The following is a 266,496-nucleotide window of genomic DNA, read 5'->3' as shown; positions in this document are numbered from 1 at the left end:
TTTCCAGTTTGGGGGCAATTATGAACAATGGTGTTACGAACATTATTGTACACGTCTCTCAGTGTAACTGTGCCTGAGTTTGTTAGGTATATAGTGAAGGCTGGAGTTTCGGGATCATGGGGAATGTATGGATTCACTTTTAGTAGATAATATCATATCTTTTCCAAAGTGTTTTTTACCAATTTTCATTCCCAACGACAGTGTGTAAATTATTCATTTTGCTCCACATCTTACCAACACTCGATATTGTTAGTCTTTTAAACATGATGCCGCATCATTCTGGCCTGTGTATAGTAGATCTTTTGTGGTTTACAGTTCTCTGATGATTAACAATATTGAACATCTTTTCTTACAGTTACTGGCCATCTGGATATTTTTCCTTGTGAAGTGCTCGTTCAAGTCTGTAAAAATCACATGATGGGGGCATCTGACCTCCTCTGACTACACAAGGAGGAGAGATAATCACCATCAACATTGGCCAAAAGCTGATTCCTATGAACCGGAGGTCAGACATATCTCCTCTCTCCAACCTTATTACCGATTCTGACACCAGCCGACCCTCCCACAGAACCCGCCACTTTTCTGCTGGGTTTCATATTTTGTTGCAATGGCTACACAGAACTCACAATCTGATTATGGGGTTTATTAGGGAAGTAAAAAGTTACAATTCAGGATCAGGAACAACTCAGAATACAGTTCTTTGTTCTGACTCAGAACAGCTTCTAGCCATGCCCACAGGCAGCCCTCTCTCTGGCCCGTGAGCCTCTTGGGCTGGCCCAGCCTCTACCTTGCTCCAGCAAGTGCTACAAGCTCTTTACTTCCACCAATAAGTGCCCAGGGGTACCTCACTCTGTCAGAAAGCCTCGGCCTGAAGGTGGTCAGCTCTCTAGCTCTGTTGGTCGGCGAGCCTAGTTCCACCAAGTGCCTGGAGATATTCCAGTCAGTCAGCAAGCCTCCTGTCTGAAAGTGTTCAGCTTTCTCGCTCCGTAAGCCAGGAAGCCCACTGCACCATCTCCTGCTGGTCTCTTGGTTCTGCTGCTGCCGGTTCTCTGCTGTGCTTGTTGCCACTTCTTGACATCTTGAGCTGTCGCCAGTGTTAAAACTCTCTGTCTCCTGGATCTAGGAGGTTCTCAGCACAGTGGCCCTGAATCCAAAGGGCATAGTCCACCACTCTCGGCTCTACTTGCTTGGTGGTAGTGAAGTCCCTGCTTTTCGCTACTGGGATGGATCATTTTAAGCCTAGTGGGGGATGGCAAAACTAACCAATCCCCTTGTTACGGTTCCATATACCTTATCTGCATGGTCCCACCCCCATAACATGGGTGGCATGCACCTTGTTTGCATTACTAGCAAGGTGTCAAACCCCCTTGATGCGCCACAAGCACCTTATTTATATAGCCCCACCCAATCATTTGGTGGGAGTTAAAAGACCATACCTTGATGGACTTGAACATGCCAGTGATGGAGGTAGCATATGATAAGGAATCGATGGCAGTGAAGGAAGAAATCCAAGCTGCACTGAAGGCACTGGTGAAAAACAAGGTTCCAGGAATCGACGGAACACAAATAGAGATGTTTCAACAAATGGATGCAACACTGGGAGCACTAATTCATCTATGCCAAAAAATCTGTGAGAAAGCTATCTGGCCAACTGACTGGAAGAAATCCATATTTGTGCACATTCCAAAGAAGAGTGTGAAGATTATCAAACAATACCATTAATATCACATGCAAGTAAAATTTTGCTGAAGATAATTCAAAAATGGTTGCAGCAGTACATCAACAGGGAACTGCCAGAAATTCAAGCCAGATTCAGAAGAGGATGCAGAATGAGGGATATCACTGCTGATGTCAGGTGGATCTTGGCTGAAAGCAGAGAATACCAGAAAGATGTTTACCTGTGTTTTGTTCACTATGCAAAGGCATTCAACTGTGTAGATCATAACAAATTATGACCAACATTTCAAAGAATGGGAATTTCAGAACACTTAATTGTGCTCATGTAGAACCTGTACATAGACCAAGAGGTAGTTGTTCGAACAGAACAAGGGGATACTGCATAGTTTAAAATCAGGGAAGGTGTGCGTTAGGGTTGTTTCCTTTCACCATATTTATTAAATCTGTATGCTGAGCAAATCATCTGAGAAGCTGGACTATATGAAGAAGAACGTGGCATCAAGGACTGGAGGAAGCCTCATTAACAACCTGTGATATGCAGCTGACACAACCTTGCTTGCCTCAAGTAAAGAGGACTTAAAGCCCTTCTGATGAAGATCAAATACTGCATCCTTCAGCATAGATTACACTTCAAGAAAACAAAATCATCACATGTGGACCAACAAGTAAATCATGGTAAGTGGAGAAAATACAGATATTGTCAAGGATTTCATTTTTCTTGGATCCACAATTAACGCCTACGGAAGCAGCAGTCAAGAAATTAAACGACATATTGCGTTGAGCAAATCTGCTGCAAAAGGACTCTTAAAAGTATTAAAAAGCGAAGATGTCACTTTGAGGACTAAGGTGCACCTGACTGAAGCCATGGTATTTTCAATCACCTCATATGCATGCAAAAGCTGGAAAATGAATACGGAAGACTGAAGAAGATATGATACATTTCAATTATGGTGTTGGTGAAGAATACTGAATATACCACGGGCTGCCAAAAGGACAAACAAATGTGTTTTGAAAGAAGTACAACCAGAATGCTCCTTAGAAGGGAGGATTACATACTTTGGAGATGTTAACAAGAGGGACCAGTCCCTGGAGAAGGACATCATGCTTGGTAAAGCAGACGGTGAGCGAAAAAGGAGGCCCTCAATGAGACTGATTGATACAGTGGCTACAACAATGGGCTCAAACATAGCAACGATTGTGAGGATGGTGCAAGACCCAGGCAGTGTTTCGTTCTGTTATACCCATCTGGGTACAAGGGACCAACTCGAGGGCATCTGACAACAACAACAAGACCATAGCAATAAAGGCCATATAAAAGGGATCCATCATACCGCAAAGTCTCTTGCTCATTTTTCCAGCTCACTGTTTTTTTAAATAGTGCTTTTTTAGGTGAAAGCTTACAGCTCAAGTTAATTTCTCATACAAAAATTTATACACATATTGTTATGTGACCCTAGTTACAATCCCTATAATGTGACAGCACACTCCCCCTTTCCACCTTGGGTTTCCTGCGTCCATTCACCTAGCTCCTATGCCTTTCTGACTTCTTATCTCCCCTCTGGGCAGAAGCTGCCTATTTAGTCTTGTGCATCTACTTGAACTAAGCAACACTCTTCACGAGTATTATTTCATGTCATACAGTCCCGTCTAATCTTTGTCTGAAAAGCTGGCTTCAGGAATGGTTTTAGTTCTGGGTTAACAAGAGAGTCCTGAGGCCATGTCTTCTGGGGTTTCTCAAGTCTCAGTGAGACCATTAAGTCTGGTCTTTTTACGTGGATTTGAGTTCTGCACCACACTTTTCTCCTGTTCCATCAGGGACTTTCTGCTGTGTTCCCTGTCAGGGTGGTTGTCTTAGTCATCTAGTGCTGCTGTAACAGAAATATCACAAGTGGATGGCTTTAACAAAAAGAAGTTTATCCTCTCACAGTCCAGTAGGTTAGAAGTCTAAATTCAGGGCTCCAGCTCCAGGGTAAGGCTTTCTCTCTTTGTCAGCTTTGGAGAAAGGTCTTTGTCATCAGTCTTTGCTTGGTCTGGGAGCACCTCAGAGCAGGAACCTCGGCTCCAAAGGACATGCTCTGCTCCCGGTGCTACTTTCATAGTGGTACGAGGTTCCCATGTCTCTCTGCTCACTGCTCTCTTTTATATCTCAAAAGAAATTGGCTTAAGATGCTACCTAATCTTGTAGACCTCATCAGTATAATTGCCAGTAATCCATCTTATTACATTATAGTGATAGGATTTACAACATATAGGGAAATCACATCAGAAGATAAAATGGTAGACAATCATACAAGGGAATCATGACCTAGCCAAGTTGACACAGGTATTTTTGAAGGACACAATTCAATCCATGACAGTGGTCACTGGTGGTAGCTGGGCACCATCTAGTTCTTCTGGTCTCTGGCTGATGGGGTCTCTGGTTTATGTGGCCCTTTTGTCTCTTGGCCTAATATTTTCCTCGTGCCTTTGGTGCTCTTCATTCTCCTTTGCTCCAAGTGGGTGGGGACTAATCAATCATCTTAGATGGCCACTTGCAAGCTTTCAAGACCCCAGACACCACTCACCAAAGTGGGATGCAGAACATTTTCTTAATAAACTTTGTTATGCCAGTTGACCTAGATGTCCCCTGAGACCATGGTCCCCAAACCCCTGCCCCTGCTATTTTGTCCCTTGAAGTGTTTGACTGTGTTCGAGAAACTTCTCAGCTTTTCATTTAGTCCAGTTGTGCTGACTGCCCCTGTATTGTGTGTTGTCCTCCCCTTTACCTAATGCTTGCCTACTATCTAGTTAGTGAATTCCCCTCTCCCTCCCTCCTCACCCTTGTAACCATCAAAGAATGTTTTCTCCTATGTTTAATCCTTTTCTTGAATTTTTATAATAGTGTTCTCATGCAATCTTTGTCTTTTTGTGACTAATTTTACTCCGCATAACGCATTCCAGATTCATCCATGTTGTGAGATATTTCGCAGATTCATCATTGTTCTTTATTGTTGCGTAGCATTCCACTGTGTGAATATACCGTAATTTGTTTATCCATTTGTCTGTTGATGGGCACCGAGGTTGTTTCCATCTTTTTGCTATCGTTAACAGTGCTGCAATGAACATGGGTGTGCATGTATGTATTCCTGCAATGGACTGCTGGATCACATGGTACTTCTACTTCTAGCTTTTTAAGGAAGTGTCAAATCAATTTCCAAAGTGACTGTACCATTTTACATTCCCAGCACCAGTATGTAAGTGCTCCAGTGTCTCTACAACCTCTCCAGCATTTATTTGTGTTTTTTGGACTAATGCAAGCCTTGCTGGGGTAAGATGGTATCTCACCGTAGTTTTGATCTCCATTTCTATGGGGAAAATACTAAATGACACAGGAAGCATCAAAAGATGGGAAGAATACACAGAGTCATTATACCAAAAAGAATTAGTCGACATTCAACCATTTCAAGAGGTAGCATATGATCAGGAACCAATGGTACTGAAAGAAGAAGTCCAAGCTGCTCTGAAGGCATTGGCGAAAAACAGGCTCCAGGAATTGATGGAATATCAATTGACATGTTTCAACAAACAGATGCAGCACTGGAGGTGTTCACTCGTCTATGCCAAGAAATATGGAAGACAGCTTCCTGGCCATCTGACTGGAAGAGATCCATATTTATGCCTATTTCCAAGAAAGGCGATCCAACCAAATGTGAAAATTATAGGACAATATCATTGATATCACATACAAGCAAAATTTTGCTAAAGATCATTCAAAAACAGCTGCAGCAGTATATCAACAGGAAACTGCCAGAAACTCAGGCCAGTTTCAGAAGAGGACGTGGAACCAGGAATATCATTGCTGATGTCAGATGGATCCTGGCTGAAAGCAGAGAATACCAGAAGGATGTTTACCTGTGTTTTATTGACTATGCAAAGGCATTTGACTGTGTGGATCATAACAAATTATGGATAACATTTCCAAGAATGGGAATTCCAGAACACTTAATTGTGCTCATGAGGAACCTTTACATAGATCAAGAGGCAGCTGTTTGGACAGAACAAGGGGATACTGATTGGTTTAAAGTCAGGAAAGGTGTGCGTCAGGGTTGTATCCTATCACCATACCTATTCAATCTGGATGCTGAGCAAATAATCTGAGAAGCTGGACTATGTGAAGAAGGACAGGGCATCAGCATTGGTAGAAGACTCATTAACAACCTGTGTTACGCAGATGACACAACCTTGCTTCCTGAAAGTGAAGAGGACTTGAAGCACTTACTAATGAAGATCAAAGACCACAGTCTTCAGTATGGATTGCACCTCAACATAAAGGAAACAAAAATCCTCACAACTGGACCAAAGGGCAATATGATAAATGAAGAAAAGACTGAAGTTGTCAAGGATTTCATTTTACTTGGATCCATAACCAACACCCATGGAGGCAGCTGTCAAGAAGTCAAATGACACATTGCATTGGGCAAATGCACTGCAAAGGACCTCTTTAAAGTGCTGAACAGTAAAGATGTCACCTTGAAGACTAAGGTGTGCCTGACTCAAGCCACGTTATTTTCAATTGCATCATATACGTATGAAAGCTGTACAATGAATAAAGAAGACCGAAGAAGAACTGACGCCTTTGAATTATGGTGTTGGCGAAGAAGATTGAATATACCATGGACTGCCAAAAGAGTGAACAAATCTGTCTTGGAAGAAGTACAACCAGAATGCTCCTTAGAAGCAAGGATGGTGAGACTGCATTTAAATACTTTGGACATATTGTCAGGAAGGATCAGTACCTGTATAAGGACATCATGCTTGGCAAAGTATAGGGTCAGTGGAAAAGAGGAAGACCCTCAATGAGGTAGACTGACACAGTGGCCTCAACAATGAACTCAAGCATAACAAAGACTGTAAGGATGGTGCAGGACCAGGCACTGTTTCATTCTGTTGTGCATAGGGTCGCTATGAGTTGGAACTGCGTTGACAGCACCTAACAACAACCACAATGGCTAATGATCGTGAGCATTTCCTCATGTATCTGTTAGCTGCCTGAGTGTCTTCATTGATGAAGTGCCTGTTCATATCCTTTGACCATTTTTTAACTGGATTATTGGTCTTTTTGTTGCTGAGGTTTTGCAGTATCTTGTAGATTTTGGAGATTAGACCCTGATCGGATATGTTGTTGCCAATTTTTTTTTCCCCGTCTAAGTTGTCTTTTTGCTCTTTTGCTGAAGTCTTTTGATGAGCATAAGTGTTTGATTTTTAGAAGCTCTCAGTTACCTAGTTTCTCTTCTGGTGTTTGTGCATTTTTAGTTATGCTTTGTATTCTGTTTATGCCATGTATCAGGGCTGCTAGCTTTATTCCTATTTTTTCTTCCATGATCTTTATAATTTTAGATTATGTATTTAGGTCTTTGACCCATTTTGAGTTAGTTTTTGTAAATGGTGTGAGGTATGTGTCTTGTTTCATTTTTTTGCAAATGGATATCCAGTTATGCCAGCACCATTTGTTAAAGAGACTGTCTTTTCCCCATATAATGGACTTCGGGCCTTGGTCAAATATCAGCTGCTCACAGGTGGATGAACTTATGTCTAGATTCTCAACTCTGTTCCATTTGTCTATGTATCTTTTGCTCTACCGGTACCAGATTGTTTTGACTACCGTGTTGGTATAATAGTTTCTAAAATCAGGTAGTGTGAGGCCTCCTGCTTTGTTCTCCTTCTCCAATAATGCTTTACTTAACCAGGGCCTCTTTCCTTTCCATATGAAGTTGGTGATTTGTTTCTCCATCTCGTTAAAAAACGTTGTTGCAATTTGAATTGGGATTACATTGTATCTGTAGATCACTTTGGGTAGAAGTGACATCTTCACAACCTTGAGTCTTCTATCCATGAGCAAGGTATGTTTTTCCACTTCTGTAGGTCTCTTTTGGTTTCTTGCAGTAGTGTCTTGTAGTTTTCTTTGTATAGGTCTCTTAGTCATCTAGTGCTGCTATAACAGAAATACCACAAGTGGATGGCTTTAACCAGGAGAAGTTTATTCTCTCATAGTCCAGTAGGCTAGAAGTCTGAATTCAGGGCACCGGCTCTAGGGAAAAGCTGTTTGTCGGCTCTGGAGGAAGGTCCTTGTCATCAGTATTCCCTTGGTCTGGGAGCATCTCAGTACAGGAACCTTAGGTCTAAAGGATGTGCTCTGCTCCTGGCACTGCTTTCTAGGTGGTATGAAGTTCCCAACTCTGCTCTCTTGAGAGATAAAAGGTGGTACAGGCCACACCCCAGGGAAACTCCCTTTACATTGGATCAGGGATGTGACCTGGGTAAGGGTGGTGTTACAATCCCACCCTAATAGTCTTGAATATAAAATTACAATCACAAAATGGAGTACAACTGCATAATACTGGGAATCATGGCCTAACCAAGTTGATACATTTTTGGGAGGATATAATTCAGTCCATGACAATAGGTCATCTACATCTCAGGGTCGAGTTATTCCTAAGTATTTTATCTTCCTGGGGGCTACAGTAATGGCATTGATTTGGTGATTTCCTCTTCCAAGTTCTCTTTGTTGGTGCAGAATTCTTCCGCTTGTACAGATCAATATTTAGAAGATTTCCTATCCATTTCACTCCTAGGCACACCATGATAAAGCAGCCAACAACTGGTTTTTGTATGTTTATCTTGTATCCTGATATTTTCTTGAAATCTTCTATTAGTTCCAGTAGTTTTCCTGTGAATTCTTTGGGGTTTTCTGTGTATATGATCATATCATCTGCAAATAGGGATACTTTTACTTCTTCCTTACCAATTTGGTTGCCCTTTATTTCTTTTTTCTTGCCTTATTGCTCTGGCTATGACCTCCAGCACAATGTTGAATAAGAGTGGTGATAAAGGGCATCCTTGTCTGGTTCCCATTCTCAAGGGGAATGCTTTCAGACTCGCTCCATTTAGGATGATGCTGACTGTTGGCTTTGTATAAATGCCTTTTATTATGCTGGGGAGTTTCCTACTCACTTTTTTATACTTAAGTGAATTTATTTGAAAAGGAAACTTTATGTCATTACCATAAATGGAAAATGAGTATCACACACCGAAAATAGAGGGTGACCATTAAATAAATGAAATTCTGGCATAATTCTCATGCTTTGAAGTAGAACAGTTTTTGATGTTTGTTGTTTTCTTTTTCACTTTGCCAACAAGGAAAAAACAGAAAACTGATGCTGGTGAGTCAATTCCAACTTGTAGTGACTCTATAGGGCAGAGCAGAAGTGCCCCATGGGGTTTCCGAGGAGTGGCTGGTGGATTGAAACTGCCAACATCTTGGTTATCAGCCAGGCTCTTAACCACTGCACCACCAGGGCTCCAACAGGGAAACCACTGAATGTTACTGGACATAGTCAAAGGACCCACTGAGGTGGATGGGTTCACCAACCTTGGTGTATGGCTGTTATCCTTGATGGCTGGAGCTCCAACCATTGCATCTACGTTCCAGACAAGAAGAAGGAGAAAAGGGGAGAGAGCAAAAAGGCATACCTCCAAGCTGAATCATTCCTCTTTCTACAGCTTTCACTAAAGTTGCACCACTTCTGCTTACATATTTTTGGTTTTCCTTATCAGCAAGGGAGCTCTCTTGGTTGGGCACTTGGCTGTCTTTTATTTACCTTAGGAAGAAAGAAAGGAAGAATGGTTATTGAATGGGTAACGGGAAGTTGATGGTGGCAGTAATCTGTTTAATCCCTCCAGGAATGTGGTATTGCTTTTGGTTTACTATTTTCCTAGGTAGGGGCAGTTCCAATGGCTTCCACTTGGCTTTTCCTAACATAATAGCTTACTTGTCAGGGACCCAATGTAGGAGTTTTGCCAGTTGCTGAGTATATCTATTCAAATTATGCATTCTGGAACTGTGGAAATGACTACAGGATGGGTTTGGGACCCACTGGACCCACTGTGCGATAAGCCTGAGCTAAGATGACCCCACTCTGACTAGTGGGCCACAGTGATGTTTTGGGTCTCCTGGACTTAGTTCAGAGCCAGTAACCAGTAATCCCTAAAGTGATTATTTCCTTTTCCCCAATGAACAATCATTCTCATAAAAGGCTGTAGATCCCTTTGGGGAAGGCTGGGAGAAAGATTAACTTTATAAATATTCAGCAGTATCATGGAGTCTCTCCTCAAGGGGACCTGGCCTCTGCTTCATTCAAGGGGTTGTGGGTCTGTAAACTGGCTTACGTCTGGGAACTGATTGAGAGGCCACTACTATTCTGGTGATTTGAGTTAGAATGCCATTCACTTGACCTAGAATTCTTCCACTTGTACAGATCAAGTAAATACTTGGTAAATTTCCCATCCATTTCACTCCTAGGGACACCATGACAAAGGAGCCAACAGCGTAAGTCAAAATATGAGTCAGGCTATTCTGATTACCGCTTTGACTCTGCTGTCCATTATCTTAACTATGTACACTTCATCTTTGTTGATTCACTGCTACCATTTGGCCTCTACCATCATGGGATTCAATCAGCTCCACTGTAGTTAGGTATCTTAATTCAGTTAGGGCAATTCCCACTGACAAATCGGACTTAAATAAAGTAGCAGTCACAGCAGTCTTCAAGGACGCTGAGGCTACCTTCACAAATTTATTCCTCACCATTGTAGTAAAGGGTGTGTCCTCCTGATACTCCATGTGAGGATCTGTGGGTCTAACCTGATAAATCCACTCTAACATGCCAATTTCCCTAAGCCTTTGGAGACCTTCTTCTACAGTATACCAGGGCAGATCTTGTACTTCAACTTGATTTGGTGTAGGCCACCGCATAACCCAAACTTCCGCAGCCCAACCAAATAAACTATTAGAACTTTCCCAAGCCTCTCAAGCTGAAACACTGAATGAAGAATCTGTGCTTGGTGGGCCCACATCAATAAACTCAGACTCATCCATCGTTATGTTCCTTGCACCATTATCCCACACTCTTAATAGCCATTCCCACACATATTCCCCAGGTTTCTGTTTGTACATGTTAGAGAAATCAAACTGGTCTTTTGGAGTCCAGCATACCTCCTTGTGGGTCACACTTTGTACTTTAATGTTTTTTGGGCTCACTGAGTCTTAAGTCTAGTTACAGGTCTAGAAGCCAAAATGGGTGGTGGGAATGTGTTTTGAGAACATTCAGCATTGTCTTGTAAGACATCTGTCCAGGCAATGACTCAGACAAAGACTCTTCAGACACAGCTGCATTAATGTCATCAGATGGGGGTGGAAGGGCTAAAGGTTTTACTGGAGAGGGTGGCTTAGCAGACAGTCATGGAGTAAGTAGTGTCTTCAGATGGGAGTGAGAGGACCAGTTCTGTTGGCAGGAGTGATTCAACAGGATTTAGGGGCTCCGTGTCCCCAACTTCTTGATTATCTGCCCATATGTCCCATCCCAAGATTCAGAATCCCATTTCTTCCCCATCAATGCCTTCACTCTAACTTCAGACACTATTCAAATGCAGCTGGTATTGTAATTCTGCCACTCTTACAACAAGAATACAGGTTTGATTTTCAGCAGTATCAGCTCTGTTACTTCAAGAAATAAGGGTTTCTTAAAGAATGTATTCTACATTCAACTTTGGTGAGTAGCGTCTGGGGTCTTAAAAGCCCGTGAGCAGCCATCTAGGATACTCCACTGGTCTCACCCCTTCAGGAGCAAGGAAGAATGAAGAAAACTAAAGATACAAGGGAAAGATTAGTTCAAAGGACTAAATGACCACATCTACCATGGCCGCCACCAGACTGACTCCAGAACAACAAGATGGTGCCCAGCTACCACCACTGACTGCTCTGAGAGGGATCACAATAGGTCCCAGACAGAGCTGGAGAAAAATGTAGAACAAAATTCTAACTCAAAAAGAAAGACCAGGCTTGCTGGCCTGAGGGAAGCTGGAGAAACCCTGAGAGTATGGCCCCGGACACCCTTTCAGCTCAGCAATGAGGTCACTCCTGAGGTTCACCCTTCAGCCAAAGATTGAACAGGCCCATGGAACAAAACAAGACTAAAGGAGCACTCCAGCCCTGGGGAAGGAACTGGAAGGCAGAAGGGAATAGGAAAGCTGGTAATGGGAAACCCAGAGTTGAGAGGGGAGAGTATTGACATGTCGTGGGGTTATTAACCAATGTCACGGAACAACGTGTGTACTGTTTGATGAGAAACTAGTTTGTTCTGTAAACCTTCATCTAAAGTACAATAATAATAAAAAAAAAGGCTTTCTTTCAAGGCACAAGTGGCAATTTTGAGGTTGTTTATGCAGCACTTGAGCTGTGACTCTGAAGCCCTGAGCTCATCTCTTCCTTCCACCACTTTGTCTAGGGAAAGTAGGACCGACCAACCAACTTCCTTATACTTCTCATTATGACAAAATTGTAAAAAGGTATTAAAGATGTGATTACCTGGAGCCTCTCCTCTCACCAATACCTTATCTACTGGTGGTGTTATCTTGTTTACTTCCGTTGCCACCTCAAGTGATGGATTAGCAATGTCTTCGTTACTACTGGAAGCATAGTCATTAACATCTTTAAGACTAACCAGACTTGAGAACCAATTTAGAAAACTCATCCTTACAATTTTGTTTCTCTGGAACCACTCTCAGTACCAAATATCTTAGGCTGGGTTCTCTAGAGAAGCAAAACCAGTGCAGCATAAAAATGTATAAATAGGACAGAGCAGAACTGCCCCATAGGGCTTCTAAGAAGCAGCTGGTAGATTCACACTGCCAACCTTTTGGTTAGCAGCCGAACTCTTTACCACTGTACCACTAGGGCTCCAAATATATAGAGAGAGATTTATATAAAGGAAATGGCTCACGCAGTTGTAGAGGCAGGAAAGTCCCAATTTCGTGGGTCAGGCTGTAGTTTTCTCCTGACTCACACAGCCACAGGTGTTGGCAAGTCCCAGACTGAAAGGTCAGATTAGCAAGCCTCCGGATCACAGGCTGTCGAGTCCGATGAATCTCAAGACTGGCAGGTAAAGCTAGCAAGTAAATTGCTAGTTCAAGTCCCAAGAACTGGAGGTCAGATAAACAGGAGCCAGCTGCAGGATCCAGGGTGAGCAAAAGCCAGTGAGCTTTGCCAGAAAGTCCACCTATATTGGATGCAGTCCACATCCCCAAGGAAACTCCCTTTCAACTGACTGGCTGCTCACAACAGACCTCATTTCGGAAGTGACCACATTATATCAAATCTCATTATGGAGGTGATTACATCACCACGAAGCTGCCAAATGATATCGTAACTGCCAAACCATTGAGGATCATGGCCCCAGCTAAGTTGACACACAACCTTAATCATCACAGAGTGGGAGCAGAGTGAAGGAGCCGACCCACGGCCTCCTCACTCCAGGCTCCTTCAGTAATAGGCCTGGCTGGTGCTGGAGGCCGGGAAGGAAATAAGGTTTAAATAGGACCGAGATCACAGCTTTAGACTGCAGAAACTGGGTTTTGGATTATCAAAGTGACTGGAAGATTATGGGCATCTGCCCAAAATGTCATTAAGGGATGAACCAGGAATGTTTGAACACACCAACAGGAAAAAAATTGTAGACAAATATTGTTCACATGTTTAAACCTACTGAGTTAAGATGGATCGATAAACGCTTATAATAAAAATGTTATTTTTTTAAGGACTTGCAAATTGCTATTTTTTTGAGCACTAAACCTTTCATGGATCATCTCTTTTTATCCTCAGAGCAACCCATTTTACAGATGAGAAAACAAACAAAGGCTTATGGAGACTGAATAATTTACTTGATCACACATCTGGTAGGTGTTGGTGCCAAGATTTGAATTTATGTTTCTCTGGTTCCAAAATCTACACTTTAAACCATAACACTCTACTATTTTATAAAATAATTTGCGTGTACCATGTCTAGTGCTGTGATAAGTATTGAAGGTACTTTATTTGGATTAGCCTCCCAGCTACCATATTGAGAGGCGTTATTCTCATCAGATATTGCTGAGAGCTTCAGTAACTTGCTGAGATACAGCAGACAACCAAGAGAGCTGGGAGTCTCGCCCAGGTCACTCTGTCTTTAGAGATGAATGCAACCTACATCCTGCCTACCCTCAGAGTGCTGACAAATGGGGAAGATAAACAACTATACTGCAAGGGAAAAAGTGTAGGGTACCACCAACAAAGTATGAGGAGAATCCCCAGGAAGACAGCGGAATGAAGGGAGGGAGGGAGGGAGGAAGGAAAGGAGGGAGGGAGGGAGGGATGGACGGATGGATGGATGGAAGGAGGAATGGATGGATGGAAGCATGGATGGATGGAAGGAAGGATGGATGGGTGGATGGAAGGAATGAAGGGAGGGAGGGAGGGAGGATGGAAGGGAAGAAGGATGGAAGAAAGGGAGGGAGGGAGGGAGGGAGGGAGGACGGAAGGAGGGAAGAAGGATGGACGGAAGGACGGACGGACGGATGGAAGGAAGGATGGATGGAAGAATGGATGGGTGGATGGAAGGAAGGATGGATGGGTGGAAGGAAGGATGGATGGGTGGAAGGAAGGAAGGAAGGATGGATGGAAGGAAGGCAGGATGGATGGAAGGCAGGATGGATGGATGGAAGGATGTATGGATGGATAGAAGGAAGGACAGAAGGATGGATGGACAGATGGCTGGATGGTATGGGATGGCATGGGATGGCATGAGATGGTATGGGATGGATGAGATGGATAAGTGGATGCTGCTGAGTTGACTCTGACTCATGGTGACCTTACATACGAGAGAACAAAATGTTGCCATGTCCTGCATCATCCTCACCATCAGCGGCACGTTCAAGTCCATCATTGCAGCTATTGTACCAATCCACTTCTCCCAGGGTCTCTTTTCCCCTCATTGGCCCTTTACTTCACCAAATATGATGTCCTCTTCCAGGAACTGATTGCTCCTGATGACGTGTCCAAGTGAGTCAGACAATATTCTGTTGTGATCCATAAGGTATTCACTGGCTAATTTTCAGAAGTAGATCACTAGGCCTTTCTTCCTAGTCTATCATAGACTGGAAACTGCTCAAACCTGTCCACCAAGAGTGACCCTGCTGGTATTTGAAATACCAGTAGCATTGTTCCCAGCATCACAGAAACACAAAAATTGCCACAGTACGACAAACTGACAGAGAGTGGTGGAGGGGAAGGATAGGCCCTAAGTTTCTTGGAAACGCACAGAACTGCTTTGTACAAATTCTGAATACAACAGGTACTTGTGACCTGAATGGGCACGGACTTCTATTTTTTTTTTTTTTAGTTTCTATTACTTAGAACACTTGCTCACTAGAGGCTGACAGAAGGAAAAATAATTACCTTTGGTATGGAAGTCATATTTCAGGCTGTCTTTCCCAGTGCTGACTCATTTCATTTGCTCTAAGAGCTACATTATGTAAATGAAATTGAAGGTGGAGAGGGGTAAGGAATAATTTGTCTCTAAAATATCCTTCCCTCTTCCGAACCACTCTAATCTAATTTCTGGCTGGAACTAATGTATATGCTTCCAGGAATTGGCTGCCGAGTTATGCCATGACTCTGAGGAAGACAGAAGCATTAGGACATACAAGGGTATGAAATTTAGAATTATTATTCTAAAATAAATTAATGATTGTGAGGCTTTGAAATTGCTTTATCTGTTTTCCACTACTGAGATGTTGCTTGCATAGGCCAGAGTGAGTAGATTTTAAATAGCCATTAATTGTGTGTCCTTAAATGGACACATTTAGTCAGTCACCCATTTTCTCTACTTCGCAGAGGTTCTAGAAATAGTGGGGATGTGGTCCCTGGAGGTCTTAAAAGATGTCAGAAGATGTCTTGGTTATCTAGTGCTGCTACAACAGAAATATCCTAAGTGGATGGCTTTAACAAACAGAAGTTTATTCTGTCACAGTCTAGGAGTTTACATGTTCAAATTCAGGGCACCAGCTCCAGGAAAAGGCTTTCTCTGTTGGCCTGTCATTGGTCTTCCCCTGCTCTAGGAGCTTCTCAGTGCAGGGACCTCGGGTCCAAACGGCGAGCTCTGCTCCTGGCACTACTTTTTTTTTTTTTTTTTTTTAATTGTACTTTAGATAAAGGTTTACAGAGCAAACTTGTTTCTCATTAGACAATTAATACACATATTGTTTTGTGACATTGGTTGCCACCCCCATGACATGTCAATACTCTCCCCTTCTCAACCCTGGGTTCTCCATTACCAGCTTTTTCTGTCCCTTCCTGCCTTTTCGTCCTTGCCCCTAGCTCGTGTTCCCATTTAGTCTCATTTTGTTTTCCGGGCCTGTCTAATCTTTGGCTGAAGGGTGAACCTCGGGAGTGACTTTAGTACTGAGTTAAAAGGGTATCCGGGGGCCATAATCTCAGGGTTTCTCCAGACTCTGTCAGACCAGTAAATCTGGTCTTTTTTTGTGTGTGTGTGAGTTAGAATTTTGTTCTACATTTTCCTCCATCTCTGTCCAGGACCCTCTATCGGGATCCTTGTCAGAGGAGTTGGTGGTGGTAGCTGGGTACCATCTAACTGTGCTGGACTCAGTCTGGTGGAGGCTGTGGTAGTTGTGGTTCATTAATCCTTTGGACTAATTTTTTCTTTGTGTCTTTGGTATTCTTCATTCTCCCTTGTTCCAGATGGGGTGAGACCAGCAGAGTACCTGAGATGTCTGCTCATAAGCTTTTAAGACTCCAGATGTTACTCACCAAAGTAGAATGTGGAACATTTTCTTTATAAACTATGTTATGCCAATTGAGCTAGATGTTCCCTGAGACCATGGTCCCAAGCCCTCAGTGCAGTAATTTGATCCTTCAGGGAGTTTTGATGTGTCTATGGAATGTCCATTACCTTGTCTTGGTCAAGTTATTCTGGCACTACTTTCTTGGTGCTATGTGGTTCTTCTCCTGTCTGACTGATTCTTTTATATCTCAAAAGAGATTGACTCAAAATACAACCTAATCCTGTAGATTGAGTCCTACCTCATTAACATAACTGCCTCTAATCCTGCCTCATCGATATCATAGAGGTTAGGATTTACAATACATAGGATAATCACATCAGATTACAAAATAGCGGACAACCATACAATACAGGGAATCATGGCCTCAGCCAAGTTGATACACATTTTTGGGGGACACAATTCAGTCTATAACAGAAGACCAGAAAGGGTAAGTCAGATGGATACTTCCTAGTCCACTTGACCTTGTTTTATTTAATCCCATGAATTTGTTCATTCATTTAACAAATATTTCTTACATTCCTACTATGTGCCATGGACCATGGGACACAGCAACAAACAGATGTGGTACCTGCCAATGGAGTTCATTGTCAGTCTGACAAGGCAATTTCATAAGTATTTGTTTGGTTACAACTGTATTAAGTGCTGTGAAGTAAACTGGTATCCCTGCCCTGATTTGGAGGCTGGGAGTGGTCCATAAAGTTTTCTCTGAGGAAGCAGTATTAAATTGAGACCTGAATGTTGAGGTCAAAAGACAGCCTGCTTCATTGGGTCCTGGAATCTTTGAATTTTAATGCTGAAAGAACATTTTGGCAAAATATTTTGCTTGTATAAAAAAAGCTCACTGCCATCAAGTTGATTCCGACTCATAGCTACACTAGAGGACAGTGTAGAACTGCCCTGTAGGGTTTCTAAGGAGCGGGAACTCATTGGATTGGAACTGCCAACCTTTTGGTTAGCAGCTGACCTCTTAACCACTGTACCACCAGGGATCCTTTGTTCATACAGGATTTTGAAAAAGTACCAAGAGTAATGAGTTTTCGAATTATGGGGCAGTCAATTAAAAAACACCTATTAAGGATGGTGTGGAACATGGTCTTACACCAGGGCAAAGGCTTGGTAAATACGAGCCAGGCTGGATTTCAGCCCCTGCCTGTCCTCTTTGTAGTGAACAACCTGCACAAGTGTTTGTGGCAGCCTTACCAGTAACGGAGGCCTGGCCAAGTCAGGTTCAGAGATGCACACCAGACCCAAGCCAGTTCAGTGAGATAGCCTGGAACTCTGCTAGAGTGGCTGGCAAAGAGAGGCTCTCTTCCTATTAGCATTGCTGCATGTGGCCACAATGCCTTTAAGAGAGAAGAGCCCACCCAAGAATTAGGCCTACACAAAGGTAAGAAAATCTGAGATGGAGAAAAATCCTGCTGACATTGTTTGATCACCATGCCTGGACCAACACTATCCCTGAACTCCAGAGTTCACAAAGGGCAGGAACTTTCCCTCATCTTTTTCACCATTGCATCTCAGTGCCTAGAACAAGGCCTGGCACATGGGAGGTAATCAATATTTATTGAAAGATTGAGCTAATCAATTCCTTTTTGTGTGTGTGCATGTAACAGTTTTTTTAGGAGTCTCAATTTATTGAAGTATAAATGAAAAGTAACTTTATTTCTGCTGCGTCATCTTTTCGTTTCTTGCTGGTTAGTAATTCCCATAAAAAATCTTAGCCAGGTGCCATAACTTCCTATTAATAAAATGTTATAATGTTAATATTCAAGATGGACCAAATCTGCACTCTCCCCAGCACAGGCAACCTTCTCCTTCTCATTCCAATTCCTGTTATCAACCCAGGGTGGGAACCATCGGGTTCTGGCTTCTTTCAGCAAGCTCTTCAAGGAGGTTAGCTGGCCCCCAAATGCTTGGGGCTTATTAAGGGCTCTTTGAACTTAGAAGTGGCCTACTTCTTCTTATCTTGTATTCATGCTTTGGGCCTTTAGTATATAATTTCAGAACAACAGAAAAAATCCCACATCCTGTTTATCAGGTTTGAGTTGGACCAAAAGCGATTGTTATAGATGGATATGAACTTGGAGGAGGATAAGATGTCATTCCAGATAAATTCAGGGGTGTGAATAATATGCGCAAGGTAGATCGAGGGACCGCAGAAAGCGGAAAAGAAAAGTACAGAGTAGGAGAGTCCTAAGAGACAAGGTCAGGCTTGAGGATATTAATATTAAATACAAGCTAAGGATTTTGGCCTTGATCTTGCTAACAGGATTTGAGGAAGATTAATCTGGCTGTGGAGTGAAGGGTAAATGGGAGTGAAGAAAACCTGGAGGCAGCTAGGCCAACTGAGAATCTATTTCAATATTTCAGACATGCAGTACTGATTAAAAGGAAAAGATGGATGAATAAAAAGTATTTGGTGTCCACAGAATATTTTCAGGCACTGGCCTTTTTCTGGGTGGGTATACCAAAAGAGTTTAATCCTTTTTAGAAAGAGCAAGGCATAAAGACATCTTGAAATAATATAATAGTACTATTATTGATACAGAGGCAGAGTCATGTTCAACTGTAAATCCTGCCACATAACGTTGTAGGGCTGCAAATTGAGCATCCCATAATTTGGCCCTGAATGGGCTATAAGTTGGTAGCAAGATCGATACAGGCAGACACATTTCAATTTAATTTTTCCCAGTGGTTGGGTTGGTTTATTGAATAAAAGAATTCGAAATGTCTGTCTGTCTAAAGTGGTATCTGGAATGTGAATTGACTTTCTATTTGGCTCATACTGTTTCTCAATCCCAAGCGATGGAAATTAAAGGGGGAAGAAATATAATAAGTAATTTGCTTGAAAAGAATGATTTTATAATCTGAGTTCAATGTGATCTCTTGTATTTTGGCAATAAGAAGAAAGTGTATAACAAATACTACTACCCATGTTTGGTTTTCATTCCTTGTCTGGTTAACTGGGGGAACAAAGTGGTTCCTTGAACACTAAAATACACAGAATTTTGCCTCTAAATGTTTCTGGCATAGTTTTACTCTGTTGCATAGTGGTCTGCGAAGAAATGTTAAAATGGGAAGAGAATCTAAGGGATTGAAGAGATTCAGCCACAACGCACGACTGACACTGCATGCATTTATATCATTTAAGGACATCTTTTTTATCCTTGATATTTTGTCTTTGAAGATCACTACTTGAGAATACATTCTTAGGCAAAATCTCAGCAACTCATGCTCCCTTGTATCTGACTCATCATCGAAACAAACTGAAAACTTATCATCCTCGTTATGTTACCGTATCTGTGAAATACAATTCTGTAATTACAGAATTTCAGGATGAGTAACTGCAATATAAATCAGAACCTCTGTGGAGTAACTTCATCTATATAAATATAACCAAAGTATCTTTACTTTCAAACTGTATCTAGTCTTTTTTTTGCACATGTCTAGAGAGGAACATCATCTTTTCTGTTTCCACACTGAATTTTGGTCAGATTTAGCTTCGTCTTCCCGGTCATCCAGCCTTGAAAACTTGGAATCATCACTGGCTCTTTTCCATCCTTCTCCAGTAATAACGGCCAATATACTGAATGCTTATTAGGTGCCAATTTTTTTTTTGTTGAGCCCTTAATGTAGATTATTTAATATCCTCATGACAGTTCTTTGATGCACGTACTGCTACTATCCGCATTTTACAGCTGAGGAAATAGCCTTATAGAGATTAAGTAACTCATCTAAGGTCACATAAGTAGTAAGTTTCGGAGCGAGATTTGGAAGCCAGGGATCAAATGTCAGAGCTTATGCTCTTAACCACTTTTTCTATACTGCCTCCAACAGCATCATCATGTTGAGCTTACGGATTCATTCATTCATGCCACAGATAGCTCTTAAGTAACTATTCTAAATAAGATACTGGAGCAGGCACGAAGGATTAAGAAAAGGTCCCTACCCTACCAATTCTGTCAGGGGGACGAACATGTTAACAAAAAGCTAAAGCATGTTATAAGTGTTTAACAAATGTTATTTTGTCCCCCTTTCTATCAATTTGGATGTTTCTGGCTGCAAGGAACTGAGATGCTAACTAACTAAAGCTTAAACAATATGGGCATTTACTTACATCGCACAGATAAGTCTGGAGGTTGGCAGTCCTATGGACCATTCAGTGGCTCAATGATGTTACCAAGGATGAAGACACTTAATTTTTCTGCCTCACTATCCACAGCATATCAGAAGATCTCTCCTCATGTTCACAAGATGGCTGCCACGGTACCAGACATCATGTTCCACACTATAGCAGTAAGAAAGGAAATGAACAGAAAAGAGCTTTATCTTTATACTTGCTCTCTCTTTTATTAAGGAAAACTGATTTTCCCAGAAGCCTCCACCAGACTGTTCCTTATGTCTCAGTAGACAGAACTTGTGTCATATGCCCACTTCTACACTAATCTCTGACAAAGGGAAACAGTACTTGTCACAGTGCCGTCTCAACAAAAATCAGGGTTTTGTTAGTAAGGAATAAGGAGTAATGGCTAAAGAGTAGGCAACTGATAGTGTTTGCCACAACCATCTTCCAACATGGGTGCCAAAACAGAGATACACAGAAAGTGCTGCAATGCCAACGATGGAGGAATGTTTTAGTCTAAGAGAGACAGAGATGGCTTTTTAGAAAAAAAAAAAAGAATGGGACATTGGAGATGGGTCTTCAAAGATAGTGTAACGGATTGAATTGTGTCCCCAAAAATGTGTGTTAACTTGTCTGGGCCATCATTTCCAGTATTATGTTATTGTCCACCATTTTGTCATCTGATGGGATTTTCCTATGTGCTGTAAATCCTACCTCTATGATGTTAATGAGGCAGGATTAGAGGCAGTTATGTAAATGAGACAGGACTCAATCTCCAAGGCTGGGTTGTGTCTTGGGTCAATCTCTTTTGAGATATAAAAGAGAGAATCAAGCAGAGAGACATGGGAACCTAATACCACCAAGAAACAAGAGCCAGGAGAACAGTGTGACCTTTGGACCTGGAGTCTCTGCACTGAGAAGCTCCTCATCTGGGTAAGACTGATGACAAGGACTTTCCCCCAGAGCCACAGAGAAAGTCTTCGTCTGGAGCTGGCGCCCTGAATTTGGACTTCTAGCCACCTAGGCTGTGAGAGAATAAATGGCTCTTTGTTAAAGTCACCCACTTATGGTATTTCTGTTATAACAGCACTAGATGGCTATGACAGATAGGTAGGAGTTTACCAGGCAAAGGAAGAACATCTCCGAACATGAAGGATAAAAAGATCTGAAAGATTATTCACTACAAATGTCACCGAACATATTCAACACTCTCCTTCATAGTATTTTTAAAATATGTCTCATTCCTTTCTCTGATTCTTGTCTCCAGCCAAGTCAGGGCCATAGCATGCCAAGCCTCTTGCTTTGGCCATCAGGGATTAAATGTGGTAGGAGGTCCAAGATAATGTAAATGAAAGAACCCCATGTTTGCTGGCTAGTCAAATGCACTTTTGTTAAGATAACAAAGGACATAGTAGGCATACTGTTGTTGTTGTTAAAAAAAATAAAGTTGTTGTTAGGTGCCATCAAATCAGTTCCAACTCATAGCAACCCTATGCACAACAAAACGAACACTGCCCAGTCCTGCGCCATTCTGATTGTTGTTATGCTTGAGCCCACCGTTGCAGCCACCGTGTCAATCTATTTCATTGAGGGTCTTCCTCTTTTTTGATGACCCTCTACTTTTTTTTTTTTTCCTACTTTACCAAGCATGACGTACTTCTCCAGAGACTGATCCCTCCTGATGACATGACCAGAGTATGTGAGACGTAGTCTTGCCATCCTTACTTCTAATGAGCATTCTGGCTATATTTCTTCCAAGACAGATTTGTTCGTTCTTTTGACAGTTAACAGTACATTCAATATTCTTTGCCAACACCATAATTCAAAGGTGGCAATTCTTCTTTGGTCTTTCTTATTCACTGTTCAGCTTTCGCATGTATACGAGGCGATTAAAAACACCATGGTTTGGGTCAGGCGCACCTTAGTCTTCAAGGCGACATCTTTGCTTTTTGACACTTGAAAGAGGCCTTTTGCAACAGATTTGCCCAGTGCAATGTGTCTTTTGATTTCTTGACTGCTGCTTTCATGGGTGTTGATTGTGGATCCAAGTAAAATGAAATCCTTGACAACTTTACACTTGTCTCCATTTATCGTGACGTTGCTTACTGGTCCAATTTTAAGGATTTTTGTTATCCTTATGTTGCGGTGTAATCAATACTGAAGGCTATAGTCTTTGTTCTTTATCAGTTAGAGCTTCAAGTCCTCTTCACATTCAGCTAGCAAGGTTGTGTCATCAGCATAATGCAGGTCATTAATGAGTCTTCCTTCAATCCTGATGCCCTGTTCTTCTTCATATAGTCCAGCTTCTTGGATTAGTTGCTCAGCATACAGATTAAATAAGTATGGTGAAATGATACAACCCTGACATACATCTTTCCTGACTTTAAACACTGTGAGGGGCCTCAAATGTTTCTGCCTTTCCCATTTTCCCTTCCCTCTCTTCCCATCTCACCCCTTAATAAAATATCTCACTCTCTTCTTGTTTTTCCCATTGAATCCCATTGCCATACTTGATTCTGACTCATAGTGACCCTATACAACAGAGCAGAACTGCCCTACAGTTTCCAAAGAGTGCCTGGTGGATTTGAACTGCTGACCTTTTGGTTAGCAGCTATAGCACTTAGCCACTACACCACTAGGATTTCCTCTTCTTTTAGGGAGTATCAAAATTGAAGAACTAGTGCTTACTGAAATAAAAATTGCAGGATACCACGTGCTAGAGACCAATGAGTTCCACTTGCTCTTTATTCAGTATTTAAGCTGCATTAGTTAATTTTTGCTGTGTGACAAATTACCCTCAAATTTGGTGGCTTACAACAACAGTAAACCTTTATTTTCTCACAGTTTCTGTATGTCTGGAATGCCAGGGCAGCTTACATAGGTAGTCTTGGCTCAGGTCTCTCATGAGGCTGCAGCTAAGCTGTCAGCCAAGGCTGCAACCATCAGAAAGCAAGACTGAATTAGAAGATCAGCTTCCAAGATGATTCACTTACACAGCTGTTGGCAAGAAGCCTCAGTTCCTCTCCATGTGACCTCTTAGAGGGCTACTCAACTGTCCTCACAACATGGTGCCTGGCTTCACTCAGAGTGAGTGATCCATGGAGAGCAAGGCAGAAGCCACAGTGAGTTTTATGACCCTAGCCCTCTTGGCTTTGAGGGTGGACAGGAGAGTTTTGACTTTAGCTTTCAACCCAGCTCCTCCAGGGACAATCAGCAACTGTTTCAAAGGGGGCTCAAGGGACACATACATAAGAAAGAATTTAAGAGCCCACAGCTTCCAATTATAAGATTATTTTTACCTTACTTGAGACACCAAAGTACAAATGATCACTAATTGTTTTTGGAAACATAAAGGCAAAGAAAACAGGATGTATAAACAAAGAGGGATTTTCAAAAGAGGATTTGCAAAAGTCTTGTGTTCCCTCTAATTGCAGATAGGGATGTTACTTCTTGGAAAGATGAGATAGATCAGAATTATCCGATAAAAATATAATGCAAACCACATATGTAATTAAAAATTTTTCTAGTAGCCATATTAAAAAAAGTAAAAGAAATAGGTAAAATTAATTCCAATAATATATAATATTTTAAAAATAAAAGCTCCAACAATGGGCTGAAGCATAACAACGATCATGAGCATGGTGTAGGACTGAGCAGTATTTTCTTCTGTTGTACCCAGGGCCGCTATGAGTCAGAACCAACTTGATGGCACCTAAAAGAACAACATTAATAGTTATATCCAAAATGTTATAATTTAAACATACCATCAATATAAAAAACGAGCAATGAGATATTTTAAAAGTTTTTGTTATTGTTGTGCCATGTCTTTGAAAATCCGTGTATTTTACACTTCCAGCACACATCACATTTCAAATGCTCAACAGTCTCATGATGCTAGTGGCTACTGTACTGGATAGTGCAGATGCAGAACTTGCATAACAACAGGAGGCTGTAGACACCTCTTCTGCTGCCCATGGGAAGGAAAAGTCCCTACATGAAGATGTTAGGGGGTCTTAGGTCCCTAGGTGGTGCAAATGGTTTACGTTCAACTGCTAACCTGCAGGTTGGAGGTTCAAATCCACCCAGTGGTACCTTGGAAAAAAAGGCCTTGTGATTTGTTTTCATTAAGATTACAGCCAAGACTTCATGGGTCTATTGGTCAATTGGCCTAACATTGTTTTTAGAGTTTCTGTTCTACCTTCTAGTTCGGTAAATACCGCCTAGGGTCTTAAAAGCTTGCAAATAACCACCCCAGATATGACACTTGGTCTCTATTTACCTGGAATATAAAGGGAAGAAGGTGGCCCAGGAATCAGAGAAGGGAATGGACTGCAGGTTTGTTTCCACGAACTACTATCTAACAAGATAGCCCCAAGTTATGTGAAACAAAACCTAACAGAATCAAACAGAGAAATACGCTATTCAATAATTATAGTTGGATATTCCAATACTCCTCTCTCAGTAATTTATTACAGGGCTAGATAGAAAATCAGTAAGAACACAGAATACCTGAACAACACCACGAAACAACCAGAACGCTTCACCCAACAATAGCAGAATATATTCTTATTGAGTGCACAACATTCCCCAGAACAGACCATATGCTAGGCTATATAAAACAAATCATAAAACAAATCATAATAGAGTTATAAGGATCGAAATCATACAAAGTAACTTCTCTAACCACAATGGAATTAAATTAGAAATCAATAATGGAAGGAGCCTGGGATGGCCGTGTGTGTACACATATACATACATACACACAGACATGGAAAAGAAACAACACTCTCCTACATAACTCACTGGTCAAAGAGGAAATCACTACGGAAATGGGAAAATATCTTGAACTGAATGAACATACAATCACAACGTATCAAAATTAATGTAATGCAGGTAAAGCAGTGCCGAGAAGGAAATTTATACCTTTAAATATTTATATTGGAAAGGAAGTTTTTATATCAATAATCTAAAAAAGCTAATAAAATAAGCTTTCATCTCAAGATGGGAGAGCAAATCAAACCCAGAATAAGTAGAAGGAAAAAATTAATAAAGATCAGAGGAGACATAAATAAAATAGAAAGTGGTAAAATGGAGGAAATCCATGAAACTGATCATTGCCTCTTTTAAAAGATTTATGAAATGAGCAAAATGACCAAGAAAAAAAGAGAAAAGACACAAATTACCAAAATTAAGAAAACAAAAAAAATTAAGAAAGGGAGAATGTAATTATGAACCCTAGAGGAATTAAAAAAAGATTACACTGCTGTTGGTGTTAGTTGCTGTTGAGTCGATTTCGACTCATGGAGACCCCACGAGCGCACAGCACAACTGCTCCACAGTGTTCTCAGGGCTGTGGCTTTTCAGAAGCAGATCCCCGGGCACCTCTAGGTGGGTTTGCACTGCCATTCCTTTAGCTAGTAGTTGAGTATTTAACCGTTTGCACCACCCAAGGACTCCAAAGGATTATAAAGTAATATTATGACGAACTTTATGCCAAAAATTTGACAACTAGGTAAAATGGACAAATTTCTTAAAAAAGCAAAAATTACCAAAATTGACTCAAGAAGAACTATAAACCTAAATAGGCCTATATCAAGTTATGAAATAAAATTATTAATAAATCTTCCCACAAAGGAAAGTCCAGGCCCTGATAGCTTTACTGGACAATTCAATCAACACAAGAATTAATAATTAATGATCCAACACAAATCCCATCAGAAAATAGAAGAATAGGAAACACTTTGCAGCTTATTTTACCCTGATACCAAAGCCACAAAGATATCAGAAGAAAACTACAGACTAATAAGCCTCATAAATTTAGATGCAAAAATTCTTAATAAAATAATAGGCTCCAGTAGTATATGCAAAGAATTATATACTACAACCAAGTGGGGTTTATTATAGGAATTCAGGTTGTTTAAAATTGGAATATCAATTAATGCAATACACCATTTTAATTGTGGTAAAAATTGTTCCTTTATGTGGCCTTTTGCCTTGGCTCTTTGGAAAAACAGCTTGAGAGACTTTTTTCCTGTAAGTCCTGAGTAGTTACATTTGCTGTAGTTTTCTACCCAGAGGATCTGTTACATTTGTCCAGGTTGACTGACATTTCCTGAGTAACCTGTAAACAATTTGGTTTGATACTTTTTGTTTAGACCTGGGCTGCAGCCTGCTCTGTGACTGGTATGTGCCTTGCACAGATTGGTCAACAGACTATGCAAATGAGGTTAGTCGTACTATGTAAACTGTCTGTGGTGTACCAAGAAGGGATTGGTCATGGCCACTTTATGGCCCTGGCGGGAGTGTTATGCCTTGAAATTTACAAGGAGTTTGTGTATTTAAGCAGCCAGCTCCACAGAGGTTTTTCAGACAGAAAGAAGCAGGAAGAGAAGCAGCAGGAAGCAGCAGAAGGAAAAAAAAAAAAGAGAGAAGCGGAAGAGAGAGAGGAGGCAAGCAACCTCCTAAAAGAGCTGTAACACTGTAAAGGGCTGTTAACGGTGAAGACAGTGCGAGGCCCAGAAGGGGCCCTGCTTCAGAGCTAGCAACAACAGGCCAAAAGGGGCCCAGCGGCAAAGCTGAAGGTGACAGGCCTGGAAGGGGTCCGGCTGTAGAGCCAGCAGTAACAGATGCCAGGGCCAAGAGGTACCTGTCCTGAGGGAGCCAAGGGGAACCTGTCCTCAGGGGGCTGAGAGGAGGACTGCAAGGCCAAGAGGAGCTGAGAGTGCTGTCCTGCACTGAAGAAGGGAGATTTTGCCTCCATGCTTCTTGATCTAGATCCTGAGTTATAGTTTGTTGATCCCGATCCTGAGTTGTACCCTGTTTCTTAATAAACTACTTAACTGTAAGTATGGTCTGGGAGTTCTGTGTGGCCACTGCAACAGATTATTGAACCTAGAAGTAAAGAGTGCCACGGGGAGGTTGGCTGATACCAGAACTGGTAAAAAGATTGGAGAGTGAAGGTATGTCTGACCTCCATCTCATGGGAATCAGCTTTGGGCTGATCCTGGTCATTATTCCCCCTGAAGATGGATAGGTTCAGGTGATGCTACTACTAGTAGTTCCATTTTACATTAACAGGATAAAGTAGGAGTCAGCAAACCACGGCCCATAGGCTAAATCTGGCATGCCTTCCTTCTGTTTCTGTTAAGTTTTATCGGAACACATCCTTACCCATTCATTTACATAGTACCTATGACTGCTTTCATGCTACGTTGTTAGAACCGATTAGTTGCTACAGAGACCCTATGGCTCCCAATGCCAAAAAATGTTTACTATCTGGTCCTTTCTGGAAATTTTTGATGATCCATAAACAAAAGACAAAGCCCAAATTCAACAACCATTCTTGATAAAACTCTCAACAAACTAGGATCAAAAGAAAACTCGTTTAGTTTAAAAAACCTATAACTAACACCATGCTTAAAAACTAAAGATTGAATACTTTCTCCCTAAGATTAAGTTACAAGGCAAGGATGTCCACTTTTCATCACTTCTATTTAACACTGGACTGAAGGAGGGCAGAGCAAGATGGTGAAGTGAGTGGATGCTCCACTTACTCCCCCAGCAACTAACCCACTGAACAATGAATAAAAACAAGCACAGACTGAGATCTCAGAACTCTGGACAGTAGGTGAGGTGTTTGAGAATTCGAGTGAGCTCAGAAGCGGGCGAGAGGAATAGTAATGACAGCATGGAAACTGGGAGAACCTACTAGCTAACATCTGGAGTACTCGCTCATCACAGTCGTTTTGGACGGGGCTGAGCAACACCCCAAACAGGGAACACAGAAAGGGAACTAATCTGAGGAAACTGTAGCCCAATTTTTAATGTGGCACATATTGGATGTGGGTGTTCATGGGCTGCGCAATTGGGAAGGGGCAAAGTGAGACTGTGGCACTGTGAGAGAGCACTGTTGTATCACACTAACGGCCATGATGGATGGGCACTAGGACCAGGAGGAACTACAAGGGCAGCAGAGCAAGGGGAATATTTCAGACAGATGGGCAACAGTGAGGGAAATGGCTGGCTCCCTGCCTACAGCGGGACACCATGGGAGAGCCTGTGCAGGGTCACCCATGAAGGAAAGACATAGAGAACCCCCCACCTTCACCACAGGACAGTCAAGCTCCACCACTTATGTCAGCACCTGTGACCAGCTAATCCTGCTCCCCCTGCCCCACACACATGCATTTTGAATCTCACAGATCAACCATGCAGAATTCCCAAAACAGCACTGGAAAAAATTAAGGATAAGAGTGCCCTCTAGTGGCTCCCAGGAGAAGATACCAAGCCCACTGCTGCTCGGTTGATTCTGTGGGATGGAGTGGAGCTGCCCCGTGGGGTTCCTAGGGCTGTGGGTCCTAGCAGAGGCAGGATGCTATATCTTTCTCCCACTGATTGGCTGATGGGTGCAGGCCCTGGCCTTTTGGTTGGCAACTGGGTGGCTGGAACCTGCGCCAATAAGGAGCCCAATCAGAAAATTTTCCCACAAAAAGTAGAATACAAAATTTAAAGTAAAAAAAAAAAATAAAAGGTAACAAAATGGCCCAAGTTCAACAAAAAAATAATAAAACACACAAAATCATGAGAAGGACCAATCTAAACCAAAACATTAAGAGGAGGAAAACTCTCCTACGAGGCCAGACTAATGGAAAGAATTGATAATTTTCAGACTATGGTGCTAAATATGTTTAAAGAAACCAAAAAGCATACAGAAAACAACTAGCAGAGATCAGGAAACAAATGGAGGAAGGAGAGATTCAACAAGTAATTTGAAAACATAAAAAACAAAGAAACCAAAAAAACAAAGTGAACTACTAGAACTGAAGGATAAAGCAACTAAATTAGAAAAAGCAAGAGAAACACTCAACAACAGAATTAACTGACAGAAGATAGAATAAATGAACGCGAACACAACAGTTTATCAAGTCTCAAGAGAAAGGAACAAAGAAAAGCAAACAAACTCAAATGGAAACATGGGATTCAATTAAGAAATCTAACATTAGAATTATTGGAATCCCAGCGCACCATGACAACAATAAAGGCATAGCAACAATTTTCCAAGAGATAAGCTGAGAAATTTTCCAAGACCTGAACAGAGGACCAAGCCTGCAAATACAGGAAGCTACATGAACCCCTATTAGAAGAAACACAAAAAGATCAACTCTACGCCATATCCTAATAAAATTCTTGAAAACCAAAGACAGAGAGAATTCTGAAAGTAGCAAGAGAAAAATGTAATATAACATACCAAGGGTCTTCCATAAGAATCAGTGTGGATTTCTCCCCTGAAAATCTAGAGGCCAGAAGACAATAGAGTGATATATATAAAATACTGAACACAAACAATCTCCAATCAAGAATTCTTTACCCAGCAAAGCTGTCATTCAAAAACGAGGGGGAAATCAAGACATTCCCAAGCAAACAAAAGCTCTGGTAATTTGCCACTACCAGACCAGCTTTGCAAGTATTACTCAAGGGAGCACTCCGAATGGAAAGGCAACAGGATTAAATAAATACTTGTATCTATACACAGGGAAAAAAAGTAAATAAAAAATAAGAGAGAAAGAGAGAGATCTCCAAAAACCAATAATACAGGCAATCACAAGGACCAAGTATATGATATTTTCAAGAATAAATTCAACAATTAAGTCCCAGAAATACAACATCAAGTTTATAAGTACAAAGTAAACTTATCAAATATAGGTTGTATATTGATGTTAATGGAGACGAACCAACAGAAATAGGGGCAGGAGGAGCGTATCAGGAATAGATTATGGTAAGGTTGTATGTTAACTGTTGTTTATATGTTAAATGTTGTTGCAATTGCAAGCTATGTAATGTAACATATATAGTAACCATTAAGAAATCATGGAGAAAAAACATTTAGAAGAAAAGAAGGAAGAAAGCAAATAGGCTCATCACAAGAAAGCAGCCAAATACAAACAAAACCCAAAAGCTCAGAATAAAAAAAAACAAACAAACTTGATGGGGGCTGCCACCACCGACTGCTCTTACAGGGATCATAATACAGGGTCCCGGACAGAGCTGGGGAAAAATGTAGAACAAAATTTTAACTCACAAAGGAAGGCCAGGCTTAACGGTCTGACAAACAAAAAAAAACAAAACCACTGCTGTCAAGTCAATTCCAACTCAAAGCGACCCTACAGTTCAGAGTAGGGCTGCCCCATAGAGCTTCCAAGGAGCGCCTGGTGGATTTGAACTGCTGATCCTTTGGTCAGCAGCTGTAGCACTTAACCGCTGTGCCACCAAGGTTTCCACTGGTCTGACACAGACTGGAGAAACCCTGACAGTATGGCCCTTGACATCCTTTTAACTCAGCACTGAAGTCACTCCTGAGGTTCACCCTTCAGCTAAAGATTAGACAGGCCCATTTTAAAAAAAAAAAAAGACACTAAATGGGCTCACCAGCCCAGGGGCAAGGAGAAAAGGCAGGAGGGGACAGGAAAGCTGGTAAAGGGAAACTCAAGGTTGAGAAGGGGCAAGTGTTGACATGTCCTGGAGTTGGCAACCAATGTCACAAAACAATATGTATATTAACTGTTTAATAAGAAACTAATTTGCTCTGCAAAACTTCATCTAAAGTACAATAAAAATAAAATAAAATAAAAAACAAAGAATATAGAAAACACTCAAAAAACAAACAGCAAAATGGGTGAGGCAGGCACTTTATTTTCAGTAATAACCTTTAAATGTAAATTGTCTCAATACCCATGCAAAAGGCAGAGGGTGGCAGATTGGATACAAAACCATGATCCATCCTTTTGCTGTTTACAAGAAACACACCTTAGACATAAGGACACAAACAGGCTGATAATAAAAGAATGGAGAAAAATATTCCATGCAACCAGTAAACAAAAAAGAGAGAGGTAGCCATAACGATATAAGATAAAATAGACTTTAATCAAAATCTATTACAAGAGATAAGGAACATTACATAATAATAAAAGGGTCAATCCAGAAGAAGACATAACAATTATAAATATATATTCACCTAACAGCAATGTTTCAGAATACATGAAAAAAATACTAATATGAAAGAACAAATAGATAACGCCACAATAATAGTAGGCAACTTCATACACCACTTTCAATTATAGACAGAACATCTAAAAAGATCACTAAGAACATTTGACAACTTAAATAAAACCATAAGCTAACTGGACCCAGACATACATAGAATACTCCACCCAGCATCAGAACAATACACATTCTTTTCCAGTGCACATGGATCATTTATCAGAACATACCATATGCTAGGACACAAAACAAGTTTCAGTAAATTTAAGAAGACTGAAATCATACAAAGCATTTTCTCTGACCACGACAGTATGAAGCTAGAAATCAACAACAGGGAAAATGAATAAATAAATGCAAACTAAAAAATACACTACTAAAAAACCATTGGCTCATAAAAGAAATCAAAAGTGAAATAAAATTCCTAGACCAAATGAAAATGAAAACACAACATATCAAAAACTTTGACACAGCAAAAGCAATCCTCAGAGGGAAGTTCATAGCAATAAACACGTATTAACATAAACTGACAGCTTGAACAAATAGAAAAGGAAAAATAAAAGAAGTCAAAAGCTGCCAGAAGAAGGGTATGATAAAGATCAGGGCAGGAATCAACAAAATAGAAAAGCAATAGAAAGACTCAATAAAACCAGAAGCTAGTTCTTTGAAAGGATCAATAAAATAGACAAACCACTAGCTGGACTGACAAAAGAAAAAAACAGAAGAGGTAAATAGCTAAAGTACGAAATGAAATTTGTGACATTAAAACTGACTCAACAGAGATAAGGAAGATCGTAACTGATTACTATGAAAAAGTGTGCTTCAACAAACTTGAAAAACTCGATGAAATGGACAAATTCCCAGAAACATACTACTTACCCAAAATAACACAAACAGAGGTAGAAAACTTAAACAGAAGAAATTGAATGTCATTAAAAAAATAAACTGTCAACAACAACAAACCCAGGACAAGAGGGCTACACTGGAGAATGCTAGCAAACATTCAGAGAAGAGTTGACACTAATCCTACTCAATCTCTTCAAAAATGCAGAAGAGGAAGGAACACTACTGAATAACCAGACAAAGGTATCACAAAAAAAGACAATTATAGACCAATATCCCTTCCGAACATAGATGCAAAAATTTTCAACAAAATTTCTAGCCAACAGACTTCAGCAGCATATAAAAAAATCATACACCATGACCAAGTGGGATTCATACCAGGATCACAAGGGTGGTTCAACATTAGAAAATCAATGTACGTAATCCACCAGATAAATAAAACAAATGAAAAGAACCATATTATCATATCAATTGATGCAGAAAAAACATTTGATAAAATCTAACACCATTTCCTGAAAAAAAAACTCACAGCAAAATAGGGATAGAAGGGAAATTTCTCAACATAAATAAGGGCATACGTGCAAAACCAACAGCCAACGTTATACTCAACAGAGAAAGACTGAGAGCCTTCCCTTTGAGAATGAGAACAATACAAAGATGCCTTTTATTACCAGTCTTATTCAACATTGTACTGTAAGTCCTAGCCAGAGTAATAAGACAAAAAAGATAAATTAAAATTATCCAAATTGGAAGGGAAGAAGTAAAACTAACTCTATTTGATGACATGATTCTATACATAGAAGACCCTAAAGATTCCACAAGAAAACTGCTGGAACTAATAGAAGAATTTAGCAATGTTGCAGGGTACAAGATCAATACACAGAAATCAGTACTGGGTTCCTCTACACTAACAAAGACTACTCTGAAAAAGTAATCAAGAAAATAATACTATATATAATAGCTCCCATGCCCTTCCCCCCACAAAAAAACCTAGGAATTAACCTAAGCAGGGACATAGAAGATTTTAAGAGTGAAAAATTATAAAACACAACTAAAAGAGACTTACCAAAATGGAAAGATATCCCATGCTCACAGACTGTAAGATTTAATATAGCGAAAATGTCAATGCTACCTAAAGTGATCTACAGATACAATGCAATCCTGATACAAATTTCAACACCATTCTTTACTGCAATGGAAAAACTCATGACCCACTTCACGTGAAAAAGAAAGAAACCCTGAAGAACCAACCAAAGCAATGTTGAAGGAAAAGAACAAAGCAAGAGGCTTCACACTCCCTGATATCAAAACACACTATACAGCCACTGTAATCAAAACAGCCTGGTATTGATCTAACGATAGACACATAGACCGGTGGAATAGAATTGAGAACTCAAAATAAAACCAGCCATCTATAGACATCTATAGACAACTGATTGTTGACAAGGAGTCAAAGTCCCTTCAATGAGACAGAAATAGTCTTTTTAATAAAGACTGGCAAAACTGGATATCCATCTACATAAAAATGAAATAGGACCCATACCTCACACCATACACAAAAACAAACAGAAAATGCATCAAGATCTAAATGTTAAACCTAAAACCATAAAATTTCTGGGAGAATTCGTAGGGATAAAACTATGGGACATAATCTTTTGTAAAAATGGGATAACAAATGGAACAACAAATGTACAAATAGAAGAAGACAAAATAGATAAATAAGACTTCATAAAAATTAAAAACTTAATGCTCATCCAAAAACTTTATTAGAAGAGTAAACAGACAACCTAGAGACCAGGAAAAAATCTTTGGAAATGACTTAACTGTAAGGTTCTAATCTCTAAAACATATAGAAGACTGCAACAACTCAACAACAAAAAGACAGCCCTACCATGAAATAGGCAAAGGACATGAACAGAATCTTCACCAAAGAGGACATCCAACCAGCCAACAAACGTATGAAAAGATGTACACTATCATTATCTATTAACCAAAAAACAACAACAAAAACTAAACCCATTGCCATCAAGTTGATTCTGATTCATAATGACCCTATAGGGCAGAGGAGAACTGCCCCACAGGGTTTCCAAGAAGTGGCTGGTGGATTCAAAGTGCTGACTTTTGGTTAGCAGCTAAGTTCTTAACCACTGTGCTACCAGGGCTCCTCGTTAGCCATTAGAGAGATGCAAATCAAAACTACACTGAGAATACTATCTTATCCCAGCTAAAATGGCAAGGATAAAAACAAACAGATAACAACAAATGCTGGTGAGGATGTAGGAAGACTGGAACCCTTATCCATTGCTGGTGGGACTGTAAAATGGTACAATTACTATGGAAAACGGTATGGTGCTTTCTTAAAAAACTAGAACTAGAACTACTCTATGATCCAGCGATCCCACTCCTCGGTATATACCATAAAAAAAAAAAATAATAATGACATGAACAGACATATGCACACCTACGTTCACTGCTGCTTTATTCACAAAAGCAGATAAATGGAAACAAGTGGAAAGAGGACGGATGAAATATAAAGAATCGTTATATCAAAAATAATTGGTTGATGTTCAACCATTTCAGGAAGTAGCACATGATCAAGAACTGATGGTAATGAAGGAAGAAGTCCAAGTTGAACTGAAGGCACTGGTAAAAAACAAGGTTCCAGAAACTGACAGAATATCAACGGAGATGTTTCAACAAACGAATACAATGCCGGAAGCACTCACTTGTCTTTTCCAAGAAAATTTGGAAGACAGCTACCTAGCCAACCAACTGGAAGAGATCCATATTCGTGCCCATTCCAGAGAAAGGTGGTCCAATGGAATTTGGTAATTATCGAACAATATCATTAATATCACAATCAAGCAAAATTCTGTACATAGACAGGAACTGCCAGAAGTTCAAGCTGGATTCAGAAGAGAATGTGGAATGAGGGATATCACTGCTTATGTCATATGGATCCTGGCTGAAAGCAGAGAATACTAGAGAGATGTTTACCTGTGTTTTATTGACTATGCAAAGGCATTTGTGTGGATCATAACAAATTATGAGTAACATTGTGAAGAACTGGAATTCCAGGACACTTAATTGTGCTCATGTGGAACTTGTACATGACCAAGAGGCAGTTGTTTAAACAGGACAAGCGGATATTGCATGGTTTAAAATCAGGAAACTGTGTGTCACCATACTTATTCAATCTGTGTGCTGAGCAAATAATCCGAGAAGCTGGACTAACTATATGAAAAAGAATTAGGCATCAGGATTGGAGGAAGACTCATTAACAACCTGCGTTATGCAGATGACACAACTTGCTTCCTGAAAGCGAAGAGGGCTTGAAACACTTACTGATGAAGGTCAAAGACTACAGCCTTCAGTATGGATTACACCTCAACATAAAACAAAAATCCTCACAGCTGGACCAATAAGCAACATAATGATAAATGGAGAAAATATCGAAGTTTCAAAGGTTTCATTTTACTTGGATCCACAATCATCACCCATAGAAGCAGCATTCAAGAAATCAAACCACATACTGCATTGGGTAAATCTGCTGCAAAAGACCTCTTTAAAGTATTAAAAAGCAAAGATGTCACTTTGAGGACTAAGGTTCACTTGACTCAAGCCATGGTATTTTCTATCCCTTCATATGCTGTATAATGAATAAGGAAGACTGAAGAAGAATTGATGATTTTGAATTATGGTATTCGCAAAGAGATGGAATATACCATGGACTGCCAGAAGAATGAACATACCTGTTTCAAAGGACCACCAGAAGCAGTTTGCTTTCAGATGGCACAGCTGGCAATACACTTTTACTGTCCTACCTCAGAGGTATATAAACTCTCCAGCCGTATGTCATAATTTAGTCCACAGGGGCCTTGATTGTCTTTCCCCTCCACAAGATATCACACTGGTCCATTATGTTGATGACATTATACTGATTAGGCCTAACAAGGAAGTAGTGTCAATGACTCTGCACATACTGGTAAAATATTTGCGTGCTAAACCCCAACCTAAACCCATTGCTGTCGAGTTGACGCCAATTCACGGCAACCCTATAGGACAGAGTAGAACTGTCTCATAGGGTTTCCAAGGAGTGGCTAGTGGATTTGAACTGTCGATCTTTTGGTTAGCAGCCTAACTTTTAACTACTGACCACCAGGGCTCCATTTGTGTGCTACAGGGTGGAAAATTAACTCAACCAAAATTCATGCGCCTTCCACCTCAGTGAAATTTCAAGTGGTCCAGTGGTGTGGGGCATGTCAAGATATTCCTTCTTAAATGAAGGATATATTATTGCATCCGGCCCCTCCCACAACAGGAGGACTCTTTGGATTTTGGAAGCAAAATATCCCTTATTTGGGTGTGCTACTCCATGTGACTCGAAAAGATGCTAGTTTTTAGTGTGGCCCAGACCAAAAGCAAGCTCTGCAACAGGTTCAGGCTGCTATTCAAGCCACTCTGCCACTTGGCCCATATGATCTGGCTGATCCAACAGTGCTTAAACAGTTAGTGGAAGATAGAGATGCTATGTGGAGTCTTTGGAAGGACCCTATTTGTGAATCACAGCACAGACTCTTAAGATTTTGGAGCAAAGCCTCTGTGGGTAACTACTTTCCTTTTGGGCCTTAGTAGAGACTGAACACTTAACCATGGGCCACCAAGTCCCCATGCAGCTTGAGCTGCCCATCACGACCTGAGTCATAAAGTTGGTTGCATAGCAGCACTCCACCATTAAATGGAAGTGGTATATATAAGGTTGGGCTCAAGCAGGACCTGAAGGCAAAGTAAGTTGATTGAGGAGGTGGCCCAAATGTCCACGGGTCTCCACTCCTGTCACGTTATCTTTCCTCTCCCAGTCTGCACCTATATCCTCTGTGGGGTTCCTTATAATCAGTTTAGCTTTTCTACATCAGTTTGTGTTAGTTTAGGTAGGTAGAGTGTTTCTAGAAATTTGTCCATTCCTCTAAGTTTTCAAATTTGTTGGAGTACCAATTTTTCATAGTATTCTATTATGATCCTTATTAATTTCAATTGTGTCTGTTGTGACACCACCTGTCTCATTTCTTATTCAGGTTATTTGCTTCCTCTCCTGTTTCTCTTTTGTCTGTCTGGCCAGTGGTTTGTCGATTTTGTTGATCTTTTCAAAGAACTAACTTTTGGTCTTGATGATTCTTTAAATTGTTTTTCTACTTTCTATTTCATTTATTTCTGCTCTAATCTTTATTATTTCCTTTCTTCTGGTACCTGAGGGCTTCTTTTGCTGTTCTCTATTTGTCCAACTTGTAGGGTTATGTTTTGATTTGGGCCCTTTCTTCTTTTTTGATGTATTTACTGCTATAAATTCACCTTTAAGTACTGCTTTTACTGTGTCCCAGAAGTTTGGTAAGATGTGTTTTCATTCTCATTTGACACTTGGAATTTTTTTTTTTTATCCCATCTTTGATTTCTTTTATTAACCAGTAGTTTTTAAGCAAGGTGTTGTTTCCATATATCTCATCTTCTTTCCTTGCTGTTTCTGTTATTGATTCCTAGTTTTATAGCATTATGATTAGCGAAGATGCTTTGTATTATTTCAACGTTCTGGATTTTGTCAAGGCTTGCCTTGTGGCGTAAAGTGTGATCTATTCTGGAGAATGTTTCATGTACGTTGGAAAAGAATGTGTACTTTGGTGATGTTGGGTGGAGTGTTCTGTATATGTCTATGAAACTGAGTTGATTGATTGTGGCATTTAGATCTTCTGTATCTTTATTGAGTTTCTTCATCAATGTTCTGTCCTTCCTGAAAGTCGTGTGTTGAAGTCTCCTACTATTATTGTGGGACTGTCTATTTCTTTTCAATGCTATTAGAGTTTGTTTCATGTATCTTGGGGCACTGCCATTGGGCGTGTATATATTTATTATGGTTATGTCCTCCTGGTGTATTGACCCTTTAATCATTATATAGTGTCCTTCCTTATCCTTTATGGTAGATATTGTCTTAAAAGTCTATTTTTCATAGATTAATGTTGCCACTTCTACTTCTTTTTAGTTAATGTTTGCTTCATATTTTTCCATTCTTTGAGTTTTAGTTTATGTCTTTGTGTCTAATGTGTGTCTCTCATTGACAGCATATAGATGGATCATGTTTTTTTTTATCCATTCTACCACTCTATTTATTGCTGCATTTAGGCCATTTACATTCAGTATAATTACTGATAGGTGAGAGTTTACTACTGTCATTTTGATGAGTTTTTTGTTGTTTTGCTGACAGTTTCTTTGTTCTGCTTTATTTTCTGCACTGAGTTCTTTTTGGTTTATGTATTTTCTTTCCATCTCTTTTACTATTGTTGATTTTGTGTCTGGTGAGTCTTTTTCATTTTTAACGTAAATTTGCTACCTTCCTTGGTGGTTACCTTGAAATTTACTTTTATTTTACTAAATTTAAGCCAGTCTGTTATTTCTTGGTATCACCTTGACTTCCTCTCCATCTGGAAGTTCTATGACTACACCACTTATTCCCTCTTTTTTGTTTTGACGTTGTCATCGTTTACATATTGAAGTCTCCGGTTCTCTATTTTCAGTCTTTTAGCTTTATTTTTTTGAATTCCCTACCTAGGTTGCTAACTGGTTGATCTGTGTCCTAGTCTTGGATTGTTGTCTGATATTGTTGGTTCTCTAACCAGGTGACTCCCTTTAATATTTCTTGTAATTTTGGTCTGGTTTTTACAAATTCCTTTAATTTCTTTTTATCTGGAAATGACCTAGTTTTACCATCATATTTGAGAGACAATTTTGCTGGATATATAATTCTTGGCTGGGAATTTCTTTCCTTCAAGGCTTTATATACATCATTCCATCGCCTTCTTGCCTGCATGGTTTCTGCTAAGTAATGTGAGCTTAGTTGTACTAGTTATCTTTTCTAGGTGCCTTTTCAGTATTCTTTCTTTGTCTTCGGTTTTAGCAAATTTGATTATGAAATGTTTTGGGGGCTTTCTTTTGGGGTATATCCTGGATGGGGTTCGCTGAGCTTCCTAAATAGATATCTTCTCATCTTTCATGACATTAGGGAATTTTTCTGCCAGCAAATTTTCAGTAATTCTCTCCGTGATTTGTGCTATCCCCGCCTGTCTAGCACTCCTGTCACTCACAGATTTTTCCTCTTGATAGCATCCCACATAATTCTTAGGCTTTCTTCATTTTTTTTTTTTCCATTCTTTTTCCTCAAACAAATTGGTGTCAAGGGATTTACCTTCAATCTTACTAATTCTGACTTCCATTGTCTTAATTCTGCTCCTATGACCTTCTATTGAGTTGCCTAATTGTGAAATTTTATTATCAATCTTTTGGATTTCTAGTTGCTGTCTCCTTATGGTTCTAGTAGCTGTTTATTCTGTCATTTTGTTCTTGTATTGTTTCCCTGAATTCCTCAACTGTTTTTCCTATGTGTTCCTTGGTTTGGTCTGAGTTTTGCCTGATCTCCTTCCTGATCTCTTGGAGAGCTCTATATATCAGTCTTTTGAATTCTTTATTGGGTAGTTCCATTACCTTATATTCCTTCAGAAGGTTTTCTTTTTCTGATTATTTTGGTTGCTTGCTGGAGCCATCTTGTCCTGCTTCTTTATGTTATTTGATATTTACTGTTGTCTCTGAGGCATCAGTAAGTTATTATACTTATTTTTCATTGTATTTTTGTTTTGTTTTGTTTTGATATGGCCAAGTATGCTGGACATTGTGCTATTTTGGCTGTAGGTGTCGTTGAAGCTCTCATGTCCTGTCTCCAGGTGGTCAGAGCAGCTAATAGGTGTATGAACCCTGAACTCTGTTCTTGCAGACATGTATTTGTTCAGGCTGCAAGTGTCTGGGTCATCTGTCATCGAGTGTGTGGTGTGCAGACTCTCACCTACAGTCCTAGCCAGGCAAGGCTATGTGGTGTTTGGAGTAGGCACAGGTTTCTGGTTGCGGGGGGGGGGGGGGGGGGTGATGTGTGGAGCAAGGCAGGGGGCTGTTGGCTGTCCCCTGGGTGCCTGGAGATACAGTGTGTCCCTGTCCATTGGAGCATATAGTGTGGTGGGGTAGTGCAGCCATCCTTGGGCACCCAATGCCATTGGCTGGAAAGGTTGTGAGGCACTACTAATTCTCAGGCCTCTGTCGTGGGTATCTAGATGGAGTGGGTTGTGCCACCAGGCCTCAGGCCCCCAGTGTGCATGGGTGAGGCCCCTTCATAGGAGGTGGGGTGGTATAGAATGTCACAAATCTGCAGCTCCCCCTTCGCTGCTGCAGGTGAAAATGGGCTTCAGGTGGGTGCCCTGCCTGTTTTATGCTAATGATGGGGTGTGGTGTTGAATTGGCTCACAAGGCATTTGGGTGGGGGTGAAGGGCGCTGCAAGTCTGTGAACCCCCTACGCCAGTGGCTGGGCGAAGGGGCAGGGCCTCCAGAACTTCCATGAGTTCCAGGCTTAGGGGGTGTGGTGTTGTTGAATGCCTCAGGACTGGTGTTGGAGTGGGGTGAGGGGTGGGTTTGGGTAGGGAGTGCTTCTCAGCTGTGGCTCTCTAGTACGGGGAGGGGTTATGTTGCCAGCACACACGGTGGGTTGGGAGATTGCATTTAACTTTCACAGGTCTGGTGTCACTCCTGTTTAGTTCTGGAGGTGTGTGCAGATTTGCTGCTGCTTGGCTGCACCAGATGAGGTGGGTTTCAGCTTGGCATATTGCTGCTTGCCTCAGCTTGTGTGCACCGTGCAGATTCAGTGGGCAGGACACTGGTGATCTCGCAATCTGTAGTTCCCCATTTCTGCTGTTTTTGAATTGTCTCTCCTTCTACCTCTCACTCAGTCCAATTCTTCAGTTTTGTCTTTGATGATGAGGGTTCCTAGATTGTCATATATATTCAATTCACTTGTTTTTTCAGGTCTTTGTTGTAAGAGTGATGACAAGAAGCATCTCACTATTTTGCCATCTTGGCCTTGCCTCCATAGGGTTCTCCATGGCTGATTTTTCAGAAGTAGATCATCAGGCTTTTCTTCTGAGGTACCTCTGGGTAGACTCAAACCAACAACCTTTCTGTTAGCAGCTGGCACATTAACCATCTGTACCACCTGAGGATTCCAGCATAAGAGCAAGTCCTTGATGTTGCTGTTGTTATTTGCCATCCAATTGGCTCCAATTCATGCTGGCTTTGTGTATAACAGAACAAAATGTTGCCTGGTCTTGAGCCATCTTCATGATACTCAGTACATGTGACGTCCATTATTGTGGCTATTGTGTCAATCTATCTCATTGAGGGTTTCCTTCCTTTTTGCTGACCATCTACTTTACCAAACACGATGTCTGTTTCTAAAACTTGGTCTTTCCTGATGCCCTTGATATGATATCAAAACCAAACCCGTTGCTGACAAGTTGATTCTGACTCTTAGTGACCCTATAAATAGTGATTATCACCACTATTAGGCCATGACGGTCTTTATCCATTTGTTCATTTAACAAGTTATTTATTGAATGTCTATCATATGCCAGGTTCAATTCTTGACATTAGAGATTCAACAATGAGCTAAACACAAACACTTCTGCATTCAAGGAGTTTATAGTCAAGTGGGGGTGGCAGCAGAATTATCATACAAAGAAGTACATAATTACAAATTTTGGAAAGTGCTTTAAAAGAAGTTGGGGAAGTATATAAACTGGATTTGACATGATTTGCAGAGTTAGGAAAGGGTGTCGAGCTGCAGTTTTAAAAACAGCAGTACTGAAGTGGACACAAAGGGAGAACAGCATTCTGGGCATGTTCCAAAGTCCCTGCGGTAGGAGAGGAAATGATGAGAGGCCTGTGTGGCTGAAACCAACAGAGCCATGGGCAGAGTGGTTGAGGAGGAGTAGTAGGCAGGGCACAGGCCACTTGGGACTTTATAAGCTTTGCTAAGGATTTTAGACCTTTATCATGTGGCCAGTGGGAAGCCATGGGAAGATTTAGGAGAGCAGGTGTGACACCACTCGATTTGTATTTTTGAAACATCACTGGCAGCTAGAATGTAGGAGGACAATGTTAAAAAGGAGACTATTTATAGGGCTACAGAAGTATCCAGGTGAAAGATAATGGAGGCTTGGAAAAGGGTGGTGGCGGTAAAGACCCAAATAAGGAATGAATTTGGGATGTATTCTGGATGTAGGACCTACGGGATCTGGTGATTAACTGAATGTTTAATTAGCACAGTAATGGCACAAGGTCAACCACTCTTCCCATCAAGATCAACTAATGGCTTTATTAAGAAGTTTAAGAAAGTTCCCCGTCTTCATTGGCAAAGACCCAAAAGCCGCGGTGGTGTGCACTACAAATAGCGCATTCTCGCCGGGCAGAGCGCATGCACAACGTCTAGTTCCCAGAGTAATGGACTGCGCAACTTTATCCCCCAGGAGGGCAGTGGTGTGGAATCATAGCGTTTCCTGGGCAACGTCATTGTCCAGCGCTGCGGGCGGGGGAGGGGTAACTAAAGACAACTGCCTAAGAGAACTCCGGAAGGGAGGAACTGTCACAGGCGAAAATGGGCAACACGTGCTCCGTCCCTGGCCACCGTGGGTGATTCAAGGCCCAGCGCGTGTCTACAGCCCACGGCGGGTGGGAGGGGGGCAGAGAGCGCGCCTGTGATTGGAGGGCTGGGGATACCAGGACGCTTGTGATTGGGTGCGGTCAAGAACGAGGGCAGCATTTTGAACCGCGTAGGGTTCTGGGTAGCAAAAGCCTTGGAAGTGTCTTAACCGAAAGGGGGAGGGGGAAGGTAGCCAACAAACGGCTGAGCTCACAATCCCGGCAGGGAGCAGGCTGGGCGTCCCCCTCCCCCCATGGAGAGAGCCAAGCCAGAGCCACCGCCTCAGCCACGCCAACTGCCGCGGGCGACCCCGCCGCGCCCGTTGCGCCCCGCTCCGCCCCCGCTGCCGGTCGAGGGTACCTCCTTTCGTACAGCGGCCATCGAGGCCCCTTCGTCGCCGCCGGCCTCGAGCGCCGCTGCCATTGCCACTGTGGCCTCGTCGTGCCGGGAGGCCCCGGCGTCGGGCGTACAACCTGCGGCACATCGCCTGCTGGAGGTGAAGCCGGAGCAGGTGCTGCTGCTGCCTCAGACTCGGGACGAAGCCACCGCTTCGCCTGCGCAGGCGCGATTGCTGCAGCTGAGGCCCGAGCTTCTGCTGCTGCAGCAGCCGCCAGCGTCCGAGAGCGCCCCCTGCAGGCCCGAAATGCACCCGGTGCAGCCCCGAGCGGTGCACGTCAAGGCCGAGAAGCAGGAGCCCGGATCCGGCTTGGAACCGTCGTTGGGGCCTCGGAGGGTCGTCGAGGTGGGACCCAGGCCTTCCAGAGTGGCCAAATTGGAAGGCCCCGGGTCGGTTGTCGACAGCCACCGAGGGGACGAGAAGAAGGGCAAGTCGGAGGCGGAGGAGGTCATGAGGGACGCGGGGAAAGGCGGTGAAGGCAAAAGTCTGGCGACCGTCAGAGAAGGAGTCATCAAAACCGAGGAGAGACTCCGCGAGGGCTGCAGGCTCGGCTCAGAGCCCGCGTCCAATGGCTTGATCCATGGCAGCAAGGAGGTCATCCTGGCCCAGCCGGCCGGTGGTTTTGGGTCGCACCAGCAAGACCTTAGGCTCCCTTTGACTCTCCACACCGTCCTTCCTGGGGCCCGGATCCAGTTTCAGGGACCTCCACCTTCAGAACTGATACGATTGACCAAGGTCCCCCTGACACCAGTGCCTATTAAAATGCAGTCCTTACTGGAGCCTTCTGTAAAAATTGAAACCAAAGATGTCCCACTCACCGTGCTTCCCTCAGATGCAGGTATTAGACGGCAGGGGAATCTGGTTTTCAAAACTTCGTCTGTGTTGCCCCGTAGTTGACATGTCAGCAGTTCAGAAGTCTAAACTAGAAAAATAAAATCATGAAATTGAGTCTTTTCAGGGCAAAGGCTGCACAGGTATCACTTCTGATTGAACTGTACATAAAACACAATAACAAGTTCACGATTCCCAAACAATAAAAAGATATATATATATATATTTAAGGCCCCGGAAACATATTGAAGTCATAAACTAATAGGTTATTGTCAAGCAAACTAGTGAATTAAAGTCAGCCAGAGGCAGGGTGCCTGTTTCAATATGAGATTTAGACCTAACTAATGTTTTTTTTTAATGTTTATGTACAAAAATAGAAATATTCTTTTTTAAACACAAAACCCTAGATATATGCTACAAATAATCTACATTAAGAATACTGTCTTAGAGTAGCTTAATACTTGTATCAAGAGACAGGAACGTTTATACCAATTACAGCGGTTATTTATCTTCTTTAAAACGAACAGTAAACATTTTTCTAAAAGGAAATAGCATGTGATTAAATTTAACACTTTACTATTTATTCTTTTAAAAGCCAGAGTTAGAGATACATTGAAAATGAAAATACTATAGAATAAGCTAGAAAATTTTGTTTTCAAAGAAGTGACTATAGTGATAGCAATGACTACAAATAGATGGCAAATTCTTATTTTATGATTTAGTTCAGGTAGAACACAGTGCCAATGAAGGTCTTGGAAAGTCATATTAACCTTCAGTTTATATTTCATTAACTACTGTATTCATCGTTTTTGTTCATATTTTCTTTTAAGATTCTTCCCACTCCCTTGCTTTTGTCTTTGGTAGTTTTTAAACTTCATTTTCTAAGGAAAAGGGAATGCTTTCTTCGTATAACTTATTTCATCTTTTGCATATTTTTAAAAATTTTATATATCCAGTAACTCTAAACTACAGTAAGTTTATAGACAGGTTTTTTTTTTTTTTTATGAACTACATATTGGATGTGAATTTAGCTAACTTCCTTATTGTAATTTCAGCTGGCCCTGTGACTATCAAGTCACTTTTATTATTTTTGTCTTACTTTTCTCCCAGCACGAGAGACTAGTCATGACAATTTACTTTAACAGGAGCCTCACCTTTATACTGAAATACAACTAAGAGAGTATAATATTACAAATATTTTTGCTTGAATGGACACCTCCATGGCATGGAAATGAGTTCCTTTAGGCATTTAGGGAGCCCCTACCTAATGCTTAGGAGCCCTGGTGTTGAAGTGGTTAAGTGCTTGGCTGCTAACTGAAAGGTCGGTGGTTTGAACTCACCAACCTCTCCTCAGGAGAAAGATGTGGCAGTCTGCTTCCGTAAAGATTTACAGCCTTGGAAACCCTATGGAACAGTTCTACTCTGACCTATAGGGTCGCTATGAGTCGGAATTGACCCAGCAGCAACGGGCTTAGTTTGATTTACCTAATTCTAGGACCATAGTCATGGGGTTGTTTTTTTTTTTAGTCATGGATAAGGAACCTTGGTGGCGGAGTGGTTAAGAGCTACAGCTACTAACCAAAAGGTTGGCAGTTTGAATCCACCAGCCGTTCCTTGGGAACCCTGTGGGGCAGTTCTCCTCTACCCTGTAGGGTTGCTACGAGTCGAAATTGACTTGAAGGCAATGGGTTTAGTCATGGATAAGTTGTAGTTCCTGCCAGCTAGTGATAGAATATTTTTAAAGGGAAATAAAGAATATGTTAATTATTTTTAGAGGTATTAATAAAACTCAAAGAAGTAATAAGCCAGTAGTTTACTGTGTCTCCAACTAGCATATTATTGTCCTTGAAGAAGAGTCATTCTAAGCAACAGTTCAGAATGCTGAGTTCAGGGGTTATGAGGAATTCTGGAAAACTGGCAATTCTCTGGCTATATTGAAGTGTATGTTTTCTCCAGATACTTTAAAATAAACATAGATGGAGGTGCACTTCACTTTAAAATTGTGTGTGTGTGTGTGTGTGTGTGTGGCACATTAATTTAGTCTTAATTTTTGTCACGTAGGAATACCAGATACTCCCTTCAGTAAGGACAGAAATGGTCACGTGAAGCGACCCATGAATGCATTTATGGTTTGGGCAAGGATCCACCGGCCAGCACTAGCCAAAGCTAACCCAGCAGCCAACAATGCAGAAATCAGTGTCCAGCTTGGGTTAGAGTGGAACAAACTTAGTGAAGAACAAAAGAAGCCCTATTATGATGAAGCACAAAAGATTAAAGAAAAGCACAGAGAGGAATTTCCTGGTAATCAAATGAAATGAACAAAATCTTTTTCTGATTATTTTAATTTATTTAGGTAAAGATTAGGCTAGGTTGTGATTGAAAAGCAAAAATGGATTTTTTTTTCCTACTCTGATATGTGCAATAAATATTATAGTAATGACTGAATTGGTGCTGGGTATCAGTTTCCTTCAACTGAACCAAGCAGTGGGCTACGTGGTCTCATATTTATTAACTAATACAAACCAGTGGACATACAGTCTTACTGTGGTTTTGATTAAATATATACAGATATAAACGTAATGAAGATAGATAAAGCTTCAGAGTTCTTGCTCAGCTCTACTTTGAGTCGTTTTCACTTTCAGAGAATTATAGGAACATATCAGGATCTTGGAAACCCTGGTGGTGTAGTGGTTAAGTGCTATGGCTGCTAGCCTAAAGGTCAGCAGTTCAAATCCGCCAGGCATTCCTTGGAACCTCTATGGGGCAGTTCTAGTCCGTCCTATAGGGTCGCTATGAGTCGGAATCAACTAGACGGCAACGGGTTTGGTTTGGTATATCAGGATCTTACAAATTTTTATTTGGATGGCTGAGGAAAGTTGAAATTTATTTCTATGCCATAATTTTGCAAACATAGTAGAAAATGAGATGTTAAAATCAATGCAATGGGAAAATATGCAGTGAACACTTAAAGATATTAAGAATGCAGTGCTTAGCATCATGCAATATTTTAATGTTATATGGTTATCCGAACATAGTCCTGTCTTCTGATTCATGTATTTATCCCCATCATAATGTAATTTTGAATGAGTCTGACTCCTACCCACCAATGAGGCCGTTGAGGTTCAGCTTAGGGAAACGCACAGTGTATGGCCAACATGACTGTGCATGGTGGGAAAAGAATAATTTTTTTTTTCTGAAATACGTGCAGAGAGGTGCTGGGGCAAGATCAGAGGCAGTGACTACAGGGAACCAGTGACTCTTCTGGTTATACAGTGGCTTCAACTTCCATAACCCTATTCTTCTGACCTTGAAAGGAAATTGGGTTACTTGTGAACTTGAAAACTGCCAACTCTAAAAAAAAAGACTTCTTGAGCCAGGCATAAAAGTAGTGGTGACTGGTCATTAGTGACCATTACATTGTAAGATACAGACAGTTACCTTATAGAAAGCGAAGAAACAGAGGATGAGTAGTGTCTTACGGGGCATTGTTTTATAGGTGGAGTAAAGGCTTTTAGATTCAATGGCTTTAATGTTGATTTTACTGCAGATTCAATCTGTGTCTTTGAATATAAGAAATTTGACCTTGCTTTTCTTTTAAATTATGGATTACAACATTGACCACTAGTTCAGAGCTATATGGATATGGATGTTAAAATGCACAGTGAAGGAGTCATTTACAGAAATATTATGATAGAGCTGGAAAATATACCTTAGACAATAACTTTTTTTTAAAACTTTGAAGTGCTTCGGATTTTAATGTGAAAAAATTATTTGAAGGAGTCTACACATTTTAATTAAAAACAGTTTATCTTCTTCTATATAGGTTGGGTTTATCAGCCTCGTCCAGGGAAGCGAAAACGCTTCCCTCTAAGTGTTTCCAATGTATTTTCTGGTACCACACAGAGTATCATCTCTACAAATCCCACAACAATTTATCCTTATCGCTCACCTACCTACTCTGTGGTTATTCCCAGCCTACAGAACACCATCACTCATCCAGTTGGTGAGTTGGTTTTATTTTAGATTACTGTTTTTTTAATAGCTGTGTGAAAAATTTACCTCTTAGGCTGAAATTTTGCTTGTGTTAGGTGTAAGAATTTAAAACAACAACATTAATTAAGGAAAAAAATCAAGAATAGAGAAAGTGAGAAAATTAAATCAGAGATGGAAAATTTTCAGTAAACATCAAATCACTTGGTTTGGGAGAGTGGAAAATATTCCATGTATAAAGCCTCAGGCTTTTAAGCAAATCAGGATGAGTCCATTGATTAGGCAGATAATACAGGAAATGACTGAGGTAATTCAATAGGAAATGGGAGTGTCTTCTTACTATCAGCATAAAAGAATGCCTTGCTAATGGGGTCATGAAGCATTGTGTCCTGGAACTTAGTAATGATGACTGATCTGTTAAGACCATTCCCCTGCTGCTCTAGAAAAACAATGGAAGTAATCTATTTTCTTCCAAATATTTGTTTGGTTCATTATATCATCTTTCTCTAAATTGCTTCTCTACTATTAGTTCTTTACAATATTCTTGTCTCTTTTAAGAGCCCCAAATTGAGAACCTAATATCTTAATAACTTGTTATAGTGCTACCCATCATTGGTCTGTTCTTTCTGAACTTAACCATCTCCTGAAAACAAAAAACCCATTGCTGTCAATTCTGACTCACGGTGACCTTATGTGTTACAGAGAACTGCTCCATAGGATTTTCTTGGCTGGAATCTTTACGGAAGCAGATTGCCATGTGTTTCTTCCTTGGCACCGCTGGGTGGGTTCAAACACCAACCTTTAGGTTAGTAGTCAAATGCAAACCATTTGCACAACCAAGGACTTTAACCATCTCTTAAAGCCAAAACCAAACCCAGCACATTGTCGTTGTGAGTTGATTCCAACTTATAGCGACCCTATAGGAGAGAGTAGAAATGTCCCATCGGGTATCCAAGGAGCGGCTGGTGGATTCAAACTGCCCACCTTTCAGTTAGCAGCCAAGCTCTTAACCACTGCACTATCTCTTAGGGAGAGCTTTATATAGTCACTACTTACTACCACCTGACCTTAAACTACTGTCCTTTCCATGTTCCACCTGCTCAGACCTTTCCGATAATAAGGCCATCACTATATGCTGAGAGGTTTAGATATCTTGGAAATTGACTTATTAGACACTTATGCATTTTCAATGCTTTTTTCCATGTGTTAGCAATCAATAACAACAAAGCCACACTCAAGATGCCTAGGTTCAAGAGAAAGATGCAGAAAGCAGACCCTGTAACAGTCTAGTTCTCTCCCAGCACAGTCAGGACTCTCATCCCTCGCTATTTGCTAGTTGTTGTTGTTAGGTGCTGTTGATGCAGTTCTGACTCGTAGCAACCCTGTGCACAATGGAATGAAACACTGCCTGGTCCTGCGCCATCCTTACAATCATTGCTATGCTTGAGCCCATTGCTGAAGTCACTGTGTCAGTCCACCTCGTTGAGGGTCTTCCTCTTCTCTACTGACCCTGTACATTACCAAACATGATGTCCTTCTCCAGGTACTGATCCCTCCTGACAACGTGTCCAAAGTATGTAATATGCAGTTTCGCCATCCTTGCTTCTAAGGAACATTCTGGTTGTACTTCTTCCAAGACACATTTGTTCGTTCTTTTGGCAGCCCATGGTATATTCAATATTCTTCATGAACACCACAATTCAAAGACATCAGTTCTTCTGTCCTCCCTATTCATTGTCCAGCCTTCACCTGCATATGATGCGATTGAAAATACCATGGCTTGGGTCAGGTGCACCTTAGTCTTCAAGGTGACATCTTTGCTTTTCAACACTTTAAAGAGGTCCATTGCAGCAGATTTGTCCATTGCAATGAGTCTTTTGATTTCTTGACTGTTCCTTCCGTGGGTGTTGATTGTGGATCCAAGTAAAATGAAACCCTTGACAACTTCAATCTTTTCTCCATTTATCATGATGTTGCTTATTGGCCCAGTTGTGAGGATATTTGTTTTCTTTATGTTGAGGTGTAATCCATACTGAAGGCTATGGTCTTTGATTTGTCAGTTTGTCGTACTGTTGGGGCTTGCATGTTGCTGTGATGCTGGAAACTATGCCACCAGTATTCAGATGCCAGCAGGGTCACCCATGGAGGACAGGTTTCAGCTGAGCTTCCAGACTAAGGCAGACTAGGAAGAAGGACCTGGCAGTCTACTTCTGAAAAGAATTAGCCAGTGAAAACCTTATGAATAACAGCAGAAGATCAAAGACTATTCGCTAGTATCTCCTCTAATTCCATATTTCAACACAGGCTTAATTTTGTCTTCATTCACTGATTGTTTTCTGCAGTTATTTATGATTTCTGCTTTTATTTTATATGTTTCTTCTCTTTATCCCTTTTTCCAAGACCTGCCTTCCATCTGCTTCTTGCCACCATTAAATGCTGTATATTTTCTCTTCCCAGAATCAGATTTATCAGTGTTTTTATTTGAGGTCACTGACAGTTTTATACAATAATATTAATTTTATGTGATTCTGAGCAAAGATACTGGCAGGGTAGAAACTGGAAGATTTTCTTCTGATGTCAGCGGGGTTCTTGGATCCATGATGTTGTGTTTAAGCATGGCAGACAAAATTATAGGAAGCATTTCAGAGCTATACACAAAAGGAATCAGATCTAAGGCAAGATAATGATCTTTTGTTTATTTGCATGTCTCTTATTTTTGGTGCTATCAAGGTTCTTTCTTGGATCTCAAATGGTAAACAGAGCTCATTATCTTATAAGATTAATTTGGGAATGAGTTTTCCCAGATGTATACCTAATAATTAATGATGAGATTGATCTGCTGCTGTGTTGCCCAGTCATACAACTTTGAACAAACATGGTTTGTTCTCATCAGCTTGGCCCTATATCTCATCCAAATTTGGAAATGCCACTGTATATTCCATATTCTAACTCATTTATAAAACTGTTAAGAACAAATTATAGCACAAAATCTTAAAAATTTATACTTTTCATCTTTTATCATCTGTAGACGTCAATTTTAATACCTTCCCTTTTCTGTTTCAACTAATTTTAAGTTATATTCTAAATATCAACTCATGGTAATTTTGTTTTTCAAACATACTTGCTTTCTTTCCATGGAAGAAAGATACCAAATTAGTGAGATATAATTTTTCTCTTACAGAAACAATTTACTCTCTTTTTTTCTAGCAAGCTTTGTTCACTAATATGATATTGTATATATTTCACCAGCTTTTAAGGTGTAGAAAATAAACTGACCAAGTTATAGTTCCCAAAGTCACCATTTTCAACAGCTGGGTGTTAAGTTGCTTTCTAAAAGTGCCTTGCCTGTACCTACTTTATCTGATGGTTTCTCAGTTCTGCCTTTGAGTTTCTCTGCAATTCTTAGGTGAATGCCACCTAGCCTAGTGATCTGTTTATTATTATTCATTTTGTCAATTTGGATTAGAACATTCTATGAACTTGCCATTACCATAGTTCATCTAATATTCTTAGCCTATCTGACATGAAATTAATTAGGGTTCAGAAATCTTAAGATCTTCTTTAGTAAGAAGGGGTTTATTGAGTCTTTTCTGTTGTCTTTTCAGTTGCCTATGATACTTTAATGACTAAATAACTCCACTGATTTTTCTTTTGCTTTAAAAGTAGTTAAAGAGTCAGTATTGACTTTGCGGTCTCTCAGATGTGTTTCCTTTAGTTTTCCTTTGGACTGCCTAATTTTTGTTTGCCATTTGACTTACCACACTTGGGCTTCTTTGTTCTACACATTTGGACAAGCTTTTTATTCTAAAAAAGATGCCTTCCCTTTTGGGCTGTCTTTGATTTGGCCAGTTAAGCATAGCAACTTTCTGATTTTGAGGCACATTGCTTTCTCCTAGGTTTTTAGTATTATATAAACAATCTTCATTTTTCTATCAGCTTTTTCTTCCTAGACAATATGTATATTTTTAAAAATTGAATAACCACAGGGTGAATTTTTTGCCTTCTTGCATTAGTCAGAATCTTAAATTTAAAGGCGTTGGGATCACTATTGCATAATATTTCACAAACAGATACATGAATTTTCTAGTCTTTTTCCATTGACTCTCAAGCAAGCTTATTTTATTTTACTTTGTGTTCTGCTAGACCTATTTGTTCTAATAAGCAATCATTTGTCTTGTTCCAGATCATGCCATCATATTTTTTTTTGTTTTTTCAGATTAGACTTGAATCATGGCTTTACTTCTTTCACATATTTGCTCAAAGAATTTCATCTATATGTAAATCATCACTTAACATTTTTCCATCAATACCAAAACAAACATGCAATGATTTTCTTTAGAATTTTTTTAACTTCAAAAACTTGAGTATGCCTAAATTCTCAATGAGTGATTACTGTGAAAAGACTAACTTTAAATCATAATTTTAGGCTTTAAAAATAATCAACTTTATGTCCATTTACTAATACATTACATAAGCTGTTTTTTAAAAGCTAAAGTATATTTCTTTGGAATGTGAATTTAGTTATTCAGTTGTAAATATAGAGACTGACAACCATAATGACATTGGATAAGATTAAAAAATTAAGTTGTAACAAACAAACTACTAGAAGTCAAATTCCTAATCCTGACTCTTCCCTTAGTCTTTTCTTAAAAGTTAGGTATAAATAAAGAAAAATAAAACTAAAGTGTTAGAGATCACACAGACACACACAAAACCTTTAAATTTTTGAGAACAGTAGAGATGCCATCATATTTTTATTGCATGAAGATATTCAGTCAATGCATTTGAACCCTGGCAATGTAATTTGGTAATCTTCATTTCGGAGAAAGTTTCCATCTTAGATGTCTTCTTAGTCTACAATAAATTTCAGTGCCATATTTGCCCTCCACTACCTAATGTTTAAAGTGTTAAAAAAGCAAAGATGTCACCTTGAAGACTAAGGTGCACCTAACCCAAGCCATGGTGTTTTCAATTGCCTTACGTGCATGCGAAAGCTGGACAATGAATAAGGAAGACTGAAGAAGAATTGATGCCTTTAAATTATGGTGTTGGTGAAGAATACTGGATATACCCTGGGCTGTCAAAAGGATGAACAAATCTGTCTTGGAAGAAGTACAGCCAGAATGCTCCTTAGAAGCGAGGATGGCAAGACTACGTCTCACACACTTTGGACATGTTATCAGGAGGGATCAGTCCCTGGAGAAGGACATCATGTTAGTAAAGTAGAGGGTCAGCAAAAAAGAGAAAGACCCTCAACAAGGTGGATGACACAGTGGCTGCAACAGTGGGCTCAAGCATAACCATGACTGGGAGGATGGCACAGGACCAGGCAATATTTCGTTCTGTTGTATGTAAGATCACTATGAGTCGGAACTGACTGGACACCTGACAGCCTAATGTTTATTAACTGCCTGTTAGGGGTCAAACTGTGTTCTAGGGGCAGAATACACAGAAGTTTTTATGGCCTCTGCCATCAAAGAGCTTATAAAGTGGTTATAGAAAGGATAGATACAAATACAACTAATTTTACTGTTTCTTCAATAGAATCTGTAGCACCTTTCTTGTCTGGTATTATTTTTATGTCCAGTGTATTATGTTTACTCTGTCTCTCACATATAATGGCGCATACCTAGTTCTTCTCCTGTTTCTAGTTTCTGAAAGAGCTTATTGCACAGCAGATAACCTCATTAGATATCTTTGTCTTATCAAGCATCTTTGATGCCAGTTATGTTAGCACCATCATTTTATGTTAATTGTTCAAATACATTTCTTCTATATTAAAGGCTTCTGGAACCTTGTAGAAGATATATTTATTTTAGCTTGGCTTTTAAGTGTTAATTTGAACATCTGTGAATTTTCTTGTTATATTATTTTCTTGTCTACCTTTTATTTCTCAAATCTGAAAGTAGTTTTCCTTATTACATCTCAAATCAGTTGGCATCTTTTACTCTTCTGAATTCATACATTTGCTCTAAAACTTCAGCTTAATACTATTCTAATTTTTTGGTACCTGACATATGGTGCCATTTTTGTTTGTCTATCTGTTTTTGCTTAAAACAAAACAAAAACTTCCATGACTCTGATATAATCTCAAATCTTGGCTCTGATATAAGGTCTATTCCAGCACAGTGTTATGTCCATAAGAAATACAAATCTGTCTTGAAAATTCCTTGAAAAGTGATATAGCTCGCTATTGTAGATTTCCTTAAGGAGTTAGGGAAGGAAGAATCACATGGTTCAACACATAGTAAGTCTTCTTGGGACTCCTCACTACCTTTATTCCTCCCCAAAGTCCCACTTTTCTTAGCAGTTGCCTAAGTATTCTTCCCAATTCTCCATTCCCATCTGTCTCTATGTTTCTGTAAGGAAGGCTTTGTCTTGCTCTTTTTCTCTTTCTCTGCCTCTGTTTCTCTTTCCCCAGATGCATACTGGTCCTCCTCTCTTTCTTACTACTTCTACACAGCTTTTCATTTTAGAGAAATTTGGTCTGTTCTCAGTTTCTGCTATTCTTCATGCCTTCATTGGTGATCCTAGTCACACAACAAAAGCCTGGCTATACCCTTCGTCCACTCAGTACATGTGATGGATTCTTCCTCTTCGGAAGTGTCAGGAGATTTACAGAAATTGTTTTAAACTATTTATAATTTTTCTTTTGTCCCAGTCATACTGTACTAAAAAACACTATAGATCTAAAATTGCAATAACTAGATAATGCTAGCTGCTTTAATAAGCTCTAAAACATAATGGTTTAAACACAACTTAAGTTCAGTTTTTAACTCATGTAAAGTCTAAAATGAGTGTTTCTGGTTGGTAGATGGGTCTCTCCACAGAGGTGAATCATGGACCTAGGCTACTTCTACCCTATGGCTTTGCCATCATCAATGTGTGGCATCCAAGTCCGCTTTACTAGTGTGCATGAACCTACAGAACAGGAAACACTGTATGTAACAGTTTTCTGTGGGTTGGTCCTGTAAGTGGTGCACATCATTTCTACTTACATTCTATTGGGTAGCCACATGGCCACTCCTAACTGCAAGGGAGACTGGAAAATGTAATCTCTCTATGTGCTAGAAGAAGAGGAAACAAGTAATTGGCTAGTCTCTACCGTATCTTATGTATGGCTTGATATATTAGAGATCTTCCTTTTTTTACAAGCCTTCCCTATTCAGTGTATCAGAGATGACTAGATGATGTGGACTTTAACCTCCTATTTAGCAACCTGAATTTTGATATTTACAACACCTTCTGTATACTTCCATATAACATCTATGTTTCTGATGTTTGTCCTCAGACAAAAACAGTGCCTGGTACATGTTAGTTGCTTAATGAATATTTGTTAAATTAATATGTGATTATCACCCCATGTCTCATTGGCACCCCTTATTTTATGGGACTATCTTTGGTATAAAAGGGTGTTTGGTATCAGCTAAAAGATGAGTCCTTTCCTTCTTTAGTTACTGAAACTACCAAGAGCTGTGTATGGCTCCTGGATTTTATGTTTCCTTTACCCAGAAAGAACCATACTTGTTTACTGAGAACTAAGAGCTTCTTGTACTGACTATAGGATAAAGAAACCTGCCTCAGAGCTAGATTTTAGGAGTAGATGTCTTGAGTATTAATTGAATTACCAAAGGTAATTCAATTAATAAAACTTTGAGAGTTTTTACAAGTCAGTCTGGCTTCATAGTTGTTTAAAGGAGGCTTAGAGCTCCTTATACTAGATTAGTGGTCAAAGTACTATCAGCTATAGGTGCATTCATTAGATCTTTCTTTCATCTCTTCATACCTTTCTTAACTATCTATCATTAACTAGTTTTTGTTCTAGATCCTGGGGATACAAACATGAATAAAACAGTTTCCCTGCTCTCAAGCTGCCTGTTTGGTGATTGTGGTGGGGGTACTAGACATGCAAATAATTACAAAGATTTTTTTACACCATCATGATAAGTGATGGACTTACAAGGTACTGAGGGAACATGGAGAGAGAAATTACCTTGTGCCTGATAAATCAGGAAAGACCAGATTAGTGTTCATGCCTCATGGATGGGAGGGCCAGTCCGTGTAACTGGGAATCAAGACAGCTTCGTTTAGACTGGACTTCCGTGTTGCCTTGACTCCACTGGGTCAGAGAGCACCTGGAAGCAGATGAGTATGTCCCTTAATGCCCTACTTCCCAGTTAAAGGGGAGCATTATGTGCCTTATCTGAAGAGAGGGAAGGAGGAGAAAGTCTAACCTGGGTAAGGCTGAGAGAAGAACCCATTCTTTTCAGCTTCTAACAGAGAGATTTCTGACTACAGAGTCTGTTCTTCGACTGTATCTTCTTTATTAAAAGAAACTTAACTGCACTGGAATAAACTGGGTTATGGCTCTAATGTTATAACTTCCATCTGTACTTTTTCAGAAGAGTTTAATTAAATTTAGGCTAGGTGTGTCATTTGGATAACTCAATCAGCAGTCCTCTCTCCTTCAAGAACAGAAAGATCAAACACAATTTTTTCACCAACCTTTAAAAATCATGTCACACCCATCATGTCCTGCTGTAGTAGTAGTCCCTTCATATCTGTCACAAATTGTTGACATGTGACAAGTCCCATTCTCACTTGGGGCTCCTTATGTGTTCACATTGAATGTAATACAGTGAAGTAATATCGTTGACTGTTTCTTCATTTTTTTTAATTAAAAAATTAAATGTTATTTGTAATTTAGTTCAATACAAAGGACTGTATAAAAGAAAAATGACCAGAAACCCAGAAACCCCTATTAATATTACAAATAAAATTAATATCTTTAGATAATAGAATATAATCTATAAGTGTAAGATGAAAATCTAGCTTTTCTTACTGCTCCATTACCCTGTCCCTCCTCCCAGATGACTGCTCCTTAAAAGTAACCACTGCCAATAGTTTCATATTACTGTATTTCATTTAGAAATATATATACACACACACATTAGCATTCTAACATTAGTATATTTGTTTTTTTAGTCAATCAGCCAATCAATAGTTTTATTCATATATTTATTCATCCGAAGAATATTTATTGAAGGCCTATTTTGTACAATCTGCTTACATAAAGATTTGCAGCCTTGGAAACCCTATAGGGCAGTTCCACTCTGCCTTATAGGGTCACCGTGAGTCATAATCAACTTGGCAGCAATGGGGGTTTTGTGGTAGGCAGAATTTTGTGCCCTGGGAATGTATTAGTGAACAAAACACGGTACTCATGACACTTGGAGTCTAGTTAGGAAAGAGAGGCAAAAAATGTAAATAAATATGTAATTTTTGTTGTTGAAAATGCTGTAAGGGAAATAGAGTAATCGAATGTAGTGATGCTATTAGGTAAGGTGGTTAGCAGAGACCTCTGGTTGTACAGTTTATTAAATCCTACTGAAAAAAGAAAAACATGAGGTGACTCAATTAATGCCTGACTGTGCTATCTTTATTTCTAAAGGTGAAGCCCCACCTGCCATCCAGCTGCCCACACCTGCAGTCCAGCGCCCAAGCCCCATCACACTCTTCCAGCCCAGTGTCTCTAGTACTGCCCAGGTGGCCGCCCAGCCTCCAAGTATGCCCCTCCATCCAACACTTCCACCCCAACACTTTGCTGGGGCCTCCCAAACGGACGCTCATCGGCTGCATTCTGGAGCCAGTCGTTCTGTGAAGAGACCCACCCCTGTCTCTCTGGAGAGTACCAGCAGGATTCCAACTAGTGCAAGTACTGCCCATGCCAGATTTGCAACTTCGACCATCCAACCTCCCAAGGAGTATCCTAGTGTTTCCACTTGTCCCAGAAGTGCTCCGATCCCCCAGGCTCCTCCCATTCCACACTCACATGTCTACCAGCCCCCTCCCTTGGGTCATCCAGCCACACTGTTTGGGACACCACCGCGGTTCTCTTTTCATCACCCCTACTTCTTACCTGGACCTCACTACTTCCCATCAAGGTAAATGAACATTGTTTTTTTTCTTTTCACCTAGAAACACTGGTATGAATTTATATCTCTGAAGGCATCTCTTTTTTACTGAAAAGGGGGCTTTTCAGTAAAATTTAGATCAGAGGCTGAATGGGAGCCAAGCAATTAACGTAAATAGATGAAGTGGGTCAGATGAGGAGCTAGAGAGAGCGCATGCCCCATCTAATGGGGGCAACTGCTACTCAGCTCCAGGCAACTGTTGCCTTGTAACAATATAGGCTCAAAAGTTGTCATATCTGATTTTTCACGAGAATCAGCCATATAGGACCTTGAGATCATTTACTCAAATCCCCTTACTGTATGGAGCTGTGGTTCTCAAGCTTTAATGTGTATATGAATCACCTAGGATCTTGTTAAAATGCAGATTCTGATTCAGGAGGTCAGTACTAGGGTATAGTAGACCCGACAGTCTGCGTTTCTAACAAGCTCCCAAGTGATGTCAATTCTGCTGGTTTGTGGACCACACTTTGAATCTCAAGAGTATAGAGGAGGGCAATTAGTCTAAGAGAGGTTAAACAACTTGGCCAAAATTAAACTCCACTTGGTACCCTTTTTACCAGACCAGAAAGTTTCCCATATAAGTTATCAATAAAGGAATTGATGTACACAGGGAAATACCTAGGGAAAACAAATTTGCCACTTTTCATTTTACAGGGATAGCATTTAACTTGCAAGTGTTCTGATAGAGTGGTATTGATCTCAATTTTTCAATTGCTGTTAAATATGTAAAGAGATGGTCTCTGTTGAGGTTGGAGTATTAAGTGTACAAAACAGATCTTCTATTGTTGCTTATTTGTGAAGTAAAACTACTCCCCACATGGGTATACCCACTACTCAAAAGAGAACTTTTGAGGTATATATTATGTTACTTCAATTCATAGTGGGATGTCAAGTCCTAAGCTCAGAATTAGAAGAAAGTAGAACCTAGGGGATCAGGTTAGGAGAAAAGGAGCTTCTGCTCTCCAGGGTTTGTTTTGTTTTCCCTATTGGCTCTTATCTTTAACAGATTTTGAAAGTCTTTAGTTCAAGGGATGAAACCTCAAAGACTCCTAAAGTCAGGGATTGATAATCTACCCTCACTACTATCTGCTAGGATCTTGAATTTTACAGGAATTTTCAGAAAATTTACAAAGTGTTTTCTAGATATAAGAAGTGTGCTAAGAACACACATGGAATTTAATAAATGAGTAGGCTTAAGAAGACTTGACCTTAGCTAGAACCTTGAAGTCTACAAACTAAAATTGCTCAAATTTTGTTACCTGTGTTACATAATTCATTTTGCAATACTGGGAAGGCTTAGACAGTATTTACTCTCAGGAAAGGAGAAAAAGAAGCAGCTAGAATGAGTTGTGTCCTACAATTTCACTCTAGCTGTCATTTTGTTTATTATTGTTATTTTTTTAGCATTTCGAGAGATAGACATTTTTACATGTAATTCTCGTAACAATCCTGTGATCTAGGTATAATACCCCCAGTTTTTCAGATAAAGAAATTGAGACTGAGATGTAAATAGCTTTGCCAAGCCCACACAACTAGTCAATGGCAGAGCTGGTAGATAAATTTAGGTTTGTCTGTTTGATTTTGAATTCCATGTTTGTTTGTTTTTTCACAACATCAGTAAGTCTTCTCAATATAATGGCTCTTCTTGATTGGCAGCTGTTAGTTGCCAGCAGAGAAACATATGGAAAATATGTACTTTTGAATGGAAAACTGGTGTAGTCAAGTAGACTTTGGGGCAGGTAATATCTCCTTACATATTACGTAGATTAAATCATGACAGGCTTATAGGATATGGCTGTTAAGGTACAAATCATCTGACACTTTAAAGAACATTTTAAAAGGAAACACTTGAAAGTAAGCCCTTAAGAGGCGGAGATTATATCTTTTTCTTTAATACCATTATCGTTGTTGTTGAGTGCTATCGAGTCAGTTCCAACTCATAACAACCCTATGCATGACAAAAGGAAACACTGCCTGATCCTGCACCATTTTCATAATCGTTGTTATCCCTGAACCCATTGTTGTGACCACTGTGTCAATCCATCTCATTGAGGGTCTTCCTCTTTTTCACTGACCCTCTGCTTTACCAATCATGATGTCCTTCTCTGGGGACTGATCCCTCCTGATAACATGTCCAAAATGTGTGAGATGACGTCTTGCCATCCTTGCTTCTAAGAAGCATTCTGGCTGTACTTATTCCAAGACAGATTTGTTCGTTCTTCTGGCAGTCCATAGTATATTCAATATTCTTCACCAACACCACAACTCAAAAGCATCAATTCTTCTTCGGTCTTCCTTATTCATTGTCCAGCTTTCACATATACATGAGGCGACTGAAAACACCATGGCTTGGGTCAGGTGTACCTTAGTCCTTAAAGTGACATCTTTGCTTTTTAACACTTTAAAGAGGTCTTTTGCAGCAGATTTTGCTCAATGCAATGTGTCTTTTGATTTCCTGACTGCTGCTTCCACGAATGTTTATTGTGGATCCAAGTAAAATGAAGTCCTTGACAACTTCAGTATTTTCTTCATACCATTATTGCTCATAAATAATAATGCTGTTGGCGGAACCAAATCAAGTGAAAAGAATAGCTTATTGAATAAAAAGTATTATGCTGAATTTTACTTTATTTAAGAATTTCAATCGAAAAACTCCCAACAAAAAAAAGCCCTGGCCCGGACGGCTTCACTGCAGAGTTCTACCAAACTTTCAGAGAAGAGTTAACACCACTACTTCTGAAGGTATTCCAAAGCACAGAAGATGATGGAATACTACCCAACTCATTCTATGAAGCCACCATCTCCCTGATACCAAAACCAGGTAAAGACATTACAAAAAAAGAAAATTACAGACCTATATCCCTCATGAACATAGATGCAAAAATCCTCAACAAAATTCTAGCCAATAGAATTCAACAACATATCAAAAAAATAATCCACCACGACCAAGTGGGATTTATACCAGGTATGCAAGGCTGGTTTAATATTAGAAAAACCATTAATGTAATCCACCATATAAATAAAACAAAAGACAAAAACCACATGATCTTATCAATTGATGCAGAAAAGGCATTTGACAAAGTCCAACACCCATTTATGATAAAAACTCTCACCAAAATAGGAATTGAAGGAAAATTCCTCAACATAATAAAGGGCATCTATGCAAAGCCAACAGCCAATATCACTCTAAATGGAGAGAACCTGAAAGCATTTCCCTTGAGAATGGGAACCAGACAAGGATGCCCTTTATCACCGCTCTTATTCAACATCATGCTAGAAGTCCTAACCAGGGCAATTAGGCTAGACAAAGAAATAAAAGGCATCTGGATTGTCAAGGAGGAAGTAAAATTATCTCTATTTGCAGATGACATGATCTTATACACAGAAAACCCTAAGAAATCCTGCAGAAAACTACTGAAACTAATAGAAGAGTTTGGCAGAGTCTCAGGTTATAAAATAAACATACAAAAATCACTTGGATTCCTCTACATCAACAAAAAGAACATCGAAGAGGAAATAATCAAATCAATACCATTCACAGTAGCCCCCAAGAAGATAAGATACTTAGGAATAAATCTTACCAAGGATGTAAAAGACCTATACAAAGAAAACTACAAAGCTCTACTACAAGAAATTCAAAAGGACATACTTAAGTGGAAAAACATACCTTGCTCATGGATGGGAAGACTTAACATAGTAAAAATGTCTATTCTACCAAAAGCCATCTATACATACAATGCACTTCCGATCCAAATTCCAATGTCATTTTTTAAGGTGTTAGAGAAACAAATCACCAATTTCATATGAAAGGGAAAGAAGCCTCGGATAAGCAAAGCATTACTGAAAAAGAAGAAGAAAGTGGGAGGCCTCACTCTACCTGATTTCAGAAGCTATTATACAGCCACAGTAGTCAAAACATCCTGGTACTGGTACAACAACAGGCATGTAGACCAATGGAACAGAATTGAGAACCCAGATATAAATCCATCCACGTATGAGCAGCTGATATTTGACAAAGGCCCAGTGTCAGTTAATTGGGGAAAAGATAGTCTTTTTAACAAATGGTGCTGGCATAACTGGATATCCATTTGCAAAAAAATGAAACAGGACCCATACCTCACACCATGCACAAAAACTAACTCCAAGTGGATCAAAGACCTAAACATAAAGGCTAAAACGATAAAGATCATGGAAGGAAAAATAGGGACAATGTTAGGAGCCCTAATACAAGGCATAAACAGAATACAAAACATTACCAAAAATGACGAAGAGAAACCCGATAATTGGGAGCTCCTAAAAATCGAACACCTATGCTCATCTAAAGACTTCACCAAAAGAGTTAAAAGACCACCTACAGACTGGGAAAGAATTTTCAGCTATGACATCTCCGACCAGCACCTGATCTCTAAAATCTACATGATTCTGTCAAAACTCAACCACAAAAAGACAAACAACCCAATCAAGAAGTGGGCAAAGGATATGAACACACATTTCACTAAAGAAGATATTCAGGCAGCCAACAGATACATGAGAAAATGCTCTCGATCATTAGCCATTAGAGAAATGCAGATTAAAACTATGATGAGATTCCATCTCACTCCAACAAGGCTGGCATTAATCCAAAAAACACAAAATAATAAATGTTGGAGAGGCTGCGGAGAGATTGGAACTCTTATACACTGCTGGTAGGAATGTAAAATGGTACAACCACTTTGGAAATCTATCTGGCGTTATCTTAAACAGTTAGAAATAGAACTACCATACAACCCAGAAATCCCACTCCTTGGAATATACCCTAGAGAAACAAGAGCCTTCACACAAACAGATATATGCACACCCATGTTTATTGCAGCTCTGTTTACAATAGCAAAAAGCTGGAAGCAACCAAGGTGTCCATCTACGGATGAATGGGTAAATAAATTGTGGTATATTCACACAATGGAATACTACGCATCGATAAAGAACAGTGACGAATCTGTGAAACATTTCATAACATGGAGGAACCTGGAAGGCATTATGCTGAGCGAAATCAGTCAGAGGCAAAAGGACAAATATTGTATAAGACCACTATTATAAGATCTTGAGAAATAGTATAAACTGAGAAGAACACATGGGGAGAAAGGGAGGGAGGGAGGGTTTTTTACTGATTAATTAGCAGATAAGAACTGCTTTAGGTGAAGGGAAGGACAACACTCAACACATGGAAGGTCAACTCAACTGGACTGGACTGGACCAAAAGCAAAGAAGTTTGCGGGATAAACTGAATACTTCAAAGGTCAGCGGAGCAAGGGCGGGGGTTTGGGAACCATGGTTTAAGGGGACTTCTAAGTCAATTGGCAAAATAATTCTATTATGAAAACATTCTGCATCCCACTTTGAAATGTGGCGTCTGGGGTCTTAAGAGCTAACAAGCGGCCATCTAAGATGCATCAATTGGTCTCAACCCACCTGGAGCAAAGGAGAATGAAGAACACCAAGGTCACATGACAACTAAGAGCCCAAGAGACAGAAAGGGCCACATGAACCAGAGACCTATGTTATCCTGAGACCAGAAGAACTAGTTGGTGCCCGGCCACAATCGATGACTGCCCTCACAGGGAGCACAATAGAGAACCCCTGAGGGAGCAGGAGATCAGTGGGATGCAGACCCCAAATTCTCATAAAAAGACCATACTTAATGGTTTGGATGTGACTAGAGGAATCCCGGCGGTCATGGTCCCCAAACCTTCTGTTGGCACAGGACGGGAGCCATCCCCGAAGACAATTCATCAGACATGAAAGGGACTGGACAGTGGATGGGAGAGAGACGCTGATGAAGAGTGAGCTAATTATATCAGGTGGACACTTGAGACTGTGTTGGCATCTCCTGTCTGGAGGGGGGATGGGAGGATAGAGAGAGTTGGAGGCTGCCAAAGTTTTCACGAAAGGAGAGACTGGAAGGGCTGACTCATTAGGGGGAGAGCAAGTGGGAGTAAGGAGTAAGATGTATATTAACTTATATGTGACAGATAGACTTGATTTGTAAACGTTCACTTGAAGCTCAATAAAAGTTAATAAAAAAAAAGAATGTCAAAGTAGTATGTCAGCTATAAATATTATAAACATTAAGCTACATGGAGTTTCTCAAAACAGAAGGCTAGTCTTATAAATAATACTATTGTCCCGTTGCTTCTGCCTGTCTTGTCTTGGTCATCTAGTGTTGCTATAACAGAAATACCACAAGTGGATGGCTTTAACAAACAGATATTTATTTTCTCACAGTCTTATAGGTTAGAAGTCCAAATTCTGGGCGTCAGCTCCAGGTGAAGGATTTCTCTGTCAGCTGTGGAGGAAGGTCCTTGTCATCAGCCTTCTCTGTGCAGGAACCCCAGGTCCAAAGGACGTGCTTTGCTCCCGGCACTGCTTTCTTGGCGGTATGAGGTCCCCCCTCTCTGCTAGCTTCCCTTTCCTTTTATCTCTTGTAAAATAAAAGATGGTTCAGGCCACACCCCAGGGAAACTCCCTTTACATTGGATCATGGATGTGACCAGGGTGAGGGTGTTACAATCCCATCCTAATTCTCTAATGTTGTCTCATTAACCACAGGCAGAGGGTTAGGATTTATAACACATAAAATAAACAAACAAACAAAAACCAAACCCAGTGCCGTCGAGTCCATTCTGACTCATAGCGACCCTATAGGACAGAGTAGAAGTGCCCCATAGAGTTTCCAAGGAGCATCTGGTGGATTCGAACTGCCGACCCTTTGGTTAGCAGCCATAGCCACCAGGGTTTCATTATAATACACAGGAAAATTATAATCACAAAATGGAGGACAATCACACAATACTGGGAATCATAGCCTAACCAAGTTGACACGTTTTGGGGGGACACAATTCAATCCATGACATGTCTGATGATCATTCCCCCAAGGAACGGATAATGACTATTTAGACATACTTCAGTAAAATCCAGCCTGGCTAAATGGCAAAATTAATTAAATGAATCCTTCTCAATTTTTCTATTGCCTCTTCTCCCAACTGATAATGGACTCTTCTGTAAAGAATATTTATTACCCAATCTAATCCATTTGTGTATGGTATTATTTAACCATTTCAATACCATAATTGTAATGGACATTTGATATAATTTTTTTTTCCTTTTTGCCAAACAGTCCATTTTCCCCCTGTGTATCTAGAGTAAAAATTAAGGAGGTTAGGTGGTTTAATCAAGGAGTTATAAAATAGATGAACACTCAGAAGTGCTGATCCCTAGCTCTGAGGACTAACATCTTCTTGCATTCACATCTTAAGCATCTTCATACTGTGCTTATTAAAATTCTTTCTGTGTACATTAATTTATTAAATTCATTCTTCTTCCCCCCTCTTCATCCTCCTTGTCCTGGATTGAATTGTGTCCCCTCAAAATATGTGTCAACTTGGTTAGGCCATGATTTCCAGTATTGTGTGGTTGTCTTCCATTTTGTGATCGTAATTTTACATTAAAGAGGGTTAGGGTGGAATTTTGACACCCTTACTAAGGTCATATCCCTGATCAAGTGTAGAGGGAGTTTCCCTAGGGTGTGGCCTGCACCACCTCTTATCTTACAAGAGATAAAAGGAAAGGGAAACGAGCAGAGAGTTGGGGACCTCATACCACCAAGAAAGAAGCAGAGTGCATTCTTTGGACTAAGGATTCATGCACGGAGAAGCTCCTAGTCCAGAGGAAGATTGACAAGAAGGACCTTCCTCCAGAGCCAACGGAGAGTGAAAGCCTTCCCCTGAAGTTGACGCCCTGAATTTAGATTTCCAGCCTACTAGACTGTGAGAAAATAAATTTCTGTTTGTTAAAGCCAACCACTTGTGGTATTTCTGTTATAGCAACACTAGATAATTAAGATACTCCTCTTTCTTCTTCTTGCAGTATAATTATACTTTCACATTCAAAGGAGATCTCTAGAGTCTTCATTCTGTTAACTATTTAGTGAAAAAAAAAGTATTTAAAAAATCTGTTGTAATTAGGGATATAGAAAGGCTATGAAAGACAAAATGGCTATACATTAGTTGAAAATACCTAGAAAACATAACACACACACACACACATATATATATGGTAGGGAAGGTAAGGTCAAATAATTCCTGGATTTGTTGAAATATAGTGTTTAATTGTAAAATTTTAGGTAAGGAGATCAAAAGTTAAAAGTAATTATCCTTAAACTTTGTTTGGGTCATTTCTTAATGAAGTTATAGACTCTATTCCCATAGTAATGCACATCTACATACATGTATAAACTTTAGACTAAACTTTTAAAAAGAGAGGAGGAAACTTATAGTCCCGAAACATTATAAACTTAGCTAATATGGAGTACATCTTCTGCTGTAACTACCTAGAAACATTGAATTTTTAAATATGAACATGGCTGAACTAACCAGAAAGGAAAATAAATCGCCATGTACAAATGACCAATAAGCTGAAAGCTAGTTGCAGTGGCCCTAGAGGTGGTTTTCAGATTCAGAAATATACTCAGTGGTTATAAACTTGGGTTTTAATGCCTATGTAAGGCTAGGAGATGAAGTCTTGACCTTCTCAAGGTTGGAAGTTAGAACGAAAACCTTTCCATAAAGCCAGAACCCTGGAAGGGCTTTTCAACCACGATGAAAGGAATGGAAACCACAGACCCAGGGAAACGGCAAAGAAAAACTTGTTTTAACCTGGGACTCTAGGTGGAAAATAATTTCTCCCATTAGAAATCAAAACCCAAAGTTGTGCCACATGCTGGTTCAGAATCTAAAATCATCTTATGCACTTGATGCAGAAATGTATAAGCTGAGAGATTAATACATAAATTGGTCCTGGGCTGACAGTTACATTAGAGTACCTGTTCTAGGGGAACACTGTCACCATCCAGGCTACTTAGGATTTCCAAAGGGGTAAAATTGACAATAAAAATGAGCTTAAAAAATTATAGAACATGAGGAGAGGATCCACTAAGAACAAGAGTCAGCAGACTCTACAAATAGGAGTATTAACATCCCAAGAATTTGAGATAATTGAAAATCAAAAAGAGACTGAAATTAATATTTAAAATCATGAAAGAGGACTTCTGTTCCAGCTAAGATGCAGTAATAGGGGCTGGATTTACCCTCCCACTTGAAATGATTTAAAAAAAAAAAAAAACACAATATTTATGAAGCAAAGCCTTCCAAGACGCTGGACATTGGGCATTGGGCAGTGAAGGACAGTGATCTCTGAAAGACGGGAAATGAATGAGGTGAGCCCTACAATTTTCCTGATTACTGCTTTGAGAGAGTTTACGGGACACAGAGCGGGGAGAAGGAACTCAAATAGTGTGACAGACTCCTTGAGTTGAGGAGACAGAGCTGAGAGAGCCCAGTGAGCCCAAGGCAGCTAGAGTTCGCAGGAGAGGGTACCAGAGAGAATAGACCCGCACACAGAGAGCGCTCTAGAGATCTGCATAGGGTCCACTTGACTATTCAACCGAGTATTGATCAGTGCATGACTGTGAGGAAACTACCCAGTGCTGGTGAAAGAGCTGCTTGAAAGGATTAGAGGTGACAGTGTCCAGCATAAACACAGGTCTTTTCCCTTTGCCTGGTCTCATCAACCAGATTAAAAAACCTTCATGGGGGTATTAAGCAGAGTACTCAGGAAGGTCTTGCCTCAGATAACCCTAGACTACCTGCTACGGTTCCATCTAAAAAATCTTAAAAGCAAGACCTGAAAGGATCAAATAACTGCATTCCATAACAAAGCTCAAGAATATTAATAAGAATTAAACAATTAAAAAGATAAATGAAAAGGAATTCCATTCCAGGATGGTGACATAAGGAGCTCCATGGACCCACTCCTCAGCAAAATAATCTAAACTGGTGAAAACTACTTAAATAAACCAACCATTTAAAGTCTTTGGAAACTGTCCTAAGGGCTTACAGCTAATGAAACATTTATTTCAGAAAATCTACTGAAACTTGTTAAAAACAGCAAGAGTTTGTGCCACTTGAACCATGATCCACTCCCTCCCTCTCCCCACCCTTAACCAGCTAAGCTTGATAGATGTTCTGCACTGGGTTGATGTGGCCAAGAAGATGGGAACCCCTGTCCCCTCAGCTTTTAATCAAGGGATCCAGTATTTCACAGGTAGGGGCAGCATTTCTCATTCCCTCAGACTCTAAGCTGAAGAAGCTAAATTCATAGCAAGTACATTCAAGAGGTGCAGTCAAGAGTGGCTTCCTCTTTCACCCCGCCCCCATTCATAGGACAGCAGTTCATCCCCAAGCATGGCAGGCAGAGAACACTGCAGCCTTGATCACCCTCAACCCAGCTTGCTTGTGGTACACAGATTCCATTACAGGAGAGGCAAGCCAAGAAGACCGAAGGCTACCACTCTGCTCAGTGCCCAGAGTAGTGACTCAGAGATTTTGTGCAGGGGGAGACTCAGTCCGTAAGAGAACTCTAAAGCACTCCCCAAAGGAACTGACTTTATTTGAAACAAAGTGTGGGGAAGTTTAAACATAAGGGTACATGAAAAAAATAATGAAGATTTTGGTGGTAAGCAAATAAGAGGAGACTGATAAAGAGCAACAAGATAACCATAGGCAAGCTAGCTCATCAGCTAGAACTATAGAAAGAAACAGCTAAGAAGAACCCTAAGAACAAACCTCAAAGGCTACTACTCCTACTTGAATTTAATTGGATCAGACTGTGGAACAAATTATACCCCCAGGCATCGTTGAAAACAACAGAGCAATCAGCAACTAATGGAACCTAACAGCTAGGTATGATACCAAATGAGGTAGACAGCTTAACAGAGATCAGGGAAAGAGACAAAGAGAGCTCTGCCAGGTAAAACTGACTTCATCCCAAGGTGACTATGCTTATGCACAAGACTATGCCCTCTAAGGAGCAACACTTAAGGTTTCACATTGCAGGGGAAATGTTGTTGTTGTTAGGTGCCGTCAAGTCGGTTCCGACTCATAGCGACCCTACGCACAACAGAACGAAACAATTCCCGGTCCTGCACCATCCTTACAATCGTTGTTATGCTTGACCTTATTGTTGCAGCCACTGTGTCAATCCACCTCTTTGAGGGTCTTCCTCTTTTCCGCTGACCCTGTACTCTGCCAAGCATGATGTCCTTCTCCAGGGACTGATCCTTCCTGACAACATTTCCAAAGTATGTAAGACGCAGTCTCGCCATCCTTGCCTCTAAGGAGCATTCTGGCCTCACTTCTTCCAAGACAGATTTGTTTGTTCTTTTGGCAGTCCGTGATATATTCAATATTCTTCGCCAACACCACAATTCAAAGGCGTCAACTCTTCTACGGTCTTCCTTATTCACTGTCCAGCTTTCACATGCATATGATGCAATTGAAAATACCATGGCTTGGGTCAGGCGCACCTTAGTCTTCAGGGCGACATCTTTGCTCTTCAACACTCTAAAGAGGTCCTTTGCAGCAGATTTACCGAATGCAATGTGTCTTTTCATTTCTTGACTGGTGCTTCCATGGCTGTTGATTGTGAATCCAAGCAAAATGAAATCCTTGACAACTTCAATCTTTTCTCCATTTGTCATGATGTTGCTCATTGGTCCAGTTGTGAGGATTTTTGTTTTCTTTATGTTGAGGTGTAATCCATCCTGAAGGCTGTGGTCTTTGATCTTCATTAGTAAGTGGTTCAAGTCCTCTTCACTTTCAGCAAGCAAGGTTGTGTCTTCTGCATAATGCAGGTTGTTAATGAGTCTTCCTCCAATCCTGATGCCCCGTTCTTCTTCATATAGTCCAGCTTCTCAGATTATTTGTTCAGCATACAGATTAAATAGGCATGGTGAAAGAATACAACCCTGACACACACCTTTCCTGACTTTAAACCAATCAGTATCCCCTTGTTCTGTCCGAACAACTGCCTCTTGATCTACGTAAAGGTTCCTCATGAGCACAATTAGGTGTTTTGGAATTCCCATTCTTCGCCGTGTTATCCATAGTTTGTTATGATCCACACACTCGAATGCCTTTGCATAGTCAATAAAACACAGGTAAACATCCTTCTGGTATTCTCTGCTTTCAGCCAGGATCCATCTGACATCAGCAATGATAACCCTGCTTCCATGTCCTCTTCTGAATCCAGCCTGAATTTCTGGCAGTTCCCTGTCGATACACTGCTGCAGCCATATTTGAATGATCTTCAGCAAAATTTTGCTTGCGTGTGATATTAACGATATTGTTCTATAATTTCCACATTCAGTTGGATTACCCTTCTTGGGAATAGGCACAAATATGGATCTCTTCCAGTCAGTTGGCCAGGAAGCTGTCTTCCATATTTCTTGGCATAGACATGTGAGCACCTCCAGCACTGCATCTGTTTGTTGAAACATCTCAATTGATATTCCATCATTTCCTAGAGCCTTGTTTTTCGCCAGTGCCTTCAGAGCAGCTTGGAATTCTTCCCTCAGTACCATCGGTTCCCGACCATACGTCACCTCTTGAAATGGTTGAATATCGACTAATTCTTTTTGGCATAATGACTCTGTGCATTCCTTCCGTCTTCTTTTGATGCTTCCTGTGTCATTTAATATTTTCCCCATGGAATCCTTCACTATTGCAACTCGAGGCTTGAATTTTTTCTTCAGTTCGTTCAGCTTGAGAAACGCCGAGCATGTTCTTCCCTTTTGGTTTTCCATCTGCAGCTCTTTGCACATGTCATTATAATACTTGACTTTGTCTTCTCAAGAGGCCCTTTGAAATCTTCTGTTCAATTCTTTTACTTCATGAATTCTTGCTTTTGCTTTAGCTGCTCAACGCTCAAGAGCAAGTTTCAGAGTCTTCTCTGATATCCATCTTGGTCTTTTCTTTCTTTCCTGTCTTTTCAATGACCTCTTGCTTTCTTCATGGATGATGTCCTTGATGTCATTCCACAACTCGTCTGGTCTGCGGTCACTAGTGTTCAATGTGTCAAATCTATTCTTGAGATGGTCTCTAAATTCAGGTGGGATATACTCAAGGTCATATTTTGGCTTTCATGGACTTGCTCTGATTTTCTTCAGTTTCAGCTTGAACTTGCATATGAGCAATTGATGATCTGTTCCACAGTCGGCCCCTGGCCTTGTTCTGACTGATGATATTGAGCTTTTCCATCATCTCTTTCCACAGATGTAGTCAATTTGATTTCTGTGTGTTCCGTCTGGCGAGGTCCATGTGTATAGTTGCCGTTTATGTTGGTGAAAGAAAGTATTTGCAATGAAGAAGTTGTTGGTCTTGCAAAATTCTATCATTCGATCTCTGGCATTGTTTCTATCACCAAGGCCACATTTTCCAACTGGTCCTTCTTCTTTGTTTCCAACTTTTGCATTCCAAACGCCAGTAATTATCAATGCATCTTCGATCAATTTCAGACTGCAGCAGCTGATAAAAATCTTCTATTTCTTCATCCTTGGCCCTAGTGGTTGGTGTGTAAACTTGAATAATAGTCGTATTAGTTGGTCTTCCTTGTAGGCATATGGATAGTATCCTATCACTGACAGCGTTGTACTTCAGAATAGATCTTGAAACCTTTTTGACGATGAATACAACACCATTCCTCTTTGAGTTGTCATTCCCAGCATAGTAGACTATATGATTGTCCAATTCAAAATGGCCAATACCAGTCCATTTCAGCTCACTAATGCCTAGGATATCGATGTTTATGCGTTCCATTTCATTTTTGATGATTTCCAATTTTCCTAGATTCATACTTCGTACATTCCAGGTTCCAATTATTAATGGATGTTTGCAGCTGTTTCTTCTCATTTTGAGTCGTGCCACATCAGCAAATGAAGGTCCTGAAAGGTTTACTCCATCCACGTCATTAAGGTCAACTCTACTTTGAGGAGGCAGCTCTTCCCCAGTTATCTTTTGAGTGCCTTCCACCCTGGGGGGTTCATCTTCCAGCACTATATCAGACAGTGTTCCACTGTGCTGTTCATAAGGTTTTCACTGGCTAATGCTTTTCAGAAGTAGACTGCCGGGTCCTTCTTCCTAGTCTGTCTTAGTCTGGAAGCTCAGCTGAAACCTGTCCTCCATGGGTGACCCTGCTGGTATCTGAATACTGGTGGCATACCTTCCAGCATCACAGCAACACACAAGCCCCCACAGTACTACAAACTGACAGACACAGGAAATAGGTGTCACTAAAATAGTCTTGTCTTGGAACAAGTACAACCAGAATGTTCCTTAGAAGCAAGGATGGTGAGACCACAGCTCACATACTTTGGACATGTTATTAGGAAGAATCAATCCCTGGAGAAGGACATCATGCTTGGTAAAATAGAGGGTCAGCAAAAAAAAAAAAGGAAGACCCTCAACGAGATGGATTGATACACTGGCTGCAACAATGGGCTCAAGTATAGCAACAATTGTGAGGATGGCACAGGACTGGAAATTGTTTCATTCTGTTGTGCATAGGGTCACTATGAGTCAGAATCAACTTGACAGCACCTAACAACAACAACAACAAAATAGTCTAGCCAAATCCCTAAATAATAAGCATGCAAATAGCAACAAAACAAACCTCTAAGAGGGGGAAGAAAATCAGCATCTAGAGTTGCTACAATATATTACCTAAAATGTCCATTTTTCAACAAAAAGTTATGAGATATGCAAAGAAACAAAAAAGTGTGATCTACACACAGGGAGTGGGGGTAGAAGGATGGGGGTAGAAACTGCCTGTGAGAGGGCCCAGATATTGGAATTGACTTCAAAGTCATTATAAATATGTTTAAAGAGCTAAAGGAAACAATTATTGAAGCAGTAAATGAAATTATGATGACAATAACTTGTCAGATTGGGAATATCAATAAGGATATAAATATTATAAAAAGAAACAAGTAGAAATTTTGAAAATGAAAAGTACAATAACCAAAATGAAAAATTCATTAGAAGGGGTCAACAGTAGAATTGAACTGGCAGAAGAGTCAGCATACTTGAAGATAGACTGACAGAGCTTATGCAATCTGAAGAACAGAAATAGAAAAAAGAATGAAGAAAAATGAACAGACCATCTGAGATATGTGGAACACCATTATGTGTACCAACATTTGTGTAATGGGAGTACCAGAAGGCAAGAAGAGAGAGAAAGAAGAAAAAATATTAGAAAAAAGAATGAATCAATGCTTTCCAAATTTGATAAAAATCATTAATCTTCACATTTAGGAAGGAACAAACCCCAAGTAGGATAAATGCAAAGAAACCTATAGCCAGACATATCATAGTAAAAATGCTTACTGCCAAAGATAAGGAGAAAACCTTGAAACCAGTGGGAGACAAACAACTTGTTACTTAAAAGGGAACTCCAGTGAGATTAACAACTGACTTCTCACTAGAAACAATGGAGACCAGAAAGCCAGAAGACAGTCAAAATGCTGAAGGAAAAAAAAAAAAAAAACAACTTTCAACAAAGAATCGTATATCTTAGTGAAGGTATCTATCAAAAATGAAGGCAAAATACATTCCTAGATAATCAAAAACTGAGAGAGTTTGATGCTAGCAGACCCCCATTACAAGAAATACTAAAGGGAGTTCTTCAGACTGAGAGCAAGTGATCCTTGACAGTAATTGGAATATACACACACGCATACAAAGAACACCAAAAAACAAACAAACCCATTGCTGTTGAGTCGATTCCAACTCATAGAGACCCTATAGGACAGAGTAAAACTGCCCCATAGAATAAAGAGCACCAGTAAAGGTAAATAGGTAATTATAAAAGACTGGGTAAATACATATGTCTTCCCTTTCTCTTAACTCATTTAAAAAGCCATTGTATAAAACAATATGTATATAATTGTATTGGTTTTCCTATAACATATAGAAATGTAACATATTTGATAATAACAGCACAAAGGAAGTGGGTGGAAGCAAAGTTGTTTTAGAGTAGGGAAATGACATCATAAGGTAATTTGAATCCATAGTAACAAATGAAGAGAACCAGTGTCTTGGTTATCTATAGCAGTTATCTATCTGCTATAACAGAGAGGAGCCCTGGTGGCACAGTGGTTAAGCACTTGACTGCTAACCAAAAAACTGGTTGGTGGTTTGAACCCACCAATTGCACCACGGGAGAAAGATATGGCAGTCTGCTTCTGTAAAGATTACAGTCTTGGAAACCCTCTAGGGCAGTTCTACACTGTCCTTGTAGGGTTGCTGTGAGTTGGAATTGACTCAAGGGCAACAAGTTTGCTGTAACAGCAACCACCACAAGTGAGCAGCTTTAACGAACAGAAATTCAGGGCACTGGATCTAGGGCGAGGCTTTCTGTCTCTGTTGGCTCTGGGGGAATGTTCTTGTCTCTTTTCAGCTTCTGTTTGCTGTTTTGTTCACTGATACATCCCCAGGGCACATGTAAAAATGCCCTGGTGGAGGTGTCTGACCTTCTCTAATTTTACAAGGGGAGAAGAAGAATCAAGGCTGATTTCTATGAGGCAAAGATCAGACATACCTCCTCTCTCTGCCACCTTTACCAATTTGACACTGATCATCTCTCCCACTCTCTACTTCTCTGTTGAGTTTGATAATTCATTGTGATGGCCACACAGAACTCACAGACCATACTCACAGTTATGTGGTTTATCAGGGAAGTAACAAGTTACAATTCAGGTTCAGGAATGCTCAGGATACAGTTCTTTGATCAGCACACCCCCTTATGAGCCCTGCCTGCAGGCAAGCCTCTCTCTCTGGCCCCTCAGCCTCTGCCCTGCTCAGGCGAGTGTTACAAAGCTCTTTTAGCTTTGCCAATAACTACCAGGGACACTCGACTCCGGTAGTAAGCCTCAGCCCAAAGGTGCTCAGTTCTAGCTCCGTGGGTTAGCAAAGTCCTAGCTCAACCAAATGCCTGGACCCACCCAACTCCTGCAGCAAATCTGCTGGCCAAAAGCACTCAGCTTTCTTGCTCCATGGGCCGGGAATCCCACTGCTCCATCTCTTGCTTGTCTCTCTTGCCATTGTTTCTCTACCACTGCTTCTTGCTGTCATCAGTGTTACAGCTCTCGCTCTCTCTGTCTTCTGGTCTCAGGAGCTTCTCTAGGTGCAGGGATCCCAGCTCTAAAGGACACACTACACTCCTGGCTCTTCTTTCTTGTGATAGTGAGGTCCTCTCCTCCTGCATCTGACATGGCTCATTTTAAGCCTAGCTGAAAGGAAACCCTGGTGGTGTAGTGGTTAAGTGCTACGGCTGCTAACCAAGAGGTCAGCAGTTCAAAGCTGCCAGGCACTCCTTGGGAACTCTATGGGGCAGTTCTACTCTGTCCTCTAGGGTCGCTATGAGTCGGAATCAGCTCGACGGCACTGGGCTTGGTTTTTATTTTTGGATGGCAAAACTGACCAATCTCTTCATTAGGGTTTCATTTACCTTATTTGTATAGTCTCGCTCAGTCGTTGTGTGTGAGTCACAAAGACTGTGATTAGAAGAGCCATATTAAGTAATTCATTGCATGGCAGCACAAAATTCTGCTGGCATAGAATAGGTTCTCGATAAATATTCTTTGCATGAATAGATAAATGAATAAACTTATCAAATGGTTGACTGATTAAAAGATATACAAATGCTAGAATGCTAATATGTGTGTATATATGTGTGTATGTATACATATATTTATGTATATATTTCTAAAGACATAATATGAAACTACTGATGGTGGTTACTTTTAAGGTTAAGCAGTGTTCACTTGGGAGAGAAGATAGGGCAGCTGGGCAGTAGAAAAAGCTAGACTTTCCTTTTATACCTATCAATATTGTTTGGGGGCCATGACCACCAGGGTCCCTCCAGTCTCAGTCAGACCATTAAGTCTGGTCTTTTTATGAGAATTTGGGGTCTGCATCCCACTGCTCTCCTGCTCCCTCACGGGTTCTCCTTGTGTTCCCTGTCAGGGCGGTCATCAGGTGTAGCTGGGCACCATCTAGCTCTTCTGGTCTCAGGATGATATAGTCTCTGGTTTATGTGGCCCTTTCTGTCTTTTGGGCTCATAATTACCTTGTGTCCTTGGTGTTCTTCATTCTCCTTTGATCCAGGTGGGTTGAGACCAATTGATGCATCTTAGATGGCTGCTTGTTAGCATTTAAGACCCCATATGCCTCTCCAAGGTGAGATGCAGAATGTTTTCTTAATAGATTTTATTACGCCAATTGACTTAGATGTCCCCTGAAACCATGGTCCCCAAACCCCCGCCCCTGCTACGCTGGCCTTTGAAGCATTCAGTTTATTCAGGAAACTTCTTTGCTTTTGGTTTAGTTCAGTTGTGCTGACGTCGCCTGTATTTGTGTTGTGTTTCCTGTCACCTAAAGTAGTTCCTATCTATTATATAATTAATGAATATCTCCCTCCCTCCCCCCCTCATAACCATTAAAGAATATTTTCTTCTCTGTTTAAACTATTTCTCCAGTTCTTATAATAGTGGTCTTATACAATATTTGTCCTTTTGCAACTGACTAATTTCACTCAGCATAATGCCTTCCAGATTCCTCCGTGTTATGAAATGTTTCACAGATTCCGCACTGTTCTTTATCAATTTGTAATATTCCATTGTGTGAATATACCATACTTTATTTATTCATTCATCCATTGATGGGCACCTTGGTTGCTTCCATCTTTTTGCTATTGTAAACAGTGCTGCAATGAACATGGGTGTTCACGTAAAGGCTCTTATTTCTCTAGGATATATTCCAAGGAATGGGATTGCTGGATTGTATGGTAGTTCTATTTCTAGCTTTTGAAAGAAGCACCAAATCGATTTCCAAAGGAGTTGTACCATTTGACATTCCCACCAGCAGTATATAAGTGTTCCAATCTCTCCACAGCCTCTCCAACATTTATTGTTTTGTGTTTTTTGGATTAATGCCAGCCTTGTTGGAATAAGATGGTATCTCATTGTAGTTTTGATTTGCATTTCTCTAATGGCTAATGATCGTGAGCATTTCCTCATGTATCTGTTAGCTAACTGAATATCTTCTTTAGTGAAGTGCGTGTTCATATCTTTTGCCCATTTTTTAATTGGGTTATTTGTCTTTTTGCAGTTGAGTTTTTGCAGTATCATGTAGATTTTAGAGGTCAGGTGCTGATCAGAAATGACGTTTAATTTTAATTAAAAAAAAACTAAAGAAACAATTAAATAAAATTATTTCACTCTATTGCATTCTGTTTTTGGCTCCATATGTTTAAGGAAATATATGTTAAATCACTAGCTGACTATTAAACTAACCAGAGACTTCAGTGACTTCATACAACAAAAAATACAGTCCTTACAAAATTACTTTGGAAAAGTCACTAACCAAAAAGCCACAACCCAAAACAAACAAAGAAAAAATGCTGGGGGGTGGGAGGAAGATTTGGTTTCTAGAGGTACCACATGATAGTATTTAAAATGCTCAGTTTTCATTAAGAAATTATGACCCATAAAAAGAAGCAAGAAAATATGGTGAATCTACAGGAAAAAAAGAAATGAACAGAAATAGTCCCTCAGAAAGCCAAGACATTGGACTTACTTGACTAAGTCTTTAAATCAAGTATTTTAAATATCCACCACTCATCTGTCAGTTTGTCATAGTGTGATGTCTGGTGGGTTACTGTGATGCTGGAAGTTATGCCACTGGTATTTCAAATACCAGCAGGGTCACCCATGGTGGATGGCTTTCAGCAGAGCTTCCAGGCTAAGACTAGGAAGAAAGACTTGGCAATCTACTTCTAAAAAATAAAACAACTGGCCAGTGAAAACTTTATGAATAGCAGCAGAACATTGTCTGATGTAATGCTAGAAGATGAGCACCTTGGGTTGGAAAGCACCCAAAATACAACCGGGGAAGAGCTGTCTCCTCAAAACAGAGTTGACCTTAATGACGTGGGTGGAGTAGAGTTTTGGGGACCTTCAGTTGCTGATGTGGTATGACTCAAAATGGGAAGAAACAACTGCAGACATCCATTAATAATTGGAAAGTGAAATATATGAAGTATGAATCTAGGAAAATTGGAAGTCATCAAAAATGAAATGGAAGAAAAAATAGGATCAACCCTAGGAGCCCTAATACAGGGCATAAACAGAATACAAAACATTACCAAAAATGATGAAGAGAAACCCGATAACTGGGAGCTCCTAAAAATCAAACACCTATGCTCATCTAAAGACTTCACCAAAAGAGTTAAAAGACCACCTACAGACTGGGAAAGAATATTCAGCTATGACATCTCAGACCAGCGCCTGATCTCTAAAATCTACATGATTCTGTCAAAACTCAACCACAAAAAGACAAACAACCCAATCAAGAAGTGGGCAAAGGATATGAACACACATTTCACTAAAGAAGATATTCAGGCAGCCAACAGATACATGAGAAAATGCTCCCGATCATTAGCCATTAGAGAAATGCAAATTAAAACTACGATGAGATTCCATCTCACATCAACTAGACTGGCATTAATCCAAAAAACACAAAATAATAAATGTTGGAGAGGCTGTGGAGAAATTGGAACACTCATACACTGCTGGTGGGATTGTAAAATGGTACAACCACTTTGGAAATCTATCTGGCGTTATCTTAAACAGTTAGAAATAGAACTACCATACAACCCAGAAATCCCACTCCTCGGAATATACCCTAGAGATACAAGAGCCTTCACACGAACAGATATATGCACGCCCATGTTTATTGCAGCTCTGTTTACAATAGCAAAAAGCTGGAAGCAACCAAGATGTCCGTCAACGGATGAATGGGTAAATAAATTGTGGTATATTCACACAATGGAATACTACGCATCGATAAAGAACAGTGACGAATCTCTGAAACATTTCATAACATGGAGGAATCTGGAAGGCATTATGCTGAGCGAAATGAGTCAGTTGCAAAAGGACAAATATTGTATAAGGCCACTATTATAAGATCTTGAGAAATAGAAAAAACGGAGAAGAACACATACTTTTGTGGTTACAAAGGGGGGAGGGAGGGAGGGAGGGAGAGGGCTTTTTATTGATGAATCTGTAGATAAGAACTGCTTCGGGTGAAGGGAAAGACAACACTCAATACAAGGAAGGTCAGCCTAATTGGACTGGACTAAAAGCAAAGAGGTTTCCGGGATAAAATGAAAGCTTCAAAGGTCAGCGGAGCAGGGGCTGGGGTCTGGGGAACATGGTTTGAGGGGACTTCTAAGTCAATGGGCAAAATAATTCTATTATGAAAACATTCTGCATACCACTTTGAATTGTGGCGCCTGGGGTCCTAAATGCCAACAAGCGGCCATCTAAGATACATCAATTGGTCTCAACCCACCTGGAGCAAAGGCAAAGGAAGAACACCAAGGTCACACGACAACTAAGAACCCAAGAGACAGAAAGGGCCACATGAACCAGAGACCTACATTATCCTGAGACCAGAAGAACTAGTTGGTGCCCGGCCACAATCGATGTCTGCCCTGTCAGGGAGCACAACAGACAACTCCTGAGGGAGCAGGAGACCAATGGGATATAGACCCCAAATTCTCATGAAAAGACCATACCTAATGGTATGATTGTGACTAGAGGATTCCCAGAGACAATGCTCCCCAGAACTTCTGATGGCACAGGACAGGAACCATCCCTGAAGACAAATCATCAGGCATGAAAAGGACTGGTCAGTGGTGGGGAGAGAGATGCTGATGAAGAGTGAGCTAATTAAATCAGGTGGACACTGGAGAGTGTGTTGGCAGCTCTTGACTGGAGGGGGGATGGGAAGATAGAGAGAGAGGGAAGATGGCAAAATTGGCACGAAATGAGAGACTGTAAGGGCTGACTCAATAGGGGGAGAGCAAGTGGGAAAAGGGAGTAAGATGTATGTAAACCTACATGTGACAGACTGATCGGAATTGTAAATGTTCACTTGAAGCTTAATAAAAATTAATTATAAAAAAAAAATGAAATGGAACATATAAAGATTGATATCCTAGGCATTAGTGAGCTGAAATGGACCTGTATTGGCATTTTGAATCAGATAATCATATGGTCTGTTATGCCAAGAATGACAAATTGAAGAGGAATGGAATCACATTCATGATCAAAAAGAACATTTCAAGATCTACCCTGAAGTACAGTGATAGGATAATATCCATATGCCTATAAGGAAGACTATTTAATATGACTGTTATTCAAATTTACATACCAAACATGAATGCCAAAGATAAAGAAATTGAATATTTTTACCCACTTCTTCAGTCTGAAATTGGTAAAACATGCAGTCAAGATGCACAGATAATTATTGGTGATTGGAATGCAAAAGTTGGAAATGAAGTATTGGTAGTTGGAAAATATGGCCTTGGTAATAGAAACGACGCCAGAGATCGCATGATAGAATTTTTTCCCCAAAACCAACGACTTATTCCTTGTAAATACCTTTTTTCAATGACATAAACAGTGACTCTACACATGAAACTCAGCAGATGAAATACACAGGAGTCAAATCGACTACATGATGGAGAAGCTCGATATCATCAATTAGAACAAGACCAAGGGCTGACTACAGAACAAGTACCAATTTCTCATGTGCAAGTTCAAGTTGAAGCTGAAAAAAATTAAAACAAGCCCATGAAAGCCAAATTATGACCTTGAGTATATACCACCTGAATTTGGAGACCATCTCAAGAATAGATTTGATGCACCGAACACTAATGACAGACCAGATGAGCTGTGGAATGATATTAAGGACACGTTGCTGTGTCTGAGCCCATTGTTGCAGCCACCGTGTCAGCCCATTCCATTGAGGGCTTTCCTCTTTTTCATTGACCCTCCACTTTACCAAGCATGTTGTTCTTCTCCAGGGACTGGTCCTTCCTGATAACATGTCCAAAGTACATGAGACGAAGTCTCGCCATACTCACTTCTAAAGAGCATTCTGGCTATATTTCTTCCAAGATATATTTGTTCATTTCTTCTGGCAGTCCATGGTATATTCAATATTCTTCACCAACACCATAATTTAAAAGCATCAATTCTTCTTTGGTCTTCCTTATTCATTGTCCAACTTTCTCATGCATATAAAAGAATTGAAAATGTCATGGCTTGGGTCAGGTGCACCTTAGTCGTCAAAGTGACATTTGCTTTTTAAAAATTTAAAGAGGTCTTTTGCAGCAGATTTGCCCATTGCAGTATGTCATTTGATTTTTTGACTGCTGCTTCCATGGGCAATGATTGTGGATCCAAGTAAAATGACATCTTTGACAACTTCAATCTTTTCTCTCTTTATCGTGATGTTGCTTATTGATCCAGTTGTCAGGATTTTCTTTCTGTTGAGATGTAATTCATACTGAAGGCTGTAGTCTTTGATCTTCATCATAAGTGCTTCAAGACCTCTCACTTTCAGCATGCAAGGTTGTGTTATCTGCTTATCGTTATGTCATTAATGAGTCTACCTCCAATCCTGATGCCATATTCTTCTTCATATAGTTCAGCTTCTTGGATTATTTACTCATGGTGGAAGGATACAACCCTGACACATACCTTTTCCAATTTTAAACCACACAGTATCCTCTTGTTCTGTTCATAGGACTGACTCTTGGTCTATGTAGAGGTTCCACATGAGCATAATTAAGTTTTCTGGAATTCCCATTCCTCACAATGTTATCCATAATTTGCTATGGTCCACGCAGTTGTATGCCTTTGCAGTCAATAAAAGACTGGTAAACATCTTTCTGGTATTCTCTGCTTTCAGCCAAGATCCATCTGACATGAGCAATGATATCACTTGTTCCACCCACCTCTTCTGAACCTGGCTTGAATTTCTAGCAGCTCCCTGTTGATGTAATGCTGCAACCTTTTTTGAATTACCTTCAGCAAAATTCTACTTGCATATGATATTAGTGATATTGTTCTTTAATTTCCACACTTTGTTGAATCGCCTTTCTTTAGAATGGGTGCAAATATGGATCTCTTCCAATCTGTTGGCTCGGTAGCTGTCTTCTATATCTCTTTGCCTAGTTGAGTGAGCATTTCCAGCATTGCATCTGTTTGCTGAAGTATCTCAATTGGTATTCTGTCAATTCCTGGAGTCTTGTTTTTTTGCCAATGCCTTCTGTGCAGCTTGGGCTTCTTCCTTCAGTGCCATCGGTTCTTGATCATATGCTACCTGCTGAAATGGTTGAACATTGACGAATTCATTTTGGTACATTTGCTCTGTGTATTCCTTACATGTTCTTTTGATGCTTCCTGTGCCGTTCCATTTTTTTGCCCAAAGAATCCTTCAGTATTGCAACCTGAGGCTTGAATTTTTCCTTCAGTTCTTTCAACTTGAGAAATGTCTAGTGTATTCTACCCTTTTGGTTTTATAACTCCAGGTCTTTGCACATGTCATTATACTATTTTACTTTGTCTTCTTGAGCCACCGTTTGAAATCTTCGGTTCAGCTCTTTTACTTCCTCATTTCTTCTCTTCACTTTAGCTACTCTGTGTTCAAGAGCAAGTTTCAGAGTCTCTTCTAATATCCATTTTTGTCTTTTCTTTCTTCTTGTCTTTTTAATGATCTTTTCATTTCTTCATGTATTAATGTCCTTGATGTCATCCCACATAACTCTTCTGGTCTTCAGTCATTAGTGCTCAGTACATCAAATTTATTCTTGAGGTGGTCCCTAACTTCAGATGGGATATACTCAAGATTGTAATTTGGCTCTCATGGATTTGATTTTACTTTTATTCAGCTTCAGCTTGAATTTTCATATGAGAAAGTGATAATCTATTCTGCATTTGGCTCCTGGCCTTGTTCTGACTGATGATATTAGGCTTCTCCATTGTGTCTTTCCACAAATGTGGTCAATTTGATTCCTGTGTATTCCATCCAGGGAAGTCCTTGTGTATAGTAACTGTTTATGTTGTTTAAAAAAGGTATTTCCAATGAATAGGTCTTTGGTCTTGCAAAATTCTATCATGTGATGTCTAGTGTCATTTTGGTCACCAAGGCCATAGTTTCCAACTACTGGATCCTTCTTCACTTCTAACTTTTCAATTCCAATCACCAGTACTTATCAATTAATCTTGATAGCATGTTTTATCAATTTCAAACTGGAGAAGTTGGTAAAAATCTTTAATTTCTTCATCTTTGACATTAGTGGTTGGTGTGTAAATTTGAATAACAGTCTTATTAAAATGGTCTTCCTTATAGGTCTATGGATATTATCTTATCACTGACAGCACTGTACTTCAAGACAGATCTCAAAATTTATTTTTTGACAACAAATGTGATACTGTTTCTCTTTAGTTGGTCATTGCTGGCATAGTAGACCACATGATTGTCCTATTCAAAATGGCCAGTCCTTTTCAGCTCCCAAATGCCTAGGATATCTCTTTCAAGTGTTCCTTTTCATTTTTAAGAGATTCCAGTGTTCTCTGATTAATACTTTGTACATTCCACGTTCCAATTATTAATGGATGTTTGCTGCTGTTTCTTCTCACTTTGAGTCTCTGACAGCAGCAAATGAAGATTCCAAAAGCTTTACTCCTTCTACATCATTAAGGTTGACTCCACTTTGAGGAGGCAGCTCTTCCCAGTCATATTTTGAGTGTCTTTCTACCTGAGGGCCTCATTTCCCAGAACTAAATCAGACAATGTTGTGCTGCTCTCCACAAAATTTTCACTGGCTTTTTTTTCCCCCCAGAAGAGGATTGTCAGGTATTTCTTCCTAGTCTGTCTTAATCTGGAGGCTCCACTGAAATGCTCCCCTCTGTGGGTTACCCTGTTGTTACTTATGGTATCAGTGGCGTAGTTTTCAGCATCACAGCAACACACAAGATACCACAGTATGACAAACTGACAGACAAATGGTGGGATATTCCCATACTCCACTTTAAATAATGGATAGATCAACATTCATCCTGTAATGGATAAAGATCAATAAGAAAATAGAAGATGTGAACAACATTAGACCTAACGGACATATATAGAACACTCTACCCAACAGCAGCAGAATACATTTTCTTCTCAAGTGCACATGGAACATTTTCTAAGATAGACCATATGTTAGGTCACAAAGTAAGCATCAATAAATTTTAAAAGACTGAACTCATAAAAGGGGTCCTCTCCAACAGCAGTGGAATGAAATTAGAAATCAATAATAGAAAAACAGAAAATGCACAAATACGTATAAATTAGCACACTCTTAATAACCAATGAGTCAAAAAGAAATCACAATGGAAACAAGAAAATACCTTGAGATGCATAAAAATAAAATACAACATAGCAGAACTTGGAAGTAGGGAAAACAGTGCTCAGAGGAAAATTTATAGCTATCAATGCATACATTAAAAAGAAAGATCTCAAATCAACAACTTAACTTTATACCTTAAACCCCAAAAACATATTGCTGCCAAGTCGATTCTGATTCATAGCGACCCTATAGGGCAGAGTAGAACTGCCCCATAGGGTTTCCAAGAAGTGGATCCGAACTGCCAACCTTATGGTTAGCAGCTGAGCTCTTAACCACTGCACCACCAGGGCTTAGGAGCTAGAAAAAAAGAAGAGTATGAAAAAACCTCCAAGGTAGCTGAAGGAAGGAAATAATAAAAATTAAAGCAGAGATAAATGAAATAAAGAATAGAAAAAGAGAATCAACAAGACCAAAAGTAGATTCCTTGAAATGATCAAAAAAATCACAAACGTTTAGCTAGAATGACAAAAAAAAGAAGATTCACTTACTAAAATCAGAAGTGAAAGTGGGGACATTATTACTGACCTTGCAGAAATGAAAAAAAGGATTAAAAGAGAATACTATGAACAACTGTCTGCCAACAAGCTAGATAACCTAGATGAAATGGACAAATCCCTATAAACATACAAATTACCAATATTGACCCAAGAAAAAAATAGAAGATCTTAACATACATTTTAACAAGTGAAGATACTGAATCAGTAATCAAAAGTCTCCCAACAAAGAAAAGCCCAGAGCCAGATGGCTTTAGTGGTGAGCTTTTCCATATATTTAAAGAATATACACCAATTCTTTTTTAATTATTTTGAAAAATAGAAATGGAGGGAACACTTCCTATCACATTCTTTGAGCCAGATAAAGACACCAAAAGAAAAGATTAGAGCAATATAACTTGTGAATATAGATGCAAGATACTAGCAAACCAAATTTAGCAGCATATTAAAAAGATTATATACCATGACCAACCGTGATTTATTCTAGGGCAGAAAGGGTGGTTTAACACTTGAAAATTAATTGATATAACGTATGATATTAATAGAATGAAGGGGAAAACACACATGCATAATCATCTCAGTTGATGTAGAAAAAACATTTGACAAAATCCAACATTCTTTCATTGTAAAACACTCAAACTGGGAATAGAAGGGAACTTCCTTAACATGATAAAGGACCTTTATGAAAATCCAGAGCTAACATGATACTCAATGGTAAAAGACTGAAAGCCTTCCCCCAAAAGTCAGGAACAAGACAAGGATGCCCACTTTTATCACTTCTGTTCAACATGTACTATAAATTCTAGCCAGAGAAATGAGGCGAGAAAAAGAAATAAAAGGTAACCAAATAGGAAAGAAAGAAGTAAAACTATTTCTGTTAACAGATGACACAATCCTATATATGGAAAATCCGAAAGAATCCACAAAAATTATTAGACCCAACAACTGAATTCAGCAAAGTACAAGATCAATACACAAAAATCAGTACATTTCTATACACTTGCAATGAAAAATCCAAAAGGGAAATTAAGAAAACAATTCTATTTACAAATCCATCAAAAAGAATTAAGTACCTAGCAATAAATTCAACCAAGGAGATATGAGACTTGTATGCTGAAAACCACAAAACATCCTTGAAAGATATTAAAGAAGATCTAAATTAGTGGAAAAACAACTGTATTTATGGATTGGAAGAGCTAATATTGATAAGATCACAGTACTTCCCAAAGTGTTCAACAGATTCAATGTAATCCCTCTTGAAAGTTCCAATGCACTGTTTTACTCCAGAGATTGAAAAGCTGTTCCTAAAATTCATATGGAATTGCAGGGGACCTTAAATAGCCAAATAATCTTGAAAAAGAACAAAGTCAAAGGACTTGCTTGTTTTGATTTCAACACTTACTACAAAGGTACAGTATCAAAACAGTGTGGTACTGGCATAAGGGTAGACATATAGATCAATGGAATAGAATCGAGAGTCCAGAAATAAACCCATAAATCTATGGCCAATTGATTTTCAACAGATGTGCCAAGACCATTCAATGGGGAAAGAATGTTTTTTTAATGAATGATGCTGGGACAACTGGATATCCACCTGTAAAAGAAGTTGAACCCTTACTTCACACTATATACAAAAATCAACTCAAAATGGATCAAAGAGCTAAAACCATAAAACTCTTAAAAGAAGACAGGGGTAAATCTTTAGAACCTTGAATTTGTCAGTGAGTTCTTAGATATAACACAAAAAGCACAAGCAACAAAAGAGATAAATTGGACTTCATCAAAATGAAAGTGAAAAGAAAACTTGCAGAATGGGAGATAATATTTTCAAATCATATATCTGATAAGGGACTCGTATCTAGAACATACAAAGAACTCTCAGAACTCAACCATAAAAAGACATGTAACCCAATTTTAAGATGCTCAGAGACTCCAAACAGACAATTCTTCAAAAAAGATATGGCCAGTATCTTACATGGCCAGTAACCACATGAAAAAGTGCTCAACATTATTTAAAAAAAAAAAAAAAAAAGCTGCCATCAAGTTGATTGCAACACATGGTGACCCCCTATGTGTCAGAGTAGAACTGTGCTCCATTGAGTTTTCAATAGCCAATTTTCCAGAACTGGATCATGAGGACTTTCTTCCAAGGTGCCTTTAGGTGGACTAGCATGTTAACCATTTGCACCGCGCAGGGACTCCTTGTTAATCATTAAAAAAAAAAAAAAAACTTTTAGGGAAATTAAAATCAAAACCACAGTGAGATACTATTCCACACCCATTAGTATGGCTATAATAAAAAAGACAGATAGTAACAAGTTGGCGAGGATGTGGAGATATCTGAACTCTCATACATTGCTGGTGGGAATGAAAAATGGTGCAGCCACTTCAGAAAAAGTTTGGCATTTTCTGAAACTTTTAAACACAGTATTACCATATGACCCAGCAATTCCAAATTCCACTTCTGGATATATACTAAAGAGAATCGAAAACATATGATTAAACAAAAACTTGTAAATAAAGGTTCATATCAGCATTGTTCATAACATTCAAAACACGAAAACAACCCAAATGCCCACCAACTGATGAATATATGAACCCACACACTCACACACCACAGTAAAATTGTATATTTTAGGGAATTTATAGACTTTCTTGGAGCTTTTCAAAAAGGGATGTTGCCCTAGATCAAACCTCATAGTCTAAACAATAAAAAGAACGACCTAAGTCTCAAAAATTTAAAGGGAATGGAATTCAAAGGAAGGAGCTACATTCAGCACCTTACTGGCAAATGTTAAGATAGAGCAATTGGTCTGTCGGATGCTGGTTTTGGGGGGAGTGGATCTTTGCTGGAGACTTGTCAGATGATGATACAGAATACAGCAAGCATTTCAACTACATTCTTCCACATCTGTACTGTTGCCCACTCCATGCAGCCTTCTAATTTTGGTTTGTAAGCTGCAAACCCTGGTGGCATAGTGGTTAAGTGCTATGGCTGCCAACCAAAAGATCGGCAGTTCAAATCCACCAGGCGGTGCTTGGAAAACCTATGGGGCAGTACTACTCTGTCCTATAGGGTCGCTATGAGTTGGAATCCACTCAGTGGCAGTGGGTTTTTAAGCTGCAAATGAGGACAAGAATACATGTGGCAAGTTCTTCTAGAAGTAGGCTAAGACCTCAGAGAACAAGAAAGCTACCTCTGATCCTAACTGCCAGAAAGTGAAAAGGAGAAGTAAAGCCATCCATATAAACAGAAGAAGTACACAAGCTCCTGTTTGGAGTCTGCAGGATGGACTTTATCGTTTTAAGCAGTTGCATATATGCAATTTATCATTTTAAGCAATTCAGATTCTAAATTATGTACGGTTTCTTTTAGGATTGATACAAAACTAAAATTTAAATTGAACCTGAGTTAGTTTCCTACTACTATTGTAACACATTACCACAAACTTAGTGGCTTAAACAATATAAATTTATTATCCTACAGTTGTGGAAGTCAGAAGTCTGAAATGTGCTTCTGGGTTGTATTAGTTTCCTACAGCTGCTATAACAAATTACCACAAACTTGGTGAGTTAAAGCACAGAAATTTATTCTCTCACGTTTCTGGAGGCTAGAAGTTCTAAATCGAGGAGTCAGCAGGCCCATGCTCCCTCTGAAGGCTCTAGGGAAGAATCCTTCCTTGTCTTTTCTTAGCACCTGGTGGCTCCCAGCAATCCTTGATGTCCTTTAGTTTATGGCTACATCACTCCAGTCTCTGCCTGTCATCACATGGCCTTCTTCCTTCTTCCTTGTGTGTGTGTCTCCTCTTATAAGGACAACAGTCATTGGATTCAGGGTCCAATTTAATACAGTATTTCCTCATCTTAACTAGTTACATCTGCAAAGATCCTATTTCCAAGTAAGATCACATTCTGAGATTTGGGATAGACGTCAGTTTTGGGAGGACATTGTTCAACATACCGTTGTTAGCTGCCATCAAGTTGGTTCCGACTCATAGTGACCCTATGTACAGCAGAATGAAGCACTGCCCAGTGCTGTGCCATCGTCACAATCATTGTTATGCTTGAATCCATTGTTGCAGCCCCTATGTCCATCCATCTCGTTGAGGGTCTTCCTTTTTTTCACTGACCCTGTACTTTACCAAGCATGACGTCCTTCTACAGGGACTGGTCCCTCCTGATAACGTGTCCAAAGTATGTGAGATAAAGTCTCACCATTCTTGCTTCTAAGGAGCGTCTGGCTGTACTTCTTCCAAGAAAAATTTGTTCATTTTTCTGACAGTCCATGGTATATTCAATATTCTTCACCAACACCGTAATTCAAAGGCATCAATTCTTCTTCGGTCTTCCTTATTCATTGTCCAGCTTTTGCATGCATATGACACAATTGAAAACACCATGGCTTGGGACAGGCATGTCTTAGTCCTTAAAGTGACATCTTTGCTTTTTAACACTTCAAAGAGGGCTTTTGCAACAGATTCGCCTAATACAATGCATCTTTTGATTTCTTGACTGCAGCTTCCTTAGGCATTGATTGTGGATTCAAGTAAAATGAAATCCTTGACAACTTCAGTCTTTTCTCCGTTTATCATGATGTTGCTTATTGGTCCAGTTGTGAGGATTTTTGCTTTCTTTATGTTGAGATATGGTCCATACTGAATGCTGTAGTGTTTGATCTTCATCAGTAAGTGCTTCAAGTCCTCAGACCCACTACATGGGCTAAAATCAAGTTGTGGGTAGGACTGTGTTTTTTCTGGAAGCTATAGATGAGAATCTGGTTTTTTTTTTTTTTTTTTTTGCCTTTTCCAGGTTCTAGAGACCACCTGCATTCCTTGGCTTGTGGTTCTACCCCCAAATCGATCTTACCTCTGTTTCTATTGTCGCATCTCCTTCTCTGCCTCTGACACTCCTGCCTCCCTCTTATAAGGACCCTGGTGATTGCATTTGGGCCCACCCCAATAATCCGGGATAATCTTTCCGTTTCAAGATCTTTAGTTTATTCACATCTGCAAAATCTCCTTTAGAAATCATAGTTTGCCAGGTAAAATAACATAGTCATACGTTCAGGGATTAGGATATTTTGGGGAGCCATTATTCTATTTACCATAGAACCCTGGTTGTATTTCAAGTCCATTGAACTAGGCATGCTTAATTTTGTGCATTTCTATTTATAGGAATGTTTAAAGATAGTATTAAAAGCATAGATCTTTAAAGAGGTCGTAATACTGTACTTTGTGATTTTCACATTCCGAGATACATTCAGCACTTGTCCATGGCACCTATTTGCTGGACTGTGTACGATACTCAGAGTTCCTGGGTGGCGCAAAAGGTTAACATCCTCTACTGCTAACCAAAAGATTGGAGGTTCAAGTCCAGCCAGAGGTGCCTTAGAAGAAAGCCATGGCGATCTAATTCCAAAAAATCAGCCATAAAAAACCCTACGGATAACAGTTCTACTGTGACACACATGGAGCTTAACACACAAGTTGGAGACAACTTGATGGCAACTGGTTTTGTGGCATAACAACTCACCAGCTTTCGAAAGTTATCGATTGCCTTTCCCTGAGCTCTTTACTAACCCAATAGCTACAGGCCCATGGTTCAGGATACATTTCGTTTTGGAACAAAATAAGACAACACAAACTCTTAACTCTGTAGGTCAGAGCACTTCAGGTTAATGCAAGGGGAAGAAGGAATGCCCAGATCCATGTGTGGTCATTTTGTACCTGCATATCCCAGGATGCTGGGCATTCTCAGAGAAGGGAAATGGAGTCCCTGACACACTTAGGCAGCCCCTTCTGGGGCTGAAGGTGACCATGCTGCCAACTGCAGTAGAGCAATTATATCAAGAGCAACAAGCAAAGGACTGAATCCTGAAGAGAATATAGGGAAAGAATAGAGGGGAAGCTTGCTGATTATCATCCAATAACCAGTTGGTGTTTAATTTTCCTTGGTTGTCTCAAAATTGTCGTTTTACAATTGGTTGTATAAATCAGGACCAAGCAAGGTATACATCATAGAAGGGAAGCTTGCTTTTTTATCTCTCATGAATATTTTATTTTGGTTTTATTTACCATTTTGTTATGGAATTTTTTATATACAAAAGCAAGGGAACAGTATAATGAATCCCCACGCACTCATCACCCAGCTTCAACAATTATCAACATTTTTGCTATCCTTGGTTCATCTGTTTCCCCCTACTTTTTAGGGGGGAGGGTTTTGAGGATTTTAAAGTGAATCACTGACAATGAATTTCACCTGTAAACATATCACTATGTATATTTACTAGTTAAGGACTTGAAAAAATGATCACCTACCATTCATTAAAAATGAATAATTCCTGATTATCACCCGATAACCAGTTTGTGTTTAATTTTCCTTGGTTGTCTTGAACTGTCTTTACAATTCAGGACCAAGCAAGGCACACACATTGGCTTTAATTATGTATCTTAAGCCTCTTTTACTCTACAACAGTTCCTTATCTTTTATTATTATTATTTTTTAATGTCATGTATTTATTGAAGAAATGAGGAATTATCCACATCCTGGATTTGGCTTAGTATATCCTTGTAGTATTATGTGATATATTCCCCTATCACCCATTTTTCCTGTGAGAAGTGGTAGTTAGATCTGGAAGCTCAATTAGATTCAGATCCAATTTCTTTTATTTTTTGGCAATTATACCTCAAAGATGGTGCTGTGTACTTTGTATTATATTACAACAGGGGTACATAAAATCTGTTTTTCTATATTATAGTAATTTTTAAGAATGATTGTGGGTTCAGGTGTTATCAGCCTGATTATAAGTTTCCCATCAACCTTTTACTTAAAGCAATATTTCTCAATTCTTGACTGCACAGTAGCATCACTTGAAGGGCTTAAAAAAAAAAATAATGCCCAGCCCTACCCCAGGTTAAGTAAATCAGAATCTTTGGGGTAGGGCCTGGGCAACAGCATTCATTAAAATTTTTCCCAATCAAAGTTCTGATTCATGCTACAACATGAATGAACCTTGAATACATTACAGTGAGTGAAATAAGATCATCACAAAAGGACAAATACTGTATGATCTTGCTAATATGAAGTATACTGAAAAGGTAAATATATAGAAGTTAGAGTTTAATAGTAGTTACCAGGGGAGGAAGGAAGAGGGGGTGGGGCTAGGGGAGGAGATACTGTTTAGGAAGCACTGAGTTTTTTTTTTTTTCTTGTGGGGATGAAAAATTTGGCAAAGGACGTTGGTGATGATTGCACAATGATTGATGTAATTGATCTCACTGAATTGTATACATGAAAAATGTTGAATTGGCAAATGTGGTGCTATCTATCTATATAAATTTATTTTTTGTTGATGTTGTTGAAAATGTACACAACAAAACATACCCTAATTCAACCCAACCCCAGTGCCGTCGAGTTGATTCCGACTCATAGCGACCCTATAGGACAGAGTAGAACTGCCCCATAGGGTTTCCAAGGAGCACCTGGTGGATTTGAACTGCCCTAATTCAAAAATTTCGAAAATACAGTTCAGTGACATTGATCACATTCTTTGAGTTGTGCAACTATCCTTACCCTCCTTTTCTGAGTTATTCCTTTACCATTAACATGAGCTGTTTATATTGTTACAAGAATTAAAAAAAAAAAAAAGTTTTCCCAGGTGATTCTAATAATCATCTAAGGTTGAGAAATACCAACCTAATGATTTTAGTAGCTTAGTCTAAATCCATGGAATTGTAAAATGATGATTTTCTGATTTGATATTTCGTCTTAATTTATTAGCTAGAATTCTTTTATGAAGAAAAACACTCCCTTGTCAATTATTTGTTATTCTGAAGTACAGGAAGGGCAGGATAAATACTTGAATCTTTCCCCTTATCAATGAGTTCAATGAGCTTTATTTTGTTTTGGGAGTATCATTATGAACAAGTGGATTTTTATAGGTTTGATGTGTTTTAGTACATTGCAGTCATTATTTATTTACTATTTTTTAGATGCTCAAATTATCCCTTTTTTGACCAGGTGGCTATCTATTGGTTCATGTGTCCTTAATCTTTGATAACGTTTTTGCTTTCTGGCACAATATGTCCCAGGCTCATCTTGTTCATTATCTATCTGAGACTCGGTTAGATATCCCAGACCTGGACCATTTTACCCAGAAGCCCTATTTCCTGTTGGTGGAGGTGGTATTTAGAAACCACATTTTGGGAAATAGGGATGCTTATTGCTTATGAATTAACATAGTGTCTAGTCATTTCAGTGGAATATGTTAGAAAATATGTATTTTCTTAAAAACAGGAAAAGAAATTAAGTTTATATTGATATTTCCGAAATAATTTTAATAATGCAGAATTTTAAATTAAGTTGTTTGATTTTATATTATATACTTGTATCTTTTCCCTCAAGCTAAACTCTTGGTTCCTAATGATAACAGCATAATTACTTATTTATTTTATCCTACTCTACATTTTTTTTCTATATTTATATGTATATTTGTATATATGTATGTATGTATGTGTAGAGAGAGAATAGTTCCAGGACAACAATATCAATAGTTTCAAAGCAGCGATATCACTAGCAATAATACTACTTAAGTTTAAGATTTGTTTATGATCCTTTTCTCTTTAGGATATATCTTACCAGGAAGATACAATAAAAATACTAGATATAAATTATCTTGAAATAATTCTCTGTGTAGTTAACTTACTACAACTTGATATAAACTTAGGTTCATTTGTTTCTATTTGCTTTCAATTATTGTTGTTATAGTTGTTAGGTGCCATTGAGTCGGTTCCAACTCAGAGTGGCCCTACACCATCCTCATGATCATTGTTATGCTTGAGCCTATTGTTGCAGACACAGTGTCAATCCATCTTGCTGAGCGTCTTCCTCTTTTTCGCTGACCCTCCACTTTACCAAACATGATGTCCTTCTTTAGGGACTGGTCCCTCCTGATAACCTGTCCAAAGTACATGAGACCAAGTCTCTCCATGCTTGCTTCTAAAGAACATTCTGGCTGTACTGCTTCCAAGACAGACTTGTTCATTCTTCTGACAGTCCATGGTATATTCAGCATTCTTTGCCAACACCATGACTCAAAGGCGTCAATTCTTCGGTCTTCCTTATTCACTGTCTAGCTTTTACATGTATGTGAGGTGATTGAAAACACCATGGCTTGGGTCAGGCATTTCTTTATCCTTAAAGTGACATCTTTGGTTTTTAACACTTTAAAGAGGCCTTTTGCAAAAGATTTGCCCAATGCAGTGTGTTGCTTGACTGTTGCTTCCATGGGTGTTGATAGTGGATCCAAGTAAAATGAAATCTGTGACAACTTCGGTCTTTTCTCATTTATCATGATGTTGCTTATTGGTCCAGTTGTGAGGATATTTGTTTTCTTTCAATTATTAAGCATTTTTTAAATTAAATTTGTTTTAAAATTGTGTACAGTATTTACATGATTTCAAAGTAAAAACCATAATACAAGATACGTTCAGAAAGCTAGCTTCTATCCCTGTCTCTTTCGTACTTCGTTACCATCCCATATAGGTAGCCATTTTTATTAGAATTTATTCTACCTTTGCATTCTTTAGAAAATAAAAGCAAAATGTACAAATATGTGTGCTGTTATGAATAAATCATTTAATATGGAATTTCTTGTAAGACTTACATTGAAATGGTGCTTTTAGCTGTCAGAGTACTCTTACATATCCTTTCCTGAGCTCTTCATGACAGACCTGTGAAGTTGGTAAAACAGGCAATATTATTCTGGTTTTAAATAAGAAGGACCCAAGGCTCAGATAAATTATGATTTACTTAAAGTTACCAGGTTTGTACATGGTGCAACTGGAACTAGTGCCCAGTTAGTGTGGCCTGATGGTTAGAAGAACAAGTTCTGGAGTTGGAGTGCCTGATCCTGTTTTACGATTTACTTACTTAACCTCTTTAAGGCTCTGTTCCCTATCTGTAAAGTGGAGCTATTTATAGTGTCTATCTCATAGGGTTGTTCAGAGGAGCAATCGAGACAACATATAAACTCCTTAGCCCAATGTCTAGAAAACATAGTAAATGATTATTACATGTTGGCTGATATTATTATTCTGATAATTCTAATTGATGCTTTTCTCACTACACCATGATGCTTCTATAGTTTCATCCGTGTGACCTTCTAGGATCACCCTTGTCTTAATTGGTCCTTTTGTTCTCTGGACATAACACTAACTTGTCTTTACCACATCTGTATGGTGATATGATGCTGGCCTTATAGATTTTAGCACGTTTAGTACATACCTAGATTTCTTTTTTTTTTTTTAATTCTTCACCAAACCTTGCATAGTATCTTGCATGCATTGAGTCCTAAAAAATTGTTTACTGAGGGAATTACTTCTAGCTGACGTGAGGGCCTTATGGATGAAATAAGTGTGAGTATCCTCCTTAAAAAATCTGTGGAATTCAAAGGATAAGGAGGCCTACAGGTGGGGGAGGTTGTATGAGCAAAGTCATAGGAGCTGGAAGCACAACATATTCAGGACACACGTATTGAATTAAAAGTGCCTGAATTTGGCAAAGGATATCGGATGGTTGCACAACATGATTGAGCTCAATGAATTGTATACATGAAAAATGTTAAATTGGCAAATGCCATATTATATATAGGAGCCCTGGTTGCACAGCGGTTAAGCACTTAGCTGCTAACCAAAAGGTCAGCGGCTCAAACCCACCAGCTGCTCTGCAAGAGAAAGATGTGGAAGTCTGCATTACTACCCAGCAAACCCTATGGGGAAAGTTTTACTCTGTCATATCAGGTCACTGTGGAGAGCTGGGGGCGCAGTGGTTAAGAGCTTGGCTGCTTACCAAAAGGTTGGCAGTTCGAATCCATCAGCTGCTACTTGGAAATTCTATCTGGCAGCTATGCTGTGTCCTATAGGGTTGCTATGAGTCAGAATAGACTCCAAGGCAATAGGTTTGGGTTTTGGTATGCTATCTATATATTTTTACAACAATAGAAAAATGCCTGAATTAGGATGTATCATAGGAAGGAAAACCTAAAAAATTTTAGAAACTTTGACTTTGGGAAGGTACCTAGCGCTTAAAGATTTGGGTGTGGGACACCAAACCATTGAAGACACCTCATGTTATCAGACAGTTTGAGATAATAGTCTAATATTCAATCATACTTATGTTTTTAAAGGTCAGGAAACACAGTTGACTTTTTTTTTTTTTAAATGGGAGTATGAATATTCAACTTGGCATGGTCTTTTATAATGAACATGACCATTATGTTTATATTATCTGTCACTAGGTGGAGTCTCTGAGCCCAGGGAGCTTTTGACTGAACTTTTCTATACCTCCTTTTGGGATTCCTGTTTCGTGCCTTTGAAGGGGAGGATAATATTGTTTTGTTTTGTTAAACCATTGATGAATGGGTTTGAATGTCAGCATTTTGGGATTTGTTTTTTTTTTTTTTAATCACCAATTTATAAAACAGCAAAGTAATCTTTTTCTTTCTTCAAATTCTTGGCCTCCAAAATGAAATTTGGAAATGACCCTTAAAACCACAGTTTAATATCGATCAGTTTTGCTCTTTCTGCTGGTAAGAGTGTTTTCAACTCTATTATTGAATGGCAGTTGAAAAATTAAGTTGTCATCTTCTGTCCAGTAACGCCCTACCCCAATATTCAGAAACCCTTGATTTCAACCTATGCATTTTACCCCATGAGCTTCTTTTCAGATGCCAGCAAGAACAAATATTGCACTCCCCCCAAGTGTCTACTCTTGGCCTAGTAGAACACATGCCTGCATTTCCAAAACCTGTGAGGCATCATCATAGAAAGGCCGAGATTAGCAATTTTTCTTTATCGAGGCTGTCAAAAAGTAAGAAGCCTGAGGCTGATACTAGATAAGAGTCCTGGTGAGTATTTAAGTCACAAGCTTACTCTGCCACTTTAGTGTAGGTGGGGAAAAAGAGCAGATGAATGCATGAAGTGGTTGCAGAAAGAATCTTGGGAACTTTCCAGGCCCCAAAGAGGATGCAGTTAACTTGCTCAGGTAGTCTGTATGCAGCGTTATGTGGGCAAGGTCTGATCTAATTCCTTTTTTTATTTCTTTCTGCTGCAGCACGTGCCCTTATAGTCGGCCTCCTTTTGGCTATGGAAATTTTCCAAGTTCAATGCCAGAATGCCTTGGTTATTATGAAGACAGGTACCAAAAACATGAGGCTATCTTTTCAGCTTTAAATAGAGACTATCCTTTTAGAGACTACCCAGATGAACGCACACACAGTGAAGGTTCTCGGAGTTGTGAGAGCCTGGATGGGACCGCTTACTATAATAGTCATAGCCACAGTGGGGAAGAATACTTAAATCCCGTGCCTCAGCTGGACATTGGAGTCTTGGAGAATGTCTTCACAGCCCCAACGTCAACTCCCTCTAGCATCCAGCAAGTCAATGTCACTGACAGTGATGAGGAGGAAGAAGAAAAAGTGCTCAGGAATTTATAATTTTAAGACAAATATGCACAGAAAATAAACATTTCTTAAAATATATTTTGGGTCAGTTGGTGTGAGAAAAAAAGCCTAGAATGCTTTGCTAAGAGTTTTCAGCTGTGATTCAAGGAGTCAAAACCAAATGCAATTTTTATCTTCATAAAGTTTTGATTAGTGAAACGGGAGCCCTAATGTTTCATCATAAGAATATTTAAGATATGAGGTAATTTATTTTTATGACTGAAATTTGCATTCACGTGTATTATCATTACTTTATTTTGAAACGTGCAAAATACCAAATCCTCACAAGTTTATGTGAGGGGAAAGGGCATAGATTTGGTAAGACAAGTGTGATTTACATTTTATCTCAGGATACATTTATTGATTTTTCTTATATAATTTTTGTTTGGTGTTTCTGTAATACTTATGGATGTTGTCAGTTTTTATGTAATGTTTTGAAACTATTTTGATAACCTTTAGTAGTGCACAGAGACTCAGTTACTAAATTTAATTTACACTAATAACCAATTACAAGGTGCAAATGTGTTTTAGTGGCACCTGGGTAATTCCTTCTGCTAAATTTAGTAATTTCTGTTCAGAAACCTTTTCATTATCTTTTCGGGGTATCTTTTTCCATTTGGTATACATTGTTCTATTTTTGTTATAATTAAATAAACAGATAAAATTGTCCTTGTTGGATGTTTTCTGTTGGGGGTAGAAATAAGCAAAAGAGTATTTGTTCATCTACGATTGGTTTCCATACCACGTGCAGATACTCATTTTGACCTAATAACCTCCAGAATTGCACAGGTCCTATTAGCTTGCAGGAGACTTAAAACTGTATCAACGAAGATGTGGTGCACGTAATCTGGTTCCATTTCCAAACTCTTTACCCATGTGTACATGTGACTTAAACACTCCCCAAAAGTAGAACTCTTCCAGATTTGGCTCAAGCAGCTGTCTTTATAACTATGGAGTTTATTTAAGGGCACATGGAATTTATTTACTTCACAGTGACAGAAAAAACAGACCCTATTTGTGATGTAACCTCTTGATAAGTGCCCACTTGTGGATGGAGAGGACCTTTTTAGAACAGGATCAGGACCAGGACCATCAGAGTTCAGATCATGATAAAAGACAGATTTACAAGGTACAAAGTCAATTAATGATGGGAAATAGCCACAAACCAGTAGATTTTGCCTCAATGATCTGTATAGTTAACGAAGATTGAGATCTTGTTACTTAAAACTGCTTGGAAAATTGTATATGGAAATCTGTTCTAAACTTCCAGCTTCTTCCTTTGTTAAACTTGTACTTTTCTCTTAAACAATTGTTGTTAATGTAATATACTTCATCGGCCCTGCACTTGTTGTACGTAACATTTCCTCTTCTCAATAAAAATTTATTTTCATATTTTATATTCTTTATTGCTCTGTGCAATGTTATTTCAATGTGGCTAAAGAACAAAGTGAATTTCTTGATTGATAGTTGTTAGATGCTGTCAAATCAGTTCCAACTCATAGCAACCCTATGTACAACAGAACAAAACACTGCTTGGTCTTGCACCATCCTCATAATCATTGTTATGTTTCAGCCCATTGTTGCAGCCATTATGTCAATCCACCTCTTTGAGGATCTTCCTCTTTTTTGCTGACCCTGTACTTTACCAAGCATGATGTCTTTCTCCAGGGACTGTTCCTTCCTGACAACATCTCCAAATTACCTGAGACAAAGTCTTGCTATCCCTGCCTTGAAGCAGCATTCTGGCTGTACTTCTTCCAAGACAGATTTGTTCATTCTTCTGGCAGTCCATGGTGTAGTCAATGTTCTTTGCCAACACCATAATTCAAAGGCGTCAATTCTTCTTCAGTCTTCCTCATTCATTGTCCAGCTTTCACATGCATATGAGATTGAAAATGCTACGGCTTGGGTCAGGCACACCATAGTCCTCAAAGTGACATCTTTGGTTTTTAGTACTTTAAAGAGGTCTTTTGCAGCAGATTCGCCCAATGCAACGCGTAGTTTGATTTCTTGACTGCTGCTTCCATGGGTGTTGATTGTAAATCCCAATAAAATGAAATCCTTGACAACTTCAGTATTTTCTTTGTAACCATATCTGAACTAAAGCAACATTTGGTTGTCTACATGTTTGATATCTACACCATGAAGGAGAAATGTATAGAAAAATTCCACCCATTTACCTCATCTCATTTTAATACCGCTTCGGTGACTGAAATGGATTTTTATACAGACCTTATTGTTATAGATGAGCCGATAGTGCAAATTCCTGTATAAGGCACTGGAATGGTAAATAGCATAGTCCAGTGTTTCCTAACTACCTGTCTTCAGGCTGACCTTGCAACCCTGATTCCTTCTGCACTGTACTTTTTAATGCCTGTTAAGGCTGGACAACTCTTTTAATCTTCTTCCTGCTCTTCCTCAGTGCTAGAATCAGAAGCCAGTTTAGATTGTTTTCAGATCCCCAGTTAATATGGGTTGGGAAATATGGACAGCTCTCATTTAAGAGAATATGCAATTGCAGATAAGCCTGCCTAGCTACAAATGCCCATACCTGCTCGTTTATAGCTCTTCAAAAAAAGCCCTGCTCCATTGGCACTAACTAATCTCTCTCCAGGTCATCAAGGTGAAATTCTATAAGTTTGAAGCTACAAGTACTTTCTAAGAGGTCTCATTGCTTTGTTTGGTCTTCTATAACCTAAAAAAACCTAGAGGTAGTGATATTTGTTATAAGAATACCCCAGTGCCATCAAGTCGATTCTGACTCACAGTGACCTTATAGGACAGAATGGAACTGCCCCATAGAGTTTCCAGGAATGCCTGGCGGATTCGAACTGCCGACCCGTTGGTTACCAGCCGTAGCACTTAACCACTACGCAACCAGGGTTACCTGTTATAAGAATAGCCTCCTTTTAAAGAGTATGGAGGTCCATTTCAGGAGGTGCAGCCAAGATGGCGGAACAGACAGCCGCTTTTGGTGAGCCCTCTTTACAACAAAGACCCGAAAAAACAAGTGAAACGAGTATATTTGTGACAAGTTGGGAGCCCTGAACTTCAAAGGCAAGCTTAGAAAATCAACTGAGGGGCAGGGAGAGGAAGAGACCACTCAGAAGCGGAGAGGAGTTACCGGACCTGAATCGCCAGGAGCCCTTAGGCACCATTCCCGGAGCTGCTGCGGTGGGCTGGTACTAGTGTTTGGCCACAGTTTCCTCAGGGAGAAGCAGCCAGCCACACAGCGTACTCACACCTCTGGAACCTGAGGAGAAGGGCGCTCTCGGCAAAAGCTAAGTACTTGCGTATGTTTTAACGGCCCACCATCCTCCGCCCAAACCAGCTTCCGCAGCTAAATTCCCTGGGCCTGAGATAAGCACTGTTGAGCACCTAGAGCCATCCTCCCGCCCTTGGGGAAGGAAAGAATTTGTGTTTGGGGGAAAAGATAGTTTGTTAGCTCCACTAACCGGAGGAGCTCAGGATAGAAGCAGCTCCTGTCCAGGCATAAACCATCTGTGGACTTTGAGCACCTTTCCCTTCTGCATGGACCTGTGTGGGCCTATTTCAGGAGAATAGGCCCTTGTTGGCAGACTCCAACCATTTCAGCTGTGCGGTGGAGAAGTGGGTGTTTGATGTTTGACATTGCTTTGCCTATTAAACAAGGTCCTCACCTACCCACAGCAGGGACCTAAGGACTGGTAGCTCCACTCAGGTCACCCAGTCACCCACAACAGGAGTCCAAAGATAACTGGTACCTCCCATTCCTTACAGCCAAAAACTTTGGGTGCCCATGGTTCGTCTGCAGAACCCACCCACCTGCACACTCTAGGGAACAGGGACATGCTTTCCTCAGAGAAACCTGGAGGTTGGTTCTCAGACCCCTGCCTTGTTCAAAGCATGACCCCCTGCTGCAATCAGATACCGGTATATATGCCAATCACCCTGACCCTCTAAGACTGTAAGACAGAGCCTGTACCACATACTTGATGATCAGCTACCTGGAAACCTGAGCTGAATTCATACAAGAAAACTGAATGGACTCCTAGACTGATATACCTGATAACAGCTCTAGCCATCTGGGAACAGGACGTCAGAGCTCCAAAGGTGAAAACAATCAAGCTAGCTCACTCAAGCAACCCATGGGGTATACCAAAACAAAACAAATCAAGCAGCTATGACACAGTAAGCAAGCATAAACCAATACAATAACTTATAGATGGCTCAGAGACAACAGTCAATATCAAGTCACATAAAGAAACAGACCATGATCACCTCAACAGGCTCTCAGAACAAAGAATCCAGGGATCTTCTAGATGAAAGTGCATTCCTGGAATTACTAGATGCAGAATACAAAAGTTTAATATACAGAACCCTTCAAGACATCAGGAAGGAAATGAGACAATATGCAGAACAAGCCAAAGAACACACAGATAAAACAACTGAAGAAATCAGAAAGATTATTCAGGAACATAATGAAAAGCTTAATAAGCTGGAAAAATCCATAGGCAGCAATCAGAAATTCAGAAGATTAACAATAAAATTACAGAAGTAGACAACTCAATAGAAAGTCAGAGGAGCAGAATTGAGCAAGGAGAAGCTAGAATTTCTGAACTCGAAGATAAACCACTGGACACTAATATATTTGAAGAAAAATTAGATAAAAGAATTAAAAAAAAATGGAGAAACCTTAAGAATCATGTGGGACTCTATCAAGAGAAATAACCTACGAGTGACTGGAGTACCAGAACAGGGAGGGATAACAGAAAATACACACAGAATTGTTGAAGATTTGTTGGGAAAAAACTTCCCCGATATTGTGAAAGATGAGAAGATACCTACCCAAGATGCTCATCGAACTCCACATGAGGTAGATCTTAAAAGAAAGTCACCAAGACATATTACAATCAAACTTGCCAAAACCAAAGATAAAGAGGGAATTATAAGAGCAGCGAGAGATAAACAAAAAAAGTCACCTACAAAGGAGAGCCAAGAAGAATAATCTCGGACTCCTCGGCAGAAACCATGCAGGCAAGAAGATAATAGGATGACATATTTAAAAAATTGAAGGAAAAAAATTGCCTGCCAAGAATCATATATCCATCAAAACTGTCTCTTAAATATGAAGGTGAAATTAAGGCATTTACAGATAAAAACAAGTTTACGGAATTCATAAAAACCGAATCAAAACTACAAGAAATACTAAAGGGAGTTCTTTGGTTAGAAAATCAATAATATCAAGTATCAACCCAAGACGAGAACACTGGGCAGAGCAACCAGAAGTCAACCCAGACATGAAAATAAAAAAAAAAACAAAGTAAGATTGTCTAAAAAAAAAAAAAAAAGCTCAAAACAGAGTAACCGCAATGTTATTATATAAAAGAACACAATATTAGAATAATAAAGAGGGACTAAGAAATGTAATCACACACCTTGGAGAGGAAGATACGGTGATACAAAGAAATAAAAGTCAGGTTTAATTTTAGAAAAATAGGGGTAAATAAAAAGGTAAACAGAAAGGAGACAAACTATCCTACTCATCAAAATGAAATACAAGAAAAAAATAGAGACTCAGCAGAAACAAAATCAACAACAAATATGAGGAAAGGACAATATATAAAGATAATCTACTCAACACATAAAATTAAGTGGGAAAAAGAAACTGTCAACAACACACAAAAAAAGACATCAAAATAATAGCACTAAATTTATACCTATCCATAATTACCCTGAATGTAAATGGACTAAATGGACCAATAAAGAGACAGAGAGTGGCAGAATGGATTAAAAACAAGATTCGTCTATATGCTGCCTACAAGAGACACACCTTAGACTTAGAGACACAAATAAACTAAAACTCAAAGGATGGAAAAAAATATATCAAGCAAACAACAACCAAAAAAGAGCAAGAGTGGCAATATTAATTTCTGACAAAATAGACTTTAAAGTTAAATCCATCAGAAAGGATAAGGAAGGACACCATATAATGATTAAAGGGACAATACACCAAGAAGATATAACCATATTAAATATTTATGCACCCAATGACAGGGCTGCAAGATACATAAAACAAACTCTATCAGCATTGAAAAGTGAGATAGACAGCTCCACAATAACAGTAGAAGACTTCAACACACCACTTTCGGTGAAGGACAGGACATCCAGAAAGAAGCTCAATAAAGACACGGAAGATCTAAATGCCACAATCAACCAACCTGACCTCGTAGACGTATACAGAACACTCCACCAACAGCAACCAAGTATACTTTCCTTTCTAGTGCACATGGAACATTCTCTAGAATAGACTACATATTAAGTCATAAAGCAAGCCTCAGCAGAATCCAAAACATGGAAATATTACAAAGCATCTTCTCTGATCATAAGACCATAAAAGTGGAAATCAATAGCAGGAAAAGCAGGGAAAAGAAATCAAACACTTGGAAACTGAACAATACCCTTCTCAAAAATGAGTGGATTATAGAAGACATTAAGGACGGAATAAAGAAATTCATAGAATCCAATGAGAATGAAAACACTTCCTATCAGAACCTTTGGGACACAGCAAAAGTGGTGCTCAGAGGCCAATTTATACAAATAAATGCATACATCCAAAAAGAAGGGCCAAAATCAAAGAATTATCCCTACAACTTGAACAAATAGAAAGAGAGCAACAAAAGAAACCCACAGGCACCAGAAGAAAACAAATAATAAAAATTAGAGCTGAACTAAATGAAATAGAAAACAGATAAACAATTGAAAGAATTAACAAGACCAAAAGCTGGTTTTTTGAAAAAATCAACAAAATTGATAAACCATTGGCCAAACTGACAAAAGAAAAAACAGGAGAGGAAGCAAATAACCCAAATAAGAAATGAAAGGGGCGATATTACAACAGACCCAACTGAAATTAAAAGAATCATATCAGATTACTATGAAAAATTGTACTCTAACAAGTATGAAAACCTAGAAGAAATGGATGAATTCCTAGAAACACACCACCTACCTAAACTAACACAAACAGAGGTAAAACAACTAAATAGACCCATAACAAAAGAAGAGTTTGAAAAGGTCTTCAAAAAACTCCCAACAAAAAAAAGCCCTGGTCCAGTCAGCTTCACTGCAGAGTTCCACCAAACTTTCAGAGAAGAGTTAACACCACTACTACCAAGGTATTTCAGAGCATAGAAAAGGACGGAATACTACCAAACTCATTCTATGAAGCCACCATATCCCTGATACCAAAACCAGGTAAAGACACCACAAGAAAAGAAAATTATAGACCTATATCCCTCATGAATGTAGATGCAAAAATCCTCAACAAAATTCTAGCCAGTAGAATTCAACAACATATCAAAAAAATAATTCACCATGACCAAGTGGGATTCATAACCAGGTGTGCAGGGATGGTTCAACACTAGAAAAACAATTAATGTAATCCACCACATAAATAAAACAAAAGACAAGAATCACATGATTTTATCAATTGATGCAGAAAAGGCATTTGACAAAGTTCAACACTCATTCATGATAAAAACTCTCAGGAAAATAGGAATAGAAGGAAAATTCCTCAACATAATAAAGGGCATTTATTAAAAGCCAACAGCCAACATCACCCTAAATGGAGAGAGCCTGAAAGCACTCCGACTGAGATCGGGAACCAGACAAGGATACCCTTTATCACCGCCCTTATTCAACATTGTGTTGGAGGTCCTAGCCAGAGCAGTTAGCTAGATAAAGAAATAAAGGGCATCCAGATTGGCAAGGAAGAAGTAAAAGTATCTCTATTTGCAGATGACATGATCTTATACACTGAAAACCCTAAGGAATCCTCCAGAAAACTGCTGAAACTAATAGAAGAGTTCAGCAGAGTATCGGGATACAAGATAAACATACAAAAATCAGTTGGATTCCTCTACACCAACAGAAAGAACATTGAAGAGGAAATCACCAAATAATGCCATTTACAGTAGCCCCCAAGAAGATAAAATATGTACAAATAAATCTTATCAGAGATGTAAAAGACTTATACAAAGAAAACAAAAAACACTTCTGCAAGAAACCAAAAGAGACTTACATAAGTGGAAGAACATACCTTGCGCATGGATAGGAAGACTTAATATTATAAAAATGTCTATTTTACCAAAAGCGATCTATACATTTAATGCAATTCCAATCCAAATCTCAATGACATTCTTTACTGAGATGGAGAAACAAATCACCAACTACATATGGAAGGGAAAGAGCCCTGGATAAATACGGCATTACTGAAAAAGAAGAACAAAGTGGGAAGCCTTACTTTACCTGATTTTAGAACCTATTATACCACCACAGTAGTCAAACCAGCCTGGTACTGGTACAACAACAGATACATGGACCAATGGAACAGAATTGAGAATCCAGACATAAATCCATCCACATATGAGCAGTTGATATTTGACAAAGGCCCCAAAACAGTTAAATTGGGAAAAGACAGTCTTTTGAACAAATGGTGCGGGCATAATTGGATATCCATCTGCAAATAATGAAACAAGACCCATACCTCACTCCATGCACAAAAACTAACTCAAAATGGAACAAAGACCTAGGTATAAAATCTAGAACGATAAAGATCATGGAAGAAAAAATAGGGACAACGTTAGGAGCCCTAATACATGGCATAAACAGTATACAAAACATTATTAAGAATGCAGAAGAAAAACTAGATAACTGGGAGCTCCTAAAAATCAAACACCTATGCCCATCCAAAGACTTCACCAAAAGAGTAAAAAGACTACCTACAGACTGGGAAAAAGTTTTTAGCTATGACATTTCTGATCAGCATCTGATCTCTGAAATCTACATAATAACTGCAAAAACTCAACTACAAAAACACAAATAACCCTATTAAAAATGGGCAAAAGGTATGAATAGACACTTCACTAAAGAAGACATTCAGGTAGCTAACAGATACATGAGGAAATGCTCACGATCATTAGCCATTAGAGAAATGCAGATCAAAACTACAATGAGATTCCATCTCACTCCAACAAGGCTGGCATTAATCCAAAAAACACAAAATAATAAATGTTGGTGAGGCTGTGGAGAGATTGGAACACTTCTACACTGCTGGTGGGAATGTCAAATGGCACAACTCCTTTGGAAATCGATTTGGTGCTTCCTTAATAAGCTAGAAATAGAACTACCATACAATCCAGCAATCCCACTCCTTGGAATATATCCTAGAGAAGTAAGAGCCTTTACACAAACAGATGTATGCACACCCATGTTTATTTGCAGCACTGTTTGCAATAGCAAAAAGATGGAAGCAACCAAGGTGCCCATCAACGGATGAATGGATAAATAAATTATGGTATATTCACACAATGGGATAGTATGCATTGATAAAGAACAGTGAGGAATCTGTGAAAGATTTCATAACGTGGAGGAACCTGGAAGGCATTATGCTGAGTGAAATTAGTTCCAAAAGGACAATTATTGTATAAGACCACTATTAGAAGAATTGGAGAAATAGTTTAAAGTAAGAACAAAACATTCTTTTGCGGTTATGAGAGGGGGCAGGGAGGAAGGGTGGGAGAGAGGTATTCACTAATTAGGTGGTAGATAAGAGCTACTTTAGGTGAAGGGAAAGACAATACACAATACAGGGGAGGTCCGCAGAACTGGACTAAACCAAAAGCAAAGACGTTTCCTGAATAAACTGAATGCTTCTAAGGCCAGTGTAGCAGGGGCATGGGTTTGGGGACCATGATTTCAGGGGACATCTAAGTCAATTGGCATAATAAAATCTATTAAGAAAACATTCTGCACCCCACGTTGGAGAGCGGCATCTGGGGTCTTAAACGCTAGCAAGCAGCCATCTAAGATGCATCAATTGGTCTCAACCCACCTGGATCAAAGGAGAATGAAGAACACCAAGGACAAAAGGTAATTATGAGCCCAAGAGACAGAAAGGGCCACATGAACCAGAGACTACATCATCCTGAGACCAGAAGAACTAGATGGTGCCCGGCTACAACTGATGACTGCCCAGACAGTGAACACAACAGAGAACCCCTGAGGGAGCAGGAGAGCAGTGGAATGCAGACCCCAAATTCTCATAAAAAGACCAGACTTAAGGGTCTGACTGAGACTGGAAGGACCCTGGTGGTCATGGCCTCCAGACCTTCTGTTGGCCCAGGACAGGAACCATTCCTGAAGCCAACTCTTCGGACATGGATTGGACTGGACAATGGGTTGGAGAGGGATGCTGGTGAGGAGTGAGCTTCTTGGACCAGATGGACACTTGAGACTATGTTGGCATCTCCTGCCTGGAGGGTAGAGGGGGTTAGAAGGTGGCGAAATGGACAGGAAAAGAGAGAGTGGAGGGAGAGAGAGGGGTGTCTCATTAGGGGGGGAGTATTTGGGAGTATGTAGCAAGGTGTATATAAGTCTTTATGTGAGAGACTGACTTGAGTTGTAAACTTTCACTTAAAGCACAATAAAAATTATAAAACAACGATAACAACAATACATCAAAATAGAAATGCATGGTAGGTTTTTTTAAATAAAGAAAACGTTATTTAAAAAAAAAAAAGAGTATTGAAATGTCAATATGTTTAGAATGCCACTCAAGCCCATACTATGACTTGGACAAAGCTACTCTGGCTATTTGCAAATAAAAAAATTTTCACTGAAAATAGATTTAGTCCCAGTTTTCAAGTATCTGAATTGTCAGATTTAAAAAGGCAAGAGCTCCAAGAGACAGAAATGGCTACATGAACTAGAGACTACAACTACATCATCCTGAGACCAGAAGAACTAGATGGTGCCCGGCCACAACCGATAACTGCCCTGACAGGGAACACAACAGAGAACCCCTGAGGGAGCAGGAAAACAGTGGGATGCAGATCCCAAATTCTCATAAAAAGACCAGACTTAATGGTCTGACTAAGACTAGAAGAACCCCAGTGGTCATGGTCCCCAAACCTTCTGTTGGCCCAGGACTGGAACCATTCCTGAAGCCAACTCATCAGACATGGATTGGTCTGGACAATGGGTTGGAGAGAGATGCTAATGAGGAGTGAGCTACTTGCATCAGGTGGACACTTGAGACTATGTTGGCATCTCCTGTCTGCAGGGGAGATGGGAGGGTAGAGGGGGTTAGCAACTGGCAAAAGGGTCACAAAAGGAGAGACTGGAAGGAGGGAGCAGGCTGAGTCATTAGGGGGAGAGTAAGTGGGAATATGTAGCAAGGTGTATATAAGTTTATATGTGAGAGTGACTTGATTTGTAAAGTTTCACTTAAAGCACAATAAAAATTATTTAAAAAAAAATGCAAGAGCAGTGTTTCTCTAAGTGTGTTAGTTGGAACCTAAGCCTGTTAGATATCCTGAGAAAATTTTGTCAAATAAGCTTAGGTAATACATGCCATATCCCCCACATTGAAGAGCGTCAGTGCCCATTATCTTTGCAAATCTTCCCAAAAGTCTTGCAGTGAAGAAGCATATGTTAATCTCTGTTTATCCCAGTATTCCCTGAACTTATTTGGCTTGAGACCCCTTTTTTTGTTTTGTTTTAACATAATGGCTATTAACATTGCACAGAACACACTTTGGAAAAATGCTAATACAGTTATAATTGGTGGCTTTAGTTTTTAAATTGTTGGTTTCCCTTACAGTTTTCTCCACTGATCACCTTATTAAATCCTTTACTGAATGAAGGCACGGGCTGAATAATTTTTTGGGGTTTTTTTTGCATTAAATATTTGATGTTCTAAAAAGATTGAGGAACCGCCGAAAATTATAATTGTTCTAAATTGCCGTTGGCTGCTCAACTGGCTTTTTAAGGAAAGTTGATATTGCACCCAAGAATTCAAGTGGGCAAATGTACTAAATTTCTATCCAAGTATATTTTTCACAGTATAAATCGGTTGTCAGTAGGGTTATTCCTGAGCTAAGAGTATAGCTGCTTTTGAAAGCTGTAGTTTGGAATTGATTTTGAAATGAAATGTTGGGGATCTTAAGAACCACTTCCAATATTTAGTTTTAAAGTGGTATAATTTCTATGTGGGTGGGGTAGTTCTGAAAATGTGTTATTCTACATTTTGAAACAAACTGTGCTGAGAGTTACACGCTTTTTTAGTTTTCTGAATCACCTTAGTAAGTTTGAGGATTTAAGAGGATTTCCAAAAGCATCACAATAAAACTACTTTCTAAAATCAAGTGTAGAAGAAGTCCCTTGGTGGTGTAGATATTAAGTGTTGGACTACTACCCGATAGGTTGGGAGTTCAAACCTACCCAGAGGTGCCTTTGAAGTAAGACCTGGCAATCTGCTTCCAGAAGGTCACAGCCTTGAAAACCCTATGGTGCAGTTCTATTCTGCACACTTGGGGTCACCATGGGTCAGAATTGACTGGATAGCAACTAACAACAACAAAATCAAGTGTAGAAGGAGTTACCTTCTATTTAATTCTACCTGATGAAAATTCCACATCCTTTTAGCAGATTTACCATTAGTCTCTACGTTCTGCATTCTGATTGCCTGTTTCACCCTTGTAGCTCTCCTCTCTAAGGAGTTCTAACACACAAATCTTAGCAAAATTTTCCCTAAGTAACGAATGCTTGGTAGAAAAGTGGCGAGATAAAGGAGAACTACACTCAACATTCAGTTCGGGAAAGTATCTTATTTCTAAAAAAAGTATAGCATCTTATATGTATTCTTTTTCAAAGGAAGTTCTTCAAAAAGCTAAGTTTTGCCTGTGTTATCATCCCACAGAACACATTTTGGAAAATGCTACTACAGTTATAGTTGATGGCTTCTGTTTTAACATCGTTGACTCTTGTTCTGTGGATGCTGACAAGCCCTCCTGGAGAATGCTTTATTTATTCATTCATTTATTTTAAGCTGAACATAATTACACAGGTCACAAGCAATGGAAAGGTGTAGGGTGAAACAACCATTCTGTTTTGTCAGGACTGAGGGTTCCCGAGACATGAGACTTTTCAGTGCTAAAACTGTGCTAGTCCTGGGCAAACCAGGACAAGTTGATCACCCTAATGAGTAAAATGAGTATTGAATCATCCAGAGGACTGGTCTGTGCAGATCATGCTGTCCAGGTGTAGAATTTGAAATTGCCATGCCTCACTCATGAAAGCAGATTATAGGCAAATTTGTGTCCAGTCTTCCAGAAAGGCATGACGTAAGTTGTAGCAAGTAGCGGGAGGTAAGAGAACTGGAGCTATGTAACCGTTAGTACCTGGGGTGTTTTAATCAGCCAGCTTCAAGTTTACTTGGAAGACTAAGAAAAGTGATCAGATCTGTACGTTTTAATGATATTTCCCTTTAAAAACCAGGGAGAGAAAGCATTTTTGTTAACATGGAGCCTTCGTTTTAAACCTTCTTACTGTTTCCCCAACAATGAAAGGAATATTGGCTGAGAGTCTTCTTCATAGCACAAAGCTGGGCTGCCTTGGCACAGATAATATCCCAGCTCTATACTTTCTAGGTATTCTCAGAGATACTGCCTATGGCAGTGTTTTTCAAATGTTGTCAGTGTACCACTTCCAACACAATGATCTGGGTGCTTGTTAAAGATGCAAACATCAGATTACCTGGGTGGCGCAAATGGTTTGCACTCTACTACTAGCCTAAAGGTTGGTGGTTCAAACCCAACCAATGGTGACACAGAAGAAAGGCATGGTGATCTGCGGCTATAACAAATCATCACAAACTACGTGGCTTAAAAGCTCAACCATTCCTCAGACCTGTAGAATCAGAATCTCTCTGTCTGGGGCCTAGGAATCTGCATTTTTAACAAGACCTCAGATGATTCTTATGCACACCTACTTAAAGTTTGGAAGACTTATCTTCAAGCTTTATTTGTTGTGAAAATGCCATAAGCACACTAAAGGGAATTTTCAGAGGAGAAGCCATCATCTAAAACATAGTTATTTTAATTTTAGGATGTTCTTTCTAATGTTTGTCCATATAGGCACATATTTTTCATGTGATTATCATCACAATTCATGTATAATTTTGCAGAAACACAGTTTTGCACTTCCTCAATTTTTTATCAGGAGCTGTTTTTCATACTTTACAGCTTCATAAGTGATCACCTTCATGTTTACACAATACTGCTTCAGGCTGATGTGGAATAATTAATCAGATGAAGAGGATTTTAATTTCTTCCAAGTTGGTTTCAGTAAACTTCAAAAGGAAAAGGTATCTCTAAACAGCCATTATTCAGCGATGTAATAGGGGTTTTTTTTAGTAATATTTATTGTGCTTTAAGTGAAAGTTTACAAATCAAGTCAGTCTCTCACACAAAAACCCATACACACCTTGCTACACACTCCCAATTACTCTCCCCCTAATGACACAGCCTGCTCTCTCCCTCCACTCTCTCTTTTTGTGTCCTTTTCATCAGCTTCTAATCCCCTCCACCCTCTCACTTCCCCTCCAGGCAGGAGATGCCAACCTGGTCTCAAGTGTCCACCTGATCCAAGAAGCTCACTCGTCACCAGCATCCCTCTCCAACCCATTGTCCAGTCCAATCCATGTCTGATGAGTTGGCTTTGGGAATGGTTCCTGTCCTGGGCCAACAGAAGGTCTGGGGGCCATGACTACCGGGGTCCTTCCAGTCTCGGTCAGACCATTAAAAGTCTGGTCTTTTTATGAGAATTTGGGGTCTGCATCCCACTGCTCTCCTGCTCCCTCAGGGGTTCTCTGTTGTGCTCCCAGTCTGGGCAGTCATCAGTTGTAGCCGGGCACCATCTAGTTCTTCTGGTCTCAGGATGCTGTAGTCTCTGGTTCATGTGGCCCTTTCTGTCTCTTGGGCTCGTAAGCACCTTGTGTTCTTGGTGCTCTTCATTCTCCTTTGATCCAGGTGAGTTGAGACCAATTGATGCATCTTAGATGGCTGCTTGCTAGCGTTTAAGACCTCAGACGCCACACTTCAAAGTGGGATGCAGAATGTTTTCTTAATAAATTTTATTATGCCAGTTGACTTAGATGTCCCCTGAAACCATGGTCCCCAGAGCCCTGCCCCTGCTACACTGCCCTTTGAAGCATTCAGTTTATTCAGGAAACTTCTTTCTACTCGACGGCACTGGCTCCTCTTTGCTTTTGGTTTAGTCCAATTGTTTTGACCTCCCCTGTGTTGTGTGCTGTCTTTCCCTTCACCTAAGTAGTTCTTATCTACTATCTAATTAGTGACTACCCCTCTCCCACCCTTCCTCCCTCCCCCCTCTTGTAACCACAAAAGAATGTTTCCTCCTCAGTTTAAACTATTCCTCAAGTTCTTATAATAGTGCTCTTATACAATATTTGTCCTTTTGCAACTGACTAGTTTCACTCAGCATAATGACTTCCAGATTCCTCCACGTTATGAAATGTTTCACAGATTCCTCACTGTTCTTTATCAATGCATACTATTCCATTGTGTGAATATACCATAATTTATTTATCCATTCATCCGTTGATGGGCACCTTGGTTGCTTCCATCTTTTTGCCATTGTAAACAGTGCTGCAAATAAACATGGGTGTGCATATATCTGTTCATGTAAAGGCTCTTATTTCTCTAGGATATATTCCGAGGAGTGGGATTGCTGGATTGTATGGTAGTTCTATTTCTAGCTTATTAAAAAAAAAAAAAAAACTTATTAAGGAAGCACCAAATCGATTTCCAAAGGGGTTGTGCCATTTGACATTCCCACCAGCAGTGTAGAAGCATTCCAATCTCTCCACAGCCTCTCCAACATTTATTATTTTGTGTTTTTTGGATTAATGCCAGCCTTGTTGGAGTGAGATGGAATCTCATTGTAGTTTTGATCTGCATTTCTCTAATGGCTAATGATCGTGAGCATTTCCTCATGTATCTGTTAGCTACCTGAATGTCTTCTTTAGTGAAGTGTCTATTCATATCTTTTGCCCATTTTTAATAGGGTTATTTGTGTTTTTGTAGTTGAGTTTTTGCAGTTATTATGTAGATTTCAGAGATCAGATGCTGATCAGAAATGTCATAGCTAAAAACTTTTTCCCAGTCTGTAGGTAGTCTTTTTACTCTTTTGGTGAAGTCTTTGGATGGGCATAGGTGTTTGATTTTTAGGAGCTCCCAGTTATCTAGTTTTTCTTCTACGTTCTTTACAGTGTTTTCTATACTGGTTATGCCATGTATTAGAGCTCCTAACATTGTCCCTATTTTTTCTTCCATGATCTTTATCATTTTAGATTTTATATTTAGGTCTTTGTTCCATTTTGAGTTAGTTTTTGTGCATGCAGTGAGGTATGGATCTTGTTTCATTTTTTTGCAGATGGATATCCAGTTATGCCGGCACCATTTGTTCAAAAGACTGTCTTTTCCCAATTTAACTCTTTCAAGGCTTTTGTCAAATATCAACTGCTCATATGTGGATGGATTTATGTCTGGATTCTCAATTCTGTTCCATTGGTCCATGTATATGTTGTTGTACCAGTACCAGGCTGTTTTGACTACTGTGGTGGTATAATAGGTTCTAAAATCAGGTAAAGTAAGGCTTCCCACTTTGTTCTTCTTTTTCAGTAATGCCTTATTTATCCGGGGCTCTTTCCCTTCCATATGTAGTTGGTGATTTGTTTCTCCATCTCAGTAAAGAATGTCATTGAGATTTGGATTGGAATTGCATTAAATGTATAGATCGCTTTTGGTAAAATAGACATTTTTATAATATTAAGTCTTCCTATCCATGCGCAAGGTATGTTCTTCCACTTATGTAAGTCTCTTTTGGTTTCTTGCAGAAGTGTTTTTTGTTTTCTTTGTATAAGTCTTTTACATCTCTGATAAGATTTATTTGTACATATTTTATCTTCTTGGGGGCTACTGTAAATGGCATTATTTGGTGATTTCCTCTTCAATGTTCTTTTTGTTGGTGTAGAGGAATCCAACTGATTTTTGTATGTTTATCTTGTATCCCGATACTCTGCTGAACTCTTCTATTAGTTTCAGTAGTTTTCTGGAGGATTCCTTAGGGTTTTCTGTATATAACATCATGTCATCTGCAAATAGAGATGCTCTTACTTCTTCCTTGCCAATCTGGATGCCCTTTATTTCTTTATCTACCCTAATTGCTCTGGCTAGGACTTCCAGCACAATTTGAATAAGAGTGGTGATAAAGGGCATCCTTGTCTGGTTCCCGATCTCAATGAGAATGCTTTCAGGCTCTCTCCGTTTAGGGTGATGTTGGCTGTTGGCTTTGTATAAACGCCCTTTATTATGTTGAGAAATTTTCCTTCTATTCCTATTTTGCTGAGAGTTTTTATCATGAATGAGTGTTGAACTTTGTCAAATGCCTTTTCTGCATCAATTGATAAAATCATGTGATTCTTGTCTTTTATTTTATTTATGTGGCAGATTACATAAATTGTTTTTCTAGTGTTGAACCATCCCTGCACACCTGGTATGAATCCCACTTGGTCATGGTGAATTATTTTTTTGATATGTTGTTGAATTCTACTGGCTAGAATTTTGTTGAGGATTTTTGCATCTACGTTCATGAGGGATATAGGTTTATAACTTTCTTTTCTTGTGGTGTCTTTACCTGGTTTTGGTATCAGGGATATGGTGGCTTCATAGAATGAGTTTGGTAGTATTCCGTCCTTTTCTATGCTCTGAAATACATTTAGTAGTAGTGGTGTTAACTCTTCTCTAAAAGTTTGGTAGCACTCAGCAGTGAAGCCGTCCAGACCAGGGCTTTTTTTTGTTGGGAGATTTTTGATGACCTTTTCAATCTCTTGTTATGGGTCTATTTAGTTGTTCTACCTCTGTTTGTGTTAGTTTGGGTAGGTAGTGTGTTTCTAGGAATTCATCCATTTCTTCTAGGTTTTCAAATTTGTTTGAGTATAGCTTTTCATAGTAATCTGATATGATTCTTTTAATTTCAGTTGGGTCTGTTGTAATATCGCCCCTTTCATTTCTTATTTGGGTTATTTGCTTCCTCTCCTGTTTTTTCTTTTGTCAGTTTGGCCAATGGTTTATCAATTTTGTTGATTTTTTCAAAAAACCAGCTTTTGGTCTTGTTAATTCTTTCAATTGTTTATCTGTTTTCTATTTCATTTAGTTCAGCTCTAATTTTTATTATTTGTTTTCTTCTGGTGCCTGTGGGTTTCTTTTGTTGCTCTCTTTCTATTTGTTCAAGTTGTAGGGATAATTCTTTGATTTTGGCCCTTCTTTTTGGATGTGTGCATTTATTGCTATAAATGGACCTCTGAGCACTGCTTTAGCTGTGTCCCAAAGGTTCTGATAGGAAGTGTTTTCATTCTCATTGGATTCTATGAATTTCTTTATTCTATCCTTTATTTCTTCTGTAATCCAGTCATTTTTGAGCAGGGTGTTGTTCAGTTTCCAAGTGTTTGATTTCTTTTCCCTGCTTTTCCTGTTATTGATTTCCACTCTTATGGCCTTATGATCAGAGAAGATGCTTTGAAATATTTCAATGTTCTGGATTCTGCTGAGGCTTGCTTTATGACCTAACATGTGGTCTATTCTAGAGAATGTTCCATGTGCACTAGAAAAGAAAGTGTACTTGGCTGCTGTTGGGTGGAGTGTTCTGTGTACATCAATGAGATCAAGTTGGTCGATTGTGGCATTTAGATCTTCCATGTCTTTATTGAGCTTCTTTCTGGATGTCCTGTCCTTCACTGAAAGTGGTGTGTTGAAGTCTCCTACTATTACTGTGGAGCTGTCTATCTCACTGTTCAATGCTATTGGAGTTTGTTTTATGTATCTTGAAGCCCTGTAATTGGGTGCGTACATATTTAATATGGTTATGTCCTCCTGTTATAAAAAAAAAAAGTCCCTTTAATCATTATACAGTGTTCTTCCTTATTCTTTGTGGTGGATTTAACTTTAAAATTTTGTTTTATTTTGATTTTCGTGTGCTTGATATATTTTTTCCATTCTTTGAGTTTTAGTTTGTTTGTGTCTCTAAGTCTAAGGTGTGTCTCTTTTAGGCAGCATATAGACAGATCATGTTTTTTTAATCCATTCTGCCACTCTTTGTCTCTTTATTGGTGCATTTAGTCCATTTACATTCAGCGTAATTGTGGAGAGAGATGAGTTTAGTGCTGTCATTTTCATGTCTTTTTTTGTGTATTGTTGACAGTTTCTTTTTTCCCCTGAATCTTTTGTGCTGAGTAGTTTATATATTGTCTTTTCCTCTTATTTGTTGTTGTTGATTTTGTTTTTGCTGAGTCATGTTTTTCTTGTATTTTATTTTAATGTGTAGGATTGTTAGTCTTCTTTGAGGTTACCTTAAAATTTACCCCCATTTTTCTAAGTTTAAACCTAACTTTTGTTTCTTTATATCACCTTGACTTCCTCTCCATATGAAAAATCTGTGACTGCACTTTTTAGTCCCTCTTTATTGTTTTAATGCTGTCATCTTTTACATAATGACATCACTCTTTCCCTGTTTTGAGTGCTTTTTGATCTTGATTTACTTATGTGATTTCCCTATCTGGGTTGATATCTGGTTGCTCTGTTCTGTGTTCTAGTCTTGGGCTGACATGTGATATTATTGATTTTCTAACCAGAGAACTGCCTTTAGTATTTCTTGTAGTTTTGGCTTGGTTTTTACAAATTCGCTAAACTTCTGTTTATCTGGAAGTGTCCTAATTTCACCTTCATATTTGAGAGACAGTTTTGCTGGATATACGATTCTTGGCTGGCAATTTTTTTTTTCTTCAGTGCTTTATATAAGTCATCCCATTGCCTTCTTGGCTGCATGGTTTCAGCCGAGTTGTCTGAGCTTATTCTTATTGACTCTCCTTTGTAGGTGACTTTTTGTTTATCCCTAGGCACTCTTAAGATTCTCTCTTTATCTTTGGTTTTGGCAAGTTTGATTATAATATGTCTTGGTGACCTTCTTTTGAGGGCTACCTTATGTGGGGTTCGATGAGCATCTTGGATAGATATCTTCTCATCTTTCATGATATCAGGGAAGTTTTCTGCCAACAAATCTTCAATAATTCTCTCTGTATTTTCTGTTCTGTCTCCCTGTTCTGATACTCCAATCACTCGTAGGTTATTTTTCTTGATAGAGTCCCACATGATTCTTAGAGTTTCTTCATTTTTCAAACTTCTTTTGTCTGATTTTTCTTCAAATATATTGGTGTCAAGTATTTTATCTTCAACCGCACTAATTCTGCCTTCCATTTCCTCAGTTCTGCTCTTTGACTTTCTATTGAGTTGTCTAATTCTGTAATATTACTATTAATATTCTGAATTTCTTATTGCTTTCTCTAAAGATCCTTGCAGCCTATTAAATTTTTCTTTATGTTCTTGAATAACCTTTTTAATGTCTTCCGTTGCTTTATCTGTGTGTTCCTTGGCTTGTTCTGTGTTTTGCCTGATCTCCTTCCTGATCTCTTGAGGAGTTCTGTATGTTAATCTTTTGTATTCTGCTTCTGGTAATTCCAGGAAGGAACTTTCATCTAAAAGATCCCTTGATTCTTTGTTTTGAGAGCTTGTTGAAGCGATCATGGTCTGTTTCTTTGTGTGATTTGTTATTGACTGTTGTCTCTGAGCCTTCTATACATTACTGTATTAGTTTATTTTATGTTTGTTTATTTCATTGTAGCTTCTTGGTTTGTTTTGTTTTGATGTGCCCAGATAGGTTGCTTGAGTGAGCTAGCTTGATTATTTTCGCCTTTGAAGCTCTGACATCCTGTTACCAGATGTTAGAGCTGTTATCAGGTATATCAGTGTAGGAATCCATTCACATTTCTTGTATGGATTCAGCTCAGGTGTCCAGGTAGCTGGTCATCAAGTGTGTGGTACAGGCTCTGTCCTACAGTCTTAGAGGGGCAGGAGTGATTGGTGTAGGCATAGGTTTCTGGTTGCAGCAGGGGGTCATGCTTTGAACAAAGGCAGGGGGCTGACAACCATCCCCTGAGTGTCTGTGAGGAAAGTGCATCCCTGTTCCCCAGAGCACACAGGTGGGTGGGTTCTGTGGTCGGACCGTGGGCACCCAATGCTTTTGTTTGTGAGGACTGGGAGGTACCACTTATTCTTGGATCCCTGTTGCAGGTGGCTGATGACGTGGGTGGAGCCACCAGCTCTCAGGCCCCTGATGTGGGTAGGTGAGGACCGTGTTTAATAGGCAAAGTGGTGTCAAACCTCAAAAACCCACCTCTCTACCACACAGCTGAAGGAGTTGAAGTCAGACCTGAAGCACACACACCGTTGCAGTAACAAGGGCCTAATCTCCTGAAATGGGCCCACACAAGTCCTTGCAGGGGTGAAAGGTATTCAAAGTCTGCGGACTGTTTGTGCCTGGACAGGAGCTGCTTCTGTCCTGAGTTCCCCAGCTTACTGGAGCTGGAAGGTTATCTTTTCCCCCAGTTGTTAATTTATTCCTTCTCCAAGGCTGGGAGAATGGCTCAGAGCACGCAGAAGAACCTATCTGAGACCCAGAGAAATCAGCTACTGAAGCCGGGTAGGGGGTTGGGGGCATGCTAAAATAAACACAAGTACTTTGCTTTTTCCGAGAGCGCTGTTCTTCTCTGGTTCTGAAGGTGTGAGTAGACTGTACAGGTTGCTGTCTCTCCCTAAGGAAACCACATCCCCAATGCTACTGCTAGCCCCACTGCAGTCGCTCCAGGGATCGTGCCTGAGAGGTCTGATTCCCGCCGAGTCAGGTCTGGCAGTTCCTCACTTCTGAACTGTCTCTTCCTCCCCCTGCCACTCAGTCTGGTTTCCTAACTTTGCCTTTGATGTTCGGGGCTTGTAGCTTGTCATGTATATAATCATTTCACTTCTTTTTTTGGGTCTTTGTTTTAAGAGGAATCACCGGAAGCATCTGACTACCCCGCCTCCAGGTATGGATTTTTTAAAGGTTCCAAGATATTATGCTTTTTAATGGACTTTATTGGCTAGGTCTAACTAGGCAAGACCACCAAGGCTGGTAGTATCTGAGGATAAGTGAGAATGATACCTCACCCTAGTGAGGTTGTTCTCATTTTGGTTTACCATTGCCTAAGTCAGCAAGTGAGTCTCTGGGTGGTGCAAACAGCATGCTTATCTTCTAACCACTAGTTTAATGGTTCAATTCTACCCAGAGGCACTTCTGAAGAAAGGCCTGGTGATCCACTTCTGAAAAAAATTAGCCATTGAAAACCCTATGAAGCACAGTTCTACTCTGACACACATGGGGTCGCTAATGGTCAGAATCAACTTGATTTTTAAGCTGGCAAGCAGCGCAAAAGCTGTACATAGAATCAGGGGTCCATGATGGGCAGTCCAGGCCAGAGGAGCCTGCATGGGCTCATTCTGTTGGATCCTATTTCAGGCTTATTCTGGATTCTGGGTTCATAATTTATTGTGACACCACAGGTACTTATCTTAGCTCCTCCCACATGATGTCTTGCTCAGCAACATGGGCCTCTCAAGGGGTCAGTGTGGCAGGCCAGTCTGTATCTCCTCCATGCCTCTCTTGCACATGCTTTTGTGAGACTCAAGACTTCTGAACCTCTCTGGGATCTCTAAAAGGTCAGTTTGACACCAGGAGGTGAAGGTACCCCTTCTTCACCCTGGTTTGTGGGAAAAGGTGGGGGACAGAAGCCCACCTCACCCTATGCTGGGAGTGTTGAGCTCTCTCACGTACTGGTGTAAGGCAGGGCACATTAGGTTAGCCTCTGATGTGCTTTGATCTGAGGAGACAGTCCAGGACACTGAGGAACCCAGAATCACTTTATACTTGCAGAGCGTCTTACTGAGAAGTTAATATGACTAAGCAGGTCACTATAAGGAGCTGCGTAGAAGAAATAGGCCCTGTTCTCCTGATGCTTGAGCAGGACCACACCTTGTAAGGAATAGGTGGAAGTTGGAGGAGACCCTGAAATAGATAAAGATGCTGACTACAAAGACCCTAATAGAGGCTACTGATTCAGGATGCCGAACTGTGTTGCCCTGAGAGGAAGCCCAGAGCCAGTCCAGTTTTTGTAACAGTACAGCCTTGTTTAGCTTTTCAGCCTGGATGGAGCAAAAGCCCCAAAGATTCACCCACTCCAATAGAAACAAGTCTGAACAAGCTGGGCACTGTCCATTAGATACCCGGGCATTTTGACAGTTCAGTTCTGGTCACCAGCCAAATGTAAATTGAGAGCTCAAAGTCATCCATCATGCTTTGGCCACACATGAGGTTAATGCCCTATCTTTTAAAAGCATACAAAGGGCCATTTGAGTAGGAAAGTCCCACCAAATCCCACTGAAACACAGTCCACATTTGGATCATCTTTCTGAACAGCGTCTTGGTTTGGAAGGCACAGCTGTTGCTGCAATCCCTGAATACAGCCTGCTGTTCTCCGTTGAAGCCTTGGCAGATTAGCATAGTTAACTTGAGATGCTGTAAAACCCTCAGACTGCCCCGTGCTCCAAATAGCCAAGCCGCTGGGAGCCAGATGCTGGTTTTTGCCCAAGAATCCATGTCTGGTTGCCAGTGGGCAAGGCTGGATTTTTGTTGAACTTATTTTATGATTTTAGGAACGTCATCGCTCTTCTCTGGAACTTGGTTTCATTGAGTCAGAATAGGAATAGGCTCTGTTTCATTCTGGAAAGCCCCCTAGGGAATGAGCACATAGCACTTCTGTTTCCTGGAATGGTAATAACTAGGAGATGTGGACTTCTCTGAATCACCCTCCAGAAATGTGGCTTTTAGAGAATTCCATGTCTCATGAAATATGAGACACGGACCAAGGACAAAGCCAGGATCAGGTTCATGCCTCTAACAGCTGTGGTTTTCAAATTGTTTCAGGTTGAAGGAGTTGAAACAACAGCTGCAGACTTATTCCTTGTTCTTGGGATAGGAGGTGATGCGTGCAAATACAATTGTGATACAACTGCCATGGCCATTTTCTCCTTGAGTAAATCCTAAGGGATGTCTTGGATTCTGTGAAGTAAAATGGAAAATTTGTAATTCAGTGCAATCTAACCAAAAATGAGTACGTGGAATTAGGTCTCCTCAATCCCTACAGCTTTCCAAATTCAGATCAATATTTTTGCTTAAAGATGCCCCAGATTCATAGTATTCTAAGATGTCTCAGAGTTGTATAGTCTAAATACAGAAAGTGCATGGCCCTCCTGTGTCATTCCTCATTCTTGTGTCCATGGCAAATAATCACAGAGGTCTGTCCTTCTATCAGACATGCTACCTCATCACAGAAGTGGTCCAGGCAGTGCCTAGTAATGATATGGAGCTGACACTCAAGATAGCAGTCATTTGCCATCTCTGATCTAGCGCAACCCAGGCATTTTGCAGATGGAAAACTGAGAGCCAGAAATGAAAAGAACTTGCCCCAAATCACACAGGGAATTAGGGGTATTTGTGGGATATTAAATAAAGGGTGCGGAATTCTTAGAAATGTCAAGTAAAAAAATAGGCAGTTACTTATTCTCATATTGTGCTGTATTTTTCCTTTTTTCTGTTTTCAAGATTGATCAAACTGTTTTTTCTAAATTTTTGGATTTTTTTCTTACATATAAAAAAGCAATATGTCTTTGTAGAAATACAAATAAATGAAACAAAAAACCCACCATCTACACAAAAAGCCATTGTTAAGCCAGGGTCTATAGTCCTTTCTTTATCTGTACACAGGTGTATATACCTGTATTTTAATAAGGGAGTAATTCAAGTTTCCTTTGAGTTCCTGGCCACAAGGACTTCTTAATAAAAATACCACCTTAGGTCCTACTGTCAAACACATATGTGTATGTATATATGTATGTTTTAATACAAAATGGACCTAGACTGTACATATTGTTTTGTGGCATGCTTTGTGTAAATGTTTATCAATTCTAATGGCTGAATATGCGTTTAGCTTTTGCTTGTTGGACATTCAGACTGTTACTAAATTTTTGCTACCGTAAGTAATATCCAGGCTGAATCTTTGCTCAAAAGCTTACTTATTTTTTTAAGAAAAATTCTAGAGAGAAGAATCTGGGTCAAAGAGCAAAAATATTTTAACGGCTTTTGACACATAGTGACAAATTGCTTCTCAACAAGGCTGGAAGTAGGGGTCTAGCAAATATGAAAGAGGAAAGGGCTTGTTTTTTAGCATCTTCGCCAACATAAGGTATCATCATTTCAGTCATTCTCTTATTTTCCTGTCTGTGTGCTTTGCATATTGAGATAGAGCATAGGATTCTCAAAGGCAGAAACCATTTCTTCTCAGTACTCGTAGTGGGAAGCATAACTGAGCACATAATAACGATAATAATGAACTAACATTTACTAAAACTTTTCTAAGTGCAAGACACCAGACATGAGCTCATAGGGTTCACAGCAACCGATTTTGTAGGGGAAGCTCAGAAGGGTTGAGCAACTTGCCTGATGTCACAGGGGAACCAAGATCAGGTAAGTTTGGCAAGAACCTGCACACTAACCCATTTGCTCTGCTGCCTCCACATAGTCAAACAACTTGCTGTCAAGCTGATTCCAACTCATGGTGACCCATGTGGTGTCAGAGTAAAACTCCATTCCACAGAATTGTCAATGGCTGATTTTTCAGGAGTAGATCACCAGGCCTTTCTTCCGAGGTGTTGTGGGTGGGTTCAGAACTGCCAACCTTTTGTTTAGTAGTAGAGCACTTAACCATTTGTGCCATCCAGGGACTCTCCATATAGTCAGTGCACAATAAGTATTTGTACGTAGGTTGGGTAATTGATTATCTTCCTTCTGTTAGAACAGACATGAGCAGCAGAAAAATGGGCTTAAAATGCACTGAATTCTTCCAGTCAGCCCTGACTCAAAGAGCCCCAAAGAACTGCAGCAATGTTAAGCTGCGTTTGAGAGTATGACCTGAGCTAGTATTTTTATTAAGGATTTCTTATAACTGGGAACTCTAAGAAGCAAGCCTGAATTAGTCTCATATAAAAATACAGCCATCTAAGATCATCGGTGGCATTTCCTTTTTATAGTGTTTTGTGCTAATAATAGCTGCGAACTCCTCAACCCAACTTTCCAGTTTTTTAAAAGAACAGTGCTGATGAGAATGTCTGAATTCCTAAGGCTGGCGAGATTTATTCCATTCAGTGTTTTTTGTGGCTCCCTTGAAAGAGAAGGTGAAGGAGCTCTGGAGTTGAGGGCTTCTTTCAGTCTGTGCTGCCCAGGGCCTGGTGAGGGACCCCTAGCAGCTGAGGGAGAGCCAGAAAGAAGGGCTGGACTCCCAGGAAGTGAGGCCTGGGATGTGATGCAGGAGTAAGAGAGAGGCCAAGAAGCTTTTCATGGAGAACCCAGAACCCAGTCAGATTATCTGTCCCTAGGTTCTAGGGGCTGAGTGGGAAAAAAATGGGCTCCTTTTTCCACATGGTTATTGTCTTAGTTTCTCATTGCTACTACGACAGAAACACCACAAACTGGTGGCTTTAACAAACAGAAATTTATTTTCTCACAGTTTAGGAGGCTAGAAGTCCAAATTTAGGGCACCGACTCTAGGGGAAGAAACTAAGTCAATAATAAAATTAATCTATTAATGAGGTTTACTCAGGCAGAAGATTCATGAATTGAGTAGCACAAAGCCTAAAGTGGAAAGGTACTCCACAGAGTATCAGCAGTGATAGGCTTTTTATTGACAAAATCTGGAAGCAAAATAAGGTCGTTTCTGATTGGCTTATATGATTTACTATCAATACACTGTCAGAATCTCATTGGTCAACCAGGGTGGCCTAATTCACAGTAAAGCTAGGTTTAAGTTTCTGTAAAGACAAGACTTAGGGGCGTTGTCTACAAGACCATCTACACTATTTTGTCAACCATAGGACTCCATTGTGATTTCATTTAACAGCTCCCTCTGTCCACTCTGAGGGAAAATCCTTGTCTCAGCTTCTCTAGAGTTCTTCTCAGAGTTCCTTGAAGAATTCCATATGGCATCTATCTTTCCTCCATTCATGCTTCCGTGCTTCTGTGCCTAATCTGTTCCTTTTATATCTCAGAAGAGATTGCTTTAAGACACACTCCACACTGATATGCCTCATTAACATAACAAAAACCCTATTCCCAAATGGGACTACATCTACCGATATGTTACTGTTAGGTGCTGTGTACTCATAGCGACTTCCATGTGTCAGAGTAGAATGGCGCCATATGGTTTTCGTGTCTGTAATCTTTACAGGAGCAGATCACTCAGTCTTTCTCACACAGAGAGTCACTACATGGGTTAGAGCCACCAACCTTTCGGTTAGCAGCCGAGTGCTTAACCTTTGTGCCACCAGGGCTCCTTATTCACAGATATAGGGGTTAGGATTTTCAACACGTATTTTGGGGGGACACAATTCAATTCATAACATTCCACCTTTTACAAAAACCAAAAACCAAAACCAGTGCCGTCGAGTTGATTCCGACTCATAGCGACCCTATAAGACAGAGTAGAACTGCCCAAAATTCACATCCTTCCTACATGCAAAACACATTCACCCCATCACAGTTGTCCTCTGGCCAGCCTGCTTCTGCCAGGCCAATGCTCTGTTCTGACCGGGGACCTAAGAAGCAGTTGCTAACCTTTAAGAGTGTGAAAGGTCTTGCAACGTTGAGGGTGAGTTTATAAATTGATTAGTTTCCTGACAGCATCTTGTCATTTCCTACTTTCATGTTTCTCCCACCGCATGTCTACCCACGGAGGTCCGCCCACCCCCCACCTCAGCACCTGTGGAAAAATTTGCCAGGTTTCAAGGCTGATTTTTAAAAGTAATTTTTTGAGATATAATTTACATATAATAATCACCCATTTTAAGTGCACATACAGTTCAATAAATTTTGACAAATATGGGTATCCATATAACCACTACCGTAATCAAGATTTAGAACATTTCCAAGAGTTTGGCTGCTAACCAAAAGGTTGGGACTTTGAATCCACCAGCTGCAACTTGGAAACTCTATGGGGCAGTTCTGCTCTGTCCTATGGTGTCACTACGAGTCAGAAGCGACTTGACAGCAATGGGTTTGGTTTGGGGTTTTTATATAACCACCACCATAGTCAAGATTTAGAACATTTCCATCACGGCAGAAAGTTCTCTCCTGCCGCTTCTACTCAATCGACTCTTACTACCCTGGCCTCTGACAACCACTGATCTTCTGTCACTATATATTAGTTTTGCCTTTTCTAGAATTTCATATAAATTATAGAGCATGTAGTATTTTGTTTCTGGCCTTTTTCACTCAGTATGAAGTTTTTTTTTTTTTTCTTTTTGTGAAAGCTTACAGTACGAATTAGTTTTACATTCAAAAATTTTATACACAAATTGTTTGGTGACATTGGTTGCAACCCCTGCAATATGTCATCAGTACTCTCCTCCTTTCTCCTTTCACCCTGGGTTCTCCATGACCATTCACCCAGTTTTCCTGTCCCTTCCTGCCTTCTGTCTTTGCTTTCAGTCAGGTATTGACCATTTAGTCTCGTATACTTGATTGAACACAGAAGCATGTTCCTCGTAGGTCGGTTTAATCTTTGGCTGGAAGGTGGACTTCTGGAGTGACTTCAGTTCTGAGTTAGCAGGGTGTCTGCGGGCCATAGCCTTGGAGGTTCCTCCAGTCTCTGTTAGACCAGTTGGTCTGATCTTTTTTTGTGAATTTCAATTTTGTTCCACATTTTTCTCCCACTCTGTCAGGGCCCGTTTATTGTGATTCTTGTCAGAGAGATCTGGGGTGGTAGCCAGGCACCATCTAGTTCTTCTGGGCTCAGGCTGGTGGAGGCTGTGGTTCATGTGGTCCATTAGTCCTTTGGACTAATATTTTCATTGTGTCTTTGGTTTTCTTCATTCTCCTTTGCTCTGAACGTGATGGGACCAATAAATGTATCTTAGATGGCCGCTTACAAGCTTTTAAGACCCCAGATGCTACTCACCAAAGTAGGACGTAGAACATTTTCTTTATGAACTGTTATGCCAGTTGACCTAGATGTCTGTCGAGACCATAGACCCAGCCCTCAATCCCAGTAACTCATTCCCTCAAGGTGTTTGGATGTGCCTAGGAAGCTTCTATGACTTTGCCTCAGTCGAGTTGTGCTGACTTCCCTTATATTGTGTGTTGTCTTTCCCTTCAGCAAAATTAACACTTGTCTACTATCTAGTTAGTGATTTCCTCTTCCCACCATTTTCTCCCTCATAATCATCAAAGATTTTTTTTTCTATGTGTAAACTTTTTTTTCTTTTGGTTTTTATGATAGTGGTCTTGTACAATATTTGTCCTTTTGTGACTGACTTATTTCACTCAGCATAATGCCCTCCAGATTCATTCATGTTGTGAGATGTTTCACAGATTCATCTTTATTCTTTATTGTTGTGCAGTATTTCATTGTGTGTATATATCATAATTTGTTTATCCATTCGTCTGTTCATGGGCACTTAAGTTGTTTCCATCTTTTTACTATTGTGAATAATTCAGCATAAAATTTTTGATAGTTTTTTCTTCTGTTTCTTACTGCTATATACTACACCCGCTCCTCACTTATTGACATAGTTATGTTCCAAAGATCAGGCTGTTATGTGAAAATTGGCATTATATGAAAATGGAGGATGATCACATCAGATCATAAAATGCAGGATAACTACATCATTACATAACTGCTAAATTACATCATTACATAACTACCAAACTACATCATTACATAACTACCAAACTACATCATTACATAACTGCCAAACTACTGAGAATCATGACCCAGCCAAGATAACACACAACCTTAACTATTACATCCAGCAATACTCTCACCTTGCACCGTGGCATTTGTTACCACCACATACACATTGTTAATGTATAAACTAGTCAGATAGTAGATTTTTTACTATTGTCATAAATGTGAAATGTCAGATAACGAGATAGTTGATAAGTGAGGAGTAGGTGCATTGTATGAATGTACCACAATCTGCCTAGTCGTTTGGGTTATTGCCAGTTTTTGATTACGAATTAAGTTGCTATGAAGATTCATGTACATATCTTTTTGTGGCGTATCTATTCATATTTCTTGGGCAAATATCTATGAGTTGAATTGCTGGATCATAGGATAAATGTATATTTAACTTTATAAGCAACTGCCAAACTGTTTTCCAAAGTGGAATGTCTGAAAGTTCTATTTGATTCACATCCTCACCAATACTATCAATCTTTTTGAGTTTAGTCATTCTAAACGGTGTAAAGTGGTATCTCATTGTGGTTTTCATTTGCATTTCCTTGATAAGTAATGATGTTGAGCATCCTTTAAGTGCTTATTAGTCATTTATATACCATCTTTTTTGAAGGGTCTGTTCAAATATTTTGTCCATTTTTTGAAGGGGTTGCTGTCTTCTTTAGATATTCTGGCTACAAGTCCTTTGATATTTGTGGGGCAAATATTTTCTTCTAGACTGTGGCTTGCCTTTTCAGTTTCTTAACAGTGTCTTTCAAAGTGTAGAAGTTTTTTATTTTGATGAAGTCCAATTTTTATCAATTTTTTCTTTTATGGTTTGTGATGGTTAAGACTGTGTGTCAGCTTGGGTGGGCCATGATTCTCAGTGGTTTGGCAGTCATGTGATGTTGTGATCACCCCCATGATGGGATCTGCTGTGAGTAGCCAGTAAGTTGAAAGGGAGTTCCCTTGGGTGTGTGTGGGCTGCTCAAACGTAAGTGGACATTCTGGCAGGCTTGTAGCTTTTGCTTGCTGTGGATCCTGCAGCTGGCTCCTGTTCATCTGACCTCTGGTTCTTGGTACTTGAGCTGGCAGCTTACCTGCTGATCCTGAGATTCATCAATCTTCACAGCCTGTGAGCAACAGCCTTGCCCTCTGACCTGCTGATCTCGGGTTCTCCAGCCCCTGCAGCTGTGTGAATCAGGAGAAGCCTCTGTTCGGACTCATGGACTTGGAACATTCCAGTCTCTAAAATGCATGAGCCATTTCCTTGATATAAATCTCTCTCTGTATATATTTATACATTTTACTGGTTTTGCTTCTATAGAGAACTCAGCCTAAGACATTTGGTACCAAGAGTTCTAGAGAAATAAAATTGTAAGGCTCAGTTTTCTAAATTGGTTCTCAAGTCTGGTCAGTCTTAAAGATGTTGATAACTGTGTTTCCAGTAGTAAAAAGGGTGCTGCTAATCCATGGCGTGTGGTGGCAATACAAATAAGCAAAATACCACCACAAGTAGATCAGGTATTGGTGAAAGGCAAGGCTCTGGGTGATAGCATGTGTGATATCTTTCTACAATTTTGTCAGAATGAGAAGTATAAGGAAGCTGATTGGTCCTAATTTCACTAGACAAACTGGTGAAAGAAAGAGACGAGCTCAGGGCTTCAGAGTCAAAGCTCAAGTGCCACATAAACGACCGCAAAGTTTCCACTTGTGCCTTGAAAGAAAGCCTTATTTCTTGTAGTAACAGAGCTGATATTTCCAAAAACCAAAGCCAGAGTCTTATTGTAAGAGTGGCTGAATTACAATGCCAACTCAACTGCCAACCTCAAGAGGTGTCTAAAGTTAAAATGAGGGCATTGACTGGGAAGAAATGGGATCCTGAAACTTGGGATGGAGGCCTCATACTACCAAGAAACTAGAGCCAGGAGAATAGCATATCCTTTGGTCCCAGAGTCCCTCCACTGAGAACCTCCTCAGCCGGGGAAGACTGACACAAGGACCTTCCTCTGGAACTGACAGAGAAAGAAAGCCTTCCTCTAGAGCTGGCACCCTGAATTTAGACTTCTAGACCTCTAGACTGTGAGAGGATAATTTTCTGTTTGTTAAAGCCATCCACTTGTGGTATTTCTGTTAGAACAGTACAAGATCACTAAGACATAGTTTATGCTTTTGTACCCACTGCCCATGAAATCTTTGTCTACCCCAAGGATGTGAATATTTTCTTTTTGATTTCTTCCAGATGTTTTGTATTTTTAGTTTTATGATCTATTTCAACTTAATTTTTATGTATGGTATATGGTAAGGATCAAGATTTTTTTTTCATACAGATAATGCAATTGTTGCAGTACCATTTATCAAAAATATTATTCTTGGACTAATGGACCACATCTACCATGGCCTCCACCAGACTGAGCCAAGTACAACTAGATGGTGCCTGGCTACCACCACTGACTGCTCTGACAGGGATCAGAATAGAGGGTCCCAGACAGGGCTGGAGAAAAATGTAGAACAAAATTCTAACTCAGAAAGAAAGACCAGATTTTCTGGCCTGACAGAGACTGGAAAACCCTGACAGTATGGTCCCCAGACACCCTTTCAGCTCAGTAATGACACCACTCCTGAGGTTAACCCTTCAGCCAAAGATTGAATAGGCCCATGGAACAAAACAAGACTAGAGGGCACACCAGTCCTGGGACAGGGACTGGAAGGTAGGAGAGATAAGAAAGCTGGTAATAGGGAAGCCAGGGTTGAGAAGGGAGAATGTTGACATGTCATGGCATTGTTAACCAATGTCATACAACAATGTGTGTACTAACTGTTTGATGAGAAACTAGTTTGTTCTGTAAATCTTCACCTCAAGTTCAATTAAAAAAAAAAAGAACAAAAAAAATTATTCTTTTCCCATTAAATTATATTGGTTCCTCGGTCCAATATCAGCTGACTGCATATGGGAGTGCTTATTTCTGGTTCTGGAACTCACAAATTTCAAGACCTTGGACAAAAACTTAGCCTTTCTGAGGCTTCATTTCTTTATCTGTAGAACGGGATAATAATATCTACTCCTAGGGTGCTTTGTGTAAAAGATTTGGCTCTGTGCTTGGTAAGCAGTAGGTCCTACATAACTGTGAACAGTTATTATTCCTACTTTTAATACTGACATCAGTTATATTTACAAAGGCATCTTCCATTTACAAAGCAGTTTCAAATATCTTGTTTCATATGGTCTTGTCCTAATCTTCTATCTCAGGCTATAGGACCCCTGAGAGAAAGAAATGCAATATAGTCATCCTTGTACTTAATAGGTGCTCAATAGATGTTATAGGCAGAACTATAATTTTTCTGAAGAGCATCTTTGCATTGTCTGCTAGGACCTAGAGAGAGGCCAGCAGTACACACTAAGTGCTCAATGGTAGTGTGATTTCCTTTAGTGGGCCAAGAATTTACCTAAATTCTTCTTGAAATTAGTCATCTTTTCAATCTTTTCTCGCACGTCTGTTTTCCTGCGCAGATATCTCAGCCACTCTGAACCAACTCCAAACCTGTAACTCCCACATCAACACCCTCTGGCTGGCTTGCTTCCCTCCTCCATTGTGTTTCCAGTGCCCACACACTCATTATGTTTAAAACCAGACTCATCAGCAGTGTTTGAGTCAAAGCTCTTTTGATTGTAAGAAGCAGAACCTCACTCAAATGAACTCAACTAAAAAGCAATGTTTACTGAAAGGCTGCAGAGGGAAGATCACACAACCAAAGGGTAGGAATAAGAGACAGGCCTCGCAGGAGAGCTTGCCTATGACTTGAGTGGCCAAGGAGAGCTTCATAGAATTATAGCATCTGAAATGAAGTCTGGCTGAATATGAAGAGGTGAACATAGTGTGAGATGCAACAGCATGGATAAAGGCAAGATGATAGAAACATGCAAGTCATTCTCAAATACTGCTTATCTTCCCAACTGGATTCTGTACATGAACTTGATCTTGTATTTCTTCATACTGCCATTGAACAAAATAATAATAAGGATTATCACCATCTTCATCAACATCACTACTATTTACTGAACACTTAGGATGTGCCAGGCACTGTGCTAAATCCTTTTCCATATTTTTTCCAATCCTAAAAGCAGCTTTGAAATTTTACAGCTGAGGAATTTGAGGCTCAGGAGAGTATGTTCTTTAACTCGCCTGAAGTGATTACTGAAAGGGTACAGGGGAGAGGCTGGACTCCAACCCAGTTCTGCCTGACCCCAAAGTCCCTTAATCTTGAAATTCTCCACTTGCTTGTCAAATGAAAAAGCCTCCATATGATTGGTCTTGGAAATTTCCCACAGTCGTCTGTAACTATTAAATTGTTAGTGCAATCCTGAACTACAGATCTTTAATGATGACTTCATCTGTCACGAAGGTTTCTGGCTCTTTGAAAAAGACAGAAAATCATTATTTCCTTTAACAAGTCATCTTCAAATTGGATCTTAATCCTTCAACCTTGCAGGCATATTGACATCAGGAGGAAGTCATTTGCTCAGCCCCAGTTAGTATTGCTAATCTTGACACAAACTGCTTCTTTTGTTTCCTTGGCTTGGCTTTTTACTTGGGGAACTTTGGTTACAGAGACTGCACGGGAAGGGATTTGCAGCTGATCCTGATCAATAACCTTCAAGAGAGGGGATGGAAATGACGTGCTTAACTGGTCCCAGGAGGCCCTGCCTGAGCCAAATACACTTTCAGTATATCTACAGCAGTGGCTTTTTATCTCTCTGTGCCTATGCCTTTTATTATTCCTGGTTTTAAATCCATGAGAAAAAGACTATCTTGTCCATTTGTTGCACTTTCTTTGAGATGGAATCTTCAGGTCATGAAAGAAAACCCTATGATCTCCAGTCACTGAATTACGGTGCCCACGTACTATTGAAATTACTCACAGTCGGTACAAGAGGATGTGGAGCGATGAAGCAGGACTTGGGCCCGGGAAGGAATATGAATCATCTAAAGGCAGTGCACAGGGCACAGACGACTGTCAGCATTAAATACCAACAGCCCCAATTCTACCCCTGCCTAGTCTATCCTCAGTATCACCTCTCACTCCTGCTCTGGCCATTTGTCTAACATTCACTCATTCCAGTTACCATTGAGGCAACCCCATGTGTCGCAGAGCAGAACTGCTTGTCATGGATTGAATTGTGTCCCCCGAAAATATCTGTCAACTTGGCCAGGTCATGATTCCCTTGTATGATTGTACCATTGTCTATCATTTTATCTTCTGATGTGGTTTCCTTATATGCTGTAAATCCTATCACTGTGGTGTAATAGGATGGATTAACAGCAAATATACTGATGCGATCTACAAGATTAGGTAGTGCCTTAAGCCAATCTCTTTTGAGATATAAAAGAGAGAAGTGAGCAGACAGACATGGGGACCTCATACCACCAAGAAAGCAGTGCTGGGAGCAGAGCCCATCTTTTGGCCCTTAGGTCCCTGCTCTGAGACGCTCCCAGACCAAGGGAAGACTGATGACAAGGACCTTCTTCCAAAGCCGACAGAGAGAGAAAGCCTTCCCCTGGAGCCGGAGCCTTGAATTTGGACTCGTAGCCTATTAGATTGTGAGGGAATAAATTTCTCTTTGTTAAAGCCATCCACTTGTGGTATTTCTGTCATAGCAGCACTGGATGACCAAGACACTGCTCTTCCTAGGGTTTTCAAGACTGTGACCTTTTGGAAGCAGATCGCCAGGCCTTTCGTCTAAAGCGCCTCTGGGTGGGTTTGAACTGCCAACCTTTCAATTAGTAGCCATACACTTAACTGTTTGCACCACTCAGGGGCTGCTTTTGTCTAATATACCGGCATGTAAATACAGCTCTGAGTTGGTTGGTAACAGCAATTCGTTGCATCTGTATAGCTCTTTGTAAGTTTGCAAGGCATTTCGATTCATTTATTGAGGCATGCATCCATTCACCTGTCTATTCAGTAAATATGCACGTAGTAATGATAGTAATATTATTGGCTCAACACCGGACAAGCATTGTACTAGATAGACATAGAGGCTATAGTAATAAGCAAAACAGTCATGGTCCCTATCAACATGGAGTTGGTAGGATAGGGCTGTGTTTTTTAAGCTGTTGGTCATGATCAATTAGATGGATATGAGATCAATTTCATGAGTCAAAATCAGGATAAAAAAATAGAGTAGAATAAAACATTTCAGAGTACATCACAAATAGGGTAAATATTGTTTTATGAAACCTTTTTTTCAATGGCATCTATATGCACTGAAATATAATGTAAAATGTATTTCTTACGGAGGATCTTGACCAAAAACATAACAACAACAAAAAAAAACACTGGTTTGGTGGAGGTTATTTTAAGGCTCCTCGGATCCATTCTCTTTACAGCCACTAGAGAGTTCAATGGAGCCGGGTGCAGCAAACAGCAAATATTACTATTACTGCTTGTAATAGTGTTTGTCAGGCCCTGCACTTTGTCAGGGAAGCAAAGGTGAGCAGAACCCACCTGCTCTGGTCTTCAATCCCCATCACCCTCCCGATGAAGATGCAATAGCTTAGCTTGACACAGAAGCCACTTCTGGATCTGGTTTCTGGCTCTCTCTCTGGCTCCTTCCCCATTGCTCATATCACTCCCTCCCTCCTCCTCAAAGGCCATCCTGACCCTAGCTACCTGGAAACACCTCCTCACCTTCTAACTCAGCTTAAATGCCCTTCCTCACTTCCTCAATGCCTTTGCCTGACACTCCCTCAGGCAAAACAGACTGCTTCTTGCTTGGTCTCCCATAGTGCTGGGCACACATTTCTCTGTGGTAGCTCTGAAGTTGCCATCACTGTGTGTGTGTGTGTGTGTCAGGGGAAGGGGTGTCTACCTGTGATGGTTGTGTGTCAACTTGTCTGGGCCATGATTCTCAGCGGTTTGGCAGTTATGTAATGATGTAGTTTAGCAGTTACGTAATGATGTAATTTAGAAGTTCTGTAATGATGTAGTCATCCTTCATGATGTGATCTGATGTGGTGAGCCAATCAATTGTGAGGGGAATTTCCTCGGGGGTGTGGCCTGCGTCCAATATATATATGGATGCTCTGGCAAAGCTCACTTGCTTGCTCTGGATCCTGCGTCATCATCTGACCTCCGGTTCTTGGGACTTGAGCCAGCAGCTTGCCATATGGCCTGCTGAACTTGGGATTCATCAGCCTCCGCAGTCTGTGAGCCAGTGGCCTGCTGTCTTACCTGCCAATCTTGGGTTCATCAGCCCAAGAGAAGCCTCCAGCCTGATGCTTGACCCACAGACTTGGGGCTTGCCAGCCTCTACAACCACATGAGACATTTCGTTGAGATAAATCTTTCTCCCCACCACCCCATGTAAATGGGTGTGTGTGTATAAGTATATGTGTGTGTATATACATATTTACACTTGACTTGTTTTAATTCTCTAGAGAACTCAGCCTAAGACACCCCCTGTATCACCTTTCTTATCTCCCTTCTTCTAGTCATGACACCCTCTTTCCTTTGGGAAGATCCTCTCCCATCTCTGCTCCTGTCATGTGGTGCTGATGATGGGCAGGGCTCATAGGGTGGGCTCGTGATCCTGGCCTACACTCCATTCTCTGGCTATTGTAATTGGTCCAAGGATGGCATATAATCCAAGCAAGACCAATCACAGCCCATGAGCCAATACCTTCCCATTTTGAACTAAGATGGTTTGAGATGGGTTTCTAAGCGCTCCTGAACATACAGTCTCTAACTTTATAGTACCCTTATTTGTGTACAAGGAGCTCTGGTGGTACAGTGGTTGAAGCATTTGACTGTGAAACAAAAGGTCAGCAGTTTGAAACCACCAGTGGTCTGTGGGAGAAAGATGTGGCAGTCTGCTTCCGTAAATAGTTACAGCCTTGGAAACCCCGTGGGGTCACTATGAGTCAGAATTGACTTGACAGCAGTGGGTTTTGGTTCGCTATTTGTGTACAGCCTGTCTCCTCCTGCCACACTGCAAATTCCTTCAAGACAGGGATTGTTCTTTGATTTAAAAAATATGTGTGCATATGCATTTGTGTGTGTGTGTGTAAAAATAACAACCTAGTAGGGCATTTCTTTGCAGAAAATTTGTAGGCCATTTCTCTGTAGAAAGATTTTATAACACACACAAAAAATTGTTAAACACCTGAATCCTCCCTCTCTCAAAGGCATTATTAACAGCCTTTTTACAATGCAGATACACACAGTACTCACATTTTACACAATTAAGATACAATTGAACATGATTTTATAACCCACTTTTTTCACTTAGTGTTATATCATGAAAACTTTCCTGTGTTATCAGATATTTTTCCACAACACGATTTTTTAAAAATAATTTTTATTGTGCTTTAAGTGAAAGTTTACAAATCAAATCAGTCTCTCACATATAAACTTATATACACCTTACTACATACTCCCATTTACTCTCCCCCTAATGAGTCAGCCCGCTCTCTCCTTCCAGTCTCTCCTTTCGTGACCATTTTGCCAGTTTCTAACCCTCTCTACCCTCCCATCTCCCCTCCAGACAGGAGATGCCAACATAGTCTCAAGTGTCCACCTGATGCAAGTAGCTCACTCCTCATTAGCATCTCTCTCCAACCCATTGTCCAGTCCAATCCATGTCTGATGAGTTGGATTCAGGAATGGATCCTGTCCTGGGCCAACAGAAGGTTTGGTGACCATGACTGCCGAGGTCTTTCTAATCCCAGCCAGACCATTAAGTCTGGTCTTTTTATGAGAATTTGGGGTCTGCATCTCACTGTTCTCGTGCTCCCTCAGGGGCTCTCTGTTGTGTTCCCTGTCAGGGCAGTCATCGGTTGCAGCCGGGCACCATGTAGTCTTTCTGGTCTCAGGATGATATAGTCTCTAGTTCATGTAGCCCTTTCTGTTTCTTGGGCTTATAATTACCTTGTGACCTTCGTGTTCTTCATTCTCCTTTGATCCAGGTGGGTTGAGACCAATTGATGCATCTTAGATGGCTGCTTGCTAGCGTTTAAGACCCCAGACGCCGCTCTCCAACGTGGAGTGCAGAATGTTTTCTTAATAGATTTTATTATGCCAATTGACTTAGATGTCCCCTGAAATCATGGTCCCCAAACCCCTGCCCCTGCTACACTGGTCTTCGAAGTATTCAGTTTATTCAGGAAACTTCTTTGCTTTTGGTTTAGTCCAGTTCTGCTGACCTCCCCTGTATTGAGTGTTGTCCTTCCCTTCACCTAAAGTAGTTCTTATCTACTATCTAATCAGTAAATAACCCCTCCCACCCTTCCTCCCTCCCCCTCTCGTAACCACAAAAGAGTGTGTTCTTCTCAGTTTAAACTATTTCTCAAGATCTTATAATAATGGTCTTATACAATATTTGTCCTTTTACAACTGACTAATTTCACTCAGCATAATGCCTTCCAGGTTCCTCCATGTTATGAAATGTTTCACAGATTCATCAGTATTCTTTATCGATGCGTAGTATTCCATTGTGTGAATATACCATAATTTATTTATCCATTCATCTGTTGATGGACACCTTGGTTGTTTCCATCTTTTTGTTTTTGTAAACAGTACTGCAATAAACATGGGTGTGCATATATCTGTTCATGTAAAGGCTCTTATTTCTCTAGGATATATTCCGAGGAGTAGGATTGCTGGATCATATGGTAGTTCTATTTCTAGTTTTTAAGGAAGCACCAAATCGATTTCCAAAGTGGTCGTACCGTTTTACATTCCCACCAGCAGTGTATGAGTGTTCCACTCCCTCCACAGCCTCTCCAACATTTATTATTTTGTGTTTTTTGGATTAATGCCAGCCTTGTTGGAGTGAGATGGAATCTCATTGTAGTTTTGATCTGCATTTCTCTAATGGCTAATGATCGAGAGCATTTCCTAATGTATCTGTTAGCCACCTGAATATCTTTTTTAGTAAAGTGCATGTTCATATCCTTTGCCCAATTTTTAATTGGGTTGTTTGTCTTTTTGTGGTTGAGTTTTAGCAGAATCATGTAGATCTTAGAGATCACGTGCTGGTCGGAGATGTCATAGCTGAAAATTTTTTCCAAGCCTGTAGGTGGTCTTTTAACTCTTTTGGTGAAGTCTTTAGATGAGCATAGGTGTTTGCTTTTTAGGGGCTCCCAGTTATCTGGTTTCTCTTTGTCATTTTTAGTAATGTTTTGTATTCTGTTTATGCCTTGTATAACGTTGTATAAGGTTATACATGCCTTGTATAACGTTGTCCCTATTTTTTCTTCCATAATCTTTATCGTTTTAGACTTTATGTTTAGGTCTTTGATCCATTTGGAGTCAGTTTTTGTGCATGGTGTGAGGTATGGGTCCTGTTTCATTTTTTTGCAGATGGATATCCAGTTATACCAGCACCATTTATTAAAAAGGCTATCTTTTCCCTAATTAACTGACCCCGGGCCTTTGTCAAATATCAGCTGCTTATATGTGAACGGATTTATGTCCAGGTTCTCAATTCTGTTCCATTGGTCTATGTGTGTGTTGTTGCACCACTACCAGGCTGTTTTGACTACTGTGGCTGTATAATATGTTCTAAAATCAGGTAGAGTGAGGCCTCCCAGTTTGTCCTTCTTTTTCAGTAATGCTTTACTTATCTGGGGCTTCTTTCCCTTCCACATGAAGTTGGTGATTTGTTTCTCCATCACATTAAAAAATGTCATTGGAATTTGGATCAGAAGTGCACTGTATATATAGATGGCTTTTGGGAGAATAGACATTTTTACTATGTTAAGTCTTCCTATCCATGAGCAAGGTATGTTTTTCCACTTATGTAGGTCCCTTTTAATTTCTTGCAGTAGTAACTTGTGGTTTTCTTTGTATAGGTCTTTTATATCTTTGGTAAGATTTATTCCTAAGTATTTTATTTTCTTGGGGGCTACTGTGAATGGTATTGATTTGGTGATTTCCTCTTCGATATTCTTTTTTGTTGATGTGGAGAAATCCAATTGATTTTTGTATGTTTATCTTGTAACCTGAAACTCTGCTGAACTCTTCTAATAGTTTCAGTAGTTTTCTGGAGGATTCCTTAGGGTTTTCTGTGTATAAGATCACGTCATCTGCAAATAGAGATAATTTTACGTCTTCCTTTCCAATCTGGATGCCCTTTATTTCTTTGTCTAGCCTAATTGCTCTGGCTAGGATCTCCAGCACAGTGTTGAATAAGAGTGGTGATTAAAGGTCATCCTTGTCTGGTTCCCGTTCTCAAGAGAAATGCTTTCAGACTCTCTCCATTTAGGATGATGTTGGCTGTTGGCTTTGTATAAATCACCCTTTATTATGTTGAGGTCCATTACATGATTTTTAACAGTCATCTATTATTCTATCAGATGGATAAAATATACAGTGATTAATCAGCAAAACTCCACTAGAAATTTAGGTGATTGCTAATTCTCATTATTATAAAAAAGGCTATGTCTGATCTATATCAAAGGTGACACTGTGAAGAATGGGCTCTTCATTAATGGTACTGGGTCAATGGGGCACCCATATGGGGAGTGTATTAGTTATCTAACACTGTGTAACAATCTCACCACAACCTTATGACTTAACACAACACACATTTACTATCTCACAGTTTCTATGGACCAAGAGTTTCAGCATGACTTAGCTAGATCCTCTGCTTCGGGACTTTAAAAAGCTGCAATCAAGGTGTTGGCTGAGGCTATGGCCTCATCTGAAGCTCAGCTGGGAAAGGATCCACTTCTAAACTCATGTGGTTGTTGGAAGAATTCAGTTCCTTGCAGGCTATCAAACTGAGGATCTTAGTTTTTGCTGGTTGTTGACCAAAGGCCGCCCTCAGTTCCTTGCCACATGGCACTCTCCATACGCAATTCACAACAAAGCAAATAAGGGAAAGAGAGAGAGACTTTCTTTCTCACGGTAGGTGTTACAATCTTAACGTAATCATGTGCCCTTAATCACCATCCCTGTTACCTTTTACCTTTGCTGTATTTTATTGGTTAGAAACAAATTGCTGGTCCACCCACACTCAAGGGAAGCGGACTGCTCTTCTCTTGAGAAGGGAAAACACCAGGGTGGGGTGTATAGTGACCACCCTGGAGTCTGTCTGCCTCAGCCAGGCTCCCAAACTCTTCAGTACATGGCACTTTTAATGTCTCAGTAATTTTATTCTTGGCACCCCTAGGCCAAAAGAAATACTTAACAATTCTGTTCATTAAGTAATTAGTTCAAACAACCTAATAAGTATTTATATCCTAACAACCTAGTAGCTATTTGAAAAAAAAAAATTAATTGGACGGCAAATGTCTTATTTTTAAATAACCTATTTACTGATGGGATTTGTACACGTGTTGGCCACTGCACAGCTTCTCAGGCCTTGGAGTGATACTGAACACCCTAATTTCCAGATTTCACATGATATTTTCTTTTTCTCATGGCAAACTCCAAAAATTCAGCTTTGCAAAAATATGATGTCATCAGAGAGAATGTAAATGTAGGGTGATGCAATTCCCAGTTGAAACTCTGAACTATCTCAAGCTAATAGTTCACTTGGTGCCCAACAGATGTCGCTGTGCTTCCCTCAAAAATGTAAAATACCTCATGGCATGCCTGTGAGTTCACTATGACACCCAAGGGTGACTTGATGTACAGTTTCAGAACCACAGCCATATGGAAAAATTATCTTGACCACTACCATACACCATAAATAAAAATCCCTTTCAGATAGATCATAGGTCTATACATAAAAGGAAAACAGTAAAGCTTTTAGAGCAGAAAGCACATGGGTGAGTGCCTTTGTGATCTTGGGATAGGCAAAGATTTCTTAAACAGGACTCAAAAAGTACTAACCATAAAATTAATAATTGATAAATTTGGCTATGTTAATATTAAGAACTTCTTTTCATAAAAAGAGAGTGGAAAGGCATCCCATAAAGTAAAAGAAGATACTTGCATATGTATTTCTGTCCAAGGGCTTGTAGCCAGGATATGTAAAGAACTTGTGCAAATTAGTAAGGAAAAGCAGACAATCTGATAGAAAAATAGGGAAAAGACTTGGATAGACTCTTCAGAAAAGAGGATATTTGATGGCCAAAAAATATTGGTGCTTAATCTCATTTATCATCAGGAAAATGCAAATTAAAACTCACCCACCAGGTGGCTGAAATGGAAAATACCCTCTTAGTCATCTAGTGCGGCTCTAACAGAAATACCACAAGTGGATGGCTTCAACAAACAGAAGTTTATTCTCTTATAGTCTATCAGGCTGGAAGTCCAAATTCAGGGTGCCAGATCCAGGGAAAGGCTTACTCTCTCTGTCGGGTCTGGGGGAAGGTCCTTGTCATCAATCTTCCATTGGTCTAGGAGCTTCTCCTTGAAGGTAGCTCAGGTCCAAAAGACACACTTTGCTCCTGGCACTGTTTTCTTGGTGGTATGAGGTCCCCCTGTCTCTCTGCTAGCTTCTGTCTTTTATATCTCAAAAGAGATTGGCTTGAGACACAATCCAATCTTGTAGATTGAGTCCTGCCTCATTAACATAACTGCCACTAATCTCATATTATTAATATCATCAAGATAGGATTTAACCCCCCAAAACCAAACCCACTGCTGTCCAGTCAATTCCAACTCATAGCAACCCTATAGGACAGGGTAGGACTGTCCCATAGAATTTCCAAGGAGTGCCTGATGGATTTGAACTGCCGGCCTGTTGGTTAGAAGCTGTAGCACTTAACCGCTACACCAACAACACAGGAAAATCACATAAATGACAAAATGGTAGACAATCACACGATACAGGGAATCATGCCCTAGCCAAATTGATACACATATTTTGGGGGGCCACAATTCAATCCACAACAAATGCCAGGTATTATCAAGGATGTGAAGAAACCAGAACTCTTTTACAAAGCTGATGGGAGTGTGAATTGGTACAACCATTTGGTTAAACTGTTTGGCAGTATCTTCTAAATCTGAACATATACAAGTCTATGACTCAGCAATATCGCACCTAGGTATACACCCCAAAGAAATAAGTATAGACACACGCACACACCCCAAACCAAACTTGCCATCAAGTTGATTCTGACTCATATTGACCCTATAGGCTAGAGTAGAACTGCCCCATGGGGTTTCCAAGGCTGTAATCTTTACAGTAACAGGCTGCCACTTCTCCCACAGAGCAGGTGGTGGGTTCAAACTGCTGAACTGCCGCTGAATGCTTAACTACTGTGCTACTACCAGGGCTCCTCTTATACATATGTGTGTGTATGTGTGTATACATACATACATACATATATGTATATATGTTAGCCAAAAAAGAAGGTTCTCAACAGCATTGCTTAAAACAGCCCCAATCTGGAAGCTATCCAAATGCCTATAAATAGCAGAATGGATAAATTGTGGTACATTCCATGAATGAAACACTACAAAATCAACAATCTACAAATATATATAACAATATAGTAAAATCTCACCAACATAATGTTAAGTAAAAGAAGCCAGTTCCTTTCCAAACCACCTCTCCCAAAAGAAAAATTACATACTGTGTGATTCCATTTATATCAAGTACAAAGAAAGGCAAAATTAATCTGCACTGTTAGAAGTCAGGCTAACAGTTACCTTGGTGGGAGAGGGGACTTATGACTAGAAGAAAGCAAAAGGGGGCTTTTTGGCCATGTTCTCTTTCTTGATCTGTGTGCCAATTATACAGGTATGTTCACTTTGTGAAAATAGTTGAGCTGTACACTAATGTGTTATACTTCAATACAAAGTTGAAAAAAATAAATAATGCTGTAATGAACATCCCGCTAGATACATCTTTGCAGACATCCCTGATTTTATTCTTTTGACTAAATTCGTAGCAGTAAAATTGCTGGGTCAAATGATTGGAATATTTTTACAGCTTTTAATACATCTTGCCAACTTGCCAGAGATTGCTTTTATTTATCTTTGTCTCCGTGTGCCTAGCACTGTGTTACTGTTCTACATATGTTTGTGGAACGTATAAATGAAGGCCTTCTTTTGGTTCCTTGAAGGAACTGAGCCCTTTCATACCTAAGAGCAGTTGCTGTGTGCTCTGCCTGGTACTCTCTTCCCCCTGCTCTTCACACAAGTAACCCTCAGCTTAAAAGACACCTGACAGCCTTCCCCGATCATGTTGTCTAAAGTAGTCCTCCTTCCTTATTCTCTTTCTTAGTCCCTTTTATTTATAAATCCCAATGTGTAATCATTATATTTTATACATTTGTGTATTTGCTTGGTTGCCTCTTGTCATCTCTCCCACTTGACTCTAAGTGTCAGGAGGATAGGAACGTCATGTGTTTTGTTTTACTGTTGTAATCCTAGCACCTAGCACAGTGCCTAAGATGTAGGAGGCCTTTATATTATCAAGGCTTTTTCGGCCGTAAGTGACATACCTCTGCCTAACTTGCACTAACTTAAGCAAGAAAGGAAATTTATTGGCTCACGTAAGGAGTTCAAGGGGTAGGTTGACTTCAGGTACAGCTAGATCCTCTAGTTCAAATATTATTGTTAGAACCCCACCTCCACTCCCACCCCATCTGTTGCCACTAGTTGACTTCATTCTCAAATGGAGTTCTTTCCTGATATGGTAGCAAAAAGGCCACTCACAGTCCCAAACTTAGATTGTTCACTATTTCAGAAGAAGAAGCAACTTTTGTGTGTGCGTGTGTGTGTGCTTTAAGTGAAAGTTTACGGTTCAAGTTAGTTTCTTACACAAAAATTTACACATTGTTATGTGACCCTAGTTGCTCTCCTTATAATGTGACAGCACATTTCTCCTTTCCACCCGGATTTTCCAAGTCTGTTCAACCAGTTCCTGTCCCTTTCTGCCTTCTCATCTCACCTCCAGACAGGAGCTGCCCATTTAGTCTCATGCATCTACTTGAGCTAAGAAGCACACCCTTCACGAGTACCATTTTATGTCTTATAGTCCAGTCTAATCTTTGTCTGAAGAGCTGGCTTTAGGAGTGGTTTTAGTTCTGGGCTAAGAGAGATTCCGGGGGCCATGTCTTCTGGGGTTCCTCCAGTCTCAGTCAGATCATTAAGTCTGGTCTTTTTACTAGAATTTGAGTTCTGCACCCCACTTTTCTCCTGCTCCATCAGGGACCCTCTGTTGTGTTCCCTGGCAGGGCAGTCATTGGTGGTAGTTGGGCACCATCTAGTTAGAAAAGGCAACTTTTTGATGGGGCTGTCAAGAGTCTTGGGGATGCTCACTGGTCTAGCTCAGGGCCATATGCCCATCACTGAGTCAAGCACCATGGCAATAGAGACGGAGTCCTACAGCCAGGCCTTGGTTTCAAGGCTATCCCTGAGGGACTAGATGGGTAAGAGAGGGGAATCCACCCCACTCAAACCAGAAGAGCATACTTATGTAGGTGCAAGGCCACCTGGGACTGACTCATTTGCCTAACTCCCACTCCAACTTACCACTCAACCAGCTGCAGGGACTGAGCTTTCTCACTGGGTGTGTGTAGCCATTAACCTAAAACCAGGCAGCTGAGGCCTGTAAGTAATTGAGCTGTTTTCCAGCTAAGTGGGGTCAGCTCAAATTAAGTGCTTCCTTGAACCTTGATTACCATTTTTAATTGGGCAGTATTTGGTGGATTTTCCCCTGAATGCCTTGGCCCTTTGCAGTTTACTTACAATATAGATGGAGGTCTGTCTTTTGTAACAAGCATATGAGTAGAGTTCATACATCTCCTTCCTTCCCAGTTCTTACCCTAAACTGGATCTGTTTATGCAGTTTTCTCTATCAGGTTAAAGATCATATCCCCACTCTTCTGTTTTACCCACCTCCTTCTCCATCTTAAACCCCACCCAAAGTTGGGGGAGCTAAGGTAAGTGACAAACAATTTCCTCATTGGTCTGCAGAGGTAGGTCAGATATCATAAACTCATTGGCAGCCTCTGTACTCACTGCCTTGCAGACTTAGCATTTTAGATTTTCAACTTGGCTCCTTTTTCAGGCTTTGTCCATGACCTTGGGGAAGTCAATTCCCTCTTTCTGGACCTTGGTTGCCCTAGCTCCAAAATGAAATAATTATCTTCTCTGCAGAACAAGATGGTGTCTGAAATAACCCATAGCTCTCTGTTTCTGGAATTGCCTTTTAACCCTCCTTAGCAATCTAGTGATGAGAAGGTCACCTCTAAGTGTGGATCCCAAACATTGAATGCCTGCAGGACCAGCTACATGATTTGTGGGTCCCAGTGCAAAATGCAATGCAGGATCCCTTGCCCAAAAATTATTAAAAATTTCAAGATGGCAACAGTAGAGCATTCAATCCAGCATGGGGCTCTTCTGGGCAAGGGTATCTGTGTGACTGCCAAGGCCATGCACCTGTGAAGCCAGCCCTGGATACCTGAACTGATCAGATAGGATACAGAGACAGGAATTAATCGGCTATGCTAATGCCCCTCCTCAATATTCTGCATTACGTCTCCCCCTTCATTTGCAGGGTTAGCAAAACTGAATATCTGCAATATCAATGAGTAGTGTGTGTGTGTGTGTGTGTGTGTGTGTGTGTGGTGTGTGGTGTGTGTGGTGTGTGTGTGTGACTGTGACACACAGGAGAATAAATATTCCATCTAAAAGGAGCAGCTAATACTCAGCTCCAGCCAATTGTCACCGTGGGAGAATTTAGGTTTAATATTGCCTGACCTTCTAATTTTTCAAGAGAAGCTAGAATCAGGATTTTTTAAAAATAAAACTCCTGATTTTTAAATGTTGGCATTGGCAACTTTTGAGAAAAAGTATTCAAGACTGAGCCCTTGGTGGTACAGTGGTTAAGAGCTCAGGCTGCTAGCCAAGAGGTCAGCAGTTCAAATCCATCAGTCGCCAAACCCTATGGGGGCAGTTCTACTCCATCCTATAGGGTCTCTATGAGCCAGAATTGACTCAATGACAAATGGTTTATCCAGGACTTGGAAATACTAAAGCAAAAGGCTGACTGTAGTTCCTTTCAATGTTATCCTAGAGCAGTGGTTCTCAAAGTGTTCTCCCTGGGCTACAATATCAGCCTTATCAGCCTCATCAGATTTTCAAGGTTTATCCCAGACCCGCTGAATCAAAAACTCTGGCGGTGGCGCCCAGCACTGGTTGTGTCATCAAATTCTCCAGACCAGTCTGATTTGAGCTCAAGTTTGAGAATCAGTGCTACAGAGCTCAGTCTCAGGTGCTCAGAGTATTGTTTAACTCCAGGGAAATACAGACTTCTTTGGCCTACTGTTTACTATTTATTATTAATTAGGGCCCCGACATTTTACAACTCTTTAGATATTAACTTGTAGAAAATCAATAAAATGCAAACGATTTCTTTTTTGTCCAACAGAGCTGCAAATGATTTCCATCTAGTAGGATACCCTGGGTGGTGGAAACAGCTAATGGGCTTGTCTGGTAACTGAAAGGTTGGAGGTTGGAGTCCACCAAGAAGCACCTCCGAAGAAAGGCCTGGCAGTCTACTTCCAAAAGGTCACAGTCATGAAAACTCTATGGAGCACAGTTCTACTGTGACACAGATGGGTTGCCACAAGTCAGAATCAACTAAGTGGCAACTGATTTTAGAGAAGATAATCTAAAAGAATATATACTGTCCTGGAAGTCATTAACCAGTATTGGACCTAACTGAACAGTCTTATTATTTAGTTCTTCATTTCTAGTTTCCCCTATCCTTTTTTAAACCAGCTTTTTCATCCTGTTGGTTCTCTTATTAATTAAATAAAATTTGACAAATGCTCACTATGTATTTGTGCAATAATCATATTTTTAACATTTTAAAAGTTTTTTTTTTGACACAACTAAGTCAAATTATTTTAAAACACTGTGTTGGCTAATTCTGGTCCACAGGTCACTAGCTCATGACCTCTGACCTATAGAATTCCACCTACCTTCTTAACCGTAAAGAAAATGTGCTTGACTATCTCTTTCTATTCTTCTCAGCTTCAACTCCCACTACTTCCCTCTGGCCCCATGGGGCTGTTGGCCTTCCCCAAACACTGTGAACGCTTCGCATCTCTGTGCCTTTGCTCATGTGAACTTTCCCCTTTTAAGGCTCAATTAAAAACCTCTTTCTTCATGGAAACCCTGGTGGTATTGTGGTTAAGAGCTATGGCTGCTAACCAAAAGCTTGGCAGTTTGAATCCACCAGGCGCTCCTTGGAAACCCTATGGGGTGGTTCCACTCTGTCCTGTAGGGTCACTATGAGTTAGAATTGACTTGATGGAAACAGGTTTTTTTTTTTTTGGTTTCTTCATGAAGTCTTCTGCAATCCCTGTTTATACAAACTCTCTCCTTTTTCTGAGCTTCTTCAATGTGTAGCTCCCATTCCAGGAAAACACTTTTTTTTTTCTCCTGCCATTTATACCATCAAGTTTCACTGACTGTCTCCTAACAGTGCTTTTCAAACTTTAACTTGGACATAAAACCATCTGGGGATCTTGTTAAAACACAGCTTCTGAGTCAAGAGGCCCCAGATGGGGCCTGAGATTCTGCATTTCTAACATGTTCTCAGGTAATGGTGATGCTGCTGGTCCAAGGGTCACACTTTGGTTATTGAGGCTTTAGAAGGCAGCGGCTTTCCTAGACACCTAGATGCCTGTCTATTTTCGGTGCAGGTCACAATGCTTTGCATACAGTTCACTAGCTGGACCACAGGTCAAAAACCAAAAAACCCAGTGCCGTCGAGTCGATTCCGACTCATAGCGACCCTATAGGACAGAGTAGAACTGCCCCACAGAGTTTCCAAGGAGCACCTGGCGGATTCAAACTGCCAACCCTTTGGTTAGCAGCCGTAGCACTTAACCACTACGCACTTAACCACTTCCATAGGTCACTAGCTAGAAAACCAAGAAAATGCAAAGGATTTCTTTTTTGTCCAACAGAGCTGCAAATGATTTCTGTCTGGTAGGACAGTGTCTATGCCACAGACCCAGATTTGATTCCCAGACAATGCACCTCATGCTTAGCCACCACCCGTCTGTCAGAGGAGGCATGTGTGTTGCTATGACGCTGAGCAGCTTTGAGTGGAGGTTCCAGACGAGGTGTGGCTGTGACTGCAAAACGTTACTGCTCTGAGATCACCACCACCACCACCCCAACCCACCGTAGGCTAACACACCCACTGGGGGATTCTGCCTTTATTTCTCTTTTTTACTCTTTCCCTTGGGATTGCGTCCTGGCTGTGTCACCTTGGTGAAGTCGCTTCTCCTCCTAGAACACCAATTTCCTCCTCTGGGAAACGGGATCACTAACATCCAGCTCACAGGGCTTTTTGAAAGGATCAAATAAGATAATGCACGTGAAACTTCTCGACAAACTGCCTAGCTCTGAACGAGGTTGGCGGAATCTCTGAATCCCAACGAGGTGCCTGCAGGCTTTATCAGGAAAGGAAAACGCCTGGGGGAGGGCTGCTGGTAGCTGCAGAAGGGAAGCAGCTGAAAGAAGCAGGCTCCTTGGATATATGTTGCATCATTATCTCCGTTAAAAATATTTCTTTTGGGGTCAAGTGGATGCAAGCAGGTATAGGTGCCTCTGTCCTGGCTGTTCTGCCAGCTGAGGAGCACCACCCGAATATAAGTGCTTCTGAGGGTGGGCCGAATTCACCTGTTTAAATGAGTGACAATGAAGTGATTAAAAAAAGGGGGTGGGGTGGGGATTTGGCTGGCAGGGAGTTTGAAACTGAAATGCCTGGTGAATCTTGGGCATAGTAGAGCCCACAGCCACCTCAGGCAAGTCACTGCTCCTCTCCAAGCCTCCCGTTTACTCATCTGTGGTACTATCTGAGTAAACCAAACCAACCAAACTCGTCGCCCTTGAGTCGATTCCAACGACATAGAACACTAAGTAGAACTGTCCTATGGAGCTTCCAAGGAGTGCCTGGTAGATTCGAACTGCCGACCTTTTAGTTAGCTTAACCACTATGCCACCAGGGCTTCCACTATCTGAGTAGCATAGTGGTTATAGACAGTGGCTTTGGAGTTACATTTTGGTTTGAATCCAGGCTTTGTCTCTAGCAGGGTAGCTTCTGTACCAATGTGCACAAGTTACTCTTCACTCTCCTATGCCATCTCCAGCCTCAGCTGCCTTATCAATAAAGTAGGAATATCAGTAATACAGACCTACTGCAGAGGGGGCAGTGGTGGTTCATTGGCAGAATTCTTGCCTTCTATGCCACAGACCCAGATTCTATTCCCAGCCAATGCACCCCATGCTCAGCCACCACCCATCTGTCAGTGGAGGCGTGTGTGTTGCTATGACGCTGAGCAGCTTTCAGTGGAGGTTCCAGGCTAAGACAGACTAGAGAAAAAGGCCTTGCAATCTACTTCTGAAAATCAACTATATAGATCACAACGATCTGATCCACTACAGATCACGGGGATTGTGCAGAACTGGCAGCTAAAAACCACCACAGTCTACTGCAGAAGGATGTCCTAAGTATAAAATGAGATAAGACACCAGGCACACACCTTGTCTAATCAATTGTAACTATTATTGTTTGGCCGAACCGTATTTTTTACTTTTTTTAAATTGTGCTTTAGTTGAAGGTTTACAGAGCAAATTAGTTTCTCATTAAACAACACACAGATTGTTTTGTGACATTGGTTGCCAACCCCATGGCATGTCAACGCTCTCCCCTCCTCAACCTTGGGTTTCCCATTACCAGCTTTCCTGTCCCCTCCTGCCTTCTCATCCTTGCCCCTGGGTTTGTGTGCCCATTTAGTCTCATTTTGTTTTATGGGTCTGTCTAATCTTTGACTGAAGGATGAATCTCAGGAGTGACTTCAGTACTGAGTTAAAAGGGTGTCCGGGGGCCATACTCTCTGCATTTGGCTGAACCAGATTAAATCAACACTGTTTGGTCACTGACCTACAGAATGAGCAATTCTATATGGTTTGAACTAATATTACCCCCTCATGGAATTAATGAAGTAATGGCATTAAATGATGTAATATTGGCACTGTTGTTGGTACAAGTCAAGGGACTCAATACATGGTAGTGATTGTTATTATTATCCATTACTCAGGGTGTTGAGAAAACAAAGGACCCAAGTCACCATTCAAGAAACTTAATGACACTATGTAATTGGCCATCAACTTCTTGTCAGTTCCTATGCCCTTCTGTCTTTCAGTCCCCTATCCCTTAACCTAGCTGTTATAGTGGAGACCCTGTCTCAGTCATCTCTGTGTCTGCAGATTCTAGAAATACTTGGCACAGTACTTTCACTGCCATAATCTCAACATATTCCCACAGATCCTGGGTGAGATGGCTTGGGGCAGCCATTATCATTACCATTTCATTCATCAGAAACTAAGAAAGGAGAAGTGACTTACCCAAGGTCACAGAGCCAGTTGGAAAGAAAGATGGGAGTAGAATTCTATTCTCATGGCTCCCAGGCTGCAATCCTTAAACACACCAATGGCAAGAATCACATCTTTTATTTCCCCCATAAGTGCCCAATGGTTTTGACAGGTCCACCTTTCATCTCCAGGAGTGCCGTTTTTAGTTGGGTAAACTTGGGTTTGAAGAAAGAGGTTCAGTGAAAGGAACGGATGATAAAAGGTCTGGAGGCTGTTGTAGGGGAAAAGAATCACAGTTTAGTAAGGCAAAAAGAAAGTTTTATTTGGCATATATTCAAAAAGACAAAAGTGGGAAGCAGACAAGCATGCTGCCAGAGCTAATGTCTGCCCAAGTCCAAGGAAATATTACAGAACAGACAAAGGTGGGAAAACGGACAAGCATGCTGCTGCAGCCACGTCTGCCCGAGTCCAAGGAATATTACAGAATAGGCAAAAATGGGAAAATGGACAAGCATGCTACTGTAGCCACGTCTGCCCGAGTCCAAGGAATATTACAGAATAGGCAAAAATGGGAAAATGGACAAGCATGCTGCCTCAGCCATGTCTACCTGAGTCCAGAGGATATTACACAATAAACAAGAATGGGAAAACGGACAAGCATGCTGCCACACCATGTCTGCCCAAGTCCAGAGAATATTACATAATAAACAAGAATGGGAAAACGGACAAGCATGCTGCTACAGCCATGTCTGCCCAAGTCCAGAGAATATTACATAATAAACAAGAATGGGAAAACGGACAAGGATGCTACCACAGCCATGTCTGCCCAAGTCCTGAGAATATCACAGAATAGACAGAAGGGGGAGAACGGTCAAGCATGCTGCCACAGCCATGTTGGCCCAAAGGTTACAGAGTCATCAGTATATATTAATATTACAAACGGGCAAAACCATTGAAAGCTTCACCTTTTCACAGATTGGCTGGAAACTGCGATCCTACATTTTGAATTGTCCCTCGCAACGATCATTGGTACAGGTTTCAGTAACAACAGTCAGGAGGGTCCTCATTGGTCCAACAAATTTCTATTCACTAAATGCTAACAGAAAATGATAAGAGTGGAAGGTCTTTTGTGTTCTGGCTTATGTGAAAGGTTCCCTAAAAGATGTTTTCCAAGATTATTCTATCTATTGTCTTTATCTCAGGGCCCAGTTGATGTGTCCTTGTGAGTCCATCTCTAGCTGGGTCACCTTCTCTATACTCAAGGACACGGAATAATAACTCCAATAAACCAAAAACCAAACCCAGTGCCGTCCAGTCAATTCCGACTCATAGAGACCCTATAGGACAGAGTAGAACTGCCCCATAGAGTTTCCAAGGAGCGCCTGGTGGATTTGAACTGCCGACCCTTTGGTTAGCAGCCATAGCACTTAACCACTACACCACCAGGGTTTCCAATGACTCCAATAGTATTTCCTAAATCAAGGCCTGGGTTCAAAAACCAGGCTTTGTCAAAACTTTCCAAGGGATCACTTCTTGCAAGTCACATCTCTCTGATTATCATTTTCTCCATCTATAAAACAAGGTGTGCTGGACTAGGCCCTGCAGTTACACAGGTATGGGTTTGAATCCAGGCTTTAACACTGGCTGTGTGACCTTGGGCAAGTTACTTAGCCTCTCTTAGCTTTAGTTTTATCCTGTCTAAAATGAGGATATTAGTACCTACCCTACATAATTACTGAGCAAATTAAAAGAGATAATGTATGTGGAGTCCTTTGGCACATATATTTTTTTACAATAATATTTTATTGTATTTTTGGTGAAAGTGTACCTAACGATTTAGGTTCCCTTTTGATGATTTCTGCACAAATTGTTTAGTGACATTAGTTGCATTTCCCATAATGAGTCAACATGCTCTTTAATTGTGTTCTGGTTGCTCCATTACCGATGTCTAGTTTCCCTGCCTCTTATCTTCTTATCTCTGCTTTAGAGTAACTGCTGATCTTTTGGTCTCATAGAGATGTTTTTTTAATGGAGCACTGTATTCACAGGTAGTATCTTTTTTTTTTTCCCCTAAATTTTATTTACTTCGCTGTTGTTATTGAGAATATACACAGCAAAACACAGACCAATTCAACAATTTCTAAACGTACAATTTAGTGACATTGATCACATTCTTCCAGTTGTACAACCATCGTCACTCTCCTTTTCCTGGTGGTTCCTCTCCCATTAACATAAACTCACCGGCCCCTAACGTTCCTACCTAATCTTCAGCGTTGCCGCTGTCAATTCGATCACACATAGACAGTTCTTAAAAGAGCACAATGCTCAAGGCAGAACTTTTTTTTCTAGTTAAGCTAAACTATTGTTCAGTTTTAAGATGACTTCAGGGGATATTTTTGGTTTAAGGTTTAAATATTATCTCAGGGCAATAGTTTCAGGGGTTCATCCACCCTCCATGGCTCCAGAAAGTCTAGAATCTTTGAGACTTTGAAATTCTGATCTGAATTTTCCCCCTTTTGATCAGGATTCTTCTATTGAATCTTTGATCAAGTTCAGTAATGGCAGCCAGGCACCATTCAGCTCTGGTCTTATGGCAAAGGAGGGAGTTGTTCATGGAGGCAATTAGTTACATACGCCATATCCTTCTCCTATTCCTGACTCTCTTTCTTCCTTTGTTGCTCCAGATGAATAGAGACCAGTTGTTCCGCCCTTGACACACATCAAAGGCCAATAAAATGTGGTTCTTTTCCTTGATTAATTAAATAAGTTAATATATGCAAAGTGCTGAGGACAGTGTCTGTCAGTAAGTGCTGTATCAGTCTTAGCTATCATTATCAGTCTTAGCTGTTATTTGCTTTTTCTAGCAGATACTAAGCCCTCAATAAGTGATAGCCATTATTATTATTTCCTGGTCTCATCTGCCTTCATTTACCTCCAAAGCCGTAAACTCCAACCATCCCAGCTTCTGGTTTTCCCCTATACAGTCCATGAGCTTTCACACCCCAGCGTTTGTCTAGGCCGTTTCCTCTGCCTGGTGCTCCACTTCTCCTCCCAAGCTCAGATGCCTTCTCCTCTGGGATTCCTTGTCTTCACCACCCCCTCCTCCAGTCAGAAGGAATGGCTCCTTGATTTGTGTCCTGCTAAGAAAACAACTTCATATAGCACTTAGTTCATTGTGCCTGGCCTTTTTTTTTTTTTTTTAACTCTTTCAGCTTCTGCTGCCAAGACTGACGGCCTCTGGGAGATAGCGCTGGATGAGTCGTCTGTCTCCCAAGGTGTCTGGCACCATGTGGACTGCGTGCGTAAAATGACCCCTGTGCAGAGAGTGGTCCAGTTTAACTCCTAGAAGCCTGAGCTCCCCTCCCCTCCCTCGGCCGCTCCGCAGTGAATCCCTTTCCCTCTTGGGCTCGGGTTCTCCCCTCCCCACCCCCCCTCCGCCCCCTGCCCCCTGCCCCCCCTCACCGCTCCTCCTTACCTGAACCCGCCCTACTCCCTAGGGGTCCTCTTGGCTCCGCCCTGTTCCCTCCAGCCCCCTCCAGGCTGGCGCGTCCTCTCCTCCACCCCTTGGTGGGGCCATGGAGGCGGAGCGTCACGGCGGAGGGCTGGGAGCCTGGCGGGGAGACAGAGGGCTAGCGGTGGGTTTCAGACACCGCCGGCACGGCTGCTGGGCTGGGGGGCGGGCATGGCCGCTGGTGTGTGAGCGCGGAGCGCGCTACGGGCCGCCGCCGCCGCCATGCCCGGGGGCGCGGGCGCCGCCCGGCTCTGCCTGCTCGTGCTCGCTCTGCCGCTGCTCCGGCCGCGGGCGGTGCGGGCGCCGGGATGGACGAGAAGTAAGTGGTGGGCGCGGGGGGAAGGAGGCGGGTGGGCTGGGGGCCTGAGCCCTGGGAGCCGCCCTGCGAGCACTGAGTGCCGGGGATGCAACCCCTGCGCCCCAGCCGGCCCCAGCGAAGCCTTTGTTTCCACATTGTGCGTTCTGGGTGGTGGTGGTGGTTGGGGAGACCCTGGACAGAAGACAACTGGCCCCTTCCCTGTTTTGCCTCCCTCCCTCTCTTTCCTCTGTTTTTCTGCTCTGGCTTCTTTTCCGCTGTTCTTCCCGTCTCTCCTCCTCCGTTTTCTCACGGTAGCTGATCTCCACTCCGCCTCTCTGTCAATCTCTGGCTCTTTCTCAATCTCTCTCCCAATTTTTCTTTCTTTCTCTTTGTCTTTCCTTCTTGACCTTCTCACCCGCGTAACCGCAGCATCACCCTGAGCACCTGGAGTAACCTGCGCGGGCCCCGGGGATCCGGGGTCCATACTCCATGCCAGGCGCACGCTGGTGAGGTGGGATATGCCCCAGACCCAGCATGGCACTGGGAGGCGGCGGGAGCCCTGGCTGGGGCGGTGCGCTGGGTATTCCTTGCTGTTGACTACCGACCCCTGCACTGGCGGAACCCCTTTGGAAATATAGTCCGACACACTCATTTGCAGGCGGGGAAACTGAGGCCCAGGGAAGGGAAAGGACTTGCCCACGGCCGTGCCAAGGATTGGGGTTCACACCGGCACTGGAAATCAGGACTTTCTTTGCACTCCACCCGAGGGCTGCGTTCTTTGGGCCTTAGTTTCCCCCTCTGTGAAGCCAAGAGGTTGGACTCGCTGCATCCAACTTGGATGCTGAATGATACCCCTATTTCTCATAACTACTTTCCCGGACTCTCTCCTTCCCCGTCGCATCCCCCGGGGGCTCCGGGCCGATTTCGGGGAAGGAACCGTCCGGGGGGGCGGTGCCCGGACTCTGTCTTTACGACCCGAGAAAGCTCAGCCCTGAATCCGACGCCACAGGCGGGCTGGGCAGACTCCAGACTACTGTCTTGCGGGACCAACTGTCAGCGTTTTGAAATTAAAGCGAGTGCCGGCCCAGCCGGGGCGGGGCGGAGCGCAAGGGGACCCCGTGGTCGCGATCCACCGGCAGGCATCGACCCGGGCACTCCAGCCAAGCAGGGAGGCTTGCTCGACCGGATGGTGCGGAGCTTCCAGGCGCGAGGTCTGGCTGTCCCTCGGCGCTCCAGCCGACAGACCCAACCGACCTTTGAGCTCTTGTACCGAAAAAGGAACTGAGGCACACGGCGCTCACAGAGAGTTCGTGGAAGTTGTCTTTTTCCCGGGCACGGAGGGTTCCTTGAGGGGTAGGGAGCCATGTTTTATCCATCTCTGATCCCCCAAAGACTAGCATGAGACCTGAGTTAGCGTTTGTTGTGTGCCGTGGAGTCGATTCCTTGTCATAGCGACCCTGTCTGGACTTAGTGCAGGGGAAAAGCTTGAACAAAGAAGGAAAGCCGGTTACTGATCCTAGCACAGACGCCCTCCCTGAGTTCTAAACCCTTGGAGACCACTCAGTCATGTGGAATTGCTGTAGAAAACCTGGAAAGTAATGAAAAATGTAAAAGAGATAAAACGGTCTGTAATCCCCAAATCCACAGTTGCTATTGATCTTTTTTTTTTCCCCTCTCAAGCCTTTGTGTGTGTTCCTATAAATATATATTGATAAAATTGGAACCATACCATATGCAATGTTTTGTGTCTTGCATTTTTCACTTCATATTATGGGCATTTCTTGCATCATTAAATCCTCCCCAAAACATGATTTTAATGGTTCTATAAATTCTATCCAGAGAACCTGGAAGTATAATTTTCAAAAAGTTAAAAACATGACTACCATTCAAATATGGAGTGAACCTGTGGCAAAGACTTATTCAATTCATTAATGAGGCAAGGAGTAGGATGGTTCAAAGGAGCAACTGAGGAGCAGGGGTTATACAGGCAGTGGAGAAAAAATTGAAATCAGATTGCTAGGGCATACACAAAAGTGATAAATGTCCTGTGGGGCAAAAAATCCACAACTCTTGGGTTATCTTTTTTTTTATTTAATTTTTTATTGTACTTTAGATGAAGGTTTAGAGAGCAAACTAGCTTTTTTATTAAACAGTACACATTATTTTATGACATTGGTTAACAACCCCACGACATGTCAACACTCTCCATTCTTGACCTTGGGTTCCCTATTACCAGCTTTCCTGTCCCCTCCTGCCTTCTGGTCCTTGCCCCTGGGCTGGTGTGCCCCTTTAGTCTCATTTTGTTTTATGGCCCTGGCACTGGGTCGGGTAATCTTTGGCTGAAGGGTGAACCTCGGGAGTGACTTCATTACTGAACTAAAAGGGTGTGTGTGTGTGTGGAATTGATTCTGACTCTTGGTGACCCCATATGTACAGAGTAGAACTGTTTCATAAGGTTTCAAGGTTTTCGAGGCTGCCACCTTTCGGAAGAAGATTGCCAGGCCTTTCTTCCAGGCCATCTGGGTGGGTTTAAACTATCAATGGGTGGCTTCAAACCACCAAGCTTCCAGCTGGTAGTCAAGCACTTAAAGATTTACATCACCATACTGAAACATTTGCATTCCATCAGACAGAAATGTACAGTTAGCACATAACTTCACAGAGGTTAGTCAGTAAAAAAAAAAAAAAAAATTTTTTTTTTCAATAGAAAATCATACAAAGGTATATTCCCTAGGTAATCCAATAATCCTGTTAAACAATGCTCCAAGGTGACATTAAAAGAACATCCTGCTTGCTTTTTGCCTTATTTCCAAGTTTTGAACATTTTTTTATTAAGATACAACATGTTTATTGTTGAGCATTTAGATTCCTTTTAATGTGTTTGTGTCCATAAATGTAATTTGGTTCCTTTAAATATCCTATTAAATGTCATATAATTCCCTTTTGCTTAAATGAACCTTGATTTATCAGTGCTACCGGGGCAGAGACTATGCCTGTCTTGTTTCCCCATGAATGTGAAGCACACAGCATAGTCCTGTCAGTTTGTAATACTGTGGTGGCTTGGTGTGTGCTATGATGCTGGAAGCTATGCCATTGGTATTTCAAATACCAGAATGATCACCCATGGTGCACAAGTTTCAGTGGAGATTCCAGAGTAAGACAGACTAAGAAGAAAGGCCTGGTGATCTGTCCTGAAAATTTGCCAGTGAACAACCTTATGGCTCACAACAGAACACCGTCTGACTCACTTTGGACACGTCATCAGGAGGGATCAGTTGCTAGAGGAGGACATCATGTTTGGTGAAGTAGAGGGTGAAGTGAGGGAGACCTTCAGTGAGATGGACTGGCACAATAGCCACAATAATGGACTTGAACGTGTTGGCAGTTGTGAGGATGTTGCAAGACCAGGCAGCATTTTGTTCTGCCATTAATCAGTAATATCTGTCTATAGCATAGTACTTGGCACATAGTAAGTGCTCAGAAAATATTTGGTGAATAAATGAATGTACTACTTCTGACTTTTACCAAATCTGATGCAATGAATGCTAGTCTAGTGGGACTGTTTTAGGATATATATTGATTGAGAACACACTGTATCAGGAGGAAAGGAAGATTATAATAATCCCATCACTAACAGAACAACTGTAGCCATCTTTTTATATTGCTCATTGTGTTCTACATGATTGATATTGTTGGTTCAGAAAGAGTAGAGCCTATATCCTCAGCCCCACCCCCAGGAAATATTCCGCTGCTATTTGTAGGGTTTTCAGTGGCTAATTCTTTTCAGAACTAGACTGCCAGGTTCTTCTTCCTAGTCTGTCTTAGTCTGAAAGCTCAGCTGAAACCAGTCCTCCATGGGTGACCCTGCTGGTATCTGAATATCGGTAGCATAGCTTCCAGCATCACAGCAACACGCAAGCCCCTACAGTACAACAAACTGACAGGCACGCAAGCAAAATTTTGCTGAATATCATTGAAAATCGGCTGCATATCAATAAGGAACTGCCAGAAATTCAGGCCAGATTCAGAAGAGGACTTGAAACGAGGGATATCATTGCTGATGTCAGGTGGATCCTGGCTGAAAGCAGAGAATACCAGAAGGATGTTTGCCTGTGTTTTATTGACTATGCAAAGGCATTCGACTGTGTGGATCATAAATAACAAACTATGGATAACACTGCGAAGAATGGGAATTCCAGAACACTTAATTGTGCTCATGAGGAACCTTTACATAGATCAAGAGGCAGTTGTTCGGACAGAACAAGGGGATACTGATTGGTTTAAAGTCAGGAAAAGTGTGCGTCAGGGTTGTATTCCTTCACCATGCCTATTTAATCTGTATGCTGAACAAATAATCTGAGAAGCTGGACTACATGAAGAAGAATGGGGCATCAGGATTGGAGGAAGACTCATTAACAACCTGTGTTATGCAGATGACACAACCTTGCTTGCTGAAAGTGAAAAGGACTTGAAGCACTTATACTAATGAAGATCAAAGACCACAGCCTTCAGTATGGATTACACCTCAACATAAAGAAAACAAAAATCCTCACAACTGGACCAATGAGCAACATCATGATAAATGGAGAAAAGATTGAAGTTGTCAAGGATTTCATTTTGCTTGGGTCCACAATCAATGCCCATGGAAGGAGCAGTTAAGGAATCAAAGGACGCATTGCATTGGGCAAACCTGCTGCAAAGAACCTCTTTAAAGTGTTGAAAAGCAAAGATCTCACCTTGAAGACTAAGGTGCGCCTGACCCAAGCTATGGTATTTTCAATTGCATCATGTGTGTGAAAGCTGGACAATGAATAAGGAAGACCGAAGAAGAATTGATGCCTATTGAATTGTGGTGTTGGTGAAGAAGTACAACCAGAATGCTCCTTAGAAGCAAGGATGGCAAGACTGTGTCTTACGTACTTTGGGCATGCTGTCAGGAGGGATCAGTCCCTGAAGAAGAACATCATGCTTGTTAAAGTACAGGGTCAGCAGAAAACAGAAAGACCCCCCAACGAGGTGCATTGAAGGATAACAACGATTGTAAGGATGGTGCAGGACCGGGCAGTATTTTGTTCTGTTGTGCATAGGGTCGCTATGAGTCAGCACCGACTCAAGGGCACCTAACAACAACAATAACAACACCCCCAGGAGTCCTATGGATTTAGCATATTCTTGTGGAGACTAATTGCCTAGGCCTTGGAAAATTACCATTTCGCTAATGTAGTCCCTGGATGGCAAAAATGGCTTGGGATCCTCTACTAACCTAAAGTTCAGCAGTTCGAACTTTCCCCGCAGCATCATGGAAAAAGGCTTGGTGATCTCCTTCCATAAAGATTGTTGTTGTTAGGTGCCATCAAGTTGGTTCCAACTCATAGCAACCCTGTGCACTATAGAACAAAATGCTGCCCAGTTCTGCTCCTTCCTCACAATCATTGCTATGTTTGAGCCTGTTGTTACAGCCACTGTGTCAGTCAGTCTCGTTGAGGGTCTTCCTCTTTTTCATTGACCCTCTACCACGCATGACGTCCTTCTCCAGGGACTGGTTCCTCCTGATAACATGTCCAAAGTAAGCGAGACTAAGTCTTGCCATCCTCACTTTAGGGAACATTGTTGCTATACTTCTTCCAAGACAGATTTGCTCATTCTTCTGGCAGTCCATGGTATGATCAATATTCTTCACCACCACCATAAATCAAAGGCATCAATTCTTCTTTTGTCTTCCTTATTCATTGTCCAGCTTTTGTATGCATATGAGGCAATTGAAAATATCATGGCTTGGGTCAGACACGCATAGTCCTCAAGGTGACATCTTTGCTTTTGAACACTTTAAAGAGGTCTTTTGCAGCAGGTTTGCCCAATCCAATACATCTTTTGATTTTTTTTTTTTTATTGTGCTGTAAGTGAAAGTTTACAGTTCAAGTTAGTTTCTCATACAAAAATTTATACACACATTGTTATGTGACCCTAGTTTCTCTCCCTATAATAAGACAGCACACTCCTCCTTTCCACCTGGATTTCCCATGTCCATTCAACCAGTTCTAGTCCCTTTCTACCTTCTCATCTTACCTCCAGACAGGAGCTGCCCATTTAGTCTCATGCATCTGCTTGAACTAAGACGTACACTCTTAACGAGTATCATTTTATGTCTTATAGTTCAGTCCAATCTTTGTCTGAAGAGTTGGCTTCAGGAATGGTTTTAGTTCTGGGCTAACAGAGAGTACAGGAGCCATGTCTTCTGGTGTCCCTCCAGTCTCAGTCAGGCCATTAAGTCTGGTCTTTTTACAAGAATTTGAGTTCTGCATCCCACTTTTCTCCTGCTCTGTCAGGGCCTCTCTGTTGTGTTCCTGTTGGGGCAGTCATTGGTGGTAGCTGGGCACCATCTAATTCTTCTGGTCTCAGGCTGATGGAGTCTCTGGTTTATGTGGCCCTTTCTGTCTCCTGGGCTAATATTTTCCTTGTGTCTTTAGTGTTCTTCATTCTCCTTTGCTCCAGGTGGGTTGGGACCAATTGATGTACCTTAGATGGTGCTTGCTAGCTTTTAAGACCCCAGCCGCCACTCATCAAAATGGGGCAATACATCATTTGATTTCTTGACTGGTGTTTCCATGAGCATTGATTGTGGATTGAAGTAAAATGAAATCCTTGACAGCTTTAATCTTTTCTCCGTTTATTGTGATATTGCTTATTGGTCCAGATGTGAGGATTTTTGTTTTCTTTATATTGAGGTGTAACCCATACTGAAGGCTGTAGTCTTTGATCTTCATCAGTAAGTGCTTCAAGTCCTCTTCACTTTCAGCAAGGAAGGTTGTGTCATCTGCATAACACAGGTTGTTTATGAATCTTCCTCCAATCCTGATGCTCCATTCTTCATATGGTCCAGCTTCTCGGATTATTTGTTCAGCATACAGATTGAATAAGTATGGTGAAAGGACATGGCACTGATGCAACCTTTCCAGATTTTAAACCACGCAGTATCCTCTTGTTCTGTTTGAATGACTGCCTCTTGGTCTATGTAAAGGTTCCTCTTGAGCAGGGGTAAGTGTTCTGAAATTCCCTTCCTTCTCAATGTTATCCCTAATTTGTTATGATCAACACAGTTGAATGCCTTGGCATAGTCGATAAAACACAGGTAAACATCTTTCTGGTATTCTCCATTTTCAGCCAAGATCCATTTGACATCAGCAGTGATATCCCTCATTCTGTGTCCTCTTCTGAATCCAGGTTGAATTTCTGGCAATTCCCTGTCAATGTGCTGCTGCAACCGTTTTTTAATTATCTTCAGCATAATCTTACTTTCATGTGATATTAGTGATATTGTTCCATAGTTTCCACATTCTGTTGGATCACCTTTCTTTGGAATGGGCACAAATATGGATCTTTTCCAGGCTGTTGGCCCTGTAGCTGTCTTCTAGGTTTCTTGGTGTAGGTGAGTGAGTACTTCCAGCATTGCATCCATTTGTTGAAATATCTCAATTGTTATTCCATCAATTCCTGGAGCCTTGTTTTTCGACAATGCCTTCAGTGCAGCTTGGACTTCTTCCTTCGGTACCATTGGTTCTTGATCATATGTTACCTCCTGAAATGGTTGAATGGTGATCAGTTCTTTTTGGTAATTACAGTGACCCTGTGTATTCCTTCCATCTTCTTTTGATGGTTCCTGCGGCATTCAATTTTTTTGCCCATATCTGTTGCTGTCGAGTCAATTCCGACTCATGGCGACCCTATTTTTGCCCATAGAATCTTTCAATATTGCAAGTCGAGGCTTAAATTTTTTCTTCAGTTCATTCAGCTGAGAAATGCCGAGTGTGTTCTTCTTTTTTGGTTTTCTAATTCCATGTCTTTGCACATTTCATTATAATAGTTTACTTTGTCTTCTCTAGCCGTTCTTTGAAGTCTTCCATTCAACTCTTTTACTTCATCATTTCTTCTTTTGCTTTAGCTACTCTGTGTTCAAGAGCAAGTTTCAGAGTCTCTTCTGACATCTATTTTGGTCCTTTTTTCTTTCTGTCTTTTTAATGACCTTTTGCTTTCTTCATTTATGATGTCCTTGATGTCATCCCACAACTCGTCTGATCTTTAGTCATTAGTATTCAACGTGTAAAATTTATTCTTGGGATGGTCTCTAAATTCAGGTGGAATATACTCAAAAGTTTTAAGTTGGTTCGTGTAGACAGACTTGTTTTAATTTTTTTCAGCTTCATCTTGAACTTGCATATGAGCAATTGATGGTCTATTCTGTAGTCAGCTTTTGGCTTTGTTTTGACTGATGATATTGAGCTTTTCCATCATCTTTTTCCTGAGATGTAGCTGATTTTATTTCTATGTATTCTATTCAGTGAAGTCCACGTGTATAGTCGTGGTTATGTTGTTGGAAAAAAGTATTTCCAATGAATAAGTTGTTGGTCTTGCAAAATTCTATCATGTGATTTCCAGTGTCATTTCTATCACCAAGGCCATATTTTCTAACTACCAATTCTTCTTTGTTTACAACTGTCACATTCCAATCACTAGTAATTATCCGTGCATTTTGATAGCATGTTCGATCAATTTCAGACAGCAGAAGTGGGTAAAAATCTTCAAATTCTTCATCTTAGGCATTAGTGGTTGGTGCGTAAATTTGGTTGTGTTAATTGGTCTTCCTTGTAGTCATATGGATATCATCCTATCACTGACAGCTTTGTACTTAAGACAGATCTTGAAATATTCTTTTTGATGATGAACGTGACCCATTCCTCTTCAATTTGTCATTCCCGGCATAAGAGACTGTATGATTGTCTAATTCACAATGGCCAATACCAATCTATCTCAGCTCACTAATGCCTAGGATAATGTTCTTTATGGGTTCCATTTCATTTTTGATGATTTCCAACTTTTCTTGATTCATACTTCATACATTCCACATTCAGATTACTAATGGATGTTTGCAGCTGTTTCTTCACATTTTGAGTCATGCCACCTCAGCAAATGAAGGTCCCAAAAGTTTGACTCCATCCACCTCATTATGGTCGACTCTGCTTTGAGGAGGCAGCTCTTTCTCAGTTGTATTTTGCGTGCCTTCCAACCTGATGGGAAACTCTGGTCGTATAGTGGTTAAGTGCTATGGCTGCTAACCAAAAGGTCGGCTATTCGAATCCACCAGGCACTCCTTGGAAACTCCACGGGGCAGTTCTATTCTGTCCTGTAGGGAATCAGCTCGATGGCAAAGGGTTTTTTTGGTCCAACCTGAGGGATTTGTCTCCTGGCACTATTTCAGACAATATTCTGCTGCAATTCATAAGGTTTTCACTAGCCAACTTGGCCAATTTTTTCAGAAGTGTTCACCACATCTTTTTTTCTTTAAATTGTACTTTAGATGAAGGCTTACAGGGAAAACTAGTTTCTCATTAAACAATTAATATACATATTGTTTTGTGAAATTGGTTGCCAACCCCATGACACATCAACAATCTCTCCTCGACCTAGCGTTCTCCATTACCTGCTTTTTCTGTTCCCTCCTGCCTTCTCGTCCCTGCCCCTGGCTGGTTTGTCCCTTTAGTCTCTTTATTTTTTATGGACCTGTCTAATCTTTGGCTGGAAACCCTGGTAGCCTAGTAGTTAAGAGCTATGGCTGCTTAACCAAAAGTACTGGGCGCTCCTTGGAAACCCTATGGGGCCGTTCTACTCTGTCCTATAGGGTTGCTATAAGTTGGAATTGACTTGATGACAATGGGGTTTTAATCTTTGGCTGAAGGGTGAGCCTCAGGAATGACTTCATTACTCAGCTAAAAGGGTGTCCGGGGGTCATACTCTTGGGGTTTCTCCAGTCTCTGTCAGGCCAGTAAGTCTGGTCTTTTTTTGTAAGTTAGAATTTTTTTCTACATTTTTCTCCAGCCCTGTCCTGGACCCTCTATTGTGATCCTTGTCAGAGCAGTCAGTGATGGTAGCTGGGCACCATCTAGTTGTGCTGGACTCAGTCTTCGCCAGATCCTTATTCCCAGTCTGTCTCAGTCTGGATGCTCTGCTGAAACCTGTCAGTGACCTTGCTGGCATTTGATATACCAGTGATATAGCTTCCAGCATCACAGCAACAAACAAGCCACCCCAGAATGACAAACTGACAGACAGAGTGGTAGATTATATCCAAGATTACAGCCAAGAAAACACCATGGAGCGCAGTTCTACTCTGCAACACATGAGGTCATCATGAATTGGAATCGACTTGATGGCAATGAGTTTTAAGATGGTCTTCAACCAGTGTTTGAGGTCTGCACTGCCTCAAACAAGGCTATCCTGGAGTTTACCTCCTGTTTCTTGCAAAATAAGAATCTTACTACTACCTCTCAGGGTTGTTGTAAGAAATGAAGCAGAAATGGGTGGTGGAAGTGATTTGGAAACTAGGAGGTGATATACAAATGCAAACTCACCATCACGAAGCTGGAGTTACTGTAATGGCACTTGGTGGTATACGAAGCAATTTCACATCGACTCCTTCCAATAATGCTGTGAACGGGCAATTGGGTATTATTGTCTCCATTTGTAAGATGAAACAGAGGCTTAGCGGGAACATGACTCATGGGCTTGACCTCCAGTATACACCCTGAATCCCACCACTTCCTCCCTCGACACTGTTGTCCACTCTTCTGGTCTGTGTCACTATCATTGCTCACCTGGGCTTCTGCAAGTTTCCAGCCTGCCTTCCTGCCTTCACCCCCAGCCATTCTCCACCCAGGCAGGGCAGACCTTTTTAAAACCTAATACAGATCACAACACTCGCTCCATGTTTAAAACCTCCAGTGCCTTCCAAATCTATTTATGATAAAGTCCTGATTCCTTTGATGGTATACAAGGCTCTGTGTTGTCAGGCCCATGGCTGTATGTCTGACCACATCTTCTGTTAACTTTCCCTCTCATTTACTAGACTCTAGCACTTCAGTAGTGGAATTCTGGGAATTGAACTGGTTGATCCCGTTCGACTCCCAGTTGAATTTGTGGCCAGATACCTGGCCAATGCACCTCCTGTGCAGATACCACCTGTACGTCAGTGGAGGCTTACATGTTGCTATGATGCTGAACAGTTTTCAGCAGAGCGTCCAGACTAAGACTGACTAGGAAGGAAGGCCTGGCATGTAGTTCTGAAAATCAGCCAGTAAAAACCCTATGGATCACAACAGTCCAATCTGCAGTAGATCACAGGAATGGCGCAGGACTAGGCAGTGTTTTGTTCCATTGTGCATGAGCCAGGGTCAACTTTATGGCAGCTAACAACAGGTACCTCAACCTTCTGCCTGTTCCTTCAACAGGCCAAGTCCACTTCTGCTCAGGCAGAGCCATTACACCTGCAGGCCCCTCTACCTGGAGCACTCTTTCCCCAGATCTTTGCATGGCTGCCTTCTTCTGCTCCCTTGGGTCTCAGTTAAACACCACATTCGTTGACCATCCTGTCTAAAATAACCAACCCCCAGCCCCCACACTCAGTGTCTCTTTATTCCATGACTCTGTTTTATCGTCTTCAGGGCACTCAGCATCTGAGAATATGGGTTGATGGTCTGTCATCCCCTCTAGAAGATAAACTTCCTGAGGGCAAAGATCTTGTTTGCCCTGTTTGTCACTGTATCATTAACACCTAGAAGAGTCCTTGGCCCATAGTAGGTGCAATGAGCCACTCAGAGTCTGTCCTGGAATGCAGCAGGTCTTCTAAAGACCCAATATGGGGTCCTGCCCACTTGGCGGTGGTTGTCACAGAAAGTGCATGTGCGGTTTAGTTAGCGTGTGAAGGTCTGGGATTCCAATGCTGTGCCTCTTGTATTGGCAGGAGGAAGTGAGGAAGGCAGCCTCCCACTACAGCATGAACTGATAATACCTCAGTGGAAGACTGCAGAAAGCCTCATGAGAGAAGAGGTAAGACTCAGAAGCTCTCATTTTCAGCTATTTGGGAGGCGGGAGTTGATGCCTTGATTCTCCGAGGCTTGAGGTCACCTACTCACCTTTCCTGGAGGCCCAGTCATCCCAGAAAGTGTGTTTTTGGCCTCCTCCAGCTTCTCTGTCAATTTTGGAAGTCTCAGACAGGATTTTCCTTCCTTGTGTGACAAAATTCTAGGGTATTTCCAAGTGCTGTGAGCTGAGGAACTAAAAATTCACATCAGTGCTTACATGAGCTAAATGCAAATATGCTGGTGTCACAAAATCACCTACTGTTAGCTGGGATTGATTGAATATTGTAATTGTTATTTTCCCACTACATAATGCAGGCTTCATTTTATTGATGGGATAATGCACTTAGAACAATGATAATCCAAACAATTAAAAAAAAAAATTTGTAGGAGGCAGGGTAGGGAATTGAGTACTGGGAAATGTGTCTTAAAGTTCAATAGGCCAATGGGCCAGGATACCAGGGAAATGCACCAGTTTTATCACGGGGATTGGGAACAAGACAGAAAACATTGCCCTGGTCTTACAGAGTGGACCTGTGCATCTAGAATATTCTTGGTGGTCCTGGTTTCTATACATGAAAGAGCTGAAGAGGAACTATAAGATGTGATTTTTATGTGCTGGTAACCAGCTCTGTGACCTTTCCCTTTTTGAACTTTGGTTTCCTCATTTATAAAACAGGGCTTACAGGGAGTAAAGAGTAAGATCTGAAGTGGATGGTGGTCTCTAAGATCTCTTCAGTGACAAAAGGTCTGTGATTTATTGGGCAACACATAGGAGCAAGTTTACAGTAGGAGAGAGGAGAGCTGTGTCAGGACAGACTTCAGACATTGTGGATCTTTAGTCTGGAAAGTAAATGGAGAGAAGGAGAAATGCCCAGAAGTCTTGAGGCTATAGCTAGAGTCATACAGACATGTCCAAAAAGGCTTCAACTTGGATTTACTAAGGGAGCATGGTGAAAGTTTTAGGACAAATAAAAGTAAACATTTTGTCCAGAAGACATTAAATGCGTGGAACTCATTTCACCAAAAAGTAGGACAGGCTGAAAATAGATTCAGAAAAAGTCTAGACAATGAATGGATGGCCTTCCTAGAGCAGACTATTTTTTAAAAAATTAGAGATCTTGGGTATTCCAACCTATCCATTATTGCCCAAGCAATGGATCCGATACTTTTTATAGAGACCTTTTTGTTCCTTCCAGATGTGGGCATCCTCAGGAAGGGCCTGAGAAATAATGTGGACCCAGATCCTGTCTTTGTTCTCATCCATTGTCTGGGTTATTGTATTCTGTGGAATAATCAACACGGTGCCTGGCATCGTAAATATTTTTTGAATGAACGAATGAATGTCAGAGAGAGAGTGCAAGTAGAATCTGGGTCTCTCTCAAGGGTTTTACCCTCATTTATGTAATTCACTCATTCATTTACCAAGTATTAATTGAACACACACTGTATACTAAATATTGTCCTAGATCGTAAGGGGAATGCAGATGTATTGGACAGATTTCCAGTCCCCTAGTTTTTTTTTTTTTTTTAAGGAGCTGAAGAGCTATTTCATTTAGCCCTAAAGAGAAAGGATTTTTAACCCTTCCCTACCAAACAACCATCCAGTTGCCATGGAGTCGATTTTGACTCATGGCAACCCCATGTGTGTCAGAGTAGAACTGTGCTCCATAGAGTTTTCAATAGCTAATTTTTTGGAAGTAGATTGCCAGTCCTTTCTTTTGAGGTGCCTACGGTTGGACTTGAACCTCCAACCTTTTGGTTAGTGCCCACCCACATACTCCAACACCCAGGGCTCCAGCACTTCCCTAGGCGAAGTCTAGCCAGTGGATCAGCTTCCTGCATTTCCTAGGAGAGGTGATGCTGCCCCTTCCTAGCTTGGAGTGGTGTTGCAAAAGAGAAGCTTGTCAGTAGAGCTGGGCGGGGAGGCTACACAGATCTTTAAAATGCTATTTCATTGTTTTGTTTGAAATGTCCCCTGGAAACAAGGAACAGCATATTTTAAATATCAGTGTCTGAGCACCTTCCAGATCAAAGAGATATATTTTTTTATTAATTTTTATTATGCTTTAAGTGAAAGTTTACAAATCAAGTCCGTCTCTCATACAAAAATTTATATACACCTTGCTATGTATTCTTAATTGCCCCCCCTCCAATAAGACAGCACACTCCTTCCCTCCACTCTCCATTTTCGAGTTTATTCCGTCAGCTTCTGGACCCCTCTGCCCTCTCATCTCTCCTCCAGACAGGAGCTGCCCACATAGTCTTATGTGTCTACTTGATCCAAGAAGCTCAGTCTTCACCAGTATCATTTTATATCCCATAGTCCAGTCCAATCCCTGTCTGAAGAGTTGGCTATGGGAATGATTGCTGTCTTGGGCTAGCAGAAGGTCTGGGGACCATGACCTCAGGGGTCCTTCTAGTCTCAGTCAGACCATTAAGTCTGGTCTTTTTACAAGAATGTGAGGTCTGCATGGCACTGCTCTCCTGCTCCCTCAGGGGTTCTCTGTTGTGTTCCCTGTCAGGGCAGTCATCAGTTATAGCTGGGCACCATCTAGTTCTTCTAGTCTCAGGCTGATGGAGTCTCTGGTTTATGTGGTCCTTTCTGTCTCTTGGGCTCATAATTACCTTGTATCTTTGGTATTCTTCATTTTCCTTTGCTCCAGGTGGGTTGAGACCAACTGATGCATCTTAGATGGCTGCTAAGAGATATGTTTTTAATGACGCACTTAAAAATAAATATTAGTACTCATGTTGCAGCTGTGTCTCTTTGTGGGAGAGTTGACTGTGCTTTGATTTATGTCAGTGCTCTTTTTCTGTGTGGACTGTCGCATGGCTGCCTGCCTCTTGGATGAGGGAATTGCTACAGCTCTGTTGCTGTGTAGTCTTTCTCAGATGTCCACTTGGGGCTGTGCCCCTCATGCTTAATATGATTGGGCAGAGTGCTTGCTCCTGAACTCCCCATAGTGAAGTGGCAGAGAACCAGTAGCCAGAACAGGTGTCAGCAGAGCTCAATCAGGCCATGGAAACAGGGAAGCCTTAGTGAAAGTTATTGGGCGTGCATCTTCCCTTGACGCCTGCCTCTCCCCCCTGGGTTTGAAATGTCCCTTCTTAAGATGAGGTAACAGGATTAGTTAGGCAATGGCAGGGCTAGCGTTGCCCAAGAACCGTGGTCAGGGCAGTCAGATCTTAGCAGGGCCCTTGGTGGCTTGAAATTCTCGACAATGCCCAGAACCCAAATAGGAAGTGGGGTTTGCAGCAAGGGAGAAGGGGGATCTCGACAATGCCCAGAACCCAAATAGGAAGTGGGGTTTGCACCAAGGAAGAAGGGGGATGTGTTTGGAAGAGGCAGGCCCCAACCAAAGGTAGCAAAGCAGGTGACCCGCTTTCTCAGACACGCCAAAACTAAGTTTTGAGGTCAACCTTAAATGGGGCAGTTCTCGATAGCAAGGGCTTTTGTGAATGAAAGGTACTTAAAGTGTTTCTTAGTTGCTTGGTCTCAAGTCAGAAAGCTCATAGTTAAAACACCCCAAAGAATCTAACCTGTTTTTAATATGTTTGTAGGGGTAGCAGCAGTCTTGAATTTTTTCCTTTTGTTCAACAGCCCTAAGTTAACGTTGTTGAAGCATTGAAGTTTATTTTGAGACTTGCTTTTTTCATTTGTTTGGAATTTTCTGTAATAAACAGGTAAAAATAGATAAAAAGCCCATTTCTTAAAATATATACACAATTAGAAAAATGTGGAAAGATACACAAAAGAAAATAAAATTAACTCATGATCCCACTGCCTAGAGATGACTATGATACTTATATAAAATACACAGTGTTGTATTTTGAGACTGCTTAATGTTTATTAAGTACACTTTCTCAATAATTTAAAAGTTATTTAAAGTCACCATTTTTAATGGCTATCTAAAGTTGTGTCATATGACTAGATCATTATTGATTTAAACATTCTCCTGTTTTTGGACATTTAGATTGTTCCCAAGTTTTCCTCATTATAAATAATGAGAGTCCTTGTGTACAAACCACTGCCTGAGCGTCTGCTTCTTTCCTTCAGTCTTATACCTACCACTGGGTCAAAGGGTATAAATATTTTAAAACTTTTGGTCATACTGTTTAATTATTTTCCCAAGAGTTTGTATCAATTTAAATTCTCCCTGGTAATGTATGGGAGCATGCTTTTTATGTGATGCTCCATTATGTTAGGATTTATGGTTTTAAAAAAGCTTTGTCATTTTGATTTTTTTTTTTTCCACAGGTATCTTTAAAAAAAAAATTGGGGAGGCAGAGGTTGGTTACCAGTGATGTTAAACATGCTTTTAATGTTTATTGGCAACCCTTTGTGTGATTTCTTTAATGATCTCTTCTGAGTGTGTACCAAGTTTAGCCATCAGTAAAGCTTCTCTTATATGTAAAATGGATCATATGAACTCTTAATCTGAGATGTTTTTAGTTGCTTACTCTGAGATGATTGGGGGTATTCAAACTGAAGAATAAAATAAACCCACTATGAATAGGTGTGCCTGGTGGCTTCGTGATTAAGAGTTTGGCTGCAAACCATAAAGGTAGGTAGTTCATATCTACCAGGTGCTCCTTGGAAACCCTATGGAGCAGTTCTACTCTGTCCTATAGGGTTGCTGTGAGTTGGAATCGACTCGATGACAACGGGTTTGGCTTGGTATTTTATAAGATGATAGCTAACATGTATTGAAGGCTTCCTGTGTACCGGGCATGGAGATAAATCCTTTGCATGCATTATCCACTTAAGTATCATAAGATCCCCATCAGGTTGACTAATATTCTTATTTCTATTTTATGAATGAGGAAACTGAGATGTAGGGGAGGTTTATTAACTTGTCCAAGTTCATACAGCAACAAGTGTCAGAGCCAGGACTCGAATTCAGATCTTTCTGACTCTCTCATGTTCTCTGAGAACATGTTTTTAAATGTTTCCCTTTCCCAGACTTGCAAACACACACTCACACCATATTTCATCTTGGGGTTTCTTTGTCTTTCAGGAGAGGGCAGATGGGAGAGGGGATTTGGCTACCTGGGATTGAGGTCATTTCATGTTTGAGCTGGAAATGGAATTGACCCTTTCTCGTCCGCTCATCCGTTTCCTGTGGACCAATGTCAGAGCACTGTGTCAGGACCTGTGCTGACTCCTGGGAACCTCGGCCCCGCCTTATAGGAACTGACATTCTTTTGTTGTTACTTCCAGCATCCACCAAAAGCTGAGCTGAGGGTCATGGCAGAGGGGAGAGAATTGATTCTGGACCTGGAGAAGAATGAGTAAGTTGACTCCTTCTTTGTCTAAAACAAAACAATTAACTTCTCTGGCCTCGGGTCAAATGCCGGACGCAGGTGTCGTTGTTTTGGAAGGAAGTGGTTAGCGAGCGAAGTGACCCCCAGCGTGCAATTCCTTGGGTTTTTGTGGGGAGCATCTTGCAAAAACACAATCTCTTGGCTCGCTATGAAATACTGTTGAACATTAACAAGTTTCCTTAGGCTGTATTTCCAAGGCTTCTGAGAGCTCCTTGCAGGCACACAGGGCTGTGTACCTGTGTAGGTGTGAAATTAAGGGAGGGATGGGGGACTTTGACTGCTCTCTTACTAGCTCCGACCCAGCACACAGCAGGAAATGAAGGAGATTAGGGGCAAACAGCGGAGAGGACAGAGACCAGGCAGAGTGTGCTGGCATTTGGAGCCTCAGACCCTGGCGGCTCCGTCTGTCCTGGGTCAGCTAAATTGGAGAATCTGTCACTAACGGCATCAGCAGGAGCCTCCTGACTTGCCAGGCCTAGTTCTTCCGTCTTCCTAACCTCATTCATCTTGGGTGGCAGCCCAGCTCAGAGATATTTCCACATTGATTTGCCGTTAGGCACCGTTGTACCTTGATTCATGTTATCGAGCAGGTGTGTAGACATCATGCATGGCTGCATCGGTTGCCTCTTCTGCAGCCATTCCCAGTCTATGGCCACTGAAGAGCTCCCCTTCCTTGGCCGGTGAGGGCTGGCGGGGGGCTCTGAAGCCTTTTGGTATTTCCCACCAATGGTCCCACTTTCATTTGGCCACACGGACGTCACAGATAAGGCTGTGTGGCTTGGAGAGCTGCCCATCTCCTCTTGGCAGCCTCCAGATCCCCTGGAGGCAGATGAGTAATCGAATGTATCACTGCCAAGAAAGGGATGGATACGGACCTTTCCATATCCAGAAGAATAAGAGTGGCTGCTCGCCTGGGGTGGAAAGGGAGAATGTAAATTACTCCAAATTTGGGCTTTTCAGACATTTGCAAAGGCGGTTGAGTGGTGTCTAAAGCCTGGTAAGAGGGCGACTCAAGAAGCACGTACCGTGATGGGTTTCATCTCCGTCTTTCCTCTGCCCCAGTATGTGACTGCCAGAACGATGGGAACCACAATCCTCTTTGCTACGCTCCTCCTGAGAGTAAAGCCAGCCTAGGAATGTATTCCTTTTCTCCCACTTCCCTGAAACAGGCCTGGCGAGCTTTGTCCCCAGGTAGTATAGGCTCTCCTTGCACAGGGTTTGGGGCTGCCTTCCTTTGGTCCTCAAGGGTCTGTTCTTAACAGTTTCTCAGGGCCTCCTTCAGTGTCTCCTGGCTCCAGCCCTCTAGCTCTAGCCTAAGTGTTCCTTATGGCCACAGGAGTCTAATCTGTCCTGTTCTGCCCCATGTGGAGCAAATGACCCTCTAGCTTCCTTGGGTAGCCCAGGTGATAGTGTTGATATCGTGGGCAAATCCTGTAGGAACTGGGCTGGCCAAGCAGGGTTCCCAGGACTTGAATTCCCATCCTTCCCTCCTGCTTTGGAACCGTTGTAAGAGGTTGTAAGAAGTTAGAGCATGAAGACACCTTAGGAAACATTGGATGCATCCCTCATATGGAGATGCAGACACTTTGACTCAGAGAGGGCTAGGGATTTGTCTAAGGTCACAGAGTCCCTCTGCAGTGAAAATGGTTAGTGCACTCAACTGCTAACTGAAAGGTTGGACTTTTGGGTCCACCCAGAGGTGCTTTGGAAGAAAGGCTTGTTGATCTGCTTTGAAAAATCAGCCATTGAAAACCCTATGGAGCACAGTTCTACTCTGACACACATGGGGTCACTGTGAGTCGGAATGGGCTGGACAGCAACTGATTTAAGGTCACACAGGGAGCCTATGAGAGAGGTGGAACTAGCATCATTTGTGTTCCTGGCCTGGGCCTGGAGTCACAGAGATCCAAGCTCGACATACTAGCTGTGTGACCTTGAGCAGATTGCTAAATCTCTTCGTATTCCATTGTCCTTGCCTAGAAAGCAAGGGTAGTAACGCCAGCCTCTTGAGGGTGGTTGTGAGGGTTGTAATGTGCACAAAGTGCTTAGAGAGCACACAGTGAGTGATTGACCACTGTTGTGATTTTTATGGCCCCTCGTGGAGTTTCTAGAGGAGAGCCCGTGGATGTGGTTCTCCTGCCTGTTCGTTACTCTGAGCATCTGTGGATGTGGTTCTACTGCCTGCTGCCCTGAGCATCGGTGGATGTGGTTCTATTGTCCAGTGCTCTGAGCATCGGAGGATGTGGTTCTGCAGCCTGCTGCTCTGAGTGTCCATGGGTATGGCTCTGTAGTTCACCGCTCTGAGCGTCCATGCATGTGGTTCTGTAGTTCACTGCTCTGAGCGTCCATGGATGTGGTTCTATTGTCCGCTGCTCTGAGTATCCGTGGATGTGGTTCTATTGTCCACTGCTCTGAGCGTCCGTGGTTGTGGTTCTATTGTTCATTGCTGTGAGCGTCCATGGACGTACGTGGTTCTACTGCCTGCTGCTCTGAGCCAGTGAACAGCGCGGGGCCGCAAGTGATTTCTGGCCTCCCTGAGCTGTCAGAAAGCAGGAGACTTGATAAAAATGGAAGCAGCAGAGCCAAGCAATATGACCTCACCAGGTATCCCTGGGGGACAGCTTCCAGCTATTTTCATCCAGACTGGGCTTTTTGTTTTTGAACATGTGTTAGCAAGCGGAACTCCAACTACACACGACTTCCCAGTGTGTTTATTTCCCAAAGCCTTCTCATTCATGGTGCCTGTGAGTCGAGTCGGGATTCCAAACAGCTTAGGGGAGGGGAGATGCTTTTCTGAGTTTTCAGATCGCTGTGTTCAAGTTTTTATAATCCCATGATACTTGGGGGTGGGGCGGAAACTAGGCCCAGTGCTAAGTGATTTCTCAGGCTTTGGCTCTTTTCTCTGGAATTGATTCGTTCAGTTTTTTCGTCTACTCTGTATCTACAGCTTCCAGCCACCGCTGTAGGTACTGGGGATAGAGCTGTCAATAAAACATCTCTCTGCCTTTATGGAGCTTCCAGTCTAGGGTGGGGAGACAGATGGTAAACAAACAAGAGAATATGGTCTGTCAGATGACAAAGGCTGTGGAGAAAAAAAGGAGTGCTAGAGGGCGGGTGGGGGCGGAGAGAGGAGGTGCTATTTTTGAAAGGTGGCTGATCAGAAAGTCCTTGGTGAGTTGATTTTTGAGTCCAGACCTGAAGTGAACCATGGGGGCTGCTGGGAGATGACAATTCCAAGGAGAGGAAACAGCCAGGTTCAAAGGTCCTAATAGATTCTGAAGTTTTCTGCTTCCCATCAGATTCTCAGGGCCTCCCAAGAGCTGTGGGCGAGGGCTTCTGGGACTCTGAGGGGAGGGAGAGGGCAACTCTAATTTCTCTTTCATCATCCTGAGGTGTCTGGCCTTCTCCCCATCAAATCAGAGTCCATGTGCTAATGCACGGCCCAGAATAGGAGCAAGCAGGCCTTTAATGGAATTCACACATGGAGAGATTGCCAAGAATGGTGAGGACAGAGAAGCATGGGGGATGGGCCAGGAAAGGGACATGCAGCAAACTGAGCTTCAGCTCCTCTGGCAGAATACATACTAAGGTGTCTTGCTTGCATAGCATGGGCACCCGCAGCCTTTTTTTTGCTGTAAAGCAACTTGTGATGAGTGGACAACATTCTCTTGAGACACATAGGTCACTATTGAGTGACATAATAGGGTGATGCTCTGAGCAATGGCTTTTGTGTCGGGTAGTCCGGGGGTCAGATCCTGGCTCAGCCATTTACTAGCTGTGTGTCTTCTTCGAGTGTCAGTTTCCTTGTCTGGGCTACACTGATGGTCACTGGTAGGATGCAATGAGACAGTGCATGTAAGGGCCTAGCACAGTGCCTGGCTTGTATCATTCTCAGTAGATGTCAGCTATTGTTATTTTTCACTCATTGTGTTTTAATTGCAAAAGCAATGCATGCTCATTGTCTAACGTGTAACAATGCCGAAGCACAATAAGTAAATGAATGAAAGTCTCCCAGCTCCAAGGAAAATCCACCGTTAACGCTTTGGTGGTCATACCCTGGACTTCTTCTATACATGTGAAAATATACATATACATAGTCACAGACATAGTCACCTAGAAGCCCACCTACAAGCTTTTATTTTTTGGGGGGAGGGGAGCAGAAATGAGATTATAGTATACATATTGTCCCATAAAGGAGTTCTGGTAGTGCAAGGGTTAAGTGCTTGGCTACTAAGCAAAAGGTCAGCGGTTCAAACCCCCCAGTTGCTTTGCAGGAAAAAAGACCTGTTGATCTGCTCTCATAAAGACTACAGCCTCGGAAACCCTATGGAGCAGTTCGACTGTGTCCTGTAGGGTTGCTTTGAGTCAGAATCTACTTGATGGCAATGGGTTTTTGGTTATTATTCTACAACTTCCTTTTTTACTCAAATGTATGTCTGCTCTAATAAAGTATATATTATATTATATACATGTATGTATGCATGTGTGTGTATGTATATATACACAGGTACATAAAAGGAGCTCTGGTGGCACAAATGGTTAAGTGCTTGGCTGCTATCCAAAAGATTGGAGGTTTGAGCCCGCCCAGTGGCTCCTCGGGAGAAAGACCTGGTAATCTGCTCCCGTAAAGATTAGAGTCAAGAAAAGCCTATAGGGCAGTTCTACTCTGTCACATGGGATCGCTCCGAGTTGAAAATGACTCGATGGTACCCAACAAGAACAAAATATATAAAATACACGTTGTTGTTGTTAGGTGCTGTCAAGTCGGTTCTGACCCATAGCGACCCTATATAAAACAGAAACACTGCCTGATCCTGCACCATCCTCACAGTTGTTGCCATGTTTGAGCTCACTGTCTCAGCCACTGTGTCAATCCAGTTTGTTGAGGGTCTTCTTTTTTGCTGAACCTCTGCTTTATCAGGCATGATGTCCCTCTCCAGGGACTGATCCCTCCTGATAACATGTCCATGGTACATGAGGTGAAGTCTTGCCATCCTCGTTTCTAAGGCACATTCTGGCTATACTTCTTCCAAGACAGATGTGTTCATTTTTCTGGCAGTTCATGGTGTACTAAGTATTCCTCACCAACACCATAATTCAAATGCATCGATTCTTCTTCAGTCTTCCTTATTTATTGTCCAGCTTTCGCATGCTTATTAGGTGACCGAAAGTACCATGGCTTGGGTCAGGTGTGTGTTAGTCCTCAAGGTGACATCTTTGTTTCTTAACACTTTAAAGAGGTCTTTTGCAGATTTGCCCAATGCAATACATTGTTTGATTCCCCCCCCCCTTTTTTTGATGCTTTAGATGAAATACATAACAAACTAGCTTCTCATTAAACAATTAGTACACGTATTGTTTTGTGACATTGGTTGCCAACCCCACGACCTGTCAACACTCTCGCCTTCTCGACCTATTACCAGCTTTCCTTTCCTGTCCACTCCTGCCTTCTCATCCTTGCCCCTGGGCTGGTGTGCCCATTTAGTCTCCTTTTGTTTTATGGGCCTGTCTAATCTTTGGCAAAGGGTGAACCTTAGGAGTGACTTCGTTACTAAGCTAAAAGGGTGTCTGGGGGGACATACTCTTGGGGTTTCTCTGGTCTGTCAGACCAGCAAGTGTGGTCTTTTTTTTTTTTTTTTTTGGTGAGTTAGAATTTTGTTCTATATTTTTCTCCAGCTCTATGTGGGACCCTTTATTGTGATCCCTGTCAGAGCAGTTGGTGCTAGTATCCGGGCACCATCTTGTTGTGCTGGACTCAGTCTGGTGGAGGCTGTAGTACTTGTGGTCCATTAGTCATTTAGACTAATGTTTCCCTTGTGTCTTTGGTTTTCTACATTCTCCCTTGCTGGAGACAGGGTAGGACCAGTGGAGCGAGTATCTTAGATGGCCACTCACAAACTTTTAAGACCCCAGACGCCACTCACCAAAGTAAAATGTAGAACATTTTCTTTATAAACTACATTATGTCAGTTGAGCTAGATGTTCCCAGTCATTTGATTTCTTGACTGCTGCTTCCATGGGCGTTGATTGTGGATCCAAGTAAGATGAAATCCTTGTGCTTGACAACTTCAAAGTTTTCTCCGTTTATCATGATGTTGTTTATTGGTCCAGTTGTGAGGATTTTTGTTTCCTTTATGTTTATGTGTAATCCATCCTGAAGGCTGTAGTCTTTGATTTTCATCAGTAAGTGCTTCAAGTCCTCTTCACTTTCAGTGAGCAAGGTTATGTCTTGTTCATATCGCAGGTTGTTACTGAGTCTTCTCCAAACCTGATGCTGAGTTCTTCTTCATATAGTGCAGCTTCTTGGATTATTTGCTCAGCATATAGATTGAATAAGTATGGTGAAAGGATACAACCCTGACACACACCTTTCCTGATTTTAAACTATGCAGTATCCTGTTGTTCTGTTTTAACAACTGTCTCTTGGTTTATGTACAGTTTCCGCACGAGCACAATTAAGAATTCTGGAATTCCCATTGTTAGGTTCCCTTGAGTCAGTTCCAGGCCATAAAACACAAGAGGGGAGATTATAGGGAAGAAATTATAGGCTGCTATTTCCACAGTCCACAAATTTGAGGCATAAATCTACAGTATTTTTTCCCCCATGTAATTTGCCCTGTGCTTTTAGGACTGCCTTTTTAGTCCATGAATCATATATGAGAAAACCTGTTTGCTGAGATCAAATGGAATCTTCCTTAACTGTAGACATCCAGGGACATGACCGTCTCTGAGCCCTGGCTCTCTCTCCTTTCCCTTCTTCATTCTTTCCCATGAAGAAAGCAACCTGAACTGATGAACCAGCTTCCAGGATGCTTACTAGGCTACACACTAGAGAATAGGATCACTGCTTATTGAAAGGTCACCTTCAAAAGCAGATGAGGAGCTTAAAGGGCACTTTGCCCAGAGGACCTTTGGCCTTATGCTTCCCTCTGCTGGTCTCTTAAGCATCTCTGGTGCTCTCGTCTCTTCAGTATCCTGTCCTTTCTTGAGTCCAAATGATAAGATTTAGGTTTTGACCTGGGAAACGGAGAGGGGCCCTTTGGTCTCTACCCTATTCATTGTGCTCCAGCCTAGTTAGCTAAAGAGAGATCTTGTTTGTGAAAGTCTAACTGATAAGAATGGATATTTGTTTTCTTTTGTGTATACTATATTTATTTCAGGAACTTCTGGGGAACAGTAATTGTCAAGGAAGAATTTGGACATTTAGAGGTTTACTTATTGTTGTATCATTATTTCTGACTTTAATCTCTCTTCATATAGAGTAGAACTGTGCTCCACAGGGTTTTCAGTGGCTGATTATTCGGCAGTAGATCTCAGGCCTTTCTTCCTAAGATCCTCTGGATGGACTCGAACCTTCAGTCCTTTGGTTAGCAGCTGAGCACATTAACTGTTTGCACCACCCAGGGACTCCACCATAGAGAAGGGGACTAGAAATTAAGCTACCACCTGGAATGTTTATAGAGATTCATTGCTAATGGAACCATCTAGCCCTCTAATTTCCCACTTTTCCCTCCGTCAACCGTATTTGGACCGCATAATATTGGAAGAACAAAGAAGGTAAGAATTGGTGGGCAGGAAAGGAGTTTTTCAGCAATGGACTGGATGGATTAGTTGCGACTTCTCACTCCTGACCATCTCTTCCAAGATCTGGTGGAAATATGTAACTGGTCTGGAGCAAAACTCTGAATACCACTCAGGCCATGGAACTCACCCCAATCCCCTTGCTCCCTCCCTCCCCCTGCCCCCCCACACCCCCAGCCTCTTCCTGGGTCAGGAGTAGACTTTAACATCTTACCTGGGATAGAGGACAGCTCCCTTTGACCTCTGTTGTCAGGAGCTTCCAGTTGTTGCTGCCATAATTCAATTTCTTGGATCAAAGAGCAGCTTAGAAAGGCTTAGAAAGTATCCTAGTGCTCTTTGTAAACCATGCTTCACTGAGTTGTATCTAAGTGAGTCACAGACATATGGATTACATTTCACTTAAAATACACACAGCTTAAGAAATTAAAGAATATCATTCTTTAACCAGGTATTTGGCAGATCTAAAGTACTCAAAATGTTATGCCAAACTATGCATGCAACTGGACTCCCCACTCCCTGCAGCTAAGATCGTATAACCCAAGGAGACTGGTGCCGAGGAAGCGGCTGGATTGATGGGTGGGGACCCCAGAATTTGATGAGAGCTGCCTGTGGGTGACTGAAATTTTCTTCGAACATTTTTTTTTCGAAGCTTCAGGAATTGAATTAACCCTGCTGCATTGACTTTGAAGGCAGTGACTGCCTAAGCGAATACCAGGCACCATGCTGGGCACTTTGCCCCTGAGAGACCTGGAGATCCTGTTTGATATGTCGTTTTCAGTTGCTTTGTAGTCTTGAGATTGATTTCATTTGCAATCCCATTTTGTCCAGAACCCCTGGAGCTGCAGGCCAAATACGTTGCTGTTGTTAATTGCCATTGAGTCATTCAGACTCATGGCGACCTCAAGTGTGCAGAGTAGAACTGCTCCACAGGGTTTTCAAGGCTGTGACCTCTCAGAAGCAGATCACCATGTCTGTCTTCCGAGGGACTTCCGGGTGAGTTTGGACCACCAACTTTTGGGCTAGTAATCAAGCACTTAGTCATTTGTGTCACCCAGGGACTCCAAATCGGTTGCTAGCCAATCTGATGTGATCTCTTACAGACCACGTTCCCAGTATCATCCCTGTGTAAGCACTGTCTCTGTTATTTCTGAATCATTGCAAACATGATATTGCTTTCTTAGGGCCATTGCTTAAGCTTAATCTCAGTAATCAGAATGGTGATCTGAGGGCTGCAGCTATGATTGTCCAAAGTGAGGATTAGGGAGCATTACCAAAAAAAAGCAAACCCATTGCCGTCAAGTTGATTCCAACTCATAGCAACCCTCTAAGACAGAGTAGAGCTGCCCCACAGGGTTTCCAAGGAGCACCTGGTAGATTCAAACTGCCGACCTTTTGGTTAGCACTGGTAGCTCTTCACCACTCCACCATAGGGAGCTTTAGGAATTGAAATAACCCAAGCATGTTGATTCTGAAGGCAGTGAGCACACAAGTGAAAAACACCATCATCTATAGAGTGGAATGGGCTCAGGTCTTAGTGCCAGAGAGACCCAGACTCAATTCTAGACTCTGGCACTTGCTGGTTAGGTAGCCCCTCTGAGTTTAATTTCCAACCCTATATGAGGAAACGCTGGTGGCTTAGTGGTTAAGTGCTATGGCTGCTAAGCAAAGGGTCGGCAGTTCAAATCCGCCAAGCGCTCCTTGGAAACTCTATGGGGCAGTTCTACTCTGTGCTATAGGGTTGCTGTGAGTTGGAATTGACTCGACGGCACTGGGTTTTTGGTTTCGGTATTCATAATAACAGGCTCCTTAGTGAGCCAGTCTCTTTGCAGAGGTGCTTCGCTCATTTTTACCTAATCCTCAGGGCACCATTTGGAAATTGTTATTATTGTCCACCTTTTATGAATGAGGAAACTCAAGCTTGAAGAGTTTAAGCAACTAACCCAAGGTCAGGCAGAACCAGGAGTTAAGTTCTTACTACCTCTTACTATATTCTACCTCCTGCATAGAAAGTAGAGACATCGATACCCTCATTGCAGGATGTGGTAGGCTGAAAAATGACCTTGCAAAGGATATCCACATCCTGGAACCTGTGAATGTTACCTTATGGCAAAAAAAAGGATCTTTGCAGATGTGACTAAATTAAGGATTTTGAGATGGAGAAATTATCTTAGTTTATCTGGGTGGGCCCTGAAAACAATCATAAGTGTCCTTATAAGAGAGAGGCAGAGGGAGATTTGACAACAGGAGAAGGCAATGTGACCACAGAGGCAGAGATTAGAGTGAGGGGGCCACAAGCCAAGGATTGCCAGTGCCACCATTATCTGGAGGGGGCAAGGAATGGAGTTTCCCCTGGAGTCTCAGGGGGGAATCCTGCTGACACCTTGGTTTTGTCCCAGTGATACGGATTTCGGACTTCAGTCTCCTGAACTGAGTAACTTTTCGTTGCTTTAAGCCAGCAAGTGTATGGTTTCAGTATCTACAGGAAACTAACCTGCAAGGCTAATGAGGTTTAGAGATAACAAAGTGCCTAGCACCGTGTCAGACATACGGTAAATAGGTGCAAAGTCAAGAACAGATGTTTTCTCAAGTGTTTTGGTGAAGCAAGGCATTACACGTGGTCCCTGTGGCTTCCTGCAGTGTTAGAGTGACAAGAGAACAACATATTGAGAAATAGTCTGCATAATTATTGCTTGCGAATGTTTCCTAAGTTCCGTGTCATGTACTCTGATGTCTACTCTGCCCTCAGGTAGCTTCTGGCTGAGGATCACTAGGAATGATGGTCCAAAAAAACCCCAAACCCACTGCTGTCCAGTTGATTCCGACTCATAGCGACCCTATAGGACAGAGTAGAACTGCCTTATAGAGTTTCCAAGGAGCGCCTGGAGGATTCAAACTACTGACCTCTTGGTTAGCAGCCATAGCACTTAACCACTATGCCACCAGGGTTTCCAGGAATGATGGTGAGGTATCAGTAATGATGGCAATAATAATGGTAATAATGAAAACATGGAAGAGGCTTGCTGTATGCCAGGCATGTATGGTCTTTACTTGATTCATCTAATTTAATCTTCACAACAGCCCTCTGTGGTGTAGGTACCTGTATTAACCCTATTTTGCAGATGAGGACCCTGAGGCACAGAACAGTGCAACTTGCTTAAGGTCACCTAGATGGGAAGGGCAGAGCCCGGCTGTGACGCTAGATCTGTTTGACTCTGAAACCCAGGTTCTTAACTACAGCATTGGATTGCCTCTGAAATGCCCTATCCTTGCTTAGTATGCTTTGGCATTATCGGTAGTTGTGAAGTCAGCTGCAACTCGTCGGACCTTATATAAAACAGAACAAAAAGTTCCCCAGTCCTGCGCCATCTTCATGAATGTTGGCGTGTTTGAGTCCACTGTTGTGACTCTTGTGTCAGTCCATCCCATTGAGGGTTTTCCTTGTTTTTACTGACCCTCTACTTTTCCAACCTTGATGGTCTTTCCTGATAATGTGTCCAAAGTAAGCAAGTTGAAGCCTCTCCATGCCAGCTTCTAAGGAGCATTCTGGTTGTATTCTGAGACTGATTCAGTCGTTCTTTTGGCAGTCCACTGTATTTCATTATTCTTCACCAACACCGTAGTTCAAATGTATCAATTCCTCCTCAGTCTTCCTTATTTATTACCCAGCTTTCACATGCATACGAGACAATTGAAAAGACTATGGCCTCAGTCAGGCGCACCTTAGTAGTCAAAGTGTTGTCTGTGCTTTTTAAAACTTTAAGAGGTCTTATCTGCTGCGTTGGCATTGTTGTTTGTTGCTGTCGATTCTGGCACTTGGGGTTGCGTTGACATTAAAACCAAAAAATCCATTGCCATCGAATTGAATCTGACTCATAGTGATCCTATAGGACAGAGTAGAACTGCCCCATGGGATTTCCAAGGCTGTAATCTTTACGAAAGCTGGCTGCCACATCTTTCTCCTACAGAGCAGCTGTTGGGTTTGAACCACTAACCTTTCGGTTAGCAGTCAAGCACTTAACCACTGTGCCACCAGGGCTCCTTGCATTGACATTACTTCCCCATTATTCTACCCTTCTTCCTCCCTTCCCTTCTACCTTCCTTAGTCCCTGGTTAGAATTTGAATTTCGGTGTAATGTAGTAGAGTAAGCCAGAGAGGCATGGATTCAGAGCCCGGCTCCTTGTACTCACTGGCAGTGTGAGTTTGGGCACATCACTTAAGCTTGGGGAATCTCAGTTTCCTCATCCACATGATGGGATAATAATAGTATCCACCTCATAGGATGTTGTGTGGATTCAATGATGTAATGCGTGTAAAGGATTTAGGACAGGGGGCACCATGGGAATGCAATAAATAGTTGCTATTATTTGACTTTTGCCGGGTCTAGGAAAAACATTTAAGAATGAAGTAAGAAGGAGTAAGAGGGAATTCCCCTGAGCTGGTTTCCAAATGTAATTAAGAAGCGTTGACCTTAAAACCCATTGCCCTGGGGAGGAAATTCTCTTCTGACTTCTAGCGATGCCCAGTTTGACCTAACTGTATCTCAAGGATACAGCTTTGCAGGGTGTTCCAGTTGGCTAAACTGTAACTCTTTTTTGTGCCTGCAAAAGCAGTACCCAGCTGCTCCCTGGCAAGGCCCTGAACTCTCCGCTAAGGAGGCCGGGATTTGTTCACCAGTTCCGGCTCTATCTCCTTCCAGGGACCCGCGGCCAGGCTGCCTGAGCAGCAGGAAGGATGTACACGGTTTCTTTTGTCTCAAGCTCATTTCTCCTGGCTGCCCTTCGACAGGAGCCCGGGTTAGAATGAATGGGAGGAAGCTGTCAACTGACCTGCTGGCCTTAACCGGGCCCTTGTCAGAGCTCAAGGGAAGCTGTGGACTTAGAGAAGTCAAGGGTCATTCCTGAGTTTGAGAATCATTTACCAACAGGTTGTTTACCTAAAGACAACAACCGCCACCTTATGTAGCATCCAGTGAGTGAGCGTCTACCATGGACTTAATACTTTACGTAGATTTTTTTTTTTTTTTTAACTCCGTGTATATTTACCCAAAGTCCCTGGGTGGTACAAATGGTTAAGTGCTCAACTACTAACCACAAGATTGGCAGTTTGAATCCACCCAGGGACACCTCTGAAGAAAGACTTGGGGATCCACTTCTGAAAGGTCAGAGCCTTAAAAACTCTATGGAGCTATTCTGCTTGGACACACACCGGGTCACTATGAGTTGGGATTGACTTGATGGCAACTGGTTTTTTGTTGTTGTTTGTTTTTTATATTTACCCCAATGGAGCCATATCATATCCTCAGTTTTATAACCTGTTTTTTCACTTGGAAATATAACATGCAAATCATCAAAACATTTTAAAAATTTACAAAAGAACTTTTTGGAAAGCTTGAAATTTTTCATAGTAAAATGATAGAAAAAATTATACAAGTCATAGTTTTAAAATAAATGAGACCATACTTTATGTATTATTCTATAATTTGTCTTTAATATCTTCCCACGTTAGTACATTTATAGACCTGCTTCATTTTTTTTTTGAAGGCATAGAAGTTCATTGAATGGATGAACCAAAATTGATTTAATTTCTCTATTAATGGGTATTTAGGTTTCCGATTTTTTTGCTATTACAAATAAAGCTGTAGTAACAGCCTTGTACATAATCTTTAAGCACATTTGCAAGTATTTTTGTAGGATTGATACTTAGATGTAGAGTTGTATGGACGCTGGATATGCTCACATAAAATGTTTTTAGATCTTGACAAATTGTACCTCTCACTCCACAGCCGCCTCCCCAAAGGCTGTACCATTTTACATTCATACAGTAGAGTATATTAAGACTGTATTGTGGATACATTTCCATGTAAATTTGTTGTATTATTTTTAATGGTTGTATGATATTAGAACCCTTGTGGTGCAGTGGTTAAGAGCTTTGGCTACTGACCAAGAGGTCGGCAGTTCAAATCCATCAGCTGCTCCTTGGAAACCCTATGGGGCAGTTCTACCCTGTCCTGTAGGGTCCCTATGAATCGGAATTGACTTGATGGCAATGGGGGAGTGTGTGTATATAATATTACATTGTATGTGTATGCCATAATTAAGTCTTAAGTTTTCTTATAATGAAAAATTACCAAACACACACAGAAGTAGAGAGAAGAAAATAATGAATCTCCCAATACCCATCATTCAGATTCAATAATCGAGATATGGTGATTAGTTTAATCACCCCATATTCATGGACATTCAGATCGTTTCCTTTGTTCGTTTTCATTTTTATAAATAGTTGTGGAGTGCATATCTCTATAAATTATTTCTATAGATTTGCTTAAATCTAGATATTTCAAATAAATGGGGCTATGCAAGGTGTGGTCTTTTGTGACTAACAGGCTTCTTTCACTTAGTGTAATGTTTTTGAGGTTCATTCATCTTGTAGCATGTATAGTATCAGTACTTCCTCCTTTTTTCTTGCTGTATAGTATTCCCTTGTATGGATGCACCCCATTTTATTTATCCATTCATCAGTTGATGGATTTCCTGCCTTTTAAGCCAGAGCTGACTAGTCTCCATTTTACAAGTTCTATATCAGTGGATATTGATTATCTATACAGTGTAAAGTTCTATGTTAGGTGCTGTAATCTCCTTGCCCTCTGACTCAGTCAATGGGGAAGAAGAAAAACATGCAAACAGCATAACCCAAGGCAGAATTTAAAATTTACCCAGTAGAGTTGAAAGTAAAATGTGGGAGTTAGGGGTGAAAAGAACAGAGAAAAGAAAAAAAATTCTCCAAGAGAGATCAGGAAAACCTTCCCCAAAGAGGGTTAAGTGGAACTCTGGCTTGTGTAATGAGGGGAGGCTTTTGATGAGGGAGGGAGGAGAGGTGAATGGAAGAATGAGAAAGGAATTCAGACTGAGAAAATAATATATAAATATTTGGTCTGGATCAAGGAGAACCGAAAGCTGCAGCGTTAATAATCTCTTTGGAATTCAGTATTCCTAACTAGCCAAATCATTTTAATTCAGAAGAGTGGTATGTGGGGAGTGGGGCAAGGGTTGCTCTTCCTTCTACAACTGGGCAACCACAGGATTTGAGGGGTTTAGAATTCAATTTTTTATTCTCTCTTGTTGACTTTCAATTGGGCCTTCTCTTGCCTCAGGTAAAACCATGCCGTTGGGGAGGTAGGTGGAGGTACTTCTAAGGAAAGACTAGGCAGTATTTTCTGCACCTTGGATGAGAACAAGTTCTTTCACCTCAATGCTCCCCCAACTGAAGAGAAATTTAAGCTGAGCCGAGTGGGTGGTGCCCATGGATTGCAAAGGACTGAACACCAGGCAAAGATGGTTTCTTCCAGCTTCAGCGGGCAGGGGTGAGGTCTCCTGAGAAGCTCGGTATGGGGGATGGGATGCTGGGGGTGGATGGCCATATGTTTGGATTTGAGAGAAACCCTGGAAGTCTCCCTTATGTACTTGCTAGAACCCTGCATTTACTACGTTTTCTCCTTAACTCTAAAGATGTGATTAAGCTCTTCATCCAGGCTGCCTGGAACTTGGAGGATGTTCCTGACCATATCCAACCTTTGTGCCTGGGCAGTGGAGCATGACTATCCTGGGGGAAAATCTATGGGAGAAGGAGCCCAACACTGGGGCCTCTGGGCGGGTTTTGACCTGAGAACAAAACCAGTTTTACATTTCACCAGACACTTTCTGATTTTAAGAAAGTAAAACTCCTTCTCTGTTTGGAACTCAAGTGACACACACACACAGGTCTTTGGCTGACCTTTTGAATACTAAATGAATGGGCTTCTGGGCACTCTGGAGCAGGTTGTTGGTTTTGCCCAAACTCACCTGAAGGGGCAGGTATTGGGCCAGAGGACCCATGGCTTTTCTGACAGTCTCCTGTGTACGGGGCTTGAATCCAGACTACTAATTGGGAAATCCTGACTTCTGGTCTTTCTTTCCTCCTCTTCATTCATTCCACAAAAATTGAGGGTGCAACTATGTGGCAGGCACAGGGCTAGGTCCTGGCTGCTCCCTGGCGGGCAATGGCAAGCAAAACAGATATAGTATCTGCCATAAACCATCAGCTCAGAGCTTAGTGGAGGAGATGGATAATTAAACAATTACAGAAAAATGTGGACAAGCTAGGATGGAGGACGTTCGGGGTACTGTGGGAGCATGGGGGAGAGAACCCACCCTGGGTTGGGGGTCAGGGACAACTTCTAGGGGAAAGTGAAGGAAGAAAGGAGTGAGGTGGTTGTGGAGGGGGTGGGAGAGTTGGCTCACACAATGGGGAGTGATTCCGAGCAGCTCAAGTAGCAGGAACAAAGACCCAAAGGCAAGAGTAATATCTGAAAACAAAAATAACCGTTATGATCAGGGCATAGAGTGGGAGGAAGGAAATGGTGAGAGACAAGGTTGGAGAGATAGGCATGGTGAGTCGTTGAAGAACCTCGTAGGCCTCCTTAAAGAGTCTGAGCATTTATCTTAAGGGCAATGGGGAGATAATGTAGAATATTTTGAAAACTAGATAGTGATTCACAATGCATTCTAGAAGGATTACTTTGACTGAAATGTTCCCTGTTTATTAGTAGTACTAATAAAACCCATTCAAAAGCTTTATTATACTCTGGGTGAGATGTGGTGATCTAATTTAGGGGACAGCCCGTTGAGTTGAAGAGAAGGGGATGGATTCCAGAGATAGTTATAGGATGGAATCATCAAGACTGGGAGATGGGTAAAATATGGGGTTGAGGAAGAGGATGAAATCAAGGGCCAAGGTGGGGTTATGGGCTTGAGAAACTAGCAGGATGGTGGTGCCAGTACCTGTGTTTGTCCTTAGCTTGTGGTGGAACCTTGTACAAGGCTTGGGACCTCTTTTCTTTGATCGTGAGTTTTCTCATTAGGTAGAGGTAATAATCCACAGTCACTAACTTTGCAGGATCATGGTGGGACCCATGGATCCACTCTGTGTGTAAAGTAGTGTATTGTACTCTTTCCATGACCCTGGGTGGCCTGGCAGAAGCAAAATCTGTCCGTACCCTGGCTATCTCTAATTTGGGCCTCTTACATCGTCTTTCCTCCTTATCTAAAATTCTAAGCACTTGACCTCCCAGAAACTGGGGAAACCTCTGCCCATTTCTGTAGCTGAGGCCTCATGAGGCCTCTCTGGGGGGGGTTCTCAAGCCAGCTTTTGTTGAAAACAATGATATCATTGAGTAGGTGGAACTGGCCCAGGCTTTCCTCAGCCAGTTTCGGGAGAAATGGGGTCTTTATGACTTCTGTACATTATGGCTCTTTTCCGTAGTTCTCATGTGCCCCTCTATTCTACCCACCCCCTTTTTCCTCCCCCAAGGTTGTGAATTTTCAGAAAACTGGCAACTTCCACATTTTCTCCTCTTGCATCAGTCTCCCTGGAGAGGGGTCCAGATGGGCCAAGGGTCTATAATGGCTGCATTATATCGAACTTGGTTTCTTTTTCCAAGGCCTCCCTTCTGGGGATGGAGGGGCAAGTTATGGAAAGGAATTCCTTTGGATGGAGACCAGCATGCAAGGGAAATGGGTGACCTAAGTGTTGGTGTTCGGAGGGATGTCAGGCCCCTTTTATTACAGAAGCTCTTAGATTTGGTAGTTGGGTAAGAATGTAAAGGTTAAAATGGTCTCGCAGGTATGTGGTGGTTGGAATATGGCTGTGGGAAGGAGATCAGCAATATTGAATATCCCTAGTTCTGGAGTCTCTAGGTGGTGCAAACAGTTAACACACTAGGCTACTGGCCAGAAGGTTGGAGGTTCAGGTCCAATCAGAGGTGCCTTGGAGGAAAGGCCTGGCAGTCTACTTCCGAAAAATCAGCCATTGAAAACCCTGTGAGCACAGTTCTACTGTGACATGCATGGGGTCGCCATGAGTCAGAATTGACTGGATGGCAACTGGCACTGATATTGGTATCCTTATTTCCAGACTGCCCTTCCTCCTTGCCCTCAACACACATACACACACACCCCTGCATAGCTGTGTAGGCAGTTTGCTGCGGGAAATTGGAAATTGGTTACCAAGCTGAGTGGCCACAGTTCTAGGAAAGGAAGAAAGATGGGCTGTGAAACGACTTGCCTTCCAGGCAGTGGATAGTAACACCTGTGTCAATGTGGTCTGTCAGCTATTTGCAAAGTGCTCTCACAGACAACCTCTTTAATCTTCACCGCAGTTGGTGCAGTCGACCACTGAACACCTGGCCCGTTATACCCCCATCCTCCGCCACAGTGCCTCGCACATGATTGGCCTCAGTAAACATTTGTGGGGTGAGGGAGTGGGCTTAGCAGATGCACAGCTGAGGCATTTGCTCAGAATAGGTACTTTACTGTAACTTGTTCAAGGACCCAGAGCAAATATATGATGAAATCAAGTCACAAGGAACTCGGGCTTTCTGATGCCACGTGGCCCTCGGTTTGTACCGTGTTATGCTGCCTACCATACAACTCTTGATGAGATGGTACAAATGTCCTTCCTTTCTGCATTCTTGGGTATCTGGATGGAGTAACTCTGAATTATCTGTCGCTGACATGTAGTTTATTTAGACTGGTGGGTTTAGAAACAAAGTGTAAGTGTGTGACATTGAGTAAATTGCTTTTACTGCTTGAGCTTCCGGTTCTTTATCTGCAAAGTAAAGTGAGGTGGTGAGCAGAACCAGTTGCTGTCAGTTCTAACTCATGGTGACCCTGTGTGTGTCAGAATAGAACTGTGCTCGCAGGGTTTTCAGTGGCCGATTTTTTGAGATTGGATCGCTAGGCTCTTCTTCTGTGGTTCCTTTGGATAGATTTGAACCTTCAACCTTTTGATTAGCAACCTAGCACAGGAACCATTTGCCCCATCCAGGGACTCTGTGATGAGCAGAAAACCAAAAAACCAAACCCATTGCCATCGAGTCGACTCCAACTCATAGCGACCCTGTAGAGCAGGGTAGAGCTGCCCCCACAGAGTTTCCAAGAAGCAGCTGGTGAATTTGAACTTCCAACCTTTTGGTTAGCAGCTGAGCTCTTAACCGCTGCGCCACCAGGGCTCCGTGGTGAGCAGAGGGAGTGCTATATAAAGAGTTTTGTTGCAGTAGGTTTTGCAATTTACACACTAAAAGTACCTTACCAGAATATTTTATGGAATAAAGCGGAGAAAGAGGAAAAGCTGAAGAACGAACTAGGGTTTGGAAAGAGTGGGTTCCAGGAATTAATAGATCCTTTGGGTGCCATGACTCAGCTCCAGGCACTTTCACCGGGTGTCACTCACCTTGGAATCTAGGTGCCCAGAAGAGAGGGCTGTGATCTGATTGTCCTGGCTTGTTAACTACCAGTCATTTGACCAGGCGAGGGTGGGAACTGTGACTGACTCTAGGAGCCCTAATTAGTATACAGTGACGGGGGGGGGGGGCGGGGGGAGCCGATCTCTAAATATAAATTGAGGCTCTGTTACCTAAGAAGGGGGCATGGATGCTGGGCAGGTCAGGACAACTCATGTCCGCTACAGTCTATAGGGGCTTTACAGTTGGAGCATTTTTGACTTGGGCTTCAGCTGTGACTTGTGTTTTAGAATGCTAAGAAACATTGGTCGAGGTTCATATAGTTACTGGGATATTCAATTAGAGGCTAAAAGGGACTAAACAGCAAAATTTAAGGCAGGTTGTGGTCTTTATTCACCTGTTTTTTGTTTGGTAGGTTGGTTGTTTATTTCAGGGAATAATCCATCTCTTCACCTCTTGTAAGCATATTCTCAAACTTAGAGGTTATTTTCTTCACCGCCCCTGTGCCTTCTACATTAGTTTATCTTTATAATATGGCTGTTTTCTTCAGAGCCCTTCCCAGTGACACTTCCCTTCAAGTTATGATCTGTTAATCTGATAAACTGAGGTTACCAAGGTTTTTTACCTAAGGTTTTTTGTTTTGTTTTGTTTTTAGAAAGAGTAAAGATAGTACTTCACTTCCCCTAACCATTTTTACCGATTCCAGTCAATACCCATATTGGGCTATTTGAGACACTGCAAAACAAGGCTGTGAACTCTTCCTGGGTTTTGAGGCCCCCTCACCTCCCATCCTCCCAGCCAACGCACCTCATGCCCAGCCATCCCCTGTCCGTCAGTGGAGGCGTGTGTGTTGCTATGATGCTGAACAGGTTTCAGCGGAGCTGCCAGACTAAGACAAACTAGGAAGAAAGGCCTGGAGATCTACTTCTAAAAATCAGCCAGTGAAAACCTATGGATTGCAACAGTCTGATCCACGACCGATTATGGGGATAGCATAGGACTGGTGGGCAGCGTTTTGTTCCCTTGTGCATGGGGTCACCATGAGTCGGGGTTGACTTGATGGCAGCTAACAACAACAATTAGCAACAACATGTCCCTTCCAGTTAAGCTGCCTGAGCCCAAGAAGAGGGACCTATTTACACAGAGAGGCTACTCATCTCCGTAGAGCCAGCCAACAGGGAGGCACAAAGAGGATTAAATAAAGACCCTGCTGGCCAAAGCAGTAAACAGTCCTCATCCAAACATCCTTAGGTATATAACGCAAAAGCAAAACATAGTACCAAGAGCCGGTCGGTGGGGTGTCGGGTCTTTTGGGGACTGGGAGAAGATGTAATGGGAAGCAGTTGGTGAAAAGGAGTGTTGACTTAATGCATTGTTCGAGAACTTCCTTAATAGAGGTTAAAGAAAACATACCAAGTAGCTTGGGCTTTTTGCCAGGCTCGTGGGTGGTACCATCTTGTTTGCAATGTTGCTCCTGAAGCTGGTTCTCTGGGACTCACGATGCTTTTTCAATTGAATCCTTGGGGAGGAAGTCCCAGCTCTTTACATTAGAAGCAACTTTTAAATTCTCCCTTCTTTGGCCTTTCTGTTCCCTCAAAAAGGAGTGCCCCTGCTTATGGGGCCCTGGATGCATCAGTTTCCTTATTTGGCTTTCAGGCCATGCCTTTGGCATGTTGGTTTGTTTCCATTCCTTTGGAGTCAGGAGTGGAATGAGCACTGGTTTGGAAATCTTGGTTCTGAAACAGCTCAAGCTGTCTCTTCCCCTCTTTTCTTTCTCCCTCTTTGAAAACAAAAGAAAACAAAACAATACTTACTGAGTTTATTATTTTGTCCCAAATATGGAATAGCGTAGGCCATTGGATTAGCATAGCACTGCTGCTTTTCAAAAACACTTCCTAGTGCCTGTCGGTCCTGGGCACCAGACACCATTTCCATTTGATAGAAAGGGAAACCAGGGCCGAGTAGCTTGTGACTTGAGCAGTATCACCCAGGTAGTTAAGAAATATTAATATCAAAATTTCCAAATGTGCACAAACGGAGAGAAAGTAGTATTGTGAACTCTCAGATACCCATTATCTGGATTTAACAATTATTAGGATTTTGCCACATGTACACATAGTTTTGGAAAGAATAATAGCAGCATTCGTGGCACAAATACTTTATACTTTACAGAGAAATTTTCACATTCATTTTTTTTAACAAATAGTTATATAGTGTTACAATGTCCCAGGCACTGTTTTAAGTACTTTTCAGCAACCCTATGAAATAGATTCTATCATTCCCCCCATTTTATGGATGAGAAAATTTAGGCACAGAGAGGTTACCTAACCAACTTGGCAATAGTTGCACCACTTATAAGTGGCAGACCTAGAACTTGAACTTGATTATTATTTGGCTCATTTTGCATTCTAGGAAATGGAGGCTCCAAGGGAGTTAGGTTGCTTAAGCCAAAACAATTCTCATACAAATGTATGGTGAACACTTGTCAAAGTTTTATTTATCTAATTAATAGTGGACCCAGCAAGATGATAAAACTGGTTTAAAATTAGAGGGAAATATATATGTGTGTGTATGTGTGTGTATATATATATATATATATAAAACTAATGAATTTTTAATATAATCAGTGAAAAAAAGGAATGTTGGGATGATTGCTAAATTAGATATAAATCTGGTTAGTAATATCCCCCCAAAAAACCAAAACAAACCAGTTGCCTTCAAGTCGATTCTGACTCATGGTGACCTCATATGTGTAAATAGCCCTTATCCAAACTGTGCTCCATCGCATTTTTATTGACTGATTTTTCAGAAGTAGATTGACAGGAGGTGCCTCTGGGTTGACAGGAGGTGCCTCTGGGTTGACTCGAACCACTAAACTTTTGGTTAGCAGTGAGCGGGAGTTATCTTTTCTGTTGGGCAGAAATCATTTGCATCTCTCTTGTATCTTATTAGTTTTTATAAGTTCACATTTAATTTTGCCATGTTGTATATGGGGTGCCCTAATTAATTGTAAACTGTAAGTCTCACAAAGCTACATTGCCGCTCAGAGTCTGAAAACCTTAGACAGACTGCTTAGAGTCGAAGAGGTCGACAGATCTCCTTTTGTCTGTTTTCTGGTATGTGGAAGGCCACATTTTTTTTAGTGGAGCTGGGACTCAAACCAAAGCATGCTGAGCCTTAGGCTTTCCCCCTGTGCTTGGCTGGTATCATTTTTAGATTTTGGGGGGATGATCAGCCAGAAACGGGAAAAAGAATTTAAAGTGTTAAAACTGATCAAATGTAGCCGAAGAAAGTATCACCTGGAAAAACAATTAAAAATACAGATTTCTGAGTCCTTCCCTAGAGAATATGATTGTCAGTAGGGCTGGGAAGGGCCCTGGGATTTTTTATTTTTTCACAGCCTTTCTGGGTGTTGTGCAGTTGTTAAGTCCTATGAAGATGACATTAAAAGTGCTAGCAAGAAATGAAACGGGCTTAGGTTATTGTGAACGGGTTTGGGTGAGGACCCGTCATGTAACCTAAGAGAGACCAGTAAGGTTGTGCCCCCACCCCCGGCCCCAGTGCATCACACCAGTGTACAAATAATGCCTGGATACTCTTGGAAGGGAATCCCTGGGTCAATTAACTTAAGTGGTTAATGAGCTTAGCTGCTTATGGAAAGCTTGGTGGTTTGAATCCATCCAGAGGCTCATTGGCAGAAAGGCCTGGAGATCGACTTCTGAAAAGCCAGCCTCTGGAAATCCTATGGGGCACAGTTCTACTTTGATGTACCATGAATCGAGTTGACTTGATGGCCACTGGTAAACACTTGAAAGAACAAGATGGAATGAGACCAGAGGAGGAGATGTCAGTAAAGTAACTGCTGGAATGAGAGGCCTAATATTTGCTCATGCTGAGCAGTCTGTATAGGTTGTTTTTCTCAAAGTATTTTTCACATCATTATCAGCGTATCTTTACTGTCTGTTTATTTGAAGCGAGAGAAGCAGGGTTGAGCTCAGAGGAGATGTGAAAGGAAACCGTGCAAATCTGTTTTAGTTCCACTGCTTCTCCCTCCCCAGAGGGTTTTACCCAGAAGTACTAAAAGGGTCAGTTGTGGGCTTAAAGGTTCTGAGCCTTCAGAATGGTGGGTCAGAACTGTATCCAGACTGGAGAGTGCTTTTGGGGTCTGGCTGAATATATGAACAGATTCCTGGCTACCTTAGTCAATAATAACTGTTCTTTCCTGGAGGGTGACCACATGTTTTCCCTGGCGTTTTTACTGATGAAGATCAAAGATTACAGCCTTCAGTGTTGGTTACACCTTAATGTATAGGAAATAAAATCCTCACAGCTGGACCAATAAGCAGCATCATGATAAACGAAGAGAAGATTGAAGTTGTCAAGGATTTCATTATACTTGGATCCATGATCCAATGCCCACGGAAGCAGCAGTCAAGAAATCAAACGATGTATTGCATTGGGCAAATCTGCTGCAAAAGGCCTCTTTAAAGTGCTAAAAAGCAAAGATGTCACCTTGAGAACTAAGGTGTGCCTGACCCAAGCCACGATATTTTCAATTGCCTAATTTTGGGTTATATGTATACGAAGGCTAGGAATTGAATAAGGAAGACTGAAGAAGTATTGATGCATTTGAATTATGGTTTTGGCGAAGAATATTGAATGTACCATGAACTGCCAGAAGAAAGGACAAGCCTGTTTTGGAAGAAATACAGCACAAGGCTCCTTAGAAGCGAGAATGGTAAGACTTCGTCTCGCTTACTTTGAACATATTATCAGAAGGGAGAAGTACAAGAAGAAGGACATCGTGCTCGATAAAGTAGAGAGTCAGCAAAAAAGAGGAAGACCCTCAGTGAGATAGACTGATACAGTGGCTGCAACAGTGGGCTCAAACATAGCACCGGCTGTGAGGATGGCGCAGGACTGGGCGGTGTTTCTGTTGTACATAGGGTCGCTATGGGTCGGTAGTGACTCAACAGCATTTAATACCATTTGGGGGACAGCTTATTTTCTTAGGGTAGGGTTCAGAAAATGTAGGTTATGCTTATGGACTTTGAGGTCTGAGCTGCTTGAGCTTAGCCTAAAGCCAATACTCCCATGCTGGTTGCTATTATCATTAGGATGTGTGACTTGGTCGGGAGTGGTCTTCTGTGTGTGGCTGGATCTCCGCCTGTGGGCTGTGAGCTTGGAGAGGATGGATAGAGAGCTTCAGGAGTGCAGGATGGTATGACAGAAACTGCTTTTCCTTTAGAGCCAGCAAAAGGAGGGGGCAGGGTGGGAAAACTTGGACATCCTTCTCTTTTCCTGGACACACATCACTCACAATTCGTTTCCTGAAAATCCTAATGCAATGCAGTGGTGAGAGACGGCTTCCTGCTGATCTGCTGAGCCAGCCTCTTGTCAGGGAGATGAGAAGGAGATGTGGCCAGAAAGGGGGGGAGGGGGCTGGGCTGCTCAGTGGCCGTGTGGCCTCATCTCTGCAGAGGTAGCATCTTTGGTCCTGGGAGCATGCTGGGGGAACACCTGGGCACGTGGGCATATACAGGCCTAGCCTGGGGCAGTGGGGAAAGAGTATGAAGCCAGTCTTTATTGGTAAAAGTGTACAGATGATAGTAATGAAACATGACCCTCCCCTTTGTCTCTAGAAAGAAGGACCTTACTGGCCAACATCAGGAGCCCCATTTATTATTTCCAAAGAACTGGGCTTGAGGTTTGTACAAGTCCACCTTCCTTTTCTAGCCCTATGCTTTACTTACCCCTGGGGTCCCTGGGTAGTGCAGCTGACATGCTCACTGCTAACTGAAAGGTTGGAGGTTTGAGTCCACCCAGAGGCACCATTGAAGAAAGGCCTGGGGATTTACTTCCAAAAGGTCACAGCCATTGAAAACCGTATGGAGTAGTTCTACTCTGAAGCACATGGAGTTGCCATGAGTTACGATCAACTTGAAGGCAACTGGTTGTTTTTTTTTTTTTTGCGGGGCGGAGGGGAGCAGTGGTGTAAATGGTTAAGGGGCTCAGCGGCTAACTGAGAGGTTGGAGGTTGGAGTTCACTCAGAGGTGCCTCAGAAGAAAGGCTTCGTGGTCCACTTCTGGAACATCAGCCATGAAAACCCTGTGGAGCCCAGTTCTACTCTGACACACACAGGGTCACCATGAGTCAGAGTCTACTGGACGACAACTGGTACCGGTAGTGGTAGCTTTTCTCTGCATATATCCACCTGTCTTTTAAGAGCTAATGGTCTTCTTTTTTGTGACACCATCTATGCCCTCAAGGCAGCTATCATCACCATCACATTGTGATTTGGGCACACTGTTCCTGGCAACGCTTCAGCTGCTTCCACCTTCTGAGACAAAGCAGCAAACTGCTTTAAAGTCATGGCTAGGTCCAACAGAATGGAGTTTAAAACCCAGCTCCGACACTGTGTTGTGAGAACTGGGCCTCAGTGTCTTCATCTACAAAATGGAGAAGGAGCCCTGCTGGTGCAACAGTTGAGCACTTGGCTGCTAACCAAAAGGTTGGCGGTTGGAATGCACCCAGCAGCTCTGCGGGAGGAAGACCTGGTGATCTGCTTCCATGATGATTACAGCCTAAGGAACCCCGTGGGGCCGTTCTGCTCTGTCACACAGGGCTGCTATGGGTAGAAATTGATTCAACAGCACCTAACAACAGTACCTATGTCACAGGTGTGCTGTGAAGGTTAAATGAAATAAGGCAAGCACTTAGCACGGTGTTGTTGTTGTTGCGTGCTGTGGAGTTGATTCTGACTCACAGTGACTCATGTAACACAGGAGAACTTCCCCATAGGGTTTCCGAGGTTGTAATCTTTATGGAAACGGATCACCAGGTCTTTCTCCCGCAGAGCTGCTGGGTGTGTTCCAACTGCCAACCTTTTGGTTAGCAGCTGAGCACTTAACTGTTACGCCACCAGGACTCCTTTTTAGCACAGTAAATAGCTGTTGATGATTATGTCGTGACCTTTGTGGGTTTCCCAAGCTCGGAATGACCCAGGATGTGGTGGAGGTAGAAGATGATGGGAGCCGCTTTTAGACACTTTGAAGCTTATCTGCCTTAAAGGTATGATGACAGCTTGTGGTCTAGGGTGTGGTGCTAGATTTCAGCAAGCACTAGAGTCACCTGGAGGGTGGTGCCAACCCCCGAATTTCTGTCTTAATCAGTAGATCTGGGGTGGGAGCCTGATAATGTGCATTTTTAGCTAGGTCCTGGGCCATGGGAAAGGAGTCATGGTGGTACAACAGTTAAGCACTTGGCTCCAAACTGAAAAGTTGGTGGTTTGAACCTACCCAGCAGCTCCATGGGAGAGAACACCAGGCAATCTGCTTCTGTAAAGATTACAGCTAAGAAAACCCTATGGAGCAGTTCTATTCTGTCATGTGAGGTCACTAAGAGTCAAAAATGGACTCAACCAGTTGACACCTACCAACAAAAGTCTGTGGGAAAGGATTGTCATGTAGGAGAAAAAGCAGATTATTCAGTGTAGGCTCAGAGGACTGAGTAAGGGCCAGTGGGTGCGAGTTACAGATGGGCAGTTTTTGGTTCAGTGTAAACACTTTCTCCAACTACTATATATGGTCAGAAATGGAGTGGATGGTCTCAGGAGCTCCCAGTCCCTGGTGGTGTTCAAGCAAATGTTGAATGGCTACCAGGCAAATTCCTCTACTAGGTAGAAGATTTGTTCGTTCATTCATTCTTTTATTTGTTCATTTATTCATTCATTTCTTTATCTACACTCACTCACTCACTCCTTCACTCACTCACTTACTCAGTCACTCACTGCCTGCCTGCAGAGCCCTGGTGGCGCAGTGGTTAAGAGTTCTGCTGCTAACCAAAAGGTCGGCAGTTCAAGTCCATCAGCCATTCATTGGAAACCCTGTTGGCCCATTCTATTCTGTCCTATAGGGTTGCTGTGAGTTGGAATCGACTCAATGGCAATGGGTTTTTTTTTTTTTTTTTTTGGTTTGCCTGCTTGCTGGATTGCCTGGGTGGTGCAAACGGTTAACACACTTGGCTACTCACCAAAAGGTTGGAGGTTTGAGTCCACCTAGAGGTGCCTCAGAAGAAAGGGTTGGAGATCTATTTCAGAGAAATTGGCCATTGAAAACCCTGTGGAGCACAGTTCTACTCTGACACATGTGGGATTGCTCTGAGTCAGAATTGACTTGATGGCAGCTGGTTTTTGCCTACCTGCTAGGTGCTGGGTGCTGGGGAAAATCCTTGAACAAGGCAACTTCGGTTTCTGCTCTTAGGGAGCCCACAGTCTAGTGAGTCTGACTAATGGTTTCTCAGGTCACTTTCAGTGCTAAGGCTCTGGGAGTTCTATGACAATGAAGGCAGATCTTCAGAATAAGAAGCTGTAGAAGGAGTTACTTATCCTTCTGAGGGCATGTGACTGAGGGCTGGCAAGAAGATGGACACCTCTGAGGCTAAATTTGGATCGTTATCTTTGGAGCATCTTAATGTTACTGGGTGAATATTTTCCCGCTAAGACTCAGAAGAGGCTGAGAATATATTTACCAGGAGCTCATTTCCTGCTGGAAAATTCACATCTCTCCCTTGTCACCCAGGTGAACCATTAAACTCTAACCCTTGACCGGTCATCCATTGTGCAGTCCAGGCAGACTGTGAAAGCAGACCCCAGAAGTAGGTGGCAGGAATGAGCTAATTGCTTCTTATTACTTCTCTCAAATGACTTATTGGAGAGTTGATGGCTGGGAGAGTTAGAAGAAATAGGTGAATTTCATTCGTTTTTCTGAGTTCTTCCATCAATCTCTGTTAGAATCAATGATGATAATCACTAATCTTTATTAAGCTCCACTTTACATGTATTATGTAAAAACAATAGCCCTGCTAAACCAAACCAAAACTATTGCCGTTGAGTCGACTCCGACTCATAACGACCCTATAGGACAGTGTAGAACTGCCCTGTATGGTTTCCAAGGAGCAGCTGGTGGATTCGAACTGCCGACCTTTTGGTTAGCAGCCAAGCTCTTAACCACTACGCCAAATAGCCCCGTCAAGTAGGTGTATTACCCTTCTTTTTGCAGAAGAGGAAACAAAAGTCCAGAGAGGCAAAGTAACTTGCTCATGGCCAGAGATAGTATGTGTCAGAGCTGAAATCGAAACCTCAGTCTCTGGATTCCAGACCATACTCTAAACTACTAGTGTGGTGAACTACTCATTTATTCATTCAGTAATTAATTAGTTCTTTCACTGAACAAATGTCAAGCCTCTGCCCTTGTGATGCTTACAGTTTATCTCCTCCAGACAAATGGGAGAACCCTCCCTTGGGTCCTGATTAGATGCTAAGGAGAAAGAGAGAGGTGCTGGGGAGAATCTGGCACGTTAACCACTGACCCAAATTTTCCATGTGATTGACAACTTCTTTGCACAAGCTGGTTTTTGTGCTTTGCTTTATTTTTATGTTTTCCTGCTGGGTTTCTTTTTCTTTTTTTGTCCAAGGCTGATGTTGAAGGCTTGACGTATTGCAAGAGACAATTCTTAGGGCATTTTTTCTTCTGACTTCACGCTGGAGATTGAGGGAGCTGGGAATCTGAGAGTCAGTCCCAGAATTTAGAGCTGGAGGTGACTAGAGGGACTCTCTCACCTGACCCTCTCTTGCTGGAAAATGTCACTTTTTCCAAAACCCAGGTCGTCTCTGAAGATTCCTCGGCTTTCTGTGCTGGCCTCAGCCACCGTCTTCTTCTTTTGTAAAAATCAATTTTAAATGAGTTTCTCAGCTTTCAAAATAAATACACGATAATTAGAAAAAAATGCAACCGATTTCAGAAATGTGTAATTTAGATACTGAACAGCTTCTTTAATCCCCTGAGATAACCACCATTAAGAATGAGCTCTTGTTACGGCAATTGTTTTTAATGCGTGCACTCATGTACACCATTATTTTTTCATGAAAATGGACTTTTATAATATGAACTTTTCTATAATTTACTATTTCCATCTGACTCTATTTTAGATGTCTTTCCACATTAGTACACATACATCCACATCATGCTTTTGTGTTAGACACCATTTTTTAAATTGTGCTTTAGATGAAGTTTTATAGAGCAAATTCATTTCTCATTAAACATTTAATACACATATTTTTTTGTGACATTGGTTGCCAAGCCCACCACTAGATTCCAGTTTTTTAATTTTAATTGTGCTTTAGCTGAAAGTTTACAGCTCAAGTTAATTTCTTATACAAAACTTTATACACATATTGTTGTATGACCCTACTTGCAATATGACAGCACACTCCCCGTTGCCACTCCAGGTTCCCCATGTCCATTCAACCAGCTCCTATCCCTTTCTGCCTTCTCATCTAGACTCCAATTTTTAATGGTGCCTTCCATTAGAAACCCTTTTGCCCCCTTGACCTTGACTTTCAATAGATCCGTTCTGCTTTTAATGTGGCTGAGCTAGTTGAAACATCCATTTGGTCCTTTTGTTTTGCTTTTAACTTTCATAGAAATTCTAGGAATCTTATTTGGTATTGCTTTGTCTTTGGTGAGGGATTCTTACCTTAGCTTCAAGGAGTCTGTGAAAGGGAGAAATCAGTGTTCAATTTTAGGGAAGACAAAAATATATATAATTTATTGAAAAGGTAATGTACAAAACTACCAGGTCTCAGGAAATCTGAACTACTAGGTCTTGGAAGGGACAGGCAAAAGGCAGCCCCAGGAACAAAGGGGCAGATGAATCACGTTTATCTGCTCAGCCCATGCGACATTATTCCATTGACTTGGCTTGAACCATAGGGCACCTCTTGGCCGGGACTGGGTAGGACACCTTATTGACAGTCCCACCAAACTACGTGCAACAAGGAAGAGTTTATTACCTTAAAAAAAAATTGGTGCGCTGATAGTAAAAATTGGTGGATATGATGCTGGCAAATCAGTAGAGATACAAAATAGAGTTCATGAATCCTGGGACATTTTGTGCACATGTTTGCATCTGTATTTCCCCCGGACACAGAATAAGTTAAGGACCATTGTTTTAGTTCTGTCGGCTTCATCTGGTTGTGCCTGAATTAAGTGATGATACCAATGAATATCAACTTAATAACAAACTTCCCTCTGTTTTTCTGTTTGTTCCTCAGCCACCTATGGCTGCCTGGTTTCTTCTGCGTGGAGATTCTTGGGTGGTCCTGTCTGGTTCCATTAAAATCACTGGCTGCTGTTACCAGGAGGGTGGAGTCATCAACTAAGGATACAAATGTCTGTTTTTGTTCTTTGCAGAGATCTTTTTGCTCCAACCTACACAGAAACCCACTATACTCCCAGTGGAAGCCCTCGAACCACCATGCTGAAGTCCAAGGTAAGCTCAGGTCAACAAATATACATCAAACACCTGCCCTATCCAGTTGCCACTCCTAGGGACTGATGAGACACATGATGGGCATGGTTACTCCTGAAGTAACGGTTTCCTCTGATGAAGACGAAGGGAGTGAGCCGGAAAAGCAAAATGTGGGTTATTGTTTCATAAGTGCCCCCTCTCCTTTTCTGGCTAATAGGGCCAAACAAACAAATAGAACATTTTAGGGTAATCATGACTAATTAAAATTGGTATAATCACAGTGCAATATACATTTTCTTCACTCCATGGTAATTAAAAAAAAAAAAAGCTGTCATCGAGTCAATTCTGACTCATGGCAACCCATGTATGTCAGGGTAGACCTGTGCTCCATGGGGTTTTCAATGGCTGATTTTCAGAAATAGATCACCAGGCCTGTTTTTTGAGGCACCTCTAGCCAAGTGAGTTAACTGTTTGCACCATCCAGGGACTCCTTATGTTAATTACCCACATATTAAAAAAACTTTAAGTAAAAGAAATGATTTACCCATGATCCTGTCGTCTCATGCCATCAGATGTCTAGCTGGTCCTTTTCATCTAGATGTGTAAGGTTTCCACAGCTGTAATGTCCATGCACACAAATTTTGTAGTCTGCCTTAAAAATTTTTTTAAAATGCTTTAAAAATTGTACTGTAGTAAAATATACATTGTCATTGTTGTGTGCTGTTGAGTCAATTTCTACTTATAGCGACCCTACAGGACACAGTAAAACTGCCCCATAGAGTTTCCTAGGCTGACCAGTTCCTGGAGGAGGACATCATGCTTAGTAGAGGGTCAGCACAAAAGAAGAAGACCCTCAAAAAGATGGATTGACACAGTGGCTGGAACAATGGACTAAAGCATAACAAAGATTGTGAGGATGGCACATGACCAGGCAGTGCTTCATTCTGTTGTACATAGGGTCGCTATGAGTCAGAACCAACTCGTCGGCACCCAGCAACAACAACAAATCTTTACAGGAGCAGATTGCCAGGTCTTTTCTCCTGCAGAGCTGCTGGTGGGTTAGAACTATCAACCTTTTAGTTAGCAGCCGAGGGCTTAACCATTATGCTACGAAGTTTCTGTAGTAACATATATTTTTTGAGTGTATATTTCAGTGACATTGTTGTTACAGTGTTGTGTAACTATCACCACTACCTATTTCCAAAACTTTGTCATTACCCCAAACAGACGCCTATTAAGCAGTAGCTCCTCACTTCTCCCTCCCTCTGGTAACCACTAATTGTAGCTCGACTTTTGAAAGTAATTTTAGGTTATAAAGTTTTTCCTATTTTGCTGCTGACTTCATATTGGATATTTTTCCCTGAAAGGTGTTTTTGAGTAGGGATGTTTGGCTTTTCAGTTGGCCGTTCAGATAGATACATGTTAGCTTGCCTTTCCCACATCCCACTGGTGGACATTCGTGGCAGTAAATCGTACACATTTCATGGTTTGCTAGCTCTTCCTACTGGGGTGCCTGTTGGAATTGGTAGGATTAGAACAGTGGTTCTCAACCAGGGGTTATACTGCCCCTCAAGGGGCACTTGCAATGTCTAGAGGCATTTTTGATGGTCATAAATGGAGTGGGAGTGCTACTGGCATCTAGATGGTAGAGACCAGGGATGCTGCTAAACATCATACAACACACAGGACAGCCCTCACAACAAAGAATTATCCAGCCTGTAATGTCAATAGTGCTGAGGTTAAGAAGCCCTGGATTAGAGTGACCTTTCTCAGACTCTGAACTGATGGGGGAGGGAGGAGAGGGAAGGGAAGAAAAAAAATGGATTCTGGAAGGAGCAACAGTGGTCTTTTGCCTTTGGGGCAAAGCATAATGGACTTTAGTGGTGTGGATGCCTGAGAGATGTGGTATGGAGGCCAGCAGGAGGGGTTCCTCTGCCTCAGTGTTTCCATGGAACCCGAGATTCTCACATGGTCCATTCTTTAAAATACTGCTGCTGGATTGCAAATGTCTAGTATGACAGAGATAGCCACTATCAGTCATTAGGAGTCCCTAAGTGGAGCAAATGGCTAAGCATTCGACTACCAGCTGAAAGGTTGGTGGTTGGAACCCACCCGGAGGTGCCTCAGAAGTCAGGCCTGGTGATCTGCTTTTGAAAGGTCACAGCCTTGAAAACCCTGTGGAACAGTTCTATTCTGCACAGATGGGGTCCCCCTGAGTTTGAATCTACTCAAGGGCAACTAACAACAATAATCAGTTTGTCAGATTATACTGGAATGGGGAAAAGGACTCAGGACAGTTAAGTTTTCTTAGCTCTAAGGGTCCTAGAGCATAGTAACTAGCTGTCTGAGGGACTATTTTGGATAGTTGGGTGGATCAGAACATTGAGGAGAAAGAGGGAGTAGAGAGATGAGAATGATTTGTTGTGAAGATCAAGACTGTCCTTGATGAGGTCGCTCTAAGTATAAAGGAATTGGCGGTGTAGCCAGTGCCTGCAGCAGGCAAGTCAGCTAGATCTTCTCATCTCTCGGGAGCCTGTCCAGCAGTGAGTCCAGCCTCTGGAATCTACACTTCCCTCAATGCCCCTTGGTCAAAACGTCCCTTCCCTTCATTGAGACCTCTTTTCTCTGCCTCCAGAGATAGGGGGTGGGCACAGCCCCTAGCTTTTAAGATCTCGCAAAATCACCCTCCTCTGAGTTTGGCGCCTGCTGCTTCTGTACCCCAGAGCTCAAGAATGGGTCTCAGTCCACAAGTTTGCCATGAGCTCATGCTTCCTACTGTGAAAGCCCCCTGGGGTGGCCACCTCGGGCCAAGAAGCTGAGATGGAATGCTGTGACTTCATGACTCTGATAATTTCCTTGTTCTTTGTGCTCTCAGCTTTTGCATCAGGCAGAGATGTTATAACGGCCTTTCAGAAACAGAGGAGTGGGAAAGAGTTTCCCCTCATCCTCGGAATCCCCTTCCTTCCAGAAGGCTTTGTTGACTGAAGCCTATCTTAGCTCAACCATGAGACCAAAACAAAAAAAATCCAGTTGCCGGGTTGAGGTGATTCTGACTCATGGTGACTCCACATGTGTCAGAGTAGAACTGTGCTTCATAGGGTTTTCAGAGCTGTGACCTTTTTGAAGCAGGTCTTTCTTCTGAGGCACCTCTGGGTGAGCTTGGACCACCAATATTTTGGCTAGTAGTCAAGCACTTAATTGTTTGTGCCACCCGGTGACTCGAACCGTGGGACAACTTTATTTTCTTATACTTGGTTAGCGGATTCTTGCAACCCTCCCACCCAGTCCCATGTGGCTCCCAGTCAGCGTTCTTATTTGGAAGCTAACTCAAAGAGAAATGGGAATGCAATAACCCATTTAGCTGCACTTGACCCAAATTCTGAGGCCCGCACTCTTGCTTCCAAACTTGGCCTGGGTTAGCGGGCATTCTGGGAACCTTATCAAGACTCATTAGTTGGTCCTTTACGCTATAGCCCTGATCTAGGTCAGATCACTGGGGGAATGGGCTGTGAATCTATTCCAATAGAAAGAGTTACAGGACTTGGGGTCTGAAGGCTAGGTCTATAGTCTTGGCTTTTCCTAGCTATGTGACCTGAAACAACCCTTTGGATCACACCGGTTTTGAGTTTCCTCATCTGATACTTGGATATACTAATATCTAACTCTCAGGGCTCTGGAAGGGTAAAATGAATCACTTATGGGAATTTATAAACAGTTCTTTCAACCCCACATTTTACAGATGAGAAAATTGGGAGGAGAACTAGCTTGCCCAACTTCAGATAACCAGTTAGTGGCCAGGCTTAAACTTAAACAAGAACTTAAATCTCCTCTGGTGCTAGGGGATAATAAAGCTTTGGCAAATGAAGTCTCATGCAGTTTGCACCAGGGCCCCTCCATAAGATTACAGCCAGGAAAGTTGACAGCAATAGGTTTTTTCTTTCCCTCTCCCTACCTCACATGTTGATGGTGGGGTGGAAGATTAGAAAACATCACTTCAGAGTCCCAAGCACAATGCTGGCCTGATGAGAGTGGTTCAGAGCCTGGAGTCTGGAACCAGGCTGTTATGTGATCTCGTAAATGACTTAAAACTGCTCCAATTTCTAGTTTCCTCTTTAAAAAATGGCAATAGTAACATCTACCTCATAAGGCTGTGGTCAGAATTAAAAGAAGAACATCTGTGTCTGCTGCTGGTCAAGTAGCAAGACCTAGGTAGACTTAGCTCTGATTGTTGATAACAGTCAATGGCAGCTGTTATTATCACATGAGATAACATATGTGAGAGCCCTTCGCAAATTGTAAAGCATATTACAAAAGTCAGTTGCTAGGCTGTTTCAGAGATCCCCCAGGCTGTGATAAATGGTAGCATCATTCCAAACATAGGAAGATGTACAGGGATTCTTCACACTCATTTCTGGATTTGAATTCTATTTATTTGTAGAGGTTCCAGGATTTTTTTTTTAATCCTTGACTCCCTCCGTCTTCTCTGAGCACCATTTACCCCATATTAGCCTGTCTCCTCTCCCCGGGAGAACTGGCCCGCTCTTCACCCCTGAATGGCCCTGTGCTTTGGAGTTCCTTGGCCCCCTGCTGAGTTCTAAGGACCAGGTTCAGAATTTTAGCACTTGATGTTCAACCCCCAGGTCCCAGAGCCCAGGGGTGGGTGGAAAAGCCAGGTGCCGGGCTGGCATTTGAAAGCAGAGGAATCCTGGCTAGAAGGAAAGTTTGTCCTACTAACCTTCTTTCATAGGTGCTTGCGGATGTCTCCTGGCCCAGGTAGGGGTGGAAGGGAACTTTCCTTTGTGTTCTTCCGAAGGTTGGGATCTGACTTATTTAAAGTCCAGGAGAGTTTGATGCAGAGGGAAGGGGTAGTGCATGTCCCTCCTTCTGACCATGTGAGCGTGAATGGACAGAGGAGCCATGCTGGCGGCCGCAGATTATCAGCAGATGACAGGACACCTGTGGTCTGGAGAATGACCCTGAGTTGAGCGCCATCCTGGCCTTTATGTTCTGGTCTGGCCACATGGCTCAGTGGGCAGGATGTAGAATTGACGAGGCTAAGGTTCTAGATTCAGCCCCTTGGTGGGCTTCCAAGCCCCTGCCTTTGGTAATATGATCACTGATGTTTATTGCCTGCTGCTCCGAGCTGGGTACACTGCACTAGCTCTGTCATACCTGGTGCTGGGTACACTACACTAGCTCCTTCATACCTCGTATTCTCACAGCCACCCTGTGAGGTGGGGACTACAGACACAGAAGATCAGAGAGGCTGGGGAACTGTTACATAGTGGGTAGGTGTGGGAGCCTGGCTGTAAACCCAGGCCTTGCTGGTGCCAAAAATGCATGAATTTAATTATTTGGCTATATTCATGTCTAGAGCTGGGAGTGAGTGGAGCCAGAGAATATAGACAAATGGGTTAGCTATCTCCTGGGTCACATCCCTGCCTCCTGGACACAGAATACTGCAGGCAGACATGGTCCTGTGATGGATCACTTGTACTTTTCCATAGGCGAAGGCAGGAGCATTTATGATCGGCCCTGCTTAGGCTTGGGGTATTAGGGGAAAAGGGGAAGTGTCTGTGTCTGCAGCTATATAGTTTATATCCTTCCAAAGACCTTTGCAGAACCTGGCTTCTGCCTGACCAGCTTATTTCTCTTTACCCATTTGAGAGGAAGCCTGTAGGAATGTGTCTGTTGTTATCACACCTCGTTTTGCCTGGGACAGTCCTGGTTTGTGCTGTTTGCCTGGTTTTGCATTTTAGCACTCTCACGGTATCCTGGTTGGCTTCATAAGTGCTATGGTTGCATTACTTAAAACACACTCTGTAACACCTCAAACTTTTATTTCAAGTCTCTCTTACAGTTTATAATTACATCTTTTAATTACTGACTGGTTCTCACAAGACCACCAGCTCTATGAATGCTGGTACAGTGTTTATATCTGCTCAGTGCAGGATCTTCAGGGCCTAGCCCAGTGCCTGGCACATAGTGGTCTTCAACAGCAGTCTGTTGTGATGGAGGAAGCCACCCTGGTTGAGGAGACCAGATGACTGAGAGGCTGTGAGGCAATGGCAATGACTAGAGAGCAACATTAAACTCATGGATGTAGGTGCCAAATTAAGTATGATCTAGGTGTGGAGGGTTTCAGGGGAGGAAGATCATCGTGAGGTGAGGAGATGGAGGTGTATGAGCTTCCTAGGGTTTCTGTAACAAATTACTACGAATGAAAAACAAAAAATAACTGCTCTATAGGGTTTTCAAGGAGCAACTGGTGGATTTGAACTACTGACCTCTTGGTTAGCAGCTATAGCTCTTAACCACTGCACCACCAGGGCTCCTACCACAAATCAGGTAGCTGAAAACAACAGAAACTTATTCTCTCACAGTTGTGGAGACCAAAAGTCCAAAATCAAGGCATCGACAAGGCCATGCTCCCTCTGAAAACTCTAGGAAAGGATCCTTCCTTGCGTCTTCCTAACTTATGGTGGCTTCCAGCAATCCTTGGCTTGTGGCAGCATCACTTCAGTCTGCCTCTGTCTTCATATAGCCTTCTTTGTGAGAGTCTTTCTGTGTCCTCTTCTCTTCTTACAAGGAACCAGCCATTAGAATTAGGGTCCATCCTAATCCAGTATGACCTCGTCTTAACTTAATTACATCTGCAAAGAGCCTATTCCAAATAAACTCAAATTTTGATGTTCCAGGTGGACATGAATTTTGGGGGGACATTTTTCAGCCCACTGCAGGGGTTCACAGAGGTGATTCTTGGGAGGGGAGAAGCAGGATCTTTCAGAAGCCTGGTATCCTGTGACCAACCTTATGTCATGGAAGGAACTCTGAATGAGAGTCTGAAAACCTGGGTTCTCCAACTAGCAGTGAGAACTTTGACGGACCCCTTTGCTCCTCTGAGTCTCAGTTCCTACATCTTCTGTTCAATGGGGCAATGGCATCTACCCTACCCCACCTCACAGGATTATTTTAAGAATAAAAATGATAAAATGGAAAGCTCTTTGCAGATTGTAAAGTGATGTAAGGTTAAGGTAGATGCATAATGAAGTATCAATCATCTGAGGAGCCCTGGTGGAGCAGTGGTTTAGTCCTCAGCTGCTAACCGAAAGGTTGGCAGTTCTAACCCACCAGCTGCTCCTCGGAAGAAAGATATGGCAGCCTGATTCTGTAAAGATTACAGCCTTGGAAACCCTATGCGGCAGTTCTACTCTGTCCTATAGGGTCGCTATGAGTCAGCATCGACTCGAGGGCTGTGGGTTTGGGTTTTTTTTGGTATGAATCATCTGTGAGTTTCATGAGAGATCAACATTGCCATGCTTATCATTGCTCTTCAGCCTGACCACTTCCTTTCTCCTTCCTAGGATCATTGCTTTTACCATGGGACAGTGAGGAAAGCGGAAGAGTCCAGTGTCACGCTTAGCACCTGCCGGGGAGTTAGGTAAGAGGCCCCGAAGGTTCACAGGGGAGTCTGGTACTTTCTGCAAGAGATGAAATTTTCAGGACAAGCAGGACTGGCCCTGGGCAGGGGCCTTGGGAAGGAGACTGTTGATAGTGTGTGCAAACCAGCTCTGAGAAAGGCCGAGGGTGGGAGGGACCAGGGGGAACCTAGATAACCCACAAATTCACTGGTATTAAGCTTTTAATTTTTTGAGGAACTTGAACTTGATGAGTTTGAGCACTCTCACATCTCCTTTTCTCTGTTCTCTGGTAGTACTTCTAGGCAATGAAGTAGGAAATGGGTCTGGAGTAAAAGGAGAGCATGGGAAGAGAAAGGAGAGATGAGGATACTTGTTTTTAAGATGGAAAATCAACTCAAAAGTTCCAATTAGATAGCGTTTTGGGAAGAGGGTGACTCTTCGATCCTTGATCTAGCAGGATTTGAGGGCTGGCTTTGCAGTTGACCAGTTAGGTGACCTTGGATCTCTGTGGTCTCATTTGTAAAATGTGGATAAAAATAGTATACACCGAAAAAAGAAATAGTATACACCTAGAGGTGTGAGGGAAGGAGCCCTGGTGGTACAGTGGTTAAGCACTTGGCTACTAACTGAAAGATCGGCAGTTCAAACCCACCAGCTGCTCCACGGGAGAAAGATGTGGCAGTCTGCTTCCATAGAGATTACAGCCCTGGGAACCCAATGGGGCAGTTCTACTCTGTCCTATAGGGTTGCTATTAGCCGGAATTGACTCGATGGCAGTGGAGTGGTGTGAGGATTAAATGTTTATTCAGCACATGGACAGCATTGAAACCACCTGAGAGCTTGTGCAATATGCAGAACCTCAGGTCCCTCCCAGACCCACTGAATCAGAATCTGTATTTTACCAAGATCTCCAGGTGATTGGTGTGCACATTAAAGTTTATACCTGAGAATGCATCTTCCTTGAGAACATAAATTATATCTCAAATATTTGTTTCTCTCTACCAGTTTACCCCACTGCCTTGCATATGTAGGATCTATGTGTGTATGTTGAAGTAATAAACTTTCTTTATTTGGACCCCTACTGCTTCCTCCTCCATTTTTTTTTTGGAAAAACCAAAAACCAGTTGTCATCAAGTCAATTCTGACCTATGACAACCCTATGCTTGTCAGAGTAGAACTGTGTTCCATCGGGTTTTCAGTGGCTGATTTTTCAGAAGCAGATCACCGGGCCTTCTTCCAAGGCACCTCTGGGTGGACTTGAACCACCAGTTTTTCAATGAGCAGCCAAGCGCTTAACCATTTGCATCACCCAGGTTTAGGTCCAGTATACTGGAAAGCTGGCTTTCTCGGGGGGTGGGGGAGGACGGGGGAAAGCTTGATTTGTATCATCTGCCAATATGCTGGTAGAAATACTCCCACCACAACTTTCAAGCTGCTAATGTGACGTCACTGAAGGTGAAATTGCAAAGTTACATGCACGATTGGCGCTCTTTCTGGTAGTAGGTGACTCCACTGCATAGCCCTTTTCTCTTTATCAGTGGATCAGTTCATCCAAGGATTGTTTCATTCATGCAACAAATTAATATTGGGTGCCTATTATATATTGATGCCTTGTGCTAGGTAGAGGGAAGACAGACATTGAAAAGTCACTGAGCCCTCAGTTTTCTCATCTGTGAAATGGGTGCCAGGGGTAGGCATGGTAGAGATTATTATTTAAGTGTTTTGTAAACACTACAGTACTGTACAAGCATAAAGGATAACTCTCGACGTACAACACTGAAGCCCTGCTAAGACTTACCCAGGCTCGCAAACACAGTGAAGGCCTCTCATGCTGCAGATCCCATGTGTCTGTTTATAAATTGGGCCACATCTCCTCAGTAAGGCTGTGTGGTGAGTCGGCCAGAGGGAATTAGGCAGGAAACAAGCTTTGGCTGGGAAGTGATAACAGAATGGCCCCAAATCCCCTGCTCAAGTGCCAAGCCAACTGGTCTTGCAATGGTGTTTGCAGGCCCAGCCACCACCACCTGCAGTCTGCAAGTAAACAAAGTCCATCCCAAAAAGGAGGAATGGGAACATGCAGGTGTGACCTGCTTCTCTCTGGCTTTTCCTGTGTCCACTTGGTCTGGAGCAGTGGAGACTTGGCTTAGCCTCTTATAAATCACTTCAGCAGCTGGATTGACCTGGGAAACCAGGAAGCCGTCCATGTGTTTCTGTTTTGCATGCTTCACTCTGGTGGGGTCCCCCTGCTTACTTTCCCAGCCTTCTCACTGCTCACCTTAAGAAGCCAAGAGTGTCTGCAGACCCGGCTGATTTAAGAGCTAGAGACTCATACCAGATGGCTTGGTGCCGACCCTGGAGAAGGAGCAGCTGTAGCAGCAGCAGCAGTGTTCAAACTCCCATTCACCCAAGTCATCTCCCAAGCCTCATAAATCGATGCTGCAATGGAAAATCTCCACAGCAGTTGTTCTTCTCTCCTTGAAACATGTTCCTTGTGACTGGAGAAAGTAGAGATAATTTATACCAAGTGGGACCTTCAGGCTAATGATACTAATACAGAGGAATTCAGCTGAGTTTCTAGATGGTTGCTGGGCCCCCTCTTCTCTCCAAAGCAATTATTTGAGCTAGTTTAATTGAAGATATAATACATGCCCATAAAGTAAACATAAATTCAAATAGTACAAAAGGGCGTACAATGAAAAATAAGTCTTTCTCACCTCAGATTTCTAGATTCTTCCCTTCTCAGAGGCAGCCACTGTTACCAATTTCTTTTGTATCTTTCTAGAAACATTCATTGCGAAAAAGAACATAGATATGCCATATAGTGCTTTTTAATCTTATTCAGGCTGCAGACTCCCTTGAGAATTGGGTGGAAGCTATGAATATGTATAAACTATACCAATAAAAACATGTGACGTACCACTTCATTGGGTTTATCGAGTGTCTATAGCCCCCTCCAAGCTTGCCTCACATTAAAGACCCCTCCTCTAAATGTTTGCACAACTTCTTACATGTACAAATATTTTACAAACTAACGTGGGGTCACCACAAGTTGGAACTGACTTGACAGCAACTAACAAGAATAATCACTCGCTGTATAAATGTAAGGAGCAATTATTATTTGTAAAGAAATCTAGATAAACTGGGTTGAAGTGTTCTGGATTGAATCTGTGGATTCTGAGAAACACTGTGTGTGTGTGTGTGTGTGTGTGTGTGTGTGCGTGTCTAGCTCACTATCAGTAGGAAGGATATTGCGAAAAGGATATTGCGATAAAGCCTTTTTTTAACCTAATTTTTTTTAAAGAAAATATTTATTAAAAAACTATTCTTACATAATGAATACAGGTTTATTGTTAAAAATTCAAATATGCAGGTACAAAGTCAAAAAGTGAAAGTTCTTTACCCTGCCTTCACCCTTCCAACCAGTCCTGCTCCCCATCTATAATCAGTGTTGGGGTGTATGTAATTGACATACATAATTGTGTGCCTATATATTTTTTTCTGAATGAGCTTACCCTATATAAACTGTTCTGCAACTTTTTTCCCACTTAACGTTATGTTCGAGATGCACATAGATCAATCTCATTCTTTTAATGGCTGCATGGTACAGCTTCTGGATGAATGTTTGGTCAGTTTAATTATATAGAAAGTCTTTCAAAGATATACAGTAAATCATGCCTGGTGATATATTTGGTGGGTCACCTTTATATTATAGCTGCTCTGTCCTTGAAAAAAATGGGGCCTACACTCACTGTGGTCAGTTCCTGGACTCAGATTCTGTGAGAGGCAGAGAGAATATGAGATTGAGAATGAATGTGAGAGAGTGTGTATGAATGCACGCAGGATGGCCTGGAGTCAGCTGAAAATTTAGAGTTGAATGACTTGAGTTTGAGATCTAGCTTCACATCTCCTGGCTGTGTGATCTCTGAGCTTTCCTGTCCCCATCTAATTTGTTCCTTGTCTTTGCCTTGGCCAGGCCAGTGCCTCCCATGGGCCTTAGCAGCCCTGCTGGTGATGCTCACAGAGAAAGAGGCTGCTGAGTCCCGGGGTGGGGTAGGGGCTAGAATCAGGGCCCCGCCCTGGAATGACAAGCCAAGGATCTGCTACCAGCTTTGGCAAGTTCCTTTTTCTCTGGGCCTTGGTTCCTTTTGGAAACTTTGGTGTCGTAGTGGCTATGTGCTATGGCTGCTAACCAAAAGGTCAGCAGTTGGAAACCACCAGGCACTCCTTGGAAACTCTATGGGGCAGTTCTACTCTGCCCTATGGGGACTAAATTGACTCAATGGCAGTGGGTTGGTTCCTTTCATCTGTAAAACAAAGGTAGAGCAGACCTTTAAAGTGACCTTTTAGCGTGAGAGGTTCTGGGTCACAGAGAGAACAGGCAGAGTCTCAGCGGGAAGGGGGGCCTGAGGCAGAAGGAGGTGGCTCATCTACAGGGAGCTAGTCCACACATGTCTGCCCATTTGCCAAGGAGTGCAATGACCCGTTCTCCTTTGAATACTCTCTTTTTCTTCTGTACAACAAATAATAAAAGCTACCTCTGTGTCAGGCACGTGCAGATTAAGCCTTTAGAGAAAAGTACAGTCAGGTGGTTAAAAGTTTAGATTCTGGAGTCAGACAAAACCTGGCTTAAAACCTGATAGTTTACTTCACATCCCTAGACTCAGTTTTCTCACCTATAAAATGGAAACACCAATATTAACAGCACTGGTGGATTTAAATTAGGTGATAAGTACAAGCTCTTTGAGAGCAGGGTCTGTGCTTTGATCATACTGTATCCCCAGTGCCTACGACAGTAACTAGCACACAGTAGTTTCTCAATAAATGTGTTAAATGGCTACTGAATATAAATCTTTGCACCGTACTTGAGGTATAGTACATAGTCAATATTGTTGTCGTTAGGTCCTGTGGAGTTGATTTTCAACTCATAGTGACCCCATGTGACAGAGTAGAACTGCTCCACAGGACTTTCTAGGCTGTAATCTTTACAGGAGCAGATTGCCATGGAGCTGCTGGGTGGGTTTCAACCACCAACCTTTCAGTTAGCAGCTGAGTGCTTAACCGTTGTACCACCAGGTCTCCTTTTGTGGTCACTGCTGTTATTTTTAAATGTTACTTTGATTATTAGTAAGCATCACCTATTACTTTAGTCAATTATCCTAGCAGCTTTGTGAGATGGGCAGTATTACCTGTGCTTTACAGATAAAAGACAAGTAAATTTAAGTAACATACCACACAGCTAGTAAGTAGCAGAACCAGAATCTGAATCGAGGCATGTCTCCCTCCCGGGAGTGCATGCTCCACCTGTGCTTTGCCACTCCATCCCGGAGGCCCACATTACCTGTATGCCTTCCTTTCTCTCTTCTGTGCTACTTTTGAATTCACTGTCACCTCCTTTTACCTGGGCACAGATTGGGGGAAGGAAAGGAGGGTAAAAGCATGATTGCCTCCGTAAGGCAGCTCTGATATAGGGAGGCTGGATGTGTTCCCTTAGGTTTAGCTCCGAATTAACAAATTCCCAAGAAGCAGTTCTCCCTTGTGTCCCTGAAGGATGCGAAGGTATTTGGGCGAGTCCTTCAGTCACTTAGGGGTTAAACACGCATCACCTGCTACCTGCCTGGCCTGCCCGCTTCTCTGCGCAATTTCCTTTGTATCAAGCTCTTAATGATGAGAAATAGGATGGAGCATAGGCTGTGAGGTCCTGGCCCCTCCCACACCCCCTGGCTGAGCTCTGCCTCTGTCAGGGCTAACGGTTAGCAAATTAGATCAACTGAGGCTCCTAGAAGGAGAAACCGATAAATGACTGGTGGGTACTCAGTGGAGGGGAGGGTGGCTAGGAGGACAGGGCTGTAGTGATAGGGGAGGGGGGCTGGAGAGGGTCTGGAGTCTCAGAAGTTCCTCCACCATCAAAGCTAGGTTTCAGGGTAAAGGGCTGGGGCTTGTACCACCCTCTCTAACACCCCCAAGCAGTGTGGGAGGATTGCATCTGCTCCAGGGAGCAAATTACAAGAGGCCCTGGGGAGGGGATGGGTGGCTACAAAATCCTAGAGCTGGAAGGGCCTTCGATGTCCTTCTGCACCTGTGTTCCTCAAACTGTAACCTGCCAACTCCCTGACACAGAATTGCAGGAGCCTCTGAAGAGGCAGGCTCCCGCTGCAGTGCATGGGCTCCACGCCACAGTTCCTGATTGTGGCTATGGAATGGAATTTCGTGGAACTTATTCACAGTGCAGATGCTAGGCCTCCTAAGTGAGGCCCGGGGGTCTGTGTTTTTAATACACTCAGTAGAGTATTCTAGTAGCTGTCTCTGGGAGCTGTGACCTAGAAATCACTGATTCATAGGTTTGGGACTGAATGTATTGGTTTCCTCAGGCTCTTGTAACAAAATACCACAAACTGGGTGGGTTATAAGAACAGAGATCTATTGTCACATAGTTCTGAAAGCTGCAAGTTGGAGATCACGGTGTTGGCCATCTTGATTCCTTCTGTGGCTTTGAGGGAGAATCTGACCCATGCCTGTTCCCTCGCTTCTGGTACCTCCAGGAGTTCCTTGACTCGCAACTGCAGCATCACGTGGTGTCCTTGCTCTGTCTCCCTGTCTCTGTGTATCTTATCTTCTTTATTAAGGACACCATTCATATTGGGTTAGGACCCACTCTACTCCAATATGACCTCATGTTAACGTAACTGATGACGTCTTCAAAGACCTTATTTCCAAACAGGGTCACATTCACAGGTACAGGGGCTAGGACTTCACCATATCTTTTTAGGGTACGCAATTCACCCATAATGCTGATGGAGGCAGATAGTGTAGAACTTAAGGGCATGGGGTGCAAAGTCTGGTGGATCTTAAATCTTTGCCTCCAGGTTACCTGTAAGATCTTGTTATTAAGGAGCCTGGGTGGTGCAAGTGGTTTGTGATCAGCTGCTAACCTAAAGGTTGGTGGTTTGGACCATCCATGGCTTTGTGGAAGAAAGGCCTGGTGAACTGCTTCCATAAAGATTACAGCCAAGAAAACCCTGTGGAGCAGTTCTACTCTGTAACACAGGGGGTTGCCATGAGCCGGGGGCTGACTCAATGGCAGACAACAGCAACAACATGATTTTTATAGCTCACCATGTACCAAACTTTGGCTTGGTCTTTGTCCTATTTGGCCCAGAGGTTGTTTAAGTGATTTCCCGGTCAACTACACCTTGTGGCTCTACACTGGAATTTTCGCCGACTTCTCTATGGAACTTTCCACTCACTGGGTATTATCTCCACAGCCTCAGCCTGATGCACACAAAACCACTGGGTGGTTTGTGGTCAAGCCCTCTGTGTTTCCAACATTGGCAGCCATCAGAGGAAACTGAAATGATGGGAGGGGACTTGATCAGCTGAGAGGAGAAGATAGCTTGGAACAGGATGCTCAGAGCAGCTCTCCCCTTTGCCCCTTTCTGTCTGGACTAGGGAGTGGATGTGACCCTTGGTCTTTGTCCCGCTCCCACCCCCAGCTGTTTAGGAGCACATTGGGCGTCTGCCATGGGGCTGGGCAGGGACTGCTGCGTCAGCCTGGGTGAGGCAGCCGGGAAGTCGGCAGACTCCTGGCACCAAAATGAGATTAGCCAGGGATGGAACCCGGAAAGGACCACTGCTGATCAGAGCCTGGTGCTCTTTCCTGTGAGCAGCACAGGCCCTTCCCATAGAGCAAAACCTGGGTGGGGATCCCAAGGGGCTGGGGTGGGAGTAGAAGCCGAGCCAACCTTAGATAGGTTTTGTCAATTGAGAAGGGCAAAGACTCTGAATTGGAGATACTTGAATTTTTTAGCTTCCTGGATGGATAAGAGCCTGAGGTTTTAGAGAACAGGATATGCTGCTAGGGCCTCTAGGATTTATTCCTGGGCTTTCTTCTCCCTCTGAGCCCTCGATCCATTTTCTTGTTGTAGTATTCATCTTAGTGTACCAAGGATGGCAAATTCCTGGTGCATGGGCCTCTACTTGCCATTCCATTGATTATTTATGATAGTGATAAATAATAAATCATGGCGCTCTTTCTACCAAGTCCAGAATCCCTGTCTCCAGTTCATCAGTGGTGTGGATAATGAGACCTTGCCCTTGGAGAAAGGCCTGGTGATCTGCTTCCGTAAAGATTGCAGCCAAGAAAACACTATGGAGCAATTCTATCCTGTAACACATGCGGTCTGCACAAGTCAGAATCAACTTGAAGCAATGGTTCTTTTTTTTGGTATATATTATGATGATTTATCCCCATGTTTAAACTCTAAGCTCCTGCAGAGCAGGCCCTTAGCCTGTCTTGTTCATTATTCCATCCTCAACAACTAGCACAATGCCTGGCAAACAGCAGGAGTTCGGTAAATATTTGTGGAATGAGTGACTGTCCTTTACTGACTGTCGATCACTTGAGGACAGAGATTATGTCTAACACAGGATCAGGGCTCAGTAAGTGAATGAATAAAATAAATGATAAGCATCTTTATTCTGAGTCCAACACTAGTATCTTAACCAAAGGAAAAATGCAGTCACTCATGCTTGGTTGTGGATGTCACTTCACCAGAGAGCTGCCTTGCTGACGTGGCGAAGTTGGGACTGGTAGGAATGGCATCAGTCTAGCTTTGGCTTCCAGGTGCAAGGTCTTTACATTGAATCATCCCAAGAGTTCTGATAGTAAATTGTCATTTCCATTTGGCAGATGAGGATATTGAGGCTCAGAGAGATTTAAGAGGTTTGTTGAAGAACATGTGACAATTTAGTGTTAGAGCTAACACCAGAACCTTGGTCTCCTCACCCCAGGCCAGTGTTCTTTCTCTGGCTGCTGAACTGCCTTTTTCTGAGCCTATAAAGTTTTGACGTATGATTTGTCGTATGTCATGCTTGGGTTTGGGAAGCTTTTTGGAACACCAGTTTTGACATGTGATTTGTCGTATGTCATGCTTGGGTTTGGGTAGTTTTTTGGAACACCAGTCCTACCATATTTTATAAGTATTAGCTGTCCCAGTCCAGCCTTTTTAGAACCTTTTGAGCTTCTCTAGTCCAGGGGTTCTTAACCTGGAGTTCAGCAATGAGCTTACCAAAAAAACAAACCAATTGCTCATGGTGTCAGAGTAGAACTAGGGTCCATAGGGTTTTTAATGACTGATTTTTCTGAGGCAGCTCTGGGTGAACTTGAGCCTCCAATCTTTCATTTAGCAGCAAGTGTGTTAACTGTTTGTATCGCCCAGGGACTCCTGTGATGAGATCTGTTGTGTGTGCTGTCGAGTTGATTTCGACTCATAGAAACCCCATGTAACAGTAGAACTGCCCTACAGGGTTTTCTAGGCAGTAATCTCCAGGTGAAAACCCTGGTGGCGTTAAGTGGTTAAGTGCTACCGCTGCTAACCAAAGGGTCGGCAGTTTGAATCCGCCAGGCGCTCCTTGGGAACTCTATGGGGCAGTTCTACTCTGTCCTGTAGGGTCGCTATGAGTCAGAATCGACTCGACGGCACTGGGTTTGGTTTGGTTTGGTTAATCTCCAGGTCTTTCTTCTGCAGAGCTGCTGAGTGGGTTCAAACCACCAACCTTTTCAGTTACCAGCTGAGCGCTTAACCATGGTGCCACCAGGACTCCTCTGAAGTTGTATATCACATTTCATGTATATGTGCATTTCTCTGCAGAAGAAGTGTATAGCTTGCATTCCCAAAAAGGAGTACATGACTCCATAATAAGGTTAAGAACCAATAATTGAACCCAACTATGTCATTTTGGATATGAGGGAACTGAGACCCATGGAAAGGGCTTTTCCAGGGCCATGATCTTTGATCAGAGATGTTCTGTTTCTCCATTAACAGAGGACTGATAGCGGTGAACAGTAACCTCAGCTACATCATCGAGCCCCTCCCTGACAGCAAGGGCCAACACCTTATTTATAGATCTGAACATCTCAAGCTACCCCCAGGGAACTGTGGTTTCCAGCACTCTATGCCAACCTCCAGAGACTGGGTCCTTCAGTTTACAAACCAGAACAAGAAGCGACCACGCAGGGTAAGTTTCGAGGCTCTCAGTGCAGGAGTCAACCTGGGAATAGGCTTGTCTCCCCCTGAGGTTTCTAAAATGAAAGTAGATGGTTAAGAAGGAAGAAATAGATTTTTTCTTTTATTCTAAATTATTGTTGAGCGTGAGATACACTAGGTGGTAGAATAATTACTATTTGGGAAAACACTACCACATTTAAAATACCTGAGGTGCTGATTTCAGAAAGTTTAAAATGTGAAAAAAATGCATACTCCCCCTTTCAAAGTATCACTTAGGCATATGCACAAACATGGTGTATTTATTTATACTTAAAATAGAGGTATGTGGTTTAAATGTTCTTTGGGAACTTGACTGTCAGCATGTTCCCTCAGAGTGTGTTGGCCTCTGGTCTGCCGGTATTAGCCAGCTCAGCTCATTGTTTTTTGAGAACAAAGGACTGGATCCGCATCCCAGAGCCATCTCCAATGATAATCAAGATGGCGGGTGGAAGGTGTAGAGAGGGTGGTGGTGACTGCAGCCAGGACTGCTCCTAGTGTTGCAGTACAAAATGAGTAAGGAGGTCAACTGCTTACTGACAGGCTGCATTTCTTAGCAGTTTTTTGAAATGAGGCCAAGTCCAGTTCTGATCTCTTATATCTTTTTCTTAGATGAAAAGGGAAGATTTACACTCCATGAAGTATGTGGAACTTTATCTCGTGGCTGATTATGCAGAGGTAAGGGGGAGGCAAAGGGCTTTAGCAGAAAAATTGCTCTCTTGACAGCTTCCATTCCAGGTTTCAAGCTACTTTGGGGAAATACTGACACATTCATCTTTCTCTGGTTCATCATACAATTTTGACCTGAAATCTGACCAAGGGCTCTTTTTGCCATTTTAAACATAGTTGGGTAAAAAAACAAACAAAGGAAAATCTCTTCTAGCTCAATACATCAGTCATACAGAGAATCAGGGCAATTATCTGAATTAATATTTCTTAGACTGGGACTGAAGACCTTTAGGCTAGGCAGCTTATTCTTAGGAGTCTGTGAATTTTTCTTTAGAAATTTTTAAATCTTGTGTTTTCTTTACAAAGATAATTGAATCTGATTGAATCAAATTTCCTTGCCCATATGTGGGTCCACGTTTATAATCATGTTGATGCCAAATGAGAACCAAAAGCAGAAGTTCCCAAAATGTGGTCCCTAGACCCAACAGCATCAATATCACCTGGAAACTTATGAAAAATGCAAATTCTGGGTTCCACCTCAGACCAACTGAATCCTACACTGTAGGGGTGGGGTCCAAAAATTCATATTTTAACAAGTCCTCTGAGTGGTCTTATGGAAGGTCAAGTTTGAGAACTACTAACCTGAAGGACTAGCAAGTTTACCTTTTAATTCCATATTCCTGAAATTAGACATTCTTGAGGGTCTTTGGGTTCTTAGATTTGATGAACAGTTATCTTGCTCATTCATTCAGCTTCACTTATTCGTTAGCAATTTCTTGGTTTTCTATTATGTGCCAAGCACTGTGTCTGGCACCAGGAGATACAGCTCTGACCTAGACAGACCTGGCCTGGCATCAGAGTTTACAGTGACAGCCCAAGAAACTATAGTTCCCAGTGTGATAACTGCTAAGATGGGAAAGTACAGCATGGTAGCGTGCATGTAATAGGGGATCCAGTGTGGTTTTGGGAATCAGAGAAAGCTAATCTGAGGCAGAGATGTTTAGGCTGGCACCTGAAGAATGGGTTTTGCCCCAGCCCCTGTATTTGCCGCGTTTTACCTCCGATTCTCACCGTATGCAGTCCCATAACTAAGCATATCTTCTGTCACCCAGTGTCGTGTTGAGCTGAGCAGTCTTGGTGTTCTAATACCATGCATGCTCACCTGGGGCTTCCCTTAGGATAAAACTCATCACAAGGCAGGTCTGTTTTGTACCCATCCAAATGATGTAGTTACCACCTACACAAAGGCCTCATTATAGGTGGCCTTACCTAGTCTGGAAGGAGCCCTGGTGGTGCAATGGTTAAGTGCTCAGCCGCTAACCAAAAGGTTGGCTGTTGGAACCCACCCAGCGGCTCTGCCGGAGAAAAGCCTAGTGATCTGCTTCCATAAAGATCACAGCCTAGGAAACCCTGAGATAGTTCTACACTGTCACATTGCATTGCTATGAGTTGAAAATCTACTCGAAGGCACCTAACAACAACAACCTAGTCTGGAATCCCCAGACACAGATTCTGGAGACCGGGAGGGGTAGGGAAAGAGCACTCGTGTTCACATCAGGAGACCTGCCTTCCATGCTAGTGGCAAGAGGAGGTGGCTCTTGAGCTATGTTGTAGAACAAGGAGGAGTTAACTGGGCAGAGAAGTGGAAGTGAAAGGCACTCCAGGCTGAGGGAACATTGTGTTCTGCTTTGAGTAGAGTTTAGCTTTTTAATTGATGTCCATATTGGTTTTCCCAGCAGCCTTCGGCTTCCCCCCCTCCCCCCATTTCTGTTGTTTTTCCTTCCAAAGACTGCTGTGTGTATAGGGTAGGGGAGCAGTGCAGAGAGCAAAATCCAAAGCTGGTTTGTAAGCAAAGGCTCCACAGTCATGGGAGAATGTCCCAAATCTGCGTCTCTAGCCTGTAGCTCTGCCTGACATAACTGCCTCTAGTGGGAAGGTGGCTGGAAGAAAGCTGAGCCCCTCTGGCTCTGACATTTTTTGGTTTAAGCTTTGCATCTAAGATTATCTAACACAGTGGGCTTTAGCCACTTTTTTTCCCAGACACCAAATCCTTTGTTCAAATGAAAGCCCCAATATTTCTGCATAGAGAAACGCAGCTGCTGTAGGTTAAAGGTGGGGCCTTCCAACCCTTCGGCCCTGCACTTTGCCCCGCCTGCCCAGTGGAATCTGGATGCAGGGTTTTAAAGATCACTGGGTGCGTGTTCCCCATAGCTGGACAAGAGGAGGCCAGCCAAGGATTTGGCGTTTTAGTTCTGCTGACCTCCAGGGTCTCGGCAAACCCCCGAGAGGAAGTATGTCTGCTCAAGGTGCTTCCAGCACTGTGGTGTCACCTACAGCGCCGTGGCTCCTTGCCGCCTCTTCCTGTTGCAGAGACGAGCACCTTCAGCACCTGCTGCACAGACATTTCCAGCGTGGGTCCAACAAGGCACGTTCATGCAGCCACCGCGGATAAGAGGATGTGCTCCTTTATGGGGTCCTGGGTACTCCTCTGCCCAAGGCTGTGGTGACTCATGTGAGGGGGTGGGTGGGGGTTATCAGAGGCCAGGCTGAGCTCACAGGCTCATGAATGCCTCTCCCACACTCCCTCATCCTCTGAAGGCAGAAATGTATGCCTCACAAGGAATTAATCGGAGATGACGGGAAGGGAGGATTGCCTTTTCTGTGATTTACAACCTGGTGCTGAGGCAGGGCAGGCTTCTCCTGGGCTCTGACCTCAGAGCAGGGAGTAGACGCAGAGAGGGGAAGTGAGACAGTGTTGCTGCCTAGAGAGAGAGTTGTTGGAGGTAAGAAAATGATCACACAGCTCCTCACTGCCTGGGCCCAGGTCGGAGCACCTGGACTGGTTCTCAGCCTATTCGTTCCTCGGGTAAAACAGGGAATCCAAGGGGGAAAAGAGAGCAAGAGGGGATGCTGTAGGAGGAGATAGGTTGTAGCTGTACAAAGAGGCTTGCAAAGGAGTTTCATCATACACATAGATTGTGGGGTACTTGGGAAAGGATGGGTTATGCACCACATTTTACTTCCTGTGCCCCCTAGAAAATAGGGGGTTCACATATTCCTTACTTTAGACCAGGGATTGGCAATTTATGGCTTATGGCCACATCCAGCCCATAACCTGTTTTTGTAAATAAAGTTTTGCTAGAACACAGCTGTGCCCCTTGGTTTATATACTGCCCCATGGTAGAGTTGCGTAGTTGTGACAGAGACAATATATGGCCCACAAAGTCTTACATTCATTTTCAGGCCCTTTAGAGAAAAAGTTTGCCGACTCCTGCTTCAGACAATTCCTGACAACATAACACATTCCTTAAACTATGGTGGGCATTATTGGGCAATTGTCTGAAGATAAGGTTAATATATTTTGAAAATATTGAAATCTGACCTTTATGTTCTAATAAATACTCACTAAATGAATGGAAATGCTGTAATGCTTTCTGTGCTATGAGGTCAGTTTAGAAATGGGATGACCCCATAATAAGAAACTTCAGGATTAACACCTTGGAAGGATCGAAGTCAAAGGGCTTTACATTGAATTTAACTCTGTAGAAGGCAGTGGTGAAAGCGATATTCTCTTCAAATGAGGGACAGTGTTCCAAGGAAGTCTGGGAAAGCCCCAAAACAGGGAGAGAAGGAGAAAAAGTGGATTTCTTCCCTGTGTCAGGGCTGGGACACAGCCCATCTAAACAAATATCCTCCTAGGGTGTTTTATTTGGCTATTCTTTTTTGTTTCTTTCTTGGATATTCTTGTAGGATGAGGTAGAAAAAGGAAATGAAGGATTCAAATTGAAGTAACCTGTGTAGTGTATACCCAATGTGAATAGGTACAGAGATTCCATATAACAGTTGCAGGCTACACGACATGCCATTTGTTTACAAATTCAAATCGCAGTTGTAACAAATTTTAGCTTTCCACTATGAAGCTTTACTTCATCATTGTAGCTGCAAGAGAGCACTCCTTTTGAGACTGTATTGACCAGTGTGGGGCATTCATACTGAAATGTCTTTCCCTGGCTACCCATGGTAGACATTTCTAATCGAGGGCAGCACTTCTTCTTGCTTAGCCCCATTCTCAGAATTCTTTTTGCTGTAGAAGCACAGGCAGGCACTGCCAGTTGACCTGATGTTATCAGCCAAGCACGCTAACCATTTATACCATCAAAGGGACCATAAAAAAATCAAAAAAAACAAACCCATTGCCATTGAGTTGCTTCAGATTCATAGTGACCCTAAAGGACAGAGTAGAACTGCCCCATAGGGTTTCCAAGGAGCAGCTGGTGGGTTTGAACTGCTGACCTTTTTGGTTAGCAGCCAGGCTCTTAACCACTGCACCACTAGGGCTTAAACCTACAGCCTCTGCCCTCAGCAAGTTTAGGAAAACAAGCTGCCACCTTTGAATAGAATGAAGTAGAACTACACTGTGCCCCAATGTGTAATTTATATCCACCTTTCAGATGTTAAAATAACATGTCAGTTGAAATTGCCAGGGTTTTGAAGTTGTGTATGACCAGGATGTCAGAAGACAGAGTGTGTGCACTAGTTTTTGTTCACACAGCTAAAGGATCCTACCTTATGTAAAGCAGAATGTTTCCCAAGGAATTATGAGGGGTTTTTTTTTCCCCCTTGAAGCCAAAGCAATGGATGTTGTCTACTTAAAAACATTGACGACAACATCATGAACTTTTTTTGGGACCCAACTGTAACTTTTAACCAGATGTACCCTGCTGCATGACCACATGAATGTGAGATATTTCCTCTACACCTATTTTCTGGAAGATGAGTGGATCAGAGACTTAACAGCATCTGGCTTTTACCAGATGGGTGTAAGGGAGTCTTCAGAAGGACTCTGTGTGCTCCCAAAACAAGAACACTGCAGAGCCTGGGCTCCAGGTTAAATTTGCTTGTGCTAATTTTAACCCTGGTGGCGTAGAGGTTAAGTGCCACGGCTGCCAACCAAAGGGTCAGCAGTTCGAATCCACCAGGTGCTCTTCGGAAACCCTATGGGGCAGTTCTACTCTGTCCTATAAGGTAACTATGAGTTGGAATCAACTCAACAGCACTGGGTTTGGTTTTGGGTTTTTTAGTAGCAACTATGGAAACCCTGGTGGCTTGGTGGTTAAGAGCTACAGCTACTAACCAAAAGGTCAGCAGTTTGAATCCATCAGGCACTCCTTGGAAACCCTACGGATCAATCCTACTCTGTCCTGTGGGGCCGTTATGAGTTGGAATCCACTCGACAGCAATGGGTTTTTTCAGGCTGGGTTAGGAACTGGAAATACTGACATGTATGAGACCCAGGTCCTGCCCTTCAGGAGATGACACTGTGGTTGGGGAGATTGTTATATATAAATGACTGATCGTAGAAGACAAAAGAAATGAACCAATTCAAAGATAAGTAGTGGGGCACAGGAGGGGTGCTGGGAGAGGTTCTGGAGTCTCACCGGTTTTGCTTGTCCCATTTAGTTTCAGAAGAATCGACGAGACCAGGAAGCCACCAAACACAAGCTCATGGAGATCGCCAATTATGCTGATAAGGTGAGACCAGGTGTGTACTTTGTGGGAAAGGTGCCAGCCCCTCAGAGGGGCTGCAGGACAGGAGATCACATGGCACCTGAGCTACCTTCTGCCAGATTGGCCACTCAAGCCAGTTTCTGTAAGAGAATGAGTGATGACATAGAGGCTCAGGATAACCTTGACAAAAGCCCTGAACTATGTGACCGTAGGCAGGTAACTCATCTTCTTTGGGTTGCAGTTTTGTTTTTCTTATTTGTAACCTATAAAATAGAGGAGCTGGCCTAAACCAATGACTTTCAATTTTTTTTTTCCCCAACAGAATCCTTTTTAAAAACGAAATCTTACGCCAATGAGGACCCAAAGCTTTGTTCTTCTGACCCTTTCCTCTCCCCTCTGCTGTGGCTCCTGAGGAAGCTAGGACACGGAGGAGCCCAGTTAAAAAACCCATGATCTTTAAAGCTCTTTAAATTTCCTTCCAGGGTTAAGGCCTAAGGATTCTCTGGTTTAGGAGGGAATTGAGGTAGGTTAGGGTGTGGAGAAATAGTTTTTTTGGGGCCAGTCTGTACAGTCTCCACCTGTAAAACAGTTCTAAAACTATTTCCTTCCTCCTAGGAAGCTGGTAGATAGTTAACTTTCCTAGGCCAGGCCTTTTTCCAACATCCTCTTAGGAAATATCTAAGTACTTCAATTTTACTAGAACAGGCTGGTCTGAGACTTGAAAATACTTTGTATTTGTTGTAGCACAAAATGCAGAAGAGTAGGTAACCTAGAATGAAAATAGTCACTTGACACTGGCATTGTATAGTTTAAAATAAGGAGTTTTAACATTGTTGGAGTTGTAGGTCTCTTTGAGAATTTGATAAAATTATTGTATAATTTCAGAGCACTTATAGAACTTCTTGGAGCCCTGGTGGTGCAGTGGTTAAAAGCTCAGCTGCTAACCAAAAGATTGGCAGTTCAAATCTACCAGCCGCTCCTTGGAAACCGTGTGGGGCAGTTCTACTCTGTTCCGTAGGGTCATTATGAGTCAGAATCAACTCAATGGCAACGGATTTGGTTTTTTTTTTTGGTTATGTCCCATGTTTTTGTTCTGCCTTAGGTGGCTCTGGAAACATAGCTTAGAGTCAAGTGAAAGTCAAACACTGGCATTTCCTGGAAGAAAGGACTCCATGGACACAGTCTCTTGGGGACCTTATTCTAACTCCTCTGTCTGGCTCACAACTCACTCAGCAATAACATCTGAATGATCCTGCAACCCAGACACACTCAACATCTGGGAAAACAAGAAAGTTTATTTCCCTGGGGACTATACAGGAGGTAGATCCTGCTACCAGCCAAGTGACATCTATTGTTGTGGAGACCCAGCAGTGGGGGACTTGGCTGGGTCTCCCCTTTGTGAACTCTCCAGCTGGCCTGGGTGATAGAATCAAGGATGCTGATGAAACGTGGAGGGAGAAGGGAGGCATCAGCAAACCCCAGTCCTTACTTGAAGCCACAAGCTTTGCTGGGTTGTCCATTCTGGGAAGCAGTCTTGGTTGTCTCTCCAGCAGCTAGTTTCTCCCGTCTGGGGTGAGGGAAGGCACACCTACTTCTCTGAGAGTTGCTGATCCAGGAGCTTGAACTGAACTATTGTTGAAGCAAATGCTGGAATGAACTACACTAATTTACTGAATCATGAACTCGATTCAAAATGTTTCCCTTGGCGAAAAAGCCAAGTTTACCTCCTGAAAAAGCTTCCTAGTAAAGCAAGTTCAAGGTGAAATCTGAATCCTGTATTTTCTTTAATGATTGACCTAAATTGGAACAGGAACGTAAAATTGCCTTTGAAATTAACTGATTCTAGCCTCCCCAGGTCTGGAGCCCATCTTAGACCACAACTTCTTAGAGCAAGTTGATTTTGGCTAGATGTGTAAACACTCCAGCTCTTAAGCTGTGCAGGGCTGTGAGTGGACTTTGCGGTCAGATAATCTGGACTTTAATCCTGGCTCCACTAACTTAGTGCTGAGACTTTGAGCAAATTACTGAGCTTCTTTAAGCCTCAGTGCCTAGTACACTGGAAGTGCTTAATAAAATTGGTGCTGTGATTATTATTTTTAGCTAGGGCAGTGTGTGCCAACTTTGAATTACAATGGTATCTTCTGCTCATGTGACCTGTGTTTCTATGGTAGGCATCTCAGAGTAGGCCAATCAAAGGATCCCTTGTGCCCATGCCTTCCTGTGGCTTAGCTTTAAAGAAAACCCTCTTCCTGTTTATATGCATATGAGATGAAAGGCCTCATGTCTTAAAGGTTAGATATAGCTCTAGTCTTAAGGGGCTAGATAGTCAGATCTCGTTTACAGAATTTCAGGATCTCTGAGTTAGAAAGGACCCTGATGATTATCTAGGACCTATGTCAGTCTAATGCCTGAAACTTGCTTATGATATTCTTGACAAAACCTGAACACCTCCAGTGATGGGGAAGGAGAGTTTTGGGAGTAAGCATATCCATCCATTTGTATATTGTTTATACTCATTTATTTCCAAAATGAACGAGAGACACCTTACAATAAAATGTCCATATATGATTTGATATAGTGATACAATATAACACTATTCAGCAATGCAAAGGAATGGAATACTTATCTGAAAAACCTTATGCTAAGTGAAAAGAACCCAGACACAAAAGACTGCATATTGTATGATTCCATTTATAAGTACTGTCCAGTGAAAGGCAAATCTATAGAGACAGAAAGTAGATTAGTGGTTGCCTAGGTTGGGGGGTGCGAATGACTGTAAAAGGTTATGAAGGATCTTACTGATGTGATGAAAGTATTCTAAAATTGGATATGGTAATGGTTTCATAATATATTAAATTTACTAAAAATTATTAAATTGTATGCTAAAAAGGGGAGATTTCTTGGTATGTAAATTTTACCTCAAGAAATTGTTTAAAAATCCATATACAAGAGAACCATTTAGACATATATAAAAAAAATAAGACCATGTAAAGAACTGGGAGAGAGAATCGTACTAGACAGCCCAGTATTTATTACCGAGCACAGCAAAGCTTAGCTCTGAGGTTCCTGACGACCAGCTTTGAAACTTGTCTTTCCTGTCTGTTTTACTTATTGATTGAAGCCCTTCTTCAGGACCAGGCAGAACAATGCTGATCCTTTTATGTCCTATCTAGTCTTCTCTGAACTGAATAACCCCAGTTCTGCCACCAGGATGCTATGAGAATGTTATACGTCTTTCCCAAGATTTCATTTCCCCAATTTTTCTGTTCTGAAAAATGTGAGTAATAACGCCTGTACCTTCTTCCCTACATTAGTTCCTGGGCTGCTGTTATGAAGTACCACAAACTGAGTGACTAAAACCAAAAGAAATTTATTGTCTCACAGTTCTGGAGGCTAGGAGTCCAAAATTAGGGATGGATCTGAGGGGGAATCTGTTCTATGCCTCTCTTCTAGCTTCTGGTGATGGCTGGCAATACTTGTGTTTCTTTGATTTGTAGATCACTCCAATCCTTGCCTTTATCTTCATGTGGCCATCTTCCCTCTGTTTGTCTCTCCTCTTTTATTTTATTTTAATTTTTTTCTATAAATATTTTAGAGCCCTGTTGGCATAGTGATTAAGAGCTTGACTGCCAACCAAAAGGTCGGCAGTTCAAATCTACCAGCTGCTCCTCGGAAACCCTCTGGGGCAGTTCTGCTCTGTCCTATAGGGTCCCTGTGAGTCAGAATCAAGTTGATTGTATTTTGGTGAAAGTTTACACGGCAAATTAGGTTCCCGTTTAACAGTTTCTGTACATACTGTTCAGTGACATCGGTCACATTTTCCACACTGTGGTAGCATCCGCATTATTTCTGTTCTGTTGTTCCATTTCCGTTTCCCTGCCTCCTCTGACTTTTTCATCTTTGCTTTAGGGTAAATGTTGACCATTTCTTCTCATATAGATGAATTTTTTTTAAAGGAGCACAGTACTCGCAGGTGATATTGTTTATTTTATGAGCCAGTCTGTTATCTAGCTGAAAGGTGACCTGCAGGAGTGGTTTCAGGTCAAAGTTTAAAGAGTATCTGAGGGTGATAGTCTCAGTTCCTTTAGTCTCTACCTGTCCAGTAAGTCTAGCTTTTTTTTTTTAAGAATTTGAGTTTTGTTCTATAATGTTCTCACGTTCTATCTGGAACCATCTATTTTGTCCCTGGTCAGAATGATTGGTAGTGGTAGCTGGGCTCTCCTCTTTTATAAGGACATCAGTCATATTGTATTAGGATCCACCCTACTCTGGTATGACCTCATGTTAACCTAACTGATAACACCTTCAAAGACTCCATTTCTAAACAAGGTTACACTCACGGATACCAGGGGTTAGGACTTAAATGTATCTTTTTTTTTTTTTGAAGTGGGGACACAGTTCAACCCAAAACACTCCCCTTGGAGGCATGTGGAGAAGAGAAATCTGGTATCTGCCTTCTGAGCTCTTAGCCTAGGAAGACGCTTATAAAACCCAGGTGGTTGACAGATAATGTGGCTTTTCTGTGTGTGCTTTCAGTTCTACCGATCCTTGAACATCCGGATTGCCCTCGTGGGCTTGGAAGTGTGGACTCATGGGAATTTGTGTGAAGTTTCAGAGAATCCGTATTCTACCCTCTGGTCATTTCTTAGCTGGAGGCGCAAGCTACTCACCCAGAAGAACCATGACAACGCACAGTTAATCACGTAAATAGCCTCTTCCCCTGTGTGTTGTGTTGGTGTCTGATGCAAAGCTAACGCTGCTAGCCTCTGCCTGCAGTACAGATGCTCCGTGTTTGTCTCTCTCTTTCGCTCGTGGAGAGGATTGGTTGTACAAGGCCATCTTGACACTCTGGTCCAGATATGCCAGTATTTCTCAGACCTGTGCTCTGTGCCCAGCATACCCAGAAAAATATTAAAAAGCCTGGGAGGCATAACAATCCCAAGAAGTGCTGAAAACCTAGATGAAAAATCAGCCTTACTCATATTCAGCAGAGGGTCTGAAGCCATTGAGTATCCATTTGTGAAGCGGGCCGCTTTGAAACACTTTCTCAGGGGCTCATCTTGATCTCCATGACCATGTTTGAGTACATGAGTTAATCCCCCAACACAGCCACAGGAGAGACATTCCTTGAGTTATCCTTCACCTTGTTTCCAGGAGCTCAGGGCTGAGTGCCCCAGGGTCCAAGTGGCAGATCATGCAAGAACTCTGTTTGATGGGTGGGAGACATTGGGATTGGGATGGGGATGGGGGGAGGGGGAACTTATGTTGGATGTTCTTCAGTCCTGGAGGGAAAAGAACAGACACTGACAAGGGTCATGGTGGCACATGACAGGCCCCTAAAGGTGATTATTTGATATTTATTAGTGTTGACTTCCAAAGGTATTTTGAGGCAGCTACAACAAAAAGCACATATATCATAAAACCAGTTTTCTTCTGTCCCCCAAATATGTCTCTGAGTGCTCAGAGTTTCCCTTCATTTACACTTTTAAAGGAACTGAAGAAAGTAACTGTACTGGAAACCTAGACTGTAAGTGTTTACTTCATGTGGTACTTTGACCTAGGAAGAGTCTTTGGGTACTGACACATTTGGCCTGAGCTCACAGAAGCATGGCTCACTCCTTTGGGCAAGGCCTTGAATTTAGGTTTCTAGTATGACTCCCCCCAAGGCCATAAAATGGGTTTATAAAATAATCAGTAGGGTTTCATATAGATTTGTATATATTTTCCATATGCCTTTGCAAATTGTTTCTCCGAAGGTAAGTGTGCCTTTAATTCAACTGGCATCTGTTAATTACCCACTGTGTATCAGATTGTATACTAGGTCCTGGTGACCCCAGAGCAAATAAAATAGTCCCAGCTCTCAGAGATTTCATGGCCTAGATGAGAAGACAAACATGGAAATATAAAAGTACCACATAATGAATTTCCACATAGATTCTTTAAATAAATTATGTGTTTGTGGCATGCATGAAAAGACTTGTATTTTATTTATTCCTTCTTCCCTGCCCTGGTTGCATATAGCTGAGAGAGAAGTATATTAAGCTGGGGGAAATGTTGCTGGCTGTTGGCAGATTAGGATCACAATTGCAAATCAAAAGCAGAAATGGCTCATTCTTGCACCCAGCTGCACTTGGTGAGGTCCTTGATGGGACACATCTGTTTCCTTGGCCCCAGTGTGATGTGGGGATGAAGGATCAGCCCTCACAGCTGCTGCCCTGGTCCCACCTGCTCCACGCACGCACACACACACACACACACACACACAAACACACACACCATAGAGCCAGGGATGCTGGCATGGGACCTTGGCAGCTGCCGGAAGTGGGCATGATTCACTTCAGCATCAGAGCTTGTGCCCTCTTCACCAGGCCCTCCCTCTGACCTTTTCCTGTCCAGCAAGAATGGAATGCAGGTTTGTAAGCCCTGCCCTTTTCCTTCCAGAGAATGGGGCTATGGGCACATTGTGGGAAAAAGTGGCCTCTTCACTCTCTTTCTGCTTCTCTGGAGCAGTAGCGGAGGAGGTGAGAGGAAATAAGAGCTGTGGTGACCTGGAGGTTGTCCAGTTGGCCTGGATACCCGGGCTTCTCCCCTTGGGAATGATCTTGAATGTCACTAGAGCTAAGGAGCCATGGTGGCCACTCGCTTCTGGGCACATGAGAACAGCCCTCTCAGCCTCCACCCGAGTCACCTCTTATTTCTCCTTTTCTCTCTCAGGGGTATGTCCTTCCACGGCACCACCATTGGCCTGGCCCCCCTCATGGCCATGTGCTCTGTGTACCAGTCTGGAGGTGTGAACATGGTGAGTCTCAGCGAGTGTTCCCGTGTTACAGAAGCTGATAAAATGCCCTCACAAGACATCTTTCATAAAATAATTTAATCTTTATTATTGCAGAAAAAAGAGCTTGGACAGGAAGCAGGGCAATTTCTTGAAACGAAACCATTAAATTCTAAGAGATAGAGGTCCCCAGGAGTGAATTTTCATTTCTTAGAGTTTATTTTTGATTTTCAAGCTCAGAAGAACCCTGAAGCTATTAATACATCACTCAATCTCTCATATGTTCCAAACCAGGGACTGGGGAATAGTAAGATAATAGAGATAAAAGCATTTTTATTTCAGGTCTTGCATTGTTACATGTGTCCTTCGGAAACAAGAGCCTTTCTCAAAGTCATGGTTAGGAAATTACTGTCTTCTTTTGAAATTCTCTCTGACTTTGTGGGGATGCTTTGAGGATTCATTTCTAATCTGTGAATTAGCTATTAAGGAGGCTTGCTGTCCATCTGTTTGTCCATCCCTTCACCCATCTAGTGCTTACTAACACGTGTAGCATAGAGATTAAAACCACAGGCTCTAGAGTCAAAATCAGTTGGGTTTAAATAGCAAATAAGACTTTGGGCAAGTTAATGCATTTCCTCCATTAGAAAATAGAAAAAGAATTTTACGATTTATAATCTTAGGGTTAGACTGAGAATTATGATGTAAGAAACATACCTAAGTGTTATAATCTGTTTTTGCTGCTTCTTTTCTATTTATTTTTTTGTTGTTGTTGTTTGTTTCATTAGCTTTTGCTTCTTATGATTAAATGCCAGGCACTATCCTAGGTGGCGTGCCTGGTATGTGTCTATCTCATGGGCTTTCTCAGAAAGCCCTGGGCCAGAAACACTTCATGTTTGACTCATGTGGTATTTCCCGCATCAGTTCCTTTATAGCCTGGAGAGATCTCTATGTTAAGAGAAAGAATGGCAAAATCCTCCTCTTTTATTCAGAAAGTGTTTATTGGTTAGGGAATTTATCGATGGGTCAGACGTAGCCTCCAACCTTGAGGAACTCAGGAAATATGGACTTTTAAGCATTCGACTTCCTAATTACCAGCATCAGTGGATTTAGACTTCCAGTTGACAGCCTGTTTGCTCAGGGATAACGGAGTCAATGGGGAGCAGCACCGCTTGGCTAAGGAAAAGGTCGGGATGTAGACAGGAGGCAGAACGAGCCCTCTGATCCGAACTCTCTCCCTGAGCAGGACCACTCCGAGAATGCCATTGGTGTGGCTGCCACCATGGCCCATGAAATGGGCCACAACTTCGGCATGAGCCACGATTCTGCAGACTGCTGCTCGGCCAGCGCGGCTGACGGTGGGTGCATCATGGCTGCGGCCACCGGGTGAGTCAAGCAGAAGCTGCCAGGAAGGGTGAGGATGGGGAGGAGAGCAGGACAAGCGTGGCCAGTGTGACTCAAGGGTTTCTCCCAGCTAGCCCCAGGGAGCCTCTCTTATACTTCTTTGGGGGCCTTGGAGGGAACTGTGGTTTTTACACCAAAGAAATGGCAAGAGGACCAAGGAGGCAGGTGTGTGGAAGGAGCACTAGGTTTCTAGCAAGAAGTTTTGTGCTGGTGGGACCCTAAGATATATTTCATTTCTCTCTAAGGGCCTTTGGCTGTAAAATTAGCCTGACCGCATGTATATTTATGAATATTTCGTGCCAACCAATTTTTTTTTTTTTAATTTTTGATGGAAATATACGTAACAAGACATACGCTGATTTAACATTTTCTACATGTACAGTTCAATGAAATTGGTTACATTCTTCACCATTCTTGCTATCTCTACCCACATCGTTTCACCATCATTAACTGAGACTCTCTGTCCCCTGAACCTCTCCTCTGGGTTTTAGAGTTACTGTTGTTAACTTAATCTCATACATCCTCAAAGATGGCAGGATCGACAGCTGTTTCCATTGCTTGCTGCCCAGACTCCTAACTAATTCCAACCTTTAAAAGAGCACAATGCTGAAGGCAAACATTATTTACTAGTTGAGCTTAACTGTGGTTTAGTTTAAAGATGACTCTGTGGGATAGTTTCAGTTCAAGGCTGAAAGATTATCTCAGGGCAACAGATTCAGGGGTTACCCCAGTTTCAATGGGTCCAGTAAGTCTGGCTTCTATAAGAATTTGAAATTTTGTTCCATGGTTTTCCTCTTTTTGATCAAGATCCATCTATTGGCCCAGATGAGGACCCATTTTGATAACAGCTACAACCTTTGATTTCTCCATCCCAGGGAGTGTGATCAGTGCTGTTAGATCCTTGATTGAAAGCTCTGATGCAGCCTCCAGAACAAAGAGAAGGAAGGAGAGCATCCACACACCCCAAAGGCTGCGTTTATCATGAGGAACAAGGATGAGGCAGCTGCATCTCCCTTATGGTCACAAGGGATTTTTTTAAAACAGAATCCTTGAAGGAAAATTCTGGAGTTTTTTTCAAGGACTTATCTCTTAGTGTTTGGACTCAAGATAGCACAGAGCATTGGGTTCTTTAGGACCCGAGCCACTTTTGGGGAGGCATTCCAGTGGAAGCTTATGTTCACCCCACCCCAAACCATTAGAGGGTGCTTATGATTTTTAGAGAGTGGCATTTTCGTGTCTCCAAGAGGAAATGCAGCTTTCTTGGAAATCCTTTGTCCAGTGTTTTTTCATCACTCCTTGGCTGTGACACACAAAGGATGATGTTTACATGCAGGATACTGCTCCTTGGGTCATTCTCAAATCCGTATCAGTTCACCGTTACTCCAAGCTCACCTCTTTCCCTCCCAATCAAAAAAGCATACCTGAAGACAAATGAATTGAGAGTTATCTTAATTATTATTCCAACTTGTTTTTAAATTGTTCACAAATTTAGTAGTTTAACAATTATTAGTAACAAATTGCTTGCGACATACCGGAAAACTGAAGGAAATTGCCCAGTGTTTAACCTTTAATCCATTTTAAAAATTTGGGGTTGCTTTATAGACCAAAATAGCAGTACTGCCCACAGTAAAAGGAAGGTATGGCTTTTGTTTTTTTTCTGCCTATATTGGCAACCCTGGTGGCTTAGTGGTTAAGTGCTACAGCTGCTAACCAAGAGGTCGGCAGTTCAAATCTGCCAGGCGTTCCTTGGAAACTCTATGGGGCAGTTCTACTCTGTCCTATAGGGTCACTATGAGTCGGAATCGACTCGATGGCAATGGGTTATGGTTTTTATAGTGAGACCCAGGACCTTTTACTCTTTTGGTTCTAAGGGGTGGGGGTCGGGATGTATGTGCATGGACTATGGGGCTGGAGTTCAGGTGGAATCTCCCACCTACGTAGCAGGATTGACAGCTTTTTGATTGCTTGCTGCCCAAACTCCCAACTAACTTCAACCTTGTTCTCTGCCAGACACCCCTTTCCCAGAGTGTTCAATGGATGCAACAGGAAGGAGTTGGACAGGTATCTGCAGTCAGGTGGTGGGATGTGTCTCTCCAACATGCCGGACACCAGGATGCTGTATGGAGGCCGGAGGTGTGGGAATGGATACCTGGAAGATGGGGAAGAGTGTGACTGTGGGGAGGAAGAGGTAAGGTGTTGTGGTGGTGGTGGTGGGAGGGGAGAATGTGTATTGGTTTCAAAGCTCAAGGTCGAAAGAGAAAGCAACGGTTTGGTGGTTCCTCAAAAAGTTAAGTACAGAAATACCATGTAACCCATCAGTTCCACTCTTAGGTATACCCAAGAGACCTGAAAGCAGCAACTCCAACAGGCACATGTACACCGCTGTTCATTGCAGCACTATACACAATAGCCAAAAGGTGGAAACAACCTAAGTGCTCATCAATGGAAGGAATAAATGAATTGTTGTACCTACACACAATGGAATACTGCTCAGCCACTAAGAGAAATGAAGCCTTGATCTATACTATAACATGGATGAACCTTGAAAACATTATCCTCAGTGAAATAAGTCAGTCACAAAAGAACAAATATTGTATGATCTCCCTTACATGAAATAACAAGAAGAGGCAAATGTCTAGAGACCAAAGTTTATTAGTGGTTACCAGGGATGGCAGGGAGGGGGAAATGGGGAGCCGTTGGTTAGTAAGCAGTGAGTGTTTGTTTATGGCGATGGGAAACTTGGCAACCATTATGGGTAATGGGTGCACAACATGATTAATGTACTTGGTATCACTAAACTGTACACCCAGAAAATGTCGAATTGGCCAATGTTGTGTTATATGTACATATTTTTACAACAATAAAAAAATATCAACATAAAAACAAAATAAAACTGATAAAATATTTACCAAAAAAAAAGAGTGTGAGAGAGAGAAAACAATTGGAAATTTCTGAATCACAGACATTTCCTACTCATGGCTATCAAAGACCCCATCACAAATAAGATGTGGAGAGTAAGCCTTCGACACGGACCATTCCTGCAGCCTGTCCCAGTTTGGGGTTGGCCCTGCTTGTGTCCACACCCAGAGTGGAGTTCTCCTTGTGAGTGTCTGGGTCTCACCAGGAACCACAATCATGCGGCGTGTTGGCTGCCTCTTCCCAAGTGGAGCTACAGATGGTCTCCTTGGCCCTCCAGCTGCGCTGAATTTATCCTGGAGGCCACACAGCCGGATATGTGGACTTAAACCTGGGCCTTGTGAGGATGCTTAAAATAACAAGCTTGGACCGCTTAGCCCGGAGAGTAAATGACTGAAAGGGGATGTAGGAAGTGCTGTCAAATCTCGAAAAAGCCGCTATGAGGAAGAAGGAGCAGAACCGTTTACTTTTCTTCCTTCTGATCTCTGCAGTGATCACGGTGATAGCCTCACAGCGTAGCACAGTTTAAGCAGTTGCATACTGTCTTGAAAAAAGCAGAACTGGATAGTTTCATTACTATATTTTGAAGGATGAAAACATATTTGAACACGTGTGTAACAGCTTGGGGAAGAATACAAGAGTAACGGTTAACTATGAGGTGCGATCGAGAGTCCATATATTTGGAAAAAGACTTTGATTTTATAACTAGTTAATAACTAGTGTTATAACTCTGGCTCGATTTTTTTTTTTAACCCAATCATGTAACTTTCATATTAAAAAAGAATTAAAGATGCCACCATGCCACCACCAGGAGTCCAAAGTGATCAGCCCCACACCCTTCAGAAAGGAGGGAGCCGTGCTATTGTGGAGGGCCTGCAGGGTTGAGGAGCAGCCCGAGAGTGGGCTCGCTGAGTTGGCTTGTATTTAGGGCAGCCATTTAGTCAACAAGTACAGTAAAACGTGCAAAAGCCAGGACCTGTGTAAGGCAGAAACCTGTCAGAGAAGGAAAACTCAAATGTTTTCCACTAAAAGGAGAGAGAGAAAAGTGGTAAGGCTGTACCTGTCAAAGGTAGAAAACTTGCGAGACCCAGAAAAACAAGGCAGTCCTGTCAAGTTCCGGCTCTGATAGGTTTCAGTGTATTTACTAAGTGTAGTGTGCTTGCTGCCTTGGGTCCTGGGGATAGGATGGGGAGCAAAAAGATCCCTGTCCTTGTGAAGCTCACAGCCTAATGGGGAAACACACATGAGCAAATAATTGCAAAAGCGTATAATACACCATGGTAAGTGCTGGAAGGACACATTACATAGTGATTTGGATATATCTATAGTGCCTTTGAGCCCTGGTGGTGCAGTGGTTAAGAGCCTGGCTGCTAACCAAAAAGGTCAGCAGTTCAAATCCACCAGCTGCTCCTTGGAAACCCTATGGAGCAGTTCTACTCTGTCCTGTAGGGTTGCTGTGAGCCTGAAGCAACTCAATGGCAGTGGGTCTGGTGTTTTGATTTTCTTATGGTCCCTTTGATGGTACAAATGGTTAATGTGCTTGGCTGATAACCAAAAGGTGGGAGGTTTGAGTCCACCCAGAGGTGCCTGAGAAGAAAGATCTGGCAATCAACTTCTGAAAAGTCAGCCATTGAAAACCCTATGGAGTGCAGTTCTACTCTGACACACGTAAGGTTGTCATGAGTTGGAACTGACTCTACAGCAACTATTTTTTTTTTAGCCTTAATGCTAAAGGTATAAAGAGATTTTTTTTTTTTCATAGAGTTTCTGGGAGGTTGAGCTCCAGGGGTGTTTGGGTTGGGAAATGCGGAAAGTAGGTGAAGACCTTTCCTCCCCCAGCCTCCCTGTCTCCCTGCCTGATTGCCCCAGAGGCCCTGCTCACACCTCACTCCCGCTGCCTCCCACAGGAATGTAATAACCCCTGCTGCAATGCTTCCAATTGTACCCTGCGGGAAGGGGCTGAGTGCGCCCATGGCTCTTGCTGTCACCGGTGTAAGGTAAGGCCTTTCTCCCCCTGCCCAGGCTTCTGACCTGACAGCAGACTGTTCTGCTGGGGGCTGGGGAGTGATGACTGGGGTTCAGCCTTCATCCTGGGGGGAGGATCGTATTCAGAAATATGGAGCTGGAAAGGCTGTACAAAGAAAGTTCACTATTGCCTTTACTGGGCCTCAGGAGTCCCTGGGTGGTGCAAATGGTTAACATGCTGAGCTGCTAACTGGTAGGTTAGAGGTTCTAGTCCACTAGAGGTGCCTTGGAAGAAAGGCCTGGCAATCTACTTCTGAAAACTAGCCGTGGAAAACCCTATGGAGCACAGTTCTACTCTGATGCATATGGGGTCTCCAGGAGTCAGAGTCGACTTGACAGCAGCTGGTTTGGTTTTGGTTTATACTGGACCTCACTGAGTTCAAATCATCCCAGAGCGCTATGCTTTGGGGAGATGGTTTTTTTTTTTTAAGTGTCCAGAGAGAGTAAGCTTGATTTTATTTGGAGCTAATAATTATAATAATTTTGATTAACATTAATGGACCTCTGATTAGATGCTAGGCGCTGTGCTGAACCTTTTGTATACATTATCTAATTACCTCAGAAGCCCCATGAAACATATATTATTATCCTCATTTTAAGATGAGAAACTGGGGGTTGAGAGGGGATAAGTGACTTATCCAGGATCACACAGCCAGGTAGGGACTTAACCCAGATTTCTCTGACCCTAGAGCCCACACCCTTAATACTGATCAAGAAGATAAATAATATATTATTACTGGGATTAAAAGGCTGGACAGTGAATAAGGAAGACCAAAGAAGAATTGATGCCTTTGAATTATGGTATTGGTGAAGCATATTGAATATGCAGTGGACTACCAGAAGAACCAACAGATCTGTCTTGGAAGTACAGCCAGAATGCTTCTTAGAAGTAAGGATGGCAAAACTTTGTCTTACATATTTTGATCATGTTATCAGAAGGGACCAGCCCCTGGAGAAGGACATCTTGCTTGGTAAAGTAGAGGGTTGGCGAAAAAGAGGAAGACCTTCAGTGAAATGGATTGATACAGTGGCTGCAACAATGGGTTCAAGCATAGCAACAACTGTGAGGTTGGACAGGGCTGGGCAGTGTTTTGTTCTGTTGTCATAGGGTCGCTATGAGTAGGAAGCTAGCACCTAACAACAACAACTAGGGTTACTATAGGTCCATAATCTCTTATCCACAATTCTGAAATTTAGGAAGTTCTAAAAACAAAAACAAAAATTTTTAAACCCATTTGGTGATAAAACTTGACCTGAACTGTTGTGAGACGAGTCACAGTCTTTCTTTAAATCACACTTAATGAGACTTTTTATGTTTCACTGCAGAAATATTAACATGTTTGTGACTGTAAAGTCCTATAATATACAGGTAGCCCCCAACTTGTGACATGTTTGAATTACGATGACCTGCACCTAGGACCGTCAGTGTATCGTGAACAGTGTATCTTCCTGGGAGGAAGTTAGGGGAAAATGCATGCAGGGGATGTGGAAAAAATTACTGAGTTATGTGAACACACTTCAAGCATTCAATCAGGGTAATATGATGGAAGAAATCAGTGGAAAAATCGCCCATATGGCAGGAACACTGGATTTAGAAATTGATATCATCAGTGTAGGGTAACTCATAGATCATGAAGAGGGGGAATTGACAGGTCACGACTTAATGAATTTTGAAGAGGAAAGAAATGCCGAAGAAGAAAGAAATAATGAGAAAGAGGAAGGAGCAGGGGCAGATTATCCAATAGGCAGGGTAAGCACGGTGTTTACCTTGCTTACCAGATCTTTAGTGAACAATTTCAAATTTTTTTTTACCACATCAAAGATTCTAATTCTAGGTGAGTCTGGCATCTGTGTCTCTCCCAACCCCACAGCACCTTCCTATAGAATCAACACCTCTTTTCAAATGTGTAATCCTTGACAGGGGTGGATGACTCAGTAAGCAAGGTAAGCACAGGCTTACTTACTAATCTACAGTAAGCAATCTCACGTGGATTCAAAGATGTGGCAAAACCCATGTGAAATTGTCCACTACAGGTGATTTGGTAAGCAAGGTAAGCACCGTGCTTACCTTGTCTATTAGATAATCAACCCCTGAGAAGGAGAGAAGTTGTTAAAAAAAATTATACAGTGAAAGGATTAGCTGAGGTTTTTTCTAAACTAAATCAGGAGTTTCAGTTGCTTGAAAACATGGACCCAAACGCCAATTACTTTGCTAAAGTTGATAGGCAGATTCAGGAAGCAGATGGTACCACGAAATATATGAAGAAAAAAGAAAAGGACCATATAGACAACTGTCACTAATTTTCTGACTAGAAACACCGTTTGTGTTCCCACAAATAACCCAGATGATCCAGAACCTTCCACAAGTAGAGTTATGACCACAATCGACAAAATGCCAATGTCATCCAACTCTTCTTTATTGTTGGAATAAATTTTTATGATTTATGTTTTTTTTATGTATGTATGTAGGGAAAACTCATTAACAACCTGTGTCATGCAGATGACACAACCTTGCTTGTTGAAAGTGAAGAGGACTTGAAGCACTGACTGATAAAGATCAAAGACTACAGCCTTCAGTATGGATCACACCTCAAAATAAAGCAAACGAAAATCCTCACAACTGGACCAATAAGCAACATCATGTTAAATGGAGAAAAGATTGAAGAAAAGATTTCATTTTACTTGGATCCACAATCAAAACCCATGGAAGCAGCAGTCAAGAAATCAAACAATGCATCGCATTGGGCAAATCTGCTGCAAAAGACTGCTTTAAAGCATTAAAAAGCAAAGATGTCACTTTAAGAACTAAGGAGCACCTGATCTAAGCCGTGGTATTTTCAATCACCTCATATCCGTGCGAAAGCTGGACAATGAATGAGGAAACCTGAAGAAATGAATTATGGTGTTGGCAAAGAATATTGACTGTACCATGGACTGCCAAAAGAGCAAACAAATCTGCCTTGGAAGAAGTACAGCCAGAATGCTCATTAGAAGTGAGGATGGTGAGACTTTGTCTTACATACTTTGGACATGTTATCAGGAGGGACCAGTCCCTGGAAAAGGACATCACACTTGGTAAAGTAGAGGTTCAGCAAAAAAGAAGAAGACCCTCAATGAGGTAGATTGACACAGTGGCAGCAACAATGGGCTTCAGCATAAAAATGATCATGGGGATGCCACAGGCCGGACAGTGTCTTGTCCTGTTGTACATAGGGTTGCTATGAGTCATAACCTACTCAATGGTACCTAACAATATGTATGTATTAAGAGATATCTCTAAGCTTATATGTAATGTTTCCAACCCCAAAGACAAATAAAGATCGGATTTATTTACTGATAATGAAAGGCAATAATTATGAAAACAAAAAAGATGAGGCATATGACTTATGTCAGAACTGACTTAGTGTCGTCTAAAGGAACCCCAGTGTATTTATGTAATGTTATATAATACATCGTGTGTGTGTGTGTGTGTCTGTGTGTATGTATACATGCACACACATATGTACATATGTGTGTACATTGTCTGCTTTCTAAAATCTGAAAAGTCTGAAACCTATTTGGCCCCAAGGTCTTGGGGAAGGGATCGTGGGCCTATGCTTCCACCTTCCACTTACTAAGTGCTTATTATGTGCCAAGTGCTGTTCGGGTGTGTTAGTCTCACTCGTTTATTCCTTATAACAACCCCACAAGAGGATTGTCCTCATTAGCAGATGAGGACACTGAGGCACAGATAGGTTAAGTAGCTGCCCAGGTCCCCACTGCTGGTTAAGGAACCCAGCTAGGATTTTGACCCAGGTAGGCTGGCTTTAGGTTGGGTCCTCTTCTACTCCTCACTGCTCCTAGGTGGCAACAGTTCTTCCTACAGCTTCCTCCTCCACACACCACTCCCGCTTACCATGGACGGGGGCATAATCTTTTCAACAGGCTGTTGAGTGGCCAGCAAAGTGGCCTCTCTGCCATCTCTTCTGGGAAGACCTGCGGGTGGTGTGGAGTCACCAGGGGCAGGGGACGGGCTCTGTTCTCAGAGAGAGTCTTCCTTGCCTGGATCAGGGAACTCCTTCATCTTAGGCTGGACCTGGGGTTTCCCCAGGGAGATTATGCTGGGTTGAGTCATTTGCATCTCAGACGAAAGTCTGAGAATAAGTGTGAAGATCACCTATCTCGCTCAGTCCCAGCATCTCAACTTGAGTCTCAGAAAGTATTTCCTAGGGAGAAAAAAAAAAAAAAAAAATTTTTTTTTTTTTTAAGACTGTAGGAAAAGATCAGGTCTGGAGTCTGAGGCCCTCAGTTCAAACCTTCACTCTTTGACTTTGGACAGCCTATTCACCATGTGGAGCCTAAATTCTTAATCTGTAAAATTAGAAAACTTATTAAGACTAAAGAGCCCTGTTGGTGCAATGGTTAAGCGCTTAGTCGCTTGCTTTCTTGCTTTGAAAGAAAGACTTGGCGATCTGCTCTTGTAAAGAATACGGATTAGGAAACCCTTTGTTACATAGGGTCACTATGAGTTGGAATCAACTTGGTGGTGCAGAACAACAATGAAGTTAATAAGACTGCCCACCCAGGGAAGCTGTAAGACTCAAGTGAAAGCTCTGACTTTCCCGTTTGCCCAAGGTGTGCTATTGATCAGGCTATTTTATCTGCAAAGTCGGGGGGAATAACTGTATCTATCTCATGGATATTGTGAGAATCACACGAGATCAGTGCTTGGCTCTATAATGGGGATGCATTATTGCCAAAGTGCTTTGTAAATTCATAGAATATGAATGCTAGTTTAATGTGTATGTGTGCATGTGTGGGTTTATTTGTAAATGTTCAGGGACGAGTATGTATTTGTATTTGTGTATTTGTAGATGTATATGTATGAATGAGTCTGTGTGTTTCCATATGTGCATTCATACATGCATTTGTGTGTATGTGGGTGTGTATGGATGGATGTATTAGTGAACCTAGTTCTGTCTGGTTCTGCCACTTACTAGCCATGAGGTTTGGTTACATTGCTTAACCTCTTCGAGCCTCAGGTTTCATCATCTATAAAATGGGGATTATTATATTAATAGGACTGTCATGAAAACTAAATGAAATGATACTTGAACTGGGCACTTAGTGGGTGTTCCATAAAATTAGCTAGTATTACTAAAGCACTTAGGAAACTACGAACTGTCGCATAAATATTATCTCTTACATACTCTTAAGATTGCTGAGAAGAGACAGTGAGGGTAGCATTTGTGACAACCCCTGGAAAACTAGAAATACCTGAAAATATTAGAAAATTCATGATGGTTGGAGCTAACGAGGTTGTGTAAAAAGTGCTGTGAAGTAGTGATATTGGAAAGTGCTGCTCCAGAAGAGTGATGTCATGAGCCTTGCCTGTGCTGACAGGGCTTAGGTCGGGGATTGACTGTGTTTCTCTACTCTCGGTCCTCACTCAGCTGCTGGCCCCCGGCACCATGTGTCGTGAGCAGGCACGACAGTGTGATCTCCCAGAGTTCTGCACGGGCAAGTCTCCACACTGTCCCACCAACTTCTACCAGATGGATGGCACACCCTGTGAGGGAGGCCAGGCCTACTGCTACAACGGCATGTGCCTCACCTACCAGGAGCAGTGCCAGCAGCTGTGGGGCCCTGGTAAGTAGGGCTGTCCCAGAGCGAATGCCTCCTCCCGCCCCATGACTTCCTGGCCAGCCTCCTCAGGTGCTCAGGGTAGCTTAGAATCTGGGCTTCCACACAGCACCTCCAGATACGAACTTTATCATCCCCTTGACTCAGGGTAGATTTTCAGGGAGAGCCAGTGGTTGGTGTTCTTCCCAGTTCCTTGATGCTTCAAATTCTCAAAGTGGGTAAATAGATAAGGATAATCCAGCAGAAAAATGGACAGAGAGTGGAGACAGAAAAGGAATTGCAAATGGCCCTTAAGCTGTGAAAAGATGTTTAACCGTAGTCATATTAAGGGAACACAGATAATAACTACGATGAGATGGAATCTTTCATATTTCAGTTTGGCAAAGACTGAAATGTTTGCTAGTATAGTAATTGTGGCAATACAGTATTGGGGAATGTTGTGGAAAAACACACAGGTGCAACCCCTGTGGAAAGCAGTTTGGGAATATAAAAATTTTAAGTGCACTTATCATTAGACCCATCAATTCCACTACTAAGGAATGTATCCTATGCTTTTACTTGCACGCGTATGTGAATATATGTTTATAAGGATGTTCATTGCAGTATTGTTAGTTTTAGCAAATAACAGCCTATATGTCCTTCAGTAGGGGGCCAATTAAATTAATTATGGTACATCTAGGCAATGGAACACTATGCAGCTGAATAAAAGAAGGAGGCAGCTCTGTATATGGTGAATGAAACCATCTCCCACAATGCATGAGTGGTTCAGTGAAAAATGCAACGTGCATAACAGTGGATAGAATATGCCCCCATTCTTTGTTAGATAGATAATCTCTAGAAGATACATATACCCATTATACCTACTGCCGTCAAGTTAATTCGGACTCATAGCGACCTTATAGGACAGAGTAGAACTGCCCCATAGCGTTTCCAAGGAACGCCTGGTGGATTTGAACTGCTGGCCTTTTTGGTTATCAGCCGTAGCTCTTAACTACTACGCCACCAGGGTTTCCAGAAGCTACATAAGAAACAGTTAATAATGGTTGCTTCTTCAGGGCATAGAGGAGTAGGAACTGGTTGCCTTCAGGGACAAATTCCAAAGACATACTTGTATCTTTAAAATTTTGTACATATATTACTTATTTTTAAAAATCCTAAAATGGGGTCAAGCCTTCTTCTTTTCTTGTGATGTCTTTGTCTGACTTTGGTATCAGGGTGATGCTGGCCTCAGAGAATGAGTTCAGAATTGTTCTTTCCTCTTGTATTTTTTGGAAAAGTTTAAGAAGTATTGAAGTCACTTATTCTACAAATGTTTGGTACAATTCTCCAGTGAAGCCATCCAGTCCAGAACTTTTCTTTGTTGGAATGTTGTCGATTCCTGATTCAGTCTCTTCATTTGTTCTGAGTTTGCCGAGAACTTCTGTTTCTTCTTCAGGAGAAGAAGTAGGAGTTTATGTGTTTATAGGAATTTGTTCATTTCCTCTAAGTTATCTAATTTGTTGGCATATAATTGCTCACAGTACTCTCTTATGATCGTTTTTATGTCCTAGTCTTCTTCATTAGAGAGAAGGCTTAGCATGCAACCCACCCACAGACATAAATCCTCCGTAAGGTATAAAGCACTGATATAAAACTTTTTTCAATGAGTAGTGTCTCGGTCATCTAGTGCTGCTATAACAGAAATACCACAAGTGGATGGCTTTAACAAAGAGAAGTTTATTTTCTCACAGTCCAGTAGGCTAGAAGTCCAAATTCAGGGCTCTGGCTCCAGGGCAAGGCTTTCTCTCTCTGTCAGCTCTGGAGGAAAGTCCTTGTCATCAGTCTTTCCTTGGTCTGGGAGCATCTCAGCACAGGAACCTTAGGTCCAAAGGACATGCTTTGCTCCTGACACTGCTTTCTTGGTAGTATGAAGTCCCTGTGTCTCTCTGCTCGCTTCTCTCTTTTATATTTCAAAAGATGTTGGCTTAAGACACTAACATGATAAAAAAAAAAAAAAAAACATAGATCTCATCAATATAATTGCCACTAATCCATCTCATTACATCATAGTGATAGGATTTACAACACATAGGGAAATCATATCAGATGACAAAATGGTAAACAATCAAAAAATAACTCGTAATCATGACCTAGCCAAGTTGACAGATATTTTGGGGGGACACAATTTAATCCATGACAGAGTAGGTTTTGATGAGAAGGTATGGGTGGAATAACCTGATAGGGGTACAGGAAGAAAAGGCTGAACATTGTTCCCTCCCCCCAAGAAGATTTCCTAACTTCATAATTTTACCAATAATATAATATAATATAGCTTGCGCTTTGGGGTGCTTTCCATTCTACTGAAGTTGGCTGATCTGCTTGATAAAAGTTGTTTCTTTCCCCCACAGGAGCCCAGCCTGCCCCTGATCTCTGCTTCGAGAAGGTGAATGTGGCAGGAGACACCTTTGGAAACTGTGGGAAGGACATGAATGGTGAACACAAGAAGTGTAACATGAGGTAATGACCGTAGGGCAGACCCCATGAGATGAAGCATCACAAAGCAGTTTCTGATCTGAACTCCTCACCCCTGCACAGCTCAGCAGCTTGGTGGGCCCAGGGCTGGGCCTATAAATATATCAGTAGAAGTCAGTCATCTTTTCCAGGCCTGATATTTGACAGTGTACCATTCAGCCCTAAGGAAGTGAGAGGGAGGGTGTGGGTAGCAATGGTTCCTAGAAAGCTGGCCAGCCTCCCTTTTGGGACCTTCTTACAGTAGGGTAAGAAATTGGCCCTCTATTCTCCAGGGTGATATGTATGCCCTCATCTGAATAGCCCAAGTTATCCTTTTTTTTGTTGATTCAACTATCCATCCATCCATCCATCCATCCAATATCTATTGAAGGTTTACTATGTGCCAGGTAATGCGCTGAGTGCTGGGAGGAGACAATGGAGATCAAGACTCACTTCTGCCTTCATGGAACTTTTGTGATAATGGTGGAGGAGAGCCACTGTATTAGTTTCCTAGAGCTGCTGTAACAAGCTACCACAAACTAGGTGGCTTAATACAACAGAAATTTACTCTCTCACACTTCCAGAAGCTAGAAGTCTCAATTCAGGCATCAGCAGGACTGTGTCTCTCTGAAAGCTCTAGGGGAAGGAAAATCCTTTCTTGTCTCTTCCAGCCTCTGGTAACCCCAGACGTTCCTTGGTTCATGGCAGCGTAACTCCAGTCTCTGCTGTGTCTTCACATGGCTGTCTTCTCTTTGTGTCTACCTGTCTGTGTTACATCTCCTCTTTTGATAAGGATACCAGTCATACTGGATTATGGCCACTCTACTCCTGTATGACCTTTGTTAACTAATTACATCTGCAGAGACTGTTTACAAATAAGGTCACATTTGCAGGCACTGGGGGTTAGGTATTTAACATATCTTTTTGGGGGACACCAATCAACCCATAACAGCCACCTAACCCAATCTTAGTGGGTCAAAGGTAGTTTCCCAAAGGAAATTATGCCTAAACTGAGATCTAGAGGAATTATTTAGGTGAACAGGGTGGAAATGGTGCCAGTGCCTGGGAGAATGTTCCAGGCTGAGAGATGAGTAAAGTCTGGTGTAAGAGATAAACTGGCAATTGGAAGAACTGATAACAGTTTGATACAGTTAAATTACAGTCTTGAGGTTCAATGGAGAAGGGCCTGCTGAGAAATGAGCATGGAGAATTAAACAGGGATCAGATCATGAAAATCCTTGAATGCATGGATAGGGAAATTTGGACTTGACCTTGAAAGCAGTGTGGAAATGAGGCTCTAGTGGGGTGAGACTGGTCCCTGGGTGGCGCAAATGGTTTGAGCTCAACTACCAACCTAAAGGTTAGTGGCTTGAACGTACCCAGTGGTGCTGCAGAATAAAGGCCTGGCAATCTTCTTCCATGAAGATTACAGCCCCATAACCCTATGGAACAATTCTATTCTGTAACATATGGGGTTGCCATGAGTCAGAATTTACTAGATGGTAATGGGTTTGTTTTTTGGTTTGGGGGGTTTTTTTTGGTGAGGGGCAAGACTGGAGGAAGGTAGATGTTTCCTGCAGTCCAAGTAAGAGAATAGCGGGTGAATTATGGTTGCTATAGAGGAGGGAGAATTGGAGTGCTTGAAAATTGCTTGAGGCTAAGGATGAGGGAGAATGGGGAGTTGAGGATGGCTCTAGGCTTCTGGCTGGAGCACCTAGCTGGGTGGCAGATTGCTCAGATCAGGCAATTGCCTTTGCAGTGAGGAAGACTCTCCCAGGCCAGTTCTCTGGTCTAGATATGCTTGGGGACAGGAGCCTTAAAACTTTCCCCTGGTCTTAGTCCACATGGGGTCTCCCCTGGTGGGTCCCTAGAATAGATTCACTGCCGTGACCTTTGCCTCATCCCACCCAAACCCGTTGTCTCGGTCAGGGAGCAAAGAAGCTTGTGGGTGCCCCAGCACTCCCCCTGCCACTGATTTCATCTCCTTCTCTCCCTCTCTCGTGACCCAGAGATGCCAAGTGTGGGAAGATCCAGTGTCAGAGTTCTGAGGCCCGGCCCCTGGAGTCCAATGCAGTGCCAATTGACACCACCATCATCATGAACGGGAGGCAGATCCGATGCCGGGGCACTCATGTCTACCGAGGTCCTGAGGAGGAGGGTGATATGCTAGACCCAGGCCTGGTGATGACTGGGACCAAGTGTGGCTATAACCATGTAAGTCCCTCCCTCTGCCTCACTCAGGGATGGGCCCTGTGAGGGAGGGACTAAGGCTCTGGAGGGAGGGTGCCTGAGCTCAAATCCCAGCCTCACCAAACTCTCAGAGCCTCAGTGTCTTCTTTTATGAAACATGTTTCATAATAGCAAGTACCCACCCCATAACCAAAAAACTAGTTGCTGTTGACTTGATTCCAACTTGTGGCAATACCATGAGTAGAGCTGTGCTCTGTAGGGTTTTCAATGGCTGATTTTTTTAATAGAGCAACTCTTTTTTTATTGTGCTTTAAGTGAAAGTTTACAAATCAAGTTAGTCTCTCACACAAAAACTTCTTTGCACCCTGCTATGTACTCCTAGTTGCTCTCTCCCTAATGAGACAGCACACTCCTCCCCCCGCAACCTTGTATTCCCCAAGTCCATTCAACCAGCTCCTGTCCCCCTCTGCCTTCTCATCTCACCTCCAGGCAGGAGCTGCCCACATAGTCTCATGTGCCTACATGAGCCAAGAAACTCACTCCTCACCAGTGCCATTTTCTCTCTTATAGTTCGGTCCAATTCCTGTCTGATGAGTTGGCTTTGGGAATGGTTTCAGCCTTGGGCTAACAGAAGGTCTGGGGACCATGACCTTAGTCAGACCATTAAGTCTGTTTTTTTTTTTTTTTTATGAGAATTTGAGCTCTGCATCCCACTGTTCTCCTCCTCCGTCAGGGATTCTCTCTTGTGTTCCCTGCGAGGGCAGTCATCGGTTATAGCCAGGCACCATTTAGTTCTTCCAGTCTCAGACACTCTGGTTTATGTGGCCCTTTCTATCTCTCAGGCTCATATTTGCCTTGTGTCTTTGGTGTTCTTCATTCTCCTTTGCTCCAGGTGAGTTGAGACCAATTGATGCATCATTAGATGGCTGCGTGCTAATATTCAAGACCCCAAATGCCACTCAGCAAAGTGGGATGCAGAATGTTTTCTTAATACATTTTGTTATCAATAAGTGATTTTTTGGAAGTAGGACCCAGGCGTTTCTTGTGAGGTGCTTCTGGGTAGACTCAAACCTTCAACTTTTTGGTTAGCAGCTCAGTCTTTGAGCATGTTAGCCATTTGTTCCACCCAGGGACTCCACCCAATAGAATTACTATAAGTATTAACCAAGATCATCCATAAAGCACATAGATGGGCTAGCTATTATCATTTTCATCCTCATCATTAATTATCTTATGAATTAAGAGATGGACTTGGAGTCAGGGAACCCTGGGAAAATAATTACAGCTATCTCATAGAGTTAACTGTGAGAATGAAATAAAAATATATATGAAGCACCTGGGATGGTGCTTAATATACCATTAAGTATTTAAGATATAATCAGCATATGGCACTATATAACATAATAAATAACACATACTTATGTTGTTAAATATACTATTTTAAAAAGATAACATTTGTCGTTTTCCCCCCAGTTATAAAAGTAATACCAGAATTTAGTTAACTACTGTCCCGTCCTTGGATTTTTAGGTTGTTTTCAATTTTTCATTCTGATAAATAACCTGAGATGGGCTGCCTTTTTCAGTCCTCATATGTTCTCACTATAAAACCCAGGTCTTCTGATTCCCAGCCAGTGTCGCTTCATTGTACTGACGCTGGGCTTCCTCCTTGCTACAGATTTGCTTCGAGGGCCAGTGCAGGAACACCTCCTTCTTTGAAACCGAAGGCTGCGGGAAGAAGTGCAATGGCCATGGGGTAGGTGTGGCCGGGCTCTGGTGGCTCCTCCTGGCCAGTGTCCATGGGGAAGACCCTGAGAGGGGCCAGGTTCTTGGAGGTTTGAGGCAGTGCTGACCTCTGTCCTTCCCTTCCCTCGATCTAGGTCTGCAACAACAACCAGAACTGCCACTGCTTCCAGGGCTGGGCCCCACCCTTCTGCATGACGTCAGGCCCGGGGGGCAGCATCGACAGTGGGCCCATGCCCCCTGAGAGTGAGTGTACACCTGCTGCAGGCCCCTGCCCACCTTCCTGTGGGCCTTTGTGTGGTGCTGTGGGGCCAGGCGGTGTGTTGTGTAGTATCCACTTTGAGTCTGGTTTATTATTCTAACTTTGTAGATGAGGAAACCAAGAAAAAGAGAGGCAGAGTGAGAGGGGGGTTTCAGGCCAGCAGTCTGGTGTGGAGACTCTCAGTTTAGTCGCTTTCCTATTCTTCCCACTGAGGAGGAGCCTGCGTAGTAGAGAGAGGGATTAAGAGAGCTTGTAGGGCATTGGACAGTCCCACCCCTTTTTGGGAATGGGGTGACCAGTCCTTCTTTTGCTCTTAAAAATAGTCATGAATTGGGGGCACATTATGGTGATTTAGGTTCCCTTGGGTAAACACGTGGAGTCCTGGTGGTACAGTGGTTAAGAGCTATCGTTGCTAACCAAAAGGTCAGCATTTCAAATCTACCAGCCACTCATTGGAAACCCTATGGGGCAGTTTTACTCTGTCCTATAGGGTCACTATGAGCTGAAATTGACTCAATGGCAACAGGCTTGCTTTTTTATTTTGGGTGGACACAGGATAAAATGGGGAAACTGACATTCAGAAAACTTGTTATTTTTTAGTATAAACCTTGGGGATTCCAACCTTGTGGTTTCTAAACTTTTTTTTTTTTTTTTAAATAGAGGCTTTCAAAGATGAACCCTCCCCCAATATACAAAATGGATAAAAGTAGTGTTTTATTGCTAGAAATCTGTTTTGTACATTTGAATGTACAATTTGTGAGAACAGTGAGGCAGCTTTGATGAAACCAAACGTGAAAGTGTAGATCACGGATGACATTTCTGGCCTGAGATGAGCCTGGGTCTTTCAGTGTTGTGTGTTGTTTGCTTCATGTTCAGGAAAATCGCGATTCAGATTCAGGCTGAAAACTAGTGGCAAATGATAATAGAGCTTTAAGTGCTTGCCTTGGAAGGGACGTTCTTCAATTAAATGGACGTGGCTGGAGAAGCTATATTATGAGGTCTGCATAAAGCAAGTTAACCTCGCTGTTTAAGCTAATATTACTGGTTTCCTACTGGTTCTTACTGTGTTGTTTTTTTTTTAATTATTATAATTTTAAAGTTAAAATAAGTAAGACAAATTCAAAGCAAATCAGATATCTGAAGAGGAATCAGGAATACGTTGTTTGAACTCTATTGATTTAGCCCAAAGAACTTTTAAATCTCTCATTTGGGAGAATTCCTGACCTAGTTTCCTGGTTGTTTCTGGTAGGTCTTGGTCCAGTGGTAGCTGGAGTGGTGGCAGCCATCTTCATGCTGATGGTCCTGTTGCTGATGTACTACTACTGTAAGCAGAACAACAAGCTGGGCCAACTCAAGCCCTCAGCCCTCCCGTCCAAGCTGAGGCAACACTTCAGGTAGGGCAGAGCGTCTTGAAGTACTTGGGGGCCACTTGCGGGTCATAAAACCCTCTGTAAGCAGTAATCGATGAAAGAATTGGTGAGGGTGGGTCTAGTCCAGAGAAGGCAAGTGGAAGGTACACACTGCCTCTCCCTTTCTGCCATGCTTCATAACCAGGGCCAGCATTACTAGTTGATCTTTTGTTGTTGTTGTAAGAATATACACAGCAAAACATGTACCCATTCAACGGCTCCTACATGTGCAATTCAGTGACACCGATTACATTGTTTAAGTTGTGCAACCGTTCCTACCCTCTTTTTTGAGTTGTTCTTCCCACCTTGACATAAATTTACTGCCCCCTTTTTTCTAAGCTTCCTATCTAATCTTTCAGGTTGCTGTTGTCAATTTGATCCCATATAGATAGTCCTTGAACGAGCGTAATGCTCAAGGCAGACGTTTTTTACTACTTAAGCTAAATTATTGTTTGATTTTGAGAAGACTTCAGGGAATATTTTTGGTATAAATTTTAAAGATTATCTCAAGGCAGTAGCTTCAGGGGCTTATCTAGCCCCCATGGCTCCAGCAAGTCTGGAGTCCATGAGGATTTGAAATTCTGTTCTGCATTTTTCCCCTTTTGGTCAGGATTCTTCTACAGAATCTCTGATCAAAATGTTCAGTAATGGTAGCTGGGACTAGCTGATCTTACTATAAGTACTCTCCTTGCTGAGCCTAGTCATCACTTCAGAATCCTTCTCAGCAGAATGCTCCCAACCAATTCAAGCTGGAATATAAAATGAATCTTTTTGCCATCCTTTATCTATTTGATTTGTCCCCCATTTTAAAGAGCAGGAAACCAAGGCAGCCCCAAAGTTGCCCAAGGCAGTTCATAGTGGTGGCTGGACCTCAGCTGAAGACAAAGTCTAATTTTTAAAAAATTGATACATTCCCTTGGCTATTGAGGGTATGTAGTCTCCAAATCCTCTGTTACACCTGTTCTGGAGAAGATTTTAAATCCTAGGCCTCTCTGTATTTATACCTGAGGGGTTGGTTCATGGCTGGTAACATCATTGGTATTGATGGTTGGTGTCGCCTAAGGGGAGAAGGGTCTTTGAGCGTGAAGAGAAGGTGCTGAGGAAGACTGCTTTGTATTGGGCTAGCTCTTGGAGTTCTCAATTGGTCAGACTCAGGTCTTTATAGCTGAGAAGCTGGGGTTCAAGAAGACCAATCTCCACCCCCTTTAAGACTTGGCCAGTGACATGCCTTGGGGGAAAATCTGGCTGCTTGCCACTATGCTTGGGCTAGAGTGAGCTCAGTTACTGACCCTTTCTGAACTTCCTTTACTTCCCCCACCACCCCAATTTCTTGTTTTTAGTTGTCCCTTCAGGATGTCTCAGAGCAGTGGAACTGGCCATGCCAACCCAACTTTCAAGTTACAGACGCCCCAGAGTAAGAGAAAGGTAAGGGCATTGCACCATTGAGCTTTGCTACTTTTTCTTTATCTCCCAGGATCCTCTGCTGCCCCACAGGATTGGTAATCAAAGCCATTTTATAAGACTGAGAGACACATCAATTAGTTCTCATATCCCTTAATGACTTCGAAGTTTGGATCTGTCCCCTGGAATATTCTAGGGATTTAACAGGCCATCCTGTCCTCCCCTCTGGTCATCTCAATGAGATATACAAGGGGACCTCTGAGGTTTTCAGAGGTTTCAGGAGTCCTGTCTCTCAGGTGTTCCTTGTCTTATGCATACAGATGACCAACACACCCGAAATCCCTCGGAAGCCCTCCCAGCCTCCTCCCCGGCCCCCTCCAGACTACCTGCACAATGGGTCTCCATCAGCATCATTGCCAGCGCAGCTCAGCAGGGCCGTTAGGAATGCCCCAGGGCCTAGGTCTGAAGTGGAAAGAAAGGAGTCATCCAGGAGGCCTCCCCCAAGCCGACCAGCACCCCCTGCACCAAATTATGTCCTCACCCAGGTAAGTGGGTTCTCAGCAACCCTGGGTCTGGGCATCGCTTTTAAGGTCACTGGCAGTGGGGAATGTCAGAGGCTGGGAAGATGAACTTAATGGGTTACAAGGCAAGTGACTTTTTCTTCATTCTGGTGAATGCCGAGGCACACAGAGGGCTAGAACAATGACCACAGGGAAAAGCGCCCCCCTGGGCAGCCCCCAGACCTCGGAGCTTTCCTCCCTGCTGGGCCTGCCTATTTTACGACAAGCTGCTACCCACCTTTTACCCACAAGTAACTTCTCTCCGTTCTCCATGCTCTTCTCCTCTCTCGATTTTTGCAAATGCTGCGTCTTCTACCTATTATGCTTTTCCCCACTGCACGGCCAGCTCCAATTCATCTTTAGGTCTCCTCTCAGATGTCTCTTCCTGCAAGAAGCCATCTGTGACCCCCAAGTCTGAGCTCAGTGCCTCTATACTTTCTCTATCATAGTACTTGTCTGACCAAATTGTACCCATTGATATCCACTAATTCAAAAGGCTTCCTGATTGAGGTAGCCTTGATACTTTGTTCATCCGAGGACAGATCAAGGGGCCAGGGCCTCTGGGAGATGTGAGTAAGGTCCAGGCTACAGCCCCATCACTGCTGCTCATTGGAAGCAGAGCCATCCTCCCCAGCAGCCTGTTCACCCAGCATGTGTGTGCTCTGACGGCTCCAACTGTACCCTCTGCAGGAAGTTCCCCCAGTGCAGACACAGGTGTTCCCAGACAGGGTGTGGTGCCTTCCTGAGCCAGGCCTGCGTGTTTTGGTTGTGCCCCTCATGTGGGGCTAGAGACTTGCTTGGTTTCCTCCTGGGGTTGCTTTTCTTGGACTTGGTCCCAAAGGCTCCCCTGGGGCTCATGCTGTCTCTGATCCTAAGCATTGAGGGGCTGGCACCAGGTTTGGGGACATGGGACAGCGTTAGTGTTTGGCGGAACTGACAGCATCTGGTTTGATGAAACCACTTCTCTCTGATTCCTCTCATCTGGGGTTGGGACAGATTGGAAAAACCCATGAGGAAGGAGAGGGGAAAGATTAACAGGGTGAGAGCAGAGAAAGACGGAAACGGAAAAGTGCAAAAGGAGGGAAGAGTAGAAAGAGAAGAGAAGATGAAGAGAAAGAGGGGAGAAAGCAACTGTGTAGGGACAGGGTGTAGAGGGAAAACAGGTACAGGAGGAGGGAGAACGTGTGGAAGAAAGGGAAGGAGGTCCATTCAGACCCGTATTCCTAAAACAGCCACATTGGAGGCCTGTTCAAAGAAGACAGGGCCAGCCTCACCCGACTCACTCCAAGGTGCTAGGCCCTGGTCAGGAGGGTAGCAGGGGCATCCAGAATCCAGCTGATAGGGAGACCCTGCAGGCTCCATGCCTGTCCCCGACTCCCACTCTCCCTGGTGGCTGCTGGCAGGAGCCCAGAGTCAGGAATTCACCCAGCCAGTGATGGTATCTCGAAGCACAGATCCCAAGCTCAGCTTTCCTGGGTTCCAGGGCTCAGATGGGGGTTTATCCAAGAGCGGACAGTGGGAGGTAGCTGCTTGGAGAGGAAACTCCTTCCTCAAAGCCATTCCAAGAAGTGAATTATTGTTATCTTCATTTTCTCACAAGGTAGCTGAGTGTCACAGAGTTAAAGGAATTTACCCAGCCCACACAGTTTGTAAGTGAAGGAGCCAGGACTTGACCCAAGATCTGACTGTAAACCCTTAGCCACTCTGTGTGCAGGTCCTGGCTTAGGCTCCAGGGTACAGAGCCAAATGACACCATCCTACCTTGGAGGCGCTCTCAATCTAAAACAATCTAGAGAGAGCCAGCCAACCAGACCTTAGCTCCATGCATAGCTGGGTGACATTGGTCATCCTGGAAAGGTGGTGGGTGAAACTTTGTAACCCCTTTTGTTCTTTCCACAAATGTGTATTGAACATCTACTCTGTGCTAGGCAATGGTGAGCAGAATAGATGCATCTCTGCCTCCTGGTGCCTCATTCTATTGGGGAAGAGACTCAGATACATGCAGTCACAACAGTAATAAGTACCATGAAGGCGAGTATAATAAGGGGACTTGACCCAGTCTGGGAAGGCTTCCCTAAGGAGGTGGTGTTGAGCTGAGACATGAAGGATGAGCAGGAGTTAACCAAGTTGTGTGTATGAATGGCAAGGAAGATTTCCTGGCCCAGTGACCCGCTAGGAAAGAGGCTGTTGAGTGGCAGGTCAAAGGAACTTAAAGGCTGGTATAGCTGGATCCCAAAGAGTTGGAGAAGAGGCTGGAGAGCTGGGGAGGGGAGGAGGGGAGGGCAGACTGTGTCAGGCTCATGGGCTTTGGTCAGGACTTTGGTCTGAAAGGCGAAGTGGTGGTCAGTGGTGACTGATCAGGTTTGCCCTCCACTAGGGTCATATCTATAGACAGGAGGGAGGCGTAGTGCCTGGGAGGGCTCCATAAGTGCTTCTGTGGCCACTAATCTATTTTCTGACCTGGCTGGGGATTAAATAAGTGTGTTCCCCTTGTGATAATTCATCTAGTTGTATATTTATAATTTGTTTCACTTCTTTGTATGTATATTACATTTTTTTTTTTAAGCTAAAACAAAAAGGCTTACTCTTGCAGCAGTGTGTGATGTGAGGGGACAGGACTGGATGCCTGGATGTATTAGTCAGATGGTGTAGAAGTTGTTCAGAAGAGAGATGATGGTAGCTCAGAGCAGGGGCGTGGCAGCGGTGACAGAGTGAAACAGAAGAGAGGTGTGTAGAAGAGAAAATAGAACGGACTTAGGAGCGATTGAGAATAGAACGGACTTAGGAGCGATTGAGAGTCCCTAGGTGGTGTAAATGGTTAACAGGCTCAACTGTTAACTAAAAGTTTGGAGGTTCAAGTCTACCCAGAGGTGCCTCAGAAGAAGGGCCTAGGGCTCTACTTCTGGAAAATCAACCATTGAAAACCTATGGAACTCAGTTCTACTTTAACACACATGCGGTTGCCATGAATCGGAGTTGACTCCATGGCTACTGGCTTTGGGAAACGATTACAAAAGGGGTTGTCAGGGGATGACTCTGGTATCTGGTTATGGGACTTGTGTGATGGAGGTGCCACTCCTTGAGGAAGATGCTTCTTTGGGGGGCCCAGAGCTAACAGGCTGATTAAGCTCCTGCACCCAGATAGCACCCCCACCCCCAGTTGCTCATTTTGTGCAACCAGCAGCTGAAGGAGCACAGCGTCTCCAATTGCACCGACATCTGCATGCAGCTGTTTTTCCTCCAGAAGGTCTCCATCCTGTCTGCTGGCAGCTCCTGTGATTTGGCGGCTGTCCTGAGCCACCCTTCGGGGAAGGGATGGAGCCGGAGAACAGAGCTTTTCAGTCACAAGAATTTGTTACTCTTCTCTTTTCTGAAACTTAGTTTCTGCTCTCAGTTTTCTGATGACTGGTGGAAAATCCCACTTCTCTGAGTCACCCCTGCCCTTCCCCAGGCTTGCCTGTTGGCCATTTTAATGCTCGTTAATGATCTTCTTGGAAAGGGGAACAAGATCAAGGGCAGCAGGCACTGGAACTCCCACCTGTGGAACTGGCTACTCTCCTAAAACCCACTAGCTTATGGATCTGTGGGTAGCACAGTTCATGCTCTCCCACTTAAAAAAAATTTTTTTTTAGCCACAAAAGAAATGCATACTCATTGTAAGAAATTTGGCTAGCACAGAAATTTATCTATCTTTAATACTAAACCCAATACTAACACTAATTTCAAAAGCAATATGTATTGAGCATTTATTGTATACTAGGCACTCTTCTGGAAGCTTGAGATGTATTAGTAACCCAAACAGACAAGAACCCCTGCCCCACTTCCCTTCTAGTGGGGGACAGGAGACAGAAATGATTAACTTAATAAATAAGTAAATGTTATAGTATGTTGGAAGGGGTAAATGATATAAGAAAAAAAGAGAAGTACATTAGAATAAAAGGGGCTGGGAGTGGCAAGGGCCAGGGTGGTGGGTGGCTGTGATTTTAAATAAGGTAGTCAAGGAAGACTTTATTAAGAAGGTGACAGAAACACAAAGGTAATATAAAAGTGCAAAGGGAGAGAATCCTTGTTAATTATGCCACCCATAGGCAACCAATGGGCAAAAAGAAAAAGTCTTTTTTTTAGTTTTATTTTTATTTGTACAGGTAACACACATAACTGCTTTTATTAAAAAAATTGAATGTTCAAATTTTAACTCAGAAAAAAAAAAAACCAGACTTCCTGGTCTGACAGAGACTGGAGAAGCTCTGAGAGTATGGCCCCCAGACACCCTTTTAAGTCAGCACTGAAGTCACTCCTGAGGTTCTCCCTTCACCTAAAGATTAGACAGGCCTAGAAAACAAAACTGGACTAAATGGACACACCAACTCGCAGGGACGAGAAGGCAGGAGGGGACGGGAAATCTGGTAATGGGGAACCCAAGGTTGAGAAGGGAGAGTGTTGACACATCATGGGGTTGGCAACCAATGTCACAAAACAATATGTGTGTTAATTGTTTAATGAGAAACTAATTTCCTCTGTAAACCTTCATCTAAAACACAATTAAAAAAAAAAAAAAAATTGAATGTTCCTCTCGTCCATTCACTCACACGCTATCTCAGTCCCCTCCCCAGAGGCCACCTCAGTTATCAACTTGGTCTTACCCTTCCTGACATTTTTCTATTTATTTGTGTGTGTGTGTGTGTGTGTGTGTGTGTGTGTGTGTGTAGTGGTGACTTATTTTACATAAAATAGCCTTCCCCACAGCCTGTACTTCAGCTTGCTTTTTTCACTTAACAACCAATCTTGAACATCTCTCCACATCAGCATGTATCAGTTTACCTTGTTCTTTTAAAATACTGCATATTTCCCTGTGTAATTTTAGTTATTTCTCTATTGATGCAAATTTTGAATATTTATACTTTCCTTTGCTGCCACAAAAAGTGCTATAAGGAACATCCTTGAAATTTTATTTTTGTGCACATGTGCAAATAGTTCCTCAGCATAGATAATAGGAAGTGGAATTATTCAAAGAATGATATTTCTAATTGTAATAGATACTGCCAAGTTGTTCTCCAAAAAGGCACATTTTTTCCTGAATATATAAATTACACACACACACACACACACACACTTGTGTTTTAATGAGGCCCTGTAGGAGTCACTGGATGGTGCAAATGATTAAGCACTTGGATGCTAACCAAAAGTTTGGAGGTTTAAGTTCACCAAGACATACCTCAGAAGAAAGGCATAGTGATCTATTTCTGAAAAATCAGCCATTTAAAACATTTTGGAGAGTTGTGCGATAGATGTATTTATAACAAAACAAAACAAAAAAAAGTAAGAGTAGCTGCTGATGCTGCTTATGTACAACCAAACACTTCATGGGATTTTGGTTCCTTGGTTTGGAGGTTTAGGGTCATAGTTTCATGGAACATCCCAGTTAATTGGCCTAATAATGTCTTTAGTGCTTCTTTTCTACCTCCTAGTTCATTGCATAGCGCCTGGGGTCTTAAAAGCTTGCAAGCGGCCATTCAAGGCACTTGGTCTCTATTTCTCTGGAGAGATTTTGAGAAAGAAGGAGGGTCAGGAATAGGAGGAGGATATAATGTGTAGCCAATTGCCTCCATGAACAACTGCTCCTTTGCCATGAAACCAGAAGAACTGGATGATGTCTGGCTTCCATTACTGAACATTTTGATCAGAGACTATATAGAAGAAGCCTGATCAAAAGAGGGAAAATGTAGAACAGAATTTTAAATTTTCATGAACTCCAGACTTTCTGGAGCCATGGAGGCTGGATGAATCCCTGAAACTATTGCCCTCAGGTAGTATTTAAACCTTAAACCAAAAATATCCCCTGAAGTCTTCTTAAAGCCAAGCAAAGGTTCAGCTTAGGTAGTTCAAAATGTCTGCCTTAAGCATTATGCTCTTTTAAGAACTACCTATATGGGCTGAAAGTGACAACAGCAACTCAGAAGATTATATAGCAACCTTAGGGAGCAATGAGTTTATGTTAATGGGGGAGGAACAACTCAGAAAAGGGGGGCGAGGATGATTGCGCAACTTGAAGAATGTACTCAATGTCACCGAATTGTACATATAGAAATGGTTGAATTAGTGTATGTTTTGCCTTGTATGTTCTCAGTAACAACAACAACAATAAAATTAAAAAAAAAATTCTATGGAACACAGTTCCACTGACACGCATAGGGTTGACATGAGTTAGAATCTACTCAAAGGCAACTGGCAACAGCATATAATTTGATTTGACCCTAACATATTGAGAGCATTTTCTTTGGAATGAGTCTCTCTGGGCTTTGAGTGAAGTTGTTGCTTTCTCCACAGGATTTCTCCAGGCCTCGGCCTCCCCAAAAGGCACTGCCAGCTAACCCAGTGCCAGGCCGCAAGACCCTCCCACGGCAAGGCGGCACCTCCACACTGCTGCCCTCTGCTGCTGGCCCTCAGCAGTCCCGGCCGCTGGCAGCACCTGCCCCAAAGGTAAGTGCCGAGAAGCCTTCAAGGTTCAAGCTAGCTGGTGCCAGAGGGTTCTGGGCAGGGAAGTCTGTGTTTGAGAAAACAAACCAGTTTCATGCTTGCCATCTGGAGTGAATTTCCAGCACAAAAGCTGAGGACAGAAGTTTAGCATTTCTTGTTGCCCAGTTGACTATCCCTTAAATTAATGATAGAGTTTTCTGGTCTCTGTGAAAGATGATGCTTAGGAGCCTGAGCTACGAAGACAGGCATATGAGGCTTTTAACTTTGGTCTGCACCTGACCAGCTCAGTGACGCCGAGCAAGTCACTCTCTTGAATCTCAATTTCTTTAACTGTAAAAAGGCAATAATGAGCAACAGTAACCAGCCTCCTAAGGTTGCTTTGAAGGTGAAGTCGGTTAATTTACATAACTGCCTGGCATATGGTAGGCAGTGCACAAATGGCCGCTCTTATTACTTCTTCTCTGTGGCTGGTGTATTCTCAGTTTGCCGGTCCTGGGAGGTGGGTCAGAAAGAGATGCAGTGAGGAAGCTGGCTGACAAACCTGTATTCCCCACAAGGCACTGGGAAATCTGTGGGCTGAGTTGCTGCTTGAGGGGGGAAGGAAGGAGCTGGAAGGAATTCTTCAGCTTGTGATGGGGCGGGCACCCACCATGCCTCTCGCTGAAGGATTGACGGTCTTTCTTCTCAGTTGATGTATCTGTCCAAAGTGAGAACACGGATCTTCATTGATCCCAGGCATGTTTAGCTGATATCTTTCTTCCTCCCTTCTCTTCTTTCCAGTTTCCTGAATACAGATCACAGAGGGCCGGGGGAATGACTAGCTCAAAAACCTAGGCCTGGTTAAGGCTCTCCCTTTCCTTGAGGACTCCGGACATCCCAGTGGCCATGGAATCTGGAAGAAGCATGTCTGGCCACCCCTGAGCTCCTCCTCCCTTCTCCCGGAACCGCCAAATCTCTGAAAATCTCCTTCTGGACTCAGCCCCCCTCAGCTTCCTCAAAGGCCCAGAGGGGCAACCATCAATGGAATCTAGGTGTTGTTTTGTGCAATATACAGTCGGGGGTATGGAGGGGAGAGCACAGGGGCGGGGGAATAACAGCATCTCCCTCTAGCCTCCCTTCTACAGGTCCCTTAGCCCAGAGGTGGCAATGGGGATGGCCGGGGGTGTCTGAGCCGGCCAGCCCAGCTAGGAAAAGTCCTGTTCAGCCCCTCTGGGCAGGACTTAGCTTGGAGAAGCCATGTCCCATGGGGGAACGTACTCATGAGAGCGCTCCATTGCCTCTGTCTTCCTGAAAGTCTCAGGCTGGATGGAGGCTAAGCACTTGCCCATCCTTTTTAAAAATTTTTTTAGGCACTGGGAATTGAGGAGGGGTCAAACCAGCCACTGCTGGGGCCCTGCCCAGGTCTTGGTTGAGTGATCTGAGGTGACAGCTCCTGGCTGCGTGGCTGCATGTGAATAAGTCAGGTCCCTGCCCCCCACCTCACCCTGTACCTCCGCTGTTATCCACGGGTCACCTTGACTCACACAGGTACTATTTGTAGGCAGTGCAGACAGCAGGGGGAGCACCAGGCTTGGGCCTCCTCTGAGCCGTAATGCCAAAGGTTGTGACTCTGTAATTCTTGATTGCTCTATGTTTTCACTTCTGCCCTTCCCAAGTGCTCCATGCTTTTGATTTCTCCTTGGCCCGTCAGACCTGCTCTGACGTGTGGTGCTTTGGTGAGTGGATCCTCAGCTGTCCCAACTTTCTGGTGACCTGGTGCTGGTGACCTAAGAGTTAGGGTCCTGCCACAAGGGTTAGCCACTTGGACGTCCAGCATCGGATCCCAAGATTGTTTACCAGACTAAACTTGGAGCATGACCTTGGGGTTTAAAGCTTTGTTTTCCATTGTGTCTTGAGACCTCAGCAGGGTTAGGGTATTTCTCTCTACTTCCTGACATAAACCTAGGCAGAGCCCACCAAAGAAGATAACAGGTGTCATGAAGGGAGCAGACATCCTAGGAACCCCAGCTATAAGAAGTCTCCCTAGTGGTCTGGTCACTGACTTGAGGAGAGACCGTTGCCCTCTGAGCAGAGAACAGACCTGCCTCTAGCCATGGGGTGGGGGCGGGATCCTAGGAAAAGGCAGCAGCCTTTTAGAACAGAGTCTAAGCTGGGGCTCCTGCCTGTCCCCTCCCCCGGGGCATTTTACCTTCCACTTCCTTTTGTTCTCCCCTTCTGTTCACTGTTTATTGACCCTCACACTTCTGAGCAGATGGGGAATGTACTCCAATGGATGCCATTCTCCTTGGAGCAGGGAAGGAGGTCTGTGTGGGCTGTAGGTGCTCTGCTACATAGGACAATTTCCACAAAATAGCTGGAGACATTTTCTGGGTGACTGTCTCCTGCCCTCAGACAGGTGCTGGGTGGTCCTCCAGAGGGGAGCTGGCCTGACTTTCATTCCTTCCGAGGGTTTCCAGGGGCCTCCTCACCTCCTGCAGGAAGTTGTTTGCTCTCAGGAACTTCAACACAGGGAAGAAATGGAGCTTTAGCCTCCCCAGCCACCACCCCAGGGCCTCTTTACAGTTCTCTGCACACAACAGGTGCTTAATAGATGCTCTTGGTTTCCTAGACAAGTGGGAGATACGGGATGTGCACCTGGGGACAAACATAGGGTAGCTTTAGAAAGATCTCAGGACAATGAGTTTCTCTGGTGACATTCGTGCCCCTCTCTGCTCCCCATACCCAACCTCCACCTTCCTTGCTGCCTGATGAAGTCAAAGGGCAACCTTCCATTTAAACTGCTACCCCAGATGCCTCAAGGCTGGGTCCCAGAGAAGTAGTGGTAAAAACACCCGTGTCCCCCACCGCTGCCCCCTACAAAAAAAATCACCCTTAAGCCCATCCCCCAAGTGTTCCTGTGGTTTGTGTGGCTTTCTCCCTCACCTCAGGAGCTAGTGGCTCTGCAGTGAACATGGAGCCACAGCCATGTGGCTGCAGAGCCTTTTGAACCTGAAGTCCACTCTCCCCAGAACCACACAGAGAAGAGATCAGGGTTGGCTTTTTATTGTTGTTTTCACGTTATTTTAACACCCCTCCATCCCATAAAATTGTACTGTGAACTGGAAGATGGTCGAATTTTTTGAATTTGCTAGAGACTTTTGGCAGCCCAGCTCTACTTACTGTTTCACCCCTGGCTTTGCTTAGGGAGCTGGGAATCAACATTTCCGAGGACCAGGGAGGCTTCGTGGGAGGAACACCGGCAGTTACAGTCCTCTTTCCCCTCCTCTGCCACTGTGCTGCATTGAGGTGTCCAATCAAACATTCAGACGTGATGAAGGGGAGACTTTATCCAAAAGGATTATTGCATGGAGGGGAAAGAGAATATTGCAGTAGGGCAAGGGGGACTATTGAAATAGGGAGACAGCTCAGATGACAAGATCTGACAGCTTCTCAAAGCTCATGCAGAAAGGGGCTTTTCTTTTATCGGCAGGTAAACAAGGCCAGGAATAACTGGATTCAGGAAATGTGTTTCTCGTGCTCAGCCTTTTTTGGGAGGGGTCTTTGAGGGTCTGTTAGAAATCAGCCATTGAAAACTCTATGGAGCACAGTTCTACTCCGACACACAGGGGGTTGCTGTAAGTTGGAACTGACTCTGTGCAACTGTTTTTGGTTTTGGTTTGCTGGCTCAGGCTGAGGGTGGGTGGAAGTGCAGGGTCCTGTGGGGAGGAAGGAAGCTTAACTAAAGTTAACTCAAGTTCGTTAACAAGCACTTTGCTCTGAGGGAGAGGTTGTAAATCTTTTTAAAAGCTAAATAAGCCTCTTGCTAGTTTTACAACCCAAGAATGTTTTTCTTAAGAGCCTCGGAGCCATGTCTTTGAAATGTAAACCTCAAGAGTGATAGCATCCTTATGGTCCTGTTTTAGACTAGGCACCTGGTTCCAAGGCAGAACTACCTGCTTGTCAAATAAGTTCTTTCTAGTCTTATTTACTCTTCCATATGAAGAAAAACCTGGCACAGGATTTGGTTTGTTTTGGGTTATGAAGTAAAAAGGAACCCTGGTGGTACAGTGGTTAAGAGCTATGGCTACTAACCAAAAGTTTGGCAGTTCGAGCCCACCAGGTGCTCTCTGGAAGCCATATGGGGCAGTTCTACTGTCTTATAGGATCCCTGTGAGTCAGAATTGACTCGAGGGCAACTGGTTTTGGTTTATGAAAGAAAAAGGAACCCTGGTGGTGCAGTGGTTAAGCACTTGGCTGCTAACCAAAAGGTTGGCCATTTAAACCCCACCCAGTAGTTTGTTGGGAGAAAGACTTGGCAATCCACTTCTGTAAAGATTTAAGCCTAGAAAACCCTATGGGGCATATCTACTATGTCACCTGGGGTCTCCGTGAGTTGAAAATAAACTCAATGATACCCAACAACATCAAAGCTCTTTTCTGCCCAAGCTATGAGACACACACAGATTCATGGTTAGAGCATTCTCCCTATTTTTCAATCGTTCCTTTCCTCCTAAAATAGCTCTTTTTCCTCTCTTGCAATAATCCTTTTGAATAAAGTCTCCTTACCTACGTCTGCATTTGTTTTTGTTTGATAGAGGGTGTGTCCAACTTGCCTCTTTAAATCAGAGAGCAGTTCTAAAGTCAATGATTGTGTCCATGTGTATAGAACAGTTCTGCTGAACACCCAAGAAAGCCGCGGGAGTGCCAACTGGAAGGGTGCCCCCATTCCTAGGGAAGCCAGCTAAGGAGAGGTTTTGCAGAACCCAAGCTAACTGCCTCCAAAGTAACCCCTTGGCCCACCCTCCCACACTGCCCACTCTGTGTACATGCGTGTCTGGGATGGATCCAGGGCAATGTGAATTTTGTTTTTATCTGGGAGATTCCTCACAGAAACATCCTTTTCTCTCTTGTCCACCTATTAATTGTTTACAATGATATTTGTACATCTATGCAAAATACTTGAATGGGCCGTTGTGCCTTTTTTCCTTGTTTGTATTTAATTAAAATAAATTGTTTGTCATTTGAAATGTTATCTGGTTTGGCAACTCTTTTTTTTTTTTTTTAACGTCCCACTACTTAAACTGGATAGGATCCATTACACGTAGACTCCTCCTCAGAAGGAAAGAGTTTCCACAGAGACCATCAGTGCAGCCTATAAGGCCATTATGATGGATCTTCAGCCATAGAAGGTGTTCCTGGGTGTTGCAAATGGTTGACTTGCTCAGCTGCTAAGTGAAAGGTGAGAGGTTCAAGTCCACCCAGAGGAGATTCAGAAGAAAGGCCTGATGATTTAGTTTCAAAAAGTCAGCCATAGAAAACCGTAAGGAGCACAGTTCTCCTTTGACACACATGAGGTCACTGTGAGTCAGAATCGACTCGACAGCAACAGGTACTGGTTAGCCATAGGAAAAAACCCAAAACCAAACCCACTGCCATCATCGAGTTGATTCCAACTCATAGCGACCCTATGAGATCTGCCCCATAGGGTTTCCAAGGTTGTAAATCTTTATGGAAGCAGACTGCCATATCTTTCTCCTGCCTAGCAGCTGCTGAATTTGAATCGCCAACCTTTCAGTTAGTAGCCGAGTGCTTAACCACTGGACCACCAGGGCTCCCTCCACCATAGAAGAGCCCCGTGTTTTCCATGACCATGTTTTCCCATGGGATGTTTCTCTTTGCACCTGGACACGGGCTGGTCTAGTTCAATTAGGTCTTGTATCATTAAAGAGAGAATGATCCGGGGATTTACTGATGAGTTCTTCCTACCCTACACGACTGGGTTTTGTAACGATCTAAGAGCCTCTGTTTATCTCCTCTTCTTATTCCTGGGGCTCATGTACTGTACAGGGAGAAACTTCCCCACCATCTTTGGGGCTGGGCAGGCAGGCCAGGGACCAGCATGCTTTCCGATAAAAAAAGCCCTTTATAATAACACAGCTTTTGTTCATTTAGTGCTGGATGCCACCTTTGCTCCCTCATTCCATCCCTACCTTAGTTCTGGGGTCTTATAAGAGAAATGGAATAATATCTACATTAAAAAAAGATCACCAGACCTGTCGCCCTCGAGTCAATGACGACCGATAGCAACCCTATAGAACAGAGTAGAACTGTCCCATAGGTTTTCCAAGGAGTGCTGGTGGATTCAAACTGCTGACCTTTTGGTTAGCAGCTGTAGCTCCTAACCACCGTGCCACCAAGGCTCCAATGTTTACTATAGTAGGTAATATTTATTGAGCACTTAACACGTGCTTGGCACTCTACCTTCTTTACATTGGTTATTTCATTTATTCTTCACAAAAAAAAAACCTATCACGGTGATGAGGTTGCCTAAGGACACCAGAGGCATCTAAACACAAATGCGTTGGCTACTGAAATGATTGCTTATGAAATTAATGCCCACCCAAACATCCCTGCCTGCTTAACACCCTCATCTACCGCAGCTACTGTGTCCACTCTGCTGGCAGGTCTCTGGGATGATAGTCATACATTGGTCAGCAGCATAATACACAGAGCCTGCCTGGACAGACCTGGGTTCAAATCCCAACTCTATTCCTTACTAGATATGTGAACCTGGGCAAGTTCCAGAACTCAAAGTCTCTTTCCTCTATACAATTGGGGATAACACCTACCTCAAAAATGCTGTGATACAGAGATTGGAGAAACCCCCAGAGTATGGCCCTGGGACACCCTTTAAGCTTAGTACTGAAGTCACTTTTGAGGTTCACCCTTCAGCCAAAGATTAGACAGGCCCATAAAACAAAATGAGACTAAAGGGGCACACCAGCCCAGGGGCAAGGATTAGAAGACAGGAGGGGACAGAAAACCTGGTGATTGGGAACTCAAGGTTGAGAAGGGGAGAGTGTTGACATGTCGTGGTGTTGGTAATCAATGTCACAAAACAATATGTGTGCTAACTCTTGAACGAGAAGCTAGATTGTTCTGTAAACCTTCATCTAAAGTACAATTAAAAAAAAAAAGTGATAATCCATGAAGTACTCTGTGTGAAAGCACCCAACAGTGCCTGGCACAGCTTACGTGCTCAGAAACTTGACTAGACTGAGTTGCTCTGCTTAACACAGTTAAACCCATCAACAGCTAACTGAAAGGTCGCCGGTTTGAAACCACCAGTGGTTCCCCCGGAGAAAGATGTGGCAGTCTGCATCCGTAGAGATTTACAGCTTTGGAAACCCT

The 266,496-nt window shown here is 42.0% G+C and overlaps 2 protein-coding genes across 4 annotated transcripts; both read left to right on the top strand.

The window, feature by feature from the left end:
- The first annotated feature begins 43,204 nt into the window (after positions 1–43,204).
- SOX30 (SRY-box transcription factor 30) lies at positions 43,205–97,305 on the top strand. 2 transcript variants are annotated; one of them, XM_049874217.1, is made up of 5 exons: positions 43,205–44,186; positions 46,241–46,480; positions 48,003–48,182; positions 57,621–58,113; positions 96,924–97,305. In XM_049874217.1, the coding sequence occupies exons 1-5, from the start codon at positions 43,205–43,207 to the stop codon at positions 97,303–97,305; spliced, it is 2,277 nt and encodes a 758-aa protein (XP_049730174.1). The 2 variants fall into 2 exon arrangements, with proteins under 2 accessions (XP_049730174.1, XP_049730175.1); XM_049874218.1 differs by lacking the exon at positions 57,621–58,113 and having other exon boundaries at positions 96,924–97,042.
- Positions 97,306–152,847: 55,542 nt separating this feature from the next.
- On the top strand, positions 152,848–264,298 carry ADAM19 (ADAM metallopeptidase domain 19). 2 transcript variants are annotated; one of them, XM_049874216.1, is made up of 23 exons: positions 152,848–153,036; positions 164,807–164,892; positions 170,149–170,219; positions 200,363–200,441; positions 207,785–207,861; positions 217,663–217,855; positions 218,494–218,559; positions 224,011–224,082; positions 228,595–228,761; positions 230,773–230,857; positions 232,077–232,216; positions 234,245–234,422; positions 237,058–237,147; positions 242,608–242,803; positions 245,185–245,293; positions 247,297–247,501; positions 249,153–249,230; positions 249,355–249,463; positions 250,729–250,873; positions 252,229–252,313; positions 252,610–252,834; positions 259,177–259,329; positions 260,107–264,298. In XM_049874216.1, the coding sequence occupies exons 1-23, from the start codon at positions 152,940–152,942 to the stop codon at positions 260,158–260,160; spliced, it is 2,760 nt and encodes a 919-aa protein (XP_049730173.1). In that variant the 5' UTR covers positions 152,848–152,939; the 3' UTR covers positions 260,161–264,298. The 2 variants fall into 2 exon arrangements, with proteins under 2 accessions (XP_049730173.1, XP_049730172.1); XM_049874215.1 differs by lacking the exon at positions 260,107–264,298 and having other exon boundaries at positions 259,177–260,083.
- The last annotated feature ends 2,198 nt before the right edge of the window (positions 264,299–266,496 follow it).

The sequence above is a fragment of the Elephas maximus genome, chromosome 2, assembly GCF_024166365.1.
Source record: "Elephas maximus indicus isolate mEleMax1 chromosome 2, mEleMax1 primary haplotype, whole genome shotgun sequence".
Lineage (NCBI taxonomy): Eukaryota > Metazoa > Chordata > Mammalia > Proboscidea > Elephantidae > Elephas > Elephas maximus.
The sequence above is the reverse complement of the archived record's forward strand: the minus strand, read 5'-3'. Positions and strand labels throughout refer to the sequence as shown.

Bases quoted from the DNA above. Each gene is read 5' to 3' on its own strand.
- SOX30 (XM_049874217.1), top strand. From the start codon at position 43,205: ATGGAGAGAGCCAAGCCAGAGCCACCGCCTCAGCCACGCCAACTGCCG. The intron at 44,187-46,240 runs GTATTAGACGGC...TTTGTCACGTAG, and splicing joins CGTGCTTCCCTCAGATGCAG to GAATACCAGATACTCCCTTC. The intron at 48,183-57,620 runs GTGAGTTGGTTT...TTATTTCTAAAG, and splicing joins CACCATCACTCATCCAGTTG to GTGAAGCCCCACCTGCCATC.
- ADAM19 (XM_049874215.1), top strand. From the start codon at position 152,940: ATGCCCGGGGGCGCGGGCGCCGCCCGGCTCTGCCTGCTCGTGCTCGCT. The intron at 217,856-218,493 runs GTAAGTTTCGAG...TCTTTTTCTTAG, and splicing joins ACAAGAAGCGACCACGCAGG to ATGAAAAGGGAAGATTTACA. The intron at 247,502-249,152 runs GTAAGTCCCTCC...TCCTTGCTACAG, and splicing joins CCAAGTGTGGCTATAACCAT to ATTTGCTTCGAGGGCCAGTG.